Source organism: Halichoeres trimaculatus, unplaced genomic scaffold (genome assembly GCF_033239565.1).
Source record: "Halichoeres trimaculatus isolate MK-OKI-2021-1 unplaced genomic scaffold, fHalTri1.1 fHalTri1_scaffold_15, whole genome shotgun sequence".
NCBI lineage: Eukaryota > Metazoa > Chordata > Actinopteri > Labriformes > Labridae > Halichoeres > Halichoeres trimaculatus.
This window is the reverse complement of record NW_027437193.1, coordinates 4,400,114-4,622,762: the sequence shown is the minus strand read 5'-3', so window position 1 is coordinate 4,622,762 and position 222,649 is coordinate 4,400,114. Positions and strand designations below refer to the sequence as shown.

The 222,649-nt window shown below is 39.9% G+C and overlaps 5 protein-coding genes across 6 annotated transcripts in view; 4 read left to right on the top strand and 1 right to left on the bottom strand.

Annotated features, from left to right (window-relative positions):
* The window catches only part of LOC141804233 (gamma-crystallin N-A-like), a 3,153-nt gene extending 2,894 nt beyond the window's left edge, over positions 1–259 (top strand). Inside the window, exon 4 of the mRNA XM_074688567.1 lies at positions 1–259. This exon is cut by the window's left edge and continues 45 nt beyond it. Within this exon, the coding sequence (XP_074544668.1) occupies positions 1–91 (91 nt within the window). The 3' untranslated portion in view covers positions 92–259.
* A 5,856-nt stretch (positions 260–6,115) lies between these two features.
* Positions 6,116–31,401, top strand: LOC141804439 (activin receptor type-2B-like). The gene is made up of 11 exons (XM_074688861.1): positions 6,116–6,806; positions 8,641–8,848; positions 18,555–18,670; positions 19,015–19,166; positions 19,273–19,416; positions 21,965–22,108; positions 22,794–22,942; positions 23,326–23,440; positions 24,952–25,090; positions 25,314–25,444; positions 28,278–31,401. Exons 1-11 carry the CDS (start codon positions 6,755–6,757, stop codon positions 28,470–28,472), a joined length of 1,545 nt encoding a protein of 514 aa, XP_074544962.1. The 5' UTR covers positions 6,116–6,754; the 3' UTR covers positions 28,473–31,401.
* A 2,462-nt stretch (positions 31,402–33,863) lies between these two features.
* On the top strand, positions 33,864–89,778 carry LOC141804306 (rho GTPase-activating protein 29-like). Of its 2 annotated transcripts, XM_074688660.1 has the most exons (22): positions 33,864–34,069; positions 35,188–35,588; positions 56,992–57,135; positions 64,196–64,292; positions 64,445–64,517; positions 64,730–64,790; positions 65,390–65,539; positions 68,041–68,105; positions 68,235–68,345; positions 68,643–68,723; positions 68,848–69,015; positions 70,524–70,661; positions 70,746–70,933; positions 74,291–74,460; positions 76,721–76,855; positions 77,202–77,300; positions 83,690–83,853; positions 83,965–84,153; positions 84,251–84,388; positions 84,561–84,793; positions 86,127–86,427; positions 87,883–89,778. In XM_074688660.1, the coding sequence occupies exons 2-22, from the start codon at positions 35,279–35,281 to the stop codon at positions 89,065–89,067; spliced, it is 4,200 nt and encodes a 1,399-aa protein (XP_074544761.1). In that variant the 5' UTR covers positions 33,864–34,069; positions 35,188–35,278; the 3' UTR covers positions 89,068–89,778. The 2 variants fall into 2 exon arrangements, with proteins under 2 accessions (XP_074544761.1, XP_074544762.1); XM_074688661.1 differs by lacking the exons at positions 33,864–34,069; positions 35,188–35,588; positions 56,992–57,135 and adding an exon at positions 61,963–62,140.
* Positions 89,779–96,245: 6,467 nt separating this feature from the next.
* LOC141804181 (retinal-specific phospholipid-transporting ATPase ABCA4-like) lies at positions 96,246–151,712 on the top strand. The gene is made up of 49 exons (XM_074688504.1): positions 96,246–96,311; positions 96,442–96,535; positions 96,712–96,853; positions 96,999–97,138; positions 99,446–99,573; positions 99,678–99,875; positions 104,279–104,368; positions 110,175–110,412; positions 110,648–110,787; positions 112,385–112,501; positions 112,626–112,823; positions 114,306–114,511; positions 116,709–116,885; positions 119,156–119,378; positions 119,484–119,705; positions 119,879–120,083; positions 120,169–120,261; positions 121,333–121,542; positions 121,720–121,897; positions 121,988–122,119; positions 123,689–123,828; positions 123,917–124,054; positions 124,267–124,448; positions 124,617–124,722; positions 127,285–127,490; positions 127,586–127,640; positions 127,841–127,891; positions 129,539–129,711; positions 130,172–130,296; positions 130,400–130,498; positions 130,840–131,121; positions 131,562–131,594; positions 131,690–131,795; positions 131,879–131,953; positions 132,109–132,278; positions 133,736–133,913; positions 134,224–134,339; positions 134,466–134,613; positions 137,282–137,405; positions 139,155–139,284; positions 139,381–139,501; positions 141,295–141,357; positions 141,675–141,781; positions 147,203–147,344; positions 147,637–147,771; positions 148,063–148,166; positions 148,345–148,437; positions 149,588–149,837; positions 150,068–151,712. Exons 1-49 carry the CDS (start codon positions 96,246–96,248, stop codon positions 150,182–150,184), a joined length of 6,966 nt encoding a protein of 2,321 aa, XP_074544605.1. The 3' UTR covers positions 150,185–151,712.
* Positions 151,713–185,410: 33,698 nt separating this feature from the next.
* LOC141804242 (noelin-3-like) lies at positions 185,411–203,892 on the bottom strand. The gene is made up of 6 exons (XM_074688577.1): positions 203,311–203,892; positions 199,988–200,131; positions 197,317–197,472; positions 193,107–193,326; positions 189,716–189,822; positions 185,411–187,128 (listed from the first exon to the last, which is right to left on the bottom strand). Exons 1-6 carry the CDS (start codon positions 203,377–203,379, stop codon positions 186,451–186,453), a joined length of 1,374 nt encoding a protein of 457 aa, XP_074544678.1. The 5' UTR covers positions 203,380–203,892; the 3' UTR covers positions 185,411–186,450.
* Positions 203,893–222,649: the final 18,757 nt, after the last annotated feature.

The following is a 222,649-nucleotide window of genomic DNA, read 5'->3' as shown; positions in this document are numbered from 1 at the left end:
CGTGGAGAGAGGAAACTACTCCTCCCACACGGAGTGGCAGGCAGAAAACCCCAACATCCAGTCTGTCCGCAGGGTGGCAAACTACTTCTGAAGCAGCTCTCCGTCTGTGGCAACGTTTCTGCAGGGATGATGGGATCATCCACGGGGGGAAAACACTCGTCTGTTAATCTCACGCTCACTCTGTGGGTCTGTAAAATAATAAAAGATGAAGAAAATGTTTGACATTGCTTGTTGTTTTGTTTTTTGTATACTGAATTATTCAAAGGCTGAAATAAAGTAGTGAATCTGAAGTATCTTTCCATTTCCTCCTCCTTTCATGCTCGCTCAGTGTGAAACTCTTAGCCTCACCATCACTTTTCGCTGAGAGAATGCCGCAGGCTATGATTCAGGTAATTGCTTCTATTATGTGCCTTTAATATTAACCCTGTAAGTGTCTCTTCCTTCTTCCCTCTAATGGAGCTGTTACGTGAGATCTCCTCCACACAGCTGAATTTTATTTATCCAGGAAGGACAATAAACTCCTTCAATAATACCTTTGATAAAATGCTCAAATTCAAACCCAACAAAGGTGAAAGAAAGCAGCTTTTAGAGCAACACACACTGCGACATGTGAGTGTGTGTTTGTCAGACGCTGAACAATAGACCCTGTGTGTCCTCGCTGCATGTACAGTGGGTAAATCAGGAGTGAAAGAGATGTTACACAGGTTGAAGCAGCAGCGCCACCTGCCCTGGGGAGCTCTGCTACCACCTAGTGTCATTTATCCAGTTTACCATGAAGTTGTGACGCTCACCTCGGGGTTATCAGGGTTATTTCAACGCAGAACACTTCTCATTCTTTTATTATTATAGTTTTATTAAAGCTTTTACTTCATCTTTTTTTTTTATACCATTATTCATACTCATCATTAACAATTGTATTGCTGCTACAGGTTTGCGTTGCCTTTGTGTTGTTGAGTGTTCATCTGCCTTTGTGGTTGTATCTGACCTTGCTCCTGCTTTACAGCAACAACAGCTCCAACAACCAGCATCCAACCCACTTCACATTCTGCATCACATTAACTGTAAAAGCTGTTCCACCCTGAAATCTTTGACCAAATTTTTAAAGAAGACTTAGCAGCTCTTACTGACAGATTTCAGCAATAAAAGCAACATTGGATGCTGGACTTAACTGAATCTTTTAGTGGTTTCTAGCGCCAAATGTACTCGTGTCATCGTTACAGACTGATTGTATTAAACCTCACCTGTCACACATTTGATATCAGGTGATAAGTTTTCAGTATCTGCAGTGTTACCTCAGCAAACTCTGCTTCTGTCCGAGGAAAATGTTCTCCATCAAGCCTGGTTCATGATTGACGCATTCTTGAGGTCTACGTGGCTTCGTGCAGACCAAGCAGCAACAGAGACACAAATCTGCTGTTTCTCGAGTGCCCACTAGAGACTGGCTCCAGAAGTACTGGAAGTCACATACACACCAAAACAAAATAAAAACCACTATATTCACTATCGACACACACTGTACTGCAGTTTAGAGGACATTAAGATTGCAAGTTTGCCCAATCAGAGGCACAGCCAAGGTCATGTCACTGATGAGCGCCCCACACTGCAAAAAAACTGAAATCTTATCAAGTGTTTTTGTCTTATTTTAGGTAAAAACTGGCTTGTTTTACTCGATAGGGGCTGTATTCAACTGGTCAGTTCATAAAAAAAGTCTTATCTAAAGTTATTCAAAGGTAAAAATGAGGTCTGAATTGCTTGTAACAAGCACAAGAAAAAAATTCTCAAATTTGCTTGAAACTAGAATAATGTCCTAATACAAGTAACTTTTCTCTTGTTTCATCAGCAGATTTTTTTTTTTTACTTGTGAAAAGCCATTCAGACTTCTGGACTAGTCAGGTGAATGTACCTTATGTTAAGTCTAAAAAAAGACAAAAAATAATTGATGAGATATCAGTTTTGTTCCAGTGTATAGCTGTATTTGAAGCCCCTGTCACTTCCAATATGGCTGTGACAGCAGATCTGCTTCAAAAGTCCATTTCAGAAACAGATGGGTGATGTCAGGGAGAGTATGTCCATTGGTTATACAATCTATGGTGCAGACGAAAAACATCATTATAGCAGCCTTGCCCCCTCAAACTGTCTTTTTAACACGGAAAATTTCCATATCAGGCACCACCGAAAATTTCTCACTTGCACTAAGTGTGGTTGAACGAGAGCTTGTGGTGTCCAAAGTACAAAAATCCTGGCACTGATATGATTCATCACACAGATGTCACCATCATAACTGTGTGATGAACAATTCCTGGCGGGAAATTGTGGACAAACCCAGCAGAGAAAAGGAAGTAGCGAGAAAAAAAAAAAAAGTTGTAAATAGTGTAAACAATGTCTTCCTCTCCAGTTTAGTTCTGTGGTAGACGCTCATTTGGGATACACCGCCCCCTGCAGTTTGGGAACGGTTCATGGCCATGCGTAGTGATGAAAAGTAAAACAGGGTTCCTACAGCTTAAGGAAAGTTAAATTCCAGAGTTGACTTTTAATGCCATTTGAAATTAAATTTAAGACCAACTTCACAATAAACACAAATGGAAAAAACACCACATCAATTAGAGAAGGTTAGGGTCAATTAATAGAGTCCCATCTGCAACCACATCAGTGTTTGTTGGTTCCACTATCGTGATTGTGCGATGTTACTACAAGAGACACTCGGTCACTCGGTTAAATTACTTTAACAAATAAATAAATGTTAGTATTTATTTTGAGATTTGGGAAAGTTTAAAATCATACCAACATGCTGACATTTTCAATGACTTTAAAAGATTAATTTAAGACAGCGTTGTACAGCCTTAAGGGCTGTGTCAGGATTTTTTGTTTTACAACAGGATCAGGGTCTGGATTTTATTTATTTTGTTTTTTCAAGTTGGGGGTGGTAGCCCCCCCTGCCCCTCCTGTACACACCCCTGAGACTCACTTTACTCTTTTAGAAAATCAACTCATAACCCACCTTTTCAACACAGCTTACAAGATCAGCATCATAATCTCCCATTTCTTCTTCTGTTCTCTGTATTACATACCCGTTTTTGTTTTCATGTCTTGCGTCAGACATCTTTCAGCTTCTTTAAAAGCTACATATACTTTGGTTTTCTTCATGGCCTTGACAGAAAATGTAAATATACACATGAATCAGAACACGATTCATTTCAAAAATCTGCCTCTGCCTCTCGAAGCTTGACTTCTGCTTATGTTTCAGTGACTTTTATGGACAATAGAAACTGTCATAGTATCAAATGCTTTTAATATTCAACAAGTGTAAAGAAAAGACACTGAAACATCAAGATTGGTCCATGTTTTTAAGTCCATGCTTTCTTAATGGTGAATAACTGTTGATTTATTATTGACTGACAGGAAATAAGAGCAGGAACACACCTCCTCTTGAGTAATCTACAAAGCATTTCTAAGCGGATTTATTTTGTGTTTTTCCGTCTTGTTGTTCTCTAATGGCTCGTTGTTGTGTTTTTGTGCACCGCTGCATCGCCGCCCGCCCTCCTGCTCTCATCCTCTCACAAGGTCACCACATGCTCGTGTCTCTCTCAGACCTCTAATGAGCGTTCATGTGCTTTCTCCTCCAACTGTCATGACAACAGATCATCTGTCTTTACCAGGTTTCGCTCACGGCCTCTATCGAGTTCCTTGGGTCATTATAGGACAGCGTAATGAGGAAATGCTTTGTCTTGGGTTACGCTCAACGGCACTAGTTTAAGGGCGATTACCTGTAGCTAACCTTATTCCAGGCCCATTTGCTGCTTGTATAGCCTGGGTGTCACCAACATGCCATTAGTCTGGATGTCAGAGACGAGACTTGTGAGCAGTAATGCTTAATGGGATCTTAACAATGTCATTGTTGCTTTTCTGTGAGGGTGTGTATTCATTTTTCTCCACAAAGGACTGAAGTTTTTAAAAAAGTGCCTCTTTAAAGTGCTTTTCAGACAGGTAGTCTCATTGTTGCACACCTCCAGACGTTTCATAGACATCTAATTTGATAAACAAACCTTGATCACTCGCTGTAACGCAGGGAAGCATTTCCTCTTAAGTGCAGAAAACAAAAGAGAAGTCAAATCAGAGAAAAAATGACTTGAACTTTAACTTTGTTGTGGGAAAACTTCTTAATGTAGATGTGGAAGCCTTGAGACGCAGATGCAAACACGACTTTGTGTAGAGATTATTTGGCTCTAATCAACAGACGTGCATTACATGAGGAACATTGTCACACTTCCTCTCCTACGACAGTAATAAAACTACTTAGTGATTCATTATAAGCCGAGGTTTAGTCTCTATTTTGGTTTCACTGTGAGAAAAACATTTTATATTTAACCCCGTCTGGTGGTGAAGTGAGTAACTGGAGGGAGTACATTTTAAATAGCATTTATTGTATCCTGATACTCCAAATTAGGTCAGCTATTTTTAGCACTCACACTTATGCATAAAAGATCTCTGAGATAGAAAATATCAGAATTTGTCTCTGAAGGATATTCATCTGCCAAAAATGCTTTATTTAGGAAATATGTCGTGACAGCTTAAGGGATTTAAACCTGAATTTGTTGTTGTTGTTGTTCATAACTATGGTTTACCAGTCAGGACTGCTCTGATTCTGTTATAATTGTATAAAGGCAATAAAAGAATCCCCAATATTTTTATGTATTTATTTATGTATTTGGGCACGTTTTCCTTTATTTATATTTTTTGCCATGTTATCTAGTTTTTCTAAAGCTAGCAGAAACATACATGGGACTTATTGGGACATGGGACATGGGGAAATGGAACTTATTTATTCCTGACATTTTTCAAAAAATTTTCTTTTATTGTTTTGGAGTGTACAGAAGTGGCCAGAAGTAATTCTTTGCCCCATAAAGGGCAAAAATAAAGATATTGGCAGTGTCGGTAGGTCAGCTTCTCCTTTGTATGCCTTCATAGTCATTTTCAGCAACTTTGTTGCCAAAATTTATAAATAGAGTACTTTAATGTTTTTTTGAAAGTAGCAAAATAAAATGTATTATTCAAAATGTGAGCATTAAAATAAGCCAGGTAGATTTTTTCTTGTTATTATTTTGGCCCAATTAGAAAAAATAAAGGTTTAAAAATCCAAATATTGCCAGTACTTTTTTTCAAAGTATAGTTAATTATAAAATTGTTTAATGAAGGAGTAAAAGAATTAGCATGGAAACTGTTATTTTCACTCTACATGATCAATGGAAAGTTTTATTTTTAACAGGTATTAAAAACAGGGAAACCGAATCTGATCGAAAAAAAAAAAAAAATAATAATAATAATGAAAAAAAAGAAAATATATATTTTGAGTCAGATTTTCTTTTTTTTCCTATCAGCAGAGAGTCTCCAACACCACGTTAAAAAAGTATATAAATAATACAAAGAAACAAATAAACAAACAAAAAATCGTTGGTTGTGTATGGGAGCCTATTTTTGCCAGGTATTAGAAATAAAAACAACAACAACAACAACAACAACAAAAATAAGTTAGGTCAACTTTCCCCAATTCAAAAAATTACCTATTTTATTTGAAAAACAAAAAAACCTTTTTATTGACATTTTTTTCACCTATTTTATTAAAAAAAAGTTTTTAATTTGAAAAACAAAATACCTATTTTATTTCTAAAAAATATATATACATATTTTATTTGAAAAACAAAATAAAACAAAACAAATAAAATAATTGGGGCAGGCTTTCCTGTATTTATTTTTTTAATTCTTTGGAGAATAAGGCTTTGATACAAACCCTTACTGTATTAATTTATTTTTTAACTTGTTTATTTAAATAAAAATTTGGCTTTATCATTGCAAAATTAAAAAAAAAAAATCTCAAAAAGATATGTTGTTTTTTTAAAAGAGATTTGTTTTCATTTTAAGTCACCTCTTTTAACAGATAAAAGATGAGAAGGCATTTCCTTTTTAACATTTTATTAATTGGGGCAAGTTTCCCTGTTTCTAATTTAACCTGGTGTAAACGGGCTTCCATACAAATCCTAAAAAGTAGACAATAAAATACCAACTCTGACCACAGAAAGTGCAAGTGTAGTATTTGCTGGCACAGGGACAGAAAGGCAGCGTGGTGAACGTCTCTTTGCTGAAAGCCTCTAATTCCTCCTCTCGGCCGTGCGAGGGGAACAAACCGTGGTGTTTCTCGATACGAGCTCACAAATAAAGTCATTTCAGGCGTGTATCTACGGTGTCGTGTTAAGGTCACTCGCTGGCTGCCTGAATTCCCCTCTTTGTGTTTACACATCCGGGTTTCCCTGTTTGCAGCCCATTCCCCATTTAGAAGCCATTTTGGACACAGATCAGTAACATGCATGTAAACCCCGACCGACCTCCCGATGCAGCGGTGCTACTATCCAACTGAATAACCTCAAAAAGAGCGCTGAGCTCCCGGCTCCGCTGGTTTCGCGGCGTCCCATTCGGTTTCTGGATCCACTTCGGACGCGGAATGCCGCACCTTGTGTCGGACTAAGAGTGTGGCGGTCGATTAATCGCTCCGATCTTTTCTTGCAACATTGTTGCAGCGACGCGGCTATTGACACGCGCTGTGGTGGAGCTGCTGCTGCTGCTGGTGGTGTTGGTGGTTAGGCTGCCGGGGGACCGGAGGCCTGTGGTCGTTTTGATCCTGGACTGATGTTTTACGCAACCTGAGTTTTAATGTTCGCGACGGAAAGCGGGGGAAATCTCTGTCCTGTATTTAAAACGGAACATGTCTTTTTCATGGCTGACTTGTTCACTTCTTCTGGGAACTTTATGCGCAGGTAAGCGGGCTATTGTTGAATTTTGCAACAGTTTTTTTTCCCTCACGTCGTCCCGGAGCATTTGTGAATGTTTGAAATTTCCACCCGCGAACGAGTTTACGATTGTTGGCTGATGAAACTTTGTTGGCAGAGGGTTTTATTCTCCAACACATAATCGCCTTCGCCTCCTTAACACCTCTATATCACACAGGGGTGAATCATCCGACCATTGCCTTCTACTTTTATCACCATAACGCAACAAACCACGCGTTAACATCCACATTTTTACGCGTAAAATCCACATTTCAGACTGTTGCGTCCTGCCTCTTTCTTTAACAGAGGCAGGAATAGAAAGCAGCAGCTGCATCAACATCCTGAAACCTTATAGTCTACATCTCAGGTCGTGTCAAGAACCCTGGAAACCACACTTTCTCCTCTTTCTTTTTCTGTCTTGTGATAAATGGGGTTGATTCGGAGAGACATCAGCTGTCTTTACCCTAGATTGAGGTTACTGTTACGCACAAGCTCTCACACTGTGGGTTAGAACCACGTGAAATTGAGCATGAGGCTTGTTTTTCTTTTGTTTGCAACTCAAATGGGACGTTTTACTATTTGCTCAAAACGTGTTTGGATCCACCCCTCAGCCTGGCAGCTCGTACTACCACCAAATAGTGGCGGTGCAAACAATAACACCCACTTTTTTGCGCTCTTTTTTCTTTGTGCTCACATTTTTATAGAAGCTGTTGTGTGAGGAATCGCTAATAGGTTGTGGATTGGAGTGTATTAAGTGAGCTGCTTCCTCCAGAATTCGTGTTGTTGTGGTGTAAGCTCGGTTAGTGACACAGAGAGGGGGGTTGGGGAATGATCTTGTAGTAAAAGTCCTCACGGATCATGTGACCACAGATATCAGAAATGCCATCTCGGCTCAATGGAGCATTGAGTGTGTATCTACTCCCTCTGTGTGTGTGTGTGTGAGTGTTTTGTCCTGACTACCTCTCATCCTAAATAACAAGCACACACACACACACGCACTCACACACACACCATGTTTGGAGCTTGCATGCATCCCTACGTGCTGGAGTGAAACCCTTTGTAAGCTGCTGGACAACTAAATGCATGTATGTGTAAGTGGATGCGTGCCTGAGTGTGCGTAATGGGTCGGTGGGGGTAACGCTGGGGGATGGGCGGCCAGCTCTCCTATAGGCAGGGATTTAAAGAGACACGCACTATTTTTGCTGTGAACAAAGATGAATGTCCAAGCTGTGCTGTGAATGACATGCACGCCACATTATCTGCTCTTTATATTCACCAGAACGCATCCGTGAGCGCGGCGAAAGAGTGTGTCAAACACTGAGATAAAACCTTCACAATGTGGACTTGGAGACTGACAGCTATTGTCACGTATCATCTTGGTTAAAGGCGACTATTTCCTGCGAAATGACAGCAAAAGCCCTGAAAGAAGGAGGTCTTATCTGTGTTTCCAGATGTGTCACACTTTCAGGAAACAAGAGTCCTTATCTAAAGAAGGGGGCATCCCGGTGTGCAGTGTGTTCGTCTTCCACTATTGTTTTTCAATAGTTAATTAAATCCTGTCATTTTCTCTCCTTTCGCGCCCTGAAAAGATCTTTTGGTGAATGGGATTATGCTGAACTACTATTCAGCAGCACTTCCAGCGCCCAGAGGAGCTCCCTTTTTACTACAGAGGGCTCCCAAACTTGGCCACGTGCCAGAGAGATGATAGAGCCTGTGCTCGGAGATGTCTCCTCTTCCTGCGCCATATGTCTGAGCTTCCTTCCACCGTCGAGATTCGATTCATTAGGATGTGCTCTGACTGAGGCCTTCTGTCTGTGTTTAGGTTACAGCCTGGGCGAAGCGGAGACCCGGGAGTGCGTGTACTACAATGATAACTGGCGCACGGAGAGGACCAACCAGAGCGGCTTCGAGCGCTGCGAGGGGGAGAAGGACAAGCGACTGCACTGTTACGCCTCCTGGCTCAACTCCTCAGGGACCATCAAGCTGGTGAAGAAAGGCTGCTGGCTGGACGACTTCAACTGCTATGACAGGTTGGGGTCACCAGCGAGGTCACAGCCGCCGAGCTTTAACATTTATATTTCAGGTGTCTGGCACGTGCCCACAGTGAGTGGCAGCGAGTACAGGAAGAGTGTCTGCTTCAGTGCCCACATCGAGTACAGTACGTCTTTATAGGAGCGTGACCTGGGGCAGGAATGACAACCCAGAGGAAAACACTCTAAATCCAGCAGCTAGATAACACAAAAACAGAAAAAAAACAAAAAACAGAATCAGTCACTGGAAAACCCACCAAACAGTTATGGGAACTCAAATTTTAGGAATCAGCCCCTTAAATATTAGCTTCCCTGAGATATTACACGCTGCAAATCGATTGTTTTGGTGCTCATGCACGTGGTGAGGAATGATCAAATGAGCCCTAAAATAAAACAAGCAGGCTCATTTCTAAAGCAGCATTTATACACTGTACAACACTAATTTTACGCCAAATTTACTGCATCTTCACAGTAGTGTCATTACAGATTTTTTTTTACCCATAATCCTTTGCTGTCGCATAACAATAAGACCTTTCTTAGTAAGTTACTGCAGATACAGTGCCAATGTGAAAGCTTGTAGTGCAAAACAATGACATTAACTGCTTTTAAATGAGTCACATTGAGCAAAAAAGCATCAAAATATTAAATTTGATTGAATAAAATTTTTTTATTTTGAACATCTGAAAGAAAACAAAAGGAATCAACAAAAACAAAGTCAAAAAAAAGCAAATTTCACAGTTTTACAAACATCCCCTAAAACAAGTGGGAAGAAGTAACACTGATTAAATCTCACCCTTTCTGCGCCGTCATTGATGACTAAATGGGTGAAACACGTTTAACTGATAAATTTTAACTGGTGTAAACCAATATTTCTCATTAACAATCTGATATCGCACAAAAAGTGGCTACAAATATGATTTTATCAGACTGCTACACTGTAAAAACTGAAACCTTAAATGATTTTAAACCAACTGACCCAACAATAGAGAGAAAACAGTGAAAGCTACCTCATACTGACTCGCTCAGTACAGCAAAACTCATGTTGTCAAGTTAAGAAACAAGATAATTTCCATAATTTTTGAGATGATCTCTCATTAAAGTTAACTTATTTCATCAGTATGCTTGCAGAACTTCTAGCAAGATGAATTATTTAATACTTGTCGTGTTTTGTGGTTACACCGTTCAACAGTTTTATGGGACTGATTCTTTAATTCAGTGGCCCCCAATCCTTGACCGCTTACCGGTACTGGTCCAGGGGTCAGTTGGTACCAGGCCACACATAAAAAAATACTCAACTTACATTATTTCGGTTTGATTTATTGTCTGATTCTGAACGATGTTTTAATTTGAAAAATGACTCATTCTTGATGCCAAATCCCCAAGCTAGCAATATGGACAAAAAACAAACATCTTTGGAAATTTTCTATAGAAGGGACGGTCTGTGAAAATATTGTCTGACATTAAACCAGTCCATGTCGCAAAAAAGGTTGGGGACCGCTGCTTTAATTGGTTAAAAATGGTAGACATGTTGTATAAAATGCTTCGACACCAACAGGAATGTAAACCACACATTTAAGCAAACATTTACTACGTTGTTTTAACAAGTTTAAAGCTGAATTTCGATACCACAATTTAAAAACAGCAGTTAACTAAGTGCTTTGACAACAGACCAGGGCTGAACGATTTTGGAAAATCTAATTGGCATTTTTTTTACCAATATTGTGAATGTGATTTAGCATGCGATTTTTGGGGGGAATGTTTATCTTCTACATTATTCACTGAATACAGGCAATAAACCGTTCTGTAGTATGACCAACACGACAAAGGATACTCTTAACCAGGGGTCTCAAACTCAATTTACCCGGGGGCCGCTGGAGACAGAGTCGGGGTGAGGCTGGGCCGCATCAGGTTTTCCCACAAGAAAAACTCTTAAAAAGTTCTAATCTTCTCAAATGATTTTATATATATTTTTTTTAACACAAAATAAGATGAAACAAATAAAAAAAAATTCTCAAGAAAATAAATAAAAAAGTAACAAGAAAATAATTTAATCAATCAGTTATAAGTAAATAAAACGATAATAACCACAATAACAACAACAATAATAATAATAATAATAATAATAATAATAATAATAATAATAATAATATGGTTCGTGTATGGTTCGTTCTTTCATTATTCTGTTTCCAAACAAAATTTAAAAAAAATAAAAAACTGACTTTTTTTTGTTGTTGTTGTTGTTTTTCTGTTTTAAAACCGGTAAAATGGATTAACATAAAAACCTGGTTTTGAAAATGGAAAAACGAAAAATAATAAAAGAGTGTGTCAAAATTATTTGTGTGATATTTTGATATAAAATGTGAACATCTCTATATTAAAAATTTGACAAAAAACTCACATACAGACATGTTCCTGAGCTTTTATTTTCACAAGTAACACGCTGACGATCCACTCCATCTTATCCCACTGCATCTGCACACTCCCTTGTATTCAATGAGACAGTCAGTGCACAGTCTGCTGCTTTCTGATCTGCTCTCAGATAAACCAAGAAACATCAGAGAGGAGCTGGCCCACACGGTGACGCGTTTCGTGTGCCCCACTGTCCATTCATCTGCTGCAGGGACAGCGACTTCGCAGGAAACTTGCAAAGTGCGCTGGTCACACCCGGTCGTAGGGCAGGTGCGCCTGCGTTTGCGTCTGGTCTACGAATTCAAAGCCCTGATCAACGAAGAAAAAAGTCACGAAACTGATCAGCGCATATCTGATTAACCAAAGTGCTTCTGTGGTGGTGAAAGAGTCTTAAGACTGACGTGAAGAGGGGCTAAATAACACGAATAAACCAAAAACATGCTGCGCAATGATGGAGAAGGTCTCATTGAAACACAATGTGGTGTTTTCACACCTGATGTCACACAAAGTGAGCCAATATTGAAGTCATTAAAGCCTATATTTTATTTCTTATGATCCTAAAGGCGGCTCCTTTACCAATAAGAGATCGCTGCGGATGAGAAACAAAGGCACAAAGCCGTTACGCACGAAATGAGTCATAGCTTGCGGAACAGGTGAAAAAGAGGGAGAGAAAAAAAAACTTTATGATCTTCTCTGATGTTTCTTGGTTTATCTGAGAGCAGATCAGACAGCAGCAGACTGTGCTCTGACTGTCTCATTGAAACACATGGGGATGCGCATATCCACGCGGATAGGAGTGTATCGTCAGCGATCTGTTACTTATAAAAAGAAAAGGTCAGGAACATGTCTGTATGAACCTTCAATGTGAGTTATTTGTCTATTTTTTTTTAATATAAAGATGTTCACATTTAATATCAAAATATCACACAAACAATTTTGACAAAATCTTTTATTATCTTTCGTTTTTCCATTTTTAAAACCAGGGCAGAAAAAATGTGTTTTTTCTGTTTTTTCGTTTTGTTTTAAAATAGAAAAATAAAAACAAGTCAGTTTTTTCATTTTTTGATTTTGTTTTGAAACACAATAACGAAAGAACGAGCCATACACAGATTCTGCTGTAATCCGTCCTCACATTTCTCTCATTTCACACTCTTCCATCCCAGCAGATACTGTGTGCGCTGCGTTGTTTCAAACGGTAGTTTTATATCTAACGTTGGATATGCTGAGCAAAAGGGCCAGGCTACTGTATGTAGCCTACAGCAGGCTGTCAGAAAAGTGTGTCTCAAACCTGTCAGACTATCAAGGAGGACGGCCGGTGAAGAGAGCGGTTCTGTTAATTATTAATTATATTTTATTAATAACATTATGCTGCAACCTCAGACTGGGATTAGTTATTTTGTCCTGCTGGGCAGCAATTTTAAAAAATGTTTTTTTGGAAGTGTTGTGAACGCATCGAGCTGGGACGAATGTCCGCCTGTGCCCAATAGAAACGAGGCAGCCAGCTAGGAGCGGAAGAAAACGCTCCGTGGCAACGCTGTTAGAACTTACACTCATTAAGAAATGTTTCTCTGCTTGAAAGAGAACTGTTGTCCTGCCCTTGAGAGCCATTTACACCACTGTGATTGGTGGGTTTGTTCCGCTCCACGCAAAACACTGTACAGTGCCGTTCATGTCAAACTCTCGGGCCGCACTAATATTAAACTTTAATAATTAGACGGGGGCCACAAACTATCGGTCCGGGGGCCGCAATTGGCCCGCGGGCCGCGAGTTTGAGACCCCTGCTCTTAACATATAAACAAATCTTTCCTGTAGGCCAGGCCAACATGTTGTGATGAAATGAAATCAATTGAAACATGAATTGATACAATTAACATACCTTGATTTAACTATTTAAATCACAGTAGAATATTGACTGATTGATTTAACTACAAGCCTTGAAGATGTATAATAAAATCATCATTAATTACCTTAAATAAAATCAGAGAAAGAAACAAAGCACTATAGAACAACAGACAGGAACACAACAAAGCACGGGGAAACAAAAACAAGACCTGAGCAAAAGGCACAAGTCATAGGCACTTAGACAATATAAGAACACAGAAAAACATACTCAATAGGAAAAAGAAAGAAAGCAATAAAAGGCAGTTGAAAACAAAAAGCAGGACATCAAATATTAAAATATGACATTATACCGATGATAAAATAATAAGTAATAATAAAGTAACATTTATGATAAAGCAGAGATAAATAAGAATAACACACACGAGCAAAGGATAAAATTATTTTTAAATCACATAAAATTAAACCCATTGATGTACTAGATTGATAAAAGTCAGACATGAGAAAAATATGATTAATTATCCTTAAAAGGGTCATAACTGACAATAGTTTTCACAACAGTCTTTCTGTCCTGACAGGTATCGATTTGTGTTTTGTCTGATTTGAAAACAAGGTTCTGAAACAAACAAAAACGAAGTCTGAGTTGATTGTAAAGCGTGAAAAAAGATGGAATAAGAAAGATGAAGCCGTGCTTTATTTATATACAAAAAATAAGCTCCTTCTTCTTACTCAACTGGTTGATTTTCGTCTCTTATATCTTAAAAATGAGATATTTTTATGTCCTTGTAAGGAGGTTATCAAGGCTAGGGATGGGTACCTTTTATATTTGACGCAATATGGTACCAATGCTCGGTAACCAGCAATCGGTACTGGTACGCAACCCTACCTTTTTTGAGTACTTTTTTGGCTTTATATGGCAAAAAAATTTCAATCTGTTTGATAATGAAACACTATTTTTTTTTTCAATTTAACAAATTTATTCTTCAGTTTATAACCTTGCAATGCTGTGTTCATGTCCAGCATGGAAAATCACCTACTCTTCCACTCCTTTACAGTCACAAGGATGCATTTAGGTACCTAAACATGGTACTTTTTGGTTTTACCCATCCCTAATTGAAGCATATATCAAGTTTAACGTGACATTTTTTAAATTCAAGAATAAGATTTAAAAACTCACCTAACATCAGTTTTTGCAGTGTTATGGTGTAGACCAAAGATTTCCAAAGTGAGATTGAGAAACGCTGTCCAAAACAAAAATAATTGAAATAGGATGTTTCAATCATTAATGTAAAAATATAAACAAAATTAGGGGTTGACTTTTGTAGAAAAACATGCAAAATGGGAAAGTTTGATCTGTTTTTATGTTTCTTTTTTGTTGTTTGTTGTCTGAAACAGGAATATATGACTATAAGTAGTCTCATTTTCCATGGATCTGCTTGATTTAATAATTTTAGCTTATTCAAAGTCTGTTTTTGGGTCAGCTGTTGTCTTGAAACCTTAAAACTCCTCCTAACAGTCAGCCACTAAAAGCTCCTGTTCATTCACGCTGAACTCTCACATGTTGAGTTTCTAACAGACCGGCTTCTCTTTTCTCACAGATGACTGAAGTTTCAACAAAAGAAATATAAAGATGCTGATTCTGCTGATAACATTAATGTCACTCTTTCTCTCAGATTGCCGTCAAACGTCTTTGATCTGAGATCCTCATTAACAGAAAAGAAAACACAAATTAAAGAAGCAGAAGGTCTGAAGCATTTTCTTCTCATGAAGTCACCCAGACGCCTAATGGATTATTTAAAATAGTCTTTTGTGATCGCCACAAAGACCCTGCAGAGCTTCGACTCTATTATCTTTCAGGAAAGTTCTTGATTTATGATCTGTCTTTTGATTTATTGCAGCTCCGTAATGTTCCAGACTAACGTGTAGAAAAGCAAATAGAAAGCAGGAGCCAATCTGGGGGAAGCCTTGTTTCTGCCTGCCCTCATAAAAGCGTGTATACAACACAGTGTACGGACTGTAAATTATTAAATATGAGCTCGAACACAGAGCGCGCGGTCAGCACAACAAATTAACTCTGGCCAGCTAATAAAAGAATGAAGTTCATGGCGAGTGCAGAGCTCAGAGACGACCTTGATAAACTCAGAACCGTGCGGCGCAATCAAAACTTTCAAGTCTTCCTAAATATTTAATAATGACTGTAATTCACATTAACCTGCAGTTTCAGAGGGTTTGAGGGTAAAGACCGCAATTACAACTGACCCGCACGCCGGCATATTTAATTTAATCAGCGATGAACCGAAAAACTGAATTTCTGCTGGAAATGGATGAGCACAAATTGTAGGCTCAGTCGCAGGTACAAATTTAGTTGACGGATTCGGGAGGAAGAGATTTGGCCTGGAGTGCTTTCAGCTCTAATCAGCGATGAAATGGAGAAAAGACCCAGAAACCTCTTCTTTTACGGTGACCAGTTTGAGGAGAGGATGGCAGTGTTGGAAGTTAGAAAACAGTAACGTGAAGGTTCATTTAAAGAAGGACTTTATAAGTGATCATGAAATACTCTCACTTTTATACTTTTGCCTGCTCAATCTCTGATACTATTCTGCTCTAAATCCATCATCGTGTTATTAACACGCTTTAACAATGAAGGGCAGGAGGCTGCTGCTTTGCCACTTCCCTCCTCACCCACGGTTGGCATTCTGGGTATATCTCACTAGTTGTAGCTCTGCTAAACGGCTGGGAGAAGCTAAGGTGTGTAAAAAATTAGGGAAAAAGACGTGTTTGGGGAAGAGCGACGTGTCTCCTGTTTGGAAGTTTTTGACATAAAAACATCAGACCGAGGTTAAAGTGTCTAAGGAGTTTGAAAGTGATCTTGAAAAGTCTCCCTTCTAGATATATGCCTGTGATGGTGGACACTGGAGCCTAACTGTCAGATAGAAAAAGGACAGAAGAGCAGAAGAAAGATAAAGAGGAGAGAGATAGAGCACGAGCTAAAGGCTAACACAGGAGCTAAACAGTTTGTACTAATGTTGACTCCAACCCACAGTCAGCAGTTATTCTGCAGTGGTCTGTTCAAACTTGAGAGTCTATCAATAAAATGAAAAGTGAGGTTACGTTAGCTCTGATTGGTAGATGACTGGCAGGACAGAACCAGGATTCACTAACATTACACATTACAGACACGTCTTAGAGCACGAACGAGTTTGGAAAATAATCTAATTGCGATTTTTTTAGACCAATATTGCGCTTGTGATTTAGCATATGATTTTTTTTTCTTTTTTGGGGGGGGGTGGGGGTTATCTTCTGCATTGTTCACTTAACACAAGCTTTAAGTCATTTTATAGTATGACTAACCAACAAAAGATACTGTTAGCATTTAAACGAGTCTGTTTTGCATTTCTTAATTGAAAAAAAAAGGAGCACTGTGAAATTTTACTGACCTTCAGCTGTCAGTAAGAGTAACAAACCACACAGAAAAAAGGGACCAAGGGGTATATCTCTACAAATCTACTGGATGGATCTTTGTGGCCCACAGGGTTTTTGTTGTCCAAAAAAAACAGCATTTTGACTTTTGCTGGTTTTAAGGGAGAATAAGTACAAGTTACTTTATTCCCTCCAGGTCTGTGTACATGAAACTCTTTTTTTTTTTCTAATTGCAGCCTTTGCGATTTAAAATTTGCATCCTATTACATTGCGTTATCGGTTTAAAATCAATTAATTGTTCAGCCCTACTACCGATAGCACTACATATAGCTGGCTACTACAACATTTGCTTGATGTCACGTTTCAAACTGAAGCCCTACGTAACTGTACTGATAAATACCTTCCCTCTAACGTTGTATCCAGTAAAAAGTTGTCCCAAACAAAGGAAATTTGTTTTTAACTGATCTCCATTTAGTTCCAAAACAAACACACACTTTGCTGAAAGAAATTTACAACAGTGTGCGTGAGACTCCAGGCCACAAGGTGGCGAGGAAGTCACATTAAAACAGATCCTCCTCATAGCATCTTAAATATAGTTAACGCTAAGTAACGAAATAACGAAAACAAGAGGTGAAAAAACATTTTCTTGATTGAAATTAAAATAAAAACAAGTCTTTACAATAAAAAAAGCTGACTCAAACTGTTTTTCTCTTTGTCAATCCATCACATACTCAAAATAATACTCCAACTAATTATTTTTGAGCACCCATGAAATGTTTTGGTATTCTGCACATTTCACTTTGTTTGGTAGCAGAGCATTAAGGGCAGCAAAAGTTGGAAAAAGCAGCAGAGCCCTAATTTAGATTACTTTGAATATGACTTCTGGGAGCAGCTGCTTTCTTGTTTCTTGTCCTCTGTGATGTTCAGAGATTTTATTACCCAATGCTTGTTCTGACATTTTTGAGTCTTGCCTCTGAAAACTACCTCACATTACAAAAAAAAAGACTAAAACTGAAACTGAAGCTCAGAAAACGAAACTAAAAAAAACATTTTCCAAAAAGAAAAGGCCTAAACTAAACTGAGAACCCGACTGTAGAACAAATTTAAATTAAACTGAAATTAAAAACAAAAAGTCAAAATAGAATACAAATAAATACTCTATAAAAAGGAAAACTTTGACTTTACAGTTGGACAAAGGTCATAAACATGTTATTGTTAAAACGTGCCTCAGTTTGGCATTGCAGTGGTCAGATTTGGGACTGTAATCTCCAGTGAGTGCAGCTGAAACGGGGCTAAAAACAATGTCGAAGGATCTTGATTGAAGAAGGATGTTTGACAAGAAACGTAGTGAAATGTCTCCTCAGACGTTTTCTGCGTCTAATGCCCTGCCCACACGTTCCTCTGCACTCTGAGCGCTCTTTCTTTTCATCCTCCATCACTTTGCTTCCTCAAATCACCTGTTTGCTTCACAATAAGAGACGTACTGTTTGATGTGGCATTGATATTCAGTGTGTGGCGCTGGTTAAGAGAAGTACCATAAAGATGTACCGTGATATCCCTCGACACCTCAGTTGTAAAAAAATACCCTGATAAAAAAGTGGAAAGATGTGTTAAATGAAGATCTGCTCTCCGTCTCTACAACAGTGGGTGATGGTGCTCATGGGAAACAGAGTCGGGAAAAGTTGCCTCTGAAATCAACACCATATGGAGATTTCTGACAGCGCCTTTAAAGAGCAGTCTGCAGCTGATAAAGTCAAAGAAATCCCATGATTCCTCTGAATTTGGAACAGGGGCTAAATATATCTTAAAGATTAATAATTGAAGAGGACAGTACTCCCAATAAAACCGTGAAATCATCGTCTGTGACATCTGAAAGTATCTCAGAGGTCAGGAGTTCACGTGCAGCTGAGGATGAAAGTTTTAAGCTCTGCGTCCTCGTCTCCTCTGCTTCTTCTACTGTACCTCACTCTGAGACGTCTCCACTCCTGACATTTGTTTACCACAGCACTGACGCCGGTGTGTCATCTCCCATTTTTAGGCAAGAGTGTGTCTCCATGGAGGAAAACCCTCAGGTCTTCTTCTGCTGCTGCGAGGGCAACTACTGCAATGAACGATTCACCCACCTTCCTGACATGATTGGCAGTGGCAACCGAGGTGAGCTGCGAGTGCATCCCACGTACAGTACAGCACAAAAATAGGTCCCTGCATCCCCCTCCGGTTAGAGCCAGTACGGCTTAATCTCACACCTCATCCTATAAAGACACCATGCACATATATTCTGATTAAACACTGATGCATTGTGGGAGAAGAAGGTATTAAATGTGTTATCACTCCCCTGTTTGGTGTGTTTTTATGGGCTCATTTAGAGTACATCAAGGTTGGGTAATAAGGATGAAATGTGTCCCGGCTCTTCTGGAGTCCATGAGGGATGCTCCGCTGTCTCCTCCTGCTCCTTAACGTGTCGTAAAGCAGATGTTCTGTAATATTCTGTCTCGCAGTGAAAATCCGGCCTCCACCTCGAGTGCCGTCGCTGCTCAACGTGCTGGTGTACTCGCTGCTGCCTCTCTGCGTGCTGTCCCTGGCCCTCGTTTTGGCCTTGTGGATGTACCGCCACCGCAAACCCCCGTACGGACACGTGGACCTGAGCGAGGTAGGGACGGAGAGTGATGAGTGGTCAAACTTTCTGTTGATGAACATCGACTTTTACCTGAGAGAAACACTCCTCCTCCTCATTTCTTCTTCTTCTTCTTCTTTAGGATCCCGGACCAGCTCCCCCATCCCCCCTGGTGGGTCTCAAACCACTACAGCTGCTGGAGATCAAAGCTAGGGGGCGCTTTGGCTGCGTTTGGAAGGCGCAGCTGATGAGCGAATATGTTGCTGTAAAGATTTTCCCTGTTCAGGTACGCAAAAATAATCACCTTATTTTAACTTAAGATGGCAGAATACGGCTTTGGAGTTTATTTTTGAGCCAAATGTTAAGAAATAAAGAAAATTCAGCAACAAGCTCCTCTATATTTGGGATCTTGTAGCTTAGGGGTGTCCAGACTTTTTGTTTTGAAGATGACCAAGAAGCTACCAGCTCTTTCTGACTTATTCACTTAATGTGAAAGTAAGGAATGAATGCTCCATTTTATTTTTTCTCAAAAGAAAAAAAAATCAGTCCCTAGATGTCACCGAACATTCTTGTGCCATTAAACCTCACCTGTCCATGAGTTTACTGTTATCAACTCTTTATTTATGCCATCTTATCAGACCACTCTAGTAGGGGTGGGAGAAAAAAAAACGTATCAACATATCGGGATCTCTTTTTTTTTTCGAAAATCTTTTTTTTTTTAATTATTTTTTAAAATTTAAATCCTTTATTTTAGTCTTTGATTATGAGCTGGGTTGGAAAAAGTTAAGACATGAGATCCCTTGAGTAAATCCTAAAGACAGACTCACTTGTGATGTGCATTTTATGGGAAAATTTGGCTAGTCTGTAGACATCATCATTTAACTTTTTCCCATGGTCTGGTGTTAAAAAAGCGAATGAAAAATCAGTATCAAAGAATCACAATTTAAATCGAATCGGCACCCCAAAAATCGTAAATAGATCGAATCGGAAGAAAAGTGACACATCTAGCAACTTTTTCTTAAGTTGGGAGACTCTGATATGAAAGCACACATTGATCTTACTTTGCTAAACGAATAGTGTGTGCTGCTGTTGGCCCCATTCACATTTCCAAACCACTCACAGGCGGACGAGTCCTCTTCGTTTATGACATGCTGCCGCCAGCAGATTTGAACATCTCTTGCCGGTCCCAAGCCAGGATAAAGAAAGAAGGAAGGGTTTTTTTTCTGGTGTTATTCCTTCTCTCCTACAGTGTCCATGACATTTACATGTAGGGCTGGGTATGTGGCCTAAAAATAAAATCTCAGATTTTTTCACAGAAAATTTGATTAAACAAATTTTAGACATTTTTCCCCACCTTTTAAAGCTATGGTCAACGATCTGAAACCCAGTTTGGCTGATGAGACACATTTGAAAAACCCAGCCTCACTCACCCCTCCCCTCCGTGTTCCAAGATCCCGCCCCCCCAGCTCGTATCACTCTTCTTCGCCTCGTAACAACATGCCCCCTCCAACAGAGCAAGAAGCAGCCGGCAGAAAATGTAACAAACAAGACAGTCACCCTCCTTGTAACACACAGTAGTAGATTATTCAATTGGACCGGCGCGATCAAAACCATGAATTAGCCGGCGAAGCAGGTCTGGCGTTGCCACTGCCAGCTGATCAGAGCAGAGCCGACTGTGGGCGAGGCTTTACCTTTCTTGGCGTGTCTTCACCAGCTCAGTTTACAATGCTAAAGATGTGGGTAGATTGGATTCGGTAGCTGAGCAGCTAGCTGACGTGAGAGGGGTAGTGGGGAAGGACGAGGTGGGACCATGGGCATGATGGTGTGAAGCGAGGGAGATGGATTGGATGGACTCACGCTTCGTTCTTTTTGGTCTTTATATTGTGTAGATTGGACCACAGGACCGTTAAAGCCCTATAACCGGTATTATTAAGATGTACAAAGCTTCAAAATCGTACACCATAGCTTTAAGGAAAATGTCAAGTACAAATGACAGAGAACTTGCTTGTCGTTGTCCCGTCTCCCTCCCCCGCAGACTATTTTCACAATCATGATCCAGCTATTTCACCCAAAATATTGGATTTTCTTTGGTAGAGTTGGGATGTGTTGAGAAAAACTGATGTATGTTTCTACACTATGTAAATCTAAACATGATCAGAGTATTATCTTGAAGAGGTTTTATGTGTGTCAGTCACATCATTAAGAATCTGCAGGTGAACCTAAAAGGGTCCTGTCTTCGTGAATGTTTCAGTCAAAGATCTTAATCAAACTCCTGAAAAGTGACAGATAGAAAACAGAGGATTGAAGGAAAGAGGTTTGAACGTTAACTGATGAGAGATCTAGTTGATGTTAAACTCTTAGGGCTGTTGATGCAGACCATTAGGAATGTGTGTCCATCAAGGTGCATGGTGACAAAGACGCGCATTAACATTTTTATGATGTAAAGGTTTCTGTTGCTATAGCGGGGGAGAAATGTTCACATTTTTTTTCTTTAAAATTGTCCACAAAGAGAGACTTGAAAAATCAATATAATTGATTTATTGCCCAGACCTATGTACATGCAGTTATCTTTAATCTGATCTTGTGTGCTCCAATGTGTTTTTTGAACTCTCACATTTTCACATCCTGATAAATCCATTTATTTAAAGACGTCAGCTGTAAGAGCTGTTGAGTTTCTGCAGAATGAACAAGCAGCCTATGCACAGCCCAGATGTAGTTTAGTGAGACATTGATAGATAGACTTTGGTTTGGTGTGTGACCTTGACAAAAATGTGACCGTAAACACATTTTAGAACGACACCAACGCCTGTCTAAATCTCCTCTCGTCTTTTCAGGATAAGCAGTCGTGGCAGAACGAGCGGGACATCTTCCTCACTCCAGGGATGCGACATGAAAACCTCCTGCGTTACATCGCTGCAGAAAAGCACGGAGCCAACCTGGAGACGGAGCTGTGGCTGATCACGGAGTTTCATGAGAGGGTGAGTGAAGTGCTCGTCTCCTCTTATAGAAACCCTTATACATGAAAAGGTATGGGCGCGTATGTTTACTAGAAGTGCTGCACATTTTCAATATTGGCCGAGGCTTTTTATTTACCTCCACAAAAGAGCATCACAGCTTTTATTAAAGAGGATTTTATTACTTCTGCAGCACTCGCTACGATACCTTAAAGTGACAGGCTCACTTTCTAAATCATATAGCGTATGAATAATGCACATAATTATCTCCAAAACAGCAGCGAGTGTCCCTGAAATAATAGTTTGTGATTAAACACCTCCAGGCTCCCGGAACATCCTGTTCATTGGTCCTCACAACAAAAGCTATTAATGTCTCCTAACAGGATTAAAACATAATTACCAGAACCACAAACGCAGCGTCACATTGTTGCTGTAATGACTTTCAAGCTCGTCCTTGTAGCACCCTCAACATATTTAGTTCCACTTAGTGCCATTGGTGCATGTGTCATCTGTTTGCTTGGATGTTTTTCCATTTTTATCTGTTTTTCCAGTGATGCTTCGAGCTTTGTTTGGTTGTAATAATTCCCTCAGACTACATTATTAAGCCGGCAAATGAAGTGGATCCAAAAACAATCTGTTCCAGGGTTAGAGAAGTCTGACGCACAGTTAGTCATCCGGTGTTTGTGGTGATGTGTGCGTTTCCGTGCAGGGCTCTCTGACGGACCATCTGAAGGGCAACACTGTGACATGGAGTGAGCTGTGTCACATGGCAGAGAGCATGTCCCGCGGCCTGGCTTACCTCCATGAGGACATTCCCAGCTACAAGGGAGAGGGACCCAAACCCACCATCGCACACAGGTGAGGAAAACCTCCAGACGCTCTGAACCAGGGATAGATAAATCAAACAAAAATACTCATTCAGCTGTCTGATGATTTCAATCATTCCCAGACACAGAGATCTCTGAAATGACTGTGCAAAGTTGTTGTTGGCTTTTTAGATTAATGAATTTTTATATGAAGAGTATGACAGGGAGTATGATTGCCCAGTGGTCTATGTTGCTTACCCCACGAGATAAACCTTCAAGTGGGAAACCTGTGTTCAGAATCTGAGCAGTGGCGTGTTTCTTGCTTCCTGCTCTGGCTGATTAAAGGCAAAAAGGCAACAAAGAACAACACTGAATCTGTTCTGGTGTATTAATTCCTGCTGTGAATTAATATTTTCTTCCATTTATTTGTCGCAGGGACTTCAAGAGTAAGAATGTGATGCTACGTGATGATTTGACTGCAGTCATTGGAGATTTTGGGCTCGCTGTACGATTTGAACCAGGAAAACCTCCAGGAGACACTCATGGACAGGTACAGACTTTGCCTCTTTATTGACTCCCTAATGCAAGCCTGAGGCTGTTTTCCAAACTGCATACTGCACTAGTAGTGCCTAACATTTTTGGCCGAAATTTAGTCTGTAGTATGCCAAAAATCCAGGAAAGTTTCTCATTATGCAACAGACCAGTCTACCTGCCATATTGATTCCCACAGTGCGCAGCGCTAATGCCGTTTGTCAACGCTGGTGGCAGGTTTTGGTGAATTACTGCCATCTACTGGAATGAATGGGTACAACTACAATACAACAACGCTAACGTTCGACAGTCCGGGAGATAGAAGTGAAGTAATGAGAAAGAAACACCAGTAAATCTTGTCACTTCTAGTTGTAAAAAAGTTGTTTACTTCTACAAATTCTAAAACCGTGAAATGAAGCCAGTCTGTGGATGTAGCCATACTTTAGAGAACGTATTGATGTATTTTTTTATTTTTCTACAGTGTAGATTTTGGAAGTTATGACAATTTGTTCGAGAAAGTTGTGATGTCTCAGCAGGAGCCTCTCTCTCTCTAGCTGAAGAGGTTCCGCACTCTAGGAGCTGAGGTTTCAGGGCAGAATCTGAAAAGTTCATGTTGCTTAAACTGTGAAATCTCAAAAACTGTAAAAGATATCTATAAGTCAGGTCATACCTGAAAAGCCGGAAGGTCAGTGAACATTTTAAAGCAAAAAAGGAGTCTGTAAGTGGAAGTATGCTTAAGTTTAAGCATCTCAAAGTTAGTGGAAATTTGGGGGAGAGAGTCCTAGATTCCCATTCATTCCTTATGAGACATTTTTCGCAGTTTTTCACAAATAACTTGGCCAAAATTTCGCGAATTAGTGTAAAAAGTCACAGCACACCATTCCCGATCGAGCCACACGTTTTGATGTATAATTTGTGAGGATTTTCTCAAAGCCCTAGGAGGAGCAGCGAGCCAAAGTTTTGTCCGTAAGATGAAGAAAAAAAGCGACAAATGAAAGAACTAAAGAGGCTTGTTCTAAGAGTAACTAAAATGCAAAGATCCACCCATAGTTTGTTTTGTACTTTTTTAATGAAGAGAAAAAAAATCAGCAGCTGTAGCTCCACCTACCGAAACTAAAAACCAGAGTAGTAAACTACAAAACAGACCCAACAGAACAGTCAAAGTACATACTACATGCAAAAACAGGAGGCAGTATGTAGTGCCTACTACATACTACATTCACATGAAGTATGTAGTTGTCGGTGTAGAAAACAGCCCGAGTAACCGTCTTCTTTTTGGTTTTACTGAATGTATTTCTCTGGTTTTATCTAAAGGATTTATTTCCACTTATCCAACTGCTCCGGTGTATTAAGTGTTATTTATTTTCAATCACTGGAAAGTCATTAAATATGGGGAAAAAAAGGAAAACTCGCTGTTATATACTGTTAACCAGTTAGCACGAGATGCTAAATCTGCTGTTACATGTCCACGTATCTAATGCATTGAGTTTCTGTCACATGATTGGCTGATTCTATGACCTGTCTTTCCAGGTGGGTACGAGGCGCTACATGGCTCCAGAGGTGCTGGAAGGAGCCATCAACTTCCAGCGAGACTCCTTCCTGAGGATAGACATGTACGCCATGGGCCTGGTGCTGTGGGAGCTGGTGTCCCGCTGCTCAGACATCGACGGTGAGTCAGACGCAGCAGCACAGATGAAAGGTCACTGAGCTGCGCGCTGATCTAATAAACTCAGGATTAGTTTCTGTTTTGGTCTGGGGAAAGTCATCTGACCCAGGTTAAAGGTGCACCTTGGGCACTTTGTCTTCAGATGGAGGGAGGAGCTGTGGGTTTTCCAAACGCCGTGATCTCTGTGTAATGCTCTCCATCCTGTTGCCTCACCGCCTCTCTGCAGGTACAGTCTGCGAGTACATGCTGCCGTTCGAGGATGAAATAGGCCAGCATCCCTCCCTGGAGGATCTGCAGGATGTGGTCGTGCACAAGAAGATGCGTCCAGTCATGAAGGACTGCTGGCTCAAACATCCTGTGAGTAACAGAGGAAGAATAGCTCCAACAGCAATACCAGGATGTCATGCATCCTCTTTTCCAGAGAAGTGCCGCTCGATCGTCCGAGGTCATAGTTCCCTGAATCTTTTATGGGCTTTAGTCAGAAACTATGTCGGGGAGGGGATAATAGATATTTTTACTGCTCACACAGCAGATATTGCATTAACTGGAGTGAGGTGTAGTTTTATCTTGTACATTGGCAGACTTCCCTCTGCAAAGAACATTAAATCTGCAGGAAGAGAAAGGGGAAGACGGCGTCATTAAAGAGGGGTGTGCTGTCAGTGTAGGGGTTGTTAACCTGAAAGCTTCGTTCTCTGAGTAGTTCGTGCAGGGTTTTCTAAACTCTTCAGCCAGCATCCTCCAAAATATCCGTGCTGGAGACCGGTGACCCCCTGCTGCAAGAACATATTAACGTGCCACAGAAGGCCCAAGAAACTTAATTTAGCTGATGCGTGGAAAATGAGACTACCTTTGTGCACATTTTTGCTGTGTTTCCTAAATTAATCTTCCTCCAGTGGTACCACCGTTATCCTGGTTTAGTCACCACAGGGGGCTTCAGCAAAGAAAACAGATCAAGCATTTTCTGTTTTCATGGTTTTTTTAATCATATTTAACTCCTAATTTTGTTTATATTCATACGGTAATGGATAATAATGGATAAAATAAGCAAGCGTGAATAGTTTTTGGATTGGAAAGCATTTCACAACCCCTCTATCTGTGTTTCGTGACTCCAACTTCAGGAACCTCTGATCTATATTAGCTTACTCCTGTTAATCATGTATCAGATACTGTTTACCATAAAAAACAAAACAGATTTATTGATTTTATTGATTAACTTAGAAGCATATAGTGCCTGAAGATAAAAAGACAAGTCTAAAAAGAGTCAAAACTCCAGCAACACAGGGGAACAGGGGAAAAAAAAACAATTTGTTAGTCCAAAATATAAATTTTGCTGGAGTTTTTATCTTTTTTAGACTTAAAATATAAGCTCATTCCTATACCTGATTGTAATCTGCGTTCAAATTGAGAGTATCAGTTGCAAAATCAATTGTCTGACAAATAAACATTGCATTCTGGGAAAAGATGCCTTAAACATAGAAAGTTAGTGTTAGAAATAGAATAGAATAAAATATCCTTTTATTGAGCTCCCAATGGGGGAAAAAAAAGATCTGCTTACCAAAACAAATGCACGCATTGGTAAGAACCATGTCTTTATGACAGTGGGTGCAAGTGCTCTTGGGAAACAGAGGCTTTGTCCACATGTAGCAGGGTATTTTCAAAAACAAATATCCCCCCTCGTTCCTTTTTAAAAATATTTTCGTCCACATGCTTAGGGCAAATTTGCTGATAAGTGCGGCTTGAAGCATGTTGAACCCAAATTTGGCAGTGTTCTGCGGACATGAAGCCTGTGTGATCCAATCAGGATGAGCCCCCGTCATGTGTTTTTTAGCGTCTACACAAAACCATGAAAGGGGAGTTTTCCAAAATCTTCACTTTGGCCAGAGTTTTCAGAAAACATCAATTTTAGTGACGTAAAGCTGCTACGTGGGAAAATGGCCAGAGTCTTTATTCTGGAAACACTCTAGCTTTTTCTTCATGGCGCCTTTAACGTGAACAAGACATGAATTCAAGGGAAATTAGATACTCGTCATGTTTCATTGCTGGGTGTTTTTTGGTTTACTTTGTTTTTGTGGTTTCAAAGCTGCTTGGACCATTGACTGTATATAGGGATGGGTACATTTCACATCTGGCCTGGTACCTTGCAATCGGTCCTCAATGGTACAAATGTCCGGTACTTTTTTTGGCTTTATGTGGTGAAAAATATCAATTTGTTTAATAATGACATATATATACTTTTTCAATTTAACATATTTCTTCTTCAGTATATAACCTTGTAATGCCGTGTTCATGTCCAGCATGGAAAATCTCCTTCTCTTCCACTCCCTCAAAGTCACAAGGATGCATTTAGGTACCAAAACATGGTACCTTTTGATTACTAGTGAATCGGTACCTGGTACTTTTGACAGAATCCGGTCGGTACCTTTTGTAGCATCTGTTATGGTACTCATCCCTAACTGTATATAGAGTTGGCCCAGCCATTTACCATTGTACGGTTTTGAAGCCAAAATTCCTCTGTCTGCGCAGTAGAGAATGTGAGAGAATCTAAGTGGAGTCTGGTGACCAAAATTAATAATTATTTTTTCTTTCAAGAGTCTAATCTGTTCTTGACTCTACCTCCTGACATATTTTACAACTCCCTAAAAAATACCCAACAATGTCAGCTGTCAATCATCTTTAAACATGATGTAAAGCTTCTTTTTAAGCCTGTAATAACGAATGAAAACAAAACTTTTCAGAAAAAAGCGGACTTGAATACAAGGCAGCCAAATGATATCTTCAAATCACCACAATAATCAGACGTGAAAAACATTTCTATGAGGTGTAATATTTTTTTAAGTTTGACCACAGTCCATCTGGAATGACTGGGGAGATAGATTTTTTTGACCTATACTGCAGCCAGCCACCAGGGGGAGCAGTTTTTGTGGAGACCTCACTTCGAGCCAAGCAAGATGACATCCATTTTTCTTTAACAGTCTATGGCTTAGACAAACTCAGCCCCTAAGTTTTTCATTTTCTGCGAGGTGGTTAATTTGCAGATAGTTAAAGATATATGGACTCTATAACAGTTTTATCTCTTGATGCTGTTTGTTTCCACAGTTTTAACCACAAACCTTGAACTAAAACTACTTCATTGAGTCTGAGTTTGGGACATATTCCTTGACTTTTCTTCCTGTACCGTCTTTGCTTTCAGGGTTTGAGCCAGATGTGCGAGACCATCGAAGAATGCTGGGACCACGACGCAGAGGCGCGACTGTCAGCCGGCTGCGTGGAGGAGCGCATCGGCCAGATCGCCAGAACGATCAGCAGCACTACCTCAGACGGCCCAGTCTCCATAGTGACGTCGCTCACCAACGAGGACCTACCTCCCAAAGAGTCCAGCACCTGAACGGGTGACACCAACATCCCTCACACGAGCTCCTGACTTTTCATTTCTCTCGAATCCAAACTCAGAGGATCTCCGTGAATATTTAAGAAGCATAAAAACGACAACAACGAGCAACTTGAATGCAGCTGATATTTAATCCCAGTACCGGTATTTCTTTTGTCGTGTGTGTCTTCAGTCAGATTTTACTAACACATCCATCTGCTGTAGGTTTGAAGTAGTAATAAGTTATTGGATTGCACGTCTGATAACACCCATGTGTCAAATCCTAAATGTTCTCATTACCTCATGTATTTCTTTTCGTGTTAGTGGATTTTTATTACCTCATAAGTTTGTCCTGTCTCGGTCATGATCGTCTGCGGCCAAATGAAATTCTTGCTCCAAACCTCGGACGACGTGCTGCACACCTCGGAGGAACCATTTTGAGACTGTTAGACGAGATATATTCATCTTCCTCAGGGGTCGAAGCTTCTTGATTTTTAAAAACTTTGAGCGTGCTCCCTTATTTTAAACCTGTGAATGCCTCAGAATGAAACGAAAGAAGGAAAACGGAAACCGGCGGCGGGGAAGGAGCTGAAACGGGAGCTGAGCAGTTGTTATCGGACGTTGTGGACTTGTTTTTTCGGATTCGGGACACGCGTGTCTTGTCCCAGGGGAACTACCTCTCAGGTATCCATTCGGCTTCTTTGGAACAATTTCTCTATGATGAGAGCCAAGCTATCCAGCTAGCTACCATGGACATATTCCTGGATTTTTATTTGTTTTTAATTGTAGAAAAGCAGAGTTACTCCTTTGCCAGTGCCAGGGGCATTGACAGATGCTGTCTGGAGTTTCGATGTTACACATTCTTGATTTTAACTGTGCGGATGCGAGTGATTGTGAGCGTGTGTGACGACGTGAGATTGCTACAGAGTGTTTTTAATAAGAATCACAGACAGATAAGGGGGGGGTTTATCCTTGCGAGGGCCATACTTGAGTAAGCAACATGTCTGTTTTTTTAATTTTCATGGGTTTGTTTGTTCAATAGACTCAGTCGGGCATCAGTCCCCAGATACCTCAGTCGCCGTACATCATGCAAGGAGAGCTCAAATGGTTGCCTTTGTCTCAAATGCAATGCCATAGTTGTACCATAACATGAATACCATACATTGAATGTCCGTTATGCTGCTGTGACTATTCCAGGATACTCAAGGATTTGTAGATGTACGTGTTCTTTGTTAATATAACGCTAATGATATTATGTGAGGCTAATATTCTGTTTGTTTTTGATTTTTGACTGGGTGAGCCCTCAGCTGCTTACTCCTCCAGACTGACCTCAGATATTCTGACAAGTACCTCAGGCTTTTTTCTACATGTATATCAAGTTGTGTTATGTATTTTATTGTGTTTTTAGTAGTTGAGATATTTTATTGCCGCTTTGGCCTCTTTGTCTGTGGAGATTTTTTTTTTTTTTAAATAGAGCCTGACCTGTTGTCATGGTGTTAATGCTGTACAAACCTTGAAAAAAAAAAACAAGAAGAAGAGGCAGATTCTTGTAAATAGACGTGTACACACAGTTGCCGATCACGGATCTGATTTTTAAAGAATATCAGGGCATTACAGTTGTCATTTCACAGACGCAGAAAGGGATCTCTCAGCTCCAACTGCACATATTTAAAACCTAACAACAACAAGCCCTGTGGTGATTCTTTTTATATTTGTATATATATACATAAAAAAATATATATATACATTTTTCTTCAGATTTTTCAAGAATGGTGGTCGTGTTGCTGATTTCTATGAATCCTGGTATCAGTTGCTCTGGATCAGAAGCTGTGTAGGTAGCACTTGCATTAGAAATCTTTGTGTGTGTATCATCAAAAACTAACAAAAAAAAATCTCTGATGGTTTTTTTTCCGGTGCTGGCGGCTTCTGTGATTGGCCACTTTGCTGGAAATGCCAGTTTGAACAGTATTACCTCATTATTAACCCGCTGATGTGATGTTCAGACTCGTTCAGTGATAGCTTAGCCACGTTGGACAACACACAGGCTCATCTGTCGTTGCTTTGATTAGTGCAGTGGAAAGATGGTGATTCTTTATGACAATGTGACGCTTGCTGTGCAGTTTGTGGTGAAGAGCGCGTGGAGAAAAAAAATACATCCATGATTACAGAGCAATGTTTATCATTTGGGTATCATCAATATTTATCTGATTGTTAAAGCCCCATTCATGTCAACAGTGGCAAGTGCGTGGTCAGAGGGTCCGGCAATATTTCTACTACAGCAATATTCACTTGAATATCACAGTTTAAGTCAGAAACTCAGCTGTGACTTAGCAGTTTTCTCTCTGCGGATCATCTCATCACACCTGGATCACGTTCAGAAAGCGACAAAGCCTCCTGAAAGGAAACTCAAAGCTGCAGGTTGCGCGCGAACTGAACGTGACCCCAGGTGCTTTCACGATTTGTGCCAGAAAGACGCCGATCCTGAAGGATAATAAAAACCTGCCGCGATCGGCCGTCGACCTCCAAATGCTGTCTTACACCCAGCTCTTCTGAACAGAAAAACCAGTTACCTCATGCAGTACCTCTGGTTAGTAACACTAACATGGAGTCAGTCTCATCTTCAGAAAAAGGAAAAAAAAATATCGTGTATATATTTACTTGACAAATGTAAAAGGTTTCTTCCTTTTCATGTGTGAATCCTGTGAAAGCATTTTTTTTTCTTGATTTACAGTCGACATATTGTTCATTTCTCGTAGTGTGACTGAACCGTGTGACCTTCCCTGTTCATGTGAAGTGTGTATGCGAGTGTGAGTGGGGTTGAATGATTGTCAGATTTCACTAAAAACAGAATGAATGGTGAGATTGTGAGTTGAAATGCTTAGAAATATAAACTAGATGAGAATACATCCATCTTTTTGTATATTAAAATAAAGACAAACACTGATTAACCATGACGATGAGCTTCTTCTTTTATGTTCCTTTAAAAAAAATATGTTAAACTCCATAAAAAGAAATTGAAATGGTAAAACATTTTGAAACTGCTTCATGAATTTTTTTTTTAAATAAATGCCTGCAACACGTGTAATAAAGTGAAGACATGTTTACTGTTGCATCACCTCTTCTTCGAGCAACATTCTGTGAATGTCTGAGGACCGAGGAGACCAGTTTTGAAATAATAATGTTGCCCCATTCCTCCAAAAATATCACTCAAAAGCTTCTTTGTCCTTTCTGTTTTTTTTTTTCAAATGGGCTCAATGACAAGTCGAGCTGGTTATTTCTTCACCCAGACCCTTCTACTACCGAGCCATGCTCTTGTAATATGTGCAGAATGTTGTTTGTCCTTGTCTGGCTGAAATATGTAAGGTCTAACCGTCTGGATGGCAGCATATATTGCTCCAAACTTGTTTATTTCATTCAACTTTTACTCATGTCATGGGCACTTATGCAACCTCATATTTCGTACTCACAGCTGGGAACAAGCCGGATGCTTCCTCTTCTCTTTAAAGCGAAGGACACAATTTCAATAATTTTAAAAAGAAAGTTAGATTTTAACTCATCAGACCTCTTTAGAGCATTCAGACTGGGCTTGGGTCCAGAGAAGTCTCCAGAGTTTCTGAATCAAGTCGATCCTCCTGAAACCCAAGCCTGGTCACCATGAATTTATAATTCCCAGGATGTAAATGACATTCTCATGTGGGGAAATTCGGTTTTCTAAACCGTGTATCATTTTAGTGTAATATGCCACAGGGAAGGCAGTGTTATGCCTCCGTATGAAGATGCTAAGTCTAAACATTGTTTCTTCTTCTGGTGATTTTTGGGAGAGATTTTGAGCCCATGCGGTGACTCCCACTACAGAGTCCTATCTGTTTTTAATGCCGAGCAACCTGAGGGCTTAGAGATATCGTCCGTCCATTCTTGGTTTTGATCCTTGTCCCTTTAGTAAAGAGATTTTCCCAAGATTCTCTGAACCTTTTATGGATATTCTGTACTGTAGATGATGAAATCTACTAATTATTCTCGTTTTACTCTGAGAAACATTATATTACATTATTTTTGTTTAACTCTTACAAAGTGGAGAACCACTTTCCTTCTTTATTTCTGAGGGCTCTCTAAAACTATCCTTTCCTAAATTTTTCCAAATTTGTTAAATAATATTCAGGTTTTCTTTCTTCTAAGCATTTTTTTTAACTTCAGTGATTCATTGTTTCTGTCCAAACTGTTTTCATAGGTGATGCTGGTATCAAATTTAAATGAGCACATTAAAAATAAATCAAAATAATAATAATAATAATAATAAAAATAAATAAATAAATAAATAATAATAATAATAATAATAATAATAATAATAATAATAATAATAATAATAATAATAATAATAATAATAATAATAATACAGATTTTTTTGGGGGGGGGTTTAAACATTTGATTTTTTGTCAATTAAATGTAGGGTTTAATTAACTTATTATTAACCAACATCTTTTTTTAATCATATTTTACACAGCATCCTTACTTTTTGGAGTCAAAAATCTTGATAAGCCTAAATTATACCATGAGGAAGAAATGATTAAGAGTCACCAAATTGTTTTATTCCATGAAGAACAAAAGATTTGTCTTTTTTTTTTTTTTTTTTGTTCTACAATGCACGACATACACAACCAACATCTTTATCCACACTCCTCTAGGGTTTTCCCTGACATACTGTAAATGTACATTGACACACTAGATGGCAGCAGTGGCGCCATAAGTTTGCCTATTATTTCATTTCTCTCAGGCCAAAAACCCAAATTGAGAATAATGAAACCAAATTCTTGTGATTATGTCTGATACAGGGTCTAAAAAGCAATAACTCAAGCTCTTGATATTAAAACATCACAGATTACTGAACAAACTGATCACACACTGTCTGGTGTACATAGTTATAGCATTCATACATGATAAAACGAGTTATATTAATTTTTTTAATGGTGAAATTACTTTTCAGGACGTGTTTTGGGGCCAAACACCAATTCAGGCTGTTTTGGCATGGCCATCAGAACAAAAAATCAAGGTACTGAACACGTCTGTCAAACTTTTCTATTTTTAACATTCAGATTTTGCTGTACATTTGTTTTATTACACCAAAATGTACTCTGTTTCAATTTAAATGCCATTAAACAATTTGACCTCTTTTGTTTTAGTAAATTTGTGTGATAAATGGTCTTCTTAATGTTGCGTGGCTTTATCGAAGCATTGAAAAGTTCAATTTGAGAAGATCATTTCATTTTTAAACGAAATTAAAACTCAAAAATCACCACGGTGCCTTCAAATCAGTGGGAAACGAATCCAAAACTTCCGCCAGCACTTGAAGGCACCACAGCTCCATTCCGTTGAGGCGGTTCCAGCCAATCAGAAGGCGTCTGTACTATCACGTGACAGCCCGACTAGTAAATTACGATTGACCTAAGAGCTGCAGATTGTAGAGTACTTTTCGATGTACAGTGACTTAAAGCGGACAACTTTGAGGCGCTGTGACTGCTCGTTTCACCCAGTGGAAATGCTCTTGAGTCCCCGCAGGTCTACTTGAGGAAAGTTTTGCTCGGATATCGTGGCCATTATGTCGGTAAACTGCCAAACAGGTGAGTTGAAAAGCGGTTTTTGGATGTGCCAGCAAAGCAGTTTATGACCCGGGTCGACTGTTTTTAACCGGCGAGTAGCATCACTTCTCACTGTGAAGTGTCCGAAAAAAGCAGTGTTATGTCGACGTTTTATGTGCTTTTATATTCTGCTGTCGTTTTGTTTCCGTTTGCCATTTAATTGCCTCTCTTGCTTTAGTAGTAATGTGTTGGGACATTTGTATGAGTGCTTTTAAATGCTAACAGAAACGTTAGTTTACGTTTACAACAACTTGTTGCTCAGTCAGTCATTACGGGACGTAGCAGAAAACGAAGTAGATTTTTTTGGACTCAAAATCACTACACTGAAAGGCATTCAATGACTTAAAATGAATTCAAAGTTAAACATTTAAAAAAAATATTTTGTAAATATCAGAACTAGTTCAGTACACATTTAATTTGAACGATAAAAACATGAAAACAGTCGAGGAAAATTACCACATAAGGTTTAAACGTTCACTGTACAGTGATAGTTATGGCTAAGTTGGCTAAGTCAAACCTGTAATAAATGTGTAGTAATTAAAACCAGAAAACATGAAAGAGATTCTAACGTTAACGCAGTACGGAAGCCCTGAGAAGACATGCAGCTATACATTTAATCTCTTCTTATTACTAAAAATGAGGTGATTTCTGTTGCTTTCTTGAGATGTCAAACATAAAATACATTATTTTTAGTATTCCCAGAGTTGCCAAACTGCAGAGTATTTCAGTTAAGCTCAAAGTTGCTCAATAAATAAAAAGAAAACAAGAAAATAACCTCATTATTATGTTTTTTTTAGATCGTCATACAATCATTTTGATGTTATCTTGACATAATGGAATGTATTAATCTATTAAAAGGTTAAAATTATCTTTGCTTTCTCCTGACAAAGAGAAAAGAACCTGAAATCAACTTTAAAAAAACATAAAGAGTAAATAAAATATATGGATTCATGTCCACAGGAGGCTTCCATACGCAGAGAGACGAATGTTCTGTTTGTTTAGTTTACAATGTGTGTTTTGAGCCCTATGGTTGCTATACATGTGTTACAGGCCATAAACCTTACATCCATCATCTATAACCGTCATTTTCTGTGTTTCAGCCAACCAAGGACCAGGGCTGCGTGCTGAGTTCAGGGGCTAGCTTGCCTGCTGCATCCCCTGTAAAGACTGGCAGCTGCAGCAGCTTCGGGGATGCTAAGGAAGAGCAGCAGCCACAGCGGCGGCGGTGCTGGCATAGGCGGCGGTGGTGGGACCAAGCACCCCAAGGGTTTGCCTCGGTACCTCTCCAAGCCTCATACGGGGTCTCTGTCAGCCGGATCTACCAAGACTTGGGATATGGGTCGCAGCTCCAGGAACCCGAATCCTTTGAGCAGCATGGGGCTGGCGTCTCATCCAGTCGGGGCCCCGGGAGTGGACCCGGAGTACGTGATGCAGCTGGTGAATGATGTACGGTGGTTTGCTGATGTGTTGCTCAACCTCAAGGAGGCTTTCGAGTGTAAAGGTGAGTTCAGGGGGAGGTGGAATGTGGAGGTCAGGGAAGCAAAGATCGAGTAGCTACACAGTAGTTGTTAGAGTTATCCACATTTGGATCCTTTTTTTTAACATAGTTGCAATTTCTTCATCATTCAAGATGGATAAACCTTCACTGAGACTTGGGTGAAGAATTCAGGTGATAATAAAAGAGAGCAAGAGAGTTAGACTTTCTCCTCTTGAGTAAATACTGATGTTTGTTTTTCAAACCCAAAACAGTTACTAGCTGCATTCTGACCTGTTCAACTCTCCATTCAGATCTCTATCTCTCCTAAAGTGGATGTCACTTTGTGTATTCTCTGACAGCCTGTCCAGAGCTAACCCTTGCTCTCTGGACTGTCTTTAACACTCGATATTTGATACTGATGCGAGATAAAGCTGAAATTCTTTCCTAGCGCATGCCATTTCTGATACTCAAGGAATGCATTGCAGCTCCTCTGCTCAAAGTGTCGTCCACAGGCGTTTTTCTTTGACTCAAAACGTAGCATATCAACACCACCTGTGGAGTGTTGGTGTAGAGTGCGACCACAGCTTTAGTCCTTACATGCTGGAGTGCCCACTGTATTGTTATCTCTCCACAACTACAAACACCCACACAAGCGGAGCACTCAGACGTGCACACGCGGCAGACACCGGGGCAGTCGGAGGTTACTTATTTTCATTCTGCACTCGGTTCTGACGGCTCTGCCTTTTGTTTGCAGACACAAACAAACAGTCCTCCCACACTGCTGCTTATACAGTGTTTAACAAGGCTGTGAATGTGTGAAACAAAGGATCGAGGAACTTAGAAAACACTCTGACTCCAGCTGACCAGATGCTTTTTATTTATAGAACTGATTCTGTGCATTTCTCCGACAAATGATTTCGTTTCCACCCAGCCCTGCAGCTAAATATTTAACCGTGCGCTCATTACTGTAAATAAAAAAAATGAAGGACAGCTCTTTTGTCTTTCTTCTGATAAAAAGCAGACTTCTGATTTTCTTTCTGGCGTCCGTTTTCCTCTCACAGAGGGAATTCCCCTCATGCAGAATGAATAATGTGCAACTGCCACTTGTACAACTACTACTCCTACTGTTCTGCTAAAACACACACACCTACACACACACACACTCTCATATATTCACACATGCTGGGGTCTAACTGCAGGTCTGGCTGTGGGAGTGAGTTGTTTAGCCATTCCTCTCTCTGGAGGAGTGAGGCCTCAGTGAGTGAGCCTTGGCCTGCGTCGTGCTGCTCTGAACCGTCACAATAACATTTAGAAGGAGACTGTGTTAACTCTTGGGCTGCACGTGTGGATGAGCTCATAACATATGACCCTAACATGTCATGCAGCTATTTGTCATTTGGATTAGTGGTTTATTTCTGTTATTCTTTGCTTTCAGACTTGCTGACACAAGCGATTTAGGGAAACAAGTCATGCAAGATGCCTCTACTATAATGCGGTTTGCTGCCCAGCAGAAAGTAAACATGGAGGCATGGACTTTATGAATAGCTAACAAAGAGTGGTGGAGAATGGTCACAGTTTACATGAAGTGAGTTTTGTCTAGAGTTTTTGCGTTAAATATAAACTGGAATCTGGGACTGACTATAATAGCAAACCAGAAAAATCCTTTCTGAGCTTTTTTTCAGAAACAGATCAGCCTGCTGGCGCCTGAAAGTGTCTCCTTAAGACAATCTGAGCATCACATTTTAAAACTTTTCTCTCAAGTAAGGGACTTTTAAATCTACATTCACATGACTTCCTTCTTACCACATTTCACTTAAAGGTGAGCTAGTAAACTTGACACACCAGATGCGTCTCTGATCCAGTATGAAGCAGCTGGAATTGTTCATGTTGGGCTGTAAAACCTCAACCCTGTTGGCTCCTGGTCTGGCTCCACTCATTATGTCTGATTGTTGTTGTAGTTTAGGAAGATATGATCTGGTTTTAACAAGGTTTGTTTTATTTTAAAAGCCACTCGGCGTTCTTAGGTGGTTTCGAGGCACGACTTCCTTTTCCTCTCAATCTGTTTGTTGTAAATTGACGAATCACTGCTCTGGCACCCAGGGAAATATGAGCCTTGGATGCATTCATTGCGTTAACATGTTTGTAAAGTCACAGCGCGGGATCTAGTCTTGTCTGGTCATACGTGCAGAGTAGAGAATTTTATTTCATATTTTGAAGCTTTTATGTCTTTAATCAGATAGGAGACAGCAGTCGATCGAGCAGGAAATATGGTAAAAAGTCGGTAGTGACACGTGGAAAAGGGGCCATAGGCTGGATTTGAACCTGGGCCCCCTGAACCTCACGAAGCGTGACCTCGACCGCTAGATCCATCTACGCTCCTTGTTTCTTACATACTATGTGTGTTGATCATAGACTGTATAAAACATGGACGTAGTCTCGCCGACGTCACCCGTCTGTTTCTGAAACAGAAAATGAAGCAGATCGGCTACAGCAGCCATATTGGTAGCGGCAAGGGCTTCACCTACAGCCATAGGGCGCCTGTCAGTCACGTGACCCTCAGCTGTGTCTCTTATTGGGGGAGCTCACGATCTTAATATCCTCTGAACGGCTGAGTTAGAAAAAAATTCACCCCCGTACAGTGGGTGCCGGTAGTAAAATTAGCGACTCAGACAGGAGACGTATTATGAACCAGGCTGTAAATAGGTTAATTTCTGATTTGAAAACAGCTTTTTTTGTCTTGTTGTGTTTGTGACTTCTGGTACTTTCGGAGCCTGCCTCAAGCAAACACTGGAGAAACAGCAGATTTTAGCACTTCCACATTGTCTCATATTCCCAGACCGAAGGTTGCCGCTTGGTGTTGATACCAAGGGGCAACATCCTGTTGAGTAGCTATTCATCAAGAATCCACTTGAGGCTAGGTGCAGAAAAACAGACTTTTACGGCATTAAAAAGTATATTGAAAGCCTGGTTTAAAAAATGGCTTAGGTCTAAAACGCTGATTTCACTATCGGCAAACTCTGTAAATTGGGTGGATTTTAAGTCTAACTTAGTGGTTTAGAAGATATTAAGATCGTTTGATTGTCCAATCAGAGACATAGCTCAGCTCATGTGACTGATGTGTGCCCTCTGGCTGTTTGAAAGAAAGCTCAAAGCCGGCGCCATATCCTATGTGGCTGCCTCCGCGGATTGGCTTTATATCAAGGTACCAGGAACTAGGGATGTGTACCTTTCACATTTGAAAGGATACCATTCCAATTTTTGGTACTTTTTTGTGTTTATGTGGTCAAAAATATCATTTTTTAAAATAATATATTTTTACAATTTAACATATTTATTCTTCAATATATAAATTTGTAATGCTGTGTTCATGTCCAGCATGGAAAATCACCTACTCTTCCACCCCCTCACAGTCACAAAGATGCGTTTAGGTACCTAAACATGGTACCTTTTGATTTTATGTGATCAGATACCCGATACTTTTCACCAAATTCAGAACAGACAGGTGAAGTCACTCAGACTTCGACCACGTTTTAGACAGTCAGTGGTTGATATCCTATTTATCATGGTCATCTACTTCCTCTTTTGGGTCAAATGTGCTCATACTGATCGCCAAGGCTTACCAAGACCTTCTGATCTGGCTGAATTTAGCCGCAGTCCGATTGAAATTGCATTATCAATCAAGCTGTGCTTGGTCCACTTTTGGTCCCACTAAGTTGTTTACATCCGTCTTAACAGTCTGATCTCAAGCTGACTAAGCTCATAGTCTGATTTCTTGAGCTGCATGTAAACGTAGAACGTAGAAACCAGTCTGATCTAGTACTGGACGAGAGTTGCATCTAGTTTATTTTGGACGCAAATTATCTTTTCCTTCGCAGAGTTAGAGGTCTATTTTTTTTTTTTAACTAATTTGTTTGCTCTATTTTAATTTTTATTTAAATGGTTTAACCAATCAGAAATTTTGTTTTTTTGATCAGTAATGAGCATAAAGATGGATTATTTTGTAAAATTGTATTAAAGGAAAGCTATTTCAGCCATTTAGCCGTAAAACAGGTGTAAACTGAACTAGGGTACAAGGTAGTGAAGGAAGCTAGCTCTCGTGTTGTTCTTCTGTGTGAGGCCGTTGTGATGCTTTTTTAACCGAAGGCCAAACGCCCTGTCGTGATCTGGCTCTTGTGTGTGTTCCCGTTGCAGAGAGGAGGTTTTGTCTCGGTGTGGGTCTCACAGCACCGCCCTTACACCCAGAAAACTCAGAGTTTAGCTTGGACCGTGCTTATTTTTGTTCTCAGCACACCCGCCAGCTCTTCACCAGAGGCACATGCACGCTGCATGTTTGATTGTCAAAAGCCCACAGGGGAACTTCATCCAAGCTCGAGTTCACTGGACCCACCACGTTTACACCCACAGCTTCACACTCGGAGAATCCCCCGGGGCCAGATCATGGTGTAATTTTACACTTTCCCTCATAACTGGGCCCTCGGTCACACTGCTGCAATAGTTGTTTCCCAACAATAGTCCGGCTGTCAAAGAATGTGACCCAGGAGAAGAATGTGCAGCTTATGAGTTTTGACTGAGTAGATGACCCCTGTCCCCATCCCCAACCCTAACCCCAACCTCTCAGCACTCTGCATCACACTCAAAATTAAATCTGATTGTTTAACCATAATGTTTCAGAGCGGCAGATTGTTAGCGTGTCATCATGTCGACAGGTTCGGCATAAATCATTGTTATTACTTTGAAAGCAAAGGAGAGGTCAGGGAATGAAACAGCAGGCTATGAATACGCCGCTTTGAGGAATAGATATGGGACTTATATATTTTCCAGCTCCTATAAATGTCTGCTATGAAAGAAAACACAACAATAAAAAGGTGCATCAAACGTCGCAGTAAATACTCATGGGGTTTAACTTCTCTCAAAGCGTTTTCTTCTCCTTTGGCGTCTTTCTCCTCTCACATCAGAGCGGCTTAAATTCCCCTGATGGCAACATTACAAGCATGTCATGAAAACAGTACAAGACGAGTTATTGTGCGGCACAATAAAAACGTCAGGAGGGGTTTCTCAGTCTGCGACTTCCAAATGTGAGTGTGTGCTGCTCTGAAAGAAAAAAAAAGAGAGGCCGTTTTGGTTAATGGTTTAAATCAGGATGAAAAAGGAGTCGAGTCAAGCTGCTGTCCCCCCTCCCATCCCCCCACTCTCCTGCATACTCTGCATTCCTTTAGAACAAATGTTCACTTGTAGCTATAGCGGCTTCAGTAGACTAATGGTAGGTGTAAGATGGATTGGTTGTGAAAAGTCGGCTAAAAATAATCAGTTTTAAATATGTCATTACCAATAAAGCTTCAGGGAGGATTTATTTATAGGCAGGGACGTCAATATGCTGAAGTTTCAGAGTAAGAAAAAGTGAGAATTTGAAGTCAGTGGCATCCAAAATATCTCAGGGGTCATCACAAGGGACGAAACACGCTCTTATGTTTTAGACTGAGCACAAATGGTACGTGAATTACTTCTAATATGTGAGAAAGCTTTTAGCAAAAAAAAAATCATACAGTTGGAAAGACTTTGTACATCCCTTTTTACCTGCAATTCATATGGAAGAGTTAAAGGGCCACTGAATTGAAATACAATCATTTTTTTTATTTACTATTTTGTCTAAGTAAAAAAAGTCAGAATTATAACATTTTTCTTAGATGATATAAGATTGGAGTCAGGTTCTGACTTTTTCTCTCAGAATTTTGAGGAATAAAATCAGAATTTCAACTTTAATCTCAGAATTCTGTGATTTAATCAGAATTCTGAGATTAAGGAAGAAAAAAAACAGAATTCTGAGTTTTAAGTCAGAATTCTAACTTTTTTCTCTGTATTCTGAGAAAAAATCAGAATACTGATGTTTTTCTCAGAATACTGACTTTATCTCAAGATTCTGGGATTAAAGTTGATCTCAGAAGTCTGAGTATCTGACTCAGAATTCTGACTTAAGTATTTTGACTGCATTCTCATAATTTTTAGATTTAAGACAGAATTCTGGGGTTACAGTAAGAATGTTGTCAGAAAAAAAGTCAGACTTCTGACTTTTATCCCAGAATTCTGTGATTAGGTTAAGGGAAAAAAAGAAGAAAAGTTTAATTTCTGAGTTTAAGTCAGAATTCTAACTTTTTTTCTCAAGATTTTGACTCAATCTCAAGATTTGGGGATTAAAGACGATCCCAGAATTTTGAGAGTCTTAATTTAATCTCAGAATTCTGATTTAAATGTCAGAATTCTGATGTGAATATTTTTGACTTTTTTCTCAGAATTCTTAAATTAAAGTCAGAATTCTGGGATAAAAGTCAGAATATTAACAGATGAAAGTCAGAATCCCAACTTTAATCCCAGAATTTTTATGATTAGGTCAGAATTCTGAGATTTAAAAAAAAAGAAAGAAATAAAGTCAAATTTTGAGTTTGAAGTAAGAATTCTAACTTTTTTTCTCTGTATTCTGAGAAAAAATCAGAATGATGACTTTTTTCTCAGAATTTTAACTAAATCTCAAAATTCTTGGATTAAAGTGGATCCCAGAAGTCTGACAATCTGAATTTGATTTCAGAATTCTGATTTCAATGTCGGAATTCGGATTTCAATGTCAGAATTCGGATTTCAACGTCAGAATTCGGATTTCAATGTCAGAATTCAGATTTCAATGTCAGAATTCTGATTTAAGTATTTTTACTTTTTTTCTCAGAATTCTAAGATTAAAATCAGAATTCTGAGGTTTAAAGTCAGAATATTGGCAGAAAAAAACTCAGAATTCTGACTTTAATCTTAAATTCTGTGATTAAGTCAGAATTCTGAGAATTTTCTAAGAATTCTGATTTAATCTTAGAATTCAAGAATGTAGTTCAATCCCAGAAATCTGAGCATCTGACTTAAATCTCAGAATTGTAAATTGAGTATTCTAACTTTTTTCTCTGAAATCTGAGATTAAGGCCATAATTCTAAGATTATAGTCAGAATTCTCGGATTAAAGTCAAAATATTGAGAGAAAAAAGTCAAAATCCAGACTTTAATCCCAGAATTTCTCTGAAACAAAAAAAGATTCTTGGCCACTTTTTCTCTTTATATTTAGTGGCCCTAATCCTCTTCTGTAAATTCACAAAAGCAAATATTAAAAAAGAAACGTTTGCCAATTCTTCTTCGCTGATGCCAAACAGCTCATTCTGCTGTTGTCTCTTTAAACTCTGACTGGTCTTTAAGAAAATCACAAACTGTTTAAGGAAGTCACATCCCCTGAACTTTTCTCAACTTTGAGGCATCTTTTGACACAATGTCACACTTTCACACACCCTGTTCCTTCTTTATTTCCTATCTTTGTTTTGTTTCTGAACACCACACAGACACAGAGACAAGATAAGTGTCCCCTTCACTTAGATTTGTACTCAAGCTAAATGTGTTTTACCTTCTTTATCAGGCTGAAGAAAGTGTAGGAATGTCTGCTGATGGATCCTGCAGAGGCCAAAAAGGGCTCAACAGGATGAGGTTTAACTTTCAACACAACAACAAACAGCTGCCAGGACGCTGTCTGCAATTCTATTTCCTCTCCTGTTTCTGGGCTAACGAGAGCGCGGGTTACTTATTTTAGCCTTTTAGCCTCAGGTGGAAAAGAGAAAGAGAAGTGTTTCTCACCACCTCTTTTATTGTCCCACTTCAGGGGAGGACAAACACCTCACACAGCTCGCTGAAAGAGGATTTTTTTCTTCAACTACACGTCAACACAGGAGCGGGAAATGCTCGACATGCAGCTTAAAGCTTTGTGAAGAAGCAGTTTAGAAAACTTTGAAGCAGGAAGATGTCCAGCTGACTCACAGCTTCTCTTCTCGCTCTGAGAACTGGCTTTTTTCAGCTGCTGGTGTCATCATGACACTCTGATAAGATCTGGCTGCTGTCCAGTCAAACAGCATTGTTCTGTTTTTCAGCAGTACCAGTCTGTATCTGTGCTGTTGTCAGAAGGACAGAGCTGCATGATAAAACAGAGAAAATATCTGAACTTACAGGGACGTGTTTACTTTTCTCCTCAGAGTTGTTTGCTTATGAGCTAGTTCTTTATGGTTTGGAGTTTTAACTTTGTTCAGCCTTTTTTTCTTTCCACCTTTCCCCATTTTCCCATAAACGCCACCATCACTCTCTAAAAAACACATCTACCCACAAATATCTCCCTCTGTCACACAAGTGCCCCTGTGCCAGCTGAAGTGGCTACTTGCGGGTGGCGCCTTCAATGGAGGAAAAAAGCTGAATTCTCACACATAATGGTTTAATGGCCCGCTGCTCTTAGCAGAAAGAAAGGAGAGATTTGCGGGGCAGTAATTTTCCCCTGTGATGCTGAAGGATGTTTTTGTGCAGGCTTGTGGTCGGGTGTGTTTCCTGGGGTGGGATTTATGGTTATGGGCCTTGGATGTTTGTGTAGGAGATTGGTCATGGCGAGGGGCTGGATTGGCCAGCGGAGCTCCTGTCAGCAGGCCGTGGGGGGCGTCACTTCAGGGGATCAGGAAGACCTGGGGAGATTTACAGCTGTGGATCAGGTCTGCACAGAGAGGGGCCGGGGCCTGTGGTGCTGCGCTCTCAGCCAGTGTTGTGTCTGCTTTACACCCAGACACAACACAAACATATTTTACCTGTGCGACAAATTCTGAGATCCCGTGTTTCACACATCCAGAGGGATTAGTCACTCCTGTTGCCCAATAATACAGCATGTTTCACACGTTCCCAAACTGTCGTAAGTGACTCATTCACTCTGAGGTGAAGTCATTCCCAGACACGTTGGGACATCAGGGATTAGTGGAATAAAACTGTCTCCTTATCTATGATGATTGATCAGTCAAAAAAAAAACTGAACGTGTCACAGTGGCTACGTTTACGTGCAGTCAGTCACCCTGTCATATTCGGGATATTAAAAATAATAAACACCAATAACCCTTTTTTTACAAAACTTAATATGATCATAATCCCCCCCGGGTTCCTCCTTTTCTAACCTGAACATTTGGTCATGTATACACCTATCAAGGTATCCTCATCAAGAGGAACATTTCAGTACAGGAAGTTAGCCGTGCTACTGCTGTTACTGTTTTCTTTCTGCTGTTGCCATGGATATAGGAAAAAGAAACAGAAATTACGCACATTGCATCATAGTGTCCTCTGTATGTCGCTGTTTTGATCCAGTTTTTTTACAATTTTTGGGGAGACGATTCGTTTCAATTTGCAATTCTTCGATATTCCCAATTTTTGCGAGTTTTAGTTTGCTTTTTGAACACCAGACCAAGTAAAAAGTTGAATGATGATGATATCAACAGACTATACCTGGAGCCATATTTCCCAAAAAATGAACATCACACGAGTCATTTTTTTTAGGATTTTTTCAGGGGGTCTGACATCTCAACTTTTCGTTAGCTAAACTTATAAAGAAAGACTTAAATAGAGGATTTGAATTTGAGACTTTTTAACACAAATAATGACTGCATGTAAACGTAGCCAGTGATGGTTATTTAAAGGGTCAGCTTGGTCTCTTTCTTGAGAATCTCTCTGAAGAACCAGGAAACAAGCTAAACTCTTAACCTCTGCAGATAGGGGTCACCAACACCTCATAGGTTAAAAAATGTTCAGAAACTCAAACACTAGTGTTGATCTAATTTTAAACTCTTATCAAGAACTACCAGAACTTTACATTGCCTATTTGAAAGCTTTTTTAGTCATACTACACTCGTGGACACAGCAAATTTATAGTTGTTGGAGGTTGAGTTTGAGCTGACGTAACAGACGCAACTTGCTGCAATCTCCTGCTGATATTCAGAGATTAGATACAAGCAGAGTGTAAAATAGAGTACAATAAAAAAAGGATAAAATTGAATAACTTTAGTAGGGATTGACCAGTTTTGGGCTGGGCCGATTTCTGGCATTTTGAAGCATATTGGCAGCTGCCTTTATCTTTTAATCTGACAGCTGATAAGAAATTGAATTTAAGACTTTTTTTTGGCGCCTTGCTGTCTGCAGAAGTCACTCTGTCTCTAGCACTGTCCCACCTACAGTGACATCTGATTGACACTCAGAGCCAATTTTTTGGAAAACTTAACTTACTGTAGAAACTATTGGGAGCTCTTTTTTTTTTTTTTAAGTTTTCATTTAACTTTATGAGACAGCTGCTGAGCCTGGGAGCTGTTTAATAAACAGATGCTTAAAGTTAAGTGTTGGAGTCTGTATCCCAATTTTTGACGCCAATATTTTCACTGTTACAAATGAAATGAATGCAAATAAATACCGGCCCCAAATATTGATCTTCAGCTTCTTTGACTACAATAATCGGTATTGTATCGGTATCGGCCCTGAAAAAAAAAAACATATTGGTCCATCTCAAAATTTTATAAGAATAAAATAAAAATTGAATTGTCTAAATAAAAAAAACAGCAAAAAACTCAAAACAATAAATATTAATTCAAGGCCTTAATACAATGAATACAATGAAATGCACAAGTTAAAGTTATAGATAAATTGACATGGAGCTCACTTACCTGACATATGATACTCGGCCCTACACTGCAAAAAACATTAAATCTAATCATGTGTTTTTTGTCTAATTTTTAAGAAAAATTGTCTTATTTGACTTCATATGAGCCACATTTATCTGACAAGTCCAGAAAATGTTCTGTTTCAAGATATTAAAAACAAAAATTATGCCCCAAGTGCTTTAAAAAATCCAAAAAGAGGTAAGATAAACATACTTGGTTGGTTTCTTGAAATCAGAATGTCTTGACTTTTGCTACCCCACTGAATTTGTCTGCTGAATGTGGCTCATATTAAGTCAAATAAGACAGATTTTGCTAAAAATACTTACTTAGATTTGAGTTTTTGCTGGGTAGTTGGTGTAATTTAGCTAAATCCCAAACAGTTTCTCATTACAAAACCCTTATTCAGAAATAACTTTGATCTTTCTCTTTGATATTTAAAATTCAGACCATTTAAAAATTCGCTTTTAGAGACAAACTGACCAAGTGATCCAAGTGATTTTTCATAGGAAACACATAGTTGCTGCTCTGGTTACCAAACTCCATTTGAGTTTCTCAACTTTCTCAAACTAAAAGCCAAACTGAAACCGCATTTTTCTTTCCTTTTTTTTTCTCTGCTCTCACTGTAAATACACAAAAAAGACACAACAAAGCTGAACAAATACAGTTTGAGAACAGACGAGACTGTGTACACAAGCATGAAGAAACAGATGCAAATATTAATACAGTCCAAACAACATAAATCAGAAGATCATCTGTGTACAAATGGAAACCAAACCAAACTCTGCAAGGAGCGGTGCACGTCCATGTATATGTTGGAGAAAACGGATGTAAAAGGAAACTTGTGCTGCTCCATGTTTTGTGTGTTTTAGGGAAACTGCATTGTGACCTGTGGAGATTATCGCCTCCAGAGGAAATTGAAACGGAAACTGTTTTTTAAAAACAGAAAAAGAAATGCAAAGTAAATCAGTAAAGTTATGGTTCGGACAGGAATGTTTGAGCTTTTGCGTCCTGTTTTCCTCTTCCGCCTTCTTTCACCCCCGACGCTCTGCGACACACTGATTGTTGATTCAGGAATGCACTCGAGCTGTTCACCTGCTCTGCAGTCCCCTCCAACGTGTAATGAAGTGTCAAAGAATTAGCCTCGGACCTCACAGAGTGCTCTGCCCTAATAGGCTGAGAGCAGGTAGCTGTTTATGGAGTGCCTGCTGTTTACTGTCTGTGTGATGTCTGGGGCCCACTCTGTCTCCAAACAAGGCATGGGATAGACGGAGAGGCACCCTGCGATGCCGCGTTTGTTTGGACAGAGGGGGAAATTGGTGTTTGGAGATGGAATCCTGACCAAACAATTCCACCTGTCGCAGATCAGGCTGCAAGCAGCTCAGCAATGCAAGCAGAGTGTGTTACAGTGTGTGTTTTGTGATTGGAGAGCCTTTCAGTGCAGGTGGTAAAAAAAAAAATGGTATAAAGAGGAGGGGCATTTAGGGTGAAGACTGTGTCACCATCCTGGAATGAAGCAGACAGATACACATCTTCAGAAATCTTGAAAATAATCCACAGCTGAGAGTGTAAATCCGTCACCCTCCCTCCCTGCAGCAAGGAGGAGGAGGAGGAGGACACTGAAAGAGAAACATGGCCTCCTTGGCCTCCGCTAAAAGCCGGCGGCTGTTTCCCAAGCAGCACTGTGTCACCAGAGCTGCTGAGGCTTGTTTCATGTGGAGCAGATCGCGTGTCCAGACAGGCCAGTTGATTGCCTGTTGTTATCTGAGGGGGGGGCTGTGCTGAAGGGGGCTGTAACCTCTGTCAGACCACCTGAAGGTTTGGATTAGATTGGTCATTCTCTGCACCAGGCACACAATGAGCTTTGTTCCACACAATGGGACGCTCCCACAAGCAGCAACATGAGGGGGGACGTTAATTTAAAAGCCAAATGTTTTAAGGTAGGGTGAGGTTATATGATGAACCTCTCTCAATGAAGTATTTTTAATATATCCAGAAATAGTTGGACCAAATCTGAGACCGCCATCAGTGGAGGGGATTATTCTGGACCAGTTGTTTCTGTGAATGTATAAACCCCCAAATCCTGCACTCAATATTGATATATTTTTGGCGCTTTGAAGCTGCGCAAAATCAATCCTGTATTTGAAAGAGGGAAATGTTTGCAGATTAACTTTCTGTTTCGTTTGTTTTTGGGTTGCTTTAAAACCATTTTAATTCCAATTCCATAAATATGTTGCAGTAAATGGTGGATTGGTGTCTCCCCAAATCATCACCACCAACCTTGAAGTAGAGATAGACCAATATGTTTTTTTCAGAGCCTATATTGAAACCGATAATGGTTATTTTGGGTCAAATATTCCTTTGGGAATCAAATTTTGGGAAAATATACGAACTCCAATACTTAACTTTGTTTCAACGCCTTTAAACATCTGTTTATGAAACTTAAAAGTAAGTCAAGTTTTCCAAAAAATGTCACTGCCTGTCACCGATCAGATGGTACTGTGGGTGGAACAATGCTGGAGACGGAGTAAAGACTGCAGACAGAGAGGTACCAAAATAACAGACTTAAATTTGATTTTTTACCTGCCCCTGGATTAAAAAGAAAAAGTTGATGCCGATATGCTTCAAAATGCTAAATATCAGTCTATCCCTAAAGTAAAGATGAAATAGAGAAAGACTGATATGTTTATTTCAGAGCAGATATTGATACTGATAATCATTGTTTGGGGCTGATATTCATTTGAAGTAAAAGTGAAAATAATGATTAAAAAAACCTCTTAAAAAACAGAAACTTAAAAAAAAGTTCACAAAATGTTAACTTTGAGTTAAGTTCTCCCCAAAAAATGTCTGTTCGTGTGACCTATTAGATGATGCTGTGGGCGGAACAATGCCAGAGACAGAGTAACGACTGTGGACAGAGAAGCGCGGTTTTATTGGATGCAAAATAACACAGCGTTAAATTTAATTTCTTATCGACCCCTGGATTTAAAAAAGGTAGATACCAATATGCTTCAAAATGCTGAATATCGGCCTTTTATGGATAAAAAAAGGCTTCTCAAAATGTTAATAATCGGCCCGGCTGATAGTCTGATAATAAGATAGAACGTATAAGTAGGGGCAGACCTTGATGGCTGAGCCGATTATTAACGTTTTGAAGCATATTAGAATCTGCCTTTGTTTTTTTATCCATAAAAGGCCGATAATAGGTCCGTCCCTACTTGAAAGTTCTGACAGTTTTATCCAAAAAGAAAAATGAAAAACTGTCTCAGAGGAATCAAGAAACTTGATTTATTAGAAGCTGGAGTAAAAGAACTTCCACATTTTTCCTGAATAATTACACAAACTTTTAAATAACCCTTGAATTTTGAAGCTATCGAGTTGATATAGGTTCTGGTGTTGATAATGTGGTTGCATTTTATGTAACACACACAACAGTGGTGAATTGTGCAAAGTTGTCGAGTCCATTTCTGACTTTTGACTCTCAGCGTAAAGAAGGTAAGTAAGGTTAGAGTCCTCCAAATTAGTGTACAGACAGCTTTTTACCTCCAAACTGGGTTACAGTTTGTGCTAAATCAACTTAACATAATCACATTTTTGACACTCAGCTGCTGTCAGGAGGTACTTGTCAGAAATAGGACAAGAAGCATGACCTTAACGATTATCAGATTATGTTCTTTGGAGACGTCGTGGTTAAAACTGATGTCCATCTTAGATAGGAAAACAACTTTCAACGATAAGTTTGCTTAAATTGTTGCTGGAGGAGTAAAAAATCTTGAAGCGTGTGGGGGGAGTTTTCTGTTTTCAACAAACTGAAGCCACACAGGATAGAATTGACTTTTGACAAAATTAATAATTTTTAAAGTGAAACCCTTAATGGTTGCAACCACTGGAAGAAGATAGGTGTCAGATCAGATGGTTTACAGTTTGCTAAAGAAACAGAAACTGTGATAGGTTTCACTTTAAAAATCAAGTCGTGAGCCCCGTGAGGTTAGCTCTAGAGCGTTTGGTCTGTGTCACTATACTCTTGCCCTGTTTCCAGCTCTGTCCACTGTTCTGTCCTCTCTGACTGAAGGCCTAAAAACCATGAAAAGTAGCTTTAAATAAAGGGGAAGAAAATACAATCTTTAGATTTTACCAAACAAAATCAGCAAGGATGTCAAAGCTATGGCTTCGCCAAGGAAGGGCACCAAAACCAACGCAAACAAGATTCCTTCTAGAGCTCTAAGTGTGAACATTTTCCAATTTCTTTAACATAGAAGTTAGATTTAGAAAGACTTTACACTACCTTCTACTTTCTAACTCTTACACCCACTTTTCCCTGTAAATCTCTGGCGGGATGTTGGTCTTGATCTTGTACAACATAAATGAAGCAAACCGAGCGTGAAGCGTGGCTGGGACTCCAGCTCATCCCACCACAGTAAAGAAAGACAGTCCAGCCTTGAGCTGCGCCGGCGTTTGCAGGGGGTGGTGGTGGGGTCCTCCTTTAAACAATACGACCTCGGCTCTGTTCCTCGTCGCTGTTATCTCTACCAAAACAATAGCACGGACCCCCCCTCAATTGGCTGCAAATTTCCAGTGGCCTTTTTGATGCCATTGTTGTGACAAAACCACTCTGGGCTGATTTTCAGCAGCTTTCTCTCAGCTGTCTCACGCTGCACTGAGCACCGATCCTGTCACACAATTCAGAGGGCAAACAATGGCGGTGATTGGGATGAGCTGTCACACAAAATTTGACCTTGTTTTGATAACTTTATTCTGGTTCCTGATTGTCGAGTACGGTTCTTTTGTTTGCATTTTTTTAATCCGGGTGACAAATGAACAATGATCTAAGGAGCCTAATTGCTCACAGGCTATGCCGCGTCCTCTGCATGGAGCTTGAGTAGGCCTGTCACGATAATCAATAAATCAATTAACGGAACGATAAATAAAAACGTCCTTGGTAAGTTTGCCAGCCTCGATAAACTGACACGTGCATGCATGTTTGTTTTCCTCCTCTCTTTGGACCAAAGAGGCTGAATGAGAAGATGGCTCACTACGTCTATCTAACATCGGGGTGCATAGGTTCTATAGCAGATTAAGCAGATTTATAGCGGAGTGAGCATCTGTCAAAAATGCGATCTTTGGGGTGAAGACGGGGCTGTTAGGGCATACACACGGAGAGAGCTGAAGCGAGCGTCCTGAGGGGTAAGGAGGAAACACACGCTAATATGAGTGATGGTACGAAAGATACGGTTCTTAAGCCGCCTGCCACAGTCCCAGTGTGGGAATATTTTGTTTTTTATCAGAATAAACAAAGTGTGAGCTCATGAACACCAACGAGCTGATATGTCGCATTTGTTTGAAAATAGTGGCGACGAAGAAGAAGAAGGGGAGGAGCAGCGGAGCCTTGTTCTTTGACAATCCGCTCTTACTGAGGCTTTTGGTTGGCAAAGTAAATAGAAATAAAAGCGCCAAATGGTGGGCGCTCAAAGACAGATACATTGCCAAAGAAATGCAGCCCTTCAATACGGTCGAAAGCCAGAAATGTTAAAAATGTTTGACAGACAGTACGGATTAACTGGGAAAAAGTACATGTTACAAACAATTCAGGAACTGTATAAACCCCTTTTATTTAGGCTATAGTTTTTATTGGTTTTTTTTTTTGGAGTTTGGTTTTTTCTTTAGAGACAGGGTCTATGTTTTATTGCTTTTGATTAGTATTAATTATTTTCATTGACATGTATTGTATTTTTTTCTCAAAGATAGTCCATTTCATTTTTATTGTATTTTTTTTTCTCTTTCATGTTTGTTAAATTTATTATATTTTTTGTTTGATTTATTTTATTTAAAAGATCCTGACCTTTTAATTACAGTTAAATACTCTTAAGAAATAAAAGTTTCTTGCTTTTGATATGGTGTACTCACTTGATTATCCCATTTGTCATAATTACATCAATGAAAAAATGGAAAAAAATCACAATAATATTGACAACAATATTGTTTATCAGCAATAATATTTTGGAAAATTATCTTCTAGCAAAATTTGTCATCGTGACAGGCCTAAGCGTGAGTCATATGCACATTTGAGCCCTCGGTACATTGTAAAAACAATTTCAGCTGGATAAATAAATCTTTTTGGACAGCTTTTTCTTTTTCCCCTCACACGCTGTTGATTTAAAGTCACTTCCTGCTGATTCCTGTCACGATCCACTTATTGCGTCTCTGGTGTAATAGCTGCAAAGTGCACCATTAGTCCACGGCAGGCATGCAGCAGAGCAAGAACTCAGCATGGTTCACCCTCAGCGTGTTTGACAGCTCTGCTTAAAAAATGAAGTGTAACTGTTGCTCCTCCATGATAGCTTGTGTCAGCTCTGCTCTCATTAGGAAGGACATGTTCTTTGTACACTGAAGGTCGCTGTCAAAGTGTATATCATTAATTGAACCTACCGGCTGCTATTTATTTGTTTTTGCCACTCCATTACAGTGTTATAACTCTGAGCGGTGGAGCATCTTTGACAGCTGGCAGCCGCTGACACTGAACAGAGGACAGGGCCAATACGGATCCATTCAAAACTGCCCTCGGCTTCGGTTCCACTCCAGCACATCAGCTCAGGACATCTCTCTGTCCTTGTTGCCACGACATCGCAGCTATTGATAGTTGCAGGCGATTAATACATATTAGTTTTATTCCCAGAACACATCAGCCCAATTAAGAGCCTTACATTTCACAGGCGTGGAAGTTTCCGACCAACGTTATAGGAGCACTCGCAGCCCTCTTGAGTGAAAATACTCAGGTGTGCGCCATATTTGGCCTGCCTCCCATATGTTTAAGCTCAAAGCACATGTGTCTTTGATAAGAAAATCTTCAAACGCTGCAGAGCTAACCACAAGTACCCTTACGACCACAACTGAAGGCTGGTTAGAGGTGGGGTCTAATGAAGGCTTTTGTCTTCAAAGTGGGGTCAGGGCCTTCTCGCCTTGAGGCAGGTGAGCAGGTCAGCTTCTGAAAAACAAAATAGGCCCTAATGTTGGATAAATTTCCACCTGTTGTTTTTATTTTTAATGTTTATAATCCAAATGCTGCAACAGATGGCCTCAGCCTATTCCTCCATCGTGGATTCTGTAGGTCTTCTGTTATGTTTCCCCGCCAGCTGACTGAATAAGAGCGTCAATACAACTAAAACGTATAACACACACCCAGGCTGTCATTTTCACACTCTCTGTGATGCCTTTTAACGTTCCCATAAACTCATCCTCTCATCTCATCTCACCCTGCTGCTTGGTGGAGCAGCTTTGATGGAAACCAGATGACTTTTCTGTTTCCAGCTCCTTCCACAACGTTGTGCATGAACTCACCTATTGTCTGTGTTGCCAACTTGCAGGGTCTCCACTGTCAAGCCTGCATCTGTGAGGATGACGAGCGGATCTCTTTTCAATTCAGGTTTTTTCCTTTTATAGGAGGTTTATTTTTCTGCTCAAAGAGCTTATTTTCCTGTTATACACGCTTATTTACCTGGAATGCTGGATTGTGAAGTGCTGTGAGAATGTCGTAGGAAATTTGTGAGTTGTTCGGAAACCAGTGCCAGCTCTTAAAATCATTTCCAACATCATCACACGGATGGATACGCCTGAAGATCAATAAATCTTTAGACATAGTTTATTAAGCAACATAATCAAGTGACTCAATCATTTCAGATCAGTTATGACCACACGAAACAAAGACAAAGGTAGCCAAATCTTTGTTTACTTATTTATTTCTATAGTGTAGAATAAGCTAGCCAACTAACCACAATTGATTGCTACAACAATATACTTCAACCTTCAACAACATTCAGCAATTAGGGCTGAAAATTCACTAAGAGCTGGGTCTGAGATCTTCTGACTCATTCTCCTCCTGAGGACAAAGAGGAGAAGGCTCAGATTAAGGGTCTAAGTGTTCCCTGAACAAAAGAGTCTTCAGACATCTCTTAAAGTAGAAAGTGACTCTGTGGATTGGTTAGAGTTGGGTGATTCATTCCACCATTTGGGCACAACAGAGGAGAAGAGTCTGGCTAGAGATTTGGAGCCACGCTGGGCTGGGAGCACCAGGCGTCTTTCACAAGCAGAGCGTAGTGGACCAGAAGGAGTTTAGACCTGGATACACTCAATAGTTTATCCTGCGCTTTGCTACAGGCTTTGTGAGGACTTTATAAGTGATCTTGAAGTAGCCTCACTTTTAAATATTTGACTGTTCACAACCCACATCTTAAAACGAGATAATCGGTGCCAATATTTTACTTTGATGGGTGATTCTGTTGTAAATGACGAATCATAGTTGTTGTATCAAAGTGAGCCCTGTTGGTACCTTCTCTGGGAACACTCACTTTACAAATATTGCAAGACACTGTTTTACTGTCATTGCTTTCCAAAGAGAAGTAGTCCCACACTGCGGACATGTTTGCAACATCGTTATCTGATCTGATAACAGGGATTCCCTAAAGTTATGCAATGGTCACCTGCTCACCTTCTGGATAGGATTGGGCGTGTCAAGTTGAAGCGCTATTTGATATTTGCTGGTAACTATTCGAAAAGTTATTTGAAGTTTGCCTTCCCTCCAACCCACATGCACATACCTGCCAAGATTAGACTTTGACAAAGAGGCATGAGAATCATCAAGCTAATTTGTGCTCCACCCTCAACAATGCTCTGTTGTCGATTTGTGGTATGCAAACCCAACCTTGCAGAGTTGGCACTGAATCTCATTTTCGTTTATTTACTAGAAGAAGCTCTCGTATTTCCCAATCCATTATTGAGCCTTTCCTCAATTATGCTTGGCTGTGAAACCTCCATCCTGTTGCCTCGTGGTCTCGCTCTGCTCACTATGACGGTTTGTTGTCGTAGTCAAGCTAAATACGATCTGGTTTGGACACAGTTTGCTTTATTTTGAATGTCGCTGAGGTTTTTGGTGGTTTCAGTGCTCAACTTCCTGCCCTGATATGCTTTTTTTGTGAAATTGAAAAATATTACGTAACCAAAAATAAATACATTACACTGTTGTTTTGCATCCTGCGAAAAGTTGTCTTGGACAAAGAAAAGTAGAAGCTTTAAAAAACTCACGTCTTGAGGACAAACAGTACCACTTCCTGCCACAAGTGTCACTGTAATCACTGTGGAACCATAGACTGTAAAAAAAAATGGACGGCATCTTGCTCGGCTCGAAGTGAGGTATCCACAAAAACTGCTCCCCCTGGTGGCTGCCTGCAGTATAGCTCAAAAAATCTATCTCCCCAGTCATTCCAGATGGGCTGTGGTCAAACTTTAAAAAATTAATACACCTGGTAGAAATGTTTCTTACGTCCGATTGTTGTGGTGATTTGAAGATGTTATTTGGCTGCTTTGCATTTAAGTCTTCTTTTTTTCTGAAACATCTCGTTTTCATTCGTTATAAGAGGTTAAAAACGAGGCTTTACGTCATGTTTAACAATGATTGACAGCTGATGTTCTTATGTATTTTTTTCTGGCATTGTAAAATATGTCAGGAGGGAGAGCCAAGAAGTGATTGGAGTCTTGAAACAAAAGAATAATTTTTTTTGTCACCCAGCTCCTCTAAGGTTCTCTCACAGTCGTTACTAGCAGACTCTGGCTGTATAATGGCTGCCAATGGTGGCGCCTGTGACAGGTATATTTTGGCTTCAAAACCATACAATGGTAAATGGCAGAGCCAGGCATTTAGAGTCCACTCTTAATACCGTCTATGTGCGGAACAGATGCATACAATGGTAGAACATCTGAGCAGGTTTAGTAGATTGAGCAGTTAGAAAAGTTAATACCACCCTTGTATACCAATACCCTGTGCAGCCAAACCTCAAGAAGGGAAAATATAGTTTTAAAAAGCTTTAGAAAATCTGATTTGGAGCACCTACAAAGATGTAAAGAAGCGTCTTGGTACATCTATAGGACAGATAAATCATGTATCCCCCTTCCTGTACCCCTCCTCTGCTCCGCCTGGCTCTATCAGACATACTGCTCATAGCACAGCCTCTCAGAATGTGATATGGTTTGTAAACTGAGGGGAGGGATGTAATCTGAATGCATTTCGTACATTCTTTTCCTCCTCAAGTATCATCATCTGAACCTCGGTTGTAACAAATTCTTCCTTCTCCTTTTTATTCCTGCTCTGCTGTGCTCATTCTGTCTGCTGCAGAGAATTATTTCAGCCTAATAGCTTCCATGTGTGCCACTTCACTGACCTTTTAATAACCACTTATTTGTCCTCTGTTTATGAGCATGCCTGTTTTGGTGTTCATTTTGCAAAGTGCTTTCTTTACTAAGATGATGACGCACTCCGTGGTTGTTTCACTGATAAAATCTGCGGCTTTGCATTAAGTATTTTCTGTTCACGTTGGCTCGTCCTTCCTTTTAAAGCACGCCATCTTTTCTGCATTCATCATCATCACCTGTCTGGGAATGTAATAACCGTGACTGGGACAGTAGAACCTGTTTACATAGATACGTGCCTCTTCCGGTGTGCATTGTGTCACTCTGCCGGAGGGGAGCAGAGCAGAAGTTTCATCACAGGAGTTTTGTGCTGCAACAACTGAGTTAGTCACCGTCGCTGAGCCACGGCGTTATTCCACGAAACGCTGCACGATCTGCCCTGAAGGGTACGGATGAGACAAAAGATGACATCAAAGATTCATAGGGTGAAAATGACAAGCATTTTCAAAGTGTTGCAAAGTCAAAAGGAATGACAGGAATGTAATTCGACACATGCTGACTTGTGACTCAAAGTGTCGTGCCGTGGCAGGGATCCTGACTAATAGATGAAATCTGTGTTTGCATGGTTGTCAGATTTCTGCTTTAATGAAGCTTTTGTTTGTCTTGCTGATACCTACGTGACTCAGTCCCTGACTCGTGTGTGCCTTTCTTTTTTCATTTCCTTCCAGAAAACCTCGAAGGTCTTCAAGCGGTGGTGCAAGAGCGTCTGGCAGAGTTACTCCGCATCCTCAAGGCTGTCATCGGCAAACACCCGACGCTCAACTCTGTGGACATTCTGGGAGCGGCTGGAACGGTCATCGCCAAGGTGAAAGGTCAGTGTTGCTCACTCGCACGCCTGGATGCTCACAGACATGCAGGTAGACACACACTCAGGCGCCCGGGCGATGCTCGGATATCTTGGCGTGAAATCTTATTGTTGTGTTACTGTGTCAGGCTAAGGGTCTACGTCAGTCTTTGGAGAGAGTGTGGGAAATGCCCCGCAGGAAGATTTCAGAGCTCTCTGTTTGGTTAGCATTGGCGAAGAGATTTGTTTCCCAAAGGTCACAGTATGAAAAGTTATTATTTCTCCAGCAACTGATCCATTTCCCGTCTTCTTATGAATACAAACAACAAGAATCTCAACTCAGGAGTTCCATCTGTTCGAAATGTGATCCACTGCATTGGTATTTCTTCACTTGACTTGCACACAAGAATCCGCACCGTGGAGACTACACGGCTGTAATTTGCATTCCATATTTCAGCGACCACAGAGGCCCCTTTGGCAGGCTGCCTGTCAATCAGCCACATCCACGTTTCATCCTTCTGTTCTCTGTCCTGTGAAGCGTTTGTTCATCCGACAGCTCACCTGTGCTATCTCAACAATCTGAGCTGTGACCTGCTCCTTAAGAATGCATGTCTGCATCTGTAGGCAGGTTAGTGGTGCTCTGAAAATGTTTAGAATGCAAAAAGGAAACAAAGGAGATCCAGAATTAGATCGGCACAAAGATTGAGTGGAGTTGATGCTTAAATGACGGCAGGATCAGATGAAATAAATAACTTATGACACACGTAGAAAGCATTTTTTTACACGATGGTATGAGAAGCTTCAATCCAATCCAGCGGATCAGCATCGACGCTCATTCTGGCATGTATCTAATTGGACTGGGTATCTGCCAGGTTCATCGATCATTGCCAATGGCTGTCGGTCACCTATCACGGAGCCCTTCACTGTTACAATGATGTGATTCAGCATCTCTCTCCACCTGTCAATTTTTCCTAATATGGTCAGCTCAGTGCCACACTGCTGCATCGGCTGAAATTAGCTCAAGTTTCGTCACATTGACATCAGCCCTTCAGCTGTAACTGAGTTTCTTTGGGCATCTGATGTTCTAACAGTACAGTATCTATCACTAAACTGTCATCTGAGGGCAGCTCCTGGTTGGAGTATTGGCAAGAAACTCATTATACGTGGGTCACAATACGATAATATCACAATATTGTGATATTCTACACAGTTAACTATTGGATTGAAACAACTTTTCTTTTTTATTGTGTTTGAAATAATGAAAGTCAGGTGCAATATTTCATACAAACACTTAAACTAGGGATGCGCGATATATCGGTATATCGCGATATATCAGTATCAATATCATATTGGCCGATATTTACTCATTAACTGCCAGCCATTTTCTGAGCATCTGGAACAATCTTTAAAGATCCAAATAATCTTGTTTTCTCTGACTATGTAAACACCAAAACAACCTAAAAAGAGTAAACCATCTTCTTTTATGTCTCTCTTCCTGTTTTTGATCCAAAAAAATAGACAAAACATACTTTTTTGATCGCGTTTTTCTTGGGTGCGCCATCCTTTGATCCTCTCCATGGTTGTCTTTTCTCACAAAGCGCCACTTTTTCTCTCTGAACTACCTCGACACATCATCTGTGTCAACATCGTTTATTAATATCGATTATCGGCCATAACAGCAATATATTTAATATCGGTGTCTGCCAAAATGTTCTTATCGGTGCATCCTTAACTTGCTACTTCTGTGACATTAAACTAATGTCGCAAAAAAATATTGGTTAAAGACGTGGTCAGTTGGTGAAACTAATAAATGTCACTTGAAACATGACTATGATTATTATTTTGTCAGTCTACACTGTATAAATTAAACTTCAAATGATTTTAAACCAGCTGACCCAAGAATAGAGAGAAAAAATTGATGTTTACGACATCAAAACCCACATCATCAAGTTTAGGAATAAGATATTTCATATTCTTTGAGAGTATATATACAGTTTATGGGCAACATACAGGGGAGTAGATTTTCGGCGCCATCTACTGCAAGACGTATTGTACTTCCAACCCACCTAAAATGAATTTAAAAGAGATAAATATTTATGTATATATAAAAAGAATTTTGTGTTTTTACAAAAATAGCAATATTAAGAGTTAAAATATCAATATTTCACTGGTCAAAGTATTACGATATATTGCTGTATCGATATTTTGTCACACCTCTAGCTCCTAGCTAGCTAAAGCTCAGGGCTGTACAAGGGAAAATTGTCCAAACAGCCCTGAGCTGTCACCCTACAATGTTTTAATATGACACTAAATTGAATAATGTTCTGAATTACCGTGCATTGGTATTTTCTGTCTTTGGCACCAACAAAATTAAAAATATACCTGCTCAAATCTCACTTAACTACATTAAGACTGTGCATAGGCGACTTGTATAAAGCTGAAGTTCTCTACATTCTGCAGAAACTCAACAACTCTTCCAACTTAAATGAATGTTTTTATCATGATGTGAAAATGTGAGAGTTCAAAAAACACATTAGAGGACACAAGACCAGATGCACCGATACCGATTCTGGTTTGTAATGTTGCCTCTGATGCACTTCCCTTACAACTAAAGAGAATTCCTGCACATTCTGAAGCTTTGTTTTGCTGGTAAACATTTAGATATTTAATAATTTGAATAAATATTAACTTCAGTAATTCCATATACTCATTTTTGCCTTTTATCCAAAACATTACCAATCTTATACCACAGTAAGGCAAGCAGGTTATCATTAGCTCTGCCAAAGAGGTAATGTTTTTGGGAGAGTTTGTCTGATTGTGAACAACATAACTCAAAAACTAATGAACAGATTTTGATGAAATTTTCAGGAAATGTTCAAAATGTGATAAGAAAGAAGTGAATAAATTTTGGAGGTGATCTGGATCACCGTCTGGACCCAGGATATTTCTAAAGGATTCTTTATCATCGTGAGATAGGGTCGTTTTCACCATATGTGTATATAACTCCACCATAAATGGTCGGATTGCTTTGCAACACAATACAAGACAAGGTCACCATAATTTCTGACAGATGTAAAAGTACGATCCAGATCCTGGCAATATTCTGGATACTAAGATCTGGAATATGAAATATGAACTGGGTCATCATCATTTTCAACACTGTCAAACCTGCAACTAACACCAAATTGTAGCAGACAGTCTGCTGAAAGGGAGTATAACATAAAAGTAGGACTAAAGTGTTGGTGACAATCACAATATGCTTGGTGGAGGTCTGGGATCCAAATCCTGATACTGCCATTAAAAACATCCTGGCACATTTTGCCCATATCGCCCCCTTGTGGAGAACACATTCCTTTGTCAGAAGCAGAGTTTGCTGATGTTTACGCAGCATGTAACACTGCAGAAATCCTCTTCCTATTTTGAAAAAAGGAAGAGCTTGTGTGTTATCATCACACAGTAGTTGCAGGTATCTAAATCCTGACATGAGGGGAAAAACATCCACCAGTTATGTAAGTGAAGTATGTTTTATTTTGAAAGGGTGCCAACAGCCTTATGCTGTAAATTAAAGTTGCACGTACACCGGAGTGACGTTACTGCCGTGCAGCACGACAATTAAGCATGGCATCGATTTGATTTACAGGAAAAGCCCCTGTCATTTATTCCTGCTGCCAATAAACTCCCAACAAGTGTTGTTGACAAGTGGAAACTTGGAAAAGTGCCTGTCCACAAGGGGGTGCCTTACATCAGCGCACACCACGGCTGAACTGTCCCTAATGACCCATAGAAAACACAATTCAGACGCAGCCAGGCAGCCAGGAGAGGAGTGTAAAGCAGACGCTGAGAGAGGAATGAATCAGGGAGACGTCAGAGATTAAGACTCAACGCTCAGGATGATAACAGGTCCTGTGCGTCTCCTCACTCATGCTGCTCTTTGATGCTCGGTCATGACACCTGGGGCGCTTGGACCGCTGCCAGAGTTAACCAGGAGAAAAAAAACTCCTCCTGTCTTTGGCCCTCCTTCTCCAAACACATGGTCGTCTAACCAGTTTCAGATGCGGTTTTCGTGTTATCTCAAACTATTCTCTTTTCTTTTTCCTTTATTTCTGGTTTGACACTTCAGGCAGGGTTTCAATAAGTGTGAAAATGTTGCAAACACTTTTAATGACACTCAGCGGTGTGATGTGACAGGTTTCATGCTACACAGAGACTACTATTGTTGCTGTCTTTTGAGATATGATCTTCTCACAAAAACTCTTTGGCTCAAACTTTAGCCAGATTTTTCCTTGTCACATTTTGTTCATGCTCCCCTCCTTCCTCTGAAAAACTGTAACCAAAGTGTCAGCTTCCTCATCTTATTGAAATTCTCTCCCTGTTTTCTGTCCTCTCTATCCAAAAAAGTGTATTTGTTGTGTTTGAATCAATCAGGCACATCAGATCAGCATTTTTCAGGCATTGCAGCACAGTAGCCTTTCCATAAGCTCGCTATAATTTCGTAATTATTAGAAAATATCAGACATGCTAAGCTCACTAAAGACATTTTTCAGAAGCTAATCCTCCCAGTCACGGCACAACCGTGAGAAAACAATGGCCCCTGTACTTGAATGATGCAGTTTCCATATTTCAGTCGTGACAAGGGGGGCAGAGCTGTGGAATCATTGTTATGAGAGCCACAGGATGTCCTGAGGAAGAAGTCAGCGGCAGAGTTGTACGCTAGCATTCAGGGCCAGGGAGGTGCACTGCAGGGAGGCTCGCTCTGCTGCGTCTCCTCTCCCCTTCTGCTGTCCTGAAGAGTTTCCCTGGAACGCAGGGGTCGCCTCTGCAACACAGGATGCCACGACCCGGGAGCTTCGCTTCGAATTTATCGATCAGCCGCCTCTGACATGGATTGAGTTCACGCTAATGAGGAGGAAATGGAAGCAGAAAAGATAGAAACTCTGCAGAGCTGTTTTTTTTTTCTTCCAGCTGTTGAATCACGTAGTTGAGGTTTTCGGTCCGTGTCACTAGACGACGCTGCTAGGTTACCAAAAGAGAAGGTAAGCATTGTCATGGTTGTTGGTAGAGCGGGTTGCAGAGCTCAAGCTGTGTGAGTGTTTCCTGTTGCGGGCAGACAGGAAGTACTCAGCTTAGTTGGATTTCACTGCCTCCGTCTTGGGTTCATCTGCTTTTGCGAATGTCTGTTCGCTTTGGCTCAGATATTTTGGGATTGCTTCAGAGTATTTCTTGAATATCCGAAGCAGAAGAGGTTTCCGTCTCGGTAGGAAGATGGACTATTCACGTTACTATCTTAAACTCTGGCTGTTCTCCAAACTACACACTATCTACTGCTTGTGCATGTAGTATGTAGTCTGACTGTTCTGGTTTGCAGTTTCTGAAAGCGGAGCTACAGGTGATGGATTTTATTTTGCCTTAATTATAAATGTACTACACAAATTTCAAGTAGATCTTGGCATTTTGGTTATTTTGTTAATCATATCATAGCAGAATCATCATATTTGATTTATATCATTAACTGAAAATAAATCTAGGAGGGATTTTTTATTTTTACTGCTGATGGAAAAATCACTACTATATAATCCACGTATGGTTTAAAAAAGTGAATTAGTGGTTTATATGTGCTTTAATGAATCAGTAGACGTATCTAATTAAGATTTTACAACTGGAAGATACAAGATTGACCTGTGTTTATTTTGCATTACTGGCTGTCAAATGTTAGTGTTGTTGTATTGTAGTTGTAATACCAACTGGTTCCAGTAGATGGTGGTATTTCACCAAACCCTACCACCTGCATAGAGGAACAGTGTTAGCGCTAGGGATGCACTGATCCTGCTTTTCTGGTAAGACTTTGAGTAAAAGACAAAAATTGGCATATATGGAATTACTGAAGTTTAATTTATTTAAACTATAAGTTTTAAAAGCTGCGTTTCCACCAAGCAGACCGGTTCAGTTCGTCTCGGTACGGCGCACATTTTGTGGCGTTTCCACTGACTTATCCCGGGACAGATCCCCAAATAACAGAGACAAGCCACCCCACTTTTTGGGACCCTTTCAAATGGGAGCCAGACTGAACCAATCTGTTCTCGAGAGGTGGAGCTACAACACTGCAGACCGTTGATTGGTCAAAAGAATTGTCACTTCCTGTGCGACAGCGGCTGCATTTCTCCTGGCGGCACACAGTCTTCTCTGTAACAAAGCTTGATTACACTTTGTATCAAAGAGCTACAATCACATAAAGGACAAATGCTGCGTGTCTTCCATCTATACTCTTTGTTTACTGTGTCAAGTTTTTCTTCTTCACTGGATTTATTAGCGGGGTAAACTGTGTCGCGCCGCTACGGCGTCATGCTATTGTTTAACAGATGCGGCTTTCGGCATCCGGCTTACACACCGCCTACCACGAGAGGACACAGTTTGCTGTGGAAACGCAAACGGGATCAGGCTTAACTGTACCAAACCGTACTGAACCAAACCGGACTGCTTGGTGGAAATGCAGCTTAAATGTTGAACATCAGTTTTGTCAAAAAACACTTAAGAATTTACAGAAATGACTATTTTATTGTAAAATTTTATACCTAGTAGACTTAATCACAGTTTTAGCATTATTGTCAAGTTTGGACCAATCCTTTCCCACCAATACTGAATCCTCGATACCAGATACCAGGATCAGATGCACCTGTGGATTTAAACCTTGCTTTAAAACTCTTGAACTTCTGCAACAGCTCAGGAGATTTCCTTCTGTCTTCTGCAGGAAAGTGTTTACACCTTCCTGAAACTATTTTAATGCTTTTGGAGGAGCTGAACCACTTACCATGGAGACACAACTATAAACTTTAGCTTCTTAAATTTCGTCAGACATAAAAGGACAGCTTTTTGTTTTAAATCCAAGTTGACACACTTGCTGCAGGTTTTTAAACTCAAGTGTCACACATTTTCATCCCCTGTGTATTTTAATCAACCCAAACAATCGTCTCTGTCTTCTCATATTAATCGTCCTCATTCCCCAGGCCTTGCTTTTAATGCGTGTACTTAACCTGAATGATTGAGGCAGCGTTGTTTTCTCTGCTGAACTTTTATTTTATCTCCCTCTGCAGGCGTTAACTTCAAGGAAGTGGACCCAGAAAACACCAAAGCTATATTCAGCGAGATACACACATCCATCGACACTTTGGCATTCACATTCGGCAATGTGTGAGTACGATGTTTGTGAGGCTTTTTATCACGGCTAGATTTTTATCACGAACTGTAAATCCACTTTTGTTTCAGAGATCTTAAAGAGTTAGTTGTAAGTTGTGATGATATCAAACGGTGCCTCTAACATGCCTCTTCACATCCATCCTCAGAGTTTCTGACTTCCTTATGGGAGATGTGGACAGCGGCTCAGGGTTGGGGGTCCCACAGAACAGGAGAAGCAGGGTGAGACATTTATTTTTCTCTCATCTTTGAGACGTTTCTTTTCGTCTTCCCAGCTTTCACTCAGAGCTGTAATTTCACCACGCCTCCCTTTAAAACACCCTCAAAGACTCGCTCTCTGTGTTTAATTGGGGTGTTGAAAAGCCAGCTGCCTCTGATGTCTCACTTTGATTGTATGTCTGCATGTCTTATAATCTTAAATGTCTTTTTCGCAGTCTTTCGACAACCTCTCTGTGGGTCCTGAGGGATATGTTTCAGAGAAAAGTGACCTTGTGGGTAAGTGCTATTAACATTCCCTCATTTACCTCAGAGCAATGTGTGTGTCAAATAAATGAATCCTGAGATGTAACAGCTATTAATGGCTGCATTACAAAGCATTTAATGATTGCTTTGTAGCCAAGGGCAGCCAGGCGTCGTGTCAGCTCGTGAGTGATTTAAGCTCTGGACTCTTGAATGCCTGAGGTAGACCCGCCTTAAACCTCCGCTTCCACCCCTGTTATTTCATGCAGCTTTTTTTTCACACAAGCTGCTCGTTTTCCTCCTCTCCGTCCACATATCTGACATTCCTTGCCTGTTTAGGAGTAGTTTCGTATGCAATGGGAAACACATGCGGTTTGAGTTAAATCAGATGGTGGCTGGCTGGGAGAGGTGCACCACAGTGTGACAAGTGAAGAGCAAATAACGCCGTTGAAGTATTTTTAAAAGATGCCCCACACTTTCATATCCTCCCACACTGTCCACTTTGACCTTTAGTGAGTTTTTCTTTCATTCACTCCCACACATGTCTGCGGGGATAGTAGCACCGAGACACATCAATCCAACACCTGCTGGTTTGTTGAAGCCATATGTTGTGATTCACTCTGTGTACTCTGCAGGCTCTGAGGTGCCACTATCACGGGAGGAAGAAGTCGACTTGGCTCTGCTGAAGAATGACGGAGGGGTGGAGTCTGCTCTCCTGTACGCCAAGGCCTGGTCCAAGTACATTAAAGACCTTCTGTCGTGGATGGAGAGACGGCTGGCTATGGGTGAGACAGGCAGACAGAGGAACTTATCAGCCTCACTTTTATAGTTTTTACCTGTTCACATCTACAATTTAAAATGAGATTATCAGCTCCAAAACTGGTTATTTCTAAATGTTGCTTCTCTGGTTGGTATGGAAACTTCCTTTAGCCCCGTTTCCACCATTTGTGTCCTTCTAGGTAGGCGGCATGTAAGCTGGATGCCAACAGCCATGCTACCTATGTAATAGCGTGACTAGGGATGGGTACTGAATTAGGTACTTTCATAGGTACTGACTGAATTCTCTCAAAAGTACTGGGTACAAATTCATGTAAAATCAAAAGCTGCCATGTTTAGGTACCTAAATGCATCCTTGTGATTGCGAGGGAGTGGAGGACAAGGTGATTTTCCATGCTGGACATGAACACAGCATTGCAAGTCTATATAATGAAAAATAAATATATTAAGTTGAACATTTTATATATTTTATTAATGAGCAAATTGATATTTTTTACCACATAAACACAAAAAATACCGAAAATTGGAACCGTTGAGTACCAGTACCGATTGCCAGGTACTGGATATTGGTACTGTATTATCTTAAATGTGAAAGGTACCCATCCCTAAGCGTGACGGCATAGCATGACTAGATAAAAAATGCCATTTGCAAATCAAAAAGAAAGTTTTCTTCATTAAGTCCACTAGAGATTTAAGTGAAGTGACGATATGACCAGTCAATGGACTGAATTTATTCTAACTCCACCTTCTGGGGTCAGTTTGGTATGTCCAGCACCCCAACAGAAGGGTACCACAAAGTGAGATCGTACAGGTTGGTAACTTGGGGACCGGTCCCATTTTTGGTCAAAGGAAATGCCACAAAGTGTGTGATGTATGGAAACAAACTGAACTGACCCTCTTGGTGGAAACTAGGGATGATTACTTTTCACATTTGAAACTAAAGGGTACCAATGCCCAGTACCTGGCAATCAGTATTGATACTCAACGGTACTTTTGAGTGTGTTTATGTGGTAATAAATATTAATTTGTTCAATAATAAAATCTCAAAGTTTTTCAATCTATTTAAACTTGCAATGCTGTGTTTATTTCCAGCATGAAAAAATTGCCTACTCTTCCACTCCCTCACAGTCACAAGGATGTGCTTGGGTACCTAAACATGGCACTGCTTGATTTTACGTGAATCGGTTCTTGGTACTAAAGACGGAATTCGGCTAATACCTATAAAAGTACCTAATTTGGCACCCATCCCTAGTGGAAATGGAGCTTTAGACAACACTATGTGGTTATTAAAAGTTTAGCAGTGAGAAGCAAGATTTTTCCTTTTTCTTGCTGAAAATATCTTGGATAAATTTTGTAGTGATGGTGGACACTGGAGGTGGACTGTCAAAAAGAAAAAGGAGGTCAGAGCAGACGAAAGCTAAACAGGAGAGTGATAGAGCACAAGCTAAACGTTAAAACATGGGTTAAACTGTCTGTGCAGCAGTTATTCTGCAGTGGTCTGTTCAAACTTGAGAGTCTATCAATAAAATGAAGAGTGAGGTTACGTTAGCTCTGATTGGTGAGGCTGGAGTTGGTAGATGAGCACAGGACACGTTACAAACACATCTCAGAGTACTGGGCTATCTCACTCTCTAACCCCATCAGTCTCCTCAGATGTCTAACATGAGTCTGGTCCTGTCTGAGGTTTCTACCTGTTAAAGGGAAGTTTTCCCTTACCTTTGTAACTTGCTAAACGCTGCAAAGCTCTGTACTCATGGTGGGTTAAGATGAGATAAGAGTCCTTGTCGTGTCTTGATGTTGGGTTTCTGGGAAGAGTTGTCTTGAAAGTCGTGTTAAAAAGAAGATTCAAATGCCTTAAATGCTAACTGCTCATGGGAAATCAAGTCTTCATCCTTGAGAGACTGTACTGGATTCAAAGTGATCATAGCTGAACAGATATTTCTCACACTGCCTATTAGAGATGGCTGTCTTCCAGCCTTGTTGATAGAAAACTAAAAGAGTTATATGTGAATTATAATGAACACTGAAGCAGGGCTTTGCAAATAGACCTCTGAAATCAGTTAACAGTCAACGGGCTTATAATGAGTCAGAGTTCAGCAGTAGCAGAACACTTTATTGGCACTTAGCAGCCGTTTAGTCACGACAAAGTGGTCCTCAAGAAGCCAACTCCGCTGAGTCTGCCAGGAATGCCAAACTCCCATTCTTCAACCTGAAAGACAAACACTTTGCTCTGACTCGTTGTTTGACTGTAATGTTCAGACAGATCAGAGAAAATTAGGAGAGAAAATGCTCAATTCTATGCTAATTACATGTCATATCATGCATTTTGTACACATTTTATGCAGCAATTTTTGCCTTTTCTGATCCCTCTTGTGTGTTTTTTGAATCCTCACGTTTTCACATCATGATAAATCCATTTATTCAAAGACGTCAGCTGTCAGAGTTGTTGAGTTTCTGCAGAATGTACAGTGTAATGTAAAAGTCTAAATGCCCTTTTTTTACCTTACAGATATCGAGTATGCCAAAAATTACGCCAAAATGGCCGAGTCTGCAAAGATGCTGGCCAGTCAGCAGGTAACAGAACTTATCTTCTCTTATGAAAAATGTTAATCATATAAAAACCTGTCTCCTCGTGTTTTCATCAGAACTAATATTCATATTTTATCCTCTCGGTTCGATTTGTCTCTCTTACATTCGTCCAAGGACTACATGCCATTCAGTGATATCTACATCTCCACATTCAAGAACGACATTGAATACACGCAGCTGCTTATTCAGACCGCGATGGCTCTTCAGACGAACAAATTCATACAGGTGAGACTGGATCAAAAGGTGGCCACTGCAGAGTATTTACATCAGAAACTCTTTTTTCTGTGATAGACGATTTAAGTGTTTCTTTTGTTTGATTCATTTCAGCGTTTCACTTAAAATGATGTGCGAATAAATGCACAGAGATTTTGAAGTAGAAAGAAAACATGTGCTTTTACTCTCTTAAAGCTCAATTTAAGGCAGAAACACTCCTCTAAGAGTGAAGTCAAAGTAAAGCTGGAACAATAGGATATTCTTTCCAAGGATCAACTTTTTAAATTGTTGAATTTGATTGTTTTTCAGCCTCTTCTGGCCCGTAAGAGCGAGTTGGACAAGCTGAGGAGAGAGCTGAAGGAGCAGTGGCAGAGGGAGCTGAAGAAAATGGTACGTGAAAGGTCTCAGCTACAACCTGCTCATCTTTATTTTTTGTGTCATTGGCAGTTTTGTCTACAGAGACTATTTGATTGTGTGTATTATAACTCTGTCTAATTATTTGCGGTTCTGGCAGCAAGAAGCAGACGTAACTCTACGTAAAGCACGAGCGCTGAAGGCTCAGAGGAGAGAGGAGTTCCAGAGAGCTCATTCATCCACCAGCCGATCCCAGGACGAGCTGTCCAACGCTGGGAACAGGCAGCTGGAGAAGAAGAGGAAGCTGGAGGAGGAGGCTCTGCTGAAGGTGGGTGAGACTAAGGCCTTGTCCACAAGGAGCCGGCCAGGTATTATTTAAAAAAAACCCCACCATTTAAAAAAAAAAAAAAGCTTTTGTCCACACGCAGCAGGCAAATCCGCCATTAAGTGTTGTTCAAGGCATTTTAAATCCATATTTGGCAATATATCTATCTATCTATCTATCTATCTATCTATCTATCTATCTATCTATCTTTCTATCTATCTATCTATCTATCTATCTATCTATCTATCTATCTATCTATCTATCTATCTATCTATATATCTATCTATCTATCTATCTATCTATCTATCTAAATAGATAGATAGATAGATATATAGCTAGATATATTAGCATATGACTGATTGAGAAGAGCACATGTAGAGAAAAGAAACTGAAACTTAAGTATCAATCTCATCAACCAAGTTTTGATCAATACTGATCCCAATGTTGGCATCAGTATATCAATATTTTATATTGATCGACACACCTCTACTCATAACAATATATTTTTTACGAAAGGATGGAAGAGCTGTGCACCGAAAGGCAAAGAGCCTCATGTGGCTTGCGAGCAGCAGGTTGGCCACCCCTTGCTTAAAGGAAATCAAGTAGTGAAAAAAAGTGTCTGAAAATGTCAAAAGCTTATCTGTATGAAACGTTAAATTCCAGTCTGGCGTGGCAACTGGCACAGATTGCGGTGTAGAAACGAACGTACAACAAGTTTCAAATGGGATCTATGAAATCTGGGTCAATTGAGGTGTATGCATGATCACGTGTTGATAAATCTGGCAGCGTAAGACAACTGACTTTCAAGTAACCCGCCCCTAAATATTCACAGTTCAGCCTGCCTTACCAGGTTATTTAGTACATGAAGGAATGTATAAGGGTAATTAAGGAGACTCTATGCTGGAGATCAACATCAAAGCATCATAGCAAGAGACAGACGGGCAGGTCTTTGCAGTTTAAAATTCTCAGCTTTCTTCATCGTGCACGGCAGAATTCAGCCCCGATGTGCGCAGATAAATATCCCGAGAGTCGCGGAGTTAACTTTTGTTTTATGCGCTGCATTACAGTGTCTCTATCGTATATAAAGTCAGCATTAGCAGAAGTTCCCCCGTCACTTTGTGTGGTTTAAACTTACTTCAAACTTTTTCCTGAGTTGCAGTTTGTCTATCTTTTCCTTCATCCTTTAAAAAACAACAGAGAACTTTTCCTCCAGCTTTTGTTAAACACACCTGAAAGCCCGTTAGCTTTCATACCACTGTGACCAACAGCTACCCTGTGCGCTGAGGGGCTCCCCCACAGTTTAAGAAAAAAACTTGAAGGAAACCCTGCACATGATCATAAAACCTGTGTGTCAGCCCTGGAAAAAGCCACTGTTTAAAGCTGGGACCATTTTACGCTTGTTCCTACATTTGATAAATGAAGACGTCAAAACTCTCCTTAATTTTCTGCAAAAAGACCCAAAAACTTCCTCCATAGTCTTGTAACAATCTGTGTATTTGTGTCTGTATCAGGCAGAGGAAGCCCAGGACCAGTACCAGAGCTGTATGGCTGACGCAGGCGTCAGAAGGATGGATCTCAACAACGCCAAGAGCACCATCCTCACTCAGATCCGAGAGATGGTCTTCCAGTGTGACCTCACGCTCAAAGCTGTGAGTTCGAACCTTGATGATGAGGAACTAATCCACCTTCAAACTGAGAGTAACCTCCTCACTTCCTCTTCTGTCTCTCCTCAGGTGACCGTGAACTGGTTTCAGATGCAGCAGGCTCAGACCGTGTCACTTCCTGCCCACCACCAGGCGCTGAGTGAGAGCGCCAAGCTGTACGAACCGGGTGAATGCTACGCAGAGTTCGTTCGCAACCTCGCCAAAAATCTTCCCAAAGAGCGTCTGCACTCTGACTCCATCTCCTCTGACAATACCAGGTACAGACGACTCTTCACACCTGAGATTCTTATTCAGCTGCACGTTCACGTAATGTCAAAATCAAGGATGGCGTGCGTGATATATGGGAGAAATCAAGCCTTTTATTGATTCAGCGAGGGAAAAATCAGGGTGAATGATCCTGGATGTATTCCAGAGGTTTAACCTATGAGCATTTTGATCAGCTGTTCAATATCTGACTCCATCTAATCATCTCTACAGCACGCAGAGCTACAGGTCTGCAGCTTGATTCAAACTCTTCTCAGATAAATCACTGAGCTGTAAAGTAACGCACAGCTTAAGATGAATACAAACTTTTATATCAGGTCAACAGTTCAGTTTATACTGACATCCTTCTCCTGCTGTGGATAAACACCAGGCTTTAGCTCTTAGACGGTGTAATGATGAAAAAGATGATGCACATGTCGGTAAGATAAAAACACGACCTTGATGCAGAGATGCTCTCAGAGCTGTTTGCTTGTGAGCGATCACCAAGGAGTCATGTTAATGCCACCTGTGATTAAAAGCTACATTCGGGAAAGGGTTGTGAAATTTTTATTTGACTCCCTGAAAGTTTTCAGCCTAGATCTAATTAGAGAAATTCATCGACGAGGTTCACCTTGAAATCAGGGTGCCCACAGGGTCTTAGAAAATCAATTGTGGGAAAATCAAGGCCCTTAAAAGCATTAAAACACTCTTAAATTTAATTGATGAGGTATTTCATTTTATTGGTATTCAAGCTTTGACTCAAAAGACACCATGAATATTTATTTAGTTCCATATACCCACCAAGGAAATAGTCCATCGAGGTAAGAGCCATCCAAAAATGTTTTTAGGGGCTGAATCTTCAAAAAAAGCACACCTGGTGATTGGACGATCATTCTGCTCGTCACACTCATCACAAACCAATCCATACTGCTGTTGTTTTCAAACGTGCAGTCGCTTCCTGCTGCTCATGTCTGCAGCTCCCACCTCTGTCCCCTGATTGGTCCGTTAAGCATTTGGCTGGTGAAGTTGTAAGCGATTGGACATGCAGGAATTCAGACAATGAATCATGCAAGTGGGCTTGCAAAGTAAATTACAAGGAACAAAGTGATGTGATGACCTGTGATTGGTTGGCGACAAGTCCAGGGTTTACCCCGCCTCTTGCCCGATGACAGCTGGGATTGGCTCCAGCCACAGTGACCCCTAACAAGATAAGCGGTTCAGAAAATGAACGAATGAATGTGATGTGATGTGAAAAACAAAAACAAAAACAAAAGAAAAATGTGTCAGTAGCATCCTCAAAGCTAGATCACCTCAGGCTGCCTACTCACATGTCATCAGTGACGTGCCCTAAATCTCTAAATAACAATCCAAATACATTAATTATACTTCATATTTATTCAGTCTATGATGCAAAAAAGGTGAGGATACCGTGAAAATTATGGAGCACAAACACAGACAATCTACAGTATAACGCAACTCGAGACAAAGCTGCTGATGACCGTGTGGCACTGCATAGCTGTGTATTCATACACGCCAAAAACTAGTGCATGCCATAGCAGCTTATGAACAGAGCGGCATAACTTCGAAACATTCTCTATTTTCTTACCTACATATATTTGTTGGCATCGTAAAGTTGAAACAACGTAAGTTGAGAACCTCCTCTATTGGATTTTTTGCTGATATCCGATATGTCGATATGTAACTACTCATTCAGCCGATACTGATGCCGATATCTTTTCTGTGCACATAATTGCAGAGATAATCAACTCTCTTGTGTTTTGGAAGAAGCATATTGTGTTGTGGTGCAGAATCTTGTTACATTTGTTATGTAATATTCATTTCTTGTGCAAAATCAGAAAAATATACTTGAAACTGTGTATTTATTTCTGAATTGCTTTCAAACAAAAAAAAAATCTAATAGAGTAATACTGCTTGCTAGATGATGGTCTTCCTGAAAAAATCAGAACCACAACGAGGGCAAATTTGGCCAATTTCTTAATTAACAGTCAGTAAACAAAACCTCTGTTTACAGGAAACGTGAGGATTGCAACTGTACAGCAGTTAAACCCAAATTTAATAAAATGGTTTACTTTAGTTAATGGTAAATGTGCCTAAATTAGTCAGATACATGTACCTTACAGACTTCTGCTTGAATTTAACTTAAAACAGGAGCCAAATACGAAACTACTCAAGCAACGTCACAAAAAGTTCGAAAAAGATCTGCAATTCAGCACATTATTTTATCAGTTTATTATATCGGCAGAATTTGGAGTATTTGGCCGATATCCATTGTTCTCTTTTCAAGCCAATATCAGCCAATACCTTTCATGTGCTGATAATATTGTGCATCCCTACTAATTTCTGTTAAAATGTAAACTACATCTGTAAAGATGGGTTGCTAATAACAGCTTAAAGTTGCGACAAGGTCTTAAAACTTTTGAAAGGTTTTTAAAAAGTCTTGAAAAGGTATGAAACCAACCGCAGGATTTCAGCATATGCCCTGAAAATGTTTTCAAGTGACTCCCGTAGGTAACAGCGAGTCAGATGCAGAGAGCGTGAGGAGGGGGACTGGAGGAGAGACAGAATGCGTGTTGAATTCGTTGCCCTTCCTCAGGAAATATCTGCTGTGCAGGCCGAGTGCAGCGGGGGAGATTGCGAGCGTGAGAGTTTCAGCTTTCCTGGAGACTCTTCTTAAATTGTCAGAGCAGTGTCAGACTTCCCACGCAGACACATTCACTACCGCTGAGATAATCAGCAACACCGCACATCATCAGTGTCTTAAAATTAAGTTTAGTTTATGATACTGTCGTTGCAGCTCTATTAGGTACAGTAAAGTGTGAATTCCAGGTGATTACCCTGATTGTAAATGTTTTTATAGACTGAGAGCCTGAGGTGACTTCCGCTGAGAAGCCACAGGCGTGTTAAACGTGACATTACACATGAAGTAGTCTGCTGCCTCGGCTTATTTCAGTTTCTGTTCCTCCTCAGTGAAGCCTGTGGCAGCTACAGCTCTGATAATTCTTGGAAGTTAGCCCATAACAGAGGGAAAGGTGTGTCCTCAGGTGCAGGAGTGATCCTTCAGCGATAAAATGCAGCTCCACTTCTCTAATGTAGCCGTCAGTTACACATTCGGCTCGACAGATTCATCACAGTCTGCTCCAAGTTGTCACAAACGCCGGGAGTCTCGGCGGTGGGTGTTAGCAAAACAGATTACACGCCAGAAAACGAAAGCCAGAAATCCCATTTCCTGGTGAAGCAATCTTTGAGTCACTGCTGTTGATCAACAATCTCGTCGAATCCTCCCGACACACCGAGGGAGAGAAATAATACCCGGCTTTGTGACAGAACAAACGCTGACTTTATTTCCCCAGGTTTCTCTTCAACAAAAGGTCAGTGGGAAGCACTCATTCGTCCCACGGCAACCTGTCGCAGGCATCCATCACTTCCTGCGACGTGCTGAGTGGAGATGAAGTGGATGGAGCTCTGCAGCGGGCTGCCAAGATCGGCGAGAGGAGGTCCAACAGCAGCACAGACATTCAAGGTTTTTACTCACTTATTAAATGTGCTAAAGTGAACTGGAGAGATTATAACACGCCAAAGACAGACTCACAAGGTTTAAGGATGTTAGATATTCTGTTTAAAAGAAAAAAAAGAATAACATCTTTTCTAAACCTCCTTATAACAGAGGAACTCCAGTCTTCATTATTCTCAGAGTCTGCTGATGAATAGCTGTGCGGTTTCTTTACATGATGTTATCTAACAGAGATATGTGCTGTGTGTCTGATCAGATACTTCCTGTACTACACCTCCATCAAGAACACTACACACTCTATTCTTTCTAGAGCAATACACAAAATCTCAAAGACTAGAAATGATGATCGCATTTCACAACCACTCACAGGTGTTCTTCTGTTATTCATTAATTGTGTGTGAACACACTTATACAACCAAAATATTAAGTGTAGGTGCAGAAGTACAGGAGTTTAAGACACAGCCTTGGCCTCTATGTCCTTTCCAGAGACTACAGAAGTGAATTAGCTAATGCCAAACCCTGGTGCAGCTTAATGTGCTGTCCTTTTCGAAACTAAAAAAAATAATTATGATAAAAATGAAAGCTGGTTTTCAAGGGGTGCCGTTCAGAGAGCAGGTGTTTGTTGCTTTGCGATGCTAAATCAAACCAAAACTTGTCACTTCTTAACATGATTCTGTCAGGAATCCAGAGGGGCAGGAAACAAGAGGTGGACCCAATCAGATGTAAAAACATGTCTTTATTTAACTAAACTCAAAATCCAAAGTTGGAATCAAAAACTCCTACTAACTAGACTCAAGGAAAATCAATACAGGTGTGAAATGAGACACAGGTTAAACACACGAGGGACAGTCAAACTGGAGGGAAACACAAGGAGAACTAACCCAAACACAGGAAGCAACAAAGTGAATTTAAAATTCAAGGGAAAACACAAACAACTGAGATTCACATAGAAAACTCAAGACAAGAAACCCAAATAACCACAAAGAAACTCAAGATACACAAGAAAATCCAAACTATGAACTCAAAAGACGAATCGAAGACCATATCCTTACAGATTCAGATGTTTTATTTGTAGCATGGTGGTTGTACCCTGAGAGCTTCTCGATTTTTCTTTATTCATGTTTCTTATGTCAAGTCTCTACATTTTCATACTTTTTACAGGCCTAGTCTTCCTATTTTATCTTTTTTTTTTTCAGTCAACTCTTCCTATTTTGCTTATTTTTCCAGACTGTCTTCCTTTTTTATATTATTATTCAAGTCTCCCATTTTTTATACAAAGACTTCCTTTTTTTCATTTATTAGTTTATTTCTATTAGGTTGAGCCTTCCTATTTTATTTCTTCTTTTTTTTAGGCCAAGACTCTCTATGTTTCTTCAGGCTGTCTTATTTGTATTTATTTATTTTATTTTATTTTATTTTATTTTATTTTTTTATTTTTTTATTCATCAAGTCACCCCATTTTTTCAGGCCAAGTCTACCTTTTTTATTTCTAATTAATTGACTTTTCTATTAGAGTCTCCATTTTTTATACATCAAGTCTCCCCATTTTTTCAGGCCAAGTCTACTTTTTTTATTTCTAATTAATTGACTTTTTTTTAATAGAGTCTCCATTTATTTTTACCTGGCAGAAAGAGACTTCCATAGATTACACATAGTTGAAGAATTTGACTTTATGTATGAAGCAGCTTTCATTTCAAGCTCGCAGCTAGCAGATACAGAAACGTTGGAAAAGACTGAAATATAGAAAAACCAAAAACAAAAATTGATGAAGGTGGATATGAAAATACTTAAAAATGGAATAAAATCAATAACATAAGCATGGATAGAAGGCAAAATAAGAAATCAGTTAGATTCAAAAGGATCAAATAAGTAGAAGTAAATGGATACATGGATCAATAAATGGTATTAAAAAGGAAAGGAAACACTCAAACTGTTGCTGGAATTCAAAAAGATAAAAGCCAGGTATCCCCAGTATCTGTTGACGGGGCTTACCCTAACTTATTGGTCTGTGATTTTTTTTCTACTGAACTAAAAGCAAAACAGTTTGAGTTGTGTGTGACTTCTTTTTCACAAGTCTGGAATAACTGTGTGTCTCTGAAAATAACTGTAGTGACGCTGAGAATACCACCAAAGAGGAAGCTGTCCTTTAACACTCTTTTGCTGTTCTCAGTTTGTGAATGACGGGCTGCGTGTGTGTGTGTGTGTGTGTGTGTGTGTGTGTGTGTGTGTGTGTGTGTGTGTGTGTGTGTGTGTGTGTGTTTTCTCGTAGCGCTGAGAGGTCCAGCCACACTGAGAGCCTGGGCGTCCTGTAGCCAGAGCAGCCAGGGCGGGATGTGCAGCGACTCGGAGAGCGCGGGAGGCAGCAGCGAGTCCAGGTCAATGGACTCCCCTACGGCCAGTCCAGGTGAGATGATCTTACATGAATCAGTTTTTAGTTCGTGTGATAAAGCCGCTCAGAAACGTCGAAACCAGACTAAAACAAAAAGAGAAACTGATTTCATTTATGATAATGCTTGGAGATTTTCAAAAAGCTCATGGAGTGTTTCTCCTAAAAAACGTTTCTGTGCAACTTCCTCATACAACAAACCCACACACTACTCATCCCTGAGTGCACTTCCCTCTGTGCATGAAACTATTCATCACTCGGTGCAAAGCCCTGGAATGGTCAGCACCGTAGAGATTATCTGCTAAAACAGAAAAATTTCAGAACACTATGTTTCTTTACATGACTAATATGACAACACACACAGGTGACTTCAAACGCCGGCTGCCAAGGACTCCCTCCACTGGGACCATGTCTTCTGCTGACGATCTGGATGAGAGGGAGCCTCCATCACCTTCAGACAACGGTAAGACGCGTGTGAATGTGTGTTTCTCCTTCTTGCAGATTCATGCTCGTGTGTCCGTCCATCTCTGTCAGTGAGTGTGTGTGTATCAGGAGGAACTCGAGGCTGACTGCACACCTCATGTAGTGGTTTTGGGTGCGCTCGACTCTGTGGTGGATTCTGCTTACATCAAATGTTTTCACAGTTGAGGGAGCTTCACAGATTGGGGTCATGTTAGTGTTGGCGCACAGCCTCGGCGTACACTTCCTGTATCTCTGCTGCGCTCCCCCAGTGATGGGAGACGTGTTTGTTGTCACACTGTACGCAGGTCTTTTATTTGACCTAGTTTTTTGTATTTTTGTGAAATGACTTTTTAATTTTATACATTTTTATTCATAAAGGCATTTTCACTCCTGGAACTACCGTAATGACCTGAATATAGGGTCACCCTGATTATAAGACAACTCCCCTCTTTTCAAGACAAACTTCAGAAAAAGACTCTGATAACCAAAATTGACTTTGTTACTTTTTTTAATTGAAATCCTGAGACAGCCATTGAAATATAGAGACTGCTTTAATTTTTAGCTTCAAATACAATCACTAAGATCTGTGATTTGAATGTAATCCTGTTAACGGGCATACCTTTTCTTACACTTCTCAGTAAACTCTCTTGGAAACAGCCCCTTTGAGGACCACAACAAGCTTTTCTTTTATAGTTTTCATTTTTCAGACTGTCTGTTTTTACTTGATTATTATCATTTTCTTAATTGATTGAGTATACAACCACAATGTGCATGGAAGAGTTAAGTTACAACATACATTTTCAACATTTGAACAAGCTCAAGGGGGGGTGTGAGATAAAAAAAAAGGTTTTTTTAGTTTAAATTGTTTTTAGAGCACTGAGTTGATTGAATACATTGTTTGAATTCCCTGTAAAAAACTTGTGAAAATAGAATTTTTCCATAGTGAGAAGATTTATAAAGAACTGTTTTTCCTCAGTATATTACCTAAAAATAGCCCAAACACATTTTTCCACAGTAAAAACATTTTTTTTTCAATGTTTTAGAAATATAATCACATATTTGTTGCTAGAAGTCCTTCACAACTGGCTCATAACGCAGTATTTTTGAGCTGCTTGCTGTATTTACTATCATTATCTTTATCATCATCATTAGAGATAAACTGATATGGATTTTTCAGGGACGATACAGATAACTGATATTTGAAGTCGATATTACTTTGCAGTCGAAGTGCAAACATTGGTGTCAAATTTTGAACAATCCAAACTCCAACACTTAACTTCATTCAAAAACCTTAAAGCATGAGTTTATTAAACAGCTCCCAGGCTCAGCAGCATGTTTTATAAAGTAAAATGAAAACTTAAAAAAAAAAAATAACTTCAGTTTTCTTTACTAGACAAAGTTTTTATGTAACTGCAATAACTGTAATAACTGCACTGCTGATTGGCTGTTACCAAAGCCATGGCTCTGCTTGTAACCAATCAGATGGTACTGTGGGTGGGACAGTGCTGGGGACTGAGTAGTGACTGCTGACAGTGGAGCGACTGCATTAGAGCTGCAACAACACAGTTTTAAATTTGTTTCTTAACGGCCGTCGGATTAAAAAAAAAAAAAAAAAGGCAGATGCCAATATGCTTCAAAATGCCAAATATCGGCCCCGATAATCGGTCTATTTATAAAAAAGCTGGAGCTCTCTGCTGTTAATTATTATTGGTTATTTCAACATTTTTTTACACATCACAAATCACCACTGCTGGGAGTTAAACTTTCTTGGGTTGGTGTGTCCACTCTGCCCCATTTTGCAGTTACAGATTTTTTGCAGCGTTTTTTAACAATTCTCCCTTTTGTACAGCCCCCTCAGGTGAATTAAAATGACATTTTTATAACAACAGAAAAGTCACAGGAATGTTGTAACCTAATATTTCTGGTAGAATTTTATGTCAATCAATCAATCAATCAATCTTTATTTATATAGCGCCAAATCATAACAAATGTTATTTCAAGACACTTTACAAAAACATTTACAGGTCTAGACCCGTAAATGTTAATAAAATTTTATTAGCAGAAACCCAACATCAAGACAAGATAAGAAGTCTTATCTTATCTTAATCCACCATGAGTACAGGACTTTGCAGCATTTAGCAAGTTACAATGGCAAGGAAAAACTTCCCTTTAACGGGCAGAAACCTCGGACAGAACCAGACTCATGTTAGACAGACATCTGTCTCGACTGTGTTGGGGTTAGAGAGAGACAGATAGAGGAGAGAGAGTGGGAGAGAGGGGGGGGGGGGGGGGGGGGGGAGAAAAAAGGAGGGGGGGGGGGTAGGGATACACACACACGCACACAGACACACACACAGACACACATACACACACACACACACACACACAGAAAGGGAGAGAGAGAGAAACAGACGGAGTCTGAAGTTTGGCGCTGTGGCGACAGTTAAGGTGAAACCAGCAGGCCAAATCCAAAGCTGTAGCAGCTGGTGTCGGACAGGAGCACAGCAGCAGGCCGTCTTCTTCACCGATCCCCAGGAACCTACAAGACAAACTCAGACCCTCCCAGAGAGGTGTATGGTCAGTAACTATAACAGGACAGTAAGACTAGAAGTTAGACTGACAGTAAAAGAGGGAAACAGGAGCCCTGTGTGTCAGTTCCCCCCAGCAGTCTAAACCTATAGCAGCATGACTAAGAGCTGGTTCAGATCTGATCCAGCTCTAACTGTAAGCTTTATCAAAAAGGAAAGTTTTAAGTCTACTCTTAAAGGTTGAGACCGTGTCTGCTCCCCGGACCTCAACCGGTAAGTTATTCCAAAGAAGAGGAGCCTGATAACTAAAGGCTCGACCTCCCATACTACTTTTAGAGACCCTAGGTACAACGAGCAGACCAGCATGTTGAGAACGCAAAGACCTAGACGGATTATACGGAACAATTAAGTCTTTAAGATACGATGGCCCGATGCCATTAAGCGCTTTGTAAGTCAAAAGAAGAATTTTAAACTCTATCCTAGATTTTATAGGTAACCAGTGTAGAGACGCTAACACTGGAGAGATGTGCTCTCTCCTCCCAGTCCAAGTCAGTACCCGAGCAGCAGCATTCTGAACCAGCTGAAGAGTCCTAATAGACTTATTAGGACAGCCGGATAAAAGAGAGTTACAGTAGTCCAGCCTAGAAGAAACGAAAGCATGGACCAGTTTCTCAGCGTCGCTCCGAGACAAGATGTGTCTAATTCTCTTGATATTGCGAAGATGAAAAAATGCCGTCCTTGAGACCTGTTGGATGTGAGAGTTAAAGGACAGGTCCTGATCCAAAAGAACTCCCAGGTTCCTGACAGTGGTGCTGGAAGCCAAGCTGATGTCGTCAGAGGCGGCGATGTTGTTCAAGAAAGCTTCTCTGAGATGTTTGGGTCCAAGAACAATGACTTCAGTCTTCTCTGAGTTCAGCAGTAAGAAGTTTCTGCTCATCCAGGACCTTACGTCTTTAAGGCATGCTTCAAGTTTAGATAAGCGGTTGGTTTCTTCAGGCTTCATTGACAAGTAAAGCTGAGTGTCATCTGCATAGCAGTGAAAGTTTATGGAGTGTTTCCTCAATATAGTGCCGAGAGGAAGCATATACAAGATGAAAAGAATCGGTCCGAGCACTGAACCTTGAGGAACTCCATATTGCACCCTGGTGTGAGAAGAAGAGACGTTGTTCACATGAACAAACTGATGTCGATCCGAAAGATACGATCGAAGCCAGGCTAAAGCGGTTCCTGAGATACCAAGAAGACTCTCTAATCTCCTCAGAAGAATGCAATGATCAATCGTGTCGAAAGCGGCACTAAGATCAAGCAAGACAAGCACAGAAAGAAGACCACTGTCCGAAGCCAAAAGTAGATCGTTGGTTACTTTCAGCAGCGCAGTCTCAGTGCTGTGGTGGGCTCTGAACCCAGACTGAAAGACCTCAAAAAGACTGTTGCTATGAAGAAAATCACAGAGCCGACTCGCAACAACTTTCTCCAAGATCTTAGAAACGAAAGAGAGGTTAGATATCGGTCTGTAGTTGACAAAAGAGCCTGAATCAAGTGTAGGCTTTTTAAGAAGAGGCTTAATAACAGCAACTTTAAAAAGTTGGGGCACGTAGCCCGACAGTAAAGACGCATTAATCATCCTTAGTAAAGAAGATCCGACCAAGGGAAAGACTTCCTTTAACAGCCAAGCTGGGATGGGATCCAGAAGACAAGTTGATGGTTTGGCTGAAGTGACAGTTGAATCCAGCTCTGACAGGTCCACAGGCGAGAAGCAGTCCAGGAGTATATTAGCTCTAAGCGACGTTTCCGCAAATTCGCCATCGATCGAAGGTTCTATCGCGGTTGCATGTAACACGCTACTAATTTTATCTCTAATTTTTAATATCTTATTGTTAAAAAAGCTCATAAAGCCCTCACTGCTAAGCGATAGAGGAACGCATGGTTCAGTAGAGCTATGACTGTTTGTCAGCCTGGCTACAGTGCTGAAAAGGAATCTAGGATTGTTTTTATTCTCTTCTATAAGAGTCGAGTAGTAAGTTGCACGCGCAAGTCGCAAAGCCTTTCTATATTCATTTAGACTATTTTTCCAACGCGAGCAGGATTCGGTTGTTTTAGTCGAACGCCATATTCTTTCTAATTTCCTCGATTGTTGTTTGAGCTCACGAGTTTGAGCGTTGTACCACGGAGCGGAACGATGTCGTCTGAGAGTCCTCTGTCTGAGCGGAGCAATTGAATCGAGGACGGCTTGAAGAGAACCCGTGGTATCCGCAACAAGTTGATCAAGCTGAGAGGGAGCACAAGAGCTCTCTGCAAAAGTAGAGCAAGAATTCAAGGCAGCAGGAATAGCTTCCTTGAAAATGTCTACAGCTCTGTCAGACAAGTTCCTGGACAAGATGATTTTGTTCGCAGGTGAGAAATCCGACAGCAAGAATTCAAAAGTAATGAAGAAATGATCCGACAGAAGAGGATTCTGCGGCAAGACAGCCAAGTTGACAGGTTCCACGCCATAAGCAAGAACAAGATCCAAGGTGTGGTTAAAGCGATGAGTAGGATGGTTCACAGACTGTGTGAAACCAAAAGAATCCAGTAAAGACATGAAGGCAATACAAAGACTATTGTCAACGACGTCCACCTGAATATTAAAGTCACCGACAATGATAATTTTATCCGACAGAAGAACGATATTAGAAAGAAACTCTGAAAAGTCGGAGAGAAATTGAGAGTACGCGCCAGGAGGCCGGTAGACGATAACAAACAAAAACGGTTGCGCGGTTTTTACAGCTGGATGCAAGAAACTGAGAAAAAGACTTTCAAAAGAGCTAAAGCCTAGTTTAGGTCTAGTGCTAATATTAAAGCTAGAGTTAAAGATAGCTGCCACTCCCCCCCCACGGCCTGTGTCTCGAGGGTTATGAGTATTAAGGTGACTGGGAGGAGTGGACTCGTTTAAACTAACATATTCACCCTCACACAGCCAGGTTTCAGTCAGAGCAAGTAAATCAATGTGATAATCTGATATAAGTTCATTAACTAGCACAGCTTTAGATGATAAAGATCTAATATTTAACAAACCACATTTGACTTTAACGTCATGTGGTTCATCCGCACCGGAAGTTTTAATTTTTATAAGATTATCATAATTCACTCCTTTATTATTATTATTATTATTATTATTATTATTATTATTATTATTAAAGTAGTAGTTGTTGTTATAATAATTATTGTTGTTATTGTTATTTTTATTGTTATAGAAAAAGGGTCTCGGTCGGGGAAACGACACAGTCTCTATGTTACAACAGGAGTGGCTGGGAAACTGCACTAAGGGAAACGCAGAGGAGCGTGTAGGACTGCTGCTCTGCTGCCTGGTCTCCACTCTGAGTTGTCAGATGGGTAAACTAATAAAATCAGCCAGATTTCTAGTTAAACGAGCTGCGCCATCCAGAGTGGGATGAACGCCATCTCGGCTAATTAGACCAGGCTTGCCCCAGAAGGATCGCCAGAAGGATCGCCAGTTGTCTATAAAACCCACGCCATTATCTGGACACCAGTGTGCAACTTTCAAAAAAAAAAAACCCCACAATCTTATGACTTATCTCCAGCACGCTTTTGTCGTTGTACCAGTCATCATCTGAAATTGTAATGTTAGATTCTGCTTCCCAAAAACCCTTGTCTCATATTCAGGTCATTATGGTAATTGTTGATCTATCATGCATCCTTAAAGTGGTATCTCAGTTTTTGTTTTTTTCTCAGTCAGTGTTTAAAATTTCCGTTTGTAAACAACCAGCAAAAGGGGAATTCAGCTCATGAAAAAATGACTCCAGACTTAGTGGGAAGTCACCTGCTCTCTGAGTTCCCTCATGTGTGACTCTGATTTGTTCAGGTCTAGCAGAGATGGTGACAGAAACAGCCAGCTCTCCGGGTCCTTTCCGAAACGCTCAGATGTCCAAAGCTGCTCAAACGCACAAGCTGAGGAAACTACGAGCTCCGTCGAAGTGCAGAGAGTGTGACAGTCTGGTTGTTTTCCATGGAGCTGAGTGTGAGGAGGTAAAATAAACACTGTTCTTAATCAGTTTAAGGAGTATATTGTTTATTATATGAGCAGGAAACTGATTTTTTTATTTTATCTGACTGTTTCTGCCTCTTTTCCTTCGCCAGTGCTCACTCGCCTGCCATAAGAAGTGTCTGGAAACACTCGCCATCCAGTGCGGCCATAAAAAGCTGCAAGGCAGGCTTCACCTGTTTGGCATCGACTTTGCACAGGCAGCAAAGAACAGTCCAGATGGGATCCCATTCATCATCAAGAAGTGCACGTCTGAGATCGAGAGCCGGGCGCTCAACATCAAGGTAGAGGGCGGTTTTTATTGGGCACACGATGCTCTCCTGCTCCTCTCTCTGTCCTCCTAAAAATATACCAATCTGTGAACCCATCTTTTCCTCACAGGGGATTTATCGTGTAAACGGTGCTAAATCACGGGTGGAGAAGCTCTGCCAGGCGTTTGAAAACGGGAAAGACTTAGTCGAGCTGTCTGAGCTTTCACCTCATGACATCAGTAACGTCTTGAAACTCTACCTGAGACAGGTGAGTGGAAAAACCTTTCATTTCAAAGTGGGCAATTTTACTAAAGCACTTGGCTTGAGATGCTTTCACAGCTGATCTTTAACTCTTCACCTCTGCCTGTTTTCTTCCTCTTTTATTAAACAATCTTCGTAGTAAAAGCAGAAAGAAACTGTTTTTTTCCTCCCGTTTGCAGCTCCCAGAGCCGCTGATCCTGTATCGATATTACAACGACTTCATCGGTTTGGCCAAAGAGTGCCAGAGAGTGATCGTGGAGGAGGCGGATAAATCCCAGAGCCCCCCAACGGGAGAGAAACGAGCGCCGAGCGTCCAGCTCAACAGGGTCATCTTTAAGATCAGAGACCTGCTACGACAGCTGCCGTCAGGGAACTATCGCACGCTACGCTTCCTCATAGCGCACCTGAACAGGTGAGGCTGTAAACAAACACCCAGAGCTGACCAGTCTTCTTTACACACACACAGACACAAAGTTCCCCTTAAAATACTCAGGAGGACAGAGACTTCCCCATATGAGGGAGGAAGTGGCATAACTTACATAAACCTCATTCTCTATTAATAACTGTTTTTTTTTTTAACTCACACCAACATCATTCATTTTCGATGAATTGTCTGTGAATTTGTACAGAATCTGGTGATTTTAAGTAAGAATAGAAGGTAAAAATAAACATTTTTGGGAAAGTTGACTGTATTCCGTGGCACTTTAAAGTCTACTGATTTGGCATTCTGGTAACTGCACGTAAAAGACCATAACTAGACACTGGCTACATCCTGACCCCTCCATGAAAGAGGAATGGGAGGATGTAGTCAATGGAATATGTGTTGGGATAATACTTTATTAATCCCAGAGGGTAAATTCAGGAGGAGTCACAGCAGCAATCAAGAAAACAAAAGTAAGAAAGTGTATAGAAAGTGCAAAAAGCTCCATAAGAAAATAGATGCTGACAGCTTGTCCATCATTGTCCAGTCAGCCAGCCTCCACCTCCACAGGGTCCAGGACTGAGCTTCTTCAGCAGTCTGTTCAGTCTCTGTCTCCTGGATCCTGTCTGCTCACAGCAGGTGAAGCTCTCCCAACATGGCGTTGGTGTCTGGTGTTAGCTCTGTTAGCCATGTCTGTGAATAGCATGATGCTACTCTGCCCTCTGGTATTCCCTCTGTTGCTGGGTTAGCACAGCTAGCTCCTCCATCTTATTGGAGATAGATCTTACGTTCCCAACAACGATGGATGGAAGGACAGGTCCATGTCGTCACTTCTTAGCTCACACCTGAGAACCAGAACGTCGTCCTCACCTCCTACTCATCAGCTTGTGGGAAACATCTGGCCTTGCACCAGTTAGCATTGACATGCTACAGGCTGCTAACAGCTGATTCCACATGTAAACAATGCAACCATAGTTACATGTAGGATCTCCAGACAAACACAGGCGCAAAAAATTGTAAAAGTATCACTAAAGACAAAACCAGATGAACCATACAAAGTAATGATCCACTCCAAATGTAAAGATGACAGAAAAAAGACGGGAAAAAAATTACAAGACACAGACAAAGAAGACAGAGCTGAAGAATTACAAAAAAATAAATAAACAAGGAATGAAGACTAGTTAAGATAAAGGTGAAAAGAAACAAGTTTGGAAAAAACAGAGTAACCATATCCCTCTGCATACTGTCAGATTGTCCGTAATCCTAATCTAGTTCCTCCTGCCCATAAAAACTCCATTTAAGAACCGTATCCTTCTCTACACAGAGTTTCTGAGCAGTCCGAGGAGAACAAGATGACCGCCAGTAACCTGGGAATCATCTTCGGCCCCACGCTCGTCAAACCGCGGCAGACAGACGCAGAAGTGTCCCTGTCCTCCCTGGTGGACTACCCCTACCAGGCCCTGATGGTGGAGCTGCTGGTTCGACACTTCAAGACAGTTTTTGATGCCTCACTTCTGCCCGCCGTGGTCATCACCAGCTCGGGCCAAGTGTCCCCCAGACTCACCCCGCAGGAGAAGCTGCACAGGCTCAGCAGACACTCTGCCTCCCTGATGGACATCAAAGAGGTGAGGGGGGGACGATAATGTTATTGTGGTTCAGAGTGCAGAGTTTTAGCTTGAGCTGCTATCGTTGGTTTTTAATCAGAGGCAGGAGCTTTGAGAATCCTTCATTTCTTTGATTCCTTGAAAATTATGGAAAATTTTAAAGAGGATCTTCATACTCACAAACTCTGCAACAATAACCTTACGTTTTAAAACCAATTCAGCTCATTGTTATATTTAGTCTGCTTTAAACTGATAATGGATGGATGGAAATTTAGTTATAATTTTTTGTAGGGTAAGAATGTTTGTCTAACTGTAAAAATAGATAAAAAAAGACTTTACATTCCCTTTTTGTTTGAATGCTTCGACTTGTCCAGGCTGCTCTTTTGTCGAATGAGATGGATGATATTCTGATTCATAAGTAGCCAAAATAAAACCATAAAGTAGAAACTGTAGAACAACAAGTTAAGTTAGGAGGAAGTCTTTTGTATTTTTTTGGATTAAAGGGTGATTAATGATATGTAAAATATTTTGATAAGATATCAAAAATATGAGATTTTAAGTTAAAAAATGTTAATAATCATAAGGAAAAAAGTCATAAACATAAAGTAAAACATTCGATTAATGTTATAGTTAGTCATTATTATCTGAAAAAAATACATAAAAAAGGCAGAAATTATGGCTATATCAAAATGGTGATTTAAGAATGTCTAAAGTTGAGAAAAAAGTTGAAGTAACAACAGAAATGTTTGAAATTTTGTTAAAATTATGTGAAACTTTTGACAAAAGTCAGAGTTATGACAATGAAAATGTTAAAATGAGAAAAAAAGCATTATGATGATTTGGTCAAAATTATAACAGAAAATCACAATTATTACAGAAAATAATGGCAAAAAAATCAATACAATAAGATTGATGATGAAAAATAAACACAATAAAGGTCCAGTTACTGGCCAAACTGTAAACACAAGTTAAAGGAGTTTAAGATGATTTGATAAAAAGTTAAAACCTAACAAAAATTTTAAAATTAAGACAAAAAAGTTGAAATTGTTATAAAAAAATGCCAAAGCCATACCAATAAAAAAACAATGTGAGATTAAAAAAAGAGCAAAATAATGCACAACAGCCCAAAAATCTGCAAGTCATCATTGTTTGATAAAAAGTCAGTATAACAAGATATAAGGTCGAAGTAATGCAGTATTGATGAATGATGATTGGATAAATCTTTTGACTTCTTTTTATCTTGTATTCATGACTTTTTTCATATGAATATTCATATTTTTTAACTTAAAATCTCATACTTTTTTATCAAAATGTTAAGACTTTACATCTCATAAATTAACCTTTTACCAAAAAAAAGGCGTCTGACTTCTGCTGTTTTGTCTCGTAGTGGCTGAGATTCTGTTTGACCTGGTTTATTTTGCTCATTCATGCTCATTAAAATTTCTGTAACTGAAAATGTTTGTTTTGATCCTTCAGACGGCAAAGGTGTTCAAAAGATTCTCCTCTGTGATCCCATCCTCACACATCCTGGACGAGGTCGAGGAAGTCCAGCCAGGAACCGACAAAACAGACGGCGCTGCTCCAGACAGACTCAACGGGATCCAGACTTCCAGTGCAGCAGATGTTCAGAGGACGACCTCAGTGTTCGAGTGCCCCACCAGCACCAACTACACCTCCACCACCACTTCTACCACCACCACGATCACCACCAGCACTGTGACACCCAGGGTTCTACTCCGCACACAGCGCCCGAAGTTTGTGGCTCGACCAATCAGCATGCCGCTGGAACGCCTGCCCTGCCCTGCGCAGATCGGCGAGAGGAATAACCGCAACACGTCAGTGAAGGCTGAGTCAGGCTCTGCTGATCAGACCCCGGTCTCTGAGTCCATACAGGAGATACCTGAGCTGGAAAAGGCTCGCCAAAGCTCATCCCGGGTGAGCACGTACTACATCACTCCTTTCATCGACACACAGGCGATGCAGAGGAGGACGTGGGACAGGAAGTATAAGCACTACGATGTCACACCGAGGACTGCTATGATCGTGGCTAACCTGCCTGCAGCGAGCGCCGGGGTGCAGCCTGTGAAGGCGGCGATGCCTGTGGCGATGAGTGTAGCGGTGACCACAGTGTCTGTGGTTCCTACAACGAGCAGCGTGTGCACCATATTCTCCGGCAGCCCGTACACAGTGACGGTAAAGCCTGGCTGGACTTCTAAAAGGGAAAGCAGTGCGTCTGGCGGTGAGTCCAGCTCACTGAACCATCTGCTGACACTCAGGGCCCCGAGGACTCTGCAGCCTCCTCCTGGAACTTTCTACAAACCTCCCGTTTCCATAAACAGCAGAGCAAGAACACTCCCCAACTGGACTACTACTGTCACCACCATCACCACCACTGCCACCGTATCGTCTCCCACCCCCACCAGCCCCTCAGAGGTGGCCACGACGCCCCCCACCGTCTCAAGCCCCCAGCAGCCCCGGCTCCAGAGACAGGACTCAACTGACAGCACCAAGGTCTCGACCTCTGAGACCCTCTCACCTCCTCAGTCCCCTCCCCCCAGCAGCCCCGACGACCTCAGCCCTGGAGAGGCTAAACCCGTCTACCAAAGACTGCGACCGCGGCGTCTGCAGGAGCTGGAGCACAGAGAAGCTCATTTTGTCTAATGCCAAAAAAAAAGAAGACTTTTTATCAAATCTGTAAATATGAAAGTAATAATCTGTGCCATAGTGTATACTTGGGAAAACATTTTTTATTATATGAGCTAAGAGTGGGAGAAATGTCGGCCTGTGAAATGAACCATGAAAGTGTTATAAGTACTAATATATTATTTTACATGTGTAAGACAAAATGTCAGCAGTGGTTGGTGGATGAGCATTCAAAGAAGAAGAACAGTGTATTCTCAGTGTGTGTTTGAGAATAACAAACACAGAATCTGTCTTTACACCAACCACAAACTGACTTCAGTCTGTAAAGAGAAGAAGCCTATTTCTGCAGGGTCAATAAAAAAAGAGACAGACTTAATACACTTAAAGAAATACAAACCCCACCTGTTAAGTCTTAGAAGGAGGTTGCGAGTCAGGATTCTGGCAAAAAGGTCCAAATTGTGACAAAAACTAACAAAACAAAAAGATGAATTTGTGAAATGAATTTCAAAACTACAGCAAAAACAGCCTAAATTATGACAAAAGGTCAAAGTTATGATGGAAAAAGGGTTAAAATCAAGGCAGAAGGTCAAACATAAGCAAAAGGTCAAAAATGTGCCATAGAAAAAAAGTCATAAAGGTCAAAATTATGACATAAATGTTAAGGTGTTAAATAACACAGGTGCAATTAAGTCAAAAATCTTATATCTATGGATAAAAAAAATCAAATGAGCCAGATATGCTAGATCAAGAAGGTCAAAATTATGTAAAAGAGGTCAAATACATGAAACATGTCAAAATTGTCAAATATTTCAGAATTATGACCATTAAAAGGTTAAATTTCTACCAGAAAAGGTCAAAATTGTGGTCAAAATGCCAATATTACAACTAACAGGTCAAAATTGTGCCATTAAAGCCAAAAATAATTACTAAAAGTCATAAGTTATCACAAAAAGGTCAAAATATTTTTTAAAAAAGGTGTAAAATAAAGTCAAACACATGGAAATTGTGGCTTAAAGGGTAAAAACAGTATGTTATACAGGTCAGAATTTTTCTGAATAAGGTCAAAATAATGACAAAGAGGTCAAAATTGTGCTAAAAGAAAAAAAGAAGGTAAAAGGTTGTATTTATGACACACAGTAAAAGATTAAAAGAAAGAATGTTGAAATGATGGGAAAGTATTTGAGAAAAGATATTATGAGTGCCATCAAAAGTCAGAATTATTTGATTGAATACTGAAATTGAATGGCAGTAAATAATTACTAAAAGGTCAAAAACACAAAGTAAGAAGGTCAAAGCAAATAATTTTTTCCATTCTCCCTATAACTCAAATTATTTAGTGATATAATCCTGATTCCTCCTCATTAATTTAAATTAAAATTTGATTTTATGTCCATAAAGCTCAGCTCTCTCTTATTTTATTCACCAACCTCGCAGAAACAGGCTTCTCTAGTGAATTTTGTTAAACCTACTTGTTCTCCTTGTTTGACTTGAACAGCTGAGTTCATGTAAAAAGTATGAGTTGTCATAAATCTGTATTTTATTGTAATCACACGATGCACTTACAGCAGGTTCAAATTTTACTTTTAATGTTTAAATTTATTCATGTTGTTTTAATACTAAAGAAACAGGCGGAAGTATTTTAACGAGCGGTTCTCAGATTATTACCAGCTCATGAGTTGAACCTGTAAATGCGTCCGCTGTAGCCTGTGATTGGTACATCTTTTCTCAGTATGTAAACCCTCATGTATCTGTTTACGTTTTTATATAAAGTCATACATACTGCATGTCTGTCACAGTAAGTTTGTCTCATAGTGATTACTCTACACTAGCTAAATGACGTGCGACGGTTGTTGCTGCAAATTAAAAGGTGTAGCTGAAACTGTTACTGCTGTTCATTTTCTGTTTCTTTATTCTGTGTTTAGATTTATTAATGAACCTTTAAAGTGTTTTCTGTGAAGGTCTTTAGCTGTTTGTTCACCCTCTTTGTTCTTTATAACCTGCAGCTGAGTTTTTGGGCTGCTCCTGTGAAAATTTACCAAATCTTTTCTGCCAATGCCAAACACTTTACTCTTCCTTTGAGTCTAATTTGGGCACCGCATTTCCAGCTCTGCTGCTCTTTCAACAAATGCACGTGGCTTACAAATGTGGCTTCATTTACAAGGGAGACAAACAGGCTTTCCGAAGGTGTAAGATTTATTATCAAGAAGCATTGTTACAACAAAGAAATAATCTTTGTCCTTACTTAATGGGCTGAGTTTGGTGTCTGTGATTTTCTGGGGACACCTGACCTCCTTACAGAGCCAGGGTTGTGTTTTTAACTGTAACCAAAGTGCGGTTATAATGTTCATTATTTATTCATCTTGTTAAATTCCACTTTTAGTATCTTGATTTTCAGTTCCACACTGCTAAAACTGAAAACTAAGCAAGTGTTTGTCCTATCTTCAGTGAAAAATGACATATTAGACTTATTATGGGCCCGGAAAAATGTTTTATTTTACAATATTAAAAAACAAAAATGGCACCTGAATTTTGAAAAATATCAGTGGGGTAAGAAAAAAAATACTGGTTAAGTTCCTTGAAATCACAATAATGTCTAAATTAAAAAAAAAAACCTTGACAAGTACATTTTTTTTCTTCCCCACCCAGTTTCTTCTGCTCTTTTTATCTAAATTAATCTGTCCAAATTATTTTTTACTATTTTTTCTGAGAATTTTGAGATTAAAAGCTAGAATTCTGACTTTGCTCTCAGAAAAAATAGTAATAAAAAAAAATTTAGTTGACGTTGTTTGTTTTTTCAGGGGCCCCAATCCCCTTCTGTAAATTAGGCATCAATTTTGTCTTTTAATTGTTTTACTTTCACATTTTAAATGCAAGGGATATGAAGTCTATTTAATTTCATAATTTCAGGCTCTTAACATTCCATTAAAAAAAGAAAGAAAGGTTATATATATATATATATATATATATATATATATATATATATATATATATATATATATATATATATATATATATATATATATATATATATATATATATATATATATATATATTCCAGTAAAAGGGTTAATATCTCGAAATAACACATTTTTAAGACTTTTCAGATAAATGTGGCTCATATTAAGCATAGTAAAATAGTTTAACTTAAGATAAGACACTAACACTTGCTTAAATTTTAGTTTTTGGTGATTTTCTCCATTATCTTTCTTTCCCATGCAAAGGATTCAGATTTAAGGTTTGTACCAAAGCTAGAGGATTCATCTCTTGTAGCAAAATTGTCTTGAATCATAATCTTTCTCACAGCATTTTTCTTGAAAATTGGAAACAAAACAGACATAATTTCCTTGATTTGAGAAGCAGAGACTGAAACCTTTTCTCCGTGTCTCTCAGCCTGAGCAGCAGGGATCCCTGTCTTTGTGCGGCACTGATCCGTGTGCTTCTCTCAGTTTTTGGAGTAAGCTGTGTCACATACACTCATAGTTCACCGCAGGTTCAAGTGCTTTTAATGGGCTGCTGTCAGGGCGCCACGCTCCCAGAACCTAATTACCCACGTCACCTGCCTCCACCTCGTCGAAGTGCTCAGAGGAGTGAGTCATTTCAGACACAAAAGCAGCACCAAGCGTCTCCTCTCAGGTGTGTGGAGCTCCTGTGTTAAAGCTGCTGTTTGACACTTTGACAAACATTTAGACCCCCGCTGTGTTTCTCTCTCTGCCTCCCAGATATCCCCCTAATTCTGCCACAAAATGGATGACTGTTGTCTTTTTTCTGCCTGCCCATGTTGAGCTGGGAGATTAGAGCAATCAGATTAGGAGTGCTGCTGACCTGCAGGCAGAGGAGGGAGAGAGTGGGCAGCTCAGAGTCAGACCCAGCTCCTCTACCTCGCGCTCGTCGCTGGCTTAATGTTTCCTCTTACTCCAGCCTGTTTGTGCACCTGTTTCTCTCCATGTCGTACGACTTTTATATCATTCCATAACAGGTAAGGAGCTGATTACCTGCTTCCATCTTTAAGATACGCTGTGTGATGAGCTTATGTAAGAGCTGACAGGTGTATGAAAGCTAATTATTGTATTAAAGTAGCTTGTGACTCATTTATTTATGTTTCTTACACTTTCTTTTACCTGTAGCAGTTTTTTTAATGATGAGAATTGTTGTCAAAGAGGTTTATTGAGTAACAACAGTTTGAGTAATATGGTTATTTAAGTAACGTCAGACACAGTAACAGTCTTAGCCGTGCTGTTTCCGTCCTCCTGGGTTTGCTGTCCCTGCCTCCCCTGCCCGCCGCTGCGTGGTAATCTATTGGACATGTCACTCTGAACAAATTACACTTCATGTCCGACATCTCTCAGGTCATCTGGACACAACCTGTGCTGTTTTTCTCTCTGCTCTTTCAAAGCCCATCACAAAAAAAAGAATTTGTCGGAGTTGGAGTGAGAGCAGAGATGTGGTTTGAGATGTCTTTGGTAATATTCTTCACCTGTGGAGGATTTCTCAAACTCTGAGCTTTAACGGAATCAAATAAAAGAAACAAATGGTGATAATAGTGATAATGGACTAAAAAAGTCTGTGAATCACCTTAAACCCTGTTTTGTTTTTGCTTATAAAAAGCTTTATTCCATCTAGGATGTCGATTGTTGGACGTTTTCTTCAAAGTTTCTCTTAAGAGCATCGTATTCAGATGTGCTTTAATGTTCAGGCTGAGATCAGGTCAAATTTAAATCTCAGATTTTTTCACACCACGTATTTCCAATCCATTATGACCCAACGTAATAACGATGGTAAGATACAGAGGTGGCCAAAATGATCAAAACACCACACAAAACTGAAAGTTTTAACCTATTGTTTGCCTCCAAATTAGGGATGGGTACCAAATTCTGTCAAAAGTACCAGGTACTGATTTACGTAAAATCAAAGGTACCATGTTTGGGTACCTAAACGCATCCTTGTGACTGTGACGGGCTGGAAGACTAGGCAATTTTCCATGCTAGACATGAAGACAACATTGCAAGGTTATATATATTGAAGAATGAATATGTTAAATTGAAAAAAAGAGATTTTGTTATTAAACAAATTGATATTTTTTACCACATAAACACAAAAAAGTACCAATTGCTAGGCACTGAATTGTTTCGAATGTAAAAGGTACCCATCCCTACTCCAAATCCTGATCCTGAAACATGCAGATTGTTGCTTTGAGCTCTACAAATCTTATATAAAGTGAGTTCTTCTGTTTCTATCTACTTTGAACTTTAATATTTGGTTTGTTCACTTTTTACAGCAGTTACAGCAGCTCATGTCAATACTTGTCCTGAGAGCTTCAACACCAAGTTTATCTCATGACTTCTGTAACTCCTGTGAATGTTCAGTAGAGCTGTCCGCCTTATTTTACGACTCAAACAAATCTGCTGAATGGGGTTGAGGTCCAGACTTGAGGGGGTTCCTTATGACGCCTCTCCTCTATGGTAAAAGGAGCATCTTGACGACTTTGTAGATATTCACTTGTTTAATAGATATTTTAACAGCCATTGTTAAAAGCACAGTAAATGCAATGAGAGGCAGAATACAATGTGATCCAGTATGATATAAAATGATAACTGATAGGAAACAGAGGGATTTATGAAATGATTTAAAACAAATTTATAACACTTAAGACCAAACAGTCCATTGGATAAAAGGAAAAAAAAACAGCTAGAAAGAAAAACAACACTGCAAAAACTGGAATCCTAACAACTGTTTATGTATTATTATTCATTTAAGGCTAAAACACGGGCTAAAGGCTAAAACACGGGTCAAAGGTATCTTTTTGTCCCTGAAGGGAAATTAGTTTGCAGCTAGAGACAGGCAAGATAAATGAAATCAAATAAATCCTTCACATAAAATACATATTCCGCAAACCATGAAGCCCAACAGACATTCTCCAGCAATATAAGACGAAAAAAAGATAAAAGTGAAAAAAAACATCAAGTGCATTGACAGGCGAAATCAATGGCTGTTTAAAAGGCCAATAGCAGCAGGTACAAATGAATCCCTATTTAACTGTTTGTGCTAATGTTGCCTCCAACCCACAGTCAGCAGTTATTCTGCAGTGGTCTGTTCAAACTTGAGAGTCTATCAATAAAATGAAGAGTGAGGTTACGTTAGCTCTGCTTCACCAACGTTACACATTACAGACAAGTCTTAGAAAGCCAGACTGTGAGTAGAGCTTAATGCAGCCGGCTACTGAACTACAGTACGAACTGACAGCGTTTGCTTTTTGTCACATTTCAAACAGTACAACAACTTTTGAGAAATACCTTACCTCGTCCAGCTGAATCTGGTAAAAGTTGTCTTGAACAAAGAAAAGTTGTTTTGATACGATCTCCAATCATTTCCAAGAGTCGCATCTTCACAACAGTGTAAGTGAGACTCCGGGCAAAAAGGTGGCGCCGTTGTCAAACAGATCTTTCTCATAGAATGTTTAAATTTCAGTTTCTGTAGTTTTTTTTTTTTTCTTCTTCTTCTAATTTTCAGAGTCAAAAAAAAAATCTTCATGTGGAAGAGATTAGTTGTATGAGAGTTTTTCTGACTTGTCAGGTGAATTAAGCCTCAAGTAAGTAAGTATTATTAAAACTGTCTTTGAGACTTTATATAAGCTACATTCACCTGACAAGTCCAGAAAAAAATCTTGTTTTAAGATATTAAAGGCAAAAGGTGATATTTGAGTTGTTTGTTAAGAGTGAAGAAAGGTTTTCTTTTCAGTTTCTTGTTTTAATATCTTTAAATTAGACATTTTTTGACTTATCAGATGAGTGTGGCTCATTTTTGGTTTAAAGGACCATTTTCACTCAAAATAAAACCCAAACACTGGCTTAGATTTCAGTTTTTGCAGTTTATTTTTCCATTATTTGTCTGTCCAGCTGGTGAGGTGGTAGCTTTATGGTGCACATCGAAATTAGTAGATTCATGTGTGATAACAAAACTGTCACAGGTCCAGTCCTTTCCTCACAGCAAAAGAAAAAAAATGGGAATAGGAAAGAAGTTAAATCTATTTAGTGTGAAAAATCACCACATTAACCCAAACAAGACCTTTTTTTCTTCTCAGACCTGATTCTCTGTATGAGGAGTGAACATCTGAGTGTTTCCACTCCTGACTGAGTCATCGTGTGTCTGCAGGTCTGTCACAGTCTGATGACCCCTTCCAGGGGAAAAGCTGCGGAGCAATGAACACAGGCTCCCAAATCCGCCTGTTGCTGTGGAAGAACTGGACCCTCCGCAAGAGACAGAAGGTAACACCAGTAACACGGAGGTGTAAAATGTGACACTGCTCAGGAGAACATGTGAAGCTGCTGCCTGTGTCTGTCGGATTAGGCTGTGCAGGTGTTCCTTTGTGACAAACTCCCATCTGTTTGTGCTCAGGTCCGCTTCCTGGTGGAGATCTTCTGGCCGGTGTTGTTATTTGTTGGTTTGGTGTGGCTAAGGAAGGCTAATCCTCTCTACCAGCAACATGAGTGTAAGAAAGTTTATTTCAGGCCTCTCTTTGTCTTCATTTGTCAACAATGAGAGGAAGTGATTGGTAGAATCTGCTGGATTTATGTTCTTGGAGCAAAAACAACACATGCTAAGCCTTTGGTTTACTCCACGAGTCCTCACATGACCTCCAACCTGCTGTGTGTGATGTTTGTTCAGGTCATTTTCCCAACAAGGCCATGCCGTCAGCAGGGATCCTCCCCTGGATACAGGGCATCTTCTGCAACGCAGACAACCCCTGCTTCAGGTATCCCACCAGAGGAGAGGGCCCGGGTGTCGTCTCCAACTACAACAACTCAGTGTAAGAAAACAATCCTGTCTGTGTCCTGCAGAATTTCTCCTGATTAAAGCTGACACTGGATGCACTCCTGAAATCAGAAACACGCCACCTGATTGAGAACAGTTGCCTCTCCCTCTGATTGATGTGCATTTTGGGCTCCTTCCAGGTTGGCACGCTTCTACGTTGACGCCCAGGAGCTTCTGCTCAATGAGTCCGAGGTCCAGGAGCTCGGCCGTCTCTGGCAGGAAATGTCATCCTTCTCTTACTTCATGGAGACGCTGCGCAACAACCCAGCCCTGCTGTCAGGTAAAGGTCAGATTTAGAGGAACGTTTCAGACGGCGCTGCTTGTCTGGAGGGTTAAATGGTTGGTTTAAGAACTTGTTTCATCAACTCTTTAATCAAAGGTGAGACAGAGAGAGGCTTGTCTGGTGTCTGTGATCGTGGCAGTGAAGTTCCCTCTCGACCTGACGAGTCCTGTGCTCTGAGAATCCTCCCCCTCCGTTCTTTTGCTTCTTGTGTCAGAGAAAGTTTTGCTTTAATTTAAAAAGTTTTTCTAACTGAAGTCTCATTTCTTTTTTTTTACCATCATGATGCTTCAGTCTGGGAAAAGTTGTGTTTTTCTTTCTACTTTTTCAGGCTTTTGAGTCTTTAAGGCGCAAATATCAGAAAACAGGCTGAAGCCATATCTCCACTATGAAGTTACACCGTCAATCAGTGGATCTAACTTTTAAACAACATCCTTTGGATCTCTACTTTTCTGAATCACACTGCAAAAAGGAACTATTATCTTATTCAACTTAATATGTGGCCAGAAAAAAAAATGTTTAAAGTTATTCAAGGAAGAAAATGTCTGAATTGTTTCTTATGAGTAAAAAAAAAATTGTCAATGGGGTGAGAAAAAATTCCTAGCACTTAAAGAAACTTTAAAGTGTCTGTTTTGACTTTTTAAATCTTGACATAAGACATTTTTCTGGGTTTGTCAGGTGAGCATGGCTCATGCTAAGTCTAAAAATACAATTTACAAGAAAAGAAAGGATGGGCATTGTTAAGATTTTATCAATACCAGTGCCCTAATTGATTCTGCTTATCGATCGAGTTCTTTATCGGCTCCCTTATCAACTCATCTTGTGCATTTTCTTTGTACAAAAAGTAACTTTACAGGTTTTCTGGGTCAACAACATTACACTGAGTTTATAGGTGAATAAATTTGTAATTGGTCTCTGGATCTGAATATCTCTGGGTGTAAATATACAGAAATAAGTAGTGTCTGGAGTGGTTAGGACATTACTCCGAGTTGTTTGGAACCTTGCCAAAGTTATGAAGCCAGTCATGACCCTCACTGCCTGTGAGTATTTCGACGTTTGGAGTTTTCAGCATTTTCTTTTATTTTTTTTTTTATTTTTTTTACAAAGAGTAATTGTGATGTGTCTCTGTGATGAAAGTTGAAATTCTGTTCTGTAGCCCAACTTCCACCGATGTATGCGAACCGCTAGCATAATGCAATGCAAATTCGCGTATACGTTAGCATCAAGCTAGCGCTATTTTGTTTATGACTGAACAGAATAGGAATCCTCTGTAAGAAAGTGGTTTACATTTATTTGTTAGCTCAGCTCTGAAGTAAAACGTCGAGCTAAAAATCCTGAATCAGAGTTTTCTTGGGAAACTGTCAGCTAGCTGCTAAGCTAAGTTAGCTGTGGCAGAGAAGTCCACGGTCCAGCAGCACGCGCATGGTGTAAAGAATCGATAAAGGAACCGTTAAGCACATTCCCGCCCCTACTTATATTTCAGTTTTTGTGGTGTACTTTTCGTTCATATACATTTCCAACAGGTGAAATTGAAGCTTTATGTTGCATACCATTTTTCTGGCTTTTCCTGTCATTAGGCTAAAATTGAGCAAACAGAATCCCAGAAACATGTGATCATTTAAGTCTGAACACTTCAAGATGAGAAATTTTACTGGACTTTTAACCAAAAGCAAGATGTAAACACACACTTTGATTTCAGTTTCTGCCGTGCAAAATAAAAACAAGCAACTGAAAGATAACTAAAAGATAACAGCATGGTATGATATTTCCAGCAAGGCTGATAATGGAGTAATCAAAAGTTTCTTATCTGATAAATTTCCATTGTTGAAACTGCAAAACAACTGGTACAAAGCTTTTGATGTTGTGTATTTCTAAGTCTACGTAGAGTAAAAATCTTTACCTAGAATCTGATAAATACAGGATTATAAACTCAATCCATCCTCGACTACATGTTATAAATCTGTCATCTGTGAGTCTAAGAGTGAATATTTTATTCTCCAATCCAAACCTGCTAAAGCCTGTGATTTCTGACATAACCGTGTTTTATTCTAAACATGTCTGCTTTAGAAAAGCCAAGAGGGTTACTCAATATTACTTCAGAGAGATTAGTGTAACCTGTTGGCTGGGATGTGCGTATAAAAGCGTCCTCTCTGGCTCAATGGACTTACCTCTGAAACACCAAATCCCTGCCAATCTGTCTCCCTGTGAATCATTTCCTCCGTGTTTTATTGAGTCTGTCATGTTGAAATTGTCTTTGGTGGTTCAGACTTTTACTCTCTCTGCTCTTCCTCCTTTCTTTTTCTGCAGGCCGGGGGCTGAAGATAGATGACATGTTGAAGGATGATGAGGTTTTCACAGCGTACCTCCTGCGAGATGTTCCCCTCTCTGAATCTGTCGTCTACCAGCTCGTGAACGCAAAGCTACGCCTGGAACAGGTAACGGAGAGAAGAGTATTTCATTTTATTTCAGAACATTCATAAAGACTGGGTTTTCTATTCTTTGGGAAATGACACAACAAACCCTTCTTGTCTCCCTTCAGTTTGCCTTTGGTATCCCAGACCTGCAGCTGAAGGACATAGCCTGCAGCCAGGCCCTGCTGGAGCGCTTTATCATCTTCCCCAGCCGCATGGGGCTCCATGGGGTCCGCAACGCCATGTGTGCCCTCAGCCAGCAGAGCTTGCAGAAGATCGAGGACGTCCTGTATGCTAACATGGACTTCTTTAAAATCTTCAAACAGGTGAGTGGGTTGAAAGTGCGTCATATATGTGACGCACTTTCCACCGCCTTTAAGGTTTTCCAGTGACCTTCGTTTCTTCCTGCTGGGCCATGGACAATGTTGGTCACATCCTCTTTGCTCGGTTTCTGTTTCTGGAATATATGTTGGAAGTTATTTAAACAGTTATGGTCCTTTGATTTCCACTGAGGGATCCTCTGAGACAGTGTTTGTGGAAGATGATGTCTTTTTTTCCCAGTATTGAAGGCCACAGTCTGACATTCTTTCTGTTTCATTTCCTTTAAACCCAGTTAGTATCCAGTTTGTCCAGTTTCATGTTTTAAACATGGAAACAACATTTGTACAGATTTTCAAACTACACATTCGTATCCTCCTGAGACCTGGAAAAGAATGTCACAATTTATTTCTGCATTACATAACTGTCAATTGAAAGAAGCAAGCTGCCATCATTTCTTTGCTGAATTTGTTTTGCAAATTTTGAAAAATCAAATGTCCTTTGCAGAGGACAACAGAACTTCCTAAAATTGAAAATGCTCTTTCTTCTGTCATCTTTTCTACAGACCAGAAGTTTTTTTATGATTAAAACAAAACAAAAATCATTTACTATAAAAAGTTAGCTTGTAACAGCTGTAGCTTGTTTGCCCTCCTTTTCCAGGTGTGTAAATGTCATTAAATCTGGAAAAAACATAGAAAACTTAACACTAAACTTGGATTAAGCTATGTATATATGTATGTACTTATGTGGATATGTTTTTTTGGTTGTACATCAATCCTCTGTCACCAGAAGTACGGCGCATTTCACGTGAAAAAACTGATCTGGCAAGTCCCCATGTTCACAGTGGAAGATAATTGGACTTGTTTAAAAAAAAGTTGTTTCAAGTAAAAAAAAAGAATCAACATCAAAACTTCTCAAAATACAGCTTAAACATGTTTTACAAACATTCAATATTTACCCTTAAAAGCACAGCATTTGCATAAATCTGATAACTTTCACAAAACCCAACAGGTTTTATTCTCGCAGACTATTTTGTTTTTTCAGTAAAGCTTCAAAAGTGATGACCTTTACAGAGGACAAAATGTATTTTTGGGTCTCAGGAGGATATGTTGAAGAAATCCCTGATATCTTTGCAATATCTTCACAAGATCTTCCTCTATAATACTCCTCTATAATACTCAGTCCTGGTTTTTAATTCTGAACATGTGACCTGATGTGGCTCATATTTGTCTCAAATCATTCTTGGGTAGGAATGAAGCTCATTTTGTACAGAAGATTGACCCGTATCAAGTTTCAGAAACAGATAATCCCTGTTAGCAGGATCAGGTATGAGGTAATCTTCTTAATTAGAATTTTTTTGGAAGAATAAAAATGTGAAACTTCACCAACTTTACGTCACTTCACCACAGTCTGTCTCAGAAATATAAAAAGTGAGGAACAAAGTGAGTCAGCATCGTTAACCAAACCTCATGATGAAACAGTTTTTCCCCGGTGCTGAGTGATGATTTGTTGTGCGTTGATGATCAGGTGACTCAGTGCTCTACGTGGAGCCTGTGGTGATGCCAGAACTGCGTGTAAGACCCAGTACCTGGCTCGAGCCGGCTGCTGATTGTGCCATGAATGCTACCTCAATTACTGGCTGTATTTGGGGCTTGGAATAAACCGCTGGCCTGGTTTCAAACCATTTACACATTTATTTACAGAGAGTGAGAAACTCAGAGGAGGTAGAGCCACAGATCTTTATTTCTGTCTGATTGTCGGAGTGGGATGCAGATTTATTGCGGATATTACAGGGACAAAAAGAGGAAATAGGAGAACCTTTCTACCAATAAACTGACCTATATTTACACCCCCCTCCTCCTCCTCCTCCTTCTCCTCCTGCTGGATGTGTGTCCAGGTTCAGTTAGGTGACTGGCTCAGGGTGTTGGCACAGCCTTATCCCGCTTGGCCTTTTTCTCTAATGGGCTTAACTGGACCCCGCCCCCGGTCTGTGAGGTATTCTCTAAGACATGATGCTGCGTCTTGTGTAAATAAATGGCCGCCATGTGCCAGCATTAAAGGTCAGGTCAGCTCCACAGCTGTTAGCGCACCAGGCCGTTAGAAACCCAGAGGATGGAGGGGCAACGGGGACTTGCATAATCTGTTTTTCCTGGTGGATCTGACAGAGATTCATGTCTGAGAGTTTAAGATGTTAAATGAAGAAGATTAAACCTGGAACGATGGGATTTTTGTGCCATTTTATTATCTTCTTAATTAAACTGACAAGAGATTATTGATTTCCTCTCTGTCCTAAAATATTTAAGCTTATCTATTATCTTTATAAAACCATCAGTAGGCAGTGTAAGCCTTTAGTAAAGACTCTTCTTTGTTGTGAAATATTTAATGCTCAGTTAGCAAAAACAAAGTGACGCCTTACTCAATGTAAAGAATCATTTCACATTCATATTAATGACATTTTTCTGTTTCAACCCAAACTGTTATTTTTTTTATTTCTTTACAATAATGTTTGGCATAAGCTTTTTCCATTAAAGCCCCACCCACTTCGGGCTCCTTTACCAGTCTTGAATTTAAGTTCTTGTAAAATTTTAGTTCAACTCTTGAGTTTTCTTAAATTTTAGACGAGACTCATCTGAGACACTGTGGGTTACAAAACTGAATTGACGCTGTGTAGAAAGCATCTAGGTCTAGATTTTTTTTGTTTATTTTTTATAACTGACAGCATATACCTTCAATGTTCCAATCTTATTTTATTGAAAATCATTGAACAATACCCGTGAAACAATAAAGTCTTTACCTTTTAACTTAACAACCAATAAAGTGTCCTGAGTTTGAGGTCTCAGAGCAAAAAGCAACAATGGCTGTCAAGCCATAAGATCAGTTTCATATGTAAGGATGTAAGGACCGATCCCCCAAAATTAAGGAAATCAACACTTATCGATCGGTACATGTCTAATTATTAACCATCCGCAACATATGCAGAAATGCTTTTAATTCTGGAGAGATTTCCATCAGATACGTCTGATTTTAATTAATTAGGACCAATCTGCTGTGCAAAAACGACTGCAATTTTTCTGAATTTGAGTCTCAGAATTTATGGTTTTGAATTTGGTTTTACAACGTGTAGCAAACCCTGCTCACATAGAAGAGAAAGCCAGTGCTCTGGTGTCTTACACATGTAGTCTTTCCAGTGTCCCACACAGATGAATATACTGGTGGCAAAAATAAGGCCAGCTGCTTAGAAGTCAGTGAGAAAATGAGGCTACTGCTCCTTTAGAGTTTATAGTCTTTGAAGAAAGCTGTCACAGTCTTATTTAAAGTTAAACAAGGGTAAACTTAAAGAGGGGGCATTGTACCTTTTTTATTTGAATTAATTTTGTCCCTCTGGTGCACCCATAGTAGCTTTAAATGATTTACAACTAAAACAACTCTCTTGTGTGTTTCAGAAAACCCTTATTTCAGCCTGTTTAAAACCTTTGTCTTTGCCCGCTGTCTCTTTAAGACTCCCCACTCCACAGACCCCCTTCTCTCTGATTGGCTGACTTCACTTTTAGAGGTCTGCTTCTCTTACATGTTATGAGCCAGTTTGGAAATCCTTATGTGATGACCTCATCATTTAAAAATTTGCACGTTTAAAAAAACATCCAGCATTGTTACAGTATGGGAAAACAGAATAACCCTGCTTTAATCAATACCCCCTCTTTACTGGTGGAGCTAATTTAAGATAGACATGTTTTACCTCAGCAGTAGTGGCTGTGTTGACCTGATTTATGGCATTATACCGATTGTAACATTTCTAACTAATCTATGAGGTGATTGTTGGAATCTTTTGGACACAACATTTTCACTCGTGTGCGTAAGTTGTGAACTTAGACGACTGCTTAGTTTGTCTTAGTCTTGTAGTGAGAGCATCTTAGTGGCGATCAGTGTGTTGAACCCATTAGCTCCGTTAAGTTCAAAGCCCATTACCACGCTGACCTCTCCTCATCGCTCCTCTTTCTTTGCCGCCGTTTCCGTTCACCCTCCACCGTCCGTCCCCCAGCTCTGCCTTCCTCCTTCCCTCGCTCATTCAAATGCAGGCGTGAGGAATGTGAGGGGAAGGAAATCTCATGTTTGTCTTGTTGCATTCGGGGTTTCCTCTGCCCTCTGCCCTCTACCCTGACCAGGCGTTTTCTGACACCTTCTGCTAACGACTTCTCTGGAAAATAAAGTCAGTTCAGAAAAGGTTAAGAGGAAATGATGTTGATTTCTTTAAGTTAACCGATTTAGAGCGTTTATGCATGTGTTTCCAGAATGTTCAGGTTTTCTCATGTAATAATAAGAGAGTGGACAGAATCTTTATCAGCTCACACAGATGTATAATCAGTGTTTTAATCTCGCTGATGTGTCAATCTTGTGACTTCTTTCTCCCCAGATGCCTCAGGTCCTGGACAGTAACTCACAGGGGATCGACCTACACTTCTGGGGTCGCGTTTTGAAGGCACTGTCTGAGAGGATCCAAGTTGTAAGTGCTCCAAAGTCCGTCTATCCTTTCTATTCCTCCTCAGTCCAGCAGGATCAGAGGCTCCGGTATTTTTAGCCCTGCAGGAAACTCGCCTCTTCCTCCGCTCCCTGTTTGGGAAAGCGCTCGCAGAGGAGGAGGCTGAGTGATGGGCCTGACAATGTGGGGTGTACATTAGTGTGTTAACAACCCGCACGTGTACTGAACATGCTCTGATGTGTTGTTGTCGACTCATGACATATGTAGGCTCGTGCATCACAAATGTGCAGAGCTGCTTATGTGTCTGTATCATATCTGTGACAGAAACAGTATGAGAAGAAATGGAAATGGATCCAAACTCTGGTGTAATGATTTAGAGAGTTAAATGATTAACAATCAGCATGAGACAAGACATGCCCAACAAATCTGATGTAATCCAACTATATTTAAAAACAAAAGAGTTGACCAAAGTGATTTACATTAGCAACATAGAAAGAGAAAAAATAATCAAGAATAGCAATCAGCCTAACAAAGCAAAAGAAACAACCATAAAAACAAACAAACAAACAAAAACTGGGCCTAGAAATGCCAGTGAATACAGGAGAGTTTTCAGGTTGGATTTAGACACAGGCGGAGTAGGAGCCAGCCTAACCTGTGGGGGCAGCTGAATCCAGAGTTTAGAGGCTACAATGGCAGAGACCTGGTCTCCCCTGTTCCTCAGCGTAAAGTTGGATGCAACCAGGAGTGTATGTCTGCAGAGCTCATATGGAGCCCTTCAGTGTTTTGTAAGCAAACAATAAAATCTTGAAATTAATCTCAAAGTTGACACGAAGCCAATGAAGGGAGGCCAAAACACGAGTGATGTGATGTCGCCTACGAGTACGAGTAGCAGCATTTAGGACCAGCTACAGACAAAAAAAAAAAGACAAAGTGCTCAGTGCTCAAAAGAAAACCCTCATAAAAAAAATGAACAAAAATTAAAAAAATCAATAAGATCAAGATAGGAGAGAACTAACATGAGCCGTTAACAAAAAAGCAAACTCCCTTGTTTTTTAATTTTAAATTTTAGACTTCTTTTTTAATACTTATATTTTATTTGCTTTTTAATGGGGTTACAGCAAAAAAAACATATAATATAACAACTTGGTGTCAGTTAACTAAAGTTCATATAGCCTCCTTGTAAATAGTCCGTTCTCCTCAGTCTTTCAGGTGGGTTTTAAAGTCCATCCACTTTTTCCATTTTTTTTTTTTTGACAAATAGGTTGTTGAAAACTCAAATTGTGTGTAAAGCTCTCCATGTCATGTAAATTCTCCACAATGTCCATCCAGTTATTCAGAGTGGGAGGGTCCTCCTTATACCATTTTCTTGTTCTGGCTTTCTTACATGCCACAAGTAATATTCCAGCCAGGTATCTGTCTTTGTTTTGAATAATTTCTTGTGCTAAGTTTCCCAAATACAACACTTCACATGTCTTAGGAATTACATAACCCGAGATTGCTTTCATTGCTTTCCACACTTCATCCCAGTACTTGTTCATTTTTACACACTGCCTAAATTTTAAACTTTTAACTTGCAATTAATCTTTTGAGTGGAAATTTGAGTTTTAGCCTGTTTTCGTTTCAGAACTTTTCTACCAAGAAATAAGTGCCAAAGAGGAGTGACCAGTGACCCTCTGCTAACAGACAACATAAATAAATAAATAAATAAATAAATAAATAAATAAATAAATAAATAAATAAATAAATAAATGAATAAATGAATAAGATAAAATTGATGAATAAAAAAAGATAAAATAAAATAAAAAAATTAAAGTAGAATAAAATAAAAAAGATGAATAAATCTAAAAAAGGTCGAAGAGACTTAATTTAGCTGATCAGTCAAAAACTAGACTGCCGCATCTGTTGTGATTCCTTAACTAATCTGCCTTCACAGATACCATCATCATCCCGGTTTAGACCTTTGGGGTCTTCATGAAAAAAAATGTGGGAAACAGATCAAACATTTCTGTTTGCAAAGCTTTATATATTTATATAATTATATTTGTACATTTATATAAATATTTTTACAGTAGTTGATGAAATGTGGGGGCGGCAGTAGTTCAGTTCATTGGGACCTAGCTTTGAAAACAGAGCGTTGCAGGTTCAAGTCCAAGTTTGAACTAAAATTGGAAATTTGGCTGATAGCTGGAGAGGTGTCAGAATAATTTCCTGAGCGGTTGCTGGGGTACCTTTGAGCAAGGCACCATACCCCTAACTGCTCAGATGTGTGCTTATGGTGCAGCTTCCTTATTCTGCAGTCACCATCAGTGCATGTTTCTGTGCAAAGCTCTGTTTGTGCATGTTTTAGACTCAGCAGGAAAAAAAGTGAATGACGTACCTTGTGTCTTGTTTAATTTGAGATATTTTCTGATTTTAGAGAGCATCTCACAACCCAACCTTCATTGGTTGTTGGGACTACTGCTTTAGATTTATAAGTTAGCCTGAGTCTGGATCAACTGAATCCAATTTAACATTCATATCTGAGTATAAAAGCAGCACCATCAGGAAAAACCTGAATATTTGTTTACTATGTAATGTTCTAAAGCTTTAGATCAAGAGCTGCAACTATTAACTTGTCAATTAACAGCACTTAAAAAGGCTGTGGCTCAGTGGTTCAGTGGGTTGTCTCTGAATGGGAAAGACGGTGGTTTGATCCCAGCTCCTGCAGATCTTAGGAAGGAACCTGGGCCAGATACAGAGATACAAGAATACAGAGATTAACAAAAAAAGAGAAGTTGTAAAATAATGAAATCTGAAATAATATGAATAAACAGAACATGAACGATCTGCTTGGTCCATGCAGTAAGATCCTCAACACACATATACAAAGATAGTCCAGGGTCGTGTTGTGTCTTTCAGCACGTTCACCCTGTGTCCCAGGGGGTGGTGTGTATCCCATCATCACCTCCACCAGTGTGTGTGTGGGGGGTGAGAGGGAGAAAAAGGGAGGTAGAGGGGTGGGCGGTGAAGGCAGACATTCCTTGGAGGTGACACATCCTGTAGGTGGGACCGTCGTATCACCGCGGTGACAGAAAGGCGAGCCAAATGCTCTCACAACTCCTTCCTTTCACTTCAATCAGAGTGAGTGTGTGTGATATAAGAAGAGAGAGGAAAGGGATGTGAGAGTGAAAGAAAGTCGGGCTGTGAGCTCAGCGAGCAGAAATGAGTCACTTTCATCCTGACCTTTGAGGAATCAAATATTCTCATAGTGAGACCAGAACCAGGATTTCAGAGCTACTGTGTGCCAAGACAGAAGCTAAAGCACGGATGTTCCTCTAAGAGCGTAACTCTGGCTGAAACATGATCCTTTACATGTCAAAACAAAGAGTAGAAAGGTTATTTCTAAGATTTGAGGAGGTTCTTGTGGCTAGTTTCTTGATTATCTGAAGCAGTTTCTTATTATAACGCCAACGTCTGACATGAAGCACGGCCAACCTTTTGAGTCCGGCTGTCAAAAGAACTGTGAGGACTTAAGAAGTGATCTTGAAACTGTCTCACTTTTATTTGCCTGTTCATACTCCACAGTTAAAGGTTAGAATATGAGCACCAAAAGGTTTTTTTTTTCTAAATGTTATTTCTCAGTATCTGTAGTTTGGTTTTTCCCTTTGACACCATGCTATGCTACATAACTACAAATAAATACATTTCCTCAAAGCTTTGAATCTTGCAAAGAGTTGTCAGGAATAAAGAAAAGTAGTGTTAAAAAGAAGATCCATATGCACACCTTGGCAAGAGCTACATCTTTATGACAGTGGGTGATGGTGCTCATGGGCCGTCCTAATCCCAGAAAAACACTTCGGATTTTGGCCACAGGTGTCACTGCAGTCAACACAAAATAGGCCCTCACAGCGCCTTGAAAATGTAATTTTAGTCCCTTTAATGATGCATAAACTGTCTCAGTTAAATGTTATTATTCAAACTTTTTCATTTATTTTTTATTTTTGATCAATATTTTAGTATTCTAACTTATGCAGTTAAGTGAAGTTAATTTTTATGGATTATCACTCAGTGGTAGCTTTTTAATTTTTTAACATTTAATTTGACCTTTAGCATTTCCTCCCCTCAGCTCTTGTTTTTAGGCAGACTTTTATTTGAAAGTCAACTATTGATGTTTTAAAGAGTCAGTGAGGAGTTTGAAAGTGATCTTGAAAAAGTCTCCCTTCTAGATATATGCCCGATCGTAATCTACACTTTACAATGAGATTATCAGCGCCAATTGAGGTTATTTGAAAATGCTACTTCTTAGCTTCCCCATCAGATCGAGCAGGACCAAACTGATTTATGTCATGTCTAGGTCTCTATGACAACACCACACCAGCTGATAAGTTTAGTAGAGAGAAGAGAGATCTGTGTTTTTCTCTGTTGAAAACGATTTCTGTGATTAATTTTGTAGTGATGGTGGACATTGGAGCCTAACTGTCAGACAGAAAAAGGACAGAAGAGCAGAAGAAAGAGAAACAGGAGAGAGATAGAGCACGAGCTAAAGGCTAAATAAGCTAAACTGTTGGTGCTAATATTGACTCCAACCCACAGTCAGCAATTATTCTGCAGTGGTCTATTCAAACTTGAGAGTCTATCAATAAAATGAAGAGTGAGGTTACGCTAGCTCAGGATTTACTAACGTTACACATTACGGACAAGTCTCACAGGACCCAGCTGTCAGTAACACTAAATACAGGCGGCTACTAAACTATTGTACAAACTAGCTGTTTACGTTAGCCTATAGATACATTGTAGCCCCGGCTGCTAATAGTGCTACACATAGCCGGCTACTGACGTACAGTACAAACCTACAACATTTGCTCGTTGTCATGTTTCAAACAACAGTGCTACATAATTGTACTGATAAATACCATACCTCGTTGGGAAAATGTTTTCCAGAACAAACACAGGCCTGGTTAAAAGTCACGTTTTTACGACAGTGTGAGTGAGACTGCGGGCCAGTCCAATGGAAACAAATCCTCCTCATAGCATCTTTAAAGGGTTGAAGGACGTGTGGAGACATGTTCCTACTCACAGATCATTTCATTTCATTATAATTCTTTACTGTTGATTTCATTCATGTTCAGCACTTGACTGACCGGCAGTCTCTTGAACAAATATCCCACACACAAAACGTAAACCTCCTCAGACGTGAGGAGGAAATGATTGAAATCAGGGAGGAACGATTTGTCAGAAGCTTTTTTTTTTCTCAATGGGAGGATATTTAGTTTGATTATCTCAGTAATGTGAGGAGAAGCGTACATCCCTCTTTGCTTTGATTTAAATCTTTTGTTTTCACAATATTGTTTGTGTCAGCTCATTTGGATGGAAGAAATTATCACAGATTACATAAATATCCTTGTCTTGTACGTTGCTTTTTGACAAACGTAGCTCAGAGATGTTTAAACAGATTGCATTATGCCAAAATTTAAAGCTTTGAAGAATTTTTTAAGGAGTGTAACATTACTTTGAAGTTCAATCTTTACTGGTGGCTCCAACTTTTGGGATTTCGTCTGTTATGACTAATTGACTGGTTATTGTTAATACATGGGATTAATTCCAATGGGTTTGTTGGAACAAATCTACCTCAACTATCTGTACCTTGACGTCACTTTCTCTTGAGCACGACACAGTTGTTATTTTATTTCTGTCAGCTTGTAAACAACACTTCTAAATCCTTTGATATTCACATAATCCTCTGTGTTAACGTGTTTAGCATAGCTTAGCATCATGTTCTAACGATAGTGAAAGTAAGTGAACAGGTCTGATGATCACGAAGAGAAACCACGTCTCTGTTTGACTCTTCCAGCTGATGGATCGGGAAAGCTCTCAGGAGCTCCTGAAGACGCTGTCTTCCCTGTTTCAAGACGGCGGCCCATCCACATTCACTCAGCTCATGTCCGCCGTGTCAAACCTCTTCTGTGGATACCCAGAGGGAGGCGGGTCCAGGGTCATGTCCTTTAACTGGTATGAAGACAACAACTACAAGGTGTTTCTGGGCGTCAATGGAAGCAAGAGCCAAAGTTTTGTCTATGACGACACAACAAGTGAGTAACAAGTGGTTTGATAGAGTTTGATTCTCTTGAAATTAGTTAAATAAAGTGATTAATCAGCTTGTAAGAGAAGAGTCTAAATACCTCCATCCTAAAGCGTAAGAGCAGTTAGGATTCAGGCCCTAAGAGTATAAGAGCGTGTGTGTCTGGAGTCCGTGTATCATTTCTTCTCATCGATCTCTGTTTGCTTTTCCTGACCTCTTTGTTTCTTTAACATCCCCACCCTCAGCTCCTTTCTGCAACGCCCTGATGCAGACGCTGGAGTCCAACCCCATCACCAAAATCGTCTGGAATTCAGTCAAGCCCCTGCTGATGGGAAAGATCCTCTACACCCCCAACTCCCCTGCTGTCCACAAGATATTAAAGAGTGTAAGAGAGAGCACCTCCAGCTGACCCCTCACCTCTTTCTCCCTCAGTCTCTCTGTCTTTCTTTCAGTCTCTGTGTTTCTTTCAGCGGTCTCTGTATCTGATTTTGATTGGTCCAAACCCCCACCCTGCTGAGGAATGAGCTGACTACTGAAGCAGAGGAGGGCGGAGGGTTAAAGGACAATCTACAGTATGAGAGAAGGATTAAAAATAGACTGAGTTTAAGGGCGCAGCAAAGAAAGGAAAAAGATGAATAGAAATTCATTTTGGCTGTATAAAGAGAAGTAAACGTTCAGGTAGCAGGCACAAAGAAAAAAGTCACATTGATGACGAATGAATGAAAGATGTGATGATGAAGAATCTGCCTTAACATTATTACTTTATTTGAATTCACTCATCTAATAATCATTATAAAGAAGTTTGAGATTGTAGAGTCCAGCTCATTCATTCATCTGTCTGTCAATCTTTTAAGACTTTCTTCTTCTCTTTCCATACATGCATGTCCCCCCATCAGACATCCGTCTATACCTTGGTTATCCATCCACCCATAAGCAATGCAATCGATGTCTTCTTTCATCTATTTGTCCATCAATCATTGATCAACTACCAATCTATCCATCCATCCATCTATTTGTGTTTTTTAGTTCTATCTATCTATCTATCTATCTATCTATCTATCTATCTATCTATCTATCTATCTATCTATCTATCTATCTATCTATCTATCTATCTATCTATCTATCTATCTATCTAATCATCCCTTTGTCAATCATCCACCTCTCCCTCTGCCAGTTTTTTTCCATCTATGTATCCTCACATCCTTGACCAGCCCCTTATCTGAACATGCTTATATTCATCCGTCTTTCCATTTTTCATCTCTCCATTAATAATCCATTAATCCACCCAGCTCTATCTACCCATCCATTTATCCATTTATCCATCTGCTAACTATCTATCCCTCATTTATTCATTCATCCATCCATCACTTGGGTCCTTCATCAGTCCATTCATCTATCCACTGCACATCCTTAATCATCCATCCATACATCCATCTATCCCAAAATGTAGTGAATCACTGGTTTAATGTTATTTTTTGGAGACTTGTTTTTAACCTGAATTAATGAAACATTGTTCCTGAATGTTTTTAAATATTCTTCAATTTTCTTTGCTTTTTTACTTTCTTTTAAAAGAAAGAAAATAAAAAACAGGAAATCTCTTCTCTTAAGCTTCACCCTTGTTTAGGAAAAAGCTTTTTCTGTTTGGCGTTTCATTTCACTTTGGTAGTGTCTCTCGTGCTACGTCTGCTATTGTAGCCGCTCTGATTAGCTTCTTCCACTCTCTAATCAACACACAAAGTCACTTGCACACTGGGCGCACTGTGATTGGCTGATGTAACCACACTTACTCTCCGCCAAGAAGCGTCCTGACACAACCAAAACATCAACATACAGGCAGAGGAGAGGGTTCAAGACAGACACAGATACTGACACACATGTAAAGAGGCCCCGAGGAGATGATTGAGCAGGGTCATTTATGTAAAAGTTTTATTTTTTAGACCCAACCTTAAACATCTTTAGTATTGTGTTTGTTTGTGTTTCAGGCCAACACAACGTTTGAAGAGTTGGAGCGGCTGCAGAACATGGCCAAAGCCTGGGAGGAGCTGGGGCCCCAGCTCTGGGCCTTCTTCCAGAACAGCGTCCAGATGAACATGATCAGGGTATGAATGCTGACCATGGACACTTATAGTGATAGTTAGTGATTCACACTGATTAAAAAAGTACCACCCTCTGCACATTTATAATTATGTAACTCATCAAACATGTGCATCCCAACCCCTGCAGGACACCCTGAGAAACCCCACAGTGATGAACTTCGTGGACAACAGTCTGCAGGAATCTGAATTTACCACCAAAGACATCCTGAACTTCCTGTACAACGGTCCAGAGGACTCAAGGGAGCCGGGGATGCCCAACTTTGACTGGAGAACAATTTTTAACACCACAGACACGATCATACGCATGTTCAACAAGTACGGACAGGTAAGAAAAACAACAACACCAGTCTGTCTGATGTTTTTCCTCCGCGCTGGGCAGTGTGTCCCCTCTCACTCCTCTTTTTGTCAAATGTTGCACATTCCCAGAGCTGGCTCTTAGTCTGACTCTGAGCTCTGCAGACAGGAGCATCAGTCTTCCTGCCCTGCTCCCAGGGGTCTGCATCCAGGCTCCCTTTGAAACAGATCAGACCACTTAGCACGGCTTTAGAGCCGCTCTCCCGTCCTGCCGGCTGAAAGCTGTGGAGAACAAGCCTCCTGTCACCCTGCTGCTTTGCCTCCTTTGTGGAGCCGGTGATAAAGTGCAGAGGAGGTGGGAATGAATCACCCCCCTACTATGAGCTCAATGCGGTTTCAGTGTAAGACCCTCACGCCTGCGAAATAAAAAGGAGGCAAATCGCTCGATCCATCCTTCACGCCTCTCCTCTCTCCTCTCATCTGATCTAAAGGGGGCAGGGGGTGGCGCTCCTGATGGGAGCCCTATCGAGTGCAAGCATCTCAATCTGTGCTTTGTCTCCAAGTTTAATGATGAGACCCTCACAAACAAACCCCAGCAGTTTAGCCGATTCGATATAGCTGTCAGCTAGCTTTGGGCCACTGGATAAGTGCTGCAGTTAGCATTAGGTCCCCTCGCCGTGTCAGAGGGGATGTTTCTCACACTGATATCCTTTAGAACGTGTGTATTAGAGCGCCTCTTTCTTCTCAGCCCATCTCTGAGCGAGCATGATTGTGCTGTGGATGTATGGCCACATGAAGATGAATGGGAAGTGCTCTCTCGTCTTTCTTTGAGCGCTCTCAGGCTATTGTACAGTAAAGTGAATGGAGACATTAGACACGGTGTGCAGAGAGCCCAGCCGGAGAGTGTGTGTGTGTGTGTGTGTGTGGGATGAGAGTTTCACATGGCAATTACATGTGTCTCTTCGGAAGAGAAAGCATGTGTGTGCATGTGATGGTGTGGGCTCCTGAGCACTATTGTTTGTTGTGAGGAATTGTGTAGGTGTGTGTTTAGCATCATGTGTGTCTGTCTCTATGCTATTAAAGGCATACATTAGTTGTCATGTTTGTGTGTGTTCCTATGTGTGTGTGTGCCTTTTCCCATGTCATCAAATCCTCTCAGTGAAACCATATGACTGCACATTAGTGTGGATACACTACCTTCTTTCAGCACCAGCTCAGAAACAGTTTTTCAGCATGCTGCTTCAAGTTACATCTCCACAGGACTCTAGAGTTTGATCAGGTGTTGAAGTGACGGCTGTAAATGTTCTGGTGTATTTGGGTCCGGATGGTATTAAGGGTTAAATCCCTGCTCCATATAAAGCAAAGGCTTATTACACCCTAATCCAATCCGTGATCAAATAGTACCTGCACACACACACACACACACACACACACTATGCAACTTAAACTAAGGTACAAACAACGCCTTTAAAAACTAAAGCTCATGCTCGTCTCCTTTCTCCTGTGATCACAGTGCATCAACCTGGACAAGTTCGTAGCATTCACCGATGAGTCCCAGATGATCCATCAGTCTCTGCACCTCCTGGAGAAGAACAAGTTCTGGGCCGGTGTGGTCTTCATGGACATGTACCCCTGGACCACAAGCGTCCCCCCACATGTGAAGTATAAGATCCGCATGGACATCGACGCAGTGGAGCGAACCAACAAGATCAAAGACAGGTCAGCTGAGACTCATGAGGAGGGGTGTTTAGGTATAAAGGCTGTCAGCTGACCTTCACCTGATTCTGAGCCTTCAATCACACCAATAATGAATCCATTTGTTAATCCATTCAATAATCCATTCATTAATCTATTCACTCAGCCTCATGTTTTCATACATCCACCATCATCGGTTATTTTGTCAACTCATCCATCAATCCAACAACCCATCAATGTTCCAACTTCCCTTCATCCAATCAATGCTAAATCTCTCCATCCACCCATCCATCCATCCATCCATCCATCCATCCATCCATCCTTCCATCCATCTTTAAACCATCCATCCATTATCCAACCACCCAAACAATCTTTCTTTCCTTCAACCATCCATCCATCCTCCAAAATTCCATCCGTCCATCCTTCAACCATCCTTCAACCATCCATTCATCCATACATCCATCCCTTTGTCCTTTACCCATCCATCCATGATCTCATCCACCCATCCATCTATCCATCTATCCCTTCTTTCCTCAACCGCAAGGTCCTTATTTATCCATCCATCCATCCATCCATCCATCCATCCGTCTATCCATCCATCCATCCATCCATCCATCCATCCATCCCTTCATCCCTCAACCAGAGGCCTTATCCATGCATCCGTCTGTATGTCTCCCTTCTTTCTTTCATCCATCCATCCATCCATCAATCCATCCATCCATCCATCCATCCATCCGTCTATCCATCCATCTATCCCTTCTTTCCTCAACCGTCAAGGTCCTTATTTATCCATCCATCCATCCATCCATCCATCCATCCATCCATCCATCCATCTATCCATTCTTTCCTCAACAATCGAGGTTCCTTTCCATCCATCCATCCATCCATCCATCCATCCATCCATCCATCCATACATACATACATACATACATACATACATACATACATACATACATACATACATACATACATACATACATACATACATCTATCCCTTCGTCCCTCAACCAGAGGCCTTATCCATCCAGCCATCCGTCTGTATGTCTATCCATCCCTTCTTCCTTCATCCATCCATCCATACATCTATCCCTTCTTCCCTTAACCATCTAGGCACTTATCCATCCATCCTTCAAATTCCATTAATCCATACATTCATAAGTCAACCATGTATCTTTTTATCCATCCATTCCTATAGAATAGGGTTTCATCTACATGTAAATGACTGTGGCCCACTGCCACGCCAAAATAAAAGCCGCCATGCCTTCAGAACTATGATCTTTTCTTTCTCAGGTATTTCAAATCCTGTTTTACATCGACCAAAATTGCATTGACGAAAACTGAGACTTATGGAAGGATCACACGGTGGTCAACACCAATAAGAAACAGAACCTGGGTTGGAGTTTACAATTCTTAGCTTCCAAGTTGCGCAAGGCAGAATTACTCCCTGATGTGTGCACACAAGACACGCAAGAAAATCAATTTTTGATCATTGTTTATGGGTACATGTTATCACCCTACAGTTTCAATTCATTCTGAAGGAAACCATGTTCATCCATCCATCCATGCAACTTTGTGATAAACTAACTTTTGTATTAAAACATACTTCTGTGACTGCTCTATCATCTGAGCAGCAGAGCAGGTGAAAAGATCTTTTCCAACATTTCATCACAGAGGTTAACCTTCATCCAGTGATCTTTGAGCCTTCAAATCAACATGCTAACCTGCTGCTCCTTCATTTTCTGCTTGTTAGAGCCATTAAAATAATCAAAGAAGGAAGAGAAACCCTCTCTAACCAGCCTCCCCGTATTTCCAGACTGTCTTGGTGGTTGCGTATTAACTGGATACCTGCTCTTTCATCATCCTGTGTGAGGCTCTCGAGTATTTTCCCGTCTCTTTGATCTCCCATTCATAAACGGACGGTCTGTCAATAGCCCCGGGGGTGAACAAGCACTTTTAGCAGTTAACACGGCACCAACAGGCTGTAACAGACCCAGTGGGAGCCCAGCCTCTGTGTGATTGAGTAATCAGATTGTAGAAAGGCTTTGCTGCGGACTTATCTGATTAAGAGAAAGCGGCGTACATGTGGAGTGTGTGTGCTGTACGGATGTTAGCTTTGTGTTATTATTAAAGAGCTGTGAATGAAACACACACACCAGAAGGATTCATCAATAAACAAATGATCCAGCCTTCTCAGTCATTCACCCTCCGCCTCTTATCTTAGGTACTGGGACCCGGGCCCCAGAGCGGACCCCATGGAGGATCAGAGGTACATCTGGGGGGGCTTTGCCTACCTGCAGGACATGATCGAACACGGCATCATCAAATTACACACAGGCAATGACTGGCCTCTGGGGGTCTACGTGCAGCAGATGCCTTACCCGTGCTACGTCGATGACCTGTGAGTAAACCGGACTCTGTTTAAGGAAGCAGTCGTGTGCACTCAATAAAACATGCAAGGAATAAAATGCAGTTAAATAGTTTTCACAAAAGTAGAATGAAAAAACGAATACAGGTGAGAAATTACATTATTTCAAACACATTTGATACTTCTCTGTGAATTTTACAGCTGCTCTCAGGCTGAAAGTCAGTGACACATCTACTGACAGACTAAAAAATCAAAAGCTTCAGAAATGCATTTGATGGAATCACCAGAAAGAAGACCAGAGAAAAGCAAACATGTTTGCAGGCTGGTTCAGGAGTAAAAACACTCAGATGTTCACTTCTCAGAATCTGGACAAACTGATTGAGCCCAGCGGTCTGAAGGGCTCAGGGCTGCAGCTCTTTAGTCTGATCTGAAATAAAAATGCCCTTGTCTCAGATTGAAGTTGATTTTTGCAACCTTACTTGGTTGACTTTTTTTTTTTCTTTCTTTTATTTATTATTTTCACAGTCCAAAAAAAATGTTGTAAGGAAGAGAATGGTTGAAACAACCTACAGTTTCTCACATAGGGAAGATAAGGATGGGGAAAAAAAGATAAGGATGGGAAAATATACTTCAACCTACCTAGCTTAACTACAGTGCTGCACTGCAAATAAAAAAACTAAAATAACTAATGAAGTGTTTATATCTTATTTTCAGTAATTTTAGCCCAAAAATGTTTGATTTCAGGACATTAAAAGACAAACATGACTCCTAAATTGCTTTAAAAATCAGCAAACAGGCTGAGAAATACCTACTTGACAAATTTCTGGAAATAAGAATCATGTCTTCAAGTTTTTTACCCCACTGGCAGTTTGATTAGAAGCAATACAGGCATAATTCCATCCTTTAATATCTTGATATAAAACATTTTTCTGGACTTGTCCGGTGAATGTGTCTCATGTTCAGTCTAATATGACAGATTTTTACTTAAAATAAGACACAAACACTTTCTTTGATTTCAGTTTTTGCAGTTTACTTTTCTGTTAATAAATCTTTCCCATGCGGGACTCAAAAGCTTTAAGGCATCTAAATTAGTAAATTCACTTGTAGTAGCAAATTGCTTTATAAAAAGTCACTTTTTCATTATAAATTATTTTTAGACCGTGAAAAAAAAACAGTCAAATACAAACTAATGATGGGGCTTATTAGGCGTAATATGAGTCACATTCTATTCTCAACTCTTCACAGGTAATTCAGGCATCATTTTTGTCTTTTAACATCTCGAAAAAAGATATTGTCATGGCTCATATTGAGTCTAATGAACTTTTTTTTTTATTTTTATTTTTTTACCGAAACAAGATAAAAACACTTTCTTAAAGTTCATTTTTTGCAGAATTTGCCCAAAAAAAGAAACAAGCTTTTCAGACCTAAACTAAAGATATGCTTTTTAGCTTGTTGTGTATGTGGTTTTTTGTGTTTTTGCAGCAAGCCTCTAGTGGACATTCTGGGAACTGCAGCTTTCAGGTTTTCCAAATAGTCTTTGTAATTTTTTAGACCAGTGGTTTTCCAATAAGGGTACATTTACCTTTGGGGGTATGTGAGGGAGTACCCAAGCCAAGCAAAACAGTACTAACACTTTTTATTCAATCAATGTTGAAATCAAATATAAGTTTAAGTTCAAAAAATAAATCTAATTATTTGGAAAAAATATGTTTAATGGGATTCATGTCAACAAGTTGTGACCCATCCAAGGCACTGGGATTTTTCTGAAGGGAGAAATCAGCCAAAAGTAGCATGAAGCCAGTACATCTTCAGTGGCTGTTAGCAAAGAATATTTCATCATTCAGTCGTCTTTTGTTACAACCAAAACTGCTTTGTGCTTTTGAGGGTTACTTGTCAGAAAAAAAAAACATTTCACAAGAGGAACCAGGACCACTGTTTTAGACCATCTCGAAAGGTGTGTAGAGAGTTTCCAGGTATACGTTGAATTTTGGTTAAACCCCTTTCATATCAGTCTGCTGCCATGTGATTGGTTAGAGTAAACTGAACCAATTTTTTAATTTCAGCCTTTAGTTTTTATGGCTTTTATTGCTCAGGAAGTGGATTTGGTAGCAGTGTTTTTTTTGTTTGGAAGTGCTATGCTGGATGTTACCACCAGGAGGCAGGAAAGCCAGAAAGTCAGGATCCAGGACGTGGCCCCTGGCGCCAAGTTCTGATCAAGTGTCGTCTACAGAATCTCCTCTCTGATTAAAATATTCAAAGAGAGGTACGATGACTTCCTCTCTTCTCTTTTCGTCTCACTCCAGCTTCATGATCACCCTGAACCGCTGCTTCCCCCTCTTCATGGTGCTGGCCTGGATCTACTCTGTGTCCATGACTGTGAAGAGCATCGTGCTGGAGAAGGAGATGCGCCTTAAGGAGACCCTCAAAGTCATGGGAGTCCACAGCGGGGTTATGTGGTACACGTACTTCATTGACAGCCTCATCATGATGACCATGAGCACGGCGCTGCTCACCGCCATCATCATGGTGAGACATGGGGTCATGTTTTCTTTCCAGGGAGCACAGCTGCCCTCTTGTGGCAGTTTTTACGGAGGCCATCACAGGCTGTTTGTTCCTTTCTTTTCTTCTCAGGGTGGAAAGGTGCTGAATTACAGCGACCCCCTCCTGGTCTTCTTCTTCCTGCTGACGTTCACCGTCACCACCATCATGCAGTGTTTCCTGATGAGTGTTTTCTTCAACAAGGCCAACCTGGCAGCTGCCTGCAGCGGCATCATTTACTTCACACTCTACCTGCCGCACATCCTCTGCTTCGCCTGGCAGGATCGCATCACCAAGAACATGAAGCTGGCAGCTGTACGTCTTCTCTCTCTGCAGGGTGCAACAATACAGACAGACATGAACACACTGTTCTCCTGCTGCTCAGACACACTCTGAACATTTCTGACAGAGGAAATAATTTATAACTCTTCTTTAAGTTTCCTTCCACATTCAGAGGATCTAAATTAATCCTTCTCCTGTTTTTCCAGAGCCTGCTGTCTCCAGTGGCCTTCGGTTTTGGCACAGAGTACCTGTCCCGCTATGAGGAGCAGGGTTTGGGTCTGCAGTGGGACAACATCCAGACCAGCCCGTTAGAGAAAGATAAATACTCCTTCCTCACCTCAGTCCTCATGATGATGTTTGACGCCGTCCTGTACGCTGTCCTGGCCTGGTATCTGGATAACGTCTTCCCAGGTTTGTCTGCTTTTTCTCTCTTTGACTCTTATTGGACTCTTTTTACGTGACTGCTTCACTCAGGAGTCTGTAATCTTCTCTACAGGACAGTACGGCATCGGGCGGCCTTTTTACTTCCTGTTCCAGCCCTCGTACTGGCAAAATCCTGCATCCCCATACGCAGAAACACCTAACCAAGGTAAGAAATGATAAAAAGAATCATAAACTTTATTTATGTAGCACTTTTAAAAACGATAAAATAAATGAAAAATGTGAGAAGGGTGAGATTAAAAACAAAAATAACAGAAAACAAGGCTACTACACTTGAGAAGATGTGATCCACAACTTTTTCACGCTGGAGAAACTCACGTTAATTATACGATTTGAACATGAGACACATGTCAGCTTTGAGGCTGTTTGAAATCTCACTGATCTCACTGTGATAGTTTCACTGCTATCCAAGGGGCCTTGTTGTTATTTTAAATATGTATTGTAGTAAAAACAAAGAGATTTGATATTCGTTTTTTTAATGTTTCTTTGACTCAGTCATTCTTAAGTTGTCTAACTTTCTGATGTGACATATTGGCGTGTGTGTGTGAATGTGGCTGTGTGTGTTTTTTTTTTTCAATTATTTCATCTCAGCTACTTTTGGTTGCTTTTTATTGAAGCCTGTTCCTGCCAGTAAAAGGAAATAAAGTAAAAATTAAAAATAATGAAGTCTTAATAATGACATACTGAGTCATGATAGTATCTCATAGTTATGACTTAATGTGTCATTAGTCTGACTCAACCCTTTTTTAATTTTTTTTTCTTTCTTTTTTCTTTTTTTTGTTTTACTGGTGCAAACTGGCTTCCACAATGTTTACATGTGTATGAATGTTTTCCCCCTCCTTTCTGTCTTCCAATAAAATAAAAAAAAATTGTTTCCCTGCATGAGATAAAACTTTTTAATTAATAAGATTTTTTTTTTTTACTTCATTAAAACTTGAAATAATGATAATAATTACGAGCTGAAAATGCTCAAAAGCATCAACAGATGGTAGATGGCAGAAAACAGGACCTAAACCAGTAAATGAAAATGAAAATATATGTATTTAACCCCTAACCGCAGATTGAGACAGCAGAATAAATCACGATTTGATCATATTTCAATCACATCCTTCAGCAGAAGGTGTGCAGGGTTTACACATTCCTCTGTTTACAGTTTTTATCTGCAAGTTCAGTGCCCCAGATCCTGATCAGTAAACTATCTCTCATGTTTCTTCCTCAGATCCTGACAAACCTGAAGCAAACGACGACGAGGAGAAAGACGTGGAGAGCCGAGGAACTCCAGAGATGAATCACTGCAACGGCTCAGCCAGCAAGAAAACCTGTAAGCATCAGAGCAAGAGGGAGCGGCTGGAGAGGGAGAGGGAGATGCTGAGGAAACAAGAGGAGACCCCGAACCAGGAGGAGGAGGGTCGGGAGGAGGGGATGGAAGGTGAGGACACTGAGGACATCTAGTGGACTGGCAGGGGAACACACTCTAACAAAGAGAGTTAAAAGAGTGGTTTGTGTCGCTTAGAGTGATCTAAATCCAAAAGAAGAGTTTACAGATAATAAGAAAAACTGTTAATTGAGCCAAACGTGCTCATGATGTTAATCTGTGCGACTGTAGGACAGCTGTTTTTCGAGGTGGACCCAGTCGGTCTGGTGTTAGGGGTGCAGATCCACAACCTGGTGAAGGTGTTCGATGGAGGCTCTCGTCCTGCTGTGAACGGCCTCAACATCAACTTCTACGAGAGCCAGATCACGTCCTTCCTGGGCCACAACGGGGCTGGGAAAACCACCACCATGTAAGCTGAAATCCACGCTCTGTGGTTGAATACTGAACAGAAAACAGGATAATTCAACCGATTCTGTATCATCATCTCTGCTCCATCCAGGTCCATCCTGACCGGCCTGTTTCCTCCAACATCCGGCACAGCGTACATCAACGGGAGAGACATCAGAACAGACATGGACGCCATCCGCTCGTCTCTGGGGATGTGTCCTCAGTACAACATCCTCTTCAAACAGTGAGTGACATGGACTGAATGAATGAGTGTTTTATTTCAGTTACATTCTACAGTACAGAAAATGAATTAGGCCTAGGCAATCACTTTACAAAAGAATAAATAAATAAACAAACAAAATAAAAATGTATATGCATGCTTGCACCAGGCATTTTTTTTCCACAAAAAAACCCTAAATTTAACAAACTCTAACTGAAAAAGGAGTAGGCTGAAGCCGAGGCCTATTTTTGCCTATCCCGTACAATCCATGGAAAAACTAGAATACAAGTGACACAAATAAATAATAATAAATGATGACAAATAAGGTAAAAAAAATCACGACAAGATTTACCCTTAATTATTCTTTTTAATAATTTTACAGGAAGTCATTTTCATTGTAACCCCCTTACTATTTTACTTTTTAATATTTTTTTGAAACTCAACATTGAATCGCACAATTTCAAGTCATTGCTAAGTCTGTTCCATAATTTAACTCCCAAAAAAGAAACACAACTGTATTTAGGGATGGGTACCAAATTAGGTACTTTTATAGGTACCGACCAAATTCTGTCAAAAGTACCGGGTACCGATTCATGCAAATGAAAAGGTACCATGTTCAGGTACCTAAACGCATCCTTGTGACTGTGGAGTGGAAGAGTAGGTTTTCCATGCTGGACATAAACACAGCATTGCAAGATCATATATATCAAAGAATAAATATGTTGAATTGATAAAAAGTATATATTCTATTATTCAACAAATTGATATTTTTTACCACATAAACACAAAAAAGTACAAAAATTTGTACCGTTGAGTACCGGTTGCCAGGTACCATGGAAAGGTACCGTTTTATTTAAAATGTGAAAGGTACCCATCCCTTACTGTATTTAGCATTAGTTCTCACTTGACCTATTTCAAAGACAGCAATTTAAAAAATGTTGAATATAGTTGGGAAGACTTTTATGCTTTGCTCGAAGCAGTATTTCTATAGTTTTGAGTTTACAATGTCTAAGAATTTTTAAGTGCGAGACTCTGTAAATTATTTATATGTAGTTTCACGATATGAAGCTTTATTTATTATTATAATAGCTATTTTCTGGAGTTTAATTATAGGATATTTATTTTTATTATGAATGAATTCCCCCAAATCTCAACAAAATATGACATATACAACATAAGTGAGAAATACAGAAATACAAAGATTATTTATTTTTCATATATTCTATTTACAGCTTCTAACTAAGTTGATGATCTAAAACTACCTCCAAGAATTCAGTTTGGAATTAGTTTTAGATCATAAACCTAGTTGGAAGCTGCATATAGGGTATATAAAAAACAAATTATGGAGTTCAGTGAAAGTCTAACAACATGCTGCCTGTTGTGTTTGTAAAGATACAAGATAAAAAAAGAGTAAAAAGGAAATTAAAAAGACTTCCTGTTTGAAGAAACACAAGATTTGCTTCATGAGTGTTTATTTCTGTATGTCAAAATCAATCCCCATCCTCCTTAAAACTGATTTACTTCCACATTTTCCCAACTTTTGAACCCTGAACAAAGTCACAGCTATCCTCAACCTCCCTGTCCTTTCTTCAGTCTCACAGTCGAGGAGCACATCCTCTTCTACTCCCTCCTGAAAGGTCGTTCTCAGGAGGACGCAGCGAAAGAGGTGGAGGAGATGCTCGTGGACCTCGGGCTGCCGCACAAAAGAGACGACGAGGCCCAGAACCTCTCAGGTGGGCAGCTCGTGTCTTTCCCTCAGATCCTCCTTCTCTTACCATCGTCCCTGCTCTGAAAGTTTCCCCTTCATCACTTTCTTCACAGGTGGCATGCAGAGGAAGCTGTCAGTGGCTATGGCGTTTGTAGGAGGGTCAAAGGTCGTGATTCTGGATGAACCCACGTCAGGAGTGGATCCCTATTCCAGGAGATCAATCTGGGACCTGCTGCTGAAATACAGAACTGGTAAAAAGAGCCACATTCAGCCCTTAGGATCAACATTTCAACCCAGGGATGTCCAAGCTTGCCCTCCTGGGGCACTTTAACTAATCAGGGAAAGATCTTTGACAGAATCCATAACCTGTTGGCGAAGGCTTGAAAAGTTTGAAGAAGTCTTCTCTGAAGTTTTCTTCATTGCATGTAAATGTCAGGTTATTTAAAGCTGGACCTTTTCGCAGGTCGCACTGTGATTCTGTCCACTCACCACATGGACGAGGCCGACCTGCTGAGCGACCGCATCGCCATCATCTCTAAAGGACAACTCCACTGCTGCGGATCCCCCCTCTTCCTCAAAAACTGCTTCGGAGTGGGTTTCTATCTGACTCTTGTGCGCCGCATGAGGGATCTCAAAAAGAAGGAGGTGAGTTTTTTTATTTTAAACTTTTTCCCTAAAATCAGCCGCGTTACCATCTCCACCCAGTGTGTTTACCGCTCACAATCAAACAGAATACCTGATTCTCCCTCGTTTGAGTGTTTGGAGCAGCAGGAGGTCTGAGTCTGTGAATCCTTTCTGTGCTGTTTCCGTCAGAACGACTGTGACTGTGCCTCAGACTGCTCCTGTTCCTGCTCCATCTGCACCAGATACAAAGACCAGTCCCAGAACCAGTCCCAGCATCTCGACAGAATCCTGGATGGTGAGAGGAAGCTTTGTGTTTTTCCTGTGCTGTTTAAGATTTAAGATTCAGGCTTTGAATAATCCATTCAGCATTTCATCTGGGTTAAAAAGGTGTTTCTATTTCTCTTATTCAAACAACATCAGTAACCCATCTAGGGTTGAGTATTTCAGATTAAAGGCAGTGTGATACAAGAACAGAACATGTTTATTGAGCAAAACCAAAACATTTAGAGCTCCCCCTGGTTGCTGGATGTATTATAGCAAGTAGAACAGGGGTATATTTTTCTCCTACATGGCAGTTACACCAGGAAACTGAAACTTTATCAAGTGTCATGTCCTTTTTTTTTGTACAAAAAATCTATTACACTTAATATGAGACCGATTATTCTGAGAGGACCAAAAAAAGTCTTACCTTAAGTTTTTTAATGACATAAATGAAGCCTGAATTGCTTGTGAAGATTAAAAACATCTGCTTTTTTTCTACTGGTAAGGATCTGCAGTAAACACCCAAATGTGCAAAGTCACAGCCTGGATGCTGGAAACTAAGAACAAAATAAAAAAACTAAATGAGCAAAGTAGCAACAAAAAGCCTTATTTGCAAAATTATTTCTTTTATTTACTTATGGAACCTTTATTTAAACCATGATCTGGGTGAATGCTTGATTCTGATTGGCTGCAGGGTGTCTGTTAAAATTTGTAGGACACCTTTTAAGTTTTGGTCAAATAGCCTGATTGTCCTATATTATTGGGCTGGCTGAAATGCTTTTAGGTAACCATGACAACAGAAACTCATACATTATTTCATAGTTTATTTATCACAATGGCAAGCCAGTAAACAAAACAAGCGTGATTTTATAGTTTTTTCTGATGACTTTGATTCTTTGAAACTAAATTTCTCATCATCCTCCGGACACACACAGGTGGTAAGAGGTGTACTCGCCCTCTGAAATGATACTTTGTATCACGTAACATTAAGCAATCATCTCACTTCCCTCCACTGATTAGGCCTAATGTATCAGTTGTGGCTGTCTGAGCTGCAGTTTCTGTGGCCAGAGCTGGTTACCTCGGCAACACGTCACAACGAGAGATATTAAATAGTCCACTCAGCCACTTCTTGTGAAAATCATATGATTTTGATTAAAAAAACAACACTTACATATGAATAATTGGTTTAATATTTATTTCTTTTTATAAGCTGGAAGCAACATTTGTTTCTGACAGTGGACACTTTGTCAGGCATTATCGCTTACTTAACCAGGAAGAGACGTGATGAGATTGGAAATCTCTTGTGCAGGGCCAGACAGCAGCAGCACGTAGGGATGGGTACCTTTCACATTTGAAACGATATGGTGCTGATGTCTGGTACCTGGCAATTGGTATCGGTACTCAACAGGTACCAATCTTCGGTCCTTTTTTGTGGTATGTGCAAAAAGATATTCATTTGTTTAATACTACAATTTTAAAGTTTTTCAATTTAACATATTTATTTGTCAGTATACAAACTCGCAATGCTGTGTTCATGTCCAGTATGGAAAACCGCCTTCTCTTCCACTCTTTCACAGTCACAAAGATGTGTCCAGGTACCGAAACATGGTACCATTTGATTTTATGTGACTTGGTACCCGGTACTCCAGACAGAATTCCTATCAAAGTACCTGATTTGGTACCCATCCCTAGCAGCACAGTTACAAAGACAGAAACACACAAATGCATGGTCCCGCTGCATTTTTTACCTTTCATTTATTGTTTATTTTATCACTCATGTTTCCACATGTAAAACAAAGTGTAAAAGTCATTTATACAATAATTATTTTTACTACCTCCCCGTTTCGGGATTGTAGGGGGCTGAAGCTGACCTTTACTGTGACTGTGTGCAAAGCTGGGTACACGGGGACGAATGCAATTAAAGGTTAAAGAGTAATGATATTATCCACTCGCAAAAAGACAGATACTGAGCAGGCCACTCGAACAAAAACAAACAATCCAAAAAAAAAAAAAAAAAACCATTTTGCTCTGCTCATGACATCCTAAAGTGAAACAACTCAGCCCGATATTGTACCCTCATCTTCCAACATTTCAACCCTAAAAACTTAATCTTTGACCCTCAGCATGTGTCAAGCTTGAGTAAGAGGAAGTGTGGTAAATTTTTATATTCTTTACAAACAATTCAGGCATCATTTTTGTCTTTAAATATCTGGAAATTAGATGTTTTCTGGACTTATAAAGTTTCACTTTTTGTGGTTTCTCTGGTGCTTTTCCTCAGCTTCACTCTCAAACAGCCCCATCCTGCTCCAAACCAAAGGCACAGAGAAAAACAAACACAGAAACCTCCCTTGTGATTTTGCGTGTCCCACTTTGTCCCACTTATTTCAAACAGACTCAGAAACAGAGCTCACTGTAGTTCCACATTTATAATTCATCTGTAAAACTGACCCATGAGGCTTTCCCTCCTGATTCTGCTTGAAGACACTCATGTTTCATTGAGCTGAGCACAAATTAACTACATTAACTGTTTGTTTAGAGCTTTAATGAGCTCTTCACTCCTCTCTCCTGAAATGATGGTTTTCTGTCGTCTCCTCAGGTGACATAGACAGCATCAGTAACCTCATACACCACCACGTCCCTGAAGCCAAACTGATAGAGACCATCGGCCAGGAGCTGACCTACCTGCTTCCTAACAAGGGCTTCAAACACCGAGCGTACGCCAGCCTGTTCAGGGAGCTGGAGGAGACGCTCACTGACATGGGCCTCAGCAGCTTCGGCATCTCGGACACGTCGCTGGAAGAGGTAGAGACGCTGAAGAGCTTGTGTGGTGTAGCTTCAGGACATAAAGGAAGACAAGTTTTACAGCCTGACTCACACCAACTTTCCCTGCTTTGCAGATCTTCATAAAGGTCACTGCAGATGGAGAAGCAGCCAGTCATGCCACCACTCCTGGTAAATAGCAGCGCTGATATTCAGCATGGCCTTTCCCTGGAATTGGATTTCTGACCCTGTGACCTGTCGCTCTAACGTGTTGTTAATCCATTTACCTCACACCTGTTTTTATTATGTCTTTGTCGTAAATTTCCCTACCGTGCTGTGGTGCATTGTGGGTCACTTTTAACCCTTTAGTTTGTGTCTCCTCCCGTCTGTAGAGCAGTGGATGTTGAAGTGGAAGAAAAAAAACAGCGCAGTTGGTGACGAAGGTCAGAGACGGACTTTCAGGGTTTTTATTGAGTCTTTTAAACCAAAACCTGCTTGATATTAGATCTTGAAGCTACTTTCAGACCTGGTTGATAACTTGTGGACAATCTGAGTCTATAAAATACCGTAAAACAGAAACGGTGTCTGACATTAAAATCCTTTTCTGTTTCCAATTTCTTGTCAACGCAAAACAGTTTTACAGCACACAAGCTTTTAATCTGAAAACAAATAAATTTAGACAAGTGTTTGTGTTTTATTTCTGTTTTATTAGACTTAATGTGAGACAAATTCTTCTTGAAGGCCCAAAAATGTCACATTTCAACACTTTAAAAGACAAAAATGACACCTGAATTGCCTCTAGAGTAAGAACCCCACAAAAAACTGAAATCTTATCAGGTTTTTTTCTCTTCTTTTCAAAAGAAAATTTCTTTTTAGACTTACTATGAGCCAAATTTATCTGACCAGTCCAGGAAAATGTCTTATTTCAAGTTATTTAAAGACTAAAATTAGGTCTGAATTGCCTGTAACAATTAAAAATAAATCTGCCAATGAAACAAGAAAATTTGCTTGAAATTTTGCTTAAACTAGATAAATACAAGAAACTCTTCTCGTTCTATTGACAGGGTTTTTTTTACTTTGCTTGTAACAAGTAAAAAAAAGTCTTCCTATTGAAACGAGATAAAATAATTATATTATTCTACTTCAAAGCAAATTCTGTCACAAATTCTGGTGAATGTGGCTCATAATGAGTATTTTTTTTATTTTATAATAATAATAATAATAATAATTATTATTATTATTATTATTGTTTTTTTTTAATATTTGTATATTTTTTTATATATTTTATCTTGGATTTTCATTATTTTCTTTATTGTTAGCACCAACAAACCAAGACAAATTCCTTGTATGTGCAAATGTACTTGGCAATAAAATTTGATTCTGATTTTGAATCTGATAAGACCATTTTTACTTAAAATAAGACAAAAACACTCTTAATAAAATTTCTGTTTTTTGCAGTGAAAAATCTAGTAGTCAGGTCAGAAAAATGTACACTGCAAAAAAATGAAATCTCGTCAAATGTTTTTGTCTTATTTTAAGTAAAAAATTTTTAATTAAACTTGATATGAGCCACAGTTAACTGATCAGTTCAGAAAAATGTCTTTTTCAACAATTGAATTACTTTTAACCAGTAAAAAAAGTCTGTCAATGGGAGAAAAACATTGCAAGAAAATTTGCTTAAAACCGGAAACATGGCTTAATACAAGAATCTTTTCTCTTGTTCCATAAGCAGCTTTTTTAAACTTTCTACAAGCAATTCAGACCTCATTTTGGTCTCCAAACAACCTAAAATAAGATTTTTTTTCTGGACTTGTCAGTTTAATTTTTTAGAATTACGACATTATGCTTCTTTCAAAAAACTTGAAATGTTAAGTCTAATAAGATATTTTTACTTGAAACAAAGCTTAAACGCTTGCTTAGATTTCAGTTTTTGTGAGGTACAGTTAACAAAGGAGGATTTTTAGAGTCGTAAGGTGCCATGCTCTCTAGAATCCCAGCAGCTGATCCAAACCTCATCCTCCATCTTGCTTCCACCGCCTCCTCTAGGAAATGCTTTTCCCATTGACTCTGTGTTTTACCATTTATCCCAGAACATAATGGCGCGCTAAAGACTAACGGCACGCCCTGCGGCGCCTCGGACAGCAGCGCAGGACGAGGATCCCGGCAGGTGAAAGGATTCTCTCTGATCCTGAAGCAGTTCCACGCTCTGCTGGTGAAGAGGTTCCATCACGCCACGAGGAGCAAGAAAGACTTCATGGCACAGGTACGGAGACGTGCAGATGTGACAGGATGTAAGCTTGATTATAGCACGTATGGGATGACTCAGGAGAGAGCCAGAACATATTAACTCATCATGGATCAGTTGGCAAGAAGAAGAGCGGGGAAGTTTCCCAGAATGCTTTGTGAACTATTGAATCAGACATGACTGGGTGCAGGGAGGGAAAGCCAAACCTTTTACATTAACATGCAACAAGAAATTCTGCAATAACTGAAGCATTTTTTGTCAGAGTTAACTTTTTTTAGTCAAATGTAAATGTATATGTTGTGTTTTTTTTTTTTTTACTTTCTCAAGTGTTTCAGAAAAAAGATACTCTCATAGATTTTACAAAATATTTATGTACAAAGTTTATGTAAGCCCATCAGAAAATTCTGCTAATGTGAAGTCAAACTGTGTGAGCATAACTCACTGTTACCGTTTCTTTTCTTGAATCTTGGGCTTTCAGATCGTCCTTCCTGCCAGTTTCGTCCTCATCGCTCTGGTCTTCACCATGATCATTCCCCCGTTTGGAGAGTACCCTAGTCTGACCCTGACCCCCTGGATGTACGGACAGCAGTTCACCTTCATCAGGTCAGGGTTCTCGCCACATGATGTGAAAACTGGCAGATCTGATGTGTGAAATGAGGCCCTAAATGTGTTTAATCTTTGTGTTTTTCTTGGTTTTCTTGTTTAGTAACGAGCAGCCGTTTGACCCCAAAATGAAGCGCTTCATAGAGCGGTTACTAAACAGACCAGGTCTGGGGACGCGCTGCATGGAGGGTGAACCACTCGGGTGAGTACCAGGACCCTGGTCTTTGGCAGCGCATTTTAGTATCCTTGCTCCCGTCACCAGCTCCTGATCAAGTCCTTCTCCTACTTTTTATCCTGGCTAATACTACTTTAATTTTTACCTCTTGTTTTTGTCGTATTATTTGCTAGACTCTAATTTGTTTGATGGTGACTCAACTGGAACAGAAATAGCAGTTATTTCATGAAATTCAAGAAATACAGCAAGATTTTTAGAGTTAATGTAGAAAAATGCTGAATTCTTTCCCACACTGAGCGTCCACTGCACTTTTTTAGAAGTGGTTGAACTTGTTGTTTACTCCTATTTCTCCTCTTACGTATCCACAGAATGTCGTGCAGTAACAGTTCCTCAGACTGGGAGGACCCTGAAGTCTCCCCTCTGATCACCAACATCTTCGAGAGTCCAGAGTGGAACCAGAGGAACCCGTCTCCAACCTGCCGCTGCAGCACCAGTGAGAAACTCACCATGATGCCCGTCTGTCCAGCCGGAGCTGGAGGTCTGCCTCCTCCACAACGAATCGAGGCTTCAGGAGACACGATGCTGGATCTGACGGACAGGAACATCTCAGACTACCTGGTTAAAACATACCCCAGTCTCATCAGAGCCAGGTGGGTCACTTGAGGAGCTGTAAGCAGATCAAAAGTCCTCTATGTTAAGTTTAAAGAGGGGGTATTAGATCTTCACAAGACTAGCTAAGATGCTAAAATGGTGACTAAGGATCTCCTTCTGCTTCATGACATGTTGGAAAGATGGGCTGGCCTCGAATACCAACATCTACTCATGGCTTTTTCTCCGACCAATCATAAGGAAGTGGGCTTGTGGAGCAGGGAGCCTTAAAGAGACAGTACTTGAAGTTAACGGTTTCAGGCAGAAGCTGAAAAAAGTTTTTTCTAAAACACCAGTGAGAAAAATAGGATTATTTTGAGCTGTTAATCATTTAAAGATACCAGAGAGACAGTATAAAAGTCTTAATCAAAGCATAATACCCCCTCTTTAAAAAAAACGCTGAGTCACTTTTCTTCATTAAAATCTCTTTTTCATTTCACAGTTTGAAGAGCAAATACTGGGTGAATGAACAGAGGTAATAATTTGCGCCTTACTCCTGAAACTCCATATTTTTAATCTGTTTTTGAAGAACATGTAGAAACTTTAGGGGAATCCTTTTTCTCTCCTCAGGTATGGAGGTCTGTCAGTGGGCGGACAGCTTCCCATCCTGGACGTCAACCCCCAGGACATCCAGAATTTCTTCAAGGACCTGGGACGGATGCTCAACATCACAGGGGTATTCACTGGTTTTCAGTTATTGACCCATGAGAGATGTGTTTAGGCTGTCAGATCAGTTAAAATGAAGCTTTTCTGTCACAGGGCGACTACTCTGCGCTGGCACTGAGGGACGTAGGTGCTTTCTTACGCTACATGGAGAGTGAATTCAACGTAAAGGTGGGTGAGAGCCTGTCTTTCCTTTAAAACCAAAACTTAATTCAGACAAACTCACTTCTCATCCTTAGTGTTTGCTTTAACAGTATCAAAATGAAGGTTAATCTGCGTAGGAGGAGAACTACGAGGAGTAATACCTCTGCTCTCTCCTCTGTCAGGTTTGGTACAACAACAAAGGCTGGCACGCCATGGTGGCATTCATGAATGTGGCCAATAACGCCATCCTGCGGGCTTTTCTTCCTCGCTCTGCAAAACCTGTAGAGTTTGGGATGACTGCCATCAACCATCCTCTAAACCTCACCAAGGAGCAGCTCTCTGAGGTCACAGTGTGAGTGTTTCTGGTAGTTTTAACGTCTTTGCATTAAAACTCAAGTCAATCTACATTCAATGGCCACTTTATTCGGTAGACCTTGCTGGTACCGGGTTGGACCCCCTTCTACCATAGATTCAACAAGGTCCTGGAAACATTCCTCAGAGAGTTTGGTCCATATTGACATGACAGCATCACACAGTTGCTGCAGATTTGTCGGCTGAACATCCATGATGAGAATCTCCCGTTCCACCACATCCCAAAGGTGCTCTATTGGATTGAGATCTGGGGACTGTGGAGGACATTTGAGTGCAGGGAACTCATTGTCATGTTGAAGAAAGCAGTCTGAGATGATTCCAGCTTTATGACATGGAGCGTTATCCTGCTGGAAGTAGCCATCAGAAGATGGGTACACTGTGCTCATAAAGGGATGGACATGGTCAGCAACAATACTCAGGTAGGCTGTGGACTTTAAACCATGCTCAGTTGGTACTAAGGGGCCCAAAGTGAGCCAAGAAAATCTCCCCCACACCATTACACCAGCAGCAGCAGCCTGAACCGTTGATACAAGGCAGGATGGATCCATGCTTTCATGTTGTTGAGGCCAAATTCTGACCCTACCATCTGAATGTGGAGCAGAAATCCAGACTCATCAGACCAGGCAACGTTTTTCCAATCTTCTATTGTCCAGTTTTGGTGTTGCTGTGTGAATTGTAGCCTCAGTTTCCTGTTCTTAGCTGACAGGAGGGTCACCCGGTGTGGTCTTCTGCTGCTGTAGCCCATCTGCCTCAAGGTTGGACGTGTTGTGTGTTCAGAGATGCTCTTCTGCAGACCTCGGTTGTAACCAGTGGTTATTTGAGTTACTGTTGCCTTTCTATCAGCTCCAACCAGTCTGTCCATTCTCCTCTGACCTCTGGCATCAACAAGGCATTTTGTCCCACAGAACTGCTGCTCACTGGATATTTTCTCTTTTTGGGACCATTCTCTGTAAACCCTAGAGATGACTGACGTTTAAGTGACGTTCAAAGTCCCTTTAATCACCTTTCTTCCCCATTCTGATGCTCGCCTTGAACTGCAGCAGATGTAAGCTTGTGTTAGAAGAGGAAGAGAATGAAACCTCAGGAAGAGAAGAGTTGCATAAATAAAGGGAAAAAGGAGTGCTGTAGAAATAAAATTAGATAAATAAAACACGTTGGATATCCCTCGGTGATTGTCAGCTCTGTGCACTCCAGTAGACAAGACGTTTATTCACAAGAGTGGAGTAAATTTTTAATGATGTCTGAGTTAGGAGCTTTAGAAAAAAACATTTATTTTGTTATATCCTTTTATCTTTTATTCTTTTTGTTTTTTACATTTAGTGACTGCTGCTCTCACTCTGGATTATTCTTAAGTTCAATGTTGAAAAGAAGAGTGTAATTTAGAAGACGTTTTATTTAAACTGCAAAATTTACAACCCAGACCTTTTCCTCCTCCAGGTTGACCACTTCAGTAGATGCCGTGGTGGCGATCTGCGTTATTTTCGCTATGTCCTTCATCCCCGCCAGCTTCGTCCTCTACCTCATCCAGGAGCGTGTGACCAAAGCCAAACACCTGCAGTTTGTGAGCGGGGTCAGCCCTCTGGTCTACTGGGTGGCTAACTTCTTCTGGGACATGGTGAGTAGGGGGCGGGGCCAGACTAGTGTTTTTAAAGGACTTCATACATGATCTTGAAATAGTCATAAATCTATTGATGGCACTGAGCCTGAAAGTCCCTTAGGCAACACTGCTTCCCCAAACATCCTGCAGAAAGTTGCCTTGAACAAAGACAAGTAGTGTTAAAAAAGATCCAAATATTTGCCTTTGCAAGAGTCATATCTTAATGGCAGTGGGTGACAGCGCTCATGGGAAATGAAGTCTTCAACCAGCTTCTTTAAACTCTCATTACTCAGTTTGTTGATTCCCCTGCTGGTTCCTTCTCTTTCAGATGAACTACACCCTCAGCACTGCAATGGTGGTCGGTATTTTCATGGCCTTTGACAAAAAGTGTTACACATCACCGTCCAACCTGCCAGCGCTGATAACTCTGCTTCTTCTCTATGGGTGAGACTTTTCTTGGCCGCATCTATGCCTTAAATCCTACAAATACAAAAACAAACAAAAGAATCTAAAAGGTGAGGATCAGGTGTAAGAAAATGACGCAGACTGACTCTTTATTCTGTCTCCCAGGTGGTCAGTGACCCCCATGATGTACCCCATGTCCTACCTATTCAGCATCCCCAGCACAGCGTACGTGTCGCTCTCCTGCATCAACCTGTTCATCGGCATCAACAGCAGCGCCATCACCTTCATCCTGGAGCTCTTTGAGAACAACCGGGTAACAACTTTCAATCAGAAGTTTGCTCTCTGCACTCTTCATCTGATGTAAATGGGTGTAGTTTGTTATTTTTGAAAAATGCCGGGGCTCATTGCAGTATAGACTTTTTGGAAGGCACTTTTTGAGTAACTAATGCTTTAAATACACCAGACACGTCTGCAGTCCGACTCCGTTTCGTTGAGTGTTGACAGCATTTGTCAACTTACACCGGCTGCGTGTCCAGTCCGACAAGCTGTATGACTGACAGACAGTTGGAGTCACAGACTGAGGAGTTCCTGCTCTTCCCACTCCATTGATAAGTCTCTCTTCATTCATGTCGGGCTGTGAAACCTCAAACCTGTTGATTCCTGGTCTGGCTCCACTAGTTATGTCTGTTTATCATTGTCGTCAAGCTAAATACAAACTGATTTTGACACAGTTTGTTTTATTCTGAGGTCACTGGGTGCTTTTAGGTAGTTTCCGATTACGACTTCCTGCCCCGCTCGATCTTCCCTACACTGAACTTAGGCGTCACAGCTCTGAGTCCAGCAAAAATAGGATGGCTGCGTATTTCCTGTGATATGACAGACCAGCCACGCAGACAGACTACAACAGAACGGATCCAGTGTAAGCTGACACGTTGACTTCCAATCATGGAATGGAAACCTATTTGATCTGTTGCCGTGATAAAGCGGAGACAGACTGCAGACATGTATGTGCTCTTGAACCGCAAGAACAAGGTTTTGAATTTAGTTCTGGGGTAATGGCTTTTCCTAGGGGGTAGTACTTTCCAGATTTTATTTAATTCTAATTTAATTTTGTTTTATTAAAATTTAATTTAATTTAATTTATTTATTTTAATTTAATTTTGTTTTAATTTAATTTAATCTAATTGTATTTTAATTTAATTCAATCTCATTTTATTTCAATTTAATTTAATTTTGTTTTATTTTAATCTAATCTAATTGTTATTTTAATTTAATTTAATTTTGATTTATTTTAATTTAATTTAATTTTGTTTATTTAATTTAATTTTATTTTATTTTATTTTATTTTATTTTAATCTTAATTTATTTTGTTTAATTTACAGGGATGATGCATATAGATTGATGTTACAGTTAATATGCCAGAGTTAGCCAAAAGGCTACCTTTCATCTGTAGTCCCCTGCAGATGTTACAGTGGGCAACCTCAGAAACACAAGTTAAAAGAAAACAAATCACATCTTAATATCAAACACTACTAGGATCTGAGAGAGAATAAAATAAATAATGAATAAATAAATAAATAATAATACATAATGGTAAATAACCACAGATATGAGACACATGCAACACAAAAGGGAAACTGCGTTAAGTAAAATTCGAAATCAATCAAAGCATACAAAGAAACAACAGAAAAACACAAAGTACAAGGCCACGCAAGTTAGACACAAGGCCACACCAAGGTATTGTTGATCGAGGACACTGGACAGATCTATACCAAAGCATGTGATTAATAAAATAAAGCATGCATCAGCGGGTTGAGCAGCATAGATAGGACATAAACATTGGTCTTCTTTGAGCCTGATAGTGTGAATGTGTCTCTGTCAGCTCCCAGTGTTCCAGTTTGAAGGGTGACCCTGTAAACTGGAGACCTTCAGCTGAACGTGTCAGTAGATATCAAGTTTACAACAGTTGTTCAAACACTGAAGAAGTCCTCAGGAATGAACCCTAGTTTAGTTTTAGATATATGTGTCAAAATTAGGGCTGCACGATTATCGCAATTGCAATCGCAATCGCAATGTCAGCACACGCAATTACGTAATCGCAAAAGAGGATATCGCAATCGCAATCGCAATGTCAGCACATGCAATTCAGTTTTTTCTCCATGATAACCAAGCAAGCCTGTAGACTCATCATGACACAACTTTTTTTATTAAATCGCAAGCACAATCGCAATCGCAATATTGTCCACCTAATCGCAAATCGCACCTTTTCCCCAAATCGTGCAGCTCTAGTCAAAATATTTTCAAGATAAGTATTTAATGATGGCCTTAAGAGGAATGCATCCTGCTGAAAGTCCTTGATCAAAAACGTCGCTATTTTAACCAAAACACTGTCTTTCTTGGTAATCTTAATGTTTTAGACAGCTGAGATCTTCTGGTGTTTTGTGGATCTATAAAACTTGATCAGACCCAGCACAGGACGACTCTTCTCCATAAAATTAGAAAAATGAATTAAAAAAACAAGAAGAAAACATTTTTAATTTTCAGCTAAGAATATAAATCCATCAGTTTTCTGAGGGAAATTTCTCCACAGCTGCTTAATGCACCATTATGTTCCCTGGCCGGTTGTTAACTTTGATAAACTCACAGTTTTACTTCTGGCTCAGCATCATCAGGCAGCTGTTTAGCTGCTTCTTGAGTCCAGATGCAAAGAAGTTTTTGATTTCCAAAGTTTGTAAAGTAGTCATTCATTCAGTATTAACAGGTTTTGGTAGCAGATTGTGTTTTCTGTGCAAAGCAATGTGCACGTTATTCAGGACAGCACTGAGCTTTAGCTATGAATAACCTGATTATTCCTGTCAGTACAATTATTCATGGTTATTTTTGTGTACAGTACACGCTGTGAGCTGAAGCGTCCTATAAATCCTGCTCCTGTTCAGATTTTAGTCGTATGTTTATGTGTTTGTGTATCTCTGTGTTGCCAGTCTCTGCTGGCGTTCAACGAGTGGCTGAAGAAAGGTCTGCTGGTGCTGCCTCACTTCTGTCTGGGGCGAGGGCTGATCGACATGGCCATGAACCAGGCGGTGACCGATGTCTACGCCAGATTTGGTAATGATGTTTTCTTTAAATTCCAGTAACGTCCTGTATTTGAACAATCTATGTACACTGCAAAAAACTGAAATTTATCAAATGTTTATGTGTTATTTTACATAAAAATGTGTCTTCTTAGACTTGATATGAGCCACATTCAAGTTAAGACTGAAAGCAACTGAAGAAAAATGTCTGTTTTAAGTTATTTAAGAACAAAACTGAGGTCTGAATTGCTTGTTACAAGTAAGAAAAATCTGCCAATGGAACAAGAAAATTTTGTTCAAAAACTTGCTTGAATATAGATTAATGTCTAAATACAAGTAGTTTTTTATTGTTCCATTATCAGATTTTTTTTTTAGATGTTACAAGCAGTCTTAATGGTGGCACAGTGCAGTCACTTGTTTTTACAACATAAGTATCTCATAAAGACAGGAATTTATTTATTTTTGATTTCCTGATTTTATGAGATACTATTTTGTAGAAACAGGATTTCCCATAATGCTCTGCTGCATGACTCATTGCTGCATGATTTTTTGTTTTATTATTATTATTATTATTATTATTATTATTATTATTATTATTATTATTATTATTATTATTATATTTATTAAGGTATGCTTTTTAATGTGTTTAAGTTAACAGTTACACCTTTCATGTTTCTTTATCTAGATAACAATTAAAGTTTTTTTTAGGAATTCTTTTTTTTCTAAGATTCCTGTTTTCATGAGATAGTATCTCATAAAAACAGAAAACTCTAAAATAAATAAATTCCTGTTTTTTAAAAGATAGTATCTCATAAAAACAGGAAAATCAAAAATGCATACTTAAAAAAACAACTCACTTTTACAGACTCGCTTTAATGTGATACCATCTTTTTGTCCTTTATATTGTCTTTTATCATTTATCTCTTAATTCTGTCTTATCTTGGTTTTAAATTTTATGTCTCGTTCATTATTTTATCATCACTTTCATTATTTCATTGTTTTATTATTCTACTTACACTCTTAACACTGTCTTTTTATACCTGCTGTCCTGTTCCCTGCTCCCAACCTCTTTTTATTGCCTTTTATTTAATTTTATTTTTATTTTTCCTGTTGATTGATGTTTTTAGCTTTCATCTTGGTCCAGCTCTCAGTTTATATTGCATGCTTCTTGTATTGCCTGAGTTTATATGGGTCGAAGCTTAACAATAATAATAATAACTTAAATTTATTTAGCGCCTTTCAAAGAACCCAAGGTCGCTTTCACAGTAGAGGGACAAACAAAGCTTGTGTTTCATGTTTGATGCTTGTACTTGTTTTTATGTTCTGGCTGTTAAAGCACTTTTCAACTTCTTTTTTTAAAAAGTGCTATACAAATAAGGTTATTATTATTATCATAATAAATATTTACTATTTACTTAAAAAAAAAAGAAAGAAATCCTATTTTTATGAGATAGTAATGTTGTCGAACAGGAGGATTTTTTTTAATTTCCTGGTGAACACAATATACCACGATACAATTCAGACCTCTTCTTTTGTCTCTAAATAACTTCAAACAAGTCATTTTTCCAGACTAGTCAGGTGAATGTGGCTCATATTAAGTCTAAAATAACATTCTCTGCTCCAAGTAAGATAAAAACACTTGAATAAGATTTCAGGTTTTTACAGTGTACACATCGTTGTCTTTAAACAATGAAACAAGTTGATGTAAAAGTGTTTTTCCTGCTGGTGCACTAAAGAAAATGTTGACTTTGATTCATTACCAGCTAAACTTGTCTGTTTCCAGGTGAGGAGGTCACTCTGGACCCTTTCCGGTGGGACTTTGTGGGTAAAAACATTGCCTTCATGGCCGTGGAAGGTTTCATCTACTTCATCCTCAATCTTCTCATCCAGTACCGCTTCTTCTTGGACCACTGGTGAGTGAACAGTGTCTGGGTTTTTTGATGAAGGCTTTCACTCCTCATCATCAGACAAAGTGCTGTAATAAACGTGTCTTTTTGTGAATCCTCCAGGTTAACCGAGAAAAGCCAAGGTCCAAAACAAGATGATGATGTTGACGTGGCAACGGAGAGGCAGAGGATTTATGAAGGAGGGAGCAACACAGACATCCTGCAGATCAGAGACCTCTCCAAGGTACAGTTACACAAATTTAGCACAAAAGACAGTATATTTTTGTTTAGTGGATTATTATTATTTATTTTTTGTTATTATGTTAAATTTCATTATTATTTTTATCATTATTTTTATTATTATTTTAATTGTTTTATTTTATTTTTGTTTTATTTTATTTATTAATAATTTGTAAAAAAAAATAATAAAAAAATAAAAACCGTATTAATAGTGATTCTGATATTACTGAAAGCCAGTTTATTTCCCTTTAAATTGTACATCCATGAAAAATGTGCTAAAATCTTCTCTGCCAATGCCGCTCCATTTAAAAGAGAAATAAACAGATTTTTTAACAGAAAATAACTTAAAGATGCATTGTAACAACAAAGAAATCATCTACAAACACAAATTTACTCACTTTTTGCGGGAAGTAGTTCTTACTTTTGGTCCTGTGAGCTTCTTGCTTTCAGTTCAGCCTTATTTAAAATCTACTTTCTATCTGTAAAAAGTTATGAATAAATATAGAAGAGAGAAGAATAAGATGTTCTGAATAAGTCAATAAAACGTCCTTGGGTGCTGTATCCGTGAATGAATTAACCATACGTCAGAAACATATGTGAGCAACATTACAACAACTGCTCGTCTTTGTCTGGTAAATAATGGAGTATGAACAGAGCTTTCAGAAAGATGATGTTATTGTTGATATGTTATTCTAAAGAGGGATCAGACCTACGGAGTGTGCTGAACTTTTGTATCGTGTTTTTTGGTCTCGAGAGAGGTTAGACTGAACATTTTCTTCAGCTATTTTAAATTTGCTTTCTGCTCGAGCCTGTCAGCACCGGTTGTGCCTAAGCCTCTTTATTTATTCATTATTTTATTCATTAATACACGGCTAGAAGCTCTTTGTTTAAAGCAGACAGAGGCAGAAGAGAAACTTCTGCACATTGTGATACTGTTCCTTCACTGCAAAAAAAAAAGAAAATCTTAGAGTGTTTTTGTCTTATTTAAGTAAATATTGTCTGTTATACTCAATATGAGCCACATTCAACTGATCAGTCCAAAAAAAAGTCTTGTCTTAAGTTATTCAAAAGTCAAAAATGATTTAAATTGATTGTAACAAGTAAAATAATCTGCCAATGAGACAAGAAAAAGTAACTTGCACAAAGACATTATTCCACTTAAGTAAATTTTTCATCTTCTATCTGCAGATTTTTTTTAGACCTCATTTTTGTCTTTAAGTAACTGGAAACAAGACTCATATTAAATCTAAAAAGGCATTTTATCATAAAAAAAAGACAAAAACACTTGATAAGATTTCAGTTTTTTCCATTGTGTGACGTTATGAAGCAATGAAGGTGAATCATGTCTGTTTCATACATTATTTGGGAGATTAAACTTCTTTTCCACCATAATAGAATCTTTAAAACTCTCCAGTTTGAAGCCATAGTGATGATAATGCCTTATTTATAAAAGATCTTTTAAAAAAGCTACCAACGTGCTTCACACTGGAAAATAAAAACAGTTTAAGGTAAAATCTAAACAATGAAATCATACAAAAGATGTAGCAAAGCAGTGAAATAAATCTACAAGCAAATAAAGAAAAAGAAAAAAACAGGATCAAGGTTTTGAACATGAATATGATAAAAAAAAATACTCCGCTCTTAAATAATTAACTAAGGAATTCAAATGTATGCTTTTTGTAAAGCTGGGACTTGTTTCATTTTTTGATCCTGTGTTTTGCCTCCATGTTGGTGTTACTGATGTAAAAAGTGCCACACACACGACGCCTGTGATTATTATTTGCTTTCTCTGCACAGACCTATATGGGCAGGAAGAGGGCAGCTGTGGACCGGATTTGTGTCGGTGTTCCTGCAGGAGAGGTAAAGTCACTGAGTCTGTTTGGACTCAGAGCTGCTGCTGCTGTCTGATCTCATTCTTCCTCATGTAAACAGATATTTATGTCTTTAACACTTTGAAAGGGAAATAATACGTAACAGTGTTCATCAGTTACAGTTTACTGAATGGTCTCATGAACAGAGCTTGTCCCTTTGCTCTCATGTTCTTTTCACGTTCAGTTTGTGTACTTTCATGAGGTTTAATAGAAAATGTAATTTCCTGGAGGTCATCAGAGTCATCCTCAGCCTCACAGCTGGGTGCGCCCTCACACACACATCCTGATTGTCTTTCATTCTGCCAGTGCTTCGGTCTCCTGGGAGTTAATGGAGCTGGAAAGACAACAACCTTCAAAATGCTGACTGGTGACACCGATGTCAGCTCCGGGGAGGCGACTGTGGCTGGATACAGGTACATAAAGATCAGTCATTGCTGTCCCCGCTCCGTCAAACACTAAACCTGCTCAGGACCTGATCAGATGGTATTTGTCGAAGAGAAACTTTGCTTTCAGTTTATCCTGCGTGCAGTTCCAGATGAGGGATGATCGGAACCCGTTCAGTGGGTCGGAAAGTTTAATCAGAGGAAGGTCAATCTGTCAGTAATCTGTTTGATGACACTGTCTGACCATAAAATCTCCTGCTGTGGTTCTCTCAACGGGAAAAAGGAACTTGATGATTTCTGTCTCTTTTTTCACCTTTTTTACTTTTTGAGTCCTCCATAGAAAAAGAACAGATCCAAACTTTTTGCTCACTTCCCTCCTCGTAAGATCAGAAATGATGAATAAAACTACTATATTACAACATAAGGATTAAAATCAAGTGCAAATATGAACGTAATCGAAAAAACAATTCAATTCAAGCAATAAGCAAAAAATTCTTTCATAAATGTGCTCGCAGGCTTGTAAATATTAAGTTCTGTTTTAAAATAAAAAAGATATGAGTAGACTAACTAAGCCGAGAGGTATACATCTGTGGCAGTTGGTCAAAAGATCAACATTTTGTTGAATTAAATCTTCATCCCATCTGTCAGTAAAGCCTGCCACCGCTCTACTTCACCTCCTACAACATCAACAGCCCACCAACTTTCCATGCACCTGTGGCTAACCTCAAGTTTTACAGCCCTGGGAAGATAACTACATCTACAAAAAGACTAATCTGGAAGAAAAATGATTTTCATTCTGTGTGGATGGATTCACTAAACGACCAATGTGTTGGCTTAGAATACATTCTAAATATGTGACAAGACATTGGCAAAAAACAAACAAAATGATGAGTTGAGCAATATTATCAATTATGTAATAACAGCCAAGTATTATTATTATTTCTTTTAATTTTGAAAATTTATTTAAATTCTTTTTTTTTTTGCATTTTTTTTTTTTTAATTTTTGCAATTTCCTGTTCTTTTAATTTTCCTCATAATGTAATTGTTTTCAAAATTTTTGAAGTTTCATTTTTTTCTGAAATTTTTGCACACTTTTTTGACGTTTTGAATATTTTTGCAAATTTATAAATGTCTTTTTTTTTAAAAAAAAAAAAGGCAATTTTACTATAATTTCAAAATTAAAAAAAGCATTAAAAAATTTTTTGCAAAGTTTTGAAATTTCAAAAGTTTTTAAGAATTTGCAAGATTTACAAATTTTAAAAGTTGTAGAATTTTTGCAAATTTGCAAAATCAAAAAAAAAATATATATATTATTTTTTAAATAATTGCAAATTTATCAAAAGTTACAAAACTGTGACATTAGTTGAATAAGTTCCAAAAACTTTTGGATCCGATAATTATTCTCTTAATTTTAACTTTGTATAGAATTTACACACTTTTTGACTTCATTGTAAAGAGAGAATATTTTTGTGGCTCCTGGACGACTTTAATCCAGGTGAGCTGAGGCAAAACGGCTCCTCTGAAAGTAAAGGTTGCAGACCCTGTTTTAGAGGCACCGCAAGGACTCTGTTGGGCGTTGATTGCAGTGACACCTGTGGCCAGAATTGGTAGTGTTTTTCTGGGATAAAGACTCTTGATTCCCATAAGCATCATCGCCCACAGTTGTAAAGACGAGACTCTTACCAAGGCGTGCGTTTGTTTTTTTGTTTGTACTTTTCTTTCTTCAATACAACTTTTTGAAACAAATAGCTTAACCCGTGTTTTAGCCCGTGCTCCATCACTCTTCCATTTAGCTTACTAAAGTGCAATCTGAAGGACTTAGACCTTCTGTAAAAGAATGAGTGTTTTCTTACACAGATACTGAGAAATAGTACATTACACATTTTGGTGTTGATAAACTGATTTTAAATTGTGGATTATGAACAGACAAATATATAAAAGCATGTGCAGGAGAAAATAAAAATGTAATAACTTTAACAACAAAAAGAAGTGACTGAATGAAAATAAGCATGAAAGGAAGGAAAGGAAACGAAGCTCTTCCACCTACACATGCAGTGGACTTCACATCTATATCTGAACATGAATCAGGCCAAGTTGAGTCACATTTGTGCACATTTAAAAACAGCAGGAGCTGATTGTAGAGCTGTGGAAAGTGGTCGGTCTCAGTTTGAGTTACCTTGATCTGTGAGTACGTCTGTAAATGTCCAGTTCCCCGCTGCCTTTGTGAACCAGTTGTCCTTATGAGGCTGCGTCTAATGGAGCCCTAAGTACCTGTGATTGTTTGTTTCTTATCCGGTGTCTCAGTGTGACCCTCTTGGCTTGAGTGACAGTGGCCTTTCATGCTTAATGGCAGTGTTTTAACGTCACAGTTAGCTTATGGAGCTGCTGTCGTCATTCTGGTGTTAGAAGGAATAATCTGAAAAGTGTTTTGAACATTTTGTGGGGGGGGGAATTAACCTAATTATCCCATCATACACTGCCTATCTAAAGTATTCACCACCCCACCATTAATTATTTCTCCTGTACCATCGTTGTCAAAATTATTTGGCCTTTTGACAAGGATTTGCTACAGATGTTTACAAACTAATGAAAAGATATATGGTCAAAAAAGTTTTTGCTTGTATATTCACATCCGTCAGGTCAGTATTTAGTTGATGCACATAAAACCACATGTGAATATAGAAAAAAGTGCAAGCAGCAAAATCTACACAGAAATGGTTCAACAAGGACAATAGGGGTGGGAGAAAAACTCGATATATTGTTGTATCAGGATTTTTTGATTAATGGTTTTGAATTGTGATTTTTTTTTTTTTTTCAAAAATCGATCGTTATTTTTCAAATTTAAGTTTTTTATTTTAGTCTTTTTTATAAAAAAAAAAAATGGATTGGAAAAAAAGTGAGATGCCAGATCCCTGAAACAAATCCTAAATATTGACTCACATGTGATGTGCATTTTGGTGGAAATATGATAAAGTCTGTAGACATCATCATCATTCAACTTTTCATATGGTCTGGTGGGAAAATGAGAACTAAAATCCCCATAATCGGAAAACATAAAAGAATTCCAATTTAAATCAAATTGGCACCTCATCAGATCTCATCAGATCCAGGATTTGTGAATAAACTTGTGTAGATTTCTCAATCTCTAGTTAGTAATATGTTGTAGAAATCCCCGAATATGTCTTTAGATTGATTCAAACGCTCTAAAAACAGCACAAGGTCTTTACAGGACTTAAGATAAAGAGGCCATCACATAACAAAGATATTCTCAAGTCTCTTTTTCACAAGTCCAAACCAAGTCCAAAGTCGCTAAAAATAAGTCTTATGAGTTTCTGTCATCTGCTGCTTTTCATCTATTGAGTGGATGAAAAAGTTTGAGGCTTTTTCCAGGGCTGCAACTAATGATTATTTTAGTAATCAATTACTCTGACGATTATTTTTACAATTAATCGATGAATCAGGGAAAATAAGGATGAGAATGCATGATAGTGCATTTTGCAAAAACCAGGCGTGATGTTATTTAAGTTAATGACTTTTGTTTATTTAAAGATATATACAAAGAAACAACATAATCAAACGTATAACAAATCACATGAACGTATCGTCACTTAAAGAATCAACAGTTTGGACAAAATAACAGAAAATACATTGTTATGTCATCAGATTAATAACTCAGTGGGCCAAAAAGGCAAATAAATAAAAATATGTCCTCAATCTTTTCACCTGCAGGTCAAACAGTACCACTATCTGAAGCAGCTAACGCTAACGCTAATGTTAGTTTAAAGGAGTGTATGTGGGATTTTGCAGCTCCTCGCCCTGCTGTTGAGCTCCCGACTTGTCATCCAGGATTCCCGCGGATCCATGAAAAGTCTTAAAAGGCATTGAATTCATTATCCTAAAAATAAGGCCTGAATTGGCATTAAAAAGTCTTAAATCCAAATTTCAAAAGTCTTAAAAATTTGAACACATTGGTAAGATTTTTGTTAGTTTGACGTAAAAAAAATATTAAGTAACATTTATCTATTTTTCTAAATAATTTCCTGATTTACTCTCATGGCAACATCATGTTATCACAATAGTGGAACTAACAGAACCGTGATGTGGTTGCACCAGGAATTTTAAAGCAGACGCATGTCTTGGTTCTACCAAGGGTGCCTGGAGAGAGAAAAAATGAGAAAAATTGGCAAAAAAATCCAAAAGTGGCTTAGGAAAATTGATAATGGCAGCAAAATTGAGAATTATATTTAAAATGTTAATTTCAAAAACCATGTAAAATTTTCAAAAATGGTTGTGACAGTGGCAAAAAAAAGGTGAATGGAGGCAAAATAGGCATAAAGTTGTAAAAATGGGGTTAAAAAAAAGGAAAAAGTGATGTTTTATGTAAAATAAACATTGGGTTAAAATGACCTCAAACCCAGGTAATTCATGTGGTGTTTTTGTTTGTTAGTTTTGTTTGTTTCAATTGTGGTTCGTTGTCAACTTGTTTTTAAAAATTTGATTTCCAACGTCATTAAAAAAGTCTTAAAAAGGCTTAAATTTAACTTGCCTTGAGCTGTAGGAACCCTGTCATCGATGAGCCCAACATGTTTGAGTTTTAAGAGCTGGATCATTGCGGTTGTACTGCCGTGACATCCGAGGACGTTTTTGTAAACATTGCAATTAACACGCTCCTCCGACCGCCAAACTGTTCTGTTTACATGTGACACATACAGCCCCACAGCCCAGGTAATCTACACTCCAGTCCAGTAGGTGGCGATAATGCACCTTCAGCTAGTTGCCAACCGCTAAATTATCTGACAAAGAGGTAGAAGACAAACTGAAGAGAAACTAATAATAATGTTGCAGCACAGTGCATTGATTATGGACAAACAATGAAGCTTTTATTCATTTATTTTTATTGCTTTTATCGATTCGTTGTTGCAGCCCTATTCATATGCATTGTATATCTTATTTCAATGAGCCCTCACAGGCTGCGTGTACGATAAAAAGCAGATTCATGAAAAGGTTTGGCTTAAAGACTGTTCAACCATCCACCTTTTACCGTTTATTTGTTCCTAATCTTCCTTATAAGGCCTCTAACTCTTCACAGATCAAATAAAGCTTCAAAATAAAAGATGAAAGTATCAGTTTTTTTTTTCAAAAAAAGGGAGTGATGATAAAAAGGCAACAGCAGAAATAAAAAACATATTCAGCCCTTAATCTGAGGGGGTTTGATTGTGAAAAACATAAATTTGCTTCTGAAATGAATTCCCCCAAAACAACAAAAAGTCTGAGTTTCATTTTTAATCATGTTGTTTGGAGGAATCGGCGTCCTCTCAGCTCTGTTTGACATGTTTAAATAATAACTATATCAGCCGACCCCGCTGAGAGAAGCTGCTTGTTTTGTTTTCTTACTGTTATCTGCTCTACTGGCTCACATCAATGATTGGCACTTCTTGTTTTGTTCCACAGCATCCTGACAGAGATCCTCGACGTGCACCAGAACATGGGCTACTGCCCTCAGTTTGACGCCATCGATGAGCTCCTAACCGGCAGGGAGCATCTGTACCTGTACGCTCGTCTCAGAGGGGTACCTGAGTCGGAGATCCCCAGAGTGAGTTTTACTCCTGCTGCTTTAAAACGTCTCTTCCAGCCTGAGGAGGTTTCACTCTGCAAGAGGAACCAACGTTAAGCTCAGAGCTGCACACAGAGCTTTCCGTCTGCTTGTTAATTTTAGTTTGTTTTGATTATCGTCTCTTTCCTGCTGTTCAGGGTTTGCTCATGTTTGTTTAATCCTCACAGTTTCACTGGAATATTTTTTTAGCCCTCATTTAACAGCGAGGGGTTGTCATTAAAAAATAATAATAAATAAAGGAGGCACATGCTCCTTCTTCTCCTCCCTGTAGGTGGCAGAGTGGGGCATCCAGAAGCTGGGTCTGACAGAGTACGCCAGCCGCTGTGCTGTGACCTACAGCGGGGGCAACAGGCGCAAACTCTCCACGGCCATCGCCATGATTGGCTGCCCGGCGCTGGTTCTGCTGGTGAGTCTGCCAATGACGAGGAGCCCATTGTTTGAGGTTTTTGGGTTTTATGCAGGGATTTATCAATGAAATGGTCTATGGATCCAGATGGGAAGCCATATGGGCTCAGCGGAGCCTGGCCTGCGATGTTTCATACATTGGCAGGAAGAGGCGCGGTTCAATTCAAATTGGCATAAATGTGAGATCTTTGCCATATGCTGACGGAGATGAGGATTTGGTCCTGGTTCATATGGAATTATGTGCTCAGAGAGTCAAGTTTGTGAGTGTGTGTGCGTGTGTGTGTGTGTTTAGGACGAGCCCACGACCGGGATGGACCCTCACTCTCGACGCTTCCTGTGGAACGCCATCATGAGTGTGATACAGGACGGCAGGGCGGTGGTGCTGACATCACACAGGTTGGACATCCAGACATGAACTCATCGCACTGCAAACACACCTGAGCAAACAGCGTTCACACACTGCCAGCATCTGTTAATGACACTGAAACTCCATGAGTGAAACTACGATTCCTCGCTCATACACATGAAACACCAGCTGTGGAAATAGAGAATCATGTTTTTATTTTTCCACCAGCATGGAGGAGTGTGAAGCCCTCTGCACTCGACTGGCCATCATGGTCAATGGGACCTTCAAGTGTTTGGGCACCATCCAGCACCTCAAATACAAGTAAGAGCTTTTCCTGCAGGCTGGTGTCGTCTCTGAGTGGAATATAAACACCGTGATTCACAAACAAGCCGCACAACAACTGATGATGCAGAATGAGCATGTGCAGCAGACACACTGCAAAGTTTTATCAGACAAAGCCTCAGTGAGATGTAAACCACCCTCAGCATCTTAAAGAGGGGGTGTTCAGCTTTCATATATTTTAAACATAGATAAAGTAATAATTTTGGATGTTCAGACTAAACTTATGTTGATTTCTAGATCTCTTCATAGTCATATATTGTAGAAATCCCTGAATCTGTCTTTAAACTGATTAAAACACTCTGAAATCTCAAAGAGGCTTGAAGTAGTGAGGTTATCACATAACATAGTTCTTGCAAAACCAAGTCCAGTCTCGGAAAAAAAAATGTCTTATGAACTTTTGCCATCTGCTTCTTGAGTGGACAAAAAAGTTAAGTTTGCACTCAACAGCCGCATTGTTTAATTATCCTGAGTCTAATGACACATTCCTCCATCCTCTTATTCAAACTCAGGAGCCGTTTAACTTTGGCCTTTCTATGTAAATGCAGATGTTTTTCACTGCCTCTACGCCAAAAAAAAGAAAACAATGATTGTTTGAGTTCCAAAACATAAGTCAGAGTTGGGTCTGAAGTCTCTGTGTGCGCGACTTAGTGCAACTCGAGTCCCCATCTCTGTCACATAACAATCACCTAAATGCTTCATCACAAGTTGAAGGGACGGGCCTCAAACACCAAGGTCTGCCCCTGATAGGCCTCTAGAGGGCTGGCCAATCAGAGGGCTGGTGGTTTGTAGATTAGGGAGTCTTAAAGAGACAGCAGCTCAAATGAGGTTTTTCAGACAAAAGCTGAAATAAGGGTTTTCTGAAACACCAGAGTGAGAAAAAAGGGATTGTTTGAGCTGTTAATCATATAAAGCTTCTACAGGGGGCACCAGAGGGACAGAATAAAGAGTAAAAAGGCACAAGACCCCCTCTTAGAGTTTCAAAGAGGCTGAAATTAATGGTTATGACACTTTATGACCCACAAAAGCCGAAAAGATTATCAGCCAGCTCTGAAATCACTCCGAGTGAGCTCTTTTTACAGAAAGACTGCAGGATATATAGAATTTAGATCTACAATTTTCCCTCTTGCAGATTTAGCGACGGCTACGTAGTCACCATGAAAATCAAGGCAGCTAAGCCCGGCTCGTCCCCAGACCTGGAGCCCGTGGAGAGCTTCATGGAGAGCTCGTTCCCCGGCGCCGTTCAGAGGGAGAAGCACTACAACACGCTGCAGTACCAGATCGCCACCTCCTCTCTGGCCAGGATATTTCAGCTGGTGGTGGCCAACAAAGAGAGGCTGAGCATCGAGGACTACTCTGTTTCCCAGACAACACTGGACCAGGTACGTATGACACATGACACATGACAATGAGGGAGTGTGTGGGTTTGATAAACGTAGCGGACATGATCAGGCATCTCTTACCTACCTGCAGAAATGGAAACATGAAGAATCATCCAATTATTTTTTTAATAACACATTTTTTATAATTAGTCATCTTAATTAGCTACAAAACCCTGCAAGATCACATTAAGTCAATGTCCTGATTCAGTGCGTCCTGTTCTCTCCTGCAGGTGTTTGTCAATTTTGCCAAGCAACAGACGGGAGAGGACGACGACCCCACGTTACAGAAACGACCTGCATGTGGAAGAAAAGATGTAAAAATCTCACCGGTGCAGAGGAAAACATGAAGAAATGTCTCCTGTGGACACACACACACACACATTTAGAGGCCCACATTCTCATTTCTAAGAATTAAATAGCCAAACTGCTTCATTAGAGATTCTTTAAGACAAGCCTTGCTGGTTTCTACCAACGTAGAAAAAAAAAAAAACATCTTCCAAAGCGCAGAATGTCAACATACGTACACTTTGTAAATAGATGATCAGAGACGTACGGCTGCATGTCTGATACATTACTTAAAATCAGATGTGTTAACGGCACAACCTGCTGGCTCTTCATCTGAGGTAATGGAGAGATTTCTGCTGAGGTTCTGCCGGCCTGTATAAATGTGTACATACTGTATGTGTAATGAATGCTTCAAGGGTTGGAGCGAAGTTTTGAGGTGGGGTTGAACTTATGGCATTAGTGGACATTTTTTTTTGTTTCTTTTGGATCATAAACACTCCGCCACATTCCGTGTAAAGCGACAACAAGGAAAAACTTTCTCCTTACAGGCAAAGTACATCTGTAGTTCCTGTGACGTTGACTTGGATGCTAATTCTAGCTCATGAAACTAGTTTAATTAGCATTTTTTCCCCTAAAGGAAGCAGCCTTAAGGCCCAGAAATACGGATCCGGATATGGACGGAGCCTTCTGTCCAACTCTGCGTTCAATTCGTCTGTATTTCTGCTGGTTTCCATAAAGCTTACGGATACGGACCAAACGGTGCAGTACCACCAGGGGGCAATGTTGCTGTTACTACCCAATACGTAGCTTTAGTGAGACACGAAGAAGAAATAACGGGTGGATCTTTCAGGATTTATTTAACAGCCTCACCGACCACCGCCTCCTACAATGCTGCCTCGGTTTTTGTCTTTAATGTAGGAGGTACATTAGCAGAACTTCGACAGTCGCCATGTTTGTTTTTGAGTTTGTTGCTGTCATAAACTTTTGACTCTGGGCCGGGACAAGGAAGACTTGAAGCGTATGAAATCCAAACACCAATCTCTGGTCCAAGAATAAAAATGTCATGCGAAACTGCAGTTCCTTAAGTGTCCACTAGAGGCTGAACTCCACTTATAAACCAAGGTGAAAAAAGCAAAAATAGATGTTTACAGCCTGGTTCAAAAGACAGTTATAACTGAAATACATCAGATGCATCTGCAGTCAGTCTTCGTTTCATCACGGAAAGCGGATCAAATAGGTTTCCATCCAAGTCAGTTCTGTTCTCATGTTGTAGGTCATACACAGCCATCCGTTTTTAACAGACGTAGATCTGTGACGCATGAATTCAGTGTAGAGAAGATTGAGCATGACAGGAAGTCATGACCGGAAACTACCTAAAAACACCCAGTAAACTTCAAAACAAACTGTGTCAAAATCAGTTTGTTTTTAGCTCGACGACGTCGATAAACATGAGCGGAGCCAGACTCGGGGCCTGTACTACGAAGCTGGATTAGCTCTTAGAGAGATAACTTCCTGGATAAGTTTCGGGTTGTCCGCACTTCGAATGTGGATCTCTTTTTATCCAGACATGTTGGCCGGTAACTGATACTAAACGCCAAACCTGAGGTTTTGCAATGGATGGACAATTTTTCAATGGAGTGGGAAGCGTGGGAACTCCTTGGTCTGACTCCAGCTTTCTGTCAGCCATGCAGTTTGTCGGACTGAACAAGCAGCCAATGTGCGTTGACAAACACACTCAACATGAGGCATTACTTACTAAAAAAGTCCCTAGTTCCTAGGGCTAGTTCCTGTGGTTGAAAAACACGTTTTGATTTTAACTTGTGGTCCCATTTCTGCATTTCATCCCCCATTTCTTGCTCCATTAACTGTCCCATCCTCATTAAAAAGCAAAATATAATTTGTGTTTACAGAAGTCAATACTGCAATGAGCCCCAGGATTTTTCAAAAATGACAAACTACCAACTGAGTTTTTCTCCTGCAGCTCTTGCCCGGTTGTTCTCAAAGAGCTCAAGATGCAAGCGCAGACGTATTTCAGGCATTAGGGTCTGAATAGCTCATTTTTAAGTGTCAGATGTTACTGTAACTTTTGTCCATATAAGGGCCTCTTTACCTCATCTTCACTCGTATTAAGCCAGGTTGAGTATGTCATCTTTAACATGGCCCCTGCCATCGATTAGCTTCAAAATGCTTTATCTACATGTTAACATTCTGTGGTTAAATCCTAAAGTAGTTGTCTTGTGAAGCCAAATCAAAGTTAAAGTGGCTAATTTTCTTGAAGACTTCAACAATAATGAAAATATACTTGGAAGCAGAGTCGCCGCCCCCTGCTGGCTGTTGAAAGAAAATGCAGGTTTATGTTAATGCAACTCTGACTTAACACTTTTAACTAACCTGAATAAAGCTACGACAGCCTCTACCCTTATCTCACCATCCAACATCTGACATTGAATTTCTTGAATCTTGATCAACCTCACCTCAAAACCTCCAAACCAACCCTTTAAGTACATTAGAGTCAGTATTTTTTTAAGTTTACAGTAACGCACACACCTCAATTCTTTGTAAACATGTAAACAAACAGGAGTCATACCATTAACTACTGCTTCCATCCTTCTCGGACTCATACTGAACATTTACTTCTCTGCTATCAGTAAAAGTAGGAGGACGTACTCCTCTAAAGGATTGATATCTGTGGATAAAAGGAAATATATTTTGTACCATATCAACACTCCAACATGCTTTATACACAGCTCTGCACAGTGTTGGTTTGTACTGAATCATCTCATCCCAATAAACCGCTCAAAGTTTCTTAATCTGTGTGTGAAGTGCAGTGTTTCTTATATAAGCCTCCAACCTTTCAGCTCTCCCCTGAAGTTCTTAGAGCTACTGGAAGCTTCAGGGGGTTATTCAAAGCAGAGTTGACAGGCGACCTGCAGTATCTCCACTGACCTCTACTTTAAAGCTTAGAAAGCAGCTGCAGGTCACCGGAGTGGCTGAGCGATATCTTTGCATCGAGGCCAAGGCGACACTGTGCCGAGTGGCTTGTCACAACCCCGGATTTATCTCGCACATAGTCCAATTACTGTTCTCCTGCCGCAAGTGGTGGAGTCTTTGCCTCAGGCCGCCCACAAGCCTGAATTTCATTGGTTACCTTGAAGGAACAGAGTCGTGCAGTCGGAGTCTGCTAATGAATCCTCTGGTGTGGAGCTCATGCTCCTCTCCTGCACATATGGTCATCTGGATGGAGCTGATGAGCATGGATAGGGCTGCTGTGAGAGTACCAACATGTCACACTGTAACAGGCCGTGAAGAAGAGGGTGTGTGCTGCTGGAGTCTGAAGAGAAAGACGAGTTTACGCTTTATGATTCACACACACCAGTTAAATTAGAGGAACTGTGTGCAGAAATCCACACTTTAAAAAGAGATTATCAGCGTCTGTACAGGTTATTTCAAAATGCTACTTCTTAGCTTCCCAATCGGGTCGAGCAAAACTGGATTAATTCACAACAGGACTAAGTCTCTGACAACACCACACCTGCTGATGAAGTTTAGTTTTAAGAGAGATCTATGTTTTTCTGTGATTAATTTTGTAGTGATGGTGGACACTGGAGCCTAACTGTCAGACAGAAAAAGGACAGAAGAGCAGAAGAAAGATAAACAGGAGAGAGTTAGAGCACGAGCTAAAGGCTAAAAGGGCTAATGTGTTTGTGCTAATGTTGACTCCAACCCACAGTCAGCAGTTATTCTGCAGTGGTCTGTTCAAACTTGAGAGTCTATCAATAAAATGAAGAGTGAGGTTACGTTAGCTCTGATTGGTAGATGACTGGCAGGACATAACCAGGATTCACTAACGTTACACATTACAGACATGAAATATGCACTTTAAAATCCTGAAATGATTGACCACTAAACATCTGTACCAGTCCCAACCTCTCAAACTTAAAAAAAAACTCACCAAAACCCAACTTTTTAAAAATACTTAACATTTGATTGCCTCTGAATATACTTTTTTTTTTGTTTTTTTTTTCTCATCTTGCTTTTTTTAAATTCCTGTTTTGTTCTGTGTTGTATTTTATATACTTTATTATTAACCTGTGTAAGCATTTGGGTATCTAGAAAAGTGCTCTACAAATAAAAATTATTATTATTATATTTCACAGGATTAAGCTGTCAGCGCTACGGTTACTTAACTACTGTACGAAGTGACAGTTAGCTTGTTGACACATTAGCCGATGGCTACGTTGTAGCACTACATACAGCCGGCTCTTAGAACTATGGGAGTACAGTACAAACTAACCATTGCTTGTTATGTTTCAAACAACAGCGCTACATAACTGTACGGATAAATACCTCGCCGTGTTGTATCTGGTAAAAAGTTGACTTGAACAAAGAAAATTTGTTCCAAAACAAAGTCACATTTTTACGACAGTGCGTGGAGACTCTGGGCCAGAAGGTGGCAAGGCAGTCCAATTAAAACAGATTCTCCTCACATCAGCTTTAATACAAAATATCTTTATATTTGCATGAAGTGAGGTGATTTACAATTGTTGCTTTCACTGTCACTGGGCGAGAGGCGGGGTACACCCTGGACTGGTCGCCAGCCAATCACAGGGCAGATACAGAGACAGACAACCATTCATGCATACACTCACGGAAAATTTAGAGTGACCAATTAACCTGGTGAGCATGTTTTTGGACTGTGGGAACAAGCTGGGACTCGAACCAGTGACCTTCTTGCTGTGAGGCTGCAACACTAACCGATGCATCACCGTGCATCCTCTTGTTGTTTTCAGTCAAAGTTTTAAAAGGACAGCTATAAATATGGCACCCTATGCTTTTAAATTACAGATAAAGGGAGAAAATTAGTTAAAAATGTCCTAACAGAAGCTTTAACTTCTTTAAAGAGGGGGTACTCTGCATTTTTAAACCTTTATTCTGTCCCTCTGGTTCCCATGTAGTAACTTAACATAATTTACAGCTCACAAAAAATCTATTTTTCTCTCACCGGTGTTTAGAAAACCCTTATTTCAGCCTCCGTGTGACACATTTGTTATAGCTGCTGTCTCTTTAAGGCTTCTAATTCCTTTAACCCCCTTGCTTTTGATTGGTCAGGATCAGTGCTCTTTGGAAGAACAGATTCAGGGATTCCTATGATAAGTGAACATGAAGGAGTTTGAAAATCTGCACATGCTCAGTTGAAACATCCAGAATGGTTGTTTTATATCCATGTTTAATACATGTAGATGCTTATTGACCCCTCTTTAAGTTCACAAATGTCTGTCCTGACTGCATTGTGATGGAAAAGTTAAATCATAAACCCATAGGGTCATGGCATACATCAGTAAACAGCTGTTCCTCTTATTAAACGCCTCGTTCCTGTTTATATTCCCTGGAGCGAGAAAACAAAGCTCTAATTGAACAGCTCCAAAATAACTGTTGACTCCAGACGCCTCGGCTGGGATTGTTTTAATTTGAAGCCACTTCATCACCTCCACCAGCCTAATGGCTGAAATGTGAATTTAATGAAGTTTAATGAAATATCAACTTGACTGTGTTAGGAAGTCCAAACAGCAGCAGAATTACACCAGCAACAAAACTTGAAAGTGAAGTGAAGTGAGCTTTGAATATTCAGCATGCAGCGCCGTATTAATTAATTTACTGCTGCAGCTTCATTTACTGAAACTGCCAAAGTCACAACAATACACCAGGAGAGGTACACAGCCCTTCTACCACTCAGATTTTGTCCAAAATATGACTCATGAATGTGCTCTGTAATAGAAATATAATCCTTTTTTGCTGGTTTGATGTGAATCTCACCCTGAAACACAGTTTTCAGATGAGAGATTTCATGGTCAGGCTCACCTGCTGCTGTGCTCAGAGGATGATGGATGCTGCAGAAAATCCCCAGTGATATAAGTGCTCCGAGAAGAAAAATAAGAACGGTTTTTCTCTGTTATTACTGCGATAACATCAGGGCTTTCTGTCCACATGTTGGTCCCATAATCCAATTGTCAGGAATTCTAGCTCTGACTTTCTGTTTTGTTGTTCAGGTGCCATATGGTCACCCCCTCTTGTTGTCTCATCTCAGAGTCTGAACATGCAGACATGATACACAGATTTTTAGACCCAAACTCAGGGATATTTTTTTTTCTAAGAGGAAAAACTTCTCTTAAAAATCTCAGAATCAAAAGCTCCCTTTGAATCCAGATTTGAGTATTTCAATTTGGAAAAGGAGAAAAAGTTGTACATAAACGCTCCACTAAAGCAACATGTGGACTTTAACCTGCAAGGAGGACTGAAGGCTGGTGGTGCTAGCTCTGCTAATGGTAGCCACATTCAGCTAAAGCTTCGTTTATGCATGATGACTTTTTCAGCAACCACACCCCACTTGCAAAGAGAATTTCTACACTAAAAATTTCTAACAGGAAGTCCCGGGCCCTATTCTACAAAGCAAGTTCAGTCTAGAGAGATAGCCGTGGAGCTACCTCGCTGAACTGAGCGCATGTACTACCAACCCCTCCCTGGAAAACCGGTAACTTTCATAAAGGTGGTCATCCGAAAAAGAGAGTGGGTCAGTGCGGTCCCTGAAAACTCTCGCGCACCGGAGTGCTCCTCGGACAATGCGAGCTCCGATGTCCACGGGATCCTCTAAGAACTGACAAGTCATTTTTTTTTTATAGTCCACGAGTTCAATCTGGAACCTAACCTGCCCCGGAGCAGGTTAGCCGTTCAGCGTATGTTGCCATGGAGACTCGCCTTGCTGAGGAGTGATCCCTTGTCGTAGAACAGGGAATCCGGAACCTATCCTCAAAGCTACTTCGCTAGGCAGTTAACCTGCTTCGTAGAACAGGACCCAGGGGTCCAAAGAACAAATATTGTAATATTTGTTTTATTTGATTTATCCAACAGAGATCACCTCGATAACCATGTGATGAACAATTCCTCGCATGAAATTGCAGCCAAGCTTGGCCGAGAAGAGGATTTGGCAAAGAAAGAAAAAAAAAGGATTTAAGCAGCGAAAAAAACCTCTAGTTTAGTACCACTTGTCCCATATCATATTAGCCTGGACGAGCCCCAAGTTGTTATGTTTCAACAAGTCTCGTGACGTGAAGGACAGGGGTCATGGACAGGAAAACTAACAAAATAAAATCTGCACCTTAATACAAAACAAAAACAAGGCCTTTGGGGTCTAAAAGGTGGAGTGGAGGATTCATGCTCCACAACCACACACTGAATCAAAAACTAAAGGAAAAAGGCCTAAAACAAATGTGGCGTTGCTTGGTGGGGCGATAACTGTGTAAAAAAAAAAAAAGAAATTCTCCCTAGAGATCAACCCTCTCAAATCTCTTATTTATATCCTCTTTCCCTCATCACACACACTCACTTCCAAAACACTCATCACGCAAACCAAGAGAAACCAACTGAAGGTGTTGGCTCTCTGGTGTCACACACTAACTGAGGGGAAGAGCCTCCTTTTATAGACTCCCCAGGCTGATGAGGAGCAGCTGGGAGCAACGAGGACAGGTGAGCTGAGTGAGAGCTCGTTAGGAGAGCTGGAGGTCACAAACACCTCCATCTGTAACAATACTGCAGTTTTATTTATCTTTCTGGATTACTATTATAAACTAAATGAACATGTTCATAGTGAGGAGGACTCAACTGCACATTTATTAGAGTCTCTAAAGATAGTGGACAGATGTTCAGTTCGCTTCTCTCTGAAACAGGGACGAGTACCTTTCATATTTGAAACAATACAGTACCAATGCACCAACAACTGGCACTCAACGGTACTTATTTTCGGTATTTTTGTGTGTTCATGAGTTAATAAAAATTAACTAGCCAACTTACACCACTTTAACCGACCCTTCTCCATATCTTTTGGGCTTAAAAAAAAGTTTCTGCTTTCATTTCATAGCAAACATTAATTGATACGTCTCCTCGTTTGCAAGCAGAATTAGAGGACAAACAACAACATTTCAGCTCTAAAACATCACTTTTCTGCAGATTTAAAGAAATATTTGTGAAATATATTTAATGTTGAATGTTATTTATAAATGTTATGAATCAATGTCCTGATTCTAAATATTTAGCTTAGTTTCTAAACATTTAGTTTAATTCTAAATATTTATCAAAGATTTATAAATCTTGAGCAAACATTTCTAAACACTTGCAAAGAATTCTAAATATAAAGTCGAGATTTCTAAATCTTGAGGTAATATGTCTGGATATTTTGCTAACATGCAAATTCACACTCCCGCTTGCCGGATAGTACCAAAAAAAAAAAAAAGTTGGAGGAAGTGATTTTGAGAATGTGTAGCTCTACTTCTTCGACATCGGCCACAGGATCTCTAACAAAGCCATAACAGCACTTGGTACGATTATTTTCTAACGGCTGATTCAGCCAACTGTGTTTGACTTTCCCAAAATCTGCTTGGCTGGATCGCATCTTCAGACTTTTATCTTGGTATGTCCAGAGGGCAGAAGTGGGAATTTGCATATTAGCTAAATATTTAGAAATCTTGACTTAAGATTTGGAAATGTTTGCTCAAGATTTAGAAATCTTTGATATATAATTAGAATGAATCTAAATGTTTAGAAACGTAGCTAATTTGACAAATATATTTTACAAATATTTCTCAATCTGCAGGAAAAGTGACGTTTTAGAGCTAAATGCGGAGAAATTATTTGTAGTGTGTGCAACTTCACAATCAGCGCCCCGTACGTACACTGTTACTTCCACCGTCCGCTGTGAGACACATAGCTGATGTATGACTTTTCATTTGAATGGAAACTGGGTTAAGGAAATGACACTGCTTATTTCAAAGATAGAGAAAACCTCTCAAAAAAAGTCTGAGCGCGACACTAATTTGCCTTCCTTTCCACAAAGGAAATGTAAATGATTTTGACACCTCTGGTCTCAACCCCAGGGCCAAAGCCCCAGGTAGATCATTGCAAAACACGATAATGGCCATGTCCACACGTAGCTGGGTATTCAAGAAAACACATATGTTTTTATACGTTTACGCCTGTCGTCCACACGAAACCGCAGTTTTACGTCACCGAAAACGATGAACAAAAGGGGGATATCCATTTTTGAAATACCCGGCTACGTGTGGACATGACCTGAGACTCTGAAACAATCATGTAAAACCAGGGTCAGGTGTGTGTGTGTGTGTGTGTGTGTGTGTGTGTGTGTGTGTGATTGCTCCTGATTTGGAGCAGCTGAGGGAAGTTTTTAAATGCTCTGTGGCTCCAGCTTCTGGCTCATTGTCTCACCTTCAGAGGTTGTGAGCAGTTGTTTGTCAGTTTGACAGAGTTCAGTGCTCACCTGAGTCCCTCAGTGTTCACATGTGAACTGTGTTGTGGTCAAGCACCCTAAGCTCCCCTGTGCCTGTCTTAGGCCATGTCCACACATAGCCGGGTATTTAAGAAACTGTATAACTCAGCTTTAAGTCACTAAAAACAACGTTTTTTTAAAAATCCGGCCAAAGTGAAGTTTTTGGAAAACTCTAGTTTCATGGTTTCATGTGGATGCTGTTAAACAGAGTTTTCAGTTCAGTTCAGCTAACTTTGGAAGCAGACATTGTCTCCATGAAGACCTTGAACCCCTGACTCTGAGTGTGTTAATGTCTGAAGCCATAACAGTCTAACATATTCAAAGCCACGTATCCCCCAGCTCTTCAATTCAGCTCAGGCCACAGCTCAAAAACACTTTTTAAACCGCTTCATTTCCTCAAGTGTTTCTTTATATTCAGCCATTAATCTGAACAATAACACACTTGACTCCCAGACCTCTTAAATAAGACCTGATTGTGATTATGTCCCTCTGTGTCAGCCTGTGACCTGATCATGAAAAACTTTGAGAACATTGCAGCCTCAGAAGAAACATGAATGTCTCTGAAAAGGAAATGAAATCAAACCAGGGAGGAAGTGTAGTGGTTTTACTATTCCAACTAAGAGTACTTTCTCCCTCTGCGTGCCTCAGTTTACCTGCTGGATGTGCTCCTAAATTTAATAGCTATGTTTTTACTCCATTTGAAACGTTTAGTTGAAGCTGAAGCCAGCTGTCAGCTACCCTCACTTTAATTTGAGCTCATTTAGTGAAGCAGCTCTTTGGATTTATTTTGCATTCAGTAGAGACATGATGCTGTCCCAGTCCTTGTGCTGATTGTGTTTTCTCATATTGTAAACATTATGCAACAATTCTGGATTTTCAAACCTCAACGTATTCAGATGTTGGAGAAATCCCTGAATCTGTCTTGAAACTGATCAAAACGCTCAGTAATGTTGAAGGGGTTGGTTTCAAACTACGGTGGCTGGTAGGTGTCAGACGATTTGCGGTAGTCAGAAAAAAGGTTAGTTGTCCCAATGAACACAAATAAAGTAAAACATTGTTTTTGATTTTAACTTTGGCTATGAGAAATATAGCCTTTATGCTAACGTTATGGCATGACTGATTCTTAAAGCAACATATAAAATAGAATATAATAGAAAATACTTTATTTATCCCAAAGGAGAAATTCAGGAGGAGTCAGCAATCAAGAAAAAAAAAGTGCTCACAGCAGGTGAAGTTCTTCCAATGTCGCGTTGATGTCTGGTGTTATCTCTGTTTGCCATGTCTGGTATTCCCTCTGTTACTGGGTTAGCACAGCTAGCTTGCTCATCTTATTGGAGATAGATCTTACGTTCCCAATAATGATGGATGGATTAACAGGTCGATGTCGTCACTTCTTAGCTCACACCTGAGAACCAGCATGTCGTCCTCACCTCCTTCTCCTCACCTTGTGGGGAAACATCTGGCCTTGCACCAGTTAGCGCTGACACGCTACAGGCTGCCAACAGCTGATTTCACATGTAAACAATGCAGCCATGGTTACATGTAGGATCTCCAGACAAACACAGGAGCAAAAATAGTAAAAATATCGCTGAGGACAAAACCTGTTTGGTGTCCATGACCAACAAATGAGCCGTACAAAGTAATGATTCACTCCAGATACAAAGATTATGAAAAAAAGACAAAAAAAAAAAATTACAGGAAACAGACAAAGAAGGCAGCCAAAGCCCCATTTTGAGATTTTATCATCAATTAAATTTCTATTACCACATAAACACAAACAAAAGTACCGACAATTGGTACCATTGACTATTGATTCCTATTGCCAGGTACCGGACATCAGTACCATATTGATTCGGATGTGAAAGGTACCCATCCCTACTCAACTCTTATTGTTAAGATAAAATTTGTCTCATACAAATCCAGGTTGTTAAAATTGTTACAGTTTCTGTGTCATTTTGGACATTGTGGAAGTTTATGGGTGTTTTAAAAAGCGAGGAATGAAGGAAAGTCTTATGATCTTAATTGTTTGGGTGTTTCAATTGATTTATACTTTGTTGTGGTGGATTTAAAGCTAAGTGCTTTTCACAGAAGAGGATCTAATGGATGATTGTAAAGACACCACAATGTCCCACTTTAAATATGATGGATACTTTTAAAGCGAGATAATCATGGTCTACCTTAAAATTGTTGATGTGTCACCTTTGGGTTTTCATAAAAGCTGCAGCTGCTCTTCGTATCAAACTACTTTAAATTAGTGTTTTCTTCTTTATGTCCAGTCTTCCTCCTGTAGTTTAGTAACTTGCATAGAAAACTCAGTGAAACTGTTAAAGCTGTTGTGAGGGATTTCCAAGTTTTCTGAGGAGTAGCTGACTCAGTTTGAGTCCTCGCCTCTAACACTTTTTAAGTCCTTGTTAAGCTTGCGAGGCAGTGCGCGGCTAGTTTGGGTCACAAGTTTAATTGGGGGCAACGTGGAAGGATGGAGTCAAAAAAGGTTACTTGTGTATCTCTGCAGAGAGCGGGAGGAAAATAAACGCCTGCGAGGGAGACAAAGTTTCAGCCGAAGAAAACCGTCAGATAAGGTTTCTGAGAGTTTAGTTTAGGAGGGAGACAGATGAAAAGACAGATTTACATGTACAATAAGAGGAGAAGGGGCAATCAGTGAGCATTCACACTGCTTGGCTGAAGATGGACTGAGCTTCATGTGGAAGTGATCAGCAGAAATAGCCTGGCTCTGTTTCAGACCCATGGAGGGAGAAATGAGAGACAAAAGTGAGACTTTGAACTGGGAGGAACCTTTTGTCTCCTTTAAATGACACAATGTTATTTTTGTCCACCAAATATCCTGACAGGAAATAGCTGACTTCATGCATTACAACGGACACATTATACTGAAAGTACATGTACACAAAGTACATAACCCTATCCAACCTGACAGGGTAAGGTATTTATCAACAGTTGCGTAGCGCTACGGTTTGAAACGTGACATCAAACTTTAGCCGCGTTTCCACCAAGCAGTCCAGGTCGGTTCCTCTCGGTACGGTGTGCTTTTAGCGGTGTTTCCACTGACTCATCCCGGAACGGATCCCTAAAAACCGAGACGAGCTGTCCCACTTTTTTGGGACCCTTTCGTATGGGTGCCAGACTGAACCGATCCGCTCTTGGGAGGTGGAGCAACACACTGCAGACTGTTGATTGGTCAAAAGAATCGTCACTTACCCCGACAGCGGCTGCATTTCTCCTGGCGGCTCACAGCCTTCTCTGAAACGAAGCTTGATTGTGCTTTGTAACAGAGAGTTACATGACAATCACAGAGAGGACGAAATGCTGCATGTCTTCCATCCGTGCTCTTTGTTTACTGTGTGGCGTTTTCTTCTTTGTTGGATTTAATCGCGGGGTAAGCTGCTACGGCGTCGCGCTATTGTTTACCAGCTGCGGCTGCGGCTTCCGGCATCCGGCTTACATGCCGCCCACCACGAGAGGGCACAGTTTGCTGTGGAAACGCAAACGGGATGAGACTTAACTGTCCCAAACTGTCCCAAACCTTACTGAACCGACCCGGACTGCTTGGTGGAAACGCAGCTTTTGTAAGTTTGTTCCATAGTTTGGTAACCAGCTATATGTAGAGCTATCGGCAGCCCAGTGCTCTAAGACATGTCTGTAAAGTGTTTCGTTAGTGAATCCTGGTTATGTCCTGCCAGTCATCTACCAATCAGAGCTAACGTAACCTCACTCTTCATTTTATTGATAGACTCTCAAGTTTGAACAGACCACTGCAGAATAACTGCTGACTGTGGGTTGGAGTCAACATTAGCACAAACAGGTTAGCCCTTTTAGCCTTTAGTTTGTGCTCTATGTCTCTCCTGTTTATCTTTCTGCTGCTCTTCTGTCCTTTTTCTGTCTGACAGTTAGGCTCTAGTGTTCACCATCACTACAAAATTAATCACAGAAATCGTTTTCAGCAGAGGAAAACTCAGATCTCTCTCCTCTTCTCCTCTTCTAAACTTTAAACTTAAGCCGCGTTTCCACCAAGCGGTTCAGTTTGGTTCGTCTCAGCTTGGCACACACTTTACGGCGTTCCCACTGACTAATCCCGGGACAGATCCCCTAATAACCGATATGAGTCGTCCCACTTTTTAGTATCCTTCTGTTGAGGTGACAGACTAGACCAATCTGATTCCAGTAGGTGGAGCTAGAAACACTGCAGTCTGTTGATTGGTAGAAAGAATGGTCACTTCCTGTGTGACAGCAGAGCACAGCCTTCTCTGAATCTTGTCTTACATGGAGTAAAATAAAGCCAAGCTGGATAATTTCCAATTGATGAACATGGATAGATTTTGCAATGAGGAAGATGGCTTCCTGTGGTTTCCTGTGCTTCTCCAGCCAGCCCCTGGTGGATGCTTATTGAACTGCAGCTTTTGACACTGAGACACTGGCTTCATATTTTCTAAACTGGTGGTTCTTGCTCGGTTGTTGCTTATTTCACATCCACAGTAGATGCGATTGTGTTGGTATTGCAGAGAAAAGCATCTAATAACCTATTCCTTTGTTTATTTCTGCTCAAAGAAGTTTGTTTTTATTCATCTTCTGTCGTTACAGCTGTACCACTTCTCCCTCCTCCTGAAGCTAGCAGAGACAGACCAATGATTTAAATTCAAACATTTTCAACAGGAAGTAAAAATCAGAAAATGAGTAATCTATGAAGACAAAAAAAAACAAAACTTAACTGCTACCCTGAGTTTACTGAAGGTTAGAGGTAATGAACCACTTCCCAGAAAACTCAGAAGTTTTCTGTCGCTCTGAAATCTTTCCGCCCTGCCTGCACCGCTGAATCAGCCACATGAGGGCAGCATGTTTGTGAAAATACCTGACGAATATCTCCTGTCAACAAAGTGCGGCTCCTCTGCTGAGGCTTCGCTCTGTCGTCTCCTCGGTTTGTGTGCTCCCCTAACCTTCAGCAGGCGCGTTTGAAGTCTGAGGGATGTGTGGGCTCATAGAAGGAATTCCTGATCAAGTGTTGCTTTCAAAGCGCATCAGAGTCGTGCAGCCAGCCGGCATCTCCCCGCCGAACGCGGGCGTGTGTTCTTGCCTCAGCAGAAGCAGCGGGAGCCGCCCTTGAGAAATCCTGAACAAATATTCCTCTTTTTCACACACGGGCGACATTATTCATGCTACACAAAATGAAACACTGAAGTCATACAAAAGAAACCTGCTGCCGGCTTTAACTTCTGTCAGTCACGCTTCAACGATCCTGCTGGAGTTGATCAACAAGTGGAGGAGAAGTCATGCCACAGAAAGTGCAGAGGAAAATTTTTATTCCTGAGCTGAAAATGTTTGATTCTTCATCAGACTTTAGACTTTTTCATAAACTGTGACCTGGGTGGGCTACAGAGCAGATTCAAGTCTCTGAATCTTTCACCTTTGGTCTTTGAGGCTGAGTTTTGAGGCAGTCACCGAGGTGAAGGTAAGGCAGGCCTGAAGCCTCCTCATTGCATGTGTGTATTCATAGTTTACCTTATTTGTCTCGTATTGGCAGAAATTTAATTTTATTGGATACCGATCAACTTCTAAAAATTAAATTATTTTAGCAATACTGATAATTAGACCTGGGTGATTGAAGGATGAAGATATCTATCCTGAAATAAGTCCTCGATATAAATATAAGACATGGATTAGCCAATCATATCTGGGAGGAAGCGATTAAATGTAATCATTTAGCACTTGCAAAGTGATTTATCAAACCTGAAACTGTTAGCTGCACTGTTTTTGCATCTACATTTAGCACGTTCGAAAGGCGGCTGCAAACTGGCACAGTGTCACACAAAAGTCATTGTGACGCTGAGGTGCAATGAAAGACAAAGGAAAGGGAGAATCTTCTTTGTTTGTATCAACACAGTCAGACTGTCAGAAATAAAAATAGTGGCAACACAGCGTTTGTCCAACAACACCAGGAGGTTCATCTCCTGTGCTCTCCGGAGAGCTCAGGAGATGAACCTCCCTCTTTATCCACTGGCAGCTCAGTTGAAGGACCACTTCCACTAAATGACCTCAAGACTGTTTCCAGGCCATTGACAATCAATGTCAACACAGCACCGACCAGCTGCTTTGTGTGCGCAACGATGGCTTGAGTGTCCCGGCAGAAGGAAGTCGCGCCACATTGGACCCAGCTCTTACCTCCTGTGCAGCAGCCTGTGACCCTTTTGTCTGATTTCTCCACCTCCATGGCTTCAAACTTCATTTTTCCTTTACGGCTGCTCTACTCTCCCAACTCTCCATGGGGACAGCAGGTAGCACGCGCTAAATCCTAATTTGTTGATATTTTAAAAAGGCAGCTTAAGACTCACCTTTTAAATTTGGCTTTTAACTGATTTCTTTTACTATCTTATTGCTCTTATTGTACTATTCTTATGCCTTTAATGATTTTTATTTTATTATATTTATTTTTATTTATTTTTATAGTATTGTAAGTCTTGTGCATTCTATTACTTTTACATTATCCAAACCTTTACTTTTCCAGACAATTATTGTTACTTCCTGTCTTAACTTTTTAGTTTTTAGCTCCAGTGTGGGCGTGTTTGTGTGTGCGTGTGTTGGGGGTCGGGTCTATATGTGGAGGTTGGTGGGACGGCCTTTCATTTCCTATTTTTTTCTGTTTCATTATTTTATTTTATCTTGTGAAGCTCTTTGAGTTGCATTTTACTATGTATAAAAAGTGCTATATAAATAAAGTTTGATTTGATTTGTTTATAGAGGGGGGTTTGCTCCTGGTATCAATTACGTACCCAGTCTTAGTAGATCACCTGCAACACGCCCACTAACAACAAAGTAAAGTAGATGTTCCTGTTTTATTTATCCCATGTAGTCGTATATTGTTCTTCAGTACGTCTGACATGTTCAACCTCTGTCAAATATTGATATCAACTAATATGAAAAAAATTATCGTGATGATAGTGATAAATGATCCTTCTTGGGTCTGTGGACAGAATAAACCCAAAACGTCCCTGTTTATATTTTTTTTATCCACTTATCTTCTTGTCTTTTTCTTTGGACTTTCTCGATATTTTGTCCTCTGCTTGGTGTTTTGGCTCAGTTTTACACCAGATGCCCTTAATGACTCAACCCGCGCCATTTACCAGGTCTTGGGACCAGCACTAATGAGACCACTGACTTGTGATCCTCCTTGTGGCTGGGTGGGAACTCTGCTGACCAACAGCAGAAGCTAATAATAACAATAACTTTATCTATATAGCACCTTTTAAAAACAAAAGTTTACAATGTGCTTTTACAGAAAACACAAACAACAAAAAAGCACAGAAACACAAAAACAAAACACCCAGTTCTAAGAGGCACTTGAGCAGAAAGACACCATGCGTGAAGACATCAAGAAGCAAAGTCAGGGACCCAGACAATACGAGAACCATACAACATAAAATGAGACAATGAGGACAGAAATAAAGCTACAAACTTAACTCAGTAAGAGAAAGAAGGAAAAGATAATGGAAAGGGCAAAAAAGGCAGTTACAAACAAAATCAGAACATCAAATATAAATATATAAAATTGTAAGATAAATATGAAAAAAATAATGAAAGAATAATGATAATTAAGCTACGATATGAGCAAAAGGTCACTTATATTGACCTTCGCCGAGGAGGTTATGTTTTTGGGAGATCAACGGATCTTGAAGAAATTTACAGGAAATGTTCAAAACAGGATAAGGAAGAAGTCATGAAATTTTGGAGGTGATCCACATCACCTTCTGGATCTAGGACCTTTTCAAAGGATTCTTTATCATTGTGAGATCGGCCGTTTTCACCATATGTGTATATAACTCCACCATAAATGGTTGGATTGCTTCAAAAAACAATACAAGACAAGGTCACCATAATTTCTGACAGATGTAAAAGTACAATCCAGATCCTAAGATCCCGATTTTTAACACTGTCAGGAAACAAATTACTGTACAAACCTGCAGCTAACACCAAATTGTAGCAAACAGTCTGCTGAAAGGGAGTATACTGAATCCAAGACTACAGATCATCAAAAATGCCACGATAAGAGAAAAACCTCTGCTTGTGTAAGCGCACCTTTGAGTTCATATGTGAACAAAGCTTTTAAACATTTCCTTTCAGACTTTTTCTTAAGTCGTCTTCTGCAGCTGTGCTCTGTTCCTCTCTGACCAGAGACACTTGGTCATTTGCATTTTGAGTGCATACTTTAGATAAAAATACAGACTCCAAATTGAAGATGATGGTGTTCTGCTGCTGGATTAGATGTAGGAGGCAGAGAAAGGGGACCGTTAGAGAAAAGTATGAGGAGTTGGTTTGAGTAAAAACATCTCAGTAATAGTTGTGAGTGTTAGTGGGTGTGTTGGTGTGTGTGTTTATGTGTGTGTGGGCTGGTTTTGGCCTCAGGGAGTAAAATAAAGCATCTCTAATCAATAGTGGGGTTGACTCATTATTAGTTTTCCTGCTCTCCTGCTGATGTGAGTTTCCTCATCTGTGTGTGTGTTTAAGCTATCACTTACAGAGGCACATTGTCAAGATTTCCCAAGTAAATATTCTGCTGCCGTCAATTTAATGTTTTCTCCAGGTGTCACCCAAAAAAAGTTAAAGTAAAAATCCCAAGACTGGACCATACTTTCTCTTTCCGCCCTCATGATTAGCATAAATCTCCAGCCAAGGTGCGGTGGTGATATAGTGAGCCATTAGAAATATGACAAATACATTCATTAGTTTCCTCACAGCGCCTCAGCTCCATGCTGTTACTCTCCGGGGAGAGCGGGAATAACTTTGGTGTTTCCTCCAAAGGCAGAGCCATCAACCCTAAGGAGTAATAAAGGAAAACATGATTGAGAAAGATGGATCGGCGTGGCTCACCTTCAGCTGCCGCTCTTGGCCTATTGATTATGATTATGAATGTGTGACAGGAGCTACAGAGCCACAGATCTCAAAAAAAAAAAAAAAAAACAGCTGTGAAGACTTTTCAGATGTATGAAGTGATTTCTGCATTTGCAACTTTTTTAATTGATATCTGAAAAGTTTTTCTTGGTGAATTACGTTGATATTGAATATTGACAACCCGCTTGTCACTTTTGTTAGCCTAGCAAACAACATTGATTAAATAGCTTGTTTGTAGTGCTGATGTTTCAGATGAGTCAGAGCTTTTTGACAAGAAGCATCACTGCATATTAAAAAATGGAAGGACAGAGGAAGTGTTTCAGCCACGATGAAAGTTAAAGCTGAACTTTTTTGCAGAGATAATTTTCTTTGATTAACTGAGACAACAATGATGACTTTATGTATTTCAGCTTAATGAGAGCATCCTTTATTTTCAAATACTGATCATTTCATCTCCCCAACAAAACATATTTATGCTGCAGCTCACTGATTGGCTGATTCTCAAATTGTCAAGTGAGTGACTCAGGGAAGTTGAAGTGTGCTGTGTTCAAAGCCTGCTAGTAATTATCATTCGCAGTCACTCAACATCTATTTTCCTCTGACTCAGATGTTTGGACATTTCAGGTCGTTTCTCCTCTTCTGATTGATTTCCAGTGTAGAGGATAACTTTAAAAAAAATCTAGAGGGACATTTGAACATATGTCTAGCATGTTTGTCAACACATTAGCCAGCAATGAGCCTCTTCTTTGCTAACGCTACAGTTTGTTCAACTGTTTATGGAGCACCTTTCATGAAAATCAACTGCAGTTCAAAGTGTTTTATAATTAAAAATAAAGCTAGTGCTTTGACTTATGAGTTTAATTTGTTCAGTGGTGGAGCTCGTAACTCCAATTTCTCTCATGTCAACCCAATTTTCCCCATTGAAATGAATTGAAATGTTATTATTAAATCACCGTTACATGTTTTTAATAAGGAAAATGTACTCATAAATCGGTAATATTGTTTAAAAACACGTCAGCATTTGCCTTGGAGATCAGACAACTTGAAAATGCTGACGGAGAAAGGCTGTCCTGAATAACTGAATCTGATTGACTGATTTTTGCCCCTTTTTCTCCACTCTTTTTTCACTTTCTTCTGGTGTTTTCTATAAAAACTTGTCCAATCAGCTAAGTTTCATCCTTCCTTTTAGAATGTTTCTAAAATGAGTTTGGCAAGTGTCACTAAATAGTGCCGTCACACGCCCAGTTGTAACTTTTTCTGGGTGTTTCTTTTGAATTAAGTCTGAAAAGTTTTGCTAAATACACTGCAATCATAACACTGATGCTTCCACTGCTAGCTAACCGCTAAAAGTGAACATGTGAGACACGTAACCAGGGGTGGGTTCCTTTTAACATTTGAAACGTTACAGTACCAATAGCCCAGTACTGGCAAGGATTGTGCAATAATGACATGGTTTTCTTTCTTTTATAGCTGGGTATGTGCAACATGTGTCTGTATGTGCAATACTGGTGATGTGCAATTTTGTGTTCTTTGTTTTATCAGATTCAGGTGACTTGCTAGTGCCTTTATTATTCCCTGGGGGATAATAAAGTATATTGTATCGTATCGTATCGTATCGTATCGTATCGTATCGTATCGTATCGTATCGTATCGTATCGTATCGTATCGTAATCATTGGTACCAATTTGTGGTACTTTTGTGTGTGTTTATGTGGCAATAAATATGAATTTGTTTCATAATAAAATCTCAAAGTTTTTCAATTTAACATATGTATTTCTCAGTATATAAACTTGCAATGCTTTGTTCATGTCCAGCATGGAAAATCGCCCACTCTTCCACTCCCTCTCAAATTTCAGCTCTAAACTCAAAACCAAAAAATCACCCAAAAGATGGCTTTTAACTCTAAAAACTTGTTAGCTGGGATACTGTAAAATAGTTAAATGCTAACCCAGAGCAATAGAATAAATTTATGTATAAAGTTGAAGTCTAGAAGTTAAAGCCTGAAAATTAATTAAAGCATGGACATAGCGATAAAACATAAACAGTTTGGATTAATAGATAAAAAAGGGTTGAAGATGAATAAAATCACTAAAACTACCAACATGCTGAGTACTTAAATGAAAAAGAGTCAAGAATAAATGAAACAATAAAACACATAAAAAAAAGAAAAAAAACGAGAACGTAAAAGTGTATTCAGCCTTCTCCAAGTCTATTAGCTAATTCCAGTTAAGCTAATCACTGATCACAGTTAAGCTAATTCCAGCACAACAAATTCAAAATAGCATAATAAATGTTTACAAGGAACCCCCAAAATACAAACTTCATAAAACAAAAGGACAGCTAACCATCTGCTTACAGCCTCAGATTAAAGCTGGGGTCAGTAATTTGTCCTAAAACTGACCACATTAAAGCTCCTCTGAGTTTTTTTTTTGCACTGTTTTTGTAACACACTGAAACAAACAGTGAGGCTTTTATATGATGTATAAAAAGGAAAATAAAACCACCCGGAAAACAAATGATAAGTTCTATGTCCTATATTTCTATGGCTTTGACCTCTATGAGGGGGTAGGTGTCAGATTAGATTTCTCCAAAGTAAACCTTCTTTAAGAGCAGCTGTTAAAAAAAAAGAATAAAGATCTAGAGAACCCAGCTTGACCATGTGTGATCAGAATCAGTGAAGATTTGAGCCGTAATTTATTGACCACAGGGGGCGCCAAAATCAACACAAACAGGAACTTATCACAGCGACTTGATGCTTAATGTTCACAGAAGAGAAAGCTGAAGTTTTCAATAAGACTAAATAAGTACCACAAAGGTTATGTGTGGCCTCTTTTGAAAGAAATGAGTCATGGCTGTTCGTTAATGAATGAAGAACTGGACCTCACCACTGAGAGCGTCTTAAAGTTTACCTTCTGAGTGGTAAATCTGGGGGATTTCTAAAACCCAAACTGGTGATTGATGCAGTTGCTTTCAAGAGTTATATTGGGCTCCATTACCCAAAGGGCACAGCTGACAATAAAAGATACACAAAAAGGACAATACAGATAATGAAAGCTTTAACTTTTCAACATCCAGTGAAACATTTTGTCACCGCAGAAGAAACTCTACTGAGGACACTCTGCTGTTTTATGCTCTCTACTTGTATTTCTACAGAACACCATCCTCTGAAGACAGAAACAAAGTCTTTAGCATAAAATTCACATCAAGCACATTCACTTCTGCACCTTATCAGGGGCTTTGTGAATTCCAGAGCAAACCACCCTGACTGATTTTGTGTGATTTTAAATAAAAGAGTGTGTGTGTGAGCATTTCCCAGACAATGTTTGTAAGTGATCTCATAAAAGCCCAATATTTCTTTTATCATGCTCCCTGTCCCGCCACCCTGAGAGCTCTTTCCTTGAAAGAATAGATCCAATCTCTTTTTACTATACCCACACCAAGGCCTTGGCAGTCCTTGGCACAGATCAATCTCTGAGGCTTGAGCAGCAGAAAGTTAATCTGGAAGAGGGGCTTGTTCGTCTATGCCTCGACGTGCTTGGCTGTCGGTCAAAGATCTTAGCGCACCTGTCTTGACAGCTGTAGGAGCTAACAGAGTGAATCACCCCCCCCCCAGGGCCTGTCCTCAGTCGTCCCCTTATCATTTTGTTCACACCAAATTCACCAAAAAGGACGAAAGCTGGACGTTCTGTGTGGATATCTGCTTCAAACATGTTTCAGGCCTGTTCTGCAGCCAATGGGGATACTGAACATGAAGCATGCCATTGTTCACTGATGTGTCCACAATATTCAACCTCAAAGCTCTCAAATTAACATTTCTATTATATCCATCATCCTCAGTGAATTGCATTGAGTCTCTGATACTGATCCTGGTGTCTGTGGATCAGTGCCCCTCAAAGCTGGATCAGTATCTGTAGTGAGGGGCTGACCCAGGAAACCAGCTCTACGTCTTTTTCAGGGTGTCTGCAGGTTTCAGCAAGTCAAATTCAAGACATTTTAAGACCTTTTCAATGCCCCCTTGAATGAATTTTAAGACCAAAAACACTATAAATACAGGTGATGGTTGGAGGATCCTGCTGTACTACGACATCCAGTCAACCCTCGAAAAAATTTGCACTTACCCACGGTTGCAAGCAGATCATTTACATCAACAGCTGGTAAGAGGTAGCCTTTGTATATCTCATTCTCGAAAACTCACAGAAGAAAAAGAAGAAAAAATGTTATCTAGTCCCATCCTGACAAATTTAAGACCTTTGAGTGATGTATGTAAAAATGTAATATATAACATTTGAAATGAATTTAAGACATTTTAAGGCCTAATTTTGGATGCATGAATTTAAGACTTTTTCAGGATTTGTACATTCTAAAGCTTTGTTGTCCCTGGTAAATATTTAGGCCCTGTTTGCATGACAACATTTCTTTTGTTAACGCTAAATCGCAGCGGCAAAAAAAAAAAACTGCATTTACACGGAAATGCAGAGGGACTGAAAACGCTGTAGTAAGCATACCAGGCCTGTAAGTGATGCTTTAAATGTCTTGTCCAGAAGCCGCTTTTAGAGTTGGCAGATTACTGTGTGGAGCTAACATTAGAAGAGCTAGCACCAACCTTTGGTCTGTTTTCTTAGTTCAACCAGACACAGTCAGTAAACAGCAATATCTGCATTTTCTAGATCAAATAACAGCAAAACAGGCTACAGAACGCCATCTCACTGTGTTGTTTACATCATGGTATTTGAGTGTTTTGAAGCCCTAGCCAGTGATGCAACAATTACTAACATTTAAGGTCTACTGTAACAGAAATATTGATAATTAGTTTAACCAACCTAAGATTCTGAGACGACCTGGTGAGGGTGTTTAAGCATTTAGTAGATACATCTCTGGTTGGGTTGTATCCCTCATTTCATCTAGATCAGGCATACAACTCTTTGCCTTTTGGTGTGCAGCTCCTTGATCCATTTTAAAAAGAAGTACATAAATGCAATATTGTTAGATGTAGTGGTGTGCCGATCAATCTAACATTGATATATTAGTACCAACTTTAGGATCAGTATTGCTAAATACTTGGGTGATGAGTTTGATACTTAAGTTTCAGTTTCCCTTCTCTATGTGCTCCACTCAATCGTTCATGCACTAGCTAGCTAACTAGATAGATGGATGAAACTTTGTCTCTTCTGGAGTTAAAACTGAAAATTGTATTTGACACTGCTCCACGTAAAAATTTAGACACAAAGGGCTCTAATGTCGTAGACAAGGCGCAAGCGCAGGCGCATCTGCCCTGTGCCGGCCTTCGCCACGCAGACAGGGTATGACAGGCGCACTTTGCAAGTTTCCTGCAGTGCCAAGAGAGGCGCAGTCAAGGCACAGAGGAGCGCGTCCACTCCTCTCTCCAGGCAAATAGCAGAGAGGGAGGAGAAAATGAGCTCCCGGCTTTGGTGCGCCGTCAACTCCCCCTGGTGTGCCGTTACACCCATCTCTGTGCAGACGGTCTACCAAATTGTCAAATTGGCAGTGCACGGTAAGCGCAATGTATTGATTTTAATTTTACGTCATTTCGTTAATGTGCAAGAGGAAGTGTGTTTGTAAGACCCTGTGTGTGATGTGGCTCTTTGTGGTACCATGGTCATTTTTGTGGCTCTTGGTCTCGGACTTGGCCACTCCTGATCCAGATGTTTTCCTGGATATGAACAGCTGATGCTGAAATAATGGATGATTCTAGTACGTCAAACAAAAACCTAAAATTGAATGCAGATTCTGATGAGAAAGGCAGAATCTGTAAATAAAAATGAGTGTTTTATTCCCATTTAACCGAGTCTTGAAAGTCCTCTGTCTTGTTTTACGGACTACAGTTCATTTGGGGACCACAGCATATTTCAACAGTTGTCATTCGTCTCTATTTTATTAAACATTCCAGTTATTGATGCTTTAAGTCACAAACCAGTAGATAATAATCCCCACAACAGAGCAGGCCAAAGGTCGTAGATCATATTTTATAAAATAATAAAACACAAATATTGAATTCTTCATCTGAAATGACCCAGAACAACAACCACTGAGCAGAACGATAAACAAGAGCCCGATGTGAAGTGACTTTGTATTTTAACGGTAATGTCATGTGTGGGCAGGACATCACATTGTAAATCTGAGCTGAAAGTGAAGCTAATAAAAAGGATGGATCGCTGTAACCCGAGTCAATACAGAGTCAACAAGTCTGGGCTGTGACAGCTTTATTGAGCTCATTCATTCAGAGAGATGAACCCTTAGCTGCTGTGCACACAGATAAGGGATGATTGGAACGGAGTGCGGCCAAAAAACAGAAATATAAACCTGAGAAAAAGTGACACTGAAAATTAAAATAACCAATGTGGAGACATGACGTGCAGGACGGAAGTTTTTATCCAGCTATCGACAGATTCCCAGTTTAACAACAAAGTTGTTGTCTTTACACAAAACTCGATGATGAAGCCTGCTTCCATTTCCTCTGTTTTATCTCCCACCATAAAATATCTAAGACCATCTCCCGCGATAGCTGCCTCTGGGTTCAGTAATTTGTTTTGGTGTGCAGACAGACCAGACTTTACTGTAGCTTTGATCATCTGTAACAGCTGGAGGGGATGTGACATTTATACTGCTCATGGGTTCATGTTTTTCAGTCAATATAAGCTGTTGGAGGCATTATAGAGTAATGGTCTGAATAAATGAGAGGAAGTGTAGGCAGATGTACTGCTGTTCTGCTCCTGTTGGATCATTTTTTTGACTGTAACTCTCATTATTTTGTTCAGGAAGTCTTTAATCTTGTGTTATACTAGATCTCAAATTCTGTGCCAGTCTAACAGTGACAGTTTATGCCTTTAAAGATGTACTTTGTGATTTCTCCAGGACAAAACTGTTTCAAACAGTTTGAATTCCACTGAACACTTTTAGACTAATCATTGTTTATACATGAAGGATTACTACAGGCTTTAAACATTTGTTTTTCATTGGGAGAACATTTATTGGAGTGGTTTAGACCTTCTGTGAGGAGAATTTAACTGGTTGTAGAGCACATTGAATCTAACATGGCTGTGAGGGGCATAGGTGTCAGACCAGGTGATGATGCAAGGAATAAAACATTTCTTCTGAATGAGAAATTCATTTCCACATAAAATCAAAGTTCTTTGCAAAATATTTTCCTTTTTTTTCTTAAAAAAAATAAAATAATAGATATATTTTTTACAATATAAAAATATTTATTTTAACTTAATTTATTATTATTATTATTATTATTATTATTATTATTATTATTATTATTATCATTAATAATAATAATAATAATAATAATAATAATAATAATAATAAATATTTATTAATGTATTTATTTTGCAAACAAAGAAAGAGACAATTTATTTTTTCAGTGTTAGCTTACTCTGAAAAAAGAAATCAGCTGTTCATATAAAGTAGTTTTAAGGCAGAGGGTAGTTATGGGATATAGGATCCTAACAGGGTGTTACAAGACTGCGATGTAGCTTCAGGGTCTTGTCCAGCCTGAGGCAGCTTAGTACCTAACTGCTTAACTTACTTAACTTAAGATAATAATTAATAAAAATAATTTATTCATCTCAAAACAAAGACATTTACAGAATTGTGGCAGCAAACAAGAAAGATTAATGTAATAAGAATAACCTAGAAAAATATGTAAATAGCAAGCATAACATGAAGGTAAAAAGTCTGAAAGGGGGTCCACGGGGTCCAAAGAGCAGCCCAGGATTGAACTGGACTTCTTCACCAGTCTGTTCAGTCTGACTCACCTTTTTCCTGTCCCCAACACAACGGGTTGTGCGGGTGTTAGCTCCATTAGCGTTGTCTCTGTAAACAACATGATGCTACTCTGCCAGTATTCCCTCTGGTGCTGTATTAGCACAGCTAGCTCGTCTATTGTATCAGAGTAAGATCTTCCATTTCCCATAATACCATGTCTCTTTTTGGCTCACCGCAGCGCCAGCACATCATCTCTTTCTCTCTACTTGCGGGGAACATCCGGCCTAACACTGGTTAGCAGCAATATGCAACAGGCTGCTAACAGCTGATCTCTTGTGTAATTAATGCAACCATGGTTACAGGTATGATTCCCAGACACAAAGCTATTGCTATTGCAATCACTGGCCACTGGGGCAGTGCCTAGCAAAAAAAAAAAAAGATACAGACACAGTGACTTATAATATTGTTTGCTGATATTGTCACCACCTCTCAGTTCCTTTGTGGCGTCTGGTAACCCTAAATTTGGATCCAGTTTGAATATATCCATGTTGTCTAGCCAGGTGAATTAGCATGCTAACCAAAGCTAACATTTCAAATGTAATGCTAACAGAAGCTAGTGGTTTTACTGCACTTTATAGTCTATGGTGTCAACAAGCAGAAGCTTAACTCTCTTTAGTCTTTCTGCGATTGGTTTGATATGATGTGATCACTTTGCCTCTGGTGTCCCTCGTGCCATCAAAAGGTAATTATCCAATCAGAATCAAGTATCATGCACACCTAGAAAACCAGTACAAAAGAAAGAAAGAAAGGTACAGATTGTACATCTTGCCTTCAAACTGAAGTTCCCCTTGGTACAGTCCTTGACCCACTGCGGTTTTTAAACTGCTTATTTGTTTGGTCAAAATAGATAAAAGTTAGAGATAGATTAAGTGACCAAACTTTAATTGTTTTATGCTAAAAAAAAAAACCCTCTAAAGTCACTCACAGAGGTGGGTCTTGTTCAATTTCATTCTGCAAATAGGTATGAGTAAAAAAATAAATAATTTTCTTTCTTTTTTTTGCCTCTCATTTCAGCCCTCGTCATTTTAGTTTAATTAGTCCACTGGATATTCAATAGTGCTGTCCCTCAAGGTACCTCTGTACTTATTTTCTCTATTATATGTTCAGGAGAAAAAAAAAAACATAATTAAGCCACCACTAATTTATGTAATCAGTACTGAATGAACTCGGAGTGAAGCTGAGTAGCTGTTGGACCTTCATTGAATTCTCTACTGACTGTTAATGCCATGTGAGAACGCAAAATATTGTTTATTGAAAGCTGTTCGGTAAGTTTGTGATTTGAATAATTCAGGCCTGATGCTTCACTGTTCGTCATTTTTATTCTTTAAAGTCTAAACTGTAAAAATAGACACAGACAGCAGAGATCAAAATATATTGTTTTATTTTAAATAGATGTGGATGGTTTTGTAGTTTATCATTTTAGGAGCTGAATTTGGTTGAAGAATTGTGCTTTAATGAAGATCAGGTAGGATTTCATATCAAAAACAACACTGCTCTGGTGCTTTCTTAAAGTAAAATCATTATTAATGAGCCACAACAATCAAAAGACACTTCCTTTTTTCAGCTTCCCAGAAAGAGGTGAAATGATAAAGTGTGCCATAAGAAGGGAGGCTAAGTTTTGTCTTGTTATGGTCCTGCTTTAAATTTGAAGCCTAAGTGTTCCCTGTTTCCAAAAGCTGTTAACTTTAATGACTTCATCACCACAGTTGACTTGTTTCAGAGACATCGGTCTGCGGCTCTATCTTGGACTCAAACTGTTTTCCACTGGCCTCGAACGTGCTTCGATTTTATAAGAGAGAGCCCCCCCAACAAGATCGAAACTAAATTGATGTTTTAAACCAACTTCTGCTCTCAATTAGGCTGGAAATTGGGACTTAAAACTCTGCTTTTTGAAAAAGACATTTCACCAGAATGTCATTAATTTCAATTATTTTAGTTTTCTCTGCTTTTGATGGATCAATCTGAACATGTAAAGATCTGTATCTGTGATTCCTTTGTCTTCTGTTCCTCCTGCTCTCTTTTCTCTTACTCTCAGCTCATGTAACACACTGAGATAAGGTGATGTCCCTCTTGTACAGGATTAGCTCACAGCTGTCAGGATGATTGGTAGCCAAACCAAATGATCAGAAAAATACTTTAAGCCATAAAGATATTTCCCTCCCCCCACAGAGCTGAACATATGATCCCACATTAATCCCTTTGTTTTGGCAGGTCGACACTGACAGCTAAAGTCATCCAAACTGTTGGTCAGCAGATGTTAATGTTTATGGCATAACGATGATAAATAAGGTTTCCCAATGGAAGCTCATAAACCAGCTTTGAATGGCCCTCAGTAATTACAGCTCTTATTTGGTTTGATGGTTATAGCTCTCAAAGAAAAAGTTTCCCCCCGTGTCTGCTACGCCCTCTGATTCATTTCTATAGACGTTTTCACATTCAGCCATCTAAATTGGTCTGGGTTTATTTCCTGTTGAGCTCTTTCTTAATATCAACAACTGACAGGAAATAAATTGAACTGAAAGTTGTTACCTAGCAACACATTTCCAATGAACATGGACAGGATAATCCTCATTGTTCACCCTCTGTCACTTCAAAGTTTCCTACCCGGCTTTTCTTTGTGTCGTTTGTTTGAACTTGACATACAGAGTCGCAGCGGAAACATAGCAAAGGTCTGATTTAAAGCTTCTGTGAGGAGTTTTCAGCTGGTCGTGAAACAGACTCAAACCAAAAAAGAGTCAGGCTGGCCACAGGTTAGACAACTCAGACAGATTTGGGGCCTGGTTTGTCTCCTAGGGGGGGTTAGTGGACTTATAATGGCAATACGACTGTTGCATGTTGTCGTGGTTGTGGTCTACGATGTTGCTCCACTTCTGCTCTTAGCATTCACCAATACACCAGATGATCGGCCCAACTCTACTTCAGCGGAGATCTATCAAAAGCCGCTTCTGGACAAGACAGTTATAGCGCCACCTACAGGCTTTTTTCTCTGCGTTTTTGACTTTTGAGGTGAAACACTTGCAACCCACATGAAACATATGGTTTTTATTAACCCATTTATGTCATTTAGAGGTGTATTTCCATGTCCTGCCAGAAGGTGGAGCACCGCACATGTCTCACTGTTAAGTTACGGTCATTTAATGCTGCTCTCCCTCCATCTTTTCTTCTGAGACGTAGTGCACGTTGTTGCAAGAGCAAATTGGGTCAAGTGCTGTCTATCAAAAAGCGAGCCCTCTTACGACAAGCTCCGATTGGTTTTTCTTATAGCAGATTAAAACCCGAATTCTCTGATTCTGAACCCTGGAGGGTTTAGTGGCGAGCCTACCCTGGGTAGTCATAGGAACTGTTTGCACACAAGTCAAACTGAACTTTGAACTTTGACCTCCTTTCTTCAAGAAGACCTTGAAGATGAACTAAACTTTTGCTTGTCTGTTAAAGGAAGGATGCTTTCATTGCACTTTTATTTTTGTTGATCATTTTAAAAAGGATTTATTCCTGTACCTTATACTATATTGTATTTTGGCACATTGTGCTAAAGTTTCTAGTTAATCATTGTTAGGTAGATAAACTGTCACTGTTTGACATAATGTTTGCTTTCTTTACTGGGTTAAAGGTATCCAACTTTCCAAACCTAGAGTGAGTGTTGTGTCATTAGCAGTGTTGGGAAGTAACGATTATTTTTCGTTACGTTACCTAACTAAACTACTTTTCTCTGTAACTTCTAACGGGACGTGTTACTTTTGTCATTTTGTAATGCCGTTATAGTTCTTTTGAATGAAATAGGTGCATTAGTTGCGTTAGTTGTGTTAGTCGCATTGTAATGAAGCACTCCCCGTTCCTCCTCCTCCTCTCACAAACGCATGGACGAGGAGTGGTGAGCTCTCACACTAGCTGTGTCCCAATTCAGGGGCTGCAGCCTACAGAGGCTGTAGCCTTCGGAGGACCCGGCCTTTATAGCCTGCGAAGACCGCAAAGGCCGAACTGAATTGAGACGGTCTGGTCTACGAAGCATTTCCTGTTTGTCACCCTCGACGTCACACGGCACCGCCCTCACTTGTCAGGCTTACATTTCTTTTAAACACACGTAAACCAAAACCTCACATTTAAACAGGATGATTTTTACTATCTTTTTATTACTTTGTGTTGTTATTATTATTATCATTATTATTATCATCATTTTTATCATTATATCATTTGTATTATTATTATCCCTATTGATAGAGTATAGATCTACCATTTACATGAGAGTAAGGCAACAACGTACATTTTCAACATTTGATCAAGTGCTGGGGGGATGATAAATAAATAAGTATAAAATAAAAGCTGCTGAAATGATTTAATGTCTTTTGTGAATTCCCTGTAAAAAAAATACATAAATAAATAAATAAAAACTCCAAGTAAGTTTTTTTCCCAAGAGAATTTACATTTATGGACATATTTTTATTAAGTAATGAGAAGATTCATAAAGAACTGTTTTTCCACAGTATATTACTTGAAAAGAGCCCAAACACATTTTCACACAGAAAAACAAAATATTCTTTCACGTTTTAGAAACACAATCACATTTGTTGCCAGAAATCCTTCATATCTGTATAAATCAGGACTCCTTTTGGAGTTCGGCCGTGTCCATCATGTTCGGCATTCATACGCAATGAATCTTGGGATATGTGAGGCTATGAAGGATTCACCGAACCCGTCCTTCGCGGCCCCCGAAACGGAGGACAGATTCGTCGGCCGCATTTGGAGGAGCCTCCGTATTGGGACAGCCTCCGACGCAGCGCTGTGACGTAATCGGTCTTCAAATCCAGCCTCCGTAGGCTGCAGCCCCTGAATTGGGACACAGCTACTGACATGAATCTTGCTGCTGAGAAAGCGAGTGAAAGTGATGATTGGTTAACACAGGGGAACTGCTGACGGTAGGCCAATCAGAAACAGAGTTGGGCGGGCCCATGCTGCTGCACACACAGACATGAGTATGATCAAGCGCGCGCACACACAGTAAACAAACACGACAAGATGAGCAGCAGTAAGCAGACGAGTACTTCACAACCATCTACAATTGGAAGGAAACGGTGCCAGCTTTGCAGGATGGAAGTACAACCATCATTTTGAATTCGTGGAGGTAAAGGCAGACGACAAAAACATTGTTGTGTCTCCTCTTTGCAGCTTTGTATTGTATTTTTCCCATATTCTGTAAGGCAGTGGTTCTCGAACTTTTTTCAGTCATGTACCCCCATGATGTGTTTTTTTTTCCCGCCAAGTACCCCCTAACAAGCACAAAGCAGTTTTGGATGAAAAAAAAAAAAAATAGCACTGCACTCTAAGTGTCTGTTGAAAACGATATTAAATTTATGAACTTAAACTTATATTGGATTCAAACATTGATTCAATAAATGGTGATAAAGAAATTTTGCTTGGTTGCTATTCTTTTGAATATACATCTTTGAATCTTGAGTACCCCCATTTGAGAACTACTGCTGTAAAGTTTGTGTTTTGCTGTTTCTTCCATCTGTTGTTATGTCTATACTGTATAAGCTGTGCCTTTTTTGTTTGTATCTTTGTTTGGGACCCCCTCGTAAATGAGACGACTCATCTCAAGGGACTTTTCCATCAAGAAATAAATTAGAATAAATAAAGATCAACTATTAACTTTAAACTATATCTTCAGCTATGATAAATAAAGCGTTAATACTAATGTTACGGATTCAAAAAGCTAAATATATAATGATGAATTTTTCTGGTTGATAAAGAAATAAAAGTCCTATGAAGGGCGTTACAAGGTGAGACTCTTAAGAAGCTTTATTTATCACAGATGAAGTTAAAAGATAATCATTTACTGTTCTCTCTCAACTTCCGTTGTGTTGTGGCTTTTGCAAATCGTCTGACACCCACTGGCCACCGTAGCACTGAGTGTCACTGTGAACTGCACAATGTTAACTTTGATTTCTTTTTTTTCAACATTTCTAATAACAAAGATTTTCCAAATTTGTTTTTTCGTCCACACAAACAACACCAAAATCAACACGGACCTAAAATTCCCACAGAAGCTTTAACTGTTTTTATATAACTTAACATCCCTGAAAACAGAAAGTTATGTATACAATGAATCCAGCAGCATATTCACAGCCGTGCTGTTGTGTCAGCAGCTTATCTAACCTCGCTGATTTCTCTCTTTAGAGGCAATTACTCACTCTGTATTGTTGTCAGTATTAATGAGAGGATCCTCCACCCTGTCCCCCTCTTGTTTATCTCCTCTGTTTGTGTGTCTCCCGGAGTGTCTTTATTCATAAATCAATCCCTGCAGGGCTTGTATTATCTGAAATGCTCCCTGCTCCTTGTTTGCTGTGTTGCTGTCTCATCCTGGCTGTTTCTGTTCGGAGGGTATCGAGTCCAGAAGAAGCTGAATTTGTTTGCATTTTCAGAAATATTTAGAGAGAAATGGACAGATTAATGTGGATTAATCTATACTTACACCATTAAATCATCACGCCTTTTCAATGGTTTTCTATTATAGAGATATAAAGGTACCTGAGAGACTCCAAACAAGACTGACGTGTGCCCTGGAGAGCTCACAAATAAACAACAGGAATGAGCGCGCTTTGGTTCCTGAATAATAGAAAATCACAGCTTTGGCCAGTGGTGGAGCCGGTGGTTTGGCAGCTCCGCGTTTCACCCAGCATCAGCCAGAAGGAGCCTTTCATAGGTGCTGATTTTTCCATACACCTGTCATGTTGTTTGCAGAAAAGTCATTCAGGAACTCACGCCTCCCCATACATCGCCCTTCCATAGCTGTCAGAGTCTTATAAGTGAAAACACAATGCGTTATCCAGCATCAGTGCTCCTCTGGGATCAATAGCTCAGGGAGATCCATACTGTGTTTCCTACGGCAAGGAGCTGCCACAGCTGCTCCTCTGACCTTTCAGATGCTTCCCGTGTGTCTGACCTGCATTGATCACACCCTGAGGGGAGTTAAACACCGAGCCTGTCAGAGTGTGAGCTGTGGGTAGGCAGTGAGCTGATAAGATCTTTAAGTCAGTGTATGCATATCCTAAGGAGTGCATTTGCTTGTGCTGTAGGAACACTTGGTCCACTGCTGACAGTTCCCTTTGGCTGCTGATGGCTTGGAAAGTTCACAAATAAACTCTGAGCGTCAACATTTCCAACCCTGCAAAGAGTGGTAGTCACAGTTAGTGAGTTAAGTCAGCACTGAGCTCTTAAATATAGCAATTAGCTCACTAACAGATGGGGATACTAGTTTTAAACTCAAATGAACTTTGCAGAATTATGTGGAATGGTCAAAGTTAATGGTCATTTGGCAGCATTGAGTAGATTTGAGAAAGAAATCTATAAACATGTATCATACGGTATATAATCACCTTGAGAAAGACATTAAATTTTTGTCTTGAATAGTCTCACTTTGGCATATTTGCCAGATCATTTGCCACGTTTTCAGATGAAATTTTCAATGACAAAATCAGCAATTTCTAAATAGTTCTCAGTTTGGGTCAAATTTGCTTAAAAAAACACAGATCCATTTATGAAATGACTGAAAGAATAGAAGTTTTAAAATGGAAAGACACTACAGATTGCAACCAAAGGTAGTCTACATAAAAGTAGGTCCTCTTCCAGTCTCTTCTTCTTTTTACTTGCCAGATTCCTTTGTTTGAAGAGAGTTATGCACAAAAAATGTACACTTAGAAATGATTTTGGTGATAAAAGCCTGACAAATAGAGGACCGTTCTTACCCTGCTTTACAGGAGCTTCTTGACTTTGAAAGCTAGAGTTTCTTCATTGTTAGGGTAAGCCATGGAGCGTTCCTCTGGAGAACTCTGCAGATATCACTGAGTAATCCCATAAAAGGTCCCATATTCTGCTCCTTTTCTGCAGTTTAATCGGGATCAGTGATGTCTTCATGAAATGGTAGTAACATGTTTTGGTCCAAAAAGCCAATAAATCAATCACAGCAGCATTGTTTCCAGGCTCTCATAGCCCCTCTGTTCAGAACGCTCTGATTTAGTGGGCGTGGCCTTCATATGTAAATGAGCCACCGCTGATACCGCCCCGCTCTTCAGCGTCACTGAGAGCAGCGCCACGAGCTCCAAGCGCACAATGTTTAGAAAACAGCGAAGCTCGTTTACCGTAGCATTACAGGCTAAAACAACAGGCTAACCGCAGCTAAAGTTAGCATCCTGAAGCTAACACAGAGACAAAGGGGGACACTGGGGAAAAGCTCTTCCATCTGCTCCACAGCACACAGCATTTAAAATACTCACATTTCCAGGGTCCCAGGTTTGTTGGAGGATGGTTGGTAATGCGCCTGGATTCAGGACCAGTCTATTGGCTAGCCCTCTGTTGGACTGTCCAAAGTTGGAAAAGCAGTCGGCCGTGAAGTGACTAGCACACACATGCACAGTTTTACTGAGTGTAGCTGGAACATTTCCTTAAGAAATGAACTTTAGCCACTCAGTCTTGTCTTCTTCTGAGATGGGAAGCTTGAGCATGGAACTATGTGGCTGTTTACAGCCAAAAACAGAGCAGTGATGGCTCTTCAACTTTGGCATTCTCCTCCCCGCTGCTGGAGAGAAATCTCTCCAGCAGCTGCTCCATCTAAACTGCTTCAATGGAAAAAAAAAATCACCCCCTGTCCAGTGTGTGCAAATAGAGGAATGAGGTACCGGTGTATATGCAGCCAGCCTCAAGTGGACACTTGATGAACTGCATCTCTTAGCATTTCCTTAAAAGCTTCATATTTTTAGAGTGGAGCTTGCTGCTTGTTCGATCCTCAACTTCTGGTCGACAATTTATTGCTCACTGTCACAATCGTGGCACATGAAGTATACTTTAGAGAAATCCAGGACAAGTCGAACTCAGCCAGGCTAACGAACTCACACATTAAACTTTCACAGTCTGTTTTTATCAAGTAAAACGTGACATTTACAGCTCGAATACGGCCCCTTTGCTTCTCTGTACATAATCAGGAAATGGGAAATGGTCTTATTATGAGGAAAGTTCTGACTGTGAGTCACAGTTCAATAAAACGGCTGAGCTGATGCAGAAAACGAGGGAAAAAAAAAACTCTTTGTCCTTTCAGAGGACAATGAAATAACTCCTGTTTGGCAGATATTGTTGCACTCAGGTCTTTTGAGTCCAAGCGACACCGAGTTAAATCACGGAGCAGTGCTGGTTCAACATTTTAGAAAGTGCTGTTTTCTGTGAGCACAAAATAAAAACAGAGCTTTGATTTAATGAAAACAATACTTTTATTTTGATTGACATCTTATTTACACAAATGAACGCTTATTAAAGATATCTACTGCTGTCTGTATAAATGGATTTTTACCATTAAGAGCTACTTTAGAGAGGAGGAGGATGGGATGTTGTGCAGTTACAAAATACACAGATATACAGTTACAGTAGAAATGCTATTAGGATAGCCAACATTCATGCACGAGAGCGGTTATCCTGGGCTTACAGAACTTACTGCACTGAATAAGGCATACAAACTGTCGCTGAAGTTACAAAAAAGCTCGTATCTCAAAGCACGAAGTTAAAAGTAACCAGATTTCATGTTTTCTGCACTTTAACTTTGCACTTTAAGACACCCAATGACCTGGATGAGGAGATTTATGGACACAGAGAAGCCAAGTACAGTAACCTTACAGGTGCATTATGGTTCACCACATTTCTCATTGTCTTGCACAAGGTCAAGTGCAAAAAAAAAGTTTTGAAAGGAAAAGTACAAAGACGAATTGAAAGCTAAATGGAGGCAGGGAAAGGAAGGAATAAATTAGCAGATGATGATGAATAAATGGAGAGGAAAGAATGGAAACAAAACGAACAATTAGCGAACACTGTCAAAATATGAATAAATTAGAGGGGCATGAATAAATGCAGTTCTGAATGAGGAAACCATTATGAATGTGAAGATTTCACTTTAGGGAAAGCTTTTTATTTTATAGAGAGAAATGAGCTGCGGAAATTAGAGGAAGTTAATTCGTCTGAGTTTGTGGAAAGTTTGAGTCAAAGTGCCATTACTGAGTTGAAAAAGTGTTACCTGCTGCATCTTTCATAATGGACTCAATTTGTTTCAGTTTTGTGCTGTCATTCAAAGTGTCAGGTTTAAATACGGAGAATACTGTGAGTAATTAAATCTTCATAAGGAAACAGATTGAAAAAGTGCGACGCTGATGATTAAATTAGTGTGAAATGACTTCATAAATAAATACAGTGATGCTAAAGAACATTCAAGCTGAACCGTAAATGTTTCCCATGTGTTTCTATTTTCTTTCCCGTGTGCAGTTTGTCCCCTCCTTAAGAGTCGTCCTCAGTTTTAATGATGTGGAAAAGCGTGACGTTGAACAGCACCTGGTGGCCATTGTTCCACCCGTACAAGGCGCGGTCCCTGGCGTTGTAGTCCAGCATAGACATGTGGAAGTACTGGTTGTGGAACGGGATGTCCGTGTACTCGTACGTGGAGGTTTTAGTGGAGTAGGCGTAGTACACCTTGGCTCCAGTCAGGTGAGAGTTGGTGATGTAGAGCGTCCCACAGATCATGAAAGACTCGCCGGCGTTCCTCTTTGAGTACTCTGTGTTCCACGTGCTGAGGATCTGCAGCGTGTCGGGGTTCAGCTGGCTGATGACGATGTTACCGGCGTTCTGGTTGGTGGCGTAAATCGCCCACAGGCCCAGCTCGTCCGCCATCAGGTCGATGTCGGAGAAGCCTCCCCAGGTGTACGGGTACACGTTGTGGAAACCGGCGGACTCCAGAGCCCTCTGGGTGACCACACGCCCGGTCTCGAAGCTGTACCTCACGATGATGTTGCTCTGCATCTTGTTGTAGTACAGAGAGCCGTTGTAGACCACGTGGTTGGTTCCCGCCCATTTGAACGGCAGGTTGTAGGTCCTGGATTCCACCCCCGCCACAAAGTCGGCGAGGGATTTGAACTCCTTCACGATCTTGTTGTTGGTGTAGCTGTCCATATACCAGACCTGAAGAAAAAGACAGCAATCCTAAGTAACAGCTTGGATCAAACAGAGTGGGCGATAATTCAACAAAGCATTACAGAAGTGATCTGAGGGCCTGTGTCCACTGGCAACATCTTTTTTGTGTTGGCAGAACCCAAAATTTCTAGGCACTTTTGTTTTGCCTGGTCTCAAAAGTTGTTCTGTTTCTCTTCACGATAATCATTAAGTCTGTTTTTAGTTGTTCTATGTACATTTAATTTATTTGATTCATTTGAATATTACAAAAAAAAGTCAATTTATAAAAAGAAAACCTCTGAAAGATGCGAGTTCTAACTTAAAGCTTGATTTTGATTGGTTGGTGAAGATGTGCCTACAACAAGGGTGCAGTTGCAACAAAAGTTGAACAATTTTTAGCTCAGATCCTGTTGGTGCTTTTTGAATTTGGGAGACTGAAAGCCAGAAACACTGAGATACACTGATTTTGTGTAGAAAAAGGAAAGAAGGCTGTCGATGGACACAGGCCCTGACTCATTATGTGCTCAGAGAGCATAAGAGTCAATCAGGCAGTTATTTAAAGGTGCTATGAGGAGGATCTGTCTTAATTGGACTCCCTCACTACCTTCCGGCCTGGAGTCTCCACACACTGTCGTAAATTACTTTTAGTGAGGTGTGTGTATGTTTTGGAATTAAATGGAGATCAGATCAAAACAAGTTTTCTTTGTTCAAAACGACTTCTTACTGGATACAACGCGCTGGGGTAAGGTATTTATCAGTACAGTTACGTAGCGCTATGGTTTGAAACGTGAGATCAAGCGAACATTGTAGTAGCTGACTATATGTAGTGCTATCGGCAGCCCAGTGCTACGACATATCTGTCGGCTAACGTGACAACAAGTAAACACTGTCAGTTTGTAAGTAGTTTCGTCTATATTTCGCACAGCTGACACCCCGGTGCTTTAAGACATGTCTGTAATGTGTAACGTTAGTGAATCCTGGTTATGTCCTGCCAGTCATCTCCCAATCAGAGCTAACCTAACCTCACTCTTCATTTTATTGATAGACTCTCAAGTTTGAGCAGACCACTGCAGAATAACTGCTGACTGTGGGTTGGAATCAACATTAGCACAAACAGTTTAGCCCTTTTAGCCTTTAGCTCGTGCTCTATCACCCTCCTGTTTCTTTTTCTTCTGCTCTTCTGTCCTTTTTCTGTCTGACAGTTAGGCTCCAGTGTTCACCATCACTACAAAATTAATCACAGAAAACATTTTCAGTAGTCTCTCTTCTCACAACTAAACTTTTTCAGCTGGTGTGGTGTCGTCATAGTTTTAAAGTGTGGATTACAATCAGGCATACATTTAGGAGGGAGACTTTTTCAAGATCACTTTCAAACTCCTCAGCCCCTTTAAAGAAAAAAGAGAGGATTTTCAAAATAAAAAAATTCTTTTGGTTTATTGTTTTTGTTGTAGATGATGACGCTAAATCAGGACAACTTTTCAAAAATATCCTCTCAGAAACGAGGGGGGTAAATACTCAGTACGTCTACATGCAGTTTAAGAACACTGACTGTAAGCTTAGTCAGCCCGAGATCGGACTATTAAGATGTATGTAGACAGCTTAATGGAACTAATAGTGGACCACGTAGATAATGTAGTTGCTGTTGGACTGGGCATGGATTCGGTGGGACTCAGAAGGTCTCGGTACACCTCTGTGTTCAGCCTGAGCAGTTTCAACTGGAAAAGGAAGTAGATGACCATGATAAATAGGGTCACTGCCCTCTAACACAACAAACAAACACTATGGCATACAAATACATAAAAACATGAAGAGCTACAGCTGCTGCATCCATCTCGGCCATCGCTGTTAGAATGTAGTTTTCTCTTCCGGTGAACCAAAACTAGTTTGATACACTTGCAGCTTCGCTTATGAAAAAAAGGACAACACTAAATTGAGCTATGACCTTTGTCAAACTGCTTTGTGCAGGTAAACGTACTGAATGATTCAGAATACCACGTTAAACAAAAAATAAGGCATTTTAAGTTAAAAAAGGCTTAATTCATTCAAGAAATAAAAGCCAAACTTAGAAAAACATACTGACGAATGCATAATAAGACACACATTGGTGTTATGAGACAGATAAAAGAGAGGTAAACTCAAAGTAAAAGCCATTTTATTCATAGGAGTTGCTAGTTCTTCCTTGTGCTGCAGCTTGATGCTCTCCCAGAGATCAATTCATCTCCACTCCAGAGCCAGAATCAAATAAGTTTACCACCTGGACACCTCAACGTTTCTGTTGTGAATGAGTGAGCAGCTGACAATGCAAATCCCGGCTTTATTCTAACCCTAAATAACAGATGAAGGTGATATTGGCAACGACACGGAGCGGAGCGTCAGCAGAAAGCAGAGACAGAGTGTTGCTAGTTAGAGTTAGCTGGATAGAAAATGTGGTTTTAAAACTTTACCATAGGAAGTTAACGTTTGCAGGAAGCTGTAGCTGTGAAGTGTAGGAAAGTTTTAGTGGGTATAATCTATCTGATATCTATCTATGTAAATCATCTAACCTCCCACTGTGGCTTTAAAGCATTTTAACACAAATCAAAGCACGCTCACTCACCCTGTTGTTTTTGGGAGATGCCTGAGGGTCGGTCATCCAAGCTCCGAATCTGGTCCCTGAAGTTTTGACTGTCAGCGGCCCGGTGATCTTCATTAGCTTCCCACATGCTGCGAGGACATCACACAGATTAGGCGACACAAACACATCACACACTGCTCCAGAGCTAAACGATGGAGCTACAGTCAGAGGGAAGGACTAAATGATTGCAGAGGAGTAGAGTTTGATAGCTAAAGGGATCTTTACTTTGAGTTTGGCTTAGGAAACAACATTCAGTGACCCGTTCAGCTGAAAGTCTCCAGTTTACAGGGTCGCTTTTTAAACTGGAACACCGGGAGCTGACAGAGACACATTTACACTATAGTGGCTCCAATCAGAAACATTCAGCTCATAGGCCCCGCCTCCCAAAGTTCCTTCAAGGGGTAGATCAGTTTCTAAATTTAGACCCTAGTTCCTGCAGTTCCTTTCACTCTGACTCTGAGAGAAAGCCGTTAAGATACAATCGGTGTCCCAGAAAATGCTGCTTCCAGTTTGTGCTGAGTGTTAAAGAGCTGCTGTGTGCTCCTCTGCAGAATAAACAGACCTGAAAATCTGAATCTGAGGTTTTATTTACCCAGCTGAAGCACAGAGTAAGAGGACACCAGAATAACTTCAACGTGATGTTCCCCTTATCCAAAATATATAACATTGTCTCAGGGGCTGGAGTAAAAGTTAAAAGGTAAAAGGTAAGTAAAATGTATTCAGTGTTTTGCAAACTGAGGAGCTTTCCTTGCAAAGTTTCTGGGGCAGCTCAGTCTGTTAGACTCTGAGTGATGCAGCACATCGTCAATAAGAGTAAATAGGTGCTTAGAATTCAGCTGGCAAGCATTTTTATCTGAGTTAAAAGAGGGTATATTCTCCTTTTCTATATTCGAAACATGGATATAAAGTAACAATGCTGGATGATCTGGCTAAACATATTTATATGTTGTAGAAATCCTTTAATCTGTCTGTTAACTGCTAAAAATGTTGTGTTCTAAAAATACAAGAAGAAGCAGGCCTCAAACACAGAGGTCTGCCCACAACAGGCCATTGGAGGGCTGGCCAATCAGATGGAAGAGGGTTTGTGGAGTGAGCTTTAAAGAAGCAGCAGCAGAAAAATTGTGAGAAAAAAATCACACTACTCCCTCTTTAAGCCCAGGTGTTTGCAGAATTGCAGGCTAGGATAAACGACTGTCTCTGCCCCCAACTTTGATGAAGGACTGACGGCTATAATCCGTCTCAAACTTTCTGCCTCAGCTTTCTTAGAATCTGTCATGACCAAGGGTCTTCAACCTGACTCCTTTACAGTGGCTCCTTGTAGCTTTAAAAATATTACTAAAAGAAAGATTTTTTTTTCTCACAGAGGGTATTGATGATTAAAGACACTGACACTAAATAAAATCCTGTGTTTACATTTAGTTGAACTAAATCTTCGCCCCATCTGTCAATAAAGCCTGCCACCGCTCTACTTCACCTCCTACAACATCAACAGCCCACCAACTTTCCATGCACCTGTGGCTAACCTCAAGTTTTACAGCCCTGGGAAGATAACTACATCTACAAAAAGACTAATCTGGAAGAAAATACTGATTTTAATTCTGTGTGGATGGATTCATTTTACTGACAATGTGCCAGCTTCATAGAAATGCTTGATATGTGGCAAGAAATTTGCAAACAAAAATGATGAGTTGAGTGATATTACCAATATATTTTATCACATTCAAGTATTTTATTCAAAGTTTCTGTAATTTTTACGGATTAAGATAAACATATTTTTTTGTAAATTTGTTGAATTATTCATTTTTGACATTTGTACAAACTTTTACAGTTTTAAAAAAATGCAATATTTAGTCAGTTTTTTTTTACATTTCTTTTTTTTTTTGAAAGTTGGCAAATTTTGGAAATTTCTTTTTTATTTTTGCAATTTTCATAATGTTTGCATTTTTTTATTTGCATTTTTTTAAAAATGTTTTATTTTTTATTTTTCTGCCAATCGGCAAATTTTTAAAATTTTTATTATTTTATTTTTGCAATTTTTATGTCAAGATTTTTTTTTCACATTAAAATTTTTTTTTTTTTTTAAATTTCACAAGTTTTTGAAATTTTTGCAAATTTAACAAAAAACCAACAAACAAAAAATTCCAAAAACTTCACTCGTTTAATTTCACAAATTTCAAAATGACTTCTAGTTTTGATATTTATTCACTTAACTTTCAATTTGTATAGAATTTTATTCACTTTACAGTTTTTATTATAAAGGTAAAGTAGGCTTTTTTTTGGCTCCAAAGTGTTGTGAATCCAGGTGAGCTGATGCAAATCGGCTCTTACGAAAATAAAGGTTGCAGACCCCTGGTCATGAGATACATCAGGCTAAAGCTAATGGAGGTGAAAGTGGACTGTAAATTTTTGCAAATAAAGTGCTTCAATTTCTGGTTAGGTTTTCTGATCGATTGATTTCATTCTGGGGAAATCATTAAACATTTATGAGGCTGAATCATGAGCAAAAACTAAAGACCAGTTTAAAATATCTTTGTCAAACTGACCTGTTCAACAGTTTTCAGAACACACACACAGAGTTATCACCACAGAGGAGATAAACAGTCGCACTAAAACAGGCAGTAAAACCTGTTACTACGTGTCAGAGCAGCACCAACATTTATCCCACATGCTTTAATATTTGGTGCTCGAGCTGCACTTAATTTATCTCTCAGACACTTTAATTGTGCCAAATGACAGTCGGTTATCACTTCCACGAAAAAGCTCCTCGCAACTTCCCGATTAAGCAGTTAGCTGCGATTTCACCTAATCAATCTAATCTCATGCACAACGAGCGCCGCAGTTATCATCTGCAGCTCAGGCGGGTTTCCAGCCACCTCTTATTAGCATTCACATGTCAGCTATTTACGTTGACGCTTTGACAGGCTGCATCGGTGTTGATAACCTGGCGGTTGCCAAATTGGAGTTTAGTCATGCACGCGGTTATCAGAAGCAGGGCTGCTCTGGAGGCATAAATTGATCTTATTAGATGAGTTAAACCTCAGAGGGTGGAGAAAAGGAACCTCAGACTCTCAGCGCCAGAATGCAAATGATGAAAAAGGAGGCATTAAAGAAATAGATGTTTATAAATAAGCATGTCTATCTTGTTTTTGTGTTGCAAAGATCTTTTTGTCCTCCCATGAAATTTTTCTTTGACTCCAGGAAACAGGATTTTCTTATTTCTGCTTCCTTTAGCACTTCCATTGTGCCCTCTGCTCTCTATCTACAATTCCAATCTGCTGGCAGCTGCAAGAAATGTGCCTACACTATGATCCCTGGGCCATTACATAATCTAGGGTCACCATGTCTGCTGTAGCTCTGCCGGTATCAGACTTACTCAGTTTATTCATGCAGTTGCGGAGCCGGTTCTCCAGGTTTAGGACCCTCTGCTGCAGCTCCTCGTAGTCATAGGCGCCCATTTCCTCCTGGATGCCCATCAACACGCCCGACAGGTTCCTGATCTCCTCTTTGAACTGGGAGATGAGCTTGGCGTCTGTCTTGTATTGCTCCAGGACAGGGATCAGCGGCTGCAGAGACTCCATCTTTCCCTTTAGCTCCTGGAAAGCATCGAGAAAACACCGCCTGTCTCAGCAAACATCTCAATCTGGAAAGACATTTATTCCTTCCCCTCTCAGTGCAGCTGTCCCTTTTTTTTATTGGTCATATTTTTAACAAAGAAGATCTTCATTCAGGAACTCCAAGACGTGCCAGATGTGTGCTTTTCATGACACCTGCATCTTCTGAGCATGTCAGGATTTGATGAATATGAACAGATGTAGCCAAGTCCATTTTTCACTGCATGCTGACTTGTTTTTTTTTTCTTGTGAATTTATCCTCACAATAAAAAAAATCTGATTGAGCAAAAACTATAATTTTGTTGTGCAGATCAACACAAAAAGGATAAACACCAGTTGAAATATGTGCATCATAACAAAGACCCAGGGAGAGGAGGGGTGAGACTCCAGTAAGACATGAACAAATTTCACTGATGGATGATAATCGGGATGATTATTATCGTAATTGCTCCTATAATTACAGTAATTTACTGTTAATGTGCAGCCTCAAATGGAAACCGCCTTTATTCTCCACAGAACCACATTCTTCCCCATGGAAATAATCTAGATAGAGATGTCTGTGGTTATTTTTCCACCAGATTTAGAGGTGGATGCTTTGGCCGTTTCCTCTCTCACTGTAATAATACAGTTGTTTACTGTGGGTTCAAAACGGTGAGTCAGTGCTTAAGTCTGAAACTGTTTGTTCTCAGCGCTGTGGGGTCATGATAGTCGCTGGAAGAGGCTGCAGGATTCAACTTCAGTGGGTCAAACTGTGAACATGGTGATCTTACTTAGAGGCATGATTTCATATCTGGTGTAAGGATTTCCAGAGTCAAAGCGTGCATAACAGACCACTGCATGAAGACAGTGACCGATAAGAAGATTAAAAAAGGGATGTTCCAATTGGATAATTAAACTCTGATTTACACATTTATCCAATAATAAGATGCTCAGGAAAAAAGTTTTTTTTAATAAAAACAGAGCATGGATAAAGTTAGCAGAGCTAGCACCACCCATCAGTCTTCCTTGCATGTTAACACCAGAGTCTGTACAATAAAATTACATAATCTTTGTGAATTCAACCTCTGGCTTCTGACAGAGTTTTAAAGCTTATTGTTGACAAGGGCAATTTTAGAAATTCTGAATTCAATCTAGCTTCATTCAAGTTAGGATGAGGTAAAGAGATGGGCTTTTAGTGTCAGCTACAGGGGCCTGCCTGTCAGTTAGGTCAGCCATGCCCTTATGAGGGAAAAACCCATAAGTTTAAAAGAGCCATTCAGACGCAAGCATTTTTTTGTACTGGGCTGTAAAAATGAGTATTTTTTTCTGTAAGAAATCCAGTTGGTGCCTTGTATCTGAACTGCAGGTTTTAGTTTTCCGGCATTGGCTTCATATCTTAGGACCTGGGCCTGTATGCATGAACAGCCATTAACGGGGAAAACGGACCGTTTGTTTTAACGGTAAAAAAAGAAAAAGATTGGTGGTATGCATGAGGCAGGTTAAAGGCCCAAAAGAGCGTTACATTTAATGGAGGTAGACCCCACCATTACAGGGGCTGATGCCAGGATTACAGCGCCTGTTGCGTTACAGTTTGAGATGAAATATGCAAATACAGTGGACAACTCTTTGGAATGGTGGTGATGTGTAGTCAGACAGCAAAGTTAGATTTAGGGGTCACAACATTTTTTCAGTGAACTGATGAGATAAGGGAGACAATCAAAGTTTCGAACCGGTGAGCCTCACTGCCGTCAGTTTTACCAGTTTGATTCATTCTTTGCTTTTATACGTCTGGGTCCTTCCAAGATGTGTGTGGTGAAATGTTGGAGTTCATAAACTGCTTTAAGAGTTATTCATGGAGGTACTGGAGCATTGCTGCAGCACTTGTTCCTCAAATCAGTTTTCATATTACTGATTTTCTTGATGAGGTTTTTCACTGTACGCTCAGAAACACCACACGCATTTACTCTGTTCAAGATCGCCAAACTTTCTCTTTCTCTTTGTTTACCTGACTGATTCACTGTTAACAGCTGTTTGTGTATTCTTATAAGGCAATCCCAGTTTCCCCGCTCCATAACAACACATTAGGACTAATGGTCCTGTTTGTTTAATGCCGGAACATGCACACGGGCCCAGAAGTTGCAGATCAGTTAGGATGAACATGCCTGTTGCACATTACTCTTTCCAAGTCTTCAAACTTCAGTTCAACCAGGCACAGCCAACAGACAACTTAATCTCCAATTTATCGATCCTAAAAAGCATGTCAAGCAGGTTCACCATTTGTTGTCTGTGCTTGTTTACATCTGGGTAGTCTAGCATTACAATTGACAGAGTTTCAGCCCAGGCTAGAGGCAGATGCTCCAGAGATTAGACCCATCACCAGTATGATCAATAAGCATCTAGTTGATGTTTTTATCCCCAAAGCCTGGTTCATGCTTTTGCATTTATCCTACGACATTCTGGCTGATGCAGTTCTGGGTCAGTGTTTGTGCATTATCTGCAGTACTCCTCCAAAACACATGAGGGCAGTGTCATCTGTATGATCACAAGTTTGAGATCCAACAGCTTTATGGGCACTATTGCTGTTGATCACCGGGCTACGTTTCTTGCTTTTCTCAGCATTTTTAAGTTTATTATGATCTATCAATGCCCTATCCCTAACCCTAACCCTACACTGTTACATTTGGGAGGAGGTGCACGTTATCCTTGATGTGTGGGCTTGGAATGAAGTTGGAAATTAAAGTTAAACAAAGTAGGAATACAAAATATTTTCTACCTCTTTTCATGATACGATGGTGATTTTCGAAGGTTAATTGTGATTTCATTTTCATTGTGATGTGTTTGGAAGAGATTGATCAATAAGGTTCTTAAAATCTTTAATGACTAAATCACATTGTCACAATCACTTCATGAGAAGAGGTAGAAAATATCTCATTCTAACTTTAAGGGCTACACTCTGTATGAAAAGCATGACGTCTCAGACGTATAAAACTTCACTCTTTGACCTTAAATACTTTAAACACAGTCTCTCTCTCACAGTTTCTGCCTTTCAGAGCCTCTGATTCAGACAGAACAGAAGATGCAGTTTGATAACTTCATGATGTAGCATGGAATCATGGGCGTTGTTGTCCTCATTCAAGATATCCCTGAATGCAGATTATAAAACTTCCCAGATTTGGTCATAATTACTCAAATGAAAAATAATCTACATAAGCCAAGAAACAGCTCTTTAACAGGTTGCCAAACAGACAGAGCTTTACATAAGTGACAGAGCACAACCGTTGGGTCATTACTGAGGAATACAACTCCAACAGTGCAAGCGAAAAGAGGGTCTTAAATCAGCCTGAAGGGGAACACGGCTACTTACAAAAAATCAATGATTTTACACAAAATGTGACTTTTAAATCTTGTCATTGCAACAGCGAACCCTGGAAGGGAGAAGTTGGATACTCTAACTCGATGAGATTTTATTTTACAGACTTTAAATGCTGTCCTGTCCTAAACCGATCAGGTTGTCTGATGTAGTTTGAAGCTTTACTTCTCCTCTGAACTTTTCTGCTCTTTTTATCCTGTTGTTTTTTTGTAATTTAGTAATTCCTGTGTTTGATGTGATCACAGCTGATCCTCCAGAGTCTGTGACATGTCTGAACAGACCTTACACTGCTTAAACTGACCAATCAGAACTGGGTATTTAACCCACCTGGGGAATAATTTGACAAGTTTTTGCTCTCAGTTTATAAAGAGGTAAACTGGTGTTTTTTGATTGTTAAGCTGTTTCTGTTGAACTTCCTCGCCCTCTGTGGTGAAGAGTTTGAAGAGTCCACGCTGGATGCTGCTTTCACAGCTTGTCTGACTCAGTTTTGTCCTTCACCGGCAGTGGTAGCCCTGTATTGATCTCTCTGAGGTATCATTCACATTCCTCTCAGGTTGCTTTTCAGGAGAATCTTTTTTTCTGTGATGTTTCACACAAAGTTAAACATCAAACAAAAACCATACCTGAAAGTTTTTGTTGACGAGCGTCTTCCTGTCCGTTTCGATCTGTCGGAACTTGGAGCGCAGCCCTTTGATCTGACTCTCCATCCTCATGATGTACTGAAAGTCCCTCTGCGTCCGCAGGTTCAGCACCTCGATTGACTGCGACATGTTCTGCACCTTTTGAAAAGAACGAAACAGCACGCCATTGATTTTCCCGTCCACCGCCAGATTAAAATGTCCTCCATGTTCAGCCGCTCGGTAGCCTGCCACGCTCTAACTTCTCGAGGAGCAAATCAACATTTTGACCTCCATGAGATTGTCTTTTAACCATCCATGTGTGAGCTGAATGGAGCCTGGGATGGATTTTACTCAGCCATGACACCGTTTCTTGCTCTTTTTCTCCCCATTTTTCTGTTCATGTATTTCACTTTATGAGATGAAATTCACACCATGAATAAACCTCTGAATCATCTGAGTCTGAAAACATATTTCAAAGACGTTATTTGACAAGTCAAACTGCAAAAACAAAAACTGAAGATGAAATATCCTAAATCAAGGCCATGTTTCTACTTCTCGGTTGGTTTACATGTCACCCGTTTTCAGATTTATTCATCCTTAACGATCAAAATAAGATATACTTCTCTGAAAGCAACAGTGTAGAGAAGTTGTGTCTGAGCTGGTTCCCTTTAAAACTGACTAAATCCTCCTTTAATCCTTTTTTTGTTGGATAAATACATTTAATTTAGATGCAGTTCTTCTAGTTTTTAGTCATCTTTGGAATCTCCAATGTAAAGTATTTCTCCTTGTGTTAAAAGAAACCTTGGACGGTGCATTGTTCTTGTTTTAGTGGCAGCTTTGCTCATTTTGAGAAAAAAAACGATCCCATATGGCTGACTTTTTAAGAGCTCAACTTTTATTTTTGACTGTGTTTGTCTGGAGATCCTACATGTAACCATGGCTGCATTGTTTACATGTGGAACCAGCTGTTAGCAGCCTGTAGCAGGTCAATGCTAACTGGTGCAAGGCCAGATGTTTCCCCACAAGGTGAGGAGAAGGAGGTGAAGACAATGTGCTGGTTCTCAGGTGTGAGCTAAGAAGTGAAGACATGGACCTGTCCTTCCATCCATCGTTATTGGGAACGTAAGATCTATCTCCAATAAGATGGATGAGCTAGCTGTGCTAACCCAGCAACGGAGGGAATACCAGGCAGAGTAGCATCATGCTATTCACAGACATGGCTAACGGAGCCACATTGGAAGAGCTTCACCTGCTGTGAGCAGACAGGATCCAGGAGACAGAGACTGAACAGACTGCTGAAGAAGCTCAGTCCTGGACCCTGTGGAGGTGGAGGCTGGCTGACTGGACAATGATGGACAAGCTGTCAGCATCTATTTTCTTATGGACATTTTTGCACTTTCTATACACTTTCTTACTTTTGTTTGCTTGATTGCTGCTGTAACTTCTCCTGAATTTCCCCTCAGGGGTAAAAAAATAAAATATTTTCTATTCTATTCTTTTCTAAAGCAGCTGGCTGCTCTCAGAGCTGTCCCTTCAAAATAAAAGCACAATATTAGACTGAAGGTACCACTTAATTCTCTTAAATCTGCCACTTTGTCCCTTACCCTTAAACTTTTATTCTTGATAAAAATATGACACAATTTTCATAAATACAAGACAATTCTTTGAATTTAATCATTTTGACCTCAGCTGTGGATGAACTTGCTAAAGATATTTTTGTCAGTTTTAAGAAAACTAAGTATTTGTCACTTTTTATTTTTCTACTGCAGATAATTCACTTTTTTTCAGTTACGTTTTGCACATTTCATGGTTTTTTTCTGAACACATTTTGCTGTGTTGGCCCTCCCCTGGTTCAACAAAAGCCCACTAGGTTTGTGGGGCATGTGTACAACATGAACCCTGGTCTTTCACTCCCTCTTTCTAATAGCAGCCGACCAACGCTACTGGAGCACATCGCTTGCAAAGTGGCACAGCGCTCACACATTGTGCTCTGCATACTTTCCCGGCTCTGGTTGAGGGATCCTGAAATGGCCTCGCTGAAGCCCTGAGGCAGCTTAGTACATTAGTGTCAGAGAGCACAGTGAATGACAGAGAACAGCCCGCAGCACACAACATTAAAATGTAGGCTGGAGCAACGTTTCCTTATGTGGACTATTAATTGAAGGAAGTGACTCTGGCGCTGTGCTGTTTGTTTATGTGTAGATAATGCTTTAAATCACTCCTGTGGTGGGAATAAAAAAGTCCTGTCTCCACTTAAATTCACACTGTTGGCGGCTGCAGTTAGCGAATCAAATCGATGCTTTAAAAATCCATGCTGATGGGTGGGAAAAAATAATACAGACTTCCCTCTGGAGAAGAGCATTTCTGTTCAAAAGCAATGAAAGGGCTGTTGTAAATAAACAAGGGCACTCCAGGTGTGATGAAGAGCGTTCCTATCTTTATAAGAAAGCTGAGCTGATGTCATCCATGTAATGTATGCAGAAGAGGAAAACAGGTTTAAGGAGCAGGCTGGTGCAATCTCTCAGCGGATTATGGCAACAAAGAAGCTCGGATAACGATAGAAATCAATTTATATGAATTGAAGGAGGAGGAGGAGGCTGCTTGCTTACTGTAAATGTGTGTGAGTCACATAACCAGGCTTGTGTGTGTGTGTGTGCAGCTTGTGTGTGCATACTTTCTCCAGGAGCTGGCGGAGCTGTCTTCCTTTGGCGTCTCTGGAGCACAGATTCTGTTCGGGTGCCACCACAGTGCAGATACAACGCCCATCTGCATCCTGAGCCGAGCTGTACACCTGCCACCCTTCCTTTGGCCGGATCGTCTGTGTGTACAGAAACACACACACAGATAGACACGCTGAATACACCCAACACTGATGATATCAGGAAATAGCACCACACACACACACACACGCACACAAACACAGCTGCTGTGTTTCTTCATTTCTTCCTCGTGGGTCATCCATTCTTTGCTTCGACACCAACCAATTCCACTGACTTATAAAAAGTCTTTGAAAGTGTTTTCAGCCAGACATCCTCCCCACGGTCTCCAGTGAATTCCTACTTTTACAGTAAATAGAGTTTCCTCGCCTTGATGAATAACCTGCGCTCTGAGGTTCCTCTGTTTCTCCACGCTACTTCTTCATGAGCTCGAACTGAAAGTCCTGCTGGGAGACGCAGATAAACCTGATTTGTGGGAGCTTTTTCCTCCTTTTTTTATTACATTCAATCTGCTCCACAGCTCTGGAGTAAAAAGCTTTAAGGACATAAAGTTATGCATCACAGGCCCATGCAGCATATTTTAACGCAGCTCGTGTCAGAGCAGGGAAAAAAAACTAGTTTGGCTTGATGAAAGAGTGCTGAAGTGTTGGAAAAGTTGATGGGCTTTTTAGACGCAAGATTTCAACAATTCTGCTGTTTACTGTCAGCACAGGAAATTAACACAAGCCTCCAGCCAAGTATTGGCAACCTTTTAACTACGGATGGCAGAATTTGTCTGCACCACCAGCGCCTTTGGCCGACAACCAACTTTTATTTGGGTTTTGTTTGACATTCTTTAAATCTATCTGGCTGGAAAGAAAGTTTCGAATGTGAACTTTGGCATCCAGCAGCTTCTGAAGCAGGTGGATGGAAAAGTGAAGTGTCTTGTGATTTAATTTTATTTCATCTCCTCCCTTTCATCCTTGACTACCAGCTCGAAGAGTTTAAAGAGCATCAGGAATCCACCAAAGATCAAAGATCACAAAGACACAGCAGACAAATCCTTTACAAGGGGTCTCCAACCTGTGGCTCTGGAGCCTGATGCGGCTCTTTGACTCCTTTGCAGTGGCTCCTTGTAGCTTTGAAATATTATTAAAATACAGTTTTGTTTTGTTTTCTTCTTACAGAGGGTATTAATGCATATGACACAGAAACTAAGTGAAACTATGATTTAAAATTTTGTACTAAAATTGCATCACCCCTTCAAAGAAAGCTTTTAAATTATTGTGATTTTTTGGAATTTTTTGAGGTTTTTTTATTTATTTTTATTATTATTTCAATTATTTGACATTTTTGCAGATTAAGAAAAAGAATTCCCCTTTTTTTTAGATTTAACAAAATGTAAATACTCTTTTTTTCAATTTTAGAAAGCTTTACAATTTTTCGAAACTGAGCAAAATTTTGAAATTGCATTATACCGTTTTTTTTTTTTTTTTTTTTGCAATTTATGACATTTCAGCAATTTTTTTGAAATAGCAAAATTTTGCACATTTTTGATTTTATTTTTTTATTTTGTAATTTTTTTTAAATTTTAAACTTAGTGAATTTTCATAAATTTTGCATATTTATTAAATCCATCACATTGCAAATTTCTTTTTTTTTTTTCTTAAATTTGCAAATTAATTGAAATAAAAAACTAAAAAATTCCATTTACAATTTTATTTACACAAAAGCTTATATGATTATTTAATAGATTATAAACTTTTTTGTCTTAATGTGAAGATTAAGTAGATTTTGTGGCTCCCAAATGACTTTCATCCACGTGAGCTGAGGCCAAACGGCTCTTGCGGAAGTAAAGGTTGCAGACCCCTGTCCTATACTTTAAATTAGCATTCTTCAACCTGGAATCTGTGCGATTTATTTTCAATCTCTGGTTGTGTTTTTTGCTTTCTTGGCTCTGCGCCTTAAAGATAAACCGTACTTTCTCTGCTCTCATTCTCCTGAGCTTTTATTGTTTGGCTTGGTGCAGAAATCTTATATTGCTGTTATCAGATTGTGAAAGATTGCTTTTAGCCCTGCTTTGTGTCCAACTCGCAGGTTAAAGTTGTGATCAAGGTTTTAAAAAGCTCATCCTATAAATGCACCATAACAAAGATGATGCTGAGAGAATAATCTTGCTTTACAGCGTTATGTCTCAGTTTTCAGAGAGTGTGTCACCTCTGTTCTGAGTGGTCATAGCTGGAGCTGAAGGAGCTGAAGGAGCAGTGATCAGAGATATCTGGAATCATCCGCAGCTGAATGAGATAAATAAAGGAGGAAGAAGCAGCTCAGCTCTTCCTCTCAAACACAGCAATGAAAGAAGTTCCACTGATCTCTTAAAAAGGGTCTTTCTCCTCTGTCTCTTGAGTGACGCACATCCTTTCCCCCTCTTCACACTCACATTTCCTCATATCAAAATGAATCTGAAGCACAGCCAAGCCAGATGCACTCTCCAATGAGGCTTTTTTAGCTTGCAAAGAACTCTGCACAAAGACTTTTTCTCTCATTAAATAATCCAGACAGCTGCTTCCGTCTTTGTTGTTGCCCTTCGTTCAGACTTCCTGATAGATCTTTTTTTTTTTATTACAGTTTGGAGTGCCGGCTTCGCCTGTAAACATTTCAGGGGGAGCATTAATTCTGCACAACACATTCAATCATGGCAAGGTGGTATGGAAATATGTGAGGACACTGCTTTGCAATCAAGACACTGGCACAGGAGTGTGCTCTGCATGGGTGGGATGAACCTAATCGACCATTGTTCTTGTCCAAATGGCTTGGTGATCTGCAAGCTGCTCTTTCTATTTGGTGACACGGCTCCCAGATGCATTCCAATTTAGACTTTAGGCAATTAAATAAGCATGCTGATATTTCACAAAACCACACATGTAATCAGAAAGAGCATTTGAAGTCAAGTCAGTGGTACCAAGATGGTTTCGTCTGGTTATAATTCACCAATGTTTTCCCTTAAGCTGATTGAACTCCTCCTTAAAAGTGAGTTATATGCTTGGAAATACTCCAGGATCAATATGAGAGCTGTGTGCTTGATGTAGGCAATAAACATGAGTGCTGTGGGGCTGCCACCGCTTTAAATGATGTATTTTTCCCCCAAACATTTTTGCCCATTAGAGATAAATACTTGCTGGTGCTGCAATAAGAAGGTACAGTACCCAGCTCCACCCACAACTTAAGTTTGCAACCACACCGTTAGAGGTGTCGGACTTTATTCTGATATTTTGAGGAAATGTGAGGGCAGTGAACTCACCACTGAAGGGCAGTATCCGAACAGCAGCAGAAACAGCAGCGGGTTCAGGACCACGGACAGCGACCACATTCTGCCGGCTGCTTCAGTGTCTCCCTCCTCCTCCTCTTCCTCCACCTCCTCCAAGACCAGTGGGGAAACAAAAAAATATCACGCAAGTTTCTTCCCCTGTGCTCGCTCCACCTCGTCCACTACGCGCTGGTGTGAACCGTATTTTCCTGGGGAGGAAAGGGGCACATCCGTCCACTCGCCCCCGCCGTTACGCACGCCATGTGGGCAGCCTGCGGGGAGGAACCTCTTCACTGCGAGGGGGGAAAAAGTTTGTGGGCATACATGCAGAGAAATTCCGTGCTGCGTTCACGTTACGCTGAGGGAGGGGGGGGCTCTTCTTCACGGATATGACATCACCCAGCTGCCCACTCCACTTTTAATGAATCCAGATTGTCGTGTGTGTAAATGTGTGTGAGTGTGTGAGTGTGTGTGTGTGAGTGAGGAGAGACCACCGGCAGCTGTGCGAGGACAAAAGTTGCAGCTGGCTGTATTCACCGGAAACTGGGAGGTAGAAGCGCGAGATGTGAGCTGCGACAGCTGCTTTTAGTGGCGCGAGAGTGCGCGCGCAGAGAGAGAGGGAGCGAACATTGGTGTGGCACGCGCATTTCACTCGACAGAATCTGAGCGAAAACAAAAAATATAAATATTCTTAACTCTTTGTAAAAAAAAAAAAAAAAAAAAAAAGAGATTTTTTTAGAAAGTGTTCCAGTTAAGAGAAAAAATAAAATAAAATAAAATTCAAAAAAAGAAAATAATAATAATAACAATGTTTTGTTCTCACAATGGTAGCTTTACAAAGCTACCTGGTATTAACAAAGTAACAAAGAGAACACCAGGAAAATTAACCTTATCAATATAATTATCATTTATACAACGAATAAAAATGACTTCAGAGAAAGTTTTTCAACTCTCTATCCCTTTCAGATTTTATGTCCTGTTACCTATGTAACCTACCACAAGAGGGAAACTCAAAAGATTAAAAACTAATGGCATCGCTGATGACAGCAGGGAAAAAAAGCTTTAACCTGTAAATGGCTGAAGCCCCAAGCTCCACTTGATCAGATTGATGTAGTATATCAAATATTCTCATCGGAGAAACTAACAAAAATACTAAGTTAACAATAGGAAAAATTTATCAACGTAAGGTCAAGATGGATCGAATTTATTAAACCCCAAAGACAGGAATTCCAATGAAGGTACAAATGACTAAAAACATTAATCCATCCACAAAGTTTATATATTTATATGTTTTTTATGAATTGTTCTGGTTGCCAAAACAAAATAAATGATTATTTAAAAAATAAAATGACCTCATTTGTCTATATGGAAGCCTTAAAAGGTCATGGTTAAATTCCTTTATTTCCCCGTTTTCCTGTATTTTCTAAAACAAACAAACAAACAAAAAATAAATAAAAATAAATAAATACATAAATAGATAAAAAAAAAATACATACATAAATGAATTAATAAATAAGTAAATAAATAAATAAATTTAATATTGATAATGATATCTTGAGAAAACAAAGTATGTTTTCCCCGGATAACGTCATCATTTTTAGGTAATCTCAAAAAATTGGTGGTTTCATGTATGTCATTTCATACGTCACAAAGCTAGTCAAAAAAAAAAAAAAATTAACACAAACTTTTCTTTCCCTCCACATGTTTTTCAGTGAAACACACCACATTTCATTAACTATGTGTCTTGAAAAATGATGCTAAACTGAATCAGTTACTCAAGAAAATAGAAAGAATAAAATGTATCCAGTCATGACCTTCTAGGGCTTCCATAAAAATTTGAAATATTAATTTTAAATTTCACTAAAATTAAGTAAAACATCTTGACTTCTGAGGTCAGGGATGGAGCTAAACTTTTATTTGACCTGGGCAACCGGGTGTGTTCACACACATGGATGAATAAATGTTTATTTACTTATTTTAAATGAATATAAAATCAACATTATTCATTTTCCTTAAAGAGTTACACTCCCCTTTGTGATGTTTATGAAAAAAATCTTCTCATTACTGCTCATAGCTAAAGATTAAAGTGTTAATTTTAGTAGACGTTGAGCCAGGGGCTACATTATGGGTGAGCCCAGAGGTCCCAGACCCACCCACTTTTTAACAGGCCGACCCAAAACTTTTCTTTCCTTTTCCTTTATTCTATTTTTTTGTTATCGATTCAAAAGAAGCACTGCTGATTTTTTTTTTTCATTTCTTTTTGTTTTGTTAGTCTCAGATGGCCTGTCTTTTTAAAATAAGCAAAGTTTGGCACAAAAAAATAAATGCTAAAGGTGCAAAAAGCACTGAATTTACTTTGAAACCACAAACAGTAGCAGTGGTTTATTGATCAGTCATTTATATTAATTTAATTAGTGATCCGCTAACTTTTGTAAATTAGTTTGGCCCACCCAAACCTGAAATCCTGGCTCCATCCTTGCGTTTAGCTCCGCCTCTGACACATTTATCAGCCAATCGTGGTTTAGGCGTCAGGTGTTGGAAAAGGGGGAATTGAAAGTGTTCTAAAATCAAATTAATTAAAAGATTATTAAAAAAAATTAATAGACTAGTTTTCTCAAATTAATTCAACACTTCAGTGTGATTTTTATACCATATATTTTTGATTTGACCTTTTTTAATGTGGGATATTATGATAAAGTGATGATAGTTATCATAGAATAGTAGTAAAATTCGCTCAATGGTCTTATATTTCAATAAATGGACTAAGAGTTCTGAAAATGAAATTGGTTTCTCAGAAATTTGACCTTCAACTATTCTGTTATTTTTGTCTTTTGTAAAAATTCCACCTATCTTTCCTCTCTTAGGTGTCAGAGTTTTTGTCCTCATGAAAAGTACTCACAGCGAGATCTGTGTTTAATCTGGAGTAAGGACAGTGTTCAAATGTATTTTACCACCATCGTTCAGCCATGAGAGGAGTGTTTTCAAGTATCTCAAAACCTTCTGAAACCTGCTGCATGGTAAAGCACAATGAGGGAAAAAAGAAAGAAACGGCACCTTCAAAAACCAGAGGAAACGCTCCTGACACCCAGACTTTATTTGGAATCTAAAATCTGTCACAGCGCTGAAACAAATGACACAAAGCTTCCCCCGGTGCTGCGCTGTTATAATGTGGCTCAGCAGCTTAAGCCATTAGTCACGTACTGTGATATGACACAATATTTTCAGGGCTTATAATAATTTAGTCAAGGTATTAAATAATGCGTGGGGCGTTCATCATGCATACAAATAGAGTTCAGAGTTTCTGCAGGAGCACAAGACAGGCGGCTGTATATTCAGCGCTGGAGCAGTTTCACCTCAGTGGAGATTTATAAGAGACCAACGTCAAATCTTTGCCTGAACATCAACCTGCAGACACTCACTGGTTTGAAGTAACACTTGAAATATGTTTTGCAGAAAGTGCTTCAGGCTTTTCTTATGTTTGACATTTATCTCATTTCTCTGTAACAGTTTCACAGATCGGTACAAGAACAATCCCTCCTGTGTTTGAAGACCTTTGATGATCCCACAGAAACAAGTTAGTATATCATGATTACACAATATCACTTAAATATTTCAGCATGTTTGAAAAGGATCTTTGAAAAAGTCTTCATGAACTGGTAATAATAACGTTAGGATCCCATCCATCATCTTTTACTGCCTTTCACTCTCAAGGTCACTGGAGACTGTCCCAGCTGTCATTGTGTGCACCAAAGACAGGGTGGCATCCTATCACACGGCTAACATGTAAAAACAGACAACCAGTCATGCACAAAACTATACCTACGGGAAATTTGGAGTGACCTGTCAACCTAGTAAGCATGCAAGCTCAACATTTGCCTTAAAGGAATGCAAACCAAGAATGCACAGCTGAAACTAAAACTGGAACCAGCGTTGTCTTGTTTTTTCTTTTTGTGATGATTGTTTTAAAAGACTTAAAAAAAGTCTCCCTTCGAGATAAATGCCTGATTGTAATCCACACTTTAAAATGAGATTATCAGCGCCAATGTAGGTTATTTCGATAACGATATTTAGATAAATAGGAGAGTGATAGAGCACGAGCTACAGGCTAAAAGGGCTAAACTGTTTGTTCTAATGTTGACTCCAACCCACAGTCAGCAGTTATTCTGCAGTGGTCTGTTCAAACTCGAGAGTCTATCAATAAAATGAAAAGTGAGGTTACGTTAGCTCTGATTGGTAGATGACTGGCAGGACATAACCAGTATTCACTAACGTTACACATTACAGACATGTCTTAGAGCACTGGGCTGCTAGCTGTGCTCAATATAGACAGCTACTAAACTACAAACAAACTGACAGTGTTTACTTGTTGTCATGTTAGCCTATGTGGGAGCACCAGGCTGCCGATAGCACTACAAATAGCCAGCTACTACAATGTTTACTTGATGTCACGTTTCAAAACCTAGCGCTACATAACTGTACTGATAAATACCTTACCTTGTTGAGTAAAAAGTTGTCTTGAACAAAGAAAAAGTTGATTCCAACCAGGATTCACTAACATTTCACATTACCGACACGTCTCAGAGCACCAGGCTGTAAGTAGCACTACATATAGCTGGCTACTGACATACGGTACAAACTCACAATGTTTGCTTGATGTCACATTTCAAACAACAGCGCCATGTAACTGTACTGATAAATACCTTACCCCGTCGCATTGTATCAGGCAAAAAAAATTGTCTGAACAAAGAAAATTAGTTCAAAAACAAACACACATGTTGTTTAAAGTCACGTCTTTACAACATTGTGTGTGTGAGACCCGGGCAAGAAGGTGGCGAGGCAGTCCAATTAGAACAGATCCTCCTCAGAGCATCTTTAAAGAGACAAAAGTGACGCCTGAAAAGGGGAAAAATTAATTTACTTGTCGCGCATTCTGCAAAAAAGTACCTTGAACAAAATAAAGTAGTGTTACAAAGAAGATGTTCTTTTTAAAAACAAACGTATGCACTTTGTAAGAGTCACGTCTTCGCGATTGTGGGTGATGGTGCTCATGAGAAAATGGATTATCTTGACTAATTCTGGCCACAGGTGTCACTGAAATCAACACCAGTAGAAAGTCAGCACAGAGCCTTTAATAAAATGTCTTATTTCAAGATATTAAAGACAAATATAACACCTAAATTTCTTGCAAAGAGAACAAAAACATGGTGGTGTAAGAAAAATGTTCTTGTTTAGTTTCTTGTTTAAAAACATTGTGTCAAGAAAGTTGACAATAACTATTATTAACCCAGTTTGCAGTTATTTTTATTCTTTATTATTACTTTATTACTTTATTAACTTGATGATGAATTTGATACAATCCTGCAATGGGATGAGGATGTTGGACTGTCTCTTGGAGAGGAGCTCATTCAGGAGCTGGCACTGCTGGCTCGCCGATATCTTGCTACTACTGTAACCACAAATAAGACATAAACACTTGTTGGATCTCAGTTTTTGCAGCACATTCTCACAGCACGGACAAAATTTGCATGAATACAGAATCTGTAGTACTGGCAAGACTGTAGATGTGGGAAGTGTGGTGGTTGCCGTTTGTAGATCCAAGTAGTATTGTCCACTGAGTGGAGTGTTGAGTAGGCGATGGATCTTCACAGGGAGGTGATCACACGGCCTGTAATGCAGACTTGGATCTGTTGGCGTTCATCAGATGACCATTCAGCTCGTAGTAAATCCCAAACAGACGTCTGCTTAGAAGAGAATACAACAATCTGGTCATAAAAGTTGATTCTCCTCACTTATTTATCACTTATTTATAAGTTTTCTGCATTGGTCAAGTTGGATTTGTCCATTAAACCAATTCCCTGAAACACCTTCATCCTCTAACAGCTCTCCACTCCATCCTGTTCTGTATGTCTTCTCCACTTTGATTGCAATTCAGCCCTGACTCCCAGAGGATGCAGCTGGTGCACGTCCTTGACTCCTGGAGTCACCTTCACCCCAGCAGGAAGCCTTTTTACTTCACTACACCAATCAATGCTTTACCTGTTCGATGGAACAAAAGGACAGATTGTTCTTTCTGTCTTTGTTCAGACGAGGGAAAGCAGCAGAGAAGACTATGGGATGCAAAGCGCTGTCAGGCAGAGAGGGTGAAGGCACAAACAATCTTTACTCAGACACAGGTACAAAGCCGGATAAAAAAAAAAAAAAGACTTTAGAGAAAGTCAAAAAATGTTTCAACTCACAAAATCTGACTGTACTGTGCCCTAAATCTGCTCCCAAGTTTGTGACCACGCTGGGTGATTCACTTTGACCCATGAGGCTACAAGACAACTGTTGGATGTGGACATTATCCCTGGACACCTCGTATTTGAAGTTGAGTATCACTTACTTGACTGTTACATCTAATATTTTACAGATTTTGTCATGTTGTCCATTATGTACATTTACTTTGATATCGAGTCCAGCCTGTCACAACCTACATCATCAGAAAGACAAGCATGTATTTGGCAATGGAAACTGCATGTAGCGTTCTTTAGACTCTGGAAACCTTTGGTCTGAGAATATGAGACAATGCCGAAGTGCTAAAATCTGCAGTTTCTTGAGTGTCCGGTTGAGGCTGGCTCCGGAAGTACAGTAGGTCACATACACACCAAGCCAAAAAAAAAGCCTTTTTCAAAGCAGAAATTAACCTATTTACAGCCTGGTTCAAATAAACATATCCTGTCTGATTTGTTAGTTTGACTATCGGCACACACTGTACGGGGGTGAATTCTTTTCTAACTCAGTTCAGAGGATATTAGGATCGTGGCTTGCCCAATCAGAGGCACAACTCAGGGTCATGTGACCGACAGGTGCCCTATTGATGTACGCCTTGCCATTACCAATATGGCCGTGATAGCCAATCTGCTTCAAATATTGGTTTCAGAAGCAGACGGGTGACAGGGAGACTACGTCCATGTTTTATACAGACTATGCTCCACTCTCACTCTGCTCCTCTGTTACCCCTCACCAGGCCTATTGCGACTCCTACTGGTCATGTGGGGTAAGCAGCAAGTACTATCAAACACATTAGAAAGTGTACATCTGTAGACGAAACAATGAACATGACTGACACCAGCTAAAATGTTCACACTTTACTTTGAAATACCAGCGACATTTGTGACTGGGAGTTATCAAACATGTTTCTGTATCAACCTCAGTTTACCAAGTTTGACTTTAATTAGTTATATTATCTGATGCAACTCATGGAAATGTCAGTTTAGAGCTGTGGGTAAGGCCTAGATACGACACTTAAAACTCAATGTGGAGAGTAAATAACAAGAGGGAATTTAAAGAGACAGATTCCATGTTCACAGTGACGGCCCATTTATCCTTAATGTTAAACACGTCTGTGCTCGGTGTTCATTTCGTCAGTATTTCTGCACGTTTCCTTAAAGCTCACAGACACAGGAGTAACGGAGCAGTACCGCCGAAAACTGTGGGGGCAGTGCTGTTTTTACTACCCAATACGTTTGTTTTCATAAACTTTTGGTTCTGAGCTGCCCCCCCTGGTGGATGTATTGGTTAATAGCAATGTCAACATAAAGAATGCACGGATATCTGTGAGCAGAGAACATAGTTTGAAACGGACACATAAATTTTTGTGCTTAAAGGGAGAAGAAATGAGCCTTCATACGACGGTATGTTGTCTGGATGTAGTTTTCTGGCTCCAAGCAGCAACCTTCGGTCTAAGAATATGAGACAATACTGAAGTGCTAAAATCTGCTGTTTCTCTGGTGTACGGTTGAGACTGGCTCTGGAAGTACAGGAAGTCACATACACATCAAGCCAAAAAAATAGCCATTTTCAAAGCAGAAATTAACCTTTTTACAGCCTGGTTCAAAAATGTCTCCTGCCTGAATTGCTAATAACTCGGCAGTTTAGAGGATATTTAGATTGTAAACGGCGAATCCTTCGCCACTTCTAACATGGCTGTGATCGCCGATATGCTTCAAAAACCTGTTTCAGAAACAGATGGATTTACCCTGGTCTGTCCACTTGTCCATCCACTCGATGATTTTATAAGTTATGTAGGAGTTGGTAAGCCATTTTCTTCCACAGTACTCCGATTGCAAAAGTGCATGTGCAACTGTAACTGCTAACAAAAAATAAAAGAGTCTGTTGTGCCATCCATATCTGTTGAAATGGTCTAAATGTTGAGAAGGGGTAGATACAGATTGGTATTTGGATGGCGTAGCCTTTGCAGCCAGTTGGCACTTGAGCCAATGCTAAGAACAGTGGGACCTGTGAAGACGAGGGGTGTCCTCAGGCCCTCTGCAGATCAGCAGTCAGTGAAAGGTTTGGATGAGTTGATGGGTTGGGCGATGAGGCACAGTACTGTTGGAGAGTTTCCCAGAGAAACTGTTTGAACAGGGAATACTTTAACTGGAGGAGCGTCTGACAGGAGAGGCAGGCAGAAGTTTCTTGGCGTACTTGAACAAAGGTTTCTCGGCTGCCATGACCCGCATACACGATGAGACTCCCTCTCCTGTAACAACAGTTGCTGCTCCTCGCTTTGTGCCTCAACCTGGTTCAAATTGGCGATGACGCGCCGTGAGCCCTGGGTATCTTCTGCAGTTCAAACACACTTTGAAAAACTGCTTCAAACGACGTGTTTACCAAAGCTGAGAAAATAATCAATGTAGTGAAGAAATGTTAAAACTGTAAACACAGCAGATGCATTGTGTTTGCAGAAATTCAGTCTTTCAAGGAGGCATCAACACAGAGAGCCAGCAATTGTGTTGCAACAAAAGAGACAGTCAATACAGGCTGTTTCTAGTGTTCCTCGTCAAAGAGCTGAAATTACATGGTGGTGGCTATTTTAAAACAAGTCATCATCGTCTTTCTTTATCCAGGAAAGCGTACATGTGTTTCTTTCCGTGACAGAAGAACAACAAAAGTTTTGTGAGCAGTCCTGCTGAGGCAGTTAGAGGGTAAACGTTTGGCGGAGAGCAGCTTGATGTCAGGTGGTTTGTCACATCAGTCCAACACCGCGCAAAACGCAGAGAAAATACTAAACCAGCAACAACACAATGGTCCAAAGGTGAAGAGGATTTACAGCTATTACCTTTTTTTTTTTTGTAAATGCCTTCATGGTAGATTGTTTGATGATTATGAGATCTGCCTGAATAAATGTGAGACTGCCAAAATGCGGTAAATCCTGATAGCTCAGGAGGTAAGGCATCAGCTTTATGGACAGTTCTCGAGCCATGTTTAGCTAAAACACTAAGGCAAAGGTCTTCATCAGGGTGTCAGCGATGTTTTTGGTTGATTAGACAATTTATTTTTATTTTTACAAACAATTATACCCAAAAAGTTCAGTTTTTATTCATGGTATTGTCTTTGAACACACATCAGTGGATACACAAAAGCCAAAGACGTTAACTTCTAGCTCCTCAAGACAAAGGAAGCCCCTCCTCTGTTTCTGCTCTGCCAATCACACGGCGGCCTGGGGTGTATGAAGTATTTGAAAGCCGTACAGAAATCTCACTTAAAATCTACTCCTGTAAAAGTGAAAGTCACCCACTAAAAAAATCACTTGAGTAAAAGTCTTGAAGTAGCTCAAATTCAAAGTATTTCGTATCGAAAGTAAAGCTACAACAGAACTAAACAGAGAACTTTAAAGATCAATTCTCCCTACCTCAACTCCACTTGCCTCCTGCTCCCTCCCTCTATTCCTCCTTCTCCTTTTGCTCCTTTTTGTTTTAGGTTTGACAGTGAGTTTTGGAATTCCATCATTTGTTGTTTTTCAGCAAACACAGGAGGCACTTCAGCCTGTCTGATGAAGCTTTAATCCCGACAAAAGCATTTTTTTTCCATTTAGTTATAGCGACAGGTGTCTGTCTTTTTCTGAAGCCAAACTAACAGGTGGTGGTGGTGGTGGTGGTGGTGTGACGGTATCTCTGCTATCGCCAGTGGACTAAGATGCTTCCATCAAGCTGTAGACACTGAGAAACATTCCCAGGCTGTGTGCGGTGGTGTGGCCTCGCTGAGATGTGTCTCAGACTGAGAGCAGCAGTTATTTTTGCGAGAACACACAGTCCCAATAATTCATACATGATGAGACAATTATATTCACATTTTATTATTATAGCAAGTGACAATGATGGCAGTGCAAATCTAGCAGAGTAAAGAAGTAAAGGTGAAAGTTGCAAAAAAAATTAGAAACTCAAGTAAAGCATAGATCCTCCCAAAACCTAATGAAGAACTTAACCAAATACTTTTACTTTGTTCCTTTACACTACATATGTTACATTCTGGCTCTGTCAAGTTCTCCAACACTTCTATTTTACAAGTGCTCCTCAACCTCTTAAGACCTGACCTTTTGTCTGTTGTTCAATGTTTTAACTCACCTTGCTATTTGTGATGAGTAAGACCTAATAAGTAAAACAACAAAGCATGGTCTTTGTAAAGGAAGGTTGATTATTTGTGTTACGCGTTCTCTATTAGGTGTTTTTTTTTTTCACTAAAATGGGTGTCATGTTGTGATTTCACCAAAAGATGATGTGGGCAGCTTCAAATCGGTCAAAATCTAAAACATTGAAGAATCATGGGTCTGAGAGGCAGAAATGTAAAGACGCTGGGTCTAAAGAGGTTAAATTAGAATAGAACTTTATTTGTCACTGCAACAAGTACAATGAGATTGCAAAAATTTAAATTTTAAAAGTTTATTAATTAATTACATGAAAATTTAATTACCATAACTTCTTAACTGCTTGGGCCAGGGAGAAAATTAAAATGGTCCGAGCTTTACAATCTATCTGGGGTGCTACGGTACTGCATAGGAACTGTACCAGTACGACACAGCTAACTCAGTGGTGATTGCTCTAAGACTGCAAGGGAAGCTCAGCTTCCCCTAAAATGTCCCCCCAAAAAAGTGTTGATATGTTCTGCTGTGTGTAGATTTCATTGATAAAATCTGAGCCAGAATTCCTTCATCTTTTGTTCAGAATCAGCTCCTATCACAGGTAACTGGCTCCACCTGCTTCTCATTCATCCCCGCAGCGTCTCAGCGCTTTAACACAGTCGGACGCTGAGCGTCTTCTGACTTCAGCGGGGAAGTGTAGAGTGGGTTGTTCCACTGTGGAAACTGGACGGTCATTGGATAAACGCTGGGCTTTGTCCCGCCCATCGGACGCTCAGCGTCTCTGGGGGTCTATGAGGCAGTGGGCTGGCCTGGACGCTGGGCTTCTGCATGATGATTGGATGATCTGTCTGAGACTGAATCCCTTTTTGACATGGTCAGTGATCTTTAAGTATAACCCTCCACCGGAGCATCTTCACAGTTGTTCTGGACTGATCCAGAGGCTTTATTGATCCCCAGCGAGTTAATCTTTCTTAAAAACGAGGAGCGTTGAGAGAACACTGGTAAAATCCATGGAAAAACACCTGGTTGGTACGACAGGGTCACAGATCATTTTTTTTTTAAGGAATGGGGGTTAAAATTTACATTTAAATAAATAAACAAATTTATGATGTAAGCCGGAAAAAAAAATGAGCTTCCTCTCCTTGACTGACCAGCAGCTGACACTGTGCTAACTTTATTAAAAAATGCAACAGAGAAGAAAAATGCGACAGTAAACCAATGCATGCCATACTGTGACAGACTGAATTGAACCGCTTGGTGGAAATGGAGCTTATGATACTTGAGGGATAAAGAGTTAATGCTTTTCTTTATACTGATGATTCTTTGTTTTATAACAATACTTAAATACCACCATATTAAAAAAAAAAAAAACAGAGTACATTCTTTGATTTCCTTGGATGTGTCTCCATGGGAAAATGCTCCTCAGGTGTTTTCTTTCCCTTGGTAGAGTCCAGGCCTTCTGGACCCAAGAAATGATTAAAGAGGTCTAAAATATGTGTTGGAATAAAAGCAGACATTAACAAATGAGATTAAAATTTCTCCTCCTCTCTGCCGCCTTGCTTGGGAAGCTGCCTCTCATCAGAAGTGACTGCAGCCCACGGCAGGCCTGGAGTGTTGACAGAATCTTTCAGGCATGTTTACCAAAGAGGGCGTCCCAACAGATCGGCTGTGACTTGCTGGGTTTCGGCAAGAGTTTGGAGAAGTTTAGAGAAAGAAATCAGCCCCTAACTCCTCACCCAAACAACTCCTCGCCTCATTTTCCCTCCCTTGTTTTTGATTCTGCTGCCACTTTCACCAAACAGCAATATGTTCCTCAGCCTTCAAAGATGAAAAACAGGTGGGCAGCTATGATTTATACTACAAGAAAGAAAAAACTGATATCTGGATATCAGCCAGAGCAAAATCTGTCAGCAAAACAAACTTCAGGATTAGTCATCACCATATGTGCTTCCACTGACCACACATGATGACAGTATTCAGGTTCAAGAAGTACCCACTGAACTCAGCGAACAGATGCAGTGATTCACACAGCAGACTGGAAACAGTGCTGTGCTGAAAACCACAATTAAACAAACAAGAAAGTGTGATTGTTTTTATTCAGCGTGTAGGTTGAGAACACTGCTAAAAACATGGGGGCAGACGAGGCTGTGATTATTCTGCTCAGCAGTGGAAATAAACACACATTTACATGTTTGTCATCAACGGGAGCACAATAGGTGTTGTAATGCTATAGCCCACTGTGTGCCAGCTGTGGAGCCAAACACTGCCAGATCAATTTACAAATGTGAATTATCCTGGCACCTCCCAGTTTTTCCTCCCCCCAAAGGATGGAGCACAAATGGTCACAGAAAAGGATGAGAGATGTAAAAGGTGTGGCGTGGGTAACTCATGGAGAGCTACAAGTGACACCAATCTGAAGTGAAAAATCCAACTGGATTGTAGTCTGTAGCCTATGGTCTGGGTTTTGGACAATATACTTGAGTGGTTTCACGAGAAACGAGTCATTTTCTATGTATCTAGCCACTTTGATGCTATCTGAAGTTCCCTTAGTGGTGTCAGAATGGCCTGTCAGCGATGGCTTTTATCCTGATACGATCAAATCTCTGTGCCAATATCTAATTTTTCAAACCCCATGCTATTTTGTCCCTTTCAGGCCACCGTAGTGAAACATCCGCAGTGTCTCCCTGCTTCTCTCCGTCGCTGTTAAGGACAATAACCCTAACCATAATTAGATTAGTACAATAAGAAATGCTTTATTTTAGCTGCTGTCTCTTTAAGAAACCCCCCCTTCTCTCTGATTGGCCAGCCCCCTGGAGGCCTGTCAGGGGGCAGACTTTCAGACAGCCCTCTCACATGTGTTATTAACCCATCAGGAAATCCTTATCAGTGATGTGATCATTTCAGAAAGTCACGTGATCTTGTGAAGATCTTATGAAATTCTTGTGTTGTGAAAATCTTGTGTCTTGAAGATCTCATAAAGAACTCAGAAATGTCTCGAGAAGACCTTGTGTGAAGAAACTGTGTTGTAAAGCTAACATGTTGTCAAAATCTTGCATCATGAGGATCTTGTGATGCGATGATCTGGTGAAGATCTCATAAAAGTCATGTGAACATCTCCTTTTCTGAAGATCTTGTGTCTTGAAGATCTCATAAAGACCTTGTGAAAACCTTGTGCCATGAAGATATTGTGTTGTAGAGATCTTGTGTTGTCAAAATCTTGGGTCATGAAGAGCTTGTGTCATGAAGACCTCATGTTGCGAAGATCTCGAAGATTGCAAAAAAGAGGTCCTAGAGATTATCTCCTGGAGATTTCATAAAGATCTTTTCCTGAAGATTTAGTGTCCTGTAGATCTCGTAAGGATCTGGTGTTTTGAAGTTGTCTTGAAGGTTTTGTAAAGATCCGGTGTTCTGAAGATCCACAACGCAAGATCTTGTGAAGATCCTGTGAACATTTCTGGAAATACTTGTGTGGATTTATGTTGTGAAGTTCTTGTAAAGATCTCTTGTCATGAGGATCTTGCTTCATTTAGTCCTTGTAAAGATCTCGAGAAGATTTTGTGAAATACTAGTGTCCTAGAGATCTCATGAAGATCTTGTTTCCTGAAGGTCTTGCGTCGTGATGATCTCCTGAAGATCTCATAAAGATCCTGTATCCTGGCGCGTTGAGAAGTTGTCGTGAAGGTTTTGTAAAGATTCAGTGTTTTGAAGATCTTGTGTTTTGGAAATCTTGGGAAGTTCTTGTATAATACGGGTGTCCTATAGAGCTTGTGAAGATCTTGGGAACATCTCTTTAAGTAGTCAGGAAGTCAGAAGGCCAATTAGTCAGGTAGGCTTTCATTTAGTAGAAATACTTGTGTCCTGATGATCTCGTGAGGATTTTATGTTGTGAAGTTCTTGTAAAGATCTTGTGCCATGAGGATCTTGCAACATTTAGATCTTGGGAAGATCTGGAGAAGATTTTGTGAACGACTAGTGTCCTAGAGATCTCATGAAGATCTGGTTCCCTAAAGGCCTTGCGTCATAAAGTTCTTGGGTTCTAGTGATAATCTCCTGGAGATCTCATAAAGATCTACTGTTCTGAAGAACAAGTGTCCCGTAGATTCTGGGAGGATGTTGCGTTGTCAAGTTGTCGTGAAGATCTTGTCAAGATCCAGTGTTCTGAAGATGTCCTGGTTTGGAGATCTTGCAAAGTTCTCATTAAATACCGGTGTCCTGAAATTCTCTTAAAGATCTTGCAAACATCTTATTAATTAGTTGCACCCTGAAAATCTTGTGAGGATTTTAATGTCGTGAAGTTCTTGTAAAGATCTTGTGTCATGAGGATCTTGCGTCATTTACTTCTTGTGAAGGTCTCGAGAATATGTTTTGAAACACTAGTGTCCTGGAGATCTCATAAAGATCTTGTTTCCTGAAGGTCTTGTGTCGTGAAGATCTTGCAAACATCTCATTAAATTCTTGTATCCTGAAGATTTCCTGAGGATTTTAAGTTGTGCAGTTTTTGTAGAGATCTCTTGTCATGGGGATCTTGTGTCATTGAGTACTTGTCAAGATCTTGAAAAGATTTTGTGAAATACTAGTGTCCTAGAGATTTCACAAAGATCTGGTTCCCTGAAGGTCTTGCGTCATGAAGATCAAAGTTCTCATTAAATATCGGTGTCCTGAAATTCTCTTGAAGATCTTGCAAACATCTTATTAATTAGTTGCACCCTGAAAATCTTGTGAGGATTTTAATGTCATGAAGTTCTTGTAAGGATCTTGTGTCATGAGGATCTTGCTTCATTTAGTTCTTGTGAAGATCTTTAGAAGACGTTTTGAAACACTTGTGTCCTGGAGATCTCATTAATGTCTTGTTTCCTGAACATCTTGGGTCATGAAGATCTTGCAAACATCTCATTAAATACTTGTATCCTGAAGATTTCCTGAGGATTTTAAGTTGTGAAGTTTTTTGTAAAGATCTCTTGTCATGGGGATCTTGTGTCATTGAGTTCTTGTCAAGATCTTGAAAAGATTTTGTGAAATACTAGTGCGAAGATCTTGGGTTCTTGTGATGATCTCCTTGAGATCTCATAAAGATCTTGTGTCCTGTAGATGTAGTGTCCCAAAGATTTTGTGAAGATCTTGCGTTTTGAAGTTGTCGTGAAGATCTTGTAAAGATCCAGTGTTTGAAGATCTCTTGTTTTGGAGATCTTGCTTAGTACTCGTTAAATACTGGTGTCCCAAAGATCTCTTGAGGATTTTATGATCTGAAGTTCTCGTAAAGATCTCGTATCATAGGGATCTTGCTTCATTTAGTTTTTGCGAAAATCTTGAAAGATTTTGTGAAATACTAGTATCTTTAAGTTGTTTCCTGAAGGTCTTGCGTTGTGAAGATCTTGAGTCATAGATATCATCACCTGGAGATCTCATCAAGATCTATTGTTCTGAAGAATAAGTGTCCTGAAGATTTCGTGAGGATCTTTTTTGGTGAATATATCGACCAGTTTACAGATTCATGTATTTCTACAACACATGAGTATGTAGAGGTTTGAATAACTGCACGTTTACTTGTGAACATCCAGCGTTTTTCCTTTGTTTCCAACTTTAAGGAAGAATTCTTCCTTAAAGTTTCAAGACGTGCTGCCGCTGTAATTCAGTCCAAGGTAACTGTTGTAATTACTTTTTAATCGCTGTCTCTGAGAATAAGTGTCTGAGAAACACTCTGTATTAATCTGAAGTACATAAACATTTAATGCCAGACACTCTTTTGTTGTTGTGATTGTATAAAAGCGCTTTATTACCGTGCATAAAACCTACCGTGACATCTTTATGTTGATGGCAGAGGAGAAACAAAGCTCAAGTTATTTCTGAAGGTCAGAGTCGTCCTCCTCCAGAGCGGTTACCGGATGGAAACAAAGCGTGTCTTCGATGTAAAAGCAGAGACACTATAAAAGAGCAAACTTTACTCCAGGAAGATTGACACCAGATGATTTTGTTGTAACTTTTTTCAAAGCGCTGGAAAATTATATTCGCTTCTCGTCTATTTTGTGAAAGTGCATCCCACACTTACCGTCATTACAATGACAAAACAGCGAGGAAGACAAGATAATCACTGTCGATTTGCATTTGCTTGGGACTTTCTGACTCTGTGGTTTATTATAACATCAGCATCATGTTGATTATGATGTAAATTATACCTGAAGTGATACCTGGAGGCAATTCATCTCACTGTAGAGGATCAAGAAATCGCACGGCACAGTTTGTCAAAGCATATCAATCCAGTGACGCTATTTCAGGAGGAAGTTACGTTTTCTGTGGTGTTATGTTTGGCAGTGGAGCAACTTCTGACATCCACTTACAGCACAGCGCTTGAGACAACTGTGGCATCTTGGAGGTTTCTTCAGCAGCTGTATTGAATTTGCTCACACTGTGGTCACTGAATCCAAAATAAAATACATATAATTCATGATAACAAGACTTTTTATATATATTATGAAAAACCTTCTCTTAGATAAAGCTTTTATTTTGAAAAGGTTTGTCTTGAATTGAATTTTAAATGAGGTAAGTGAGTAAGAGTTGCAGGTGTTTTCAGGAGAGAGTTTCAGAGAGTCGTGGCAGTGCTTGGTTTTGGTGATGGGGGTCAGGAGGTCAGGGTCAGAGGATTGGAGTTGGCAAAGTGTGGAGTGAAGTTTGAGAAGGTCGGTCAGGTTTGAGGGAGCGAGGTTACTGAGGTATTTGTAGGTGATGAGGAGGATCTTGTAGTAGATTTAGAGACAGTGAAAAGAGCCTGTGTACAATGTGAGGTACTGAGAAGCTTTTGCAGGTGTTGAGGTTTTTGGAGGTCAAAAGAAGGAAGGCGGTAAGGATTCTGTGACAGTGCGCTCAAAAAGTCAGCATCAGTTGGTCATGTGCTAAATTATTAGACAAGGAAATGTTTGAATTGGAAACCGCCCTTTGTTAAAAGGCCAATTAGTCAGAAGGCCCCCTGGTCAGAAAATCAGAAGGCCTGTAAGTAAAAAAGAAAGAAAGAAAGAAAGAAAGGCCGTTATTTAGACAATTATAGGGCCTACAGGTCAGAAAACCAGAAAACTTGTTAGTCAGAAAATCAGGAAGCCTGTTAATCAAAAAATCAAAAGGCCTATTAGTTAGAAAATCAGAGGGACATTAGTCAGGAAATCAGAAGGCCCTTTAGTCAGAAAACCAGAAAGCCCATTGGTCAAGAAGTCTGCTATTCAGAAAGCCCTTAAGTCACAAAATAAGAAGCCTTGTCAGTCAGAAAATCAGAAGGCTCATTATTTAGAGTGCTGGTTGGGTAGAAAATCAGAAGGCTCATTATTTAGAAAATTTGAAAGGCATGTTAGCCAGAAATTCTGAAAAGCCATTTGTCAGGAGGCTCTTTAGTCTCAAAATTAGAAGGCTAGTTAGTCAGAAAATTAAAAGGCCCATTATTTATAAGGCATGTTAGTCAGAAAATCAGAAAGCCCATTGGTCAGGAGGGCTGTCATTCAGAGGGCTCATTATTTAGAAGGCCTGTTAGCCAGAAAATCCGAAAGCCTATTTGTTAGGAGGGCTGTCATTCAGATGGCGCTTTATTCTCAAAATTAGAAGCTTTGTTAGTCAGAAAATTAAAAGGCCCATTATTTATAAGGCATGTTGGCCAGAAAATCAGAAAGCCCATTTGTCAGGGAGACTGCCATTTAGAAGGCCGGTTAGTTAGGAAATCAGAAAGCCTGTTGGTCAGAAAATTTGAAGGCATGTTAGTTAGAAAATCTAAAAGCCTATGGGTTAGTAGGGCTGTCATTCAGAAGGCTCTTTAGTCACAAAATTAGAAGGCTTGTTAGTCAGAAATTCAGAAAGGCTCATCAGTTAAATGGTATGCTAGTCATAAAATCAGAAGGCCTGTTGTTCAGAAAATAGAAGGCATGTAAGTCAGAAAATCAGAAAGCCCATTGGTCAGGAGGGCTGTCATTCAGAAGGCCTGTCAGTCAGAAAATCAGAAGGCCTATGAGTTAAATGGTATGCTAGTCAGAAGGGCCATTAGTCAGAAAATCAATGCACTTGCTAAACGGCCATCTGAATTTCTGACTGTTGGGCCTTTTGTTCTTCTGACTTACAGGCTTTCTGATCATTTAACGAAAATACCTTCTGATTTTTTTTTTTTTTTTTTGGCCTTTGTCTTGTGGCTGACATGATCACTTCTTGTTTTTCAAACATCAGTTTGCTAAAGTTTATGTCACAAACATGTTGGTCCAATGTTAGGGAGGTTTGCCAAATTATGACTCTTATCATCAGCTACTGATTCAGTAATCCTTATCTTTGACTGGATGATGATGATGATGATGAGACAGAGGCGGGATGTTGACTGTTTCACTTTGAAAATTCAGTTAAATCAAAGTGAAATCCTCTTTGTCTTTGAAAAATGTTTGTTTCAACTCTCCATCAAAGTGAAGTGGTTCAGTTTGCTCTGTTGGCTCACACTCTTGTGTGGTCTGGAGGAAAAACAAACTCAGAGCATGAACTGGTTAAAAGTGAGATAAAGCTGAGAAGAACAGGGATCTGGGCACCTCTGAGTTTTTGTAAAGTGGAGTTGAATGTTTTCCTGGCTGCATGGTGGGCAGTAGCTAGCGCTGTTGCCTCACAGTTTGCATATTCTCCCCCGTGCATGTGTGGGCTCTCTCCGGCTTCCTCCCACGGCCCAAAAACACACTCACCAGGTTGATCAGTCACTGTGAGCTGCCTGTAGGTGTGAGTGTGTGTGATGGTCATCCTTCTCTACGTGATAGTCCTGTGATAAGCTGGCTGAGTGTAGCCTAACTTGCGCCAAATGACGGCTGGGATTGGCTCAAGCCTCCTGTGTGAGCTGGAGAGGGAGGAAGCGATAAAAGGTGATGGATGGATGTTGATCTTTTTGGTTTTGTTTTGGTGGTTTAATGTTGGAAGGATGTGACAATAAGTTTG

What these genes read in the sequence shown, in the direction of transcription:
- LOC141804439 (XM_074688861.1), top strand. Translation starts at nt 6,755, where the DNA reads ATGTCTTTTTCATGGCTGACTTGTTCACTTCTTCTGGGAACTTTATGC. An exon ending in TCTGGGAACTTTATGCGCAG is followed by an intron (nt 6,807 to 8,640) that starts GTAAGCGGGCTA and finishes GTCTGTGTTTAG; the next exon opens with GTTACAGCCTGGGCGAAGCG. An exon ending in CCGCTGCTCAGACATCGACG is followed by an intron (nt 25,091 to 25,313) that starts GTGAGTCAGACG and finishes GCCTCTCTGCAG; the next exon opens with GTACAGTCTGCGAGTACATG.
- LOC141804306 (XM_074688660.1), top strand. Translation starts at nt 35,279, where the DNA reads ATGCTAAGGAAGAGCAGCAGCCACAGCGGCGGCGGTGCTGGCATAGGC. An exon ending in GCATTCACATTCGGCAATGT is followed by an intron (nt 64,293 to 64,444) that starts GTGAGTACGATG and finishes ATCCATCCTCAG; the next exon opens with AGTTTCTGACTTCCTTATGG. An exon ending in ATCTCCTCTGACAATACCAG is followed by an intron (nt 70,934 to 74,290) that starts GTACAGACGACT and finishes TTATTTCCCCAG; the next exon opens with GTTTCTCTTCAACAAAAGGT.
- LOC141804181 (XM_074688504.1), top strand. Translation starts at nt 96,246, where the DNA reads ATGAACACAGGCTCCCAAATCCGCCTGTTGCTGTGGAAGAACTGGACC. An exon ending in GCCCGGCGCTGGTTCTGCTG is followed by an intron (nt 147,772 to 148,062) that starts GTGAGTCTGCCA and finishes GTGTGTGTTTAG; the next exon opens with GACGAGCCCACGACCGGGAT. An exon ending in ATCCAGCACCTCAAATACAA is followed by an intron (nt 148,438 to 149,587) that starts GTAAGAGCTTTT and finishes TCCCTCTTGCAG; the next exon opens with ATTTAGCGACGGCTACGTAG.
- LOC141804242 (XM_074688577.1), bottom strand. Translation starts at nt 203,379, where the DNA reads ATGTGGTCGCTGTCCGTGGTCCTGAACCCGCTGCTGTTTCTGCTGCTG. An exon ending in TCGGATACTGCCCTTCAGTG is followed by an intron (nt 200,132 to 203,310) that starts GTGAGTTCACTG and finishes CTGTACACACAG; the next exon opens with ACGATCCGGCCAAAGGAAGG. An exon ending in TCGTCAACAAAAACTTTCAG is followed by an intron (nt 193,327 to 197,316) that starts GTATGGTTTTTG and finishes GATGCTTTCCAG; the next exon opens with GAGCTAAAGGGAAAGATGGA.